Here is a 243,793-nt window from a genome sequence, read left to right as displayed (position 1 = left end):
GGGAGGGAGAATTTCTTTCTGGAGGCTTCTGTCTTTCAGCTTTAGGCTAGGAGGCTGGATGGGATGATTTCTAGACCTCCTGTAGGGCCGTCCATCTGAGTCTTCGCTGCATGTCCTAGTAGGTGTAGCCAGTGCATCAGCGAACATAGTCACTGCCTTGTCCTCGTTCTGACTGCAAGGGCTTTTCAGTTCACTGACTCTGACTTGTTTCTGTGCTCTTCCTTGGCTGTGTGAGACTATATCCAGTGCTCCCTTTGCCATGCAGGGCATTTCCAGAGGCTGTTTAAGGTCTGCTGCCTAGATGCCCCTCCCCTTCTTCTGCTCCCTCTCCATGATGGGCATGGGGGAAATGCTGAGGTCTGGCAAGAAAGGGCAGCACAAGCTTCCGCTCTCGAGATCTCTGTCCCACTCCTCTGACTTAATCAAGAGAGATAGAGCCTAGGTCCCCTCCCTGGAGATCCACAGGGATCTCTTATTCCCATTCTTTTCCTCTATCTCCCAAGTTTGGGGAAATTTTCTTTAATGTCTAGGGCATGAGAAACCAACTCTCGGAGCATATAATATATTCTAAATTTTTTGCCCGTCTTGCCAGGTCCTTGGGTTTTGCCTGAAAGCTAAGAATGGACTCTTTTGTTCTCTGTGTTCTGCTGTGTCATCCTTTCCCTGAAGTGGGAAGATGGAATGCCCTGCTGCCTGAGCTGAGGGAAGGTCACAGGAAACAATGAGGAAAAACCCTGTGAATATCTTGACATTCTGTTAATCACAAATGCTTGGGTTCTGTGTGTCATCCCCAGCCAGAACTCCACTACAATTTTTGGGAGGCATTCTATTATTTTCTAGTATTTTATAATTAGTGGATGGATCTATTTAGTAGGTTAACCTGAAAGTAGCTAATTAAATCATTTGACATATCCCCTGTATGATATCAAAACATCCCTCTTTAATTTCTTAAATTCTAATCTATTTTTTTAACTCGATCCATTCATTCAGTATTTATCATGTACCTAGTAAGTGTCAGCTACTATGTTTTTTGCTGAAGGAAAGTATGAGACAAACAAATAATCCCTTCGGAGGAACCACTGACTCACATGTGCAGGAAAAGTAATCCCTTCTCTCAAGATGCTCTTGTGGTGCTGGAAATGCAGACAAATCACCCCAAAATTATAAAGAATGATAAGAGTTATAATAGTGAAATGCATAGAAAAGGGGGCAAAGAAGAGAAGCCCATTAACTCTGGCTGGCAAAGTAAGAAAGAACTTCACAGAAGAGATGACTCCTGAGTTGGGTCTTGAAGAATGGGTCTTCAAATAGAGAAGGATGAAGAAATGCAAGTTGAGAGCAGTGGGAAGAAAAGGCAACTAGGGAGAGGAAGAAGCTGGTAAAGCCCCATAAAGACATGAACATGTGCCATGTGGAAGTGAGAGTAGGGAAATGAGGAGCAAAAATAAAATAATTAGAAAGATTTGAGCTCTGGGATTTAGGAAATGTATATTCATTTATTTAGAGGCAGAATCTGGCTCTGTTTCCCAGGCTGGAGTAGAGTGGCATGATCTCAGCTCACTGCAACCTCCACCTCCCAGGTTTAAGAGATTCTCCTGCCTCGGCCTCCTGAGTAGCTGGAACTACAGGCACCTGCCACCATGCCTGGCTAATTATTTGTATTTTTAGTAGAGACGGGGTTTCACCACGTTGGTCAGGCTGGTCTCTAACTACTGACTTCAAGTGATCGCCTGCCTTGGCCTCCCAAAGTGCTGTGATTACAGACGTGGAGCCACCACGCCCAGCCCACTATTGTTTTCTAAATTTAAGTGATCAAATACATAATCGGGAACTTTTCACGTGCAGGTAATTTTGTAAAGCTCTGTAAGTGATAAGAAACTAATAGCTTCTTAGGTATAGTTTTTCCATATTTTAAGAAGGCGGTAAGAAACTAATAGCTTACCATCCAATTCGTTATGTGTACTGAGTCAAATAAATGTATGAATGATTACAAAACAATTTATATAAAACATTAAGTGCTAGGGTATAACAACTTTATTTTCAGGATAAGATAGATTATTAACACAGTAGAAAACAACCCACAATCTCAGTGGCTTAGTGGAACAAAAATTTGTTTCTTACTCCTGAGGAGTCCGCTGCAGGCTGGGAGATTCTCCAGGACAGCTGTCTGACATGTGTTGGCTCAGCCTATGGGGCTACTTTGGTCAAAAGGCACCTCTACACGGACATGTCTCCATTATGACCACCAGAAAGAAGAGTGGGCAGGAGCCTCGACTACTGGCAATTAAATACTTCTACCCAAGTCAGTTCTGTTCACACTGCACTGTCAAAACAAGTCATATGACTGTGGCTAACTTCAAGGAGGGCAAAAAAGGACTATCTGCCCAGGTATGAGGATGCAGAGAGGGTCAGACAGTAAAAATGCTCATCAGCATGCAGTAAGATAAACATAACAATAACAATAGAAAGAATGAGGGGCATTCCCAAGCAGAAAGCCATCATACTTAGCATGTCACGTAATAAAAGGCAATTCTGTTTTTCTGTCAATCGGTGAAAGGGCGTTCTTTGTTACTTCACTTTATTATGACAGTAGGAACTGGCTTGCTAGAGCTATTAATTCAATCCTAGCTCCCAAGCTGGTTGATTTTGTAGAATCTACAGGACTTCCATGCTTTCTTTATAACTTTATTCCTTTCTTTTATATGTCTCAGATGTGTAGTCTAAGGAAATGGTATCTGGGTAAGAAAGTTTTTGGTAAAGTTCTAGAAAGTATCAGTCTACCTTCCAAGAACTTTTCATTGCTTCTTTGAAGACATGGGTCTTTTTGAACAAGGGTTTTTTTAAGTGGTTGAACCAAATGACTTGACCTAATCAATTAGTAATGTCTCCATCTTGGAACTTAGATGCCTATTAATAAGACAGCCGTCAGTGTGCAACCAGAAATTCAGCATAGGAATAATGGCAGTTGGTCATATTGATCTTAAATAAATACAAGGGAAAAAATGGTCCGAGGGTTTTACAGAAAGTGAGAACTCATTAAACTAAACAACAAGAAATCTGAATTTTCATTCTTCTTGTAAGCACTTTGGAGAAAGTCAGGAACTTGTGTGTCTTTCCTATTTATTTTGTCTTTACCTCTTACCCAATTCTTAATTATCATTCAGTAAGAGTAAAAAGAGAAAATACTTGTCTACCTGTTTTAAAATTACAATGATCAAATTATTCCAAACCTTTGTCTAGTTCTTTGGAAATATGTATTACCATATATATATAAAAGAACAATAAATCTCTACATTAGCTCTCGACTGGGGATGTAAAATAAAATATGACTTTTCCATGTTTTAAGAAGTTGGCTGCTTTAAGAACTAGGAAGATTCAAGTTGTCAATACCATGTTTTAAAGTGAAATTTGGAACTGGAATTTATGATGTTGTGATTTAAAACACGGGCGTTTTTTGAAATTGTTAGGAAACAGAATTCAGAAATTACTGTGTAGGCTTTAGGAGGAACTGAAACCAAGCAAATACTGTTTAAAAAAAAAAAAAATCCCAGTTCTCCATTGCGAGTGGCCCCCTCTGTAGGGGGCAGCAGAGACGCCGGGAGAAGACGGAGATCGCGGCGACCCAGGAGAGGCCAAGCTGGTCCGGGCAGTGCCCGCGCCAGGCTGTGGGCTGCGGCCCCAGGGGCGGGGGTCGGAGGAAGAGGCGGAGAGGCGGCCTCCCAGATAAGCGTTTGCAGGCGACGCTCTCCGCCCGCCGGACGGGAGGCGGGGTAGCAGCCGGATTAGAGAAGCAGCCTGGAAGGAAGGAAGGAAAGAGCGAGGGAGGGACGGGAACGGCAGGAGGAGGAGCAGCGAGCTGGGCTGCAGCGGCGGCGGGAGGAGGAGCGGCCCCCGCGAGGCCACGTTTTGTTTTTGTTATTTTCCACTGGAGTAGTTGTCTGAGGCCTTTCCCGAGGACGGACCGCGCCGCAGTCCGGCAGTCCCGACCTTCCAGGTGACAGCCGGTCACCCTGGTAGGAGTCAGCTCCGCCCCAAGTCACCCCCTCCCGCCCACAGCCCCATTCCCCGCCCAGCCACCCAGTGCCTGCCTGAGGAGAGCGCGGCGGCCGCAGCGGGGCGGCAGCGCTGGGGCCGGCGGCCGCGGGGACCCTCGGCGAGGACCTCTGACCCTGCATACCCGCGACGGAGGAAGGGGAGGTCCTGCCCGAGACGTCAGCCCGAGGAGGATGATGTCCGTTTAACCCGCCCCCGCCTGCCGGTCCGGCTGCCGGGCGCTCACCTCGGTGCCCGCCACCGGAGCCTCCGAGCCGCGCCCCTGGAAGTGCCGCATGGGGCAGGGCCGCTGAAGCACGGAGTTCGGGGTCGCGCCGCTCCCAGGAGGGCGCGGGGGCCGGGTGCGGCAGTTGGCACAGTTTCGGCGGCGCCTTCTGCGCGGGAGTAGGGGGCGCGGTGCGTCCGGTCGGGCTCCGCCGTGCCCTGGCAAGCCTTGAGTTATGGAGCCGCCCAGCTGCATTCAGGATGAGCCATTCCCGCACCCCCTGGAGCCCGAGCCGAGCGTCCCAGCTCAGCCCGGCCCCGGGAAGCCTGGCGACAAGCGGTTCCGGCTGTGGTACGTGGGGGGGTCGTGCCTGGACCGCAGGACCACGCTGCCCATGCTGCCCTGGCTCATGGCCGAGATCCGCAGGCGCAGCCAGAAGCCCGAGGCGGGCGGCTGCGGGGGCCCCGCGGCCCGCGAGGTGATCCTGGTGCTCAGCGCGCCCTTCCTGCGTTGCGTCCCCGCGCCAGGCGCCGGGGCCTCGGGGGGCACCAGTCCGTCGGCCGCGCAGCCCAACCCGGCCGTGTTCATCTTCGAGCATAAGGCGCAGCACATCTCGCGCTTCATCCACAACAGCCACGACCTCACCTACTTTGCCTACCTGATCAAGGCGCAGCCCGACGACCCGGAGTCGCAGATGGCCTGTCACGTTTTCCGCGCTACAGACCCCAACCAGGCAAGACCCGGGCTCGGAGGCGCGGGGGGCGGGCTCGGCCCTAGGGGATCGGGGAGCAGGGCGGGAGGGGCGGGGACCCCACTTTACGGACCGACTGAGGTTTGGCTGCTGGAGCGCGCGCTCCACGTGGCGCGCTCGAGCGCCGGCTTGTCCCTTTTCCCTGACCTTGGGAGTGGGAGAGAAAGCGTTCAGGGGCTAGGCGAGCTGCGGGAGCGGCTGGCCGGCTGCAGGGACCGGAGGGAGAAGGATAGCGGTCCCGGGATGGAGGAGGAGCTGGCGCGTCCAAGGAGCACGCGTGGAGGAGCGCGCGTCCCGGGAGGACGGCGGCGTCTTGAGTGTGACCGGAGATGACTTGCTTGCAGTGTGTGTACGAGCGCGCGCGTGTGCGTGAACGCAGGAGAAGGTTGGGTTTTTAGAGGTCCTCACTAGTTCTCAATCGCGGTCAAATACTTAACCGGTTTGGCTGGTCGCGTCATCGTCACAGCAGCACCTGCAGGTCTACAGTCAGGGAGGCGATTTCGGAGCCGGACTTAGGAAAAGTTACTGGACATTGTCAAATTGTCTCCAAAGTAGGATTCTACATTTGGATATTGAATGGAAAGAATCCCTTTTTTTTTTTCTTTTTTTGCAGTTTTTAACACAGGTGTTGGAGTTAGTGTAGTAGAAGACGTTGCTAATATTTTTTAAAATGATGTTTCCCTTTTGTTTTTAATATTTTTTTCAGCGTCTTCTAAGTCGAATTATCAAATAGTAAACTCTTACTTCCTTAAAAACAGATATGGTCCTTATGGAACAGGGAGAGGAAAACTTGACTATGCAGTGATTGTGCCTTTGCAGGCTTTTCTCCCTTTAATTTGTAATGAGTCCCCCCCCATATCAAAAGCTTCCAAAATGCTCTTTTAAAAATGGCTAGTTAATGCTTACACAGTACTTTAGTTTCTTTGGAAAAACAGTGTTGTCTAAATATAAATAAAGTCTCAGGTTGCGCCATGTGGCTTTCTTTTGGTAGCTGGGAAATTAATAGTAGTCAGATGAGAAAAACATCCTATAAATAAGGCTTTGATTCTTTATTTCACAATCCTTCTGTCTGTAATTGAAAAATTTAGTTTAATAGTTTTCACAAAAGACTTGTAGTTGAATTGAAAAAAATAATAGTTCACTGCCTTAGATTTCATTAGTTACTTTGTTAAATAGTTAACTATCTTCTTTTTCTTGGGGGCGGGGGAGTCTCGCTTTGTCCCCAGGCTGGAGTGCAGTGGCACGATCTCGGCTCACTGCAAACTCCACCTCCCAGGTTCAAGTGATTCTCATGCCTCAGCCTCCTGAGTAGCTGGGATTACAGGCAACCAATAATCAGAACTCCTAATGTGAAGAGAACAATTTTAACTTCTGATCACTGTTATGTTTATGGCAAAATATCGTGCTACAAATTATTTCAAGATTCTAACCACGATTTAATGAATTTCATTTTGTGATCATTTGTTCAAAACTTATTTTTAGCTTTCACATGTTAAAATTGGAAAGTTTCTGAAAGCTATTACATCTTTATTGTATTAAATTTTTCTGGTGCTGGTGGTAAAGAGGAGCCAGTTGCATTTTTCCAGGACTTTAAGGAACTTTTCATGACTCTTAGGGGTTTATGTTCAAGTTATTGCTTCCCATGCCACATCTGATGCCTGACACATTGTTGCTAATCCATTGCTGGTCATGGCACCTTGAGTTCTCAACAGCTGTTGAGTTCCTCCTGGTCTCATTGGTAGGAAGTCAATTGTAAACATTCCTTAATTTTCTGCCATTATATATTTAAGCATTAGAGGCTGAACTATATAAATATCAATATGATTAGGCTCCTTTCCCCCTTTTTGTTCAGTGGGAGCAGTGGAAGCCATATGACTTTATGATAAAAGTTCAAGAAAACCTTTAACTTTCCTGTTTGTTGCCATTTCCCAGATGAGTGTTTGGTCTAAAGATATGAATTACTATTTGCTCTTAACCAAGAGATTCCCTGGCAGAGGATTATTAATTTGAAGGGCCAGATGTAGTGTCTCTAGGGAACATCTCCAGCCATTAATCAGTGGTTGCAAACTCAAATGACGAGGCAGAGGGTTGAGTGAGGACCATTGAGGACTGGATAGTGAGTGTCCTTTCTCAGGATGCTACTTATCTCCAGTTGGAAATTGCATGAATGGAATACAAGCCTAGCATTTCTAGAGCTGTTGATTTCCCAAGAGAAAGTAGAAATCGGATTTCTTTTTTTCTTTCTTTTCTTTTCTTCTTTTTTTTTTTCTTTTTGAGACGGAGTTTTGCTCTTGTTGCCCAGGCTGGAGTGCAATGGCGAGATCTCAGCTCACTGCAACCTCCTTCTCACAGGTTCAAACGATTCTCCTGACTCAGACTTCCCAGTGGCTGGGATTACAGGTGCGCACCACCGTGCCTGGCTAATTTTTTTGTATTTTTATTAGAGACGGGGTTTCTCCATGTTAGCCAGGCTAGTCTCCAACTCCTGACCTCAGGTGATCCTGCCGTCTTGGCCTCCCAAAGTGCTGGTATTACAGGTGTGTGCCACCGCACCTGGCCAGAATAACATCATCCCTCTAACTTCAATGAAAGTTTCAGTAACCTTCTAGTTTTGTAAGTCTGGGTGGTTTGCAATATTTTATGTTATAAATACACTTGTCCAATAATATTTGTATGCTCACATCTAAAGATATTTTATGTATGACCCCACATTTTAAAGTATTGGCAAATATCATAAACATTTAATAAAGAATCTTATCTGGGCCAAACAATGCACATCTGAGAGATTGCTTCAGAGACCCATGAGCTGCCACTTTTGATCTTTGGTGTAAATATTTGTTGAGTGGACAAGTGCGGTCATTGACACTGTGTGCTGTTTGCCATATTTCCTTTAGAGCATTCGGCTTCATTTGATACTGCTCTCATAGTAGGGAAAGTTGGGACCATCGTTTTTGTAGAATTTACCAGAAGAATTCCCAGAAGCGTTGATTCTGCAGCTGGACATGTTAAAGGGGCCAGTTTAACATAGTATCATCCAGCAGCATGCTTCATGCAGAGTTGGCTGTGGATAGTTCTGGGTACCCTTCAAATCAGAAGGAAGACCTGCTGTTTGCTTTGTTCTGAGTTCTACATTTGAAGTGGAGAATTATTTATTTGGACTTAAGATCATTGTTAAGAGAGTCTCCTAAGTGTTTCCCTCAGTCCTTGACAAGGTATACAAAGCCTACAAAGGCAGCCTGGAGCAGTAGACTGCAAACATCCCCTAACATATTCGCCTCTGGCTTGTTTCTCATCCCTATTCCTTTTCTGCAATGGCCCTATCTATTGGATGACGATATACTTTATTGTTTTATCTGGGACAATTTTGTCAAAAGGGGCACCACTAATAATTACACAAGTACTGTGAGTAATAAACCTGGACCGTTCAGGACAAACTGGAATATACGGTCACTATGGCAAAGTTTGTGTTCATGCGGAGCCCCTGAGTTGGAGGATTGTGGGTACTAACATAAAATGATAATATTTTTAGGAATATCTACTCACATATTCAAGTTGGATCTACATTTGACCTCAGAGCTGGGAGTGCTGTACTTGAGCCTATTGTGGGGAATTGCCACAGTGATATGCCCCCTCTTGGTTCCATACCTCCCTGGTGGGTCAGAGTTCAACTTAAGGATGTGTGTCAGGAGAAGCATTCAACCAGAATGGCTCGACACACCACTGTTCCTCCCAGGTGCAAAGAGAAATGCAGATGGGGGTCAAAAATATGCCAACGCAGATCTGTCTCTATCAAGTTATTCATGTATTCAAAATCAAGTATTAGGATAGGTCACTAATAAATACTTGATATTGCAGGACAGGTCACTAATACTTGGTATTTCATATCATGGTCCTCACTCAACCCTCTTCCGCTATCAGGTCTATGTAGTCTTATGCAGGAGGAATGTCAGGCTTAGCACTTTTCAGCTAAACTTGAATATTTGAACTAGGAAAGAGGCTTAATTCCACTGGCATGAAGTGAGTTACAGACTTAAACTGATTGGGGAACTAAGAACATCTGATTGTCTCCCAGAGGTCTAGGATAGGTCAATAATACTCTGTAAATATTTATCTACTTTCAAAAAGAGTCTATATGGCACTACCCCAATTTTTCTGTTAAATTATTTTGTTATACATATATTGCCACAATAAAAAATTAAGCAGTTTTCATTGTAAATATGAGACTAAAAGGTTAGTTAACATGTGCATGTGAGTTTTGAGGCATCATTATATTTCATAATTATAGGATGAACAATCATTTAAAAGATAAAAACATGATTGTTATAATGTTCATTGGTTGTGTTTGTGTATATATTTACTGAAGCATGCAATAATGATTTTAAAGAGTTTATAAATTATGTTTTTAAAATTAAAAAAAGGAATTTAATGCCATTTTTCTCTAACTCAGTTCTCTTAAAAATGTTTATTACTATATGAGCTTTATTTTGTTATTTAAAAATAACTGGTAACCAGTTTTTTGTTAATATATTTTTAGAAGGTCATTCTTGAGTTCTTTTTCTAAGTTGATGGTTAGTAGCTTTGGAAATATACTAGTGAGAATACCAGAGAAATTGAAACCTGGAAGATTGTACCTCTCTCTGCTTTCTGAGAAGTTTGTTCTATGGACAGATAGATCCATCTTTTTTTTTTTCCTAATCATTTTTTATTCTCTATTCTCCCTGTAGTCTGAGGTGGAGGTTAATTTGCCTTGGCTCTGTGGTAGAATCTTGACTGCAGTATCTGGGGGAAGGTACAAACAGCCCAGAGACTCCCAGCCTCAAGGGAGCGTGTTGTGATAGGAGCCCTAAGCTGAAGCTTGAAGCTGTTCAGTGTCAGAGCTTGATTGTCAGAAACCAGAGATTCTATCTTCAGTGTGTGTGTCAAAATCACCTAGAGGGTTGTTAAAAGAGACCGCTGGACCCTTCCCTTAATTTCTGATTCTAACAAGTTCCCTGGTGATGCTCAAACTACTGGCCTGGTGACCACAGTTTCAGAAACCCTGTGCTATTTGGTTCATGTGGTTGTTGTATGACCATTTCTGTTCCCCTGGTTATTTTTGCAGTCTTTCTTAGGCTTGAAAGTTCAAGTTGAATGTGAGGAGAAATAATATTTGACTCTGGAATTTTTTAAAGAAGCTCTTCATCGTCTAGCTTAGTGATTTGCATATCCTTTTCCTGAGATAGACATTCTGCTGGGCATCATAAGACCATGCAAATGTTGAATGAAAACTTTGCCTTTCAGCCAAAAGTTTTAAGTTCTGCAGGTGGAATAAACAGTTCATTTTGAGGGGAATATAGATAACCTAAATTCTGATGTCCAAAGTGCTCTAAAATCAGAAATGTTTTGAGCATCAGCATGACACTACAGGTGGAAAATTCTTCACCAGATTTCATGTGACGGATCACAGTCAGAACACACAAAATTATTAAAAGTATTGTATAAAATTACTTTGAGGCTATGTGTATAAAGTGTATAGAAACATAAATGAAGTTTTGTTGTGCAGTGGTGCCCACCATCTCAGCTCACTACGCCTCTGCCTCTTGGGTTCAAGTGATTCTTCTGCCTCAGCCTCCCAAGTAGCTGGGATTGCAGGAGTGCGCCACCAAGCCCAGCTCATGTTTGTATTTTTAGTAGAGATGGGGTTTCACCGTGTTGGCCAGGCTGGTCTCAAACTCCTGACCTCCAGTAATCCACCCGCCTGGGCCTCCCAAAGTGCTGGGATTACAAGTATGAGCCACCGCACCCGGCCAGAAACATGAATGAATTTCATACTTAGACTTGGGTCTCATCCTTAAGATACCTCATTATGTATATCCAAATATTCTGAAATCTGAAAAAAAAAATTCAAAATCTAAAACACTTCTGTTCCCAAGTATTTTGGATAAGTGATTCTCAACCTGTATATCCTAATTTAAAGTTATGATAGTTTTTGAAAAAAATCAAAGCTTTATTAGCAGCCTGAGAAATAACAGCATTCAATAAGGCAGACGCTGTTCACATGCCCTTTTCTCTGTTTGGAATAAGTAAATTAATTGCTCGGTGATGATTTCCATGAATTTTCTAGAGTATCTGGTGTATTATTTACCTCATAAGTAAAAGATACAAGTCAGAGAAATATCAGCATGCTTAGGATACCGGCTACTAAGAAAATCATGCAAAAAGAAGTAAGAGTTGGACAATTTAGTGAATAAGATTATGGCCAGCCTAAATAATTATTGCAAACAATTTTATTTACTTAAAAAAAAACTCACAGCTTCTGTGTGTTTAAAAACATCTGACTGGTAGTTTTAGAGTCCCATTTCCTTTAGACTTTGTTGGCGTATCTGAACCAAGCCAACATGCAGTTACTTGGATGTATCCTCCTGTAAAATGAAGAACAGATTAATTATGATTTAATGTAATAGTATATTCAGACTTCTCTGACCAGGTAAAGGATTTTGCTTGACATATGATCTGCATAAAATATTTATACAAATTGAATACCTGGCTGGGACGTGTCAACTCTAAGGATGTCATTGGCTTGTTACTTTAAGGTTGGAATATGGTGTATATAATATGGTATGTTTACATTGCACTGTCTAGTTTGTCTCAGTAGCTCCTTAATGAATTTCCTTAGAAGTGAAAGTTTATTGAGCTCTTCCTGGGTAACAGCACTACTCTCACTGCTTCTCCTAGGTGATCACATGTTAGCTTCACAGTAACTGGGTGAAGTACATACCAGTGTTTCCTCCATTTTATAGATGAGAAAACTGAGGTATAGAAAGGTTAAATTATGGGCTGGGTGTGGTGGTTCATGCCTGTAATTCCAGCACTTTCAGAGGCTAAGGTGGGCGGATCACCTGAGGTCAGGAGTTCGAGATCAGCCTGGCCAACATGGTGAAACTCTGTCTCTACTAAAAATACAAAAATTAGCCAGGTGTGGTGGGGTGCACCTGTAATCTACTTGGGAGACCAAGACCGGAGAATCACTTGACCTGGGAAATTGAGGTTGCAGTAAGCCTAGATCGTACCACTGCACTCTAGTTTGGGTGACAAAGTGAGACTGAAGAAAAAAAAAAAGGTTACATTATTTCCCAAGGTCACAGAGCAAGACTCCGTCTCAAAAAAGAAATTTTTTTTTTTTTTTACTGATGGCTTCCAGATTTATTACTGTAGTCCAGCCCTCTCCTCTGAGCCCAAACTTTGTTCAGTATTTAAATGCTCACTTGATGTCTGCACTTGAAAATGTAGTTCCTGTTATAACTGGGAATTGTATTTGAATCCTACTTTCTTACTCCCCAATTTCTATCATTGAGGCAAATCACATTGATTCTGCCTCCACAACTGTTTTTATGTGGGTGGTAGGAGATAGATTCTTGCTCTGTGACCTAGGCTAGAGTACGTGGTACAGTCATAGCTCACTGAAGCCTTTACTTCCTGAGCTCAAGTGATGCTCCTATCTCAGCCTCCCAAGTAGCTGAGACTACAGGTTCCAGCCACCATGCCTGGCTAATGTTTTAAAAATTTTTTTGTAGAGACAGGTTGTTGCTATGTTTCCCAGGCTGGTCTCAAACTCCTGGGCTCAAGCAGTCCTGCCACCTCAGCCCTCCAAAGTGCTAGGATTACAGGTGTGAGCCCCAGCACCTGGGCAAAATTCATTTTTCATACGACCACAGCTCTCCATTACCACTGACATCACCCAGATCTGCCTACCTTATCTTTTGCTGGGAGTATCATACTGCCTCTTACCTCTTCTCCTTGCTCTCATCTTGCTCTCCTATCAATCCCTTCTTTCAGATCACGTTTCACTCCCATATTCTGAATTTTCATTCAGAATAATCTGCAAATTCCTTATCATGTGATCGTGTATGACTCTGCCCCGTTTGTCTCTGTGTGTCTTCTTGAAGACTGTTCTCATGCATGCATTACAGTCAGACATATAAATCATCTCCCCCATCCTTTAACAAGCTCAACTCTTAAATCACTCCAGAGCCTTTGTATGTGTGACTGCCATTCTTTGTGGGTGTAGTTTTTTTTTTTCTTTTTTTTTTTTGACAGAGTCTCACTCTGTCGCCAGACTGGAGTGCAGTTGGGCGATCCTGGCTCACTGCATCTTCCGTTTTCCGGTTTCAAGCAATTCTCCTGCCTCAGCCTCCCGAGTAGCTGGGACAACAGGCACGCACCACCACGCCCGGCTAATTTTTTGTACTTTTAGTAGAGATGGGGTTTCACCATGTTGGCCAGGATGGTCTCGATCTCTTGACCTCGTGATCTGCCCGCCTCAGCCTCCCAAAGTGCTGGGATTACAGGCGCGAGCCACCGCGCCCGGCTGTGGGCGTAGTTTTTTTTTTTTAATTGCATTTTAGGTTTTGGGGTACATGAGAAGAAGATACAAGATTGTTGCATAGGTACACACGTGGTAGTGTGATTTGCTGCCTTCCTTCCCTTCACCTATATCTGGCATTTCTCCCCATGCTATCTCTCCCCAACTCCCCACCCCCTGCTGTCCCTCCCCTATTTCCCCACAACAGACCCCAGTGTGTAGTGCTCCCCTCCCTGTGTCCATGTGTTCTCATTGTTCAACACCCACCTATGAGTGAGAACATGCAGTGTTTGATTTTCTATTCTTGTGTCAGTTTGCTGAGAATGATGGTTTCCAGGTTCACTCATGTCCCTACAAAGGACACGAACTCATCGTTTTTGAGGGCTCCATAGTATTCCATGGTGTATATGTGCCACATTTTCCCTATCCAGTCTATCATCGATGGGCATTTGGGTTGGTTCCAGGTCTTTGCTATTGTAAACTGTGCTGCAATGAACATTCATGTGCATGTGTCCTTATAGTAGAATGATTTATAATCCTTTGGATATATACCCAGTAATGGGATTGCTGGGTCAAATGGAATTTCTATTTCTAGGTCCTTGAGGAATCGCCACACTGTCTTCCACAATGGTTGAACTAATTTACATTCCCACCAACAATGTAAAAGTGTTCCTATTTCTCCACATCCTCTCCAGCATCTGTTGTCTCCAGATTTTTTAATGATCGCCATTATAACTGGTGTGAGATGGTATCTCAATGTAGTTTTGATTTGCATTTCTCTAATGACCAGTGATGATGAGCATTTTTTCTTATGTTTGTTGGCCTCATGTATGTCTTCTTTTGTAAAGTGTCTGTTCATATCCTTCGCCTACTTTTGAATGGGTTTGTTTGTTTTTCTCTTGTAAATCTGTTTTAGTTCTTTGTAAATTCTGGATATCAGCCCTTTGTCAGATGGGTAAACTGCAAAAATTTTTTCCCATTCTGTTGGTTGCCAATTCACTCTAATGACTGTTTCTTTTGCTGTGCAGAAGCTGTGGAGTTTAATTAGGTCCCATTTGTCTGTTTTGGCTTTTGTTGCCAATGCTTTTGGTGTTTTGGTCATGAAGTCCTTGCCTACGCCTATGTCCTGAATGGTTTTGCCTAGATTTTCTTCTATGGTTTTTATGGTGTTAGGTCTTATGTTTAAGTCTTTAATCCATCTGGAGTTAATTTTAGTGTAAGGTGTAAGGAAGGGGTCCAGTTTCTGCTTTCTGCACATTGCTAGCCAGTTTTCCCAACACCATTTATTAAACAGGGAATCATTTCCCCATTGCTTGTTTTTGTCAGGTTTGTCAAAGATCAGATGGTTGTAGATATGTTGTGTTGCCTCCCAGGCCTCTGTTCTGTTCCATTGGTCTATATCTCTGTTTTGGTACCAGTACCATGCTGTTTTGATTACTGTAGCCTTGTAGTATAGTTTGAAGTCCAGTAGTGTGATGCCTCCCACTTTGTTCTTTTTGTTTAGAGTTGACTTGGCTATGCGGGCTCTCTTTTGGTTCCATATGAAGTTTAAGGTGTTTTTTTCCAGTTCTGTGAAGAAGGTCATTGGTAGCTTGATGGAGATAGCGTTGAATCTGTAAATTACTTTGGGCAGTATGGCCATTTTCATGATATTGATTCTTCCTAACCATGAACATGGAATGTTTCTCCATCTGTTTGTGTCCTCTCTTATTTCATTGAGCAGTGGTTTGTAGTTCTCCTTGAAGAGGTCCTTTACATTCCTTGTTAGTTGTTTTTTTTTTTTTGAGATGGAGTTTCGCTCTTATTACCCAGGCTGGAGTGCAATGGTGCGATCTTGGCTCACCGCAACCTCCACCTCCTGGGTTCAGGCAATTCTCCTGCCTCAGCCTCCTGAGTAGCTGGGATTACAGGCATGTGCCACCATGCCCAGCTAATTTTCTATATTTTTAGTAGAGATGGGGTTTCACCATGTTGACTAGGATGGTCTCGATCTCTTAACCTCGCGATCCACCCGCCTCAGCCTCCCAAAGTGCTGGGATTACAGGCGTGAGCCACCGTGACCGGCCGTTAGTTGTATTCCTAGGTATTTTATTCTCTTTGTAGCAATTGTGAATGGCAGTTCATTCTTGATTTGGCTCTCTTTAAGTCTGTTATTGGTGTATAGGAATGCTTGTGATTTTCGCACATTGATTTTGTCTCCTGAGACTTTGCTAAAGTTGCTTATCAGTTTCAGGAGATTTTGGGCTGAGACGATGGGGTCTTCTAGATATACAATCATGTTGTCTGCAAATAGAGACAATTTGGCTTCCTTCTTTCCTTTTCGAATACCCTTTATTTCTTTTTCTTGACTGATTGCTCTGGGTAGAACTTCCAGTACTATATTGAATAGGAGTGGTGAGAGAGGGCATCCTTGTCTAGTGCCCGATTTCAAAGGGAATGCTTCCATTTTTTGCCCATTCAGTATGATATTGGCTGTTGGTTTGTCGTAAATAGCTTTTATTATTTTGAGATACGTTCCATCAATACCTAGTTTATTGAGGGTTTTTAGCATAAAGGGCTGTTGCAGATTCCACAGAAATCCAAACCATCATCAGAGATTATTACAAACAACTCTATGCACATAAACTAGTAAACCTGGAGGAAATGGATAAATTCCTGGACACTGCATCCTCCCAAGCCTAAACCATGAAGAAGTCGAAACCCTGAATAGACCAATAACAAGGTCTGAAGTTGAGGCAGCAATTAACAGCCTACCACCCAAAAAAAGCCCAGATCCAGATGGGTTCACAGCCAAATTCTACCAGACATACAAAGAGGAACTTGTGCCATTCCTGCTGAAATTATTCCAAATAATCCAAAAAGAGGGAATCCTTCCCAAATCATTTTATGAGACCACCATCATCCTGATACCAAAACCCAGCAGAGACTCAACAAGAAAAGAAAACTTCAGGCCAATATCCATGATGAACATAGATGCAGAAATCCTCAATAAAATACTGGCAAGCCGATTGCAACAGCACATCAAAAAGCTTATCCACCGTGATCAAGTAGGATTCATCCCGGGGATGCAAGGCTGGTTCAACATATGCAAGTCTATAAACGTAACTCACCACATAAACAGAACCAAAGACAAAAACCACATGATTATCTCAATTGATGCAGAGAAGGCCTTTGACAAAATTCAACAGCCCGTTATGTTTTTTATTCTGGGCTTTAGTTCTCTGTTAAATTGTAAATGTCACTTCCTCAGATTGGCTTCCAGGGCTCAGTCTAAATTAGGTGGGTATCCTGCTTTTTCACTTCTATCTCAGCCGTTTGTTTTTCTTTTGACACTTACTCATTTGAAATTAATTTTCCTTTTTACACTTTTGGGGAGCACTGTCACCACCTCTGGAATGTAAGCTTCATACTGAGTGAGATCTTACCTGTTCATGGTTGTATGCCTAGAACCTAGTTCCGTAGTATGGGTTTCTTCCAGCGAATTGAAATTAGGTTGAGTAAGAATTGATCCCTGCCCTCAAGGAATTTAAGTCCACAGAAGCAGATTAATGTCTACTGGTAAAGATGTATGTTTCTTTTCATATGGTTGCCTTTAGTTATCACACTGTTTAACAAGTGGTGACTGTATTCTGTTTCCTCGATATTTTTTGTCATGGCTACTATAATTTTAGAGCCATCATACTGCTTAAAATAGTAAAAGGGATTATAAAGTAATTTATGTAATTTCTGAAAATATTTTGTTGTCTAATTTGAGAAGGGCTTTTTTTCCCTTCCTGATTAAAACATAGGAAGTTTACTAAAGTTACCAACAGGAGAATGTGCCTCTCCTTGGCCTATGTGAGTTGAGCATTTGGGGATTGGAGGGTGAGTTGAGCATTTGGGGATTGGAGGATGATCAGCCTTAATGATTTTGCAAATATATCCTTGCAGTAATTGGATTAATTTTTACTTTCAGTTCAGTTCAGCTCAGTTGTTGAGGCTTCCCAGTGGTAACACGATCTCATTTGGAAGGCTGTTTAGTCATACAGTGTTTGAGAATGGCTTCTGTAAGTTTTTACTCCCAAATCTAAAACTAACCATTTTCTTAGGCCCAAGAAGCTGGACTAGGCCCAAGAAATTGAAGCTCTGGACCCCACTCTTCCATAATTAGTTGTGTAACATGAAAAATCCAAATCATGATTTCTTGGTTGTTCCTTTGTTCATTACTCTGTTTATTTAAAGACCAATCAGGTTAATAGCTTTTTAAGGCCTGTCTTAACAAATCGGCAGGGCAGGCCTAAGAAGTGTTTCAAACACTTTTTGAAATCAAAAAGGGAAATGAATGAATGGAGAGGAAATCCGTCTGGGTAAGGTCAGAGAATAGTAAGAAAAAAATCTGTGGCCAGTGTCTACAGTGAACTCTTTGCCAATTATGAGATATAGGGTTTGTATTCTGGATTTATTTGCTAAAACAGCATACTCTTGTGACAGAATAATAATCACTGCTCTTGCTTGTATTTTATTTAATACTTGGAATAAGAGGTTTTGGTAGGTCAGTTATAGTTTTCATGGCCACTGAGGCATGCACCAAGCTACAAGTAAGATAGTAACATTGCAGTATTCTTGTGGGTTGGGGTTCTACTTTAAAGAAAAGCGCTATATAAGGAAAGATTATTTTTCTAGGAAAAGCTAAAAGGTGCCATGGTCATATGCTTTTGTAAAAATAGGCTCCCTGCTTCCACCTCCTCCCTCAAAAGGTCCTTTTCTCCTCCTTTATAGTCTGTCTACTATGAGGAATACTCATTTCTACATTTCTTAAATGTTTGGTTCCTTACATGGTGTAGGAGAGTCTCATATAGTAATAGGTTCTAAACCGCTTTTGCTTTCACACCATTGATGAAGCAGTATGTGGTTTATATATGTTTTGTCATTAGTTTTTATAATAATTAAAATGATTTTTGGAAACCTGCTTTCCATTATAAACTTGGCCCAAAAGCATAGATATTGCTGATGATGCATTGTTCAAAACAGCAAACACAGCTGCTTGTTAAGGCAAAAGGCAAATATGAAAATAGACAGTTTTATAACATGTTTGCCTGTTTACAAAGGCTGTTTTCTTTTGCTCTTGGAGTGGAGGATAAACACACATCATTTCTTTAAAGGGACAAGCTGTACATATTGAGTATGAGAGTTACTTGTTAGCATTGAGTCATAATACATTACCCTGTTTACTTAGGAACCAGTCAGGTTAATAGATTGTTTTGTGCATGTGATTGCACAAAACCAGTTAATAGTTTCTCTGGAAATCTTGTTCACTATGATTTTTCTTCTGAAAGCAGAATTGATTCTAGATATTGGAAGTGGGAACTGACATGTATATGTCCTGTAATTTGTTTTTTAGCTACTTACATTTTTCAGATGATTTATTTTTAAAAGCCATGCTACCACCTTGAAAGAAAATTACAACAAATGCTTTGCATATATTTAAATCTTCATAATTCAAGTGGAGATTTTGAACTGATTATTAGAAAATTATTGATTTTAAAAAATACTTGTTAAGTATCCTTAGTACCTGATAGTGCACAGGGTATTGTGTATGTTTTCTGCTTTAGACTTGCTGTCAATGAACAAAATGTTCATTTGTCTAATGCAGATAGGGTAAATGCAGGAATATCCCATCCTTAACTCACGTCATTCTCTGTTTTGAGTATGTTCATTATGATCTATCTGAAAAGAAGTGACTAGCTTTTGCTGTTTTCATTTGCCATTTGGTGGCTTTGCAAAGGAGAAATGACAACTTATTATTGACTACATAACTGTGACCCTGTGGAACAGGTGTTGATGAACATGTGCTCAAGATGATGAGGCCACAGCTTGGTTTCAGGGAGACATGAGACATCAATCGATACAGGTAAGAGATACATTGGTTTGGTCTGGAAAAACCTGACACGTAGAATCTGATTGGCAGTTTGTTGAAAGAGATAAGTTATGTTCTAAAGACTTAGAATCAATGGAAAGGAATGTGTGTGTTAAGATAAGGGGTTGTGGAGACCGAGGTTGTATCGTGCAGGTGAAATCTCTAAGTAGCAGGCTTCAGAGAGAATAGATTGTAAATGTTTCTTGTCAGACTTAAAGAGTCTGTTCTACCAGTAATTCCAGAAGGGAGGAAGGTATAATGAGGTGTGCCTGCCCCCACCTCCACCTCTATCATGACCTGAATTAGTTTTCAGGTTAACTCTGGAATGCCCTTTGCTGAGAGGAGGGGATCCACTCAGGTGGTTGGGGGGCTTAGAGTTCTATTTTTGCTTTATACAGGGACCTCCATCTTGAGAAGCCAGACTGGAACTAGGAAATTGAAGCTGTGGTCTCTACCTTTCTGTAATTAGTCATATAACGTGAAAAGTCATTTGATCTGAATTACGATTTTCTAGTTGTTTCTTTGTTCATTACCTCATTCATTCATTTACTCTGTCATTCCCTCACCCATTCCTTCATTTGTTCAGTTATGTTGTAAACTGAATGCTTCCTGTGTGTCTGGTACTGTGTTGGATATTTATATTGTGTGGTGTATAAAGCAAATGCATTCTCTGCTTCACGTATCTTAACATTTTGTGGAGGAGTGGGACAAAACTAAGTGGAAAACAGCATTAGGTGAGAGCAGAGCTCCTGGGCTTTGGAATTCGGCTGCTGGGACTCCAGGCTCCACCACTTATGGCCCTGCACAAATTCCGGCACCTCTCTGTACATGTATGTCCTCATCTATAATATGGGGATGTCAAAATGCACAGATTTCATAAGGTTGTTGTGAGAAGCAAGTGAATTCATTTGTACAAACCACTTAGGACCGTACCATATGGTAAGTGCCGTGTAGATGTTAGCAACATATCTACAAATATTCAATTTCAAATTGTGATGAAGGCTATGAAGGAAAAGAAGGTGATGGTATGAGAAAAAAAGAGGAAACTTACTCTAGATTGGGTTTTGGAGTAGGTAGTTTCTTCAGTTCTATTTTCCTAATAAAATCTTGTTTTTATTAAGTTATTTCTCCCTCTGCCTCTCAGCCAATAGGCTACCGGAAAGATTTGCCCAGGAATCCAGGCCCAAGCCAGTTTGTAAGTTTGTCCCTGGAGATACAGTGGTTCCAGGAAATGTGGCTCAGTTTGTGCCAGTGCAAGATCAAGGACATTTGCCAGGGACTCTGAGAAAGTTTTCTAATTGGTGACTGCATGTAGATTTAGAGACTGGAACTGTTATAGTTATTTCACTACCAGAGAGATGATGAAGTTAACATACTGAGGAGGGCATTGTTAGGACAACTGGGAAAAAAACTGGACCTGAATTCTGATAGAAATAAGCCTGATTACCACTACCTGTGGTACTTCTTTAGTTTACATGAGTTGAGTTGGTTTCTCTGTTACTTGTAGCCAAAAGTAAGAGATGGGTCACAGAAGGCCGCTTGTAGAGGTAAAGAATTCAGGATGACTTTCAGATCTGCTGATTGTTTGACTAATGGGTAGACTTGGGACCATTGACCAATATGAGGAAAGCTGTGGAGGGAACGTGGGAGAAACAGGTTTTAGAGGCAAATCAGGAGTTCTTATTTCTATCATAAGATGAGCTGGATGTTAACAGTGGTTTACAAACTTTTTTTTTCTGATGTAAGATGCCTCAGACATATGACATCTTAATATCAGCAACTGTGATTTCTAAAGAATTGGCAATCATTTTCACCAATATTGAGGTTGATGAAATCAAAATCTTATTGGGGGTTGGTAGGAAGGGTGATATTTCGGCGTTTCTCAACTTGATTGCACATAAGAACTTTGTGGAAAGTTAAAAAAATCTACACATGTCGACTAGATTCTTGGTCATTTGTAGAGATGTGGAATCAGAATCTCCAACGTGGGCCCTGGGAATGTCTATTTAAAAATAGGCCATTGGGATGGAGTCAGCTTCGCCGTTCTGTGCAGACTTAATTTGGAGAACCAGTGCATTAGGGGACCCAAGGCCTCTTCCTATACACATTTTTTTATTTCAACTCCAGGAATCAATTCCACTTAAGCTCAGGAAACAGCAAGAGCCGTAGGATTTGCCACAGTCTTGTTAAAACACCGTGAGTAACGTCATTACACTGCCGCTTCTTGATGCCACTTCTGGTGAAATTGTTATGACATGTTTTTATTTTTTTCCTATAGTGATAGTGAAAACTCGATCTCTGCAGGAATATTGGCATTACTCTGAGTGCGTTGACAGTTACCAAATGCTTGGGTGTTTGATTGATGGTTATTAGAACATCTGTCACTTCAACAGCAGTTAAAATCTTGCTTTATATATCAATAGTTGGGAGATTTCCTGGGAAGTCAGCTGGTAGATCAGCCTGTAATCACAAGGTTGTGTTCTACAGACATTGCAAGGACGTTATTACCCATGCTTTGCTGAAGCTAGATGATACCACTAGATGACATCTGTTGTCAGGTGGTAAAAAGAAATAAGTCTAGGACACATTGAAGCATAATTATGAGCATTCAGTGGGGAGGTGGAATGATCTGTGATGGTGATGAGCCACGGAGGGTCCTGGCTCCAAGGCTGAGACAGGGCACCCAAATAATGAGATGATCTACAGGAAGACATAACTCTAATTAATATAAGTCTTTATTTATAGTCATTTGGGCTACATTCGCAGTCAACCAGTTTGCCCAAGGTGGTAATGATTCTCTCAGCTTTGGAAAATGATGCTATAGGTGTTTGTGTAGGAATGGGGGGAAAGGGTGCAATTTAACTCTGCGACGTCAAATCTTTTTTTTCCTTTTTCCCTCTGCCCTCTACCCTCATAGGTTTATGAGTGCTGGAAGAACATTTAGTCCTGGAAAAAGGCAACATTTTTTATTTTTTATTCTATTTTTATGTTTTGAGACGTAGTCTCACTCTGTTGCCCAGGCTGGAGTACAGTGGCGCGATCTTGGCTCACTGCAACCTCTGCCTCCCAGGTTCAAGTGATTCTCCAGCCTCAGCCTCCCGAGCAGCTGGGAATACAGGCGTGTGCCACCATGCCTGGCTAATTTTTTGTATTAATTTTTTGTATTTTTAGTGGAGACAGGGTTTCACCGTGTTAGGAGGATGGTCTCCATCTCCTGACCTCGTGATCCGCCCACCTCGGCCTCCCAAAGTGCTCAGATTACAGGCGTGAGCTACTGTGCCTGGCCGAAAAAGGCAACATTTTAACTCTTCTTCCTAGTAAGAGATAAGGTTCTGACTCTACTTCCCCAGAAAGCAAGCAAGTTATAAATATAATGTTCTTCTCTTTGCTTATCTGTTTTTGGAGGTAATATACAATTGGGTAGTTACCCTAGGTATCATATTAAACTTTAGATCTGTAGGTCTGGGATGAGGCTTAGAACATTGGATAGATTGGACACATTTGCATCTGTTCCTCTGGTTCATTTGCTCTCTTCATAATTGAACTGCCCTTCCATAATTGAACTGCCCTTCATATATATAGTTGATCTGAGAATAATAAAAATAATAATGGTGTTGACATTGGAATTTTAGAGGGTAATTCTTGATTATAGATTAGGCAGTGAGAGCCATGAGAATTTTGTAGTTGTCAGAGTGTTTTAATCATCCTTGTCACCGTCATTGTCATCAGCTCCACTGTGGCCATTAGCAAATATTGGTTGAGGCTAATCAAGTGTAAGATTAGCAGGTTGGCAACTGGGAATAAGAGGTTTAAGTGATTTCAGCATAACAGATAAACACTGGTAGTAGCCTAAGCTCATGTTAATTCTGAGATGGAGCGATAGAGATAGTACACATTTGTTGGGGCACTCGATGTTCTCTGACATGAGATCTGCAGTTGGTTTTAAGGAATGTGGAAATGTCAGGGCATGGTTGAAGAGTTTTTCAAGGGAAAAATGGTAAATAATTAACATTCAGCCTTCTGCAGGTTTTCATTCTTTAACAAAATGTCTCTCTTAATCTGTCAGAGACTTAAAAGTCAGTATAGCTACCTGTATGTCGGAAATGAACTCATGATTAGGAAATTTTAATGATAGTGCTATTCTTTCATTCTTACATTTTTATAAAGAATATGGCATTTACAGGTTTAATCAAGTTAAACATTTCTTTCAGTGGCTTCATGTTCCTTAGAAATATAATCATAGTACTTTGAAAGAGCATTTTGGTACAGCTGGAAAGTTTATAGCACCTAGTAATTTTTTGAGGCTATTGTATTAAAGAAATTTATAGCTCCATAATATATGGAAATGGGATCTGGAGAGCATATGATAATTGAAATCCACAGATAGTCCTTCACTTGAAGTCCTTTCTGGAATGAGTTGAGGAACAAATAAACACAGATGGTCTTTACATCTTTTTTCTCTTAAGCTCTTACTTGCATTTCTTTCATGCCATTATATATTGTAGATACTAAGATGAAAAAAAAATAGCTTAAAAAAGTGGCTAAACTGAATATGAGCTCGAATTGCTTTGCAGACATTCAGTGGCTTCCAAATGTACAGGACAATAGTTAGATTCAGTCTTTTGTAAGCTAGTGGCTTCAGTGATAATGATGGTATAGGAAGATGATAATGAAAAATCACGTTGTCTATTTGTGAAAACACATTTTTATGTGTGAATGGGTGCAGCCTAATACTGTATACTGCTGGTGTCCACTCTGTAAGATTGTTGTCATTGAAGGAATAAATTTGGTTCAACCACTTACTTCATTCCTTATCGCTCTCCTTTTTTTTTTTTCTTTTTCTTTTGAAGCAGGATCTTGCTCTGTCACCCAGGCTGGCATGAAGTTGGCTCACTGCAGCCTTGACCTCCCAGGCTCAAGTGATCCTCCCATCTTAGTCACCGTAGTAGCTGGGAGTATAGGCACATGCCTTTTTTTTTTTTTAAGCGGAGATGTTGCCCAAGCCAGTTTTGAACTCCTGGGATCAAGCGATCCTTCTGCCTTGGCCTCCCAAAGTGCTGGGATTACAGGTGTGAGCCACTGCATCTGGCCCCTCTCTCTTCTTTCTTATAACCAGTCCAGTTACTCAAAGAATGCTCAAGGTCCATACCATAGCTTGGTAGTTCTGATCTTTCTCTTTGCTGAACTCCAGCTCTGCTTTCCAGCTCTCTGAACTTCTCACCATTCCTTATGCCCACCTGGACTTCCACATCTCTCTCTTCACACACTGGTCTTTTTCTTGGGAATGCCCTCTTATCCACCTGGTTTCCTGATCTTTACAAACCCCATTCACAATCACTTCCTCTTCTGTATCTTCTTGATGTCAACCCCCATCCTCCAGATGAAAGTTGCTCCTTCCTTTGGGCTTCACTGTTTATGGCTTTATTGCAGCAGTTGTATAGTATTTTTATTATTGATTTGCAAGCCTTTCTTCACTAGTTTGTAAACTAATTGAAAGTACAGATAGGGCCATATTTGTATCCTTAGCATTTAACACAATGACTAATATGTATTCTTTATATGCTTTGTTGAAATAACTTTTACGAAATACATGTTTTTTTTTTTGTTTTCAAGTCTTCCTTTCTGAGTAGGACTGTGCTATGTGTCCAGGGTTATAAGAAGTGTAAGGTTTGACCTGGGCACTCAGAGGTTCATATTGTGGTTAAAAGAAAAAGAACACACAGGGAAAATGTTAAATAATTAAAGACAGTGAATGGTCCTATCACTGTTTTGAGAAAAAGAACATGGAGAAAGCATATGGGTCCTTAATAGAGAACTAGGTAAAAGAGATTATATTTTATACAGAAGAGGAGAGTCATAGGGAAGTGGGACAGATAATATGCATGAATTTTGCAGGAGAAAAATCAAGACCATTGCAGCGCCAAAGTTCAGAAACTGACTAGATGGAATTGGGAGAATTAGCAAATTACTTAAGTCTCCCTTGCCTATAGAAATATTAGTACCTGTCTCACCAAATTATGAAAAAGAAATAATTCGTGTAAAACATTTGTACAATGCCTGCAGTAAAGAGTGCTCACAGGTTAGCACTTTCTTACTGTTATTAGAATGACAGTAAGAAGCTATGAAACTATAGTTGTTATCGATAAGTAGTGGTGACTAGGCATAAAAACACACATTTATGAGGGAGCCATAGAAACTGAAGCCACACCAATCAATCAGAAAACAGAGATGATAAAGGTAAGGTATTAGGCAAGGAATGAGTCAACAGGAAATTGAGAATGAACAGTATCAGGTCATTGTGGGGAGGAAAGGGAAAGGCAGGGAAGTTTGGGGAGCAGTTGAGAACCAAACACAAAGAACTAGTGAAAAGAACAACCTTGAAGCTAAGATAGTGCTTGCCCTAGGCCAGTAAAAAAACATGCTCTCCTTCCTGCCAGGACTGGAGCAGATCACAGAGTGTGACTAGCCCAGGACATCTGGCAAAAGCAGGTGTGCCAATGAGTGAACTGGTAATTAGGTTAAGGTGGAGAATGGGGAATTGCAGTAGAGCCGATTGTGACGAGAAAGTAGTGGAGGAGGTGAGGAAGGAGACTCTTGAGGGAAAAGAATGGCAGAAAGGATGTGTGAAACAAGATCCCAGTTTAAATTTACCTAGTGCTTTCTCTTTCTATGGCCCTAGGTCTGAAAGGGAAGGCCAAGAAGAGATGGTATCACTTTCGTAGGCCCCTAGGAGAGAACACAGCCACTGGCTTGACTTGCCTTTCTCATAATATTAGCTAACTCCTATGTCGAGTAGTTCAGTTTTAGTAGACTTTTGTTTTATTTTTTGAAAGCATGAACTTTAAAAAAAGAAAACCGTTAAAAAATTATTCTTGTGGAAATGTTTAGAATTTTTGTCATGAAATATATTTAAAAGATTTTCTACCTAAGAGGTATACATTAAATAGAGTGGTCTTAGAGTACTGTTATAACACTTGCTTGTTTATGATACAGACAGGGGACAGGGGAATACTGGGTAAAAGAGGGAATTTCCCATCAAAGGCCCCATCCTCAAGCCTGGAAACCCATGGCCTTAAGATGGAATAGGCATTCCTGTTTTTGTGCCCAGATGTTGCTTTTTCCAAGTCCACTCTGGCCTGCCACATCCCTACCCCGTGCCCAAATAAACCCCAAGCTCCATGAGTCACAAATAGAGAAACAGAGGAGCAGAGGAGTGGCAGAATGGCAGAGCTAAGCAACAGAGAAGGAGAGATGAGGAACATCTAAATGTTGAGAGTTCGAATGGAGATGGTTGGAGAAGAGATTGGCCAGGGGACAGCCATACTCCAGGGGAAGACCATCTTCCCACTCCATCCCCTTTCCAGCTCCCCATCCATTGCCCTGAGATCTACCTCCACCACTCAATAAAATCCTTGCATTCACCGTCCTTCAAGTCTGAGTGACCTGATTTCTTCCTGGATGCTGGACAAGGACCCGGGCACCAATAGGAAAGGGTGTGAAAGGCTGTCACCCCAACTCTCCACTGAGCTGGTTTAATACTTAGCCATCTGTGGACAGCAACTGCCAAAAGGGCATTAATTGTAACACACCCCTAGATGCTACTATGGGGCCAGAGACCAAAAGTGCTCACCCTGGCTCCTGCACCTGCCCATCTGCAAGCTCCCCCTCCTATAAGGGGTTTGTGTGAGCAGCAGAGCCGACCGAGCAAACGAGTCACACTCCTGTTATAAGATCCATGAAGGGGTCAGAAAACTCTCCCATTTCATTTATAAAAATCACCTGAGGTACTTGTTGGACAACAGAGATTTCTAAGCCTCACCACAAACTTATAGAAACTAAATCTCTAGAGAAAACATCAAGGAATTCATGTTTATAAGCATCCTAGGTACTTCTTGTGATTAGGCAGTTTGAGATAAATATTGCTTGTGTTGAGTAAAAGACTTGTAAGTCCTTCTTGCAGGTCAAGGATTATAGTGCTTAATTTTTTTTTTTTTTTTTGAGAAGGAGTCTCGCTCTCTTGCCAGGCTGGAGTGCAGTGACGCGATCTTGGCTCACCACAACCTCTGCCTTTTGGTTTCAAGCAATTCTCCTGCCTCAGCCTCTCGAGTAGCTGGGACTACAGGAGCCCGCCACCACACCTGGCTAATTTTTGTATTTTAGTGGAGATGGAGTTTCACTATGTTGGCCAGGATGATCCACCTTCCTTGGCCTCCCAAAGTGCTGGGATTACTGGTGTGAGCCACTACACCTTGCCCATAGGTGCTTACTTTCTTTTTTTTTTTTTTTTTTTTTGAGCGGAGTTTTACTCTTGTTGCCCAGGCTGGAGTGCAGTGGCGTGATCTTGGCTCACTGTAACCTCTGACCCCCTGGTTCAAGCGATTCTCCTGCCTCAGCCTCCCGAGTAGCTGGGATTACAGACATGCGCCACCATGCCCAGCTAATTTTTGTATTTTTAGTAGAAACAGGGTTTCACCATGTTGGCCAGGCTGGTCTTGAACTCCTGATTGCAGATAATCCGCCCGCCTTGGCCTCCCAAAGTGCTGGGATTACCGGCATGAGCCACTGTGCCCGGCCAGTGCTTAATTTCTAAGTCATGGTCTTGACTACTTTGGTTCCTACTTTGAGAGGTTATAAAGGAAGGTTTACTATATTCTCCCATTTATACCAGTAGTTTAACAGGGGTTCTCAACTGTGGGTGACTTTATTTCCCAATGGACTTTTAGCAATATCTGGAGACATGGAGACACTTCTGGTTGTCATGCTGGTCATGTGGGTACTATAGGATCTAATGAGTGGAGAGGCCAGGGATAATACTAAATATTCTACAGAGCACAGGACAGCCCCCGACAAACAAAGAATGATCTGGCCCAAATATATCAATAGCGGACCCTGGCCCTAAAATCTGCCTGTATTAATTAATACAGGAACCATTTAATTCGTTAATAAAGTCTTAAATTGATGTATACTGTGTATCCCATGTCACCAATGTCCATAGTAAAATATAGAACATTTCCAGGACTCAGTACTCTCTTGTACCCTCTTCCAGTTGATACCCACTGCCCCTTAGAAATCATTATCCTGAGTTCTGTCATCATAGATGACTGTTGCTTGTGCCTGAACTTTATATAAACAGAATCATACAGTATGCTTTCTTTTGTGTCTGACTTCTTTTACTCGACATTGTGTCTGGGAGGTATATTCGTGGTGTTGCATACAGCAGAAATTTGCCCTTTTTTATTCTTATAGTATGTATATCACAATTTAGTTACCCATTTACTGTTGATGACCTTTGAATGGTTACAAAGTTGTGATTAATGTGAATAAAGGTGTTTATGGACATTTTTGTGTATGTCTTGTGATGGGCGTGGGCAATCATTTCTATTGAATATATTCCTAGGAGAAGAATTGCCAAGTCTTTAGGTAGTGTTGGTTTGGGCTTAGTAGATACTGCCAAACAGGTTTCCAGTGTTGAACCAGGTTCCATTCCCACCAGCAATGTGGACAGTTCTACTAGGTCTACTTTCTTCTTAGTGTGTAATATTGCTTGTTCTTACATTTTAGCCATTCTTGTGGGGAATGTATTCGTATCTCATAGAGGTTTGAATTTGTGTTTCCCAGATGACTAATGATGTGCTGAGCACCTTTTCATATGCGTTGGCCATTTGGATGTTACCTTTTGTGAAGTGCTTGTTTGGGTCTTTTGCCCATTAAAAAAATTGTCTTATGATTTGTAGAAGTTCTTTAAATATTCTGGATATGTGTTCTTTGTCATATATATATGGCAAATCCATTCTTCTAGTCTGTTGTGTGTCTTTTCATTCTCTTTTGACAAACAGAAGGTCTTAATTTTAATGAAATTCAATTGATCAGTCTTCTAAGATAGATAGTGCTTTTGTATCCTTTTTAGAAAATCATTGCTCATCCCAAACACCTGAGGTCTTTGGATGCTCAGGTCTCTGTTAGCTCAGCCCTTTGTAGCGAACCAAATTTACTTAAAGATATTATGACTTTTTTGTTTGTTTTTGTGTAATGCACATGGTTTATATTGGATGCAAAAAAGAAAAAGCCGATATGAGAGCTTGGAGTGGTGCATGCCTGTAGTCCCAGATACTGGGCCAAGGTGGGAGGATCCTTTGAGCTCAAGAGTGTGAGGCAAGTCTGGGCAACATAGTGGGACCTTGTCCCCCCAAAAAAAAAAAAAGCCTATATGAGTAGCAGATTAATATTTATATATGTATTTTATATATATGCATTAGAAGAATAGTCCTTTTACTTGTTAAGTTCAGACAGGCAGTTGGTTGGTTAATATTTTCATTAAAGCAGAGTATCAGAAAAGATATATTTCCTAAACATTTTAAGCTAACCTTTTGCTAGGATTCTGGGATAGGTCCACATCAAGGCCCTTTCTTTACATATGGGTACATTAGTGAGAGTGGAGACTCTTCAGTGTTTGGATGATGTCATACCTTAAAAGTACCTTTAGAGTTAGAAAAAAGACACTTGTGAATTGGTTTGAGTTCAAAGTCAGCCTAAAGTTTTATAATTTTTCCTCATTTTATTTTATGTTTGTTTTGTCTGTATTTGATTTGACAATTTCTCATTTTAGTGAATTGAAAAAAATTATATATTAAAAACATTTTATTTATGTGCCCAGGATGAACTTGAACTCCTAGGCTAACGTGATCCTCCTGCCTCAGTCTCTCAGGCAGCTGGGACTACAGGCCTGTGCCACGGCACTTGGCTTGATGAATATTTGTTTTGTGTACTGTAAGCCTTTTTTTTAATACTCCAATTTTATTAGCTTATATTTAATTACATAAATGTAATTATAATTATTGTGTAGTAAACACACATAGGACTGGGACAAACACAATAGACTTACAAGAATAGGGTTCAACTCAGGACAGAGATGCCTAGGTATACGGATGGGGGCCCCTAGTTCCCCATGGCCAGTGGGCATGTTTTGCAGAGGCAGTGGAGAGTAAGGGTTAATTCATCGACTTATTTAGAGGAGAGTGAGGGTTAATTTACCGAGGATGGTGGATGAAGGTTCTTCAGTTCTCATTGGGCCTTGTAGTTGGAAAAGATAGGATGGGAGGGAGGGAAAACCAGATATTTTGATCTTTTTGATCAATTACATAGAATCTCTACCTTCTCTAACTGAAGAAAACATCAGAAGCAGATGAAAGAGTAGTCATATATTTAACTAGGGAAAGCATTTATATATTCATGTTTCCATTTTTCCCAGAGAGTACTTAGTTTTTACATTTGAAACTGTAGCTTCAAATTAGATAGAAGAATCTGACACCTATAAAAAGTTATATTGGAGTACATTTCCAGTGTAGTTATATAAAGGACTTTACAGATCGTATTTCAAAATAAAAACATATACCTTTAGATCAGATCATTATAAACCCTGGGAAAAAGGACTGGGGATTTGTGTGTTCTTGTTAGGTCTTGCTTGTTAGTATCTCCAGTCATCCTGTACAAACATGCCAAAATCCACACCATAAATTTTGTTGGAAAGCGATCTGCTGCCAGTTTGAAACACTTATTGCTTAATAAAGTCTAGCAGTTTCTATATGTTTTCTGCAGAAACGGAATAAATATAGCAAGGTAGAATCTGTATTTAATTTTGGATATGATAACATCTTTTATTTAAGCAATTTTTGCCTGCAGCTGTAATTTCATGTGAATTGTATTTTTAAATGTAATATAGGATAAATCTTGTAAGAATTAAAAATGGAACATCTATGCTAATGTTTGTATTAATCTTTTTATTAAAGCCAGGAAGGAACCCTATTAAATAGTAGGAGTAGGTATTTTAAATGACATTTCAGAATGTTAGACGGTCTACTTTCTTTTAATAAATCGCAATAGAGGCTGGGACCTGTGGATCGTGACTGTAATCCCAGAATTTTGGGAGTATAAGTCAGAAGGATCCCTCATTTTCTTTTTTAAATTTTTTTTTTTCTAGAGATGGGGGTCTTGCTGTGTTTCCCAGGCTGATCTTGAACTCTTGGGCATGGTGGTGCACCTGTAGTCCCAAGCTCCCAGGGGGCTGAGGTAGGAGGATTGTTGAGCCTGGAGGGTGGAGGCTACAGTGAGCTATGATCATGCCACTGCACTTCATTCTAAGCAAGAGAGCAAGACTTCGTCTCAAAAAAAGTAAATAAAAATAGAGATTTATTATAGGATGAATTATTAGAAATAATTGTATTTTTACAGAATATTTCTTTTATTTTCACGTTTGCTTGATTTATTATTGGCAATGCCAGGTAACAGGATCTACATATGATTTTTCTTGTTAAATATTATTAAATAAGATTTTTTTTTTTTGAGATGGAATCTCACTCTGTCCCCTAGGCTGGATGGCAATGGCGTGATCTTGGCTCACTGCAACCTCTGCCTCCTGGGTTCAAGAGATTCTCCCACCTCAGCCTCCTGAGTAGCTTTGATTACAGGCACGTGCCACCACGCCTGGCTAATATTTGTATTTTTAGTAGAGATGGGGTTTTGCCATGTTGGCCACGCTAGTCTTGAACTCCTGACCTCAAGTGATTCACCCACCTTGGCCTCCCAAAGGGCTGGGATTACAGGTGTGAGCCACCGTGTCCCTGCCAAGAATCTTTTTAAAATAGAAAATGCTTTCTTTACCTAGTGGAAGTATATATATGTTACTATACTTATAATTAATATTCTTTTATTATACTTTAAATTCTGGTATACATGTGCAGAATGTGCAGGTTTGTTACGTAGGTATACATGTGCCATGGTGGTTTGCTGCACCCATCAACCTGTCGTCTACCTTAGGTATTTCTCCTAATGCCATCCCTCCCCTAGCTCCTGACCCTTCACTGTGTCCATGTGTTCTCAACTCCCACTTATGAGCGAGGACATGCAGTGTTTGGTTTTCTGTTCCGGTGTTAGTTTGCTGAGAGTGATGGTTTCCAGCTTCATGCATGTCCCTGCAAAGGACATGAACTCATCCTTTTTTTAATGGTTGCATAGTGTTCCATGGTGTATATGTGCCACGTTTTCTTTATCCAGTCTATCATTGATAGACTGAATATCATTCTATCCAGGGCATTTGGGTTGGTTCCAAGTCTTTGCTATTGTGAATAGTGCTGCAATAAATATAAGTGTGCATGTGTCTTTATAGGAGAATAATTTATAATCTTTTGTGTATATACCCATGCTGGGTCAAATGGTATTTCTGGTTCTAGATCCTTGAGGAATCGCCACACTGTCTTCGACAATGGTTGAAATAATTTACACTCCCTTCAACAGTGTAAAAGCATTCCTATTTCTTCACATCCTCTCTAGCATCTGTTGCTTTCTGACTTTTTAATGATCACCCATTCTAACTGGTGTGAGATGGTATCTCATTGTGGTTTTGATTTGCATTTCTCTAATGACTAGTGATGATGAACTTTTTTTCACATGTTTTTTGGCCACATAAATGTCTTCTTTTGAGAAATGTCTGCTCATATCCTTTGCCCACTTTTCGATAGGGTTGTTTGCGTTTTTTTTTTTTTTTTTGCAAATTTGTTTAAGTTCTTTGTACATTCTGGATATTAGCCCTTTGTCATATGGATAGATTGCGGAAATTTTCTCCCATTCTGTAGGTTGCCTGTTCTCTCTGATGATAGTTTGTTTTGCTGTACAGAAGCTCGTTAGTTTACTTAGCTCCACTGGTCAATTTTGGCTTTTGTTGCCATTTCTTTTGGTGTTTTAGTCATGAAGTCTTTACCTGTGCCTATGTCCTGAATGGTATTGCCTAGGTTTTCTTCTAGGGTTTTTACAGTTTACGTTTAATTCTTTAATCCATCTTGAGTTAATTTTCATATAAGGTATAAGGAATGGGTCCAGTTTCAGTATTATGCATATGGCTAGCCAATCTTCCCAACACCATTTGTTAAGTAGGGAATCCTTTCCCCATTGGTTGTTTTTGTCAGATTTGTCAAAGATCAGATGGTTGTAGATGTGTGGTGTTATTTCTGAGGCCTCTGTTCTGTTCCATTGGGCTATATGTCTGTTTTGTTACCAGTACCATGCTGTTTTGATTACTGTAGCCTTGTACTAAAGCTTGAAGTTAGGTAGCATAATACCTCCAGCTTTGTTTTTCTCGCTTAGGATTGTCTTGGCTATGCTGGCTCTTTTTTGGTTTCATATGAAATTTGAAGTTTTTGCTAGTTCTGTGAAGAAGGTCAATGGTAGCTTGATGGGGATAACATAGAATCTATAAATTACTCTGGGGAGTATGGCCATTTTCATGATACTGATTCTTTCTATCCATAAGCGTCTCCTCCATAATAAATAAAGATACTATCTTGGAGTTTATGACCAAAAATAACCCCAAACTAGTATATGAAAGCTCCATGTATTCAGATACTATGGATATACTATATGAACATATCTTGATAAAACTATGAGCAGGTATATAAAACTGTGAGCTTATCTTTGTAAAACTTGTCATAATGGTTGATAAAGCTAAATTAAGACACTAATTAAAAATACAGAAATATAACTTGAAAGAAACCTTTATTAACTGTAGCAGTAAAAGCAGTAACAATGAGAAAATGTTTTATAGAAACTTTATTTTTATTTCATAGTTTTCTAAGAACCTGCTAACTAATTTTGATGACTAAACATTAACCCACATTCCATTGCATAACCATTCCACAGTTTTTACAAATTGCCGTAAGTAATTTTCAACCAAGAAGCTGGTGGAAGTTGAACTATACAGTATTATATCATAAAAGACTTCAATCCCTGATAATGTGCATGACATGGAGGAGTCAAGTAATTATCTGGATCACAGGAGAGAAGATAACAATTTTAGGTGTGGTGATCTTGACATGTCATATGAAAGTCTTTTTTTTCTCTTTTTAAAGTGTCTGTTTCCGGCTTTTGGTGTGGCCTGAGGCGGCCGTCAGGGGATAGCATCTTCAGGGCCTTGGCCTCTTGCTCAATGTCTTCAACCAGAGCAGCTGGTTTTATTTGATTTATATGCTGGTATTCTCTGAAAGACATCTTTTGAAAAAAAGAATTCTCTGAGTCCCAGAACTAGGCTGGTTTGGAAACCACTGGCCTAACAGAATGTTTAAGTATTTTTTTTTAATTTTATACATAAAATTTTATTTTATTTTATTATTATTTTTTAAATTAAATTAAATTAAATTTATTTTTTTATTGCATTTTAGGTTTTGGGGTACATGTGAAGAACATGCAAGATTGTTGCATAGGTACACACATAGCAGAATGTTTAAGTATTTTTGACATAAGCTGAGCAGTGGAAAATGATACTGGAACATAAGTATTAGCAGGGGAGAAAGACTGTTCACATGGCAGAGGAGAGATTAATTTTCTCTCCACACACCACAGTGAAAATGAGAAAAATGTAATATGATTGTTTCATTGCTACACATATGCTATTTGTTGGAATTATGCTGTACTTTAAAAAATTTAGGTAAAATGCTTATAAAGTGAACTATTTTAAATAAAGGAGACGATTCCGTAGCTTTTAGAACATTCGTAATGTTGCATCACCTCTCTCTAGTTCCAGAACATTTTCATCACTGTGTTGTACTTTTATTTATGAAGTTTATTTGTGCTGTGGTTCTTTCTAAAAAAAGCGTGGGAGTGGCTTCTCATTAAGGCTATTAATAAAATAGAAATGGAAGATCAGAACCAAGGAAAGGAGAAGGAAGCTCACATGTAATCAGCATGTGTTAATGTAGTTTTTATTCAACATCAGGTTTGACATTTAAGCTTTCCAGCAACAGACCATAAAGGTACATCTGATAAGTTATCCAAAAGCAGAGCATAATTCCAGCTCCTCAGTGAAAACAATTTTTCTTGCCACTGAATTCAAAATGAAATTTCTCAATTGGTACTTGATGTGGCTTTGAATGACTGTAGTTTCACAGTGTATACTAAAGCATTTGTAATATGGCTTTTTCTGTAATAACCTTAAATAAAAGCAGATTTTAGAGCTAGCAAAACTGTAAATATTTGACCTCTACTAGCTTGATCTCAAACTAGTCCCGATAGTGGTGGGTTTTTTTTTTGTTTCATTTTGTTTTTGTTTTTGTTTTTGTTTGTAACAAACAGATAAAGTGTGAGATTGCAAGGAAGCCCTTAAGAATGTTTCATCAGGCCGGGCGTGGCTCATGCCTGTAATTCCAGCACTTTGGGAGGGCAAGGTGGGTGGATCACCTGAGATCGGGAGTTTTGAGATCAGCCTGACCAACATGGAGAAACTCCGTCTCTACTAAAAATACGAAATTAGTCAGGTGTGGTGGCGCGTGTCTGTAATCCCACCTACTCGGGAGGCTGAGGCAGGAGAATCGCTTGAACCTGGGAGGTGGAGGTTGCGGTGAGCTGAGATTGTACCATTGCATTCCAGCCTGGGCAACAAGAGTGAAACTCCCTCTCAAAAAAACAAAAACAAATACAGAATGTCCCATCAGCAGGAATTGTGGTGGCCAAGGCAGCACCCTCAGCAGAACCTGAGAGGGGTGGGAACAATTGTGCCAGGGATATGTTTTGCAGTTAGGAGTGAAATATTATAGATTGAAGGCCAAAATCTTTTTTATATTTTTAGGCAATGATGTGTAGGTTACAAAATAAAAGCCTCATTGTGCACAAAGATATACAACTGTTGCACGTGGTTATAGGAGTTACATTTAGTCAACGGACTTGGTGGGTGACAAATGTAGAAAATAATTGGAGGATATTTATAGGGAGAAAGTATTTAGTAGATTTGGTAAATTTATATCAACAGTAGAAGTATGGAAGGATTAAGGTAGATTTTTATTGGTTCTATACTCCTACTTTCAAGTTGCTGTTCCTAACGGTTTTGATAATTTGCAGTTCCAGTTTCATTACATACCCTAGGTGTAATTATTAACACTTTTTTAAAAAAATATAAATGCTAGAAAGGAATCTTGTTACTTATATTTTCATAGATGAGGATACCGAAGGCTGTGATGCTGTAGGGACATCAGATTGTAAGCTGATGGTCATGTACTGTGTGTGTGTGTGTGTGTGTGTGTGTGTGTGTGTGTGTAAACAGCACTAGTCAGTGGCCCATTAGGACCCAGGTGGCACAGCAGGAGGTGAGTGGCAGGTGAGGTAGCAAACCTTTATCGGTATGTACAGCCACTCCCTATTTCTCACATTACTGCCTGAGCTCCACCTACTGTGAGATCAGCAGCAGCATTAGATTCTCATAGAAGCAAGAACCCTATTATGAACTGTGCATGCGAGGGATCTAGGTTGCATGCATCTTATGAAAATCTAACGCCTGATGATCTGTCACTATCTCCCATCACCTCTAGATAGGACTGTCTAGTTGCAAGAAAACCAGCTCAGGGTTCCCACTGATTCTACATTATGGTGAGTTGTATAATTATTTCATTATATATTACAATGTAATTATAATAATAATAAAGTGCACAATAGATGTAATGCTCTTGAATCAACCCTAAACCATCCCCCCAACCAGTCCATGAAAAAATTATCTTCCATGAAACCTCTTCCTGGTGCCAAAAGGCTGGGGACTACTTTAATCCCTCTTGTATTCATGCTGTCTCCTACAGGGCCTGGTATAGAGTAAATGCTTAATAAAAGTTTACTGAATGAATGAACCAATGAATGAGCTGGGACAGAGGTCTCTTTCTTTCAAGTTGGATGCAGTGTTATGTCGCATTTATGTGAAAATTTGTTTCCCATGTTTTAAAAAACACTGTGCTGTATAGTGAACATATTAATTAAAATAAGAATTTTATATGGTGTTTGGTTAAATAGATGACTGGCTAAAAAATCTAAGCTCTAAAGCATGTGAAATGAGTAGACTTGTTGAAAAAGAAACAAATTATTTTGGTAATGAGAAAGAAAATTAATATATACAAATAGGCAGTTTTCTTTAAGTGACCTAAAATACTTCCCCAGGTCATGTTTAATGAATAATAAACTTTGGCAACCCACTTCTTTAAAAATGAATGAAACCAGTCTTTGAAATTATAGCAGATGATTATGTGAAATTTTGTACAAGTTGCTCCAGTTATTGACTCCTAAAATGTGACAGTGACACTCATAGCCCGCTTTCGAAATTCACATACACAAAGGGGAGAATCATGTATATGCATTCACATATTTGAACTGTATATATATAATTATATACATATCTGATTGTAATTACATATCAATTATACTTACATTACCTAATATTAACACATATAACACTAACGTGTTGTATACTGTAGTCCCTGCTGTGTCCTCAAGGATACTCTCCAAGACTCCCAGTGGATGCCTAAAACTGCAATAGTATTGAACCCTGTATGTATATCACACACACATACACACACACACAGTTTTTTTCCTATACATACATACCTATGATAAAGTTTAATTTATTAATTAGGCACAGTAAGAGATTAACATTGAACAATTGTAACGATATACTATAATGAACATTATATGACTGTGGTCTCTCTCGCAACATATCATATTGTATGCAGTATTTTTGGACCATGCTTGACTGCAGGTAACTGAAACCTGAAAGTGAAACTGCAGATAAGTGTAGACTACTGTAACACAGTCTTTTACTTTAAAGTGACACACATGCACACACACACACACACACACACACACAGACACACACTTTTAACGTACATAGCTTTTTTTTTGAGATCGAGTCTTGCTCTGTTGCCCAGGCTGGAGTACAGTGGTGTGGATCTCAGCTCATTCCAGCATCCACTTTTTGGGTTCAAGCTATTTTCCTGCCTCAGCCTCCCGAACTATTGGGATTACAGATGTGCACCACCACACCTGGCTACTTTTTTGTATTTTTAGTAGAGATGGTGTTTCACCATGTTAGCCAGGCTGGTCTTGAACTCCTGACTTCAAATGATCCACCTGCCTTGGCCTCTCAAAGTGCTGGGATTACAGGCGTGAGCCACTGCATCCAGCCAAATGTACATAGTTTTAAATAAGATTCCATAGTCCTTTAGGAGTAGATTGCCAGTGGTACTGTGGTGTCCTACCATTTGATGATTCCAAATAAATGAACTCTGATACATTTTATATTGTTTTCTTTGGATACATAAACATTATAAATTGAATGTTGGGTTAGTTGGGGTTATTGCAGGCAACTGATATCACTCTGGTTTTTGAAGCAAAAGAGGTTTATTCCAAGCAATTACAATTTTTTTGGAAGAGCTTGAAGAGTAGTAAAATCAGGGGGCCGGCATTCGACGTTAACATTTGCAGTTTCACCACTGAAGTTGTGATAAAGCCTTCTGGAAGATTCTGTGGAAAGGGCAAGGGCATGAACTTCCATGTCTCAAGTAGAGAGGATTCCGGTTGTCAGAGCAGGGACCTTTTCAAATACATTTGAAAAGGAAAGGCCAGTGATAGCCAGGCAGACACCAGACCCAGGATTGTACCAGACACTTGTGTATGTGTGTATATATGTATGATTGTGCACACATGTGTCTGTGTGCATGTATATCCTGGAGAAAGTTACTTAAGTTCTTTGTTCTTAAGGAACTTTATTTGGAGGTGCCAAGATTATATGTAAGAAGCAATTTAAGAACATTGACAACAGAAGTAGAAATTGAAATCCAGAAGGAATTTTAGAAATAGTGGACTTGCATTCCCTCTCTTCGCAGATGAAAAAACTATCACAGGAATGTGATGATTTTCTCAAGATCACAAAAGAGACCTGGGCAGAGAACAGTGTATGTTTAGAAAGTCTTTCCAAACCTGACCAACTGGCCCTGACATTATAAAGGATCATTTATTTAGTCAACAATTAAGATCAATAGTATGGTGAGTTTCTGCAAAAATAGTCATAGTAACTTGATCTGATTATAAAAATATGAATACAACAAAGTTTGTTTCTGGTTTATTTTAAGACTATCAAGTGTCCAGAGGTGTATAGATTGTTTACAGACCAAGTGTTACTAAATTGGGTGCCCTCTTTATCCTGCAATAAAGGTGTGAGTCTACAATTTACCTCTATTTCATTAGTTCTTAAATGCACATTTTCTTCCTACCTTTTAATATAACCACAATCTGAATGTGTCTTAGAATGTTTGGCTTCCTGGATTTAGTTAAAAACAATAATTGTTGGTTCACGCCTGTAATCCCAGCACTTTGGGAAGCCAAGGTGGGCAGATCACTTGAGGTCAGGAGTTTGAGACCAGCCTGGCCAACATGGTGAGACCCTGGCCCTACTAAAAATACAAAAATTAGCCAGGCCTGGGGGCGGGCGCCTGTTATCCCAGCTACTTGGGAGGCTGAGGCAGGAGAATTGCTTGAACCCAGGAGGCAGAGGTTGCAGTCAGCCGAGATCGTGCCACTGCACTCCAGCCTGGGCGACAGAATGAGATTCTATCTAAAAAAAAAAAAAAAAAAGTAATTGTAGGAGAATCTACTGAAGTGGTTCTCATAGGAACTGCAACTTAAAATAATCTGAAATATCTTTTTAAAAACAAAAATGTCTAGGCTGTGACTCAGGCTTGTTGAATCAGCAATCATCAAATCAGATTATGAATGTGATAGTAAAGTGTTTTCCAGCAATATTTCACAACTTTTGATCTGCTTACATTTTCTTTAGAGAGTAGTGTGAATGGTAAATTCCATTTAGACTTGAAACATTTTCTGTCTTTAATCAGTGTATGTCACATGTTGGCAAATTGTAAGCTTTGCCAGTATGATTTTTTTTTCCTTTTATACCAGTAACAGAAAACAAATTAGATGAAACTAATATTACCACCGCTAAATTTTACTGCAGCTGAGATTGATGGTTTTAGCACTCTAGGACCTTATTTTATAGAAGACTTTTACAGTTTAGAAAATATTTTGCATATATTATCTCAGTGGATTCTTACAGTGGTTTCTGAGGAAAATACAACAATAGATATTATTATACTTTTCGTGCAAATGAGAAAATAATGTGCCCAAAATCTATAGTTAATTCCTATTTGAATGTCTACTACAAGCCCAGTGTCTCAGTGTAGACAAGAAAGTGTGCTGTTGTAGTTATTTTAAGACATTAATTATTCGATAACCACTTGCATATTTTTTAGTATATGTGCTGCTGAAGCGAACACTCATTTGCATATTTTTGAGAACAGTTCCATGTACTGTTCTATGCATTGTACGGATTAGAGTGACGTACAGTATATACACATAGACTATTTAAATTTCTGTTAACATGTAAAACTAAGAAATAGCAGTTATCTGTGTGATTATCTTCTCTGCTGTCTGCATGATATTATTAGAAAGCTCCAGTTTCTGTGTAGTATGAGGAAAAAGCATGGGCTTTAGGGTTCGCATAGCCCTGGGCCTAACGCTTAGCTCTTCCAGTGGGGATTAAGTGTCTACCATGGGTGAGTGACTTTTTTGGGGGCTGTTATGTGGAAAATAGAGATGATGGTATCCATTCGTAGAGATTTTATGAGGCCTAAATGAGGTAATGTGCATAAAATGCCTAATAAACTGGCTGGCCCATAGTAAGCAATTGATAAATGATAGCCATTAATATCATTTTTTCCAATATTGAAATAAAAAGTAGAGAAATATAGACCCATCAGTCATAATTAATTTATGTTATAAAATATTAACACACCACCAACACAGAAGTTGAAATAAAGGTTTATGAACAAACATCCAGACTGTAGTGATAAATGATCAACCCCAGAGCCAGGGGTATTTTATTTTATTTATTATTTCTCCTTAGAGTTGTTTTGTAAGTCTAAAGGTGGCTTACAGAAAAGCTGGAGAATGTACCATAGTTGTTTTAAATCCAGGATTCCAGATTTCATCACGGTGTATAATAACACCAAAAGACATGAAAAATGAACAATGTCTTATTTATAATGTGAAATTATTAAACTTCCAATCAACTTTGTTCCATTCCCTTGGACTTTATTAGTGTCTTATCTAAATCATGTTCACAGCATTTAATTTTTTACTAAAGAATTAGAGGCCAGGCAAAGTGGCTCAACCTTGTAATCCCAGCACTTTGTGGGGTCAAAGAGGGGGAATTGCTTGAAGCTAGGGGTTTGAGACCAGGCTGGGCAATAAAATAAGACTCTACAAAAATACCTAAATGAGCCGAGCATGGTGGCGAGTGGTTGTAGTCCCAAGTATTCAGGAGGCTGAAGTGGGAGGATCTCTTGAGTCCAGGAGTTCAAAGTTGCAGTGAGCTATGATCACACCGTGGCACTCCCGCTTGAGCAACAGAACAAGACTTTATCTCAAAAAAGAAAAAAGAAGAATTGTATCATTTCATTTCTACCATTATATTTTTCTGCCTTTTCCTCAACAACTAAATATTTGTTCTTTAGCTTTTAGGTATGTCCAGTATCAGCAGTTACTTTGCCTTTGTTTTCTGCTACCCTAGCATCTACAGCCTTTTTTTCATGAGATGCTGAGACCTCTTCTCTCTGCCTACTCTATGCTAAAAACAGTATCACCACTTAACTGGAAGAAAGGCACCAGAGGTGATAAATGGCTACATGTATCATTGCTCTGTTTATTTTATGAAGTTTATCATAGCTCTCTGGGCTTAGGCAAGTAATTAGTTACTTCAGTTTAGAGACCTCCAGCCAGATGCAGCCAGATGCAAAAGAACGCAGAGTGGCTAGCACATGTCACTGACAAATAACTGGATAACTACTTTTTTCTCTGTAGAAGTTAGTTATCAAGAATGAAAAGGCAGTATTCGTCACAGTGTTTCTGAAGGAACATAAAAATAAGAATCAGAGACACAAAAGCACCTAGACTGACCAGATATTTCAGTCAGTTTGAGTATTTTTGTTATAATCCTCTGAAAGTGCTAAATATAGCATTAAATAATGCAAAAATGTTGTAATTATATCTAAATCAAAGCATACTGCCAAATGTGGGTAATATCAGGGAAATTGTTGGACGAGTTCTCATCATAACATGTCTAGAATATACAGGGGAGCTGGGTTCCCTAGCAGAGAATAAAACACCTGTCAAACACTGCCTTCCAGGCACCCTTCTGAAGCAGAAGTTACAGCTGAAGCAGCAGTCAAAGGAAGTGTTCCACCTTCCCTGTCTTCAAGAGGGAAACAGGAAGAATCTCAATCCAAACGAACAGAGGCTTTTTCCACTCAACATTGCTTTCCTTCACCTTAAAGGGACAATAACACCTGTAATCCCAGCTATTCGGGAGGCTGAGGCAGAAGAATCACTTGAACCCAGGAGGTGGAGGTTGTAGTGAGTTGAGATTGTGCCATTGCACTCCAGGCGGGTGTGCAAATCTGTGGTGGCGCATTCCTGTAAGCCCAGCTACTCAGGAAGCTGAGGCAGGAGAATCCCTCGAACTGGGGAGGTGGAGGTTGCAGTAAGCCCAGACTGTGCCACTGCACTCCAGCCTGGGTGACAGAGTGAGACGCTGTCTCAAAACAACAATGACAACAACAAAAACCTTGCTAGTTTTTCTAAACAGTGGATACAGCAAAACTAGTAATTGAAATAAAGAAGCATAGATTGAGGGATATGTTCTACATAAGCACAAATTAGTTATTTAGCTATTTCCATGAAGATTTGAATATAGTCAGTGGTTTACAATTTCTGTTAAATACTCTGGATAGCAAACAATCTTACTGTTTTGTGTAATATAGTATCTCTAAGTGAACATATGATTTGCATTGGAGAAAGAACACAGTTTAAAAGCAAATATATTAGGCTTACTGGATAGTAAGTAGCATATTCAGGCTTATAATAAAGTATTACATTTGAACTGTGAAAAGTAAAAATTATAAATTTTATCACAACACTTGGCCTTAAATGAATCAACATCAACATAAATATAATAAAAAAGTTTATATACGAAGTATAGCGTAAAGACATTTAGATGTGGCAAATTTCACTTAAAGTCGCTATCAATAAACTGGAATTACCTCTAGGATGAGGAACTAGGCAGTTTTTGGGAGATTTTGTCTATGGCAACCACATTTATAGAACTTTTAAAGGGAAGCATTAATAGTAACGTTGCTTGAGCTTATCTTCAGCTGCAGAAGCTAAGCTCTTTACTCTCAAAATATATAGTCCACATAATACTGTCCAAAATATTTGGCAGTAAAATAATGTGGCTTTCCACTTAAATTACCTTAAACAGGAAATACTTTCATCTCATATCATATGCCCTTTTGACTACATAGATATGTATCTGTAGGAAACTGTTCCTAGATTTTCTAAAATATGAATCTGAGAGACTTGGAGCCTGTTTATCTGTAGACGATGAGGTCAACATTAATCTGCTTCAAAAAATAAGTGAAGAGACACACCATGTTTCTGCATGAAACGTCTTAATACTGTAAGAGTTTTCCATAATATTTTACTGTTTATAACTTGAATTCTCAGTGTGTTATGGCTTTGAATGGTCTCTTCCTTTTAGAGCTACCATTTTTGTAGAAAGTAGCGACACATTTGCTGGCCAGCCTTTCTAAAACTGATTTCCAAGTGCTTTAGAGGACATTGATTGGATTTGCCCCTTTTTATACATCTAGGATAGAGCTCTTCTCTTTTTTTCTATCCTTAGGCATTTACAAGTGACTGGGCTTTTGTTAAGGAGGTATTTCGGGGGCAGCTAATATTGAAAGGCATAGTTAATGAAATGTTTCTAGAGAAAACTGAACATAAGCATTGTCCAAGTGCAACATTTGGAATTGTTTTTTAGCATGGGGACGTTAACAGAGATGCTTATTTGCTTCATTTTTTAAATCAGTTATGAATTTCTAGAAGTTTCTAGGAAAATGCAATTAATGGTGTATGTACAAGAGTGATATGCTTCAAGAAGGAAGCTTGACTATGAGAATTCAGCAGGTGGAAGTTGTCTCTTGAAAGAGCAGTTCACCATCGTATCAATGATTGGATATAGCAGAATGAGGAAAAAAAGTTTATGACACTGGAAAATTGTGGTGTGATGGGAGAATCTGCAGATTTTCTTTTTTCCATATTTGTGTTGCTTTTTGGGTATATTCTTGGTTAAGGACATTTTCCTTAATTGTGAGAATTGCAGATCTAAAAGATTTTAGAAACCAGGTTTTTAGTAATATCAAGCACAACTCTGTGCCCTTTTGGCAGACCTCTGCCAGCCACCAGAAAGAGTTAATGCATCTTCAAATGTAACTCACAGTGAATAGCAGCGACTTCTCACTGGGAAAGTCAGGGCACTTAACAACTTGCTCTGTTTTATAGAGGAATTAGCTGCTACTGGTGAGTTAGCTATTCTCTGAGAGTCAGTTTTCCACTGGCAAATTGCCAGACTTTTAAAGACGTCAGCTACTTCTTAGTATCCCAAATCTAAAAAACCGTGTATCAGTGTATTGTAGAGGAGCCAGAAATAGCCCCATTCTCTAAAAAAAAATGCTTATAATGAGAATATCACTTCAAGAAATTTAAGGGAATAATTTTCTTTTTTTTTTTAATTTTTTTTTTTTTTTTTTTTTGAGACAGAGTCTCACTCTGTCGCCAGGTGCCAGACTGGAGTGCAGTGGCGCGATCTTGGCTCACTGCAACCTCCGCCTCCCAGATTCAAGCAATTCTCCTGCCTCAGCCTCCCAAGTAGCTGGGACTACAGGCGTGTTGCCACCATGCTCACCTAATAGAAATTTAAGGGAATAATTTTCTTACTGGACTGCTCATACTCTGGACAACTAAAGTCGATTTAAAAAACCTTTTTGTTTTCAAATAAGTTCAGACTTCCAGGAACATTGAAAGAATAAAGCAAAAACTCTCACTTCCTTGACTCACATTTCACATTCATTAACATTCTTGCAAAATTTGCCTTATGATTCTCTCACAATATAGTTCTCCTTGTTGCTATATTTTTTTGAACAATTTAAAAATGATGCTCCACTGCCCCCTTAACACTTCGTTGGTTGGATGTTTTCCTGAAAGCAAGGGCACCGTTAGATGACCACCGTGCTAGCATAAAAGTCGGGAAATAAGTATCAATCTGTTGTTACCATTTAATCCACAGACCCCATTTAGATTTCACCAGTGGTCTCAATAATACCCCTTTAGGCCTAGGATCCATATCCAATCCATGTGTTTATGTTGATGTCTCCCTTAATCTGGAATTTTCCTAGTCTTTTCTACTCTCTCATTACCTTGACATTTGCAAAGAGCACCAGTTATTTTTGAACAGGCAGTTTTAGGATATTTCTCAATTTGGGTTTGGCTAATGTTTTCTCATTGTTAGATACAAATTATGCATTTTTGGGAGGAATACCACAGAAGTGTGTTCCTGGTAAAATCAGGGCATTTTACCAGCAGGCATGAGATGTCAATTTGTCCCATTACTGGTGATATTAACTTTATCACTTGAGTAAGATGGTATCCTCCAAGTTTCTCTAATGTAAGGTTTTTTTTTTTTTTTTTTTTTTTTACTGCATTTGAAACATTTATTTCAGGAAATACATTTTCAACACTTTGTAGTTTATACGAAAAGAAACAAATTTCTTGGGAGGGAAGCATCTCAAGACTGGGATGCTGCTGCCCACCCCCCACCCCACCCTGCCACCAAGTGACACTGAGGCTGGGAGGGCCACATGGCCTGGTGCCACTCATTTCCTTCAAAATCTTGGTTTTGGCAAAAACATGGCAAGTTGGTAATGTAAGATTAATAAGAATTTTTTACTTGTCAGTTAATAATAAGGATTCTGTGGGGAGGTGCTTTTCATCAAACATTTTACCCATTAGAGTTCATTGATGATTCTTGCCCAAATCCATTATTGCTACGATGGTTGTGAAATGGTATATATATTTTTTTCAGACAGGGTCTCACTCTGTCACCCAGGCTGGAGTGCAGTGGTGCAATCATGACTCATTGCAGCGCCAATGTCCCCAGGCTCAGGTGATCCTCCCACCTCAGCCTCCTGAGTAGTTGGGACTACAGGTGTGCACAACCACACCCGGCTAATTTTTGTATTTTTTGTAGAGATGGAGTTTCACCATGTTGTCCAAGTTAGTCTTGAACTCCTGAGCATAAGTGATCTGCCTGCCTTGGCCTCCCAAAGTGCTGGGATTACATGTGTGAGCCACTGCATCCAGCCTGAAATGGTAGTTTCTGATTCCAATATTCCTTCTTCATGAACTAGTTGGCATTTGTATTAGTCTGTTTTCATACTGCTATGAAGAAATACCCAAGACTGGGTGATTTATAAAAGAAAAAGAGGTTTAATGGACTCACAGTTCCACGTAGCTGAGGAGACCTCATAATCATGGCAGAAGGGGAGGTAGGAGCAAAGGCGCATCTTACATGGTGGCAGGCAAGAGAACATGTGCAGGGCAAATGCCCTTTATAGAACCATCAGATCTTGTGAGACTTACTCCCTATCACGAGAACAGCATGGGAAAACCCGTCCCCATGATTCAGTTACCTCCCATGATACATGGGGATTATGGGAGCTACAATTCGAGTTGTGTGGGGACACAGCCAAATGATAACACTATTGTATATAAGATAGAACTTTCTTTTCTTGTCTGTTTATTTGTTTGATTATCTCAGTGTGGATTCATGGATTCCTTTTTGGTCAGTGGACTATAACCAGTTACTGTCATTATTATTTCCCAGAGTCAACCAGTGGCAACTCCTTTACACTGACTTCTGTATCTTTTTCCCATACTCTAGTTATTCTTTGAGTACTTTTGGCGCAAAATGGATGTCAGGCCCATTTTATACTTACCTAGCTTGTCAGTCAGCCATTTCTTCAAGAAACTCCAGATTCTTTTAGTGGAGAATGGTGTTAAGAAACCCAAACTGGGACACTTGGTGTATTTGTTGCCACTGGTGTCATAGCTTCTAGGATCTGTCAGTGGACAGATGTATGAAATATATGTATATTTATACATACAGATTTATTACATCTAGAAACAACATGATGATCTTGTGTTAAAGATTGTTGCTTGCCTTCACATTTCAATATCTAATTATTTAAAGTTTATATAGATTAAATTAAAAACCTTGTTACAGAGTTATTTATTATTGAAGTTTTCCTTTCAAGTTATCATGACTGAATTATATTGTATCTCTTATAAAGATGTTTTAATTATATCACTAATATCAGAGGCTTTTTTTTTTTTTAGTTGTATTTGTATATGGTTTTTTTTTGAGACAGAATCTCCTTCTGTCACCCAGACTAAAGTGCAGGGGTGAGATCTCGGCTCACTGAAACCTCTGCCTCCCAGGTTTAAGTGATTCTCCTGCCTCAACCTCCTGAGTAGCTGGGGTTACAGGTACCTGCCATCACATACAGCTAATTTTTGTATTTTTAGCAGAGACAGGGTTTTGCCACATTGGCCAGACTGATCTCGAATGCCTGGCCTCAGATGATCTGCCTGCCTTGGCCTCCCAAAGTGCTGGGATTACAGGCATGAGCCACTGTGCCAGGCCTGTAATGGTGTATGTTTTAGTTGAACTATTTTACCTCCCTCCTCTTAATATGAAAGAAACTGTTTTTAGATCTCTGAAACTCTCAGAACTTTTTTGTTTTAGAGATTTTGAAGTATACAATTTATATTCTTTTTATAGGTTGTGTCTGTGTTATTAATATTTCATCTTATATATAAAATATTTTTAGTTTCTGAAGCTTTTTATTGATTTTCTTAACTTTTATTTTAGGTTTGGGGGTACATGTGACGGTTTGTTATATAGGTAAACTCATGTTACGGGGGTTTGTAGTTCGTATTACTTCAGCACCCAGGTATTAAGCTCAGTAGTCAATTGTTACCTTTTCTACTGCTCTCCCTTCTCCCACCCTCCACCCTCAAGTAGACTCCAGTGTGTGTTGTTCCCTTCTTTGTGTTCCTAAGTTCTTATCATTTAGCTCCTACTTATAAGTGAAAACATGTGATACTTGGTTTTCTGTTCCTGTGTTAGTTTGCTAAGGATAATACCTTCCAGCACCACTCATGTTCTTACAGAAGACATGATCTCGTTCTTTTTTATGGCTGCATAGTATTCTATGGTGTATATGTACCACACTTTTAAAGTCGAATCTGTCATCGATGGGCATTTGCTTCCATGTCTTTGCTATTGTGAATAGTATGCCATGAACATTCGCATGCATATGTCTTCATGGCAGAATAATTTATATTCCTCTAGGTATATACCCGGTAATGGGATTGCTGAGTTGAATGATAGTTCTGCTTTTAGCTCTTTGAGGAATTCCTATATTGCTTTCCACAATGGTTGATCCAGTTTACACTCCCACCAATAGTGTATAAGTATTTCCTTTTCTCTGCAACCTCACTAGCATCTATTATTTTTTTGATTTTTTAATAATCAGCATTCTGACTGATGTGAGATGATATCTCATTATGGTTTTGATTTGCATTTCTCTAATGATCAATGATATTGAGCTTTTTTTTTTCCCTATGTTTGTTGGCTGCATGTATGTCTTCTTTTGAGAAGTTGTATGTTCATGTCCTTTGCCCACTTTTTAATGGGGTTGTTTGTTTTTCTCTTGTAAATTTGTTTGAGTTCCTGATATATGCTGGATATTAGACCTTTGTCAGATGCATAGTTTGCAAATATTTTTTCCCATTCTGTAGGTTGTTTGCTGTTGATAGTTTCTTTTGTGAAGCTTTTTAATTTGCCATTCTCTTTTATTTGTAGTATAAATCAATATAATATGGTATAATATGATAATTGCGTGTATTAGAATAGATGAATCAAGTATGTTAGGAAAGGTCTGTCTCTCTTGGAGGTAATTTATATAGTGGGTTAAACAGCATTCATTGCTTTTGTCTTTTACTCATATACTTCCCTATCTGTGTATAATAGGGAAAAACATCTTGTGTTTTCATTTCTTAACAAGGGACAGTAGATTGTTTTTATTTTATGACTTATGCTCTCTTGTCTTGATACTGTGAGTAGATATATTAGGGCAGGAATGGGAACAGATTGTACAAAGGATCTATGAACGCTTTTAAAAAAATCTTTACTTTTATACATACTTAGTGAGTGCTGCATAGTAGGGCCGTATGGTTTGGAGAATGTTTTGGATAAATGGACAGGACAGCTTCCTGTGTTTTCCACCGTGTGTGAGAGAATAAGGCTGAGGAATGCCAGTAGCACCTGAGGTGGATCTGATGAATGGGTGGCAGTATGTTGGTCACCATGGCGTGACAGAAAATGACTCAGGCTTAGAAAATACTCAGTATTTATTGAATGGCATGGAATGGTGAGTGAGAGTTGAGGCAGTAAGTGTACGTGGAGTAGAGTAGGCTCTTTTGTATTGTGTGTGTGTGTTTGTTTTCTTTCAGTTATTTACTCTAATCCTTATGAGAGGCACCATGCAAAGAGCATATGCACTGTGACAGACAGGCATGATTTTTAGTGCTGCTGCTACTTCTTGCTAGCTGTATGTCTTTTGCAGCCTGTTTAAATCTTTAATCTCAGCTTACTCATTTATAAGATGAAGATGATAATACCTACCTTATGGTACGGTTGTGAGGCTATAGAATGTGTATCAAGCATTTGAAAATATTAGTTCCTTTCTTCTGCTTCTTTACTTGTAAATAGTTATTCTGTTTAAGTATCAACTATACATTTTAAATTGCTTTCTCTGTGTCATTTGATTTTTAACTAACAGTAGTTATAAATTCCTATACTTACAGGTCAAACGTTACCTTTTTTTTTCTTTTTGAGACAGAGTCTCACTCTGTAGCCCAGGTTGGAGTGTAGTGGCGCAATCTCGGCTCATTGCAACCTCCGCCTCCCGGGTCCCAGTTCAAGCAATTCTCCTGCCTTAGCCTCCTGAGTAGCTGGGATTACAGGCACATGCCATCATGCCCAGCTAATTTTTATGTTTTTAATAGAAATGAGGTTTCACCATGTTTGGCAAGCTGGTCTTGAACTCCTGACCTCGTGATCCGCCCGCCTCGGCTTCCTAAAGTACTGGGATTACAGGTGTGAGCCACCATGCTCAGCCCATGTTACCTCTTTATATTGCTAGCAGTATGCTGGTTCTGCCCTCTTCATAGTCCTCAATGCTTCTCTCCACCCATGATGTTTCATTTATTTGTGTGGTTGTTGACATTCCTGCAGGGTCATGGACATTATTGTTTTGTCTGCTCAGGACCACAGTCTGCTAGAGAAAACTGCTACCTCAGAACATGTAGTTTCAGTGAACCTTTTAGTCATAGTCCCACCAGGTCCCTGGGACCATAGAACATCTAGATAGTTAACACATTTATCTCTTGGTTGAGGTGCTTGCCTCAACGATGGGCCAGATCAAGTGGAGCTTTTCCCTGGATATTTCACACTAGAGCCCATTCTCTCCAGTCACAGAGCTAGAAGGGTTCTAGTTTGATTGTAAAGCTAACTCCACACTGCCTACTTCTGGTTACACTGAGAAAATGAGTGCTCTTTATTTACTTAAGCTAGTTTGAATTTTGTGTTTGTTACTTTTCACCAGAGAATGGACTTGACCTGGAATCTTTCTCTGCTTTCTCACTCCAGTTGACTAAACTTTACTGATTCCTGTAGGCCCAGTTCAAGTGAATCTAATTCTTCTAAAATGTTCATTCTTAATCTTTAGACTGGAGTGAGGTTACTCCTTCCTTTCCTGGTTTCTCTCAATATTTCTTAATGGGTAACAAACTGTCTTAAAATTTTAATTTGCACAAGTCCATGTTTTCTTTCATATCCTATTTCTAGAGTATAAATTATCTGGATCTTTAGTACCAGTACAGATTCTGATACATTATGATACTCAGTAAATGTTAATTCATTGAAAAGGTGATGATTTGCTTTTCAAATTCCATGCAAATAGTTCCTTAGTAAAGATCTTTGGTAAGAAGAATGCAATATGAAATTCATTTTATTTACTTTTATCATTACAGTTGTTACCTAACTCTGATGCTTAGACCAACAGACCAAAGCTTGAGATCCTTAGTCCTAGCAGACCAAACCAAAATGGAGTTACTCATGCTGAAGTCCCCAGGAACCAAGTAGAAATTAAGTTGTTTATCCAAGGTAGATGTTTTTGTCTCAATTTTATCGATGTGAAAACAAGCTTTTTTGTGACAGTTAGATATCTTACTGAAGGTCACCCAACAGCTTTATCGAAAGAAATGGCATAAGAACACAGGATTAAGATAATTTAGAAAGTTAAAAAAAAGTACAAAGGAGTTTCCTATAATCCTGGCACCTATATACTTGATAGACTTATGGAACCTGTTTTCTCAAAGTTCTCAGGAATGAAAATTGCATAGAAACAAAGCCAAAACCCAGATTGCTCATGATGATAATTTGCATGTATAATTACTAGCTTCTATATATCAACTAGCTGATTACACCAGTTATAATTGCTATATAATCTTCTATAATTGATTGTTTAAAGGAATTTAGTACAGCTGTTGTAAAGCCCACTGATGCTTCATTTCCTTTTTATTCTTCCTGGGACACCTCCAGAAATAGCTTAGCTTAAGCTTGCCAGGAGTGTTCATTTGCTGGGCACCCCTCAGGAGTTAAGTTTGAGTCGTTTATTTTAACCACAAAGCTTTGGTCTACCTTGTGTTTGACTGAATGGTGATCAGCAAGGACATTTTCAGTTACAGTGGCAAGATTGTGGGTGGCATGGGACATGGGAAGGCAAATGTGAGCAAACACACTTAGGGATGGAGCTGCATGGGCCATATGAAAAGGAAGGGGTGGGTGGGGAGAGAGTGAAGTGCTGTGCCTGAGGAGCCCTAATTATATATGAAAAAGCCTTAAGGGAGCAACTGTTCATATCTACACAAATCAATGGAGAAATAAAAGAATGGAAGATTCAAAACAGAAACAGCCATCTGCACATATAATAAACATTTGGTAAGTTGTGATTTCTCCATCTGTCCCCCGAAGAACCTGGAGTACTAAGCTCTTGAAAGCAATGCCACTTAACAAGAAAAGCCCTTGCAATGTCCTCTTCCCTATTTCTGTTTCTCATTCTGCTTTATAAGTTCAAGTAGTGGGAGCCTTTGGTCATGTTTGGAAAGAAGACACAGATATTAAGAAAGAAAAGAGATTTTCAAGTGTTTGCTTGGATGGGGCACGAGGTGACAGTGTGGATTGTTTTGAAAATGGTCTATTTAATTTAGAATTCAGAAAAATACCATTTGTTTAATTTTTAAGAAATGAAACAATGCTAAATGACTCATTTTTCAGAGTAAAAGCTGTCAGCCTTTAAAGCGTTGTACGTTTCATGGTGAGAAAGGAAAGTCTTCCAACTTAAAAGGCTGTAATTTTTTTCATCTATCAAGAATCCAAAGTAAATTTTGTAGTTTCCGGTTACAGAGTGTATCTATGGTGAGATGTAGCTACGGATATTATGAGACCATTTCGTGTAAACTCGTATTCTCAGCTGTCTTGTATATTTGCCGTAATTTTCTTTTTCAATGCTCATTGTCTGTGTGCAATGGTAAATGGGTAGATTGTCCTGCTTAACCCTTCTCTGGAGATTTAGAGTGAGATACTTTCATCTAGTCTTGCTCATTCTTTGACTGACTCTAGCTTTTCTCCTTTTGTAGATGGGTGCTTTTTGGAATACGTTATTATATAGAGTGCAAAATTCAGCTGAAAGTCTAGTTATTCTGTTCAAGTTCTGCAGACTTTTCTATGCTATGAAAGTCCTATAGGGTCTCAGACTAACATTTTTATAAGGTCTTTGCATTTCAATGCCTTAAAATTGTTTTTCTTTTTTTTTTTTTTTTTTGGTCTAGTTTTTCTCTCTCCTCCCCTCCCCAGTTTTCTCATCTTTCTTCTTCCTAGATTTTTTCCTGTTTCTCTCAGGTGTTTTGTTTTTTCTTCCCCCCTCGCAATGTCTCTTTCAAAGAGTAGTGGTCTGACATAAATAAATTTTAAAAGCATTTTGGGATCATTTTAATTAATACCTTTTATTTTATCTTGCCAAATTGCTTTGGAAGAAAAATTTTATCAACTTTTTTTTTCTTTCTTTCTCTCTCTGTCTTTTTTTTTTAAATGTGGCAAGAATATAAATGCCTGGGCATGAAAATCTCAGCAAATGGTGCCACATTTGTCAAGCCCTGAAGGCTTAGATGTTGCAAATCAAACCAGAAGATCCAGAAAGCTCTAGGTCAACCTTGAATCACTCTGTTAGACACACTCATTCCTGAAGTTCTGTTCCAGATTAAGACTTTGGGCTTATTTATTGAACTGTGGAACTGGATGGACCTTTCTTTGTGATTAGATGAAAATAAGATTTACTTTCAGTGATGGAGATTATGGAGAGGGGGAATTTTGCTTTGTCTTCTCTAGGTTGTTGATTTCCACATTGATTTATTTTTTACATTAGGGTAAGACAGTTACCTTTCTTTCCTATGTTACCGGAAAGATATGCTTCATTCTTTTCTCTAACATGTGACTTTATGATATGAAAACATACATTTGGTGGTTTTAATACTTAAAAAGAAAACACCAAAAAGCTACTCACAGAAAACTAGGATTGCCACCACTTGTGACTCTTTGTAATGATAACCTGGTTATGTGGTATGAGATCTTTGGTGGTGGTCTGTGATTCGGCAATGGCAGTTTCCACAGTTAGTTCACTCTTCCTCTGTAAGATGCAGGAGTGTGTAGGCAGGGGGCCTCCAGTCATCATTACTGCTCTGAAAGTTAGCCATGCTCCATCAAAGACCAAAGCTGTCAGGGCTGGAAATATGGGAGCCTATGAAATGTGTGATGAAAGAGGTGGCAGCGAGGGTGGCATTCTCCTATTTACTTCACCCTCAATCTGCCCTGTTTATGTTTGCAGCAAACCTCTGTCCAAGAAGGCAAAGACTTTTGCAATATTGCTTCAGATGAAGAGTGATTCCATTTCAAAATGATCAAGATGAACTAATCCAGGGAACTGGGTTGCCAAAAACCATTTTGGAAGGAAATTGCTCCTCGTCTGTCTGTTATACTTTTATTTCTGTTGTGTTCAGTCCCCTGGTTCTGTATGTAGAGTGATTTAGATTAAAGGAGTCTTGATTTTATGCATAAGAGTTAAAGGAAATTATTATACATTAATTCCTGACTTGTTTGTTTTTCTAGAAAAATCTAGCATAGATTCATACCAGTAAACATTATGCTGATTTTCTATGACTGTATTTAATCCACATACAACTAATGAAAGTGTAGGGGCAGAGGGTGAAGCATGCTGGAAGGACGTATAAAAAACATGAACATCGCCCAGATAAATTTTCAGGTTTTTTTCCTTTAAAATCTTCTTTGCTAGTTCACCTCAGATTTTAGCACAGAATGTTACAGAAGCCGAAATGTGCTTGAGATCTGTTTCATGAGATAAAGCATCTTACTGTAATGATTGAGCTTTGCTTGTTTCATCCCTTCCCTCTACTCCCTCCAAATCCTCCCCAAAATAATAAACACATGAACCCAACAGTATTGAAGCACCCAAGTAATGAAGGCTGCATTTTATGTCCCTTGTAGATTTTAATACCTTAGAGAATGCCAGATATTACGTTTGCTTCCTGACATTAAGTACATATGCTTGCTTGCTTCCTGATGTTATTTTAATTTTTCTTCCCATTATAGTCTGTTCCTTTCTTCCGCCCTTCCTCCTGTTGATAAGTTGTGAGAGGAGTATTTCCCATGTATATCAGAAATCCATGTATAGTTCACAAAATGAATTCATAAAAGAGTAATTTGGCATTTTCTTTTTGTTCTTCTAAGCAGCAAAAAACAAGAATACATAAATGTGGGCTTTCAAGACTTTTCACTTAAACAGTGAATAAAGGACAGTTGTAGATGTGTGAAGGATGCAAAGGTCAGTGACCCAGGGATCCTAGCTCTTACAGGATCTTATAAGTCTAGTGAAAGACAGCAAAGATTATGAATAATTTGAGAGTGAGTCCCGGGGGAGGTCTGAATACAGAAGGAGCCAGCTTCAAGCTTCAAACTGGAGCAGCAGTGGTATGAGGTTCACTAGCTGCTCTGAAAGTTCCATCTTCATTTTTCTTTTTCTATTTTAATATTTAATTTAAAAATAGAGACAGGTTCTTGCTATGTTGTCCAGGCTGGTCTTGAACACCTAGACTCAAGTGATCCTCCCACTCTGACCACCCAAAGTGCTGAGATTACAGGCATGAGTCACTGCACCAGACTGGAAAGTTCCATCTGAATGATATTGTTGATATAGATAGCAGATACTTAAAAGTTTATATTTTGCAGATACTCACTCTTTTTTCACCCCCAAGACTGTCTCTTGTTGTCCAGGCTGGAGTGTGATGGAACGTTCATAGCTAACTGCAGCCTTGACTTCTCAGGCTCAAGCAGTCCTCTCACCTCAGCCTCCCAAGTAGCTGGGACCACAGGCATGCACCATCATGCCCAGCTAATTTTAGTTATTTTTGTGTGTGTTTTTTCCAGACTGGCTCTCCCCATGTTGCCCGGCTGATCACAAACTTCTGGGCTTGAGCAATCCACCTGCCTCTGCCTCCCAAAGTCCTGGGATTACAGGCGTGAGCCACTGTGCCTGGCCAATATTCATTCTTTCTATTTTTGTTTAAAGCTTTCTGTTTTGGGAATGCTTTTTCTTTCATTTACTTTTGGACATGAATAGTCTCTCGTGGTTATTAAGAGACATGGGATTGCACAAGATTGCTTCCAAACCTGTGTAGGTATTTGCTCCAGCAGGTAAGAAGTTTGAGCCAGTGACTGAATAGTTCCTGGGTCTCATGCCAGTGTTGCTAGGGAATAAATTCAGTGCAAGGTGAATAAGAACAGGCATTATTTGACTTACATGTGTTTATCCTACTGTGTCTAGAATCACAGTTGTTGATATAGCCAGTAACAAAAAGGGTCAACCTCTTTCCATTTATTACTCAGATACATGTTTTCTGTGAAATCACTTAGGAAATTAACTTATTTTGATAAGTGGACCATCTGTGACTTAAGCATTATCAAAACGGACTTTTTTTTTCCCTTTTCTACACATCCTCCCCAACATTTGTGATTTCTTCTTCTCTTTTGGATCATAGCCTTCCTAAGAGGAGTGAGGCAATATCTCATTGTACCTTGGCTTTGCATTTCCCTAATGATTAGTGAAGTCAAGCATCTTTTCATGTACCTGTCGGCCATTTTTGTTTCTTCTTTGGAGAAATGTCTATTCAAGTTTTTTCCCATTAAAAATTTTATTTCAATCGATAAGTAAAAGTTTTATACATTTATGGTATAAAACATGTTTTGATACCTATATACATTGTAGGATGGTTAAATCAAGCTATTTAAGATATGCATTACCTCACATACTTAACTTTATTGTGTGATGAGAACCTTTAACATCTACTCTCTCAACTATTTCAGTAACAATTTCCATTGTTAATAACTGTGGTCACCATGATGTACGGTAGGAGTCCTGAACATGTTCCTCCTGTATAACTGAAATTTTGTGTCCTTTCACTAACATCTCCCCAATGTCCCTACACCTTAGCCTCCACCATTTTACTCTGTTTCTATGAGTGGAATTTTTTAGATTTCACAGAGCAGTGAAATCATGTGGTGTTTGTCTTTCTGTACCTGGCTTATTTCATTTAACATCACATTCTCCAAGTGCATCCATGCTGTTGAAAAAAATAGGATTTGCTTCCCAGGCTGACTAGCGTTTTCATTTTGTATGTATACCACATTTTTTATATCCATTCATCTGTTGGTAGACACTTCCATACATTTCCTATCTAGGTTATTGAGAAAAATGCTGCAGTGAACGTGAGAGATAACTTCTTCAACATACTGATACCATATCCTTTAAATATGTACCCAGTCGTGGGATTGCTTGATCATATGGTAGTTCTATTTTGAGATTTTGAGGAACCGCCGTACTGTTTTCCATTATGACCATACTAATTTACATCCTGGCCAATAGTGTGGTTCCCTTTTCAACACATCCTCACCAACACTTACTTGTCATCTTTTTGATAACAGCTATTCTAACAAATGTGAGGCATTGTGGTTTTAATTTGAATTTTCGTGATGATTAGTGATGTTGAACATTTTTTCATACAACTGTTGACCATTTGTATGTCTTGTTTTGAGAAATGTTTCTTCAGATCCATTGCCTATTTTAAAATTTTTTTTTAACTATTGAGTTGTCTCATCCATAATTTTTAAAAATTACTTTTTATCAAGAGAGATTAAAGCCTTTAATGTAAAGGTAGAACAAAGATCCTAATAGGAACTATATTAGGAAGAGCTTAAAATGGAGACTAAACAGAAAGGTAGCTGCAGAATTACTCTACAATGGAAGTTTTTGTTTTAGACTCATAGAGAAGTCATTCTTCTCTTGCCTTTAATACCTAGAATCAGTAGAGGAATTAAAATGTCTGGAATTGATTGATGTCTTCACCTGCTTTGGCTTTTTATTTAATCTCTTCTAACTTTGTTATTTAATCTCCCTCTTTCTTTTTACTCCCCCTCCCCCAGTTTTAAGGGAAAACCCTCTCTCTCTTTTTCTTAAAATAAATTTTAATTTCTTTAGCAAGGTGTTGGCCCTAACAAACCATGCATTGTTAGAAACAGTGCTTCCTTTTATTTTTAATGCTGGAATAACTGGGTGAAAAACATACTATTATGCTGCTTTCTTTTGGAAATAAGTTATATAGCAACTTGTTGAGATATTTCCTGAAAACTTACCCATTGGCTGTAAACAGAGAAAAGAAGCCACTTAAATACATAGAGATCTCGAACTATATAAATTAAAAATTAAAGTAGATAAATTAAAATAAAGCTGTCATAACTTTTTACAGAAGGCACTATTTAGACCTGGTTTGTGATAACTTTGGGCTAATGTTTATAGTTTCCAGTTGAGAATGTTGTTGTTTTTTGAAACTTTTCCCCTAAGATTAACTCTGGTATTGCATCATTAAAATATGTTTTCTCTGTCAGCTGTGTCATTTAGCCTAATAGCGAATGCAGTTCTAAAATTGGCCTGATTTATGGAAGTTTAATTTGAATAAAAACTGTAAGGTAAATTAAAATAATTGGTTAACAGATAGTGGCTTGACATACAAACAAACGGAAATCTAGGGCAAAAATCCATTTTAAAAATCCAAGAGTAGCTGAATAGTTGATTGAATTCTCTGTTTTGCTTGCATAGACAAATTATCAAATTAAAGATAATCCCAAATATTCTGTGACATTTAGAAATGCATTGAGGAATTTTGTTTCCCCCTCACTCCCCAGTTTTACTAGGAAAAATGTTTCATTGATATTATCTTTAATATAAATGCCCAGAGAAGACACTTTCCATAGTCTTCCTAGCACTATCATAAAAGTGAATTCAATAAGCAAGTTACAAAAATACAGCAGTTTTTAAGAAGATGGATTTAAATATTGTAAAGAATTAAGTTTGGAAGGATTTTCTTTGACAACAAAAGATTTCCAGTAGAAATTCTCAGTATTTTAAAATGAATTTCCAATTATTTCTGAGTCAAAATTAATTTTCCATTTGAATAATAACTTTTTGCCTGATAACAAAAGTAATGTGGTTTTCAAAGGATATTATGATGGAGATAAACGAACCTGTATCTGAGCTGTATCTGTATTATAGCTTCTCATTTCCATTATAGGAAAGAAATGACTCTGATTTCATCCTGCAGTAGCTTCCTAAATTCAGGCCTGAATTATTTTGATTTTTTTTTCACAGCCAGTTTTTTAACACTGTATTTTTCTGGTCAAAATGACAAGGAACTCCATGAGATTGAGGGGCAGATGAACTCATCTTTGCTCAGTATTTCATAATTTGAGTCGGCATTATTAGCCTCTTGGAATAAGGTTTGTGTATAGCACAATAGGTGACATTTAAAACAGTATTTAAGATCAGGCGTTGGTGGCTCACACCTGTAACCCCGGCATTTTTGGAGGCCAAGGTGGGAGGATCACTTGAGCCCAGGAGTTAGAGACCAGCCTTGGCAATCTGGCCTCTAGTTGAAAAAACAAACAAACTCCAGTATTTAACACACGAAATGTGCATTTGAGTGTACAATCTTTGTACACCATGTATGGGGAGGAAATGGATTTGTAGAACATTTGATGAATGGAAAACAGAGAACATAACATAAGGGCTTGTTTCATCTCAGTATCAGTGATTAAGCCATAATAATTAACTTTAAAGTCAGTATTTTTTATAGATTTGGAATATGGTTGTTTTTCGCTAAGAACATTGTAACTTTTAAAGTACATCTTTGTTTTTAATATTAAAGGAAATGAGGTGCATTTATAATCCAAAAATTATTTTCTTGTAAACATAATTTATTAGAGAAGTTCTGTTTTCCCAGTCTGTGATATGCTGCTTCATATCAGGTTTTTCTTCCAAGACTCTACACACAACCAATAGAGTATCATTAGTGCTCCTTTGAAGTGTAACTGTTCTTAACAAAAATAATTATTCTGGAGTTTTTGTTATAGAACATTTTGTAACAGGAAAGCATGTATAAATATACTCCAAAGAACTACTTAGTAACAGTTTCCCATCCAATAAAAAACTACTAAGGAGTCTCTACCATTGGGGGTTACAAAGATGACTGTGACCTAATGCCTATCTTCAAAGATTTTGTGAACTCAGTTGAGGAGTTCACAAAATCTCCATGCAGTTAGGGAGACTGGAAATCAAATAGGAGAGGCTGAAGCCACGTACAGTGGTGCCTGCAAGGATGGAGAGATTGTATGTGGCCAGAGAGTCAGAAAAGGCTTTGTCAGAAAGATGGTTTGTTTTATCATCACTGTTCTGAGGCATCATCTGCACACAGTTGCGAGAGAAGCACCTCAAATACCTGTGCTGTGCGGGTGCCAACCTGCTGTTCCCCTGTTTATCATTTCTCCAAAAGAAACTTGGAAAGCAAATGTAGATTTTATTAGCGCTTCATTGTAGGTAAGTGAATAGAATTCCCTTTGATAGGCAATCTTCTAAATTGCAAACAAAGCATGATGTTTTGATTTGTTTCTGTGTCTGACTGTCCCATGTTGGGCTCTTGAGAACCAGGGGGTAAATCTGCCTAAATCATTCCCCCTTTAATAACTGCTTTGCCTTTTCTGTTCACTCAAGGTCCATCTTCTGAAGGTCTCGTTCAGCTCTTCTGGGGGGGTACATTTCTTCTCTAGATTTTGTTCACTCTTTCCCCCCATGATTTCCTGCTTTAATACTTTCTTGGACTGTTTGTTCTCTTCCTGTCCCCGTTGCATCTGTGTACCCCACTACATTTGGCGTAACTTGTTAAATTATTGTTCTGTAGAATTTACAGGGATCTCAGGAAGCATAACTGTGTGGAGTTATTTGAAAATCGATGTTATTTCTGATTATGTTCCAGAAAGCTTTACTAGAGATCTAATTAGGACTCCTGATTATCTTCTTCAAAATAGAAGTGTCTGTATTCCACGTTGCTTGAAGCACTTCTAAATTCCTTGCTTATTCCCCTCACCAAATTACCACTCGAGGCCCATGTAGTTTCACACCATAGAAAGAAGTTTATACACGTAGATTTGTTGATTACTCACTGATGTAACACTCTAAAAAGAAATTCAAACCTTTAAAAATCTAAAAATTATGCTGACTCATTATTTACACACTATAAACTCCTTTTTTTTTTTTTTTGGTAGTATTTTTGTGGCTTTCTGAATTGCAGACATGTAGGTAGAAGGCTAGTGAGCATTCATTGCAACTTTTCTGGGACCAAGTGTCTCTCAGATAAGAGACGTCTTTTGTCCATTCCTGATTCCACTACTCTGCCCAGCACGAGTTCTCCACCCCTTCTAGTCTATGGCAGCATCTAGCTTCTTACTATAGCCACTGAGGAGTTTTCTGGATCTTGGCTCTCCAGTCTTCTTTGGCCTATTCTGTCTCTGCCAAAATGTGGTACTTGCCCTTCTTCTGATACTTTCCTCCCTCTCCTTTTCCTTTGTGTTTGTTCATGCAGTGTTCTTCTGCCCAGTAACATCCTGCTCTTCCTTTAAAATCTAGCTCCAGGCCAGGCGTGGTGGCTCACGCCTGTAATCCCAGCACTTTGAGAGGCCAAGACGGGTGGATCATGAACTCAGGAGATCCAGACCATTCTGGCCAACATGGTGAAACCCTGTCTCTACTAAAAATACAAAAATTAGCTGGGCATGGCAGTGCATGCCTGTAGTCCCAACTACTTGGGAGGCTGAGGCAGAAAAATTGCTTGAACCTGGGAGGAGGAGGTTGCAGTGAGCTGAGATTGCCCCACTGCACTCCAACCTGGGCAACAGAGCGAGACTCTGAACCGAACTGAACCGAACCGAACCAAGACTCTAACTCCAGTGCTGCTTCCTGCAAGAGGCCTTCTGATCCTTTCAGAAACTGTGATCTCTGCTAGTGGCATACTGTTTTTCCAGTGCTTGTCATATTTAGCATTCTACTGTGGTTATTTGTATGAGTCTTATCACCCCTGATGAGAGATACCATATCATATAATCTGTTTTTATATCCTCATAGTGTGTAGTATGGAATCAGGCACATGGTAAGCACTCAGTGAAGATTTTTCGATTTAATACAATTTGTGAGTTCCACACATGTACCAGGTGGAGGTGACTGGGAGACCACAGTTAATGTATGATGCCCCTTATAAACCTTTACACTACTGTGTGGTTCTCATTCATTTCCTATTGTAATTTCAGAAATACGTCTATTAGAATAGTTAGAAGAGTATTTATCCTCCTTTAACATGATTTTTGATAATATATTCCATACAACTTTGTGATATGCCTTATCAGAACTCACGTATTTGCCTTCTCTATTTTCTAAAAACTGGTAATAGACTACAAAAACTAAAAAGTTGGTAAAAGCCTGTGATCCGTACTAGAGATATACATTGTTAGGCAGAAATCCAAGGAATAGGGTGAAAATGTGGCATAAAACTTCAACAGCTCCTTTTTCCTCCTCCAGCACTGGAATGAGAAGAGGCAGAGCTACAGAGAGGCCAAATGACCGCTTAAAACACCGCTTAGATTGCCACAGAGCTTGACCAGCAAAAACACCTCCAGCAAAACTTTCCTTAGCAATTATCTGAAGGAATTGTAAAAACTGGTTGGTTACAGTGAAGTAGCTAAATAAAGCCAATTTGAATTACTGTAAAAACACCCTGAGTTATATAATCTCCATTTGTGTTTGTATGTATGTGTGTGGTGAAAGAGGAGAGGGGGAGAGAGAGAGAGAGAGAGAGCGAGAGCGAGAGAAGGAGAGAGAGAGAGAGAAAGCGAAATAATTAATAGTTACAGAAAACAAACATCTAGATCAGTGGTCCAGACCATTTGGAGTTATGACACCCAAGTGTCCCTACATGTGGTTTTTGTCTCTTGGATAGTGGCTGCTCCTATTTTGCCTCAATCTTCAATCCACCTTTAGCACAGCCAGAACTGCTGCTGTGATAGTAACAGGGTGTATGCGAGTTTATTTTGTGGAGGTTGAGTAGGAAGTGAATAAAGAATGTAATTCAGACATGGCACTTGGAGTCGTTAGAATATCTGCGATTCCAAAAATTGAGAAAAGGAAAACTGTTGAAACACAGTGTTTAGCGGAGCTGGCCCATCTGAGAAATTATTAGCAATTGCTTATGTAAGGCTGCGTCTTCATGCTGCCTGTATTTTTCACCTTAACACTGCTTGAAATATTGTCAGTTAAATATTTACATAGATAACAAGTATTCTATTTTAAGAACACAGACCTTTTTAGAAAAAGGGACCTCTCTTGGAGTAATTAACAAAAAGTTTTGGCCTAATAGCTAAATATATGTCTTTCATTGTTTAGGATCTTTTGTTTGCTAGAAATTCTCTTTTCCTTCTTTTTCACCTGGAAAATTCCTACTTATCTTTTCAGGCCCAGCTCAAATGCCACATGTCCCAGGTAACTGTCCCAGATCCATCTCCTGTCTGGCAGGAAAAGCAGTTATCCCTCCATCTGGATTCTCATTTAAATAGGTCTTTTCACACATTTGATTACAATTTTTCTTTACATTCTTATTTCCCAATAGAAAGAATAAATACCATGGCATATTCAATGCCATATTGGTGGGGCTTAGTACTGACAAAAATGCTGGTTGAGTTAAAAAATTTTGGCAATTACCTTAATTTTAAATGAATCACACTAGGTGATTTTCAGGTCAATCCTTGCCAGATCTAACATTTTATGATCTCAGGAGAAATGCTTAAATTTTAGTCATTGACAATTATGATAAAATAATAATAATAACAAGTATAGTTAACATATCCAGCGAGTTTATTGTATTTCCCATCCTGTGATTTATACTCACTTCCATTTAATTTTAACAACAATGCAATGGTGGTGGTAGTATTATTACCATGTTGACAAATGTGGAAGATTATGTGACTTACTCGAGATTGCATAACTAGTAATTGGCATGATTTGAACGTAGGACTATCTGATTTCCAAGCTTATCTGTTAATCAGCAGAGTTGAAACCGAAAGGTAAAAAGCCAGGCAGCCACCTGGACATTTATTTCTAAGGATTGCTAACATACGAATCACTGGAATAACAATACTACTACTAGTTAAAATAGGTTTCCCTATCTTAATTCTTACCTATCTGAAAACAAAACAAAACACACTTGGATTCCTTGAAGGAGACCACATCCTTTCATGCTTGCCCCTCTTCCTCTGCCTGGTCTCCATCTGCCCCTGATCTCCATAATGAAGGCCCTTCATTAAACCTATCCTGATTCCCTATACCAAAAGCTAGAAGGAGCCTTCTATTCTGAACCCAGGCAATTTCTTTCATTTTTATGACTCTGATTTTCTATCTGGTATTATAATTTCAGCGGGATGATAAGATGAAATCCAGTTTGAGCTGAGGTCCTATGTGCCTACCACTCTCAGACTCCAAAGGGCAGGTTTACCCCTCCCAGGCAGCACTTACCCAGGGCAGGTGGTGCAGAACACAGGTGTGGGGAAGCCAGCTCAACACACACCTTCAGCCTGTAAATGAGGCTGGAAGGTTTGGGAAGTAGAAGGAGGTGATGTGTCTAGGGCAAGTGGCAGTTATGCTGTGAGCCCCATCCCAGCGAGGGGGCAGCAAGGAAAGCCTGGCAGGTGGGCCCTGGAGCTTAGGGGACAGGGTATGGTGTGTGAGTCATGCCAGTGGCAGAAAACAGAAGGTGGTGGGTGAGAAGTAACCGCTTTCCTGCTAACAGTGGACCAGAGATACTGGGTGGAATTGTAAGCGACCATCCAGAGCATGTGCTTTCAGGCATGTCGAGGAGGGTCCACCTATGAGCAGAGCAAGCAGCTTTGAGCATCTGCACCGTAAGCCAATGAAGATATTTGCAGGGCAGTTTGACTTTCCCTGCCCTCTTTGCTCCTCCAGGGGTCAGAAGAAACTGCTAGTCAGCCAGTAGGATCTAGGGTTGGGCATGTGGAGAGAGGAAGCCCACCCTGTCCTGGTGCCCCACGGCTGCCTCAGCCAGTGGAGGGTGATGCTTTCCCTTTGATGAAGTCTAGTTTGGTTATTCCATGGACTGGGTATTTAATTACTGACTGGAGACTATTTTAGGGGCTTTTTATTATCCACAACCTGGCACCTAATCATGGTGCCTGTCTCAGATTTAACCCAGGGCCAGAGGAAGATCTAGCTTGGTCAAGTAGGTTTCCAGGGTTGCTTGCGTAGGAGGAAAAGTTGCTTTGTGACTTTTGAGTATTGCTTGTGTGCTGCTCTGTCCGTATTCATTGGTCTTATTTCTCCTTTCCTGCACTTTTGGCTCCTTGAGTGCTGCAGCTTGGAAATGAGAAGGAGCTGATGTCTCAGCTGTCAGCACTTAGTTATCTTCGTACAATGTACAGAGCTGGGCATTCAGTTGTTCAATACATATTTGTTGAATAAATGGTTTGCAAAATGAAGCCAAATATAATATCCATTAGAAATTTGTGAAAAGAACAGGGATTACTTTTTAAAGGAAACTTTAATTTCAGAGTAGTAATTTTAGACGTAGAGAGATAAAGATACTGCAGAGTTCCCACACACTGCATGCCTAGTTTCCCATCTTGTTGACATCTGACTTGAGTATATTTGTCACTACCAGTGAACCAGTGATTGCTTTTTATTTACACAAATTATGCTTCTTAGAGCATAAGATAATAAAGGAAAGAATGCCACAGTATTTTTCTCAGAGTAGCTATTTTGATTTCCAGATCGAGGTTTTGTACTATTTGCTAAACTTTTTTTTATGAGATTGCTATGTACAAGTAATGTGCATAAAATTTCAGTTACAAATCAAAGTGTATTGCACAATTCCTAGTGAGTCAGATTGCTAAGTTCTGTGACCCTTGAATTTCATAAAGTAGTTATGCTTTTCTTTAAAATGGCCAAGGAGGAACTTGATATTTATGTGGACTGTGGTCTTCAGTCTGTGTACTGAGTACTTCATGTTGTTGCCAGAAATAACAGAAATTAACAGTTAAGATCATTTTGGGTACAGGTGGTTTTGTACAAAATCATAAAATATAACAAGATGAGCAAGCAAAACTTTTTTATCTTAAGAAGTTTTCTCTTAAATGCAGCTCATCCTTTATCTTTGTCCATCCTTTGTCTGTGATCACATCCTTTGTCTGTGATTTCAAGAAATGTTGTGGCCTTCCTCATAAAATAATTATAAAGAAGTTAGTTAATTTGGGAAAAATGCTTAAAAAGCCAGAAGACTCTAAATAATTTCAAGCAACAAAATCAGTTCGGATTAGTGTGATCCATACTTTGTCACTATTTGGAACCACATTTGGTGGTCTGTTATTTAATATTTATGTGTTCCCAAGTAGAGTTTAAATTATTAAAGTGACTAATGCTGAGACTGAAGTACTCTCAGGTGGTTTAATGCCTACATGAAAATGGCTTGATAAACTTGTTTTTGCAGATGACTTAATCATCTGTAATGGAAATGTCATCAATCCAGTATTGTTCTCATGTCACCATTCTCTGCAGTATTGCAGTCACTGGGACTTTACAGCTTAACAGCCACCAGCACTGGTGAATGTCTACAATTGAATGTCTTTTGTCAGTCCTAACTCAGTAGGTCTAAAACCAATTCTTCTTTTAAAGTCTTAGTATTTCTCTTGAAATCCCAATTTCAATTTATAATAATAAATCAGTGACCTATCCTACACCTCATACTTTACGTTCTGTGTGTGTTTTTTTTTTTTTTTTTGAGATGGAGTCTTGCTCTCTCACCCAGGCTAGCGTGCAGTGGCATGACCTCAGCTCACTGCAGCCTCCGCCTCCCTGGTTCAAGCGATTCTCCTGCCTCAGCCTCCTGAGTAGCTGGGATTACAGGTGCGCGCCACCAGGCCTAGCTAATTTTTGTCTTTTTAATAGAGATGGGGTTTCACCATGTTGGCCATGCTTGTCTTGAACTCCTGACCTCAAGTGATCCGCCTGCCTCAGCCTCCCAAAGTGCTGGGATTACAGGCATGAGCCAGTGCCCCTGGCCCATACTTTACTTTTGATTTGCTTTCTTTCCATCCCTAGATTTAGTCTTCACATTGCTGATTTTGAATGGCCTTTCTATGCATTTTTTCCTATTCCCTTCTAAATCCCTCTTTTAAGGATCACCTCATATCTGGATTATTGACATAGTATTCTGCCTGATCTAGCCTCTTCTATTTTCTCTTCCCCCAACACACACACATGCACATACACACAGACCATACCCACACAGACAACACCTACATAGCATCCTGCATACCCTTTCTTCTCACAGCATAAAGACACACAAACATCAGCATCCCTCCCGTATTCTTCCTCCATGTAATACACATATACACACACGCACTTCATTAATTGATCTAGTTCATGGTCACATTAATCATCCGAACATACTTCTCATTTCAGCTTACTAAAAACTTTTCATGGGCAGCTCCTCATGCTTATGGGATGTGGTCTGGACTTCTCAGTCTGACTTTGTAGGCATGGATTACAAAAAATAACCATGTGTGTGTGGAAGCATGTGCCTGCGATCCCAGCTACTCAGGAACCTGAGGTGGGAGGATCACTTGAACCCAAGAGGTCAAGGCTACAGTAGGCCGTGATTGCACCACTGCACTCCAGCATGGATGATAGAGTGAGACTCTGTCTCAAAGGAAAGAAAAAAAAAGTCTTTTAGCCATCTGTACATTTAGAAGCCATAAAGGGGTTACTTACCTAACTTAAACTTTATTTTAAAAACAAGCTGTTGTGTAAGGTAGAAAACCGGATTATCATTCAGATACGTGTTTTTTATGAGGGGAAGCACTATTAGGGTGAATTGGGAGGAGATAGCCCAAACTTCTACAGCCCTTACAAAATTTCAGGGTCTCTTATTCATTGTAATGTATAGGCTTCTCTTCTTCTCCCAGACATGATAACACTGCTGTCCCCAGGCCTGCCCCTGAACCTGTTTGGATTGCCTGGTTATTATCTGGAGTAGTTAGCCTAGTGCCATTTCAGTAAGTGAATCTTGGTAAACTGACGGGTTCATCCTTAGCCTTATGAAAATTTATGGGATCAAGTAAAGTTAATATTGCAAATGGAAGCAGTACTTTTTGAACCCCAAGTGTCTTCAGAAGCTCTGTAAGCATCCATGGGCTGGGTGCGGTGACTCACCCCTGTAATCCCAGCACTTTGGGAGGTTGAGGAGGGTGGATCACCTGAGGTCAGGAGTTTGAGTCCAGCCTGGCCAACATGGTGAAACCCTGTCTCTATCAAAAAGAAAAAAAATTCAAAAATTAGCCAGGTATGGTGATGTGCTTGTAGTCCCAGCTACTTGGGAGGCTGAGGCAGGAGAATTGCTTGAAGCTAGGAGGCAAAGGTTGCAGTGTACCGAGATTGCGCCACTGCACTCCAACCTGGGAGACAGAGCGGGACTCTGTCTCAAAATAAAAAGAGGCTCTGTATGCATTCTATGGTTGCTTAACTGTATAAATTGGGGCTATCGCTATGGCTTCACACAACCATCTCAGTATTGTTTTTGAAACACTTTCACCAAATGGCCCTTGTCATTGCAGCATTTTGGGAAATGTCCTTTACTCCAGATGTTTGTGGATTTGGGAGGAATCCTAAAAACCTATGAGGCAGACATAACAATAGTATTAATTAGATTTTACATTAAGATCTCCTGTTTCATACTAAGTGGTAACTAGTTCTATTTCATCACATTATATCATAAGGCGGGGAATAAATTTATTGTGTATTTCATTTAACTCTTAATTATCAGCATTAGAATTTGAATTATTGTCATATTTTCCCTGTGCTTGCCTTCTAGGCTTAGTAAAACAAAGGAGCAGTTGTGGAGAAGAGCATTTAAACCATTTGTTGGAAAATATATGGTACAATGTTTGGGTTCTTTTGGCTTTTTTATCTCTGTGGCCTGATAAGCTTTTGCCGTGTGGATTCATGGTCTATGTGAAATGTCTTACATTTTATATTAATTAAAAGATTTTATGGCTGCACTTACAATATAGGCTAAATTTTCCCCTTCAGTATTTCTAAAGTAGTTGTTTTCACTTTGAATGTCCATGCGGTATTCCTGGAAAAGAGACAGGTGTTTAATTTCTTGATAACCAAATATAGACCTGCACATCATGTAGTGTGGTGTGCCCTGACCCAGCTTCTTCAGCAAATACAGCATGTGTGGAGTTTATTTATAGTTTGACCTCTAGTCTTCATTGGCTTCTCGTTTATTTGGGGCATAATTCATTAGTGTGATGGGCTGTGTATTTAAGGATTAGCTCTGAAGAGAAGGAGACAGAAGAAGAACCACTGTTCTAACGTTTGTATACCACTGTGCTGTGTCCACACGTGGACTACTGTGTGCGTGGAGATAGGAGAGGGGAGACTGACAGCATAGGAACCTTTGGAATGAAAAGGGGAGATGGCTATAATATAGGAGAGCTTTTAAGGGGGACATGATGAGAATATATTAAACATAGTAATTACAGCTACTGTGTATTGAGTGATTATCATGAGCATACACTGTTATTTACATACATTAGGTTATTTAAACCTCAGAGCAATACTCTGAGAGTGCTGTTACTTCCTTTATACAAAGCAGGCAACTGGGTTTTAAGGTAAGTAGCAAATTAGGATAAGATAAACAAATTTGATGAACAAATTTAAAAATCAAAAAGCTGGGGAAATCCTTTACAACTTCTGTCAAGTGGGTGAGAATATTTAAAAGAAGTTTTTCACGAAAATTTATTTCCTCCAGAGATGACATAGCAGGGCAAGTATAAATTAACACTAGTATCTTCACATCCTAAGATTAAGAGGCACCTTTACAGCTATCTGGAAAAGGGTTTGGTAAACTTATTAATTGAAATTACATAAATGTCTAAAGAGAAGCTGAGATTGCAGAGAACATTTATTGCCTCCTTGAAAGCCTTTGTTGACAGCAGAATATAAATTTATTAAAGAGATTTGTGTTTTTGTTCCTTAAAATTGTATTCTGGCCGGGCGCGGTGGCTCATGCCTGTAATCTCAGCACTTTGGGAGGCCGAGGCGGGTGGATCACGAGGTCAAGAGATCGAGACCATCCTGGTGAACATGGTGAAACCCCATCTCTACTAAAAATACAAAAAATTAGCTGGGCATGGTGGCGCGTGCCTGTAATCCCAGCTACTCAGGAGGCTGAGGCAGGAGAATTGCCTGAACCCAGGAGGCAGAGGTTGCGGTGAGCCAAGATCGCGCCATTGCACTCCAGCCTGGGTAACAAGAGTGAAACTCCGTCTCAAAAAAAAAAAAAAATTGTATTCTATATATTTTACTGTGAAGTTTCACCTAGGGTCAGTCTGCATCAAACTGCGGAATGAACTAAATTAATTTGCAAAACTTCAAGAGAAACCCAATACTTTAAATTTATCTATTAGCCAGGGTATTTTGAAGAGGGGAAAAAACCCCTTAATAAGTCTTTGGGAATCAATACACATAAGGAAGGAATGGAATGTTTTGATTTGAAATGGGCTACTGAAATGAAAGAACAAATTAACTGTGAACCCAGCCACTATTTTCCTATTTCTAAATTGAGTCATTTGAAATTTCTGAGAGGAAATGAGCATACATTTAAAATGAATATGAATTTAAAATTAAAAAAGATTTTGTTGTAGGAAATATTTTAAAACAGATTGAGCAAAAAGGAAAAATTTGCCAATTATCAGGCATTCCTGTGATATAAACATTGTTGAGATTCTGGTGTTTATATTTCTAGCCTTTAAAACAACCCACAAATATGTATATCATTGTGTGAAGACACACATATATGTTCATATTATAACGTTAAACAAAAGTTTCCTTGGAGGCAAGACTGGTAACTGACCAATAGCTCTTTATGAAAAACTATATATATATATGTGTGTGTGTGTGTGTGTGTGTGTGTGTGTATTTGCATATATATATATGTGCATACAATCATATATCGGAGGGAACTTGTAAACAGCACATGTACAAGATTTTTACAACTTAATAATAAAGATAATCCAATTAAAGAATGGGCGAAGTATTTGAATGGTCATTTTTCCAGAGAAGATATTCACATGGCCAATAAGCACATTAAAAATGCTCAACATCATTTGTCATTAGAGAAATGAAAATCAAAATCACAATGAGATAGTACACCCACCAGAGCAGCTATAATAAAAATGACTGATAATAACAAGTGTTGATGAGAAAGTGCATAAATCGGAATCCTCATACACTGTTGGTGGGAATGTAAAATGGTGCAGCCACTGTGGTAAATGTCTGCCAGTTCTTTGAAAGGTTAAACATAGAGTTACTAAGTAACTCAGCAGTTCCACTCCCAGGTACCTACCCACAAGAAATGAAAACATAACTGCACAAAAACTCATACATGACACTGTTTTGACTGATGGTTACACTAAAGGCGTGGACTCCACCATTAGACAATATGTACATGTATCAAAACAGCATTTATACCCCCCAAATTTATACCAAGAAATCCCCTCATAGATGAATTTTCATTGCAGCATTATTCATAATAGCCAAAAAGTAGAAACAGCCCAAATGTCCATCCAGTGATGAATGGATAAACAAAGTGTTTTATATCCATATGATGGAATTTTACTTAGCAATAGAAAGGAATGAAGCACTGATATATGCCACAACATCATGAACCCTAAAAAGTGCTTAAATGAAAGAGGCCAGTCCCAGAAGACCACATATTATGACACTGTTTATATAAAATGTCCAGAATAGTTAAATCTATACATAAAGAAATTATATCAGTGTTTGGGGGAAGGGAGTAAGGTCCAGGTATGGAGGTGTGATAGGTACAGGGTTCTTTCTGGGATACTGAAAATGTTTAAAACTGGATAATGGTGATGGTTGCATAACTTTGTAAATATGCTAAAAAGCAGTGATTGTATGCATTGAATCTATGGTATGTAAATTATACATTAATAAAGCCGTTAAAAATATGGTAGCTTATTTTCTGAGACTTCCCAGCTTGTTCCTCTCTTTCTCTTTTATCTATACCATCTCTTTTCTTTTTTTTCTATTTTCTCTTTCCTGATCAAGCAGTTTCTTGTTGGGGTGAGTTCTTTTCTTAGATGTGAGTGCTGGAGTGTCAGTTTCCGGTTTGTACCCTTAGGCTTTGCTGTGGGCCCTTCTCACTCACTCACTAATTGGAGTAGAGAAAAACTTCTGGTTTCAGCTGCTGTGCTCCCATGGGCAGGCCATGACTGACAGTGAGTACCTGTTGGCTGCCTTGGAGATCTGTTCTCTGGCCCATGAGTCACCTGGCCGCTTCCCTTTGCGTCTTTCCGCAGAGATGCCGAGATTCTACAAGTCTTGTATGTGGTTTGTACCAAAGCCACTGCATTTTTGGATTCAAGAGGATACTTCCTCACCTAATTTTGTTGTCAATGTTGTCCATGGGTTTTGGTTTTGATGTCAGTTGTTCTGTTTTTGTGTGGAGATTTGGGAAAATCAAAAAATTATGCTTCTGTTGCTGCAGCCGTCATCCTAGAATTCAGAAGTGTAATCTTTCCGGCTGTTTGAGGAAGAGATTTGGAGGGAATTGGTCTGATGAAAACAGAAGATATTGTCCTGGAGATTTTAATGTCCTTGAGGAAAGAACTCGTGGCCTATTAATCTATTTTAATACAGCACCTGTTTAAACTCATGCCCTGTGAGTAAACACTCAGTTAAATATTCTTTGAATGTTGTTGAATTTGTTGAATGTAGATGTGCAGAGAGATGAATGACCGTCTGAACGATGTGGGCTAGAATTTATAGCTGTTACCCACTTACCAGTGTTGTCATCGACGGGGGCTGGGTGAATAGTTTCTCCTCCTTACGGATGCAGATCAGAAACACTTCTGAAGCTTTGGTCAGCTTGTCTCACCTGCCTCAGTTTATTATGAACTTCAGAGATGATATATAACTTCTGAAAAGATACATAACTATTGTTTTGGTCTCATTAGGGTATCAATACTAGGGTATTTTGTTACGTAAATGATGCAGATCCTACATGCATCTGAATGAGTGTGCTGGACCCTTAATTAACCCTTAGGTGCTGGGGCTGTTTTCCACATCCAAGACTTTGGATTCCGTTTCTGTCCACTAAAGTACCATAAACCCTGCTTGTGGGTAACCAAAGCACATGTCGTGGTTTAGTCATGCAGGACCTTTCCAACTTGATATGGAGGGAACTGCCTGATTTTTCCTGAGCTCTCTTTTCTCTAATAATCACTTTTGTTTATTCGACTCTTATGTGAATCGTAAAATGTTAGTAACTAGAACTATGTATGTTACAGAGATGAATTCCCTAAAGGCCTCGTGGATGACAACACCGTGATGTGCTCTGTCCTTCCTGGTCCTCTTATCCTCACCAACACTTACCATCAGAGGTTTCATTTCCTTGGTGCTCTGTTTTGTGACATGCCCTTGGAGAAAATTGTGCTGAGGTTGAAATGAAGGACAAAGCCATAAAATTGTGCTGTCTGTCAAAGACAGCATATTTACTTGTGTTTTGACAAAGGCCTGCAATGGTTTAAGTCAAAGTTGAGTTGGGTGGCAATTTAAGTACTTTGGACATTTTTCAAATCTGGGTGCTGCCCAGTGATCTTGGCTGTACATAAAGTACATAAATAATAAAATTATAAGGAATATAGTGTTATTTTCTGAGTGGCAGTGAAGTTGTTTACTGTTTTCCTTCTGGGTTGGCTTCTTGGATGTGTTTCTTAATAAATTCTCTAGAGATATGTATGTCAAGTCAGCTTGTTAAAAAGCAAAGAAACATGAAGGCATGTAGCCCTCACAGTTGGATGCTTTTAAACACTGCAGCTGTTTGAAAGGCCGAAGTGAACTAATTCAATTATGACTGAGAAACCCTGTTAGTGCTTGTCATGAACATCCTTCTTAAAATAATGGTAGCCAAGGGAAGAGAGATGTGCAAGGAATATAGACAGCTTCATTTAATTTCAATTTAAAAAGGAACAAAAGACATAAAATGACACAATTCTTGAAAGATAAATGAAATGTTATAGTCTTGGTTCACCATGCTAGAAGTTTACCAAAACTTCCATTTTTTTTATTCTACTCTTTGAAATCGTGTCTTATTTTGTACACAGTGGTTAATTTAACTCTTTAGACAAATGAGTTTTTGGCTTAAAGCTTTTCTGCCTTGTTATTTACAACCTTCTTTTGGTAATAATAAAAGATGATTATGGTTAAGTTTATTCAATAAAAAAAATAAAAAGTTAAAAAAAAAGAAAACTAACTTCCCTTTCAATGTTTCGTCCTGTCAGAAAATTATAGATTGATGCATACCCTAGACTTAAAAAAAAAAATGCATGTATACATGTATACACATACATAGAATTTGTTGTGATGTATAAATTATGAAAATATTTTTGCAAAAATTATATATTTACTATTTTGCAACATGGTTTTTTGTTTTGTTTTGTTTTTTACCCATGACCTTCTCCCCATATAGCTGAGATCTGATGAGCTGTATTCTCCCGTTTTGTGTCAGTAAAGGTATTAGATACATAATGGCCCATATGTAAGAAAGATGTCAGAGGAAACTGCAACTCTACCCAAATAGTTTGTCCTTCTCAACCCCTAGCCTAAATGGATGTGCAGTACCTAGAAGTCACTTAACAGCTGTCAAATCAATTGCATGACTGCTGGTGACATAGAGGACAAGCAGCAGCTGCCGGGCAAGTGCAACCATCCCCATTTCTCTGCATGGGTGGTGGGGGGACAGCAGCAGATGGATATAGTTCTACTGTTGTTCAATTTCTAACTGTAATCTAAGGGCCTTCCTTTAGGTGTTTAATTTCAAAGTCATAAAAAGTGGTTTTAGTGAAATATTGAAAAAAAGATTTAGATAAATTAGAAGAAAAGAATTATCTGTAGTCCCTCGCTACCCAAATTTAATTATTGTTAACATTTTGTGGTATTTCTTTTTGTTCATGCCTTCTCCTGAATCTGTTGTTAGAAATGACAGTTTACCTCTGTGGTCTTCCTCCCTAAAACCCATCACTCAGTCTGATCATGAGGAAAACATCAGATAAATGTTGATTAAGAAACATTTTTTTAAAAAAATGCCTCTTGAGAACCTCTCAAAACTGTTACAGCCAGGAGGAGCTTAGGGAGACATGATGACTAAATGAAATGTGTTGTCCTGGATGGGATTCTGAAACAGAAGAAGGACATTTGGGTGTCCATACTGAAGAGGGATGTTAACAGTAGAAGCAACTGGGTATGGATTATAAAGAAAGTTTTTCAACTATCTTCACCTTTTCTCTAAATCTAAAACTATTCTGAAATAAGATCAAATACATATTTTAAAAAGTATTACTATAATACTATGCATGCAGTATTGAACCTGCTTTTTCTGTGCCATCTTTTAAAAAAATCTAGTGATTGTTCACTATTTCTCAAAATGAATATGCTTTGATTCAAGTAACTGTTGCCTTTGCTGGGGCGATGTGTATGCAGGTGTGTGTATATATGTGTCCTCTACAAAAGCCTATTCTAATTTACAGTTATGCCACTTATATATATATATATAAAATATATATATATAAATATATAAATACCTGATTTCCTTGAACTTTCTCTAGCATTGTGTATAATCTTTTATATCATAATCTTTCCCAAAACTAGTACCTTGATTTAATCTGTATTTCTTTAGTGAAGTTCAAATGTAAGCATTTCCCTATTAGGTTTATTTTACTACTTCTCTTAAGAAGTCTGTGTTCACATTCATTTTTCCACTTGAGCCTATGTTTTTCCTCTGTGTTTTCTTGAGCTCTTTCAATAGTAAACCCAAAATTTTTAATAGTAAGCACAGACAGAGTTGGGAAATTGGAGTCGATAAGTACTCTTTTGTAATGATGCTATAGAATGCAACTAGGAAGAGGAAAATTATAATTTATTAAGATAAAAACTAATGTAATTGAAATTTATATCAAAAGAAAATGCAGCATGAGAGTAAGTAGTAACTCATTTTCTTTGTATTTGCTTTATTTTGGAGCAGCATGTGTATTTTGGAAATGTTGGAGTTGTGTAACAAAATTATTTATACTTCCTGCCTTTATTTTTCTAAGATAGTTGCTAGATCAAAAATAATATATTTTGTAACTACAGGGTAACATACAGGAAAAAAAAAATTTAGAATGTAATTTATTTAAGCAATATGAATAGAACCTATAATTAAAATATTTTGTTTAGTGATAATGAAAAACTAGTTGTTAGTAAGTGATTTTGTTGCTAGCCATGAAACTAGAACTAATAATTATCTTAATCCTTTCTCCCCTGCCCAAAACCCCCACAAATGTTTCCCTTAAAAATGAGTCATGTTGTAAAGTGGAGGATCCACTGGAATTAAAAATGCATTGACCCAGGATCTCCTGGTCCCTGGCCATGTAGAAGAGTAGGTCTTCATCCATGAGCGAAAGGCAGTTCAGTCTCCTGGTCTGGTTTATTTTGGCCCTGCATGCCTGGAGTAGACTCAAGTGAGGGACCTGGGAGCACGGGGGCTGCATGTTCTTTCCCCATGACTGCAAATGCCAGACATACTGTGAAACTGGACTGTGGAGCTCATTAACCTGTGGCCTGGTAGCTGGCAGGCTTCATGGCTTCCTCTAATTTTGATAGGGAATGGAAGATGTTTGGACACCTTGTGTGTATAATTTATTCTTTTTGTGAGCTCCATTTTTGCTTTTAGTATGTATTTTTAGATATAAAAAGTCTCTTGTATCTTGCTTATTTTTACCTTCTTTATAAATTCTACCTTTTTTTCTGTACTAAGCCAAATTAAAATACATATACAAAATGATTTATTAGAAATCTTTTCATCACAGATCATGGATGATACAGTTTGTGTGTGTGTGTGTGTGTGTGTGTGTGTGTGTGCATGTATGTTTACTACGGTGGAAGACCACATGGAAAATGAAGTTGTTTTTAAAGTAAAAGTGTATGTACCAAGTAAAATATATAGATTGGGGTAGACAAATGATCTTTTAAATGGAGACTGTTTCAGATTGTTCAATTTAAAAATTTTTATCCTTTTTTTGAAGCTATTACCTGAGAATGGAAATATTTATTATACCAGAATCATTATTATAAACCTGGGTTAGTTGTTATATTGAAAGAATGGAGAAATGTTCTGTTCAATCCTTTGACATGTTTCAACTAAAGCTTAAGGGCAGAGAAGAATGAAGTTGTATCCCTAGGGAGATGGGGGACAAAACCCTTTTAAGTCTGCCACAAACTCTAAATTACTTTGATAACTTGTTGTATATTAAGAAGTAATTCAGATTTTAATTTATTTGATAATATATCTTAAGTATTTTAATATAAACATGTTTTTAAAAGCTTGGCAGTAAAATTATTTCACCTTCCACTCTGCAATCTATAAGTCAGAATGATTCTACTAGAATCTGTGCCATGTTCATCCTTGACTTTAGGGCCTTGGCAGGTGGCTACACATCCTACAGGGTACGTATAGCTCAGTTAATACAGCTTTGCATTAGGTGGAGGAGGAAGGGCTCAAGATCTAAATGTTTCAGTAGATTCCAAGCAGAGTTTGTGTTTCAAGTGTTCACTTCGACAAAAGCCAACAGGTTTTCATGATTTGAATAATTCCTCACTGTTTAATGTTCATTGTCCATTAATTGAAACATTCCTTCATGCATTTGGCAAGTGTTCCAGTCTCCAGGACTGAGAAAGGGTCTGTCTTCATGGAGTTTACAGTGCAGCTTTTTTCTATGAGTTCTAGTTTGATAGATACATTCTAAAACTAGTTAAAACTTGTTCTTTTATTCTCCGGTAGCTTTCAACAACAACAACAACAAAAATCAACCCCAAAGCACGTTCATTATCTGGAGAATAAACCTACGGCGTTCTGTGAGTGAGAAAATGTAGATTAATCTGTATATTCTGTTAATCATTACTATAAAAGAGAATTTCTTATTGCCAGAGTGTTATATTTTTTATTTTGTACATAACTCTTGTTAGGAAAGAATAGATTGTGCTATTCTTGTGTGAAGGTGAAGTCCTGTGTGCTTTCTGATTTTAATTTACTTTCAGCTGTTGAAAAAGCTGCTTAATACCAATATCACATAGTATCAGGCACTGACTAAAGATAGTTATGCGGGTGGACCTTGACTGAAGCACCTGATGCAAAAAGAGTTCTTATTGATGAATTGAATCAGGAATTCACCACCGCTGTGCAATCCCCCACGAATGTGGAAACTATTGTCACAAGGAAGCCTGGGGTTTGGAAGATACTGGGACTTTAGAGGAAGAAAAGGGGAAATTAAGAACAAGTAAGAGAATTAATCCTGGAAATAAGCTCTCACACAAGCTTGAGGGTAGAGCTGGGTCAGGGAAAAGAGGAGTATGTGGAATTTCCTTTTTGAAAATATTTACCTTGTTTCGGACTCATTTTTGAAAGCATTTTGATACCACAGCATATTAGAGATGGATGAGTGATCAAGAGATCATCTCATTGTGGTCTAACACTAATATTATGTAAAGGAAACTGAAGCTTGTTTAAAGTGACTTGCTCAGGGTCACATGGTTAACTAGTGACAGCATGTAGGCATCTATATTCTAGAAACTTTTTCTGGGTTTTTCCTATGAGACTTACTCTTTCTCTGGAGTGCTCTTTACCAATGGGCGATAGTTGCACATGAAGCTGGAGAAGTGATCTGATGCCATATGGGGAAATCCTTTGTGTGTCCTTGTGAAGAATTTCACTGTATGTGTGTGTGCTGGGGAGCTAGTGCCGATGTTAAACATGGATGTGATGTTAGGTTTGTATTTAGAAAGAACACCTTGACCGTGATTTGGAGAATGGGGTGTATTGGAAGTAGCTGGATTGGTAAAAGGGTGGAGGGGTGTATTAGGAAGCTACTGAGAGTTGTTCATGCAAAAATCATGGAAACAGTGGAAGTGGAAAAAAAGTGGGACTGGTTAGAGCAATATTAAAGAGGAAGAGAGGTAAGATTTAGTGATTGTATACTGGGGGTAGGATGGGATGAAGGAGGGAGAGAAATGAAGTGTTTTGGTTTTCTAAGGTACATAACAATTCACCTTTCTAATTAGTCTCTTAAACCAACAGCAGTTGTTTATTTGTCTACTCTTTTGCAATTTGGGCAGGGCTTGATGGATGGCTCATCTGTACTCCACATGATATCTACCAGAGCTGGAATTTTCAGGATGACTTTTTTACAGGGTGGTGCCTCAGCTGAGTTTGTGGTGTCGTCTAGGTGCTATCTGGGAATGTCTTTCCTTTTGGTCTCTCCCCAAGGCTGGCATTATCTGCCTTATAGCATGTCAGTCTCATGGTAGTCTGACTTCCTCCATGGTGGCTGGCTTTTTCCTAGAGCTCAAAAGTAGAAACTGATGGCCTTCTTCACACTGGGGTGCAGAAGTCCCATAACATTAGTTCTACTGCATTCTATTGGTCAGAGCAGCTGCAGGGCCAGATTGCATTCAAGAAGAAGGGAAATAGCTCCCATCAAAGAATTTATGGACTCATATTTAATCCATTACAACCTGCCCTCTGGCCACAAATTATTTACATTTCTTCAAAGGCAAAACACACTTGCTCACTCCCAAGATGCCTGGCAGTCTCAGCCCATTATAGCATCAGACTCCAACTCAGATACCAGAATTGCATTCATTAAATCATGTGGAGGTGTAGGTGGCTTGGGTGTGGTTTCTCAGTTGCTGAGGTGTGTGAACTAAATAAAAGGACAAGTTTTTTGTCCACCAGCCCCGCATATATAAAGTGGGAATGTAGGAATTATATAAGCCCAGTAGACACCCCTGTTCAAAATGGATGTGTGTAGTGGGTTACAGCACCATAGAACACATACTAGTCCATAGAAGTTCTGAAATTCAACCAATTTCTCAGCCTCAGCTCTCACTGGGAATGATTTTTTGTGGTTCTTGGCTCCATCCTCTGTGTTGTCCTTCCATTCCAATAAGAAACAGCTGATGTTTGCAGCAGACTCTTTTTCAACATGTTGCCTGCTTCTAGAAGTTTGGGGGTTCAGAGGCCTCCTTTATTTTGGAAGATATTATTTCATTTATTCCAATCTGGTGTAGTACCCCCAAATTTTGAGAACTTTCTGTGTATCAAATTACAGTCTACTCTGTTTGGGAAAAGTCATACCCAGAATATCTTTGAAGATAAGATTGTTTCTTCTCTACTTTAGGCTGGGTGTCAGGTTGCTGTGGGACAACCCCCTTATAAGTCTTAGAAACCCCCTTGTTTAGATAAGTGGGTCTGGAAGGTAGGTTCTCAGATCTTTTTTAGAAAAAGGAGTCTTACTTTCTTGATACTAACCGAGGGTCATTTTTACTCTCAGAGTCCTGTTTTGGTCCTTGACCTGAGGCTACTTTTTTACTTTGAAAGTCTTTTGCTGAGAGGGACTGCAGATGGAAGCAGCTTTACTTTTGGACCCATAACATTTTGGGTCCTTTGTATTTCCTCTGATATCTGCTTTTCTTAGCTTAGCTTGCTTCTCCCATAGCTGATCGCAGGCCATTAAAGGAAGCCAGTTATACTTCCAGCTTTCTGTCTGGAAATCCCCTTAAGTTGACCCCCAGGTTCATTAGATCCTCTTTCTGTTGTGTGTACTACAGAAGGCTTACTCACTGTTTACCAGTTCACAGCTTGTGTCCTCTTCTGTCCGCCTTCAGTAGCCGTTTCCTCACTAGCAGCTCCCACTTTCAGACCCACCAGCAGTTTCCTCGAGGCCCTTCAGGCTCCACACAAAACCCATTCCCAGAGCCAATGCCACACATTTTAGATTTTCTTATGCCAGCAGCCACTTCTAGATTCTGATTTTTGTCTGGTCCATTGCATAACAAACCACCTTCAAACTTAGTGGCTTAAAATGAGAACATTTATTTACTCAGTACCCTGCAATTTGGATTCTCCTTGGTACGAACAGCTTATGTCTACTTCACATGGTGTCTGCCAGGACTAGAATGTCCAAGGCAGCATCTTCCCCCTTGTGTCTGAAGCCTCAGCTGGGTGGCTGAAACATGTGGGGCTGGCCAGGCATCTCTTTCTCTCCATTTGGCCTCCATGCTGCAAGCTTGGCCTCCCTCACAGCATGGTGGTGTCATGGTAGTCATGACTTTTGTTATAGCTGCTGGATATTTTCAGAGTATGAAAGTGGAAGTGGCCAAGCCATCTTCATACCTAGGCTTGAAGAGCCCAACATGCTCATTTAATTGTTTCTGTTAATCAAAGCAGACACCAAACCAGGGACGCAAACAGTATCATCTTTCATTGGGAAAACTATGAAGAATTTGTAGCCATCTCTAATCTACTATGATAGGATAATTCCTCGGTTTTCCTGGTTTAGCATTGGTAGATTATGCTATTCCCTTGAACCTGGTTTTCTGGAAAAGGTCATGGTTCATTTACATTTCAAAAAACCAACTCCAAAACCAGCCAACCCACCAAACAAACAAACTAAAGCAAATAAAAAAAAAAACAAAAAACAAAAAACCACAAACAGAAAAAAGCCAAATAGGAAAAGAAAGTCCCGTTAGAACTGTAGACTGACTTATCTTTTCTCTCCTTGCCATCTCCACACAATATAATTATCTTACTGTTTTCATCTTCTGCCATTTATCTTAGTTTCCTCTTTTCCAGCTATAGACAGTATCTCTTACATGTCTGTATTGGTTCTACCACCTTTCCTTCTCTTTTCATCTACTTCCACTTTACAGTTTCTGGTATCTACCCTTCATTTTTTTATGTTGTTTAAATTGATACCATCACATCGTGATGTGTTCATAATTAATTTCATGCTTTGTAAGTTGATTTTAGGAGTTGATTATTACTGGACTAAAGGTTTTATGCTAATATGACTGTGTCAGTATTCACTAAAGAGTTACTGTGCCATGACTACACTTTTTTTGTTGGGCAGGTTTTTGTTTTTCCTGGAGTTTCTGCTTGCCATTTTTTTCCTTGCCTTCTCTGCTTTAATCAGACCCTTAAATTCTTCTAACATCTCAAGCATGCTAATTAACCTGTGAAATCCATTCATTTCCTAGATCCTCCTTAGCTAGAGCCCTCGGTTATCCTGTTTCAATTGGGACTGATGGCAACGTATCTACAAGGTTAGATTCTCCATTTCTTAGATTATATGGCTTCCTGTTTCTTATTTTACTCTCTTGTTTTTCTTCAGCATATCTTTAAGTAACCTCTCTAAAATGCTTTTATGTGTAAGATCTCTGAATGCTTTCTCCTCTAAAAATGTGTCTATTCTTTAATCAGAATTTTTATCAGTGTTGTAGGCAAAGAAATGCTCAGGTGCTTAGAATGTTGTTCCCTAAGGATGCTGTAAATACATTTAAAGAGGTACTATTACTTGTTTCTGTTGTTTTCCCCAAATTTGTTTTATGATCTTATATTTCTGCTTCATTGTTTAATTTTTTTCTTTTTCTTATTGATATTTTTGAATTTTAGGAATTATATTCGGACATTAATTATTCAGTTTTAAAAATCGATAATTAATTACACTAGGTGACAAACTTGTGAAATTCTCCCTAAATGACTTCACTAGGAAATCATTATTGTGATAAAAATAGATATATACCTATGTTAGAAAAAAACTGTAAAATGTCTGGAATATCTACTCCTTTCAGTCCTTATTTAAAATCTGCTTGCTTTTTTTCTGGTGAGATAAAGTTGGATTGCTTAAAACTTTTCAGGACAGTTTGTTTCTGTAGGGAACTTGAGCTTTGTCTTTTGAAAACATAGTCCTCAAGCTCTGGAACATTTTAGGCCTTTGGCCAGTGGTGCTTTTTAAGTCAGTTCTGTTGCCCCTTCTTTGAAACAGCTGCTGAGACAATAAAGGTTGAGATATAAACTCCATTAACAGCATTCATGACTGAAATAAAAATATGCTTTATTGTTTTAGTATAATGAATGGAACTGTCTGGGAGGCTGACTGATTTTTTTCTACTTCTTTAGAGATGTGAAATTTGCAGCTTGTGGTTTTTAATGAAGGAAACTGGATTAAACATTTACCCTTTACATAAATTATAAGCAGGTGAAATAAGCCTGTGGAACACCTTGTGTGAAAGCAGGAGCTACATTAATAGCAGGTCATGAGATGAACGAAGGGCTTTGTATGGGAGTCCAGAGCTAGTGGGTTGCAAGACTAACCTGATTCTGTTTATAAATAAAGAAGCTTAAGCCAACCAATTAAATTGGAGGGGCACAAAAACTTACTGGTTATGGATCCATGATACTAACCAATGTATCATTTCTTTTCTTTCTTTTGAGATGAGGTTTCACTCTATTGCCCAGGCTGGAGTGCAGTGGCACAATCTTGGCTCACTGCAACCTCTGCCTCCCAGGTTCAAGTGATTCTCCTGCCTCAGCCTTCCGAGTAGCTGAGATTACAGGTACACACCATGTCACCTGGATAATTTTTGTATTTTTAATAGAGACAGGGTTTCACCATGTTGGCCAGGCTGGTCTCAAACTCCTGACCTCAGGTGATCGACTTGCCTTAGCGTCCCAAAGTGTTGGGATTACAGGCGTGAGCCACTGCGCCTGGCCGTATCATTTATTTTCACTGGTGAATCTTCATAAACTCTTTAAGATTTTGCCATTTCCAGCAACTCATAGACAAATACCTTTGTAAATAGCCTTTGATAGTATACAGATTATTGTCTTATAATGTTGGAGGAATGGGCTTCATATTGTGACTTTTGTGGTTCACCACTCACTTTAAAAAGCATTTGAGAAAAGGGTCTTGAACTCAGTCTTGTACATGTTTGTTCCTGTTTAGATATACCACAAAGAGGCACAGTCTCTGTGGTGAGGAGTTGCTAAGGAGGAAGTAGCAGCAGATAGATCTGTTTTATGCCTACCCTTATCCACTGCTGAGTGGTTACCAACCAGTACATTTCAGGAAACTTGTGCCTTTGTCCTACAATGCCTGTCACAGGCCTCCTCTAACACATAAATGAATTGTCAACATTCTTTTTAGATAATATATTGAAGTTGGATAAATATTTTTTGATTTCACATACTTCTGCCTGCAAACACACTTCTGTACTTAGTGCCTATACTCTGAGTGCAAATGGTTGTTTTTATACTTGGTATCTTCTATACTCAATGCCTTCTCTAAGCAGTGGTCCCTGTGCCCCGCCCCACCTGTATACTCTGCCAAATTGTAGCAAGGTTTTGCACATTGGCTGCTCAATAAATGTTTGTTGAATGAAATTAATTGGCTACGGTCTGTTCCTGTTGTTTCCCTTTAACTTAAGTCTGCACAATGTTACTGTATTGAAAGCACAATAGCATTATTTTCAGTGCTCAGAGTCATTGCCAAGGATATATTTGATTTGCAGCTTATACTGAGAAGTAACAATGAACAAATGAATGAACAAAACATCTAGCCATATACTTTTAAATTTTTAAAGATTGGCAAATCTAGCTTCTATTGTCTTTGAAATATAAAATATGTTTATGTGTGCTATTTAATAATAATATATTTTGGCAAGTATTTGGTGGTTCTCTCTGAGCATTCTTTTTTTTCTGTGTTTTCCTTAAAATTAAAAAAATATATATACAGCTGAAAAATCTGGCAAATCTGATTTTATACACAGCCCAAATTACCATTGTTCTTTCCATGATTGTCAATTCTTTTGATGACTTCTTGTATTTAATAATGTCGTTTATTTTTTAGACTTCACAAGGGTTATGGCTAGATTGAAAATCTGTGGAATCTAAACTATGGTTCCGCTAAACACTTTGTTAATAAATGAGGAAGTAAAATTAATATGAATTTGAGCTCAAAATTAATGGATCTGAGATGACAGTAAACTAGTGTTTTAAGTATCTGAGTTTGTGTATCAGCTCTGTTTACTAGCCTCATGACTTCTCTTTCTCTAAGTTAATTATATTTGTCTTGTCCTTTAAGGTAATTGTAAGAGTCAACAGTAGTTGAAAAGCACTTTGTAGCTATTAGCTGTATATATAAGATTATAATTACCAAATCATATTATATAACCCTCATTTCAAAGCAATTCACATAGGCATTTTCTGAAACCAAATTATTCTGATAGACCGACTCATATTCTTCCTCTAAGAAAATAAATATCAGTATTACTCAAGAAAGATTGTATTTATATTATTTTAAAAAATTTTCCCCAGGAATGTGTAACCTACAGATTTCTCAGGTTTGAATAACTCTAAACTGCTGTGTTGTTGCACTGAAAAATTTGCTGTTTGTAGATTTGGCCTGTGCACAGCAAGCCAAGTGGCTACGAGGGGGGAGCATATTATCTAGTGGATCTCTTGCAGGAAAGGATATTCACCATCCATTCAGACTTGTAAAATGTTTGGAGCAGAGCCTGGCAGACAATATGCCCCATACAGCTTTTATTGTATAAATATTAAGAACTGAGACAATATTAATTGTTCTACTGAAAAGTTGATTAAATGTAACATTCCAGAGGCCAGCCTGGGAGAATAGGGGTGAAATGTGTGAATGCAAAGCTTTTTGCAGTGCCTAGGAGATAGGACTATCTACCACTTGTTTCAAGAGTTTGGCAGCAAAAGGAAGGAAAAAACAAATGCAGTAGTAAGAGCAAACAAAGCAGAGAGAGAGAGAGAGTTAGTTTGTGTGTATTTTAATTTAAATTTGATTTTTTTGACATTACAAAAGAAATGACACCCACAGGGAAGAAATGACTGCAGGTCTAAATCAAGTGTATATTGTAGGATTTGGAGTTCTAGTAAAATAGAGATGGATTAAAGGCCCAGCAAAAATGAAAGGAATAAAAGGCTCGGTACAGTGACTCACTCCTGTAATTCCAGCAGGAGGTTCACTTAAGCTAGGAATTCAAGACAAGCCTGGTAATATATTGAGACCCTATCTCTACAAAAACAAAAATTAAAAAATTAGCTGGTATGGTGGCACATGATTGTAGCCCCAGCTCCCCAGGAGGCTGAGGTGGGAGGATCACTTGAGCCCAGGAATTCCAGTTGCAGGGAGCTGTGAGTCTGTCACTGCACTCCAGCTGGGGGAACAGAGAGATCCTGTCTCTTAAAAAAGAAGAAGAAGGAGGACGAGGAGGAGGAGGAGAAGGGAGAAGAAGGGGAGAGGGAGGAAGAAGAAGAGGAAGAGGAGGAAGAGGAAGAAGAAGAAAGAAAAAAAGAAAGGAAGAAAGAAGAAGAATAGGAGGAGGATGAGGAGGAAGAAGAAAAGGAAAATGTCTTTAGTGATTAAAGTGTGAGAGGACAGGAGGGACAGTGAGATATCGAAGTGGAATTAGAAGTACGTGAGAACATTTATGTGAGATTGTCTCGCAAGTGCCAGTGAATTAAGAGTATTGTCTGCTGTGAGGATCTTCTCTTCTGTCTTTCAGATGACTAGAGAATAAATGAAGTATAGAAAATAATCAGCTGAGGGGTGTGATGGAGAATGAATGCTGGTAAGGAAGTAGAAATAAAATGAGACGAAGGATACGGCAGTATTTGGAATACACTGTTTGAATTTTAAAATAGGGTCATTTTTGTGTTATTTTGTGTGCATTTTAATATATAATCTTTTTGGTTATTTAGCCAGCAAATACTTATATGTTTGTTTATTCGGCAAATATTTGTTGAAAATCTTTGGTTTTATAGGGCTTCTGTTTTACTGTGGGATGACAGACATTGAAAAGATAAAGAAGTACAATATATAGCATGCTAAGTGATGAGAAGTGCTTAGGATAAAAATTTTACAGGAAAGGGGTTGGGGAGAAAGGAAGAGAAGGATAGAGAAAAAGAAATAATGGAAGCCTAGAGAAAGAATGAGAGAAAGCGAGAGAGTTTTAGTGAGTGTGGCCAATGGGGTTGTCACTGAAAAGACAACAGGTGAGTAAAGATATAAAGTTGTGAGAGAGAGGGACAGGACGTCCCTGGCCCTGGAGGAAGGGCCCTGCTCTGTGGAGGACCAGTCAGAAGGCTGTGAGGCTGGAGTGGACTGAACGAGGGGGAGTGGCAGGCGAGGAGCTCATGGAGGGAGTAGCATCCGATGGTGCAGTGTCTTATAAGCCAGGAGACTGCATGAAATGACTAAGTGGAGCAAGTGTAAACAGAAAAGAGAAAAAGGGAGGCCGGGCAGCACTTAGGGAGGCTGAGGTAGGTGGATCATGAGTTCAGGAGTTTGAGAGCAGCCTGGCCAATATGTTGAAACCCCATCTCTATTAAAAACACAAAAATTAGCTGGGCATGGTGGCACACGCCTGTAATCCCAGCTGCTCGGGAGACTGAGGCAGAATAATTGCTTGAATCTGGGAGGCGCAGGTTGCAGTGAGCTGAGATCGCCCCATTGCACTCCAGGCTGGGTGACGGAGCAAGACTCCATCTCAAAAAAAAAAGAAAAGAAAAGAGGAAAGGGCTAATCATGGAGCCCTGGGTAGATCCAAGGATTAGAGTTCTGAGAGATGAGAAGGAATAAGCAAAGGAGACTGGAGGAGAGCTAGGGAAGTGGAGAAAACCTAGCACAGTGCAGTGTCCTGGAAGCCAAGTGAAGTATGTCGAGGTGAGGAAATGCTCTTTTTCTGTCTAATGTACCCCATGGGTCAAATGTGATAGGGTCTGGGAATTAACCATTGGATTTAGCAATCTGGCAGCCATACTAGTTGCTTTGCAGGGGTGGCAGGAGTAATTGCCTGATGTTATATGGGTTCAAGAAGGAAAGGGAGGAGAGAAATCGCAGACAGCAAATGCAGGCAACTCTTTCGGAGTTTAACTGCATCTAGCAGGAGAGAATTGACCTAGTAGTTAGAGAGGGAAGGGGGGTCAAAAGAATTCTTTTAGGATGGGAGATAAAAACAGCATGTGTGTAAACCGATGGGGAAGGTGCAGTAGAGAAGGAAAAATTGATGTTGTAGAAGAGTGGGGGAGAACTGCTACAGCAGTGTCCTGAAGTGTGCAGGAGGCCATGGCATCTGATACACAAGTTGTGTGTGTGTGTGTGTGTGTGGTGGGGGAAAAAGTGGCCTTGGCGTGTTCGTGCATAGTATCAGGAAAGAAGGCATAGTCTAAGCAGAGTTAGATGTGAAGGTCAGAACTTGTGGAAGCTTTCTCTGGATATATATCCAAAGATGATATAGATTCTGTCTATCTATCTATCTATCTATCTATCTATCTATCTATCTATCTATCTACCTACCTACCTACCTACCTACCTGTCTGTCTTCCATCCATCCATCCATCCATCTGTGCTTCCTTCCTTCTATCATCTATCTGTCCATCTTCACACACACACCTGTACATACATAATGATTTTCACACAATAGAAGAGAAAGATGAGTTTTTTCACTTTTGACAATTACTGTCTTATATACCTTGAAGTCTGCTGTTATTTTCTGGTCTTTTTGTAAATCTCTTTGAAGGTTACATGCCACATCCTTAAGCTTCCATCATTCCAAGTCTTGAGGAATTACTGTTAGCAAGACAGAATGTTAGATTCCAGTTTCCTTTCATTACTGTATTTTAACTCTGGGGCTGCCATTACTAAATGAGAATGGGAATCCATAAGTGAGTGAATTGCTGAAGGAGGCAGTGGAAGAGTCTGTTAGTGTCAGAAATTAGTAGTGGCACCTTTGAGAATACTCTTCAGCAGCCATGGTGCTGAGTTCGTGGTGGAAGCCCTGTTTCAGGTGATTCCACATCCTAATCACCCTGGATGTAGACTTGTACCTAATCTCTGGACCCAGACCTTTTGACCATTGAGACCTAACTATCAATTTAATCTCTGTTCTGACCTTTTCTTTTTCTTTTTTTCTTTCTTCCTTTTTTTTTTTTTTTTTTTTTTTTTAAGACAGAGTCTCTTTCTCTCGCCCAGGCTGGAGTGCAGTGGTGCGATCTCGGCTCACTACAACTTCTGCCTCCTGGGCTCAAGCGGTTCTCTTGCTTCAGCCTCCCTAGTAGCTGGGCTTACAGGCACCCACCACCACGCCTGGGTAATTTCTTTTTTTTTTTTTTTTTGTATTTTTAGTAGAGACAGAAACGGTTTCACCATGTTGGCTACGCTTGTCTGGAACTCCTGACCCCAAGTGATCTGTCCGCCTCAGCCTCCCAAAGTGCTGGGATTATAGGTGTGAGCCACCATGCCCAGCCCGTTCTGACCTTTTCATTTTAAGTTTTTAGTTTTGTTACCTGTCTTCAGGGCCCAGATTTCTGGTTTGATGAGAATTTCCTACAATCTTTAGAGTTTTAACTTGTAAATTTTCTGGCCTTTTCTGCCCACATTGTCTGCTGGTCCTTGTCCACATCTGACTAGCATGATCGTGTTGATGCCTGCTATTGTGTGCAGTAGCCAACCATGGGACCATAATCGTTCGGGATTTTTGTGGTTATTTTTTATAAAGTATCATAATTGCTATGACTAAATTTATCAAAATGATTTCCTAACATTATGGCACTATTTAATTGGTCAAAATATTATTTTTCTTCTATATTATTTATTTAACCAGTTTAACTGTTTCTCATAATTATTATAATTTTGTTATTAAAAAATAAAAACTAAAACCAATTCTGGAGATACAATAGTTAGATAAAATCGAACTTTTCTACAAACTCGTCTGTTTTTATTTACACTGCTTTTCTGAAAAAGCAAAATACATTAAAAAAGCTAATGTAGCCTCAGAATTAAATAAAAGTACACAGAAGAGAGATGGGGTATAACCTAACTTTAATATGAAACAGTGAGACTATGATGAATAGTTTTGTCTTTTTTCCCAAAGTCTCCTATTAAGACTGTTTATAATTCGTTTTGGCTGCAGCGTAGCTCACTAACATCAGCATGATCAGTCTGTAGAATGAGTACTCCTGGAAATATATTGGAATCAAGTAAGCTTAGCACTTTCCTGTTTTAAGTGTGACAAGTTAAGAAAAGTCTGGAATATTGCAGTACGTCTGTTATTTTTAAAAAACAATCACATGCAAAAAATTTGAACCCCGAATAGATGGTGGGCAACAATAACTACTATTTTAGTGAGCACATATGCGCCAAGCATGTGTCTGCTGTCATTTAATTTCACAAATCCTTACAATAATCACTCGAAGCAGATATCAGTAAACCATTTTATGCATAAAAAACTAAAGTTAGAGCTGCTAGTTGTAAATCCGTGCAAGGCCACGCAAGCCAGTAAACTGGAGAGCTGTGTTGGAGCCTATTTGAACAATGTTGGAGGGCATAAAATTCTAATTATAACCTATATGCCCATATGGCAAGCAGATAATTGAGTTGGGTCAATGTTGTCATATTTTATTACTGTGGACATGTGGAAGAGTTTAGAACCATGGTGCTCAAGTGTGGTTTGCAGAACTCTGGGATTCCCTGAGATACTTTCACAGGGTCAGCAAATCAAAACTGTTTTTATCATAATGTTAAGATGTTATTTGTCTTTTTCACCATGTTGACATTTGTGCTGATGGTGCAAAAGCAATGGTAGATGAAACTGCTGGCATCTTAGCATGAGTCAATGCAGTGGCACCAAACTCTACTCGCAGTCACTGTATTCTTCACAATCAATAACTTATAGCTAAAAAAACCCCCAGCCAGACCCATTTCAGGATGATCTTCATCCGCTTACTGAATGAGTAGAATTTATTCAATTTTATAAAATTTAACCCTTGAGAACACATTTTAAAAAATACATGAGAAAATGGGAATGGCATGACAAATACAGTGCTGGTGTAGAGGAAAAGCATTTGTACAGTTTTAGGAGTTGTGTGGTAGACAGAATTATGGCCCCTTAAATATGTCCTTGCCCTCGATCCCAGAAACCTGTGAATATATTACCTTGTATGTCAGAAGTAACTTTGCAGGTATGATTAAAGTTAAGAACCTCGAGATGCAGAGATTATCATGGATTATCCAAGTGGGCCCAATTTTATCACAAGAGTTCTTAGCAGGGAAGAGGAAGGTAGAATATGGGTCAAAGAAAAGTGATATGAGGGGGACTCAACCCACCATTGCTGGCTTATCAGATGGAAGAAGGGGGCCACAGGGCTGGTAATTTGGATGTCTTTTAGAAGCTGGGGACAGCCCTCAGGTGACAGCCTGGAAGAAGATTATAAAGAAATGAATTCTCCCTTAGAGATTCCAATAAGGATCACAGTCTACCAGCACCACGATTTTAATCTGATTAGACTTGTTCTAGGCTTCTGTCCTGCAGAACCGTAAGGTAATAAATGAAGTTTGTGGTTCTTTATTAAGGCAGTAACAGAAAGCTAATACTAGCTGTAAGCCGAACTAGCCTTTTTTATGTGGAAGACCATTTTTACTTGAAAGAATGACTCGTAGCAAATGTGCTTCTTCAGTCTTGGGTGTTTGGCAGACATATTCTTGAAAATGAACAAAGTGATCTTGCCGCTTAAAGAAAGACAACTGACAGGGTGTGTTTAGACTTTTGGAAAAACTTCTGTTTGTCACTGTGAGCTTGATAGTTTGCTGAAGACTCTGATGAGATTGGTGGTGATATTAATGAATGTGATGTCTTGATAACATTTAATACAGTATGTCAGAATTTGCATAATCCAATGAACCAGTATTTCCCAAAAGACCAGTGTATGAGTTACAAAATCATGGATTGTTAAAAAGATCCTTTGAAAGTGCAAGATAAAGAAATGGATTTCAATGGGACAGAATGTAGAAAGTTCACTGATATAGTTTCAAATTTCGCATTGCCACAAACATTTAAGGAACAATCATACATTGGTGGATACTATAAAAAAAATAATATTAACCATTATCTGAAAAAGCTCTGAAAATATACCCTTTTCTATTTATATATACTTGTGGGAGGTTAGATGTTCTTCATGTCATGGCAGATTGAGTGCAGAAACAGATAAGGGAATCCAGCTACCTTTTACTAAGTCAAATATTACATTTACAAAAATGTAAAACGGTATCAGTCTCCACACATACGTTTTTGTTTTAAAAGTGAAGTTATTGTCATAAAAATATTTATTATATAGTGATTTGTGATTATATTAAGTGAATTAATATTTAAAATTTTCTCAGCTATAATTTCTAAAATGATGAATATTGATTGATAGAACCGTATATACAAAAGCTCTTAGTGGTCTCTCAGCAGTCAGTTTTCAAGAGTGAGAATTGCTGTTTTAGAAAGCACTTTAAAAATAATGATAAAGATCTAAATTATCAACAAGGAAAAATACCTAAACCATGTTTTCAAGCACAAAAAGGAGGTCACAAAACTTTGTTTAGAAGGAGTCTATTTATTGAAAATTTTGTACCTATGTTAAGTATTTTAATATTGAGAGATGTGTGGAGGGATATTCACTAAAATTTCAGTACTGATATTGTCTGGATCAGTGTTTTCTTATTTGTACTCATCTTTATGCTTTTATTATTTTACAATGAGCGTGTATCAGGAAAGAAAATAGCAAATCTGTATTAAAAAGCACATTTTATTATTTTACAGCATGCGTGTTTATAAGAAATGTGAAGCCATGTAAAAAGTATATAATGTGTTCATGAAAACTTTTCTTTCACTGCATTTGTTTTTAGAGCTACTAAATGATAGTCATGGTTTTTGGTCCAAATTTATTGCTCAAGACTTTAATGCAGTAGTTTGAATTTGTATGTTTCACATGGTCTCATTGGTAGCTTGACCCAGTTGATATAGATATTTGTTAATGCAGCAGTGTGTTAACAGCTTCATTCATCCTTTTGTTTCCTGTTTAGTATTTACTGATAAGCCTTGTAGGGTAGAATTAAACTTAGGATGTTTATAAATATATTATTAATTGTTCAGGATCATAGCAGGACACAAGGGCTTTACGGTGCATGCCGTTAATCATAAACAGACACTGTCACAGAGACCGAGTGTTTGATGTCTAGTTCCTGTTATAATCTCATAGTCTTTGATGTTACCGTCTCAAGACTGGAAAATGTCAAATTCACTTTCTTGATCCAGTTAACGTGATTTTGTGAGTGGATTCAATAAATTAGCAGAATGTAGGACAGTTTCTTAGCAGTGAAATGAAGATAATAGAATTACCTCAAAGGATCAAAAGATAGTTGTGATGATTAAAGGAGATAAAATATATTAAGCATTTAGAACAATGCCCAGCTTATAAGTGCTCTATTAGTGATAGCTATTATTATCTAGAAAGTACACACAGTAAGTTCATAGCAAATATTATTTACAAAGAGCTAACTTTCCCAGATGTTCACGTTCAAATTGTTCATGTATTTGCATTAGCAATGGGTCACGCAGAGGCTGCTATCAGCGTTTCTTTTTAGAACAGGCACCTGCTTTTCAGGTGACACTCTTAATTTGATTAATATTCTCTTCTCATATGCAAACACTCTAGGTTCAGGGAAGAACCTGTTTAGTATGGTGATCTAGGAGAGTGAGCAGAACCCCCGTTTTCTCTTTGATTGTTTGCTTGCTCATTCATTGGTTAGTTTATTTCACAAACATCTATTGAGTGGGAGTCATGTGCTAGGCCTTGTACTTGGGACAGATAAGAGGCATGACACACGTCCGTGGGAGAGGAAGATGCTATTGGGTGGCTAAATATAGTGCCAGAAGGGCTCTGAAGGGGAAGCACCGGGTTGCTGTGGGTGATTTGGAGGTGTGCACTGCTGTCGCAGGCTCTGGGGTAGGGCGCCATTGGAAAGGGCTATGGAGGGAAGTTTCTCTGAGGGGAATTGTGGGCAAATAGGCCTTCCAGGCTGCTGAGCAGTGAGCAGCCTATGCTCTGTTCCTCCTTCTCTGAGGACATCTTACTATCTGCTGATGTACCTTATGGGCAATTTGCATAGAAGATTTATTAGTGATGTTTTTATATTCTTCACATTCTATTCACTAGGCTAAAAGAAGCGTAAGTACTTATCCAATATTTATAGGGCAAACAAAATTTTTAGGAATATTTAATAAAGGCACAGAGGTTTCAGAAAGATTTTTCTTGAATTATTTTAACTATAAATGGAGTTTTTAAAAATTTAAGGATGATTTTTGTTTGTTTATTTCAGAGTTGTGGAAGGAATAATCTTTCCCAAATTCTTTTTCTCTGAATCAGCCCACAAATTCATAGATTAATCGTAAGAAAACCATTTAGCTGGTATTTATGTAAAGAAATCTTTTATCATCACTGAATTTTCAAATATTTAGGCTCATTTTGCAGTGGCAACCTTTTTTTTTTTAAAGAAGCTTTTTTTTTTTTTTCCTTTGTCTTTTCTGGTTCCCAAATTGAAGTAGAATATTTGAGAAACGGGCAAGTTACTGCCAGGTTGACTGGATGCGGTGCTGCAGGTGTCCAGATCACTGAGGATGAGTTTTTTTTTTTTTTTTTTTTTTTTGAGTCGTCATCTCACTCTGTCATTCAGGCTGGAGTGCATTGGTGCGATCTCAGCTCACTGCAACCTCCACCTCCCGGATTCAACTGATTCTCCTGCCTCAGCCTCCCAAGTAGCTGGCACTATAGGCACCTGCCACCATACCTGGCTAATTTCTGTATTTTTAGTAGAGATGGGGTTTCACCATGTTGGCCAGGCTGGTCTTGAACTCCTGACCTCAAGTGATCCACCTGCCTCAGCCTCCCAAAGTGCTGGAGTTCTATAATAGCACAAGTGTGAGCCACTGGGCCTGGCCTGGAGAGAAGTTTTGAAATGGTTTAAGAGCTGTAGAGCAGCAGATGAGAAAGAATAGTTCAGGAAAACTGGTAGACCATGTACCCAGGAAATAGGTGATGAGGTAAGAAAGAGTGCTAAGCAAGGAATCGAGACTCTTGTAGGAGACATAAGGCAAGAAGACCAGTTATGGATGCCTGAAACTGTGGATGGTACCAAACCCTATTTATACTCTGTTTTTTCCTGTATATACATACATACCTATGGTAAAATTTAATAGGCTCACCAAGAGATTAGCAACAATAATAATGATAGAACAAATATAACAATATACTGTAATAAAAGTTATGTGAATGGGGACCCTCCCCAGAATGCCTTATTGTACTATACTGCAGGTAACTAAAACCACAGAAAGTGAAACTACAGATAAGGAGGGACTACTGTACAAGTCCAAATGTATTAAGGACAATGAAGATAAAAGCAAAATGCTTTAGCCACTTATTCAATAAATAAATAAATTTGTTGTGTGCCTACTATAGTCATGGTTGAGGTGAGGGTAAGGTCATTCTTTTTTAGAATTTACTTTAAAACCTAAAATGCAATTAAAAAAAAAAAAGAATCAGAATTCAGGATAGGCTTTTTTTTTTTTTTTTTTTTTTTTTTGAGACAGGGTCTCACTTTGTCACCCAGACTGGAGTGTAGTGGTGCGATCTCAGCTCACTGCTCATTGCAGCCTCCACCTTCCAGGTTCAAGTGCTTCTCATGCCTCAGCCCTCTGAGTAGCTGGGACTACAGGCGCTCACCACCATGTCCAGCTAATTTTTGTATTTTTTTGGTAGAGATGGGTTTCACCATGTTGGCCAGGCTGGTCTTGAACTCCTGGCCTCAAGGGATCCACCTGCCTCAGCCTCCCAATGTGTTGGGATTAAGGGCATGAGCCACTGTGCTCGACCCAAGATAGGCTTTTAATAGAGTTTATGATATTTAACTTCCCCTTAAAGGGTATATAGAGATAGAATTCTAATGCAGTTGCTGTCCAATTAAAATATAATGTGAGGCACATGTGTAATTTAAAACTTTCTAGTAAACACATTAAAAGAAGTAAAAAGAGACAGGTGAAATTTATTTGAATTGTATATATTATTTAACCCAGTATGCCCAGATTATTGTAATCTCAGCATTATAATCAGTATACAGTTATTGAGGTATTTAACATTTTTTATTCTAAGTCCTTGAAATTGAGTGCATTTTATATATCCAGCACATAGCACATCTCAATTCAGAAGCTTACTTTTCATTGGAAATATGTGATCTGAATATAGAGTGTACAGAATTTAACAGTTGAAAAACAAAATTCACATACAGTTTCTTCCATTCGTCATACTTTAAAGTTTTCCAATAACTGAAAAGGGCATCTGTTTTAAAATTTTAATATATATTAATTAAAGTTAATTCTAATTAAAAAATCTTTTTCCTAGTCATATTAAATTCATCTCCACCTGTTATTAGAAGCTACCATCTTGAATAACACAGTTTTAAAGATATGTAAAAGAAGGTTTTGTAGGCAGAAAGACCAGTATATGCAAAAGTGTCAAGGAAACAAGTTGGAGCAGTGTCGAGGAAGCAGCAAGCAGCCCAGTGTAATTTATTTGAAATGAGATAGTGAGAGAAAAACATGGAATGATACTTGGGAGCCCTGAATGCATAGTCTCCAAATTGGAACTTCATGTAAATAGACATTGGGCACTCACTGAGTAAACTTTTTGGGAAAAACTTTGCAAGAGGAATGAGAGGCTGCATGCTTGATTTAGGCTGAATAACCTGGCTGTATTGTTCAGGGTGGATTTGAGAGGCAAGAGGAAGGAGGGGAGCTGGAGGTTAGGATATTAACAAAGAGCTAATCACAGGTAGAAAGAACGCCTGAAGTAGAAAAATAGTGGAGATTCTCTGTTTTAAAAAGATTCCCTTTCACTCAATCAGCCTCTGTCAATGGGTTTCTAGTATTCAACTATCTTTCTGTGCTGTTACAAATATCATATTGTGTCTGTAGTGTATTGTCTGCTAGTATTTCCTTCATTAATTTTACATCCATCTCCGTAGATTGGTACGGTAAACGTGTAGCCATACAGCACTTATTTCATTGTGTGTCATTGTATATGATTTTGTGTGTTTGGATCTATTCATTTAGAGAGACCATTTCCTTTTCATGTTTGTATGCATAGCGCCTAGCACACCATGCCTTCCATGTTCTTGTTGCACTGAGAAGGAATTCAATAAATGCTTTTTGATTTGAGTGAACCTGCAATGATAGTTGTTTGTAGATGGCACAGACTTGGGGATGCCAGTAACTTTCACTCATATTTGGGGCAATCAGGAAGCAACTGGAGGTGGGGAGTTCATTTCAAGGTGAATTGCCAGAGGTTTCAAGTCAAATTTTTATTAGGGAAAAGTTGAAGCAACAATATGAAGCAGTTTCTGGTATTCTTGTGTTTCTTTTTAAGAATACAGAAGAAATTTAAATCATTTGATAAATCTTGTAACTTGATATAGGCAAATATATTACCCCTTGCCATTTGTTTAAAATGAGAAATCCTAAGGCTGAAGTTGAAAAGCCAGGTTATAGTTATTTTGACAGTGAAATAAATGATGGAGTGGCAGTTATAGCCCATTCGCTCATTGGACAAATAGGGATCGTGAGGAAGGACTGGTGTTTGTGGGACATGATGATTTCCTCGTAATACATTGAAGACTTTTTGTACATCATGGAGTTGGTTGATAATGAACAGGTGGAGAAAAATAGTTAATATTTATTAGTTTTATTAACAAGTTAATAATTCATCAACTTAATTAACATTATTAAGAAACTATGTTAGATACAATATTAGGTGCTTTATATAAACTTTATTCTCACAGTTTTTTATAGGCTACAGGTATTAACCCTATTTTATAAAGGATGATACTCAAGTTAAGAGAGTTTTAAAAGTGTGCCCAAAAATCACATAGCTAATAAAATGATCAAGCTGGGAATGGAACCCAGATCTGTCTTACTGTAAACTTTGTGACCCATTTGTAACTGGGGATACTAGATGTTACAGAGAGGGCATTTTAGAGTTAAAAAAAAATGCTGGAGGTAGGGGACTAGGGGTCAAGGATCTTTTTGTAGAACAGAAATTCTCTTCTGTTCATTTGGATGGCAATGATGAAAACTCTTCCAGTGGCATAATACCAGAAATTATGGGGACTCTATTAGGCTAGCTTCATCAGGACTCCCATGGGAAGTGGTCTTGTGGAAACCATGGTAAAGAATAAGAAGGTGTGAGTTTTCTTTCTTTTCTCACTTCTTCACATACAGTAGAGTTAATGTGTGGGAACATAAAATGCTGAGAAGGTGGAATGAAGAAAATAAGGGCTGATTGTTTATAAAGTCAGTGTTACATCCCTTGAAGATTGAAAAAATAATTATCTTACTAGTTCATTACCATTCTAGAGACAGACAGATTAAAAAGTGTCTGCCTCTTAATAGAAGAGTTGGGATGAGACAGGGGTAGTGGCTAACACCTGTAATCGCAGCACTTTGGAAGGCCGAGGCTGGCAGATCACTTGAGGCCAGGACTTTTGAACCTGCCAGGCCAACACGGTGAAACCCTGTCTCTACTAAAAATACAAAGATTAGCTGGGCATGGTGGTGCATGCCTGTTATCCCAGCTGCTTGGGAGGCTGAGGCATGAGAATCACATGAACCTGGGTGGCAGAGATGGCAGTGCACCCAGACCACACCGCTGCACTCCAGCCTGGGTGACAGCGCAAGACTCCTTCTCAAAAAAAAAAAAAAAAAAAAGAGTCAGATGAACAAAAACTGATATACTTCAACACTAGCTTTCTTTTAGATATCTCAGTTTTATCAATAACAGTAAATGTGGTGTTCGGTTGATTTTTATCAACTGAAACTGGGAGTTTTAGCTGACCCAGGAGAGTGAAAAGGTCTCTTTTAGAGACTGATGAATTATTTTCTGACATGAGGCTATTTAAGACCTCAAGGACTTCTAATGTCAGTTAACCATCAAATATTTTAACAGTGCTTAGTCTTTGCTCAATATCTTGGTCCGTTGTATGTTTGTAATAGATGTAAGTCAAATTGACATTTTTGTTTATGAGATTTCACATTTCAGAAGAGGCTGTTGGATTCTTAGAGTGTTCATTCAGTCATCAAATATTTATTGAGTATTGAACTCCTGTTAGACATTGTGACAGATGTGGGTGTTTAGTGGTGAACAAAATATATATTTTCCTGCTGTGATATTCCTTGAAATCTAGTGAGTTTGGCAGACTTCAAAAAGACAGTAATGCAAAGGAATATACTGTCATATATTTTGATAATATTTGGCATTGAACATATTGATTTCATTGACTACTGGAGATTTACCTTCTTTAAATAGATGTATCTTGAAAAGCTGTGTGCCTGTGTGAATGCATGTGGGTGTGTGTGTGTATGTATAAAAATTCACATGTGTAAATCAAGTAATAATTTAGCTTTGTGATTTTGAGCTAGTCCTTTAGCTTCTCTGGATTTTTATTTTCTTGTTTATTATATAGCAATTTTTAGAGGATATTTGTAAAAGTTTCTAATGTTCAATTCAGTCATGATGTTATGTGATTGAGATGTTTATATACGTTTTTTATATATACAGGGTTTTTAAAAAAATGTTGCTCAAAACCTAAATTAGTTCATTTTTTATACCTGGAAATAGAAACTAAGACTTGTTAAATAATAAATTTACCTAACTGACATCAGTAGTTTATAAAGCTGCCACACTGGAAATGTCGAATGTTTTGCAGAAGCTTAGATGTGAAGCTCTGAAAGGTACTGTAGAAGTTCTAAATTCTAAGTTCTATTCAAAACCTGTTTATTTTCTTCAGCTGCATATGTATTTGATGTGAATCTTCTGAACTTGAAACAAACACTTAATGGCCTCTCTGATCATCAGTTTTCCAGTGTATTATTTTTTAACAGATTTTTTTGGAGCATATTTAGAAGTATAGAAAAATTGAGAAGATAGACCAATTTATTTTCACAAATGGGATTAATAGGCCCTATCTTGGATAGTTGTGAGAATAAGAATTATTGAGTGTAGACATTTTAGCATAGATCCTCATTCTTATTATTGTGATCAACTTTTTCCCTTCATCATTATGCTAACTCCTGTACTGAAGGGAGAGCTAGGTATCTGTTTATCTCTTTAGTTAATACAAGAAAAAATTCTATTGTCATGCCCAAATTTCTTTCTATATAACTGATGGCCACTGATCACAAATCTGTTGCACCAGGTGATGTTTTCTATCATTGTTTAGGTAATTAGTTCAGCGATCTTTGTATCCTTTTTCTAACCATGGAGTTTCATGAAAATGTAGACATCAAGAGAAAGCAACATAAGATTGAGTAGGTGATTTTTGTATTTTTTTCAAAAGCTGATCCTTTTAAAACAAAACATTTCAAAAGTTTCTAGTAATTAATATAGATTTAATATGCATTTGAAGAATTTTCAATAATTTAAACTAACTTTTAGTAAAATTGAACTTTAAATTATGTATGTTTATTACATAAGTTGATATGTATGAAAAACATGTGAAGGTTGGACAAAAGATAAGGAGTAAAATCATGCTGATGGGTTTTACATTAACTAAATGCCACATGTAGCCATGGTACTAATGCACTACTTGTTAACATATTACAGTAATTTTAATTTATAGCTTTGAAACTTTCAAGGTATGAACCCCCCAAATCATGTTTATATTTGAAATAGAAACTTAAGGCAACAAGCAATTCCTAGCAATTAGAAGTATATTTTGCATGCCATTAATATATAATTACATACTACTTTTATATATTCATTGTAGCAAAGATTCCCCAGTGAACTCTATCAGACTTGGCTTTAGATAGATAGACAGATAGATAGATAGGCAGATAGATAGATCCTGGTTTAAGATAGATAGATAGATTAGATAGATAGATAGATAGATCCTGGTTTAAGATAGATAGATAGATAGATAGATAGATAGATAGATAGATAGATAGGTAGGTAGATAGATAGAGATAGATAGATACACACATACTGATAAGGACCAATCAGAATATATATATATTACATATATAAATATAATATGTATTTTTGAATTGGTGTTTATCAGTGAACTCATGCTTGAATAGTTAGTAGAGTAACTGAATATGTTGCTTTTGCTCATTTGTGTTTGAGGTATAGTTGCAGTGCCCCTGGGATAGTGCAATGTTATTTGCATCACATCATTGTTGCATCTGGGCCCTTTTATTCCCATTGACTTTCAGGGCCATTTTGAAACCTACATTAAAGAAAATTTCTGAGACTTTTTTTCTAGAAACAAGCATGGTGTTAGTAAAGAATCAGAAAATAATTTGTATATCAGACCTCTTCGTTTTATGGTTTTGGAGAACAAAGTCTTACAAGTAGCAGATGGCCATAGCTATCATTCACATAGAGCTCCAGCTTTCATAAAAAGGTATCTTTCCTGGATACAATCTGGGGCCTATTTGCCATTTAACAGCCTCACTCTGTTTGAAGTTTAAAGTTCTCCACTCTACTGTGCCAACAGTTTTCGATATTTATTTAGCAGCTGGCTAGGAACTAGAGAATCTTGTGTTGCACGGAAGGCATGATGTTCACATTCTGAATCAGGCAGAAAAATTTATATTATGCCTGATATATACTGTGCATGAAGACAGGGATGTATATACATACTCCAAATGATTAAAATGAAAAGTTACAGACAACAATTAGCCCTCAATTAAGTAAATTCTTGTGATAGGGTAAATCCTGGTTACACACATGATACTTTTCTCTGTGTTTGGCCTATTGGAATGAATTGATCTATATTTCCTAAGCTGAAATGAAATTAAGGAATTTAATTTATATTATAGTTATTGATTAATTACATTGTTTTGTGACTGTGCCAGAATAATACATGTGGAAACGTATTACTGGTTGAAGTAAGTTTCAGATTGTTATTTGTGGGTTATTGCCCTATTACAGTCTCTATAGAAATATAAAGGTTTACTTAAAAGTCAGCAGAAGGTAAAGTTTGGTGGCTTATGCCTGTAATCCCAGAATTTTGGGAGACTGAGGCTGGCAGATCACCTGAGTTCAGGAGTTTGAGACCAGCCTGGCCAACAAGGTGAAACCCCATCTTGTCTTTACTAAAAATACAGAAATTAGTCGGATGTGGTGGTATATGCCTGTATAATACCAGCTACTTTAGAAGGCTGAGGCAGGAGAATTACTTGAACCTGGGAGGCAGAGGTTGCAGTGAGCCAAGTTCATGCTACTGCACTCCAGTCTGGGCGACAGAGAGAGACTCCATCTCAAAAAAAAAAAAAAGTCACCAGAAGTACATGGTTCTATTTGGAAAAGATACACATTTCACTATATCTGTAGATGCGGTTTAATCATATTACCAGCAGATGTGCTTTGTTATCTTTGGGTGAAAAGGAATAGTCCTATGACAGTCTTTGAAAGTTGATCATAAAATTTCTGTTTTTTTCAATTTCAGAAGGTTTTGAAACACCTAGTTCAGTCGTAACTTTATTAAGGACATATCTATACAGCTTTGACTTGAGTTCTTTCTTTTTAGAAGCATTACATAATTCAAATATTTTGACTTGCGTCTATCCCCAGCTTTTCTTTGTTGAAGAGCTTTAACTGTATTGACTTGTCTCTAATGCATCATTGATCATTATGAAAAGAATACAGTTGTTCCTGATGTCTGTTCTTCCTTCTTCTCTAGTAATGGAATTTTGAACTAGATGAATGGCTATCTAGAGTCAAGACTGCATTTCTTAGCTTCTCTTGTTGCTAGGAGTGCCCCTGGTTCTGACCACTTGGGTCTAAGTAGATTTGCTGTGTGGCAGCTTGCTTAAGAAACCTTCCTTAAATAAGAGAGTATCCATTATGGTGTGTGTGGCAGGGGTTGGGGGATTGGGAGGTGCCTTCTTTCTCTTTTTCTTATTATTAATTCCTTCTTTGTATCCTGCTGCCTGGAATACAATTGCAACTATTTTGAGCTACTGGGTTGAGGCCCCCAAGACAGAGACACAAGATAGAAGGCACCTGGACCTTTGATATTTAATGACAAGTGATGCAGTACCAAAACAACCCCAAATCACTAACTACACTTTCATATTTCTTGTGACAGGGAAATACACTTCTGTTTTGTGTGATCAGTTGCTATTTTGGGTTTCAGTCATTGCAGATTAACCCAATCCCAACGATTGAGTTCTACAGGTTATATATAACATTCACTCATTCTTTAGCTACTCTGTTAATATATATTCTCCTAGACTTGTGTACTGCTTAGACCTCTTAAAGGCAAGGGTGAAAACCATCACCTGTGTGAAAGGACCCTGGAGTGGCCCCCAGAATTGAAGGAGATCAAGAGCTCATTCACCACACCTTCAGGGATGTTCACAGCCAGAGACTGGACCCCACCAGGACTTTTTCTCCCCACATGGATCTAATTTCGTTTTCCTCTTGGTTTTATTTTGTGACTGCAGACTGGCTCTCCACAGTGAAGGAGTATGATACCAGACTAATTTCCTTAACACTTGAGACTTCAGATGAGAAACAGCGTGTCTCGTCTTCTGTTGGACAAGTATTAGGGAGCAACTCACATTGACCTGGCTTGGGTCGCATGCCAGTTGCAGCCCTTTACCTGTCACTGGACCAGCTTTGATTACCTGAGGTTTATATTGGCTTCTTTGGAGGGAGGTGGGTGGGAAGATTGGATCTGGGGGAGGGTGCAAGGATTGGCAGCATCCACTGAAACCATTTGTTCTAAATGAAGTGGGTGCTATTTTTGACAAAACGGTGTCTATTATAGCTGGTACGTCATTTATAAATGATTTACAGTTGGGATCGTCTTACCCTTTCTTGAAAGCAGTTCATATGTGAAAAGAAATGAGGGCTGCGAGTTTGCTTTGAATCTGGTTTCTGACTTTGAAGTTGTGAAATTTGGCAAGACTGTAGCTCAGATAAATCCTTTGTTTGGGAATTTTGATGAAAATGATTTCAGGCCCCATTATCACATTATACAGGCTAATTATTGGGAACCACAGAACAGATTTCCTTATCTTCTTTGATCTTCAGTCTCATTGGGAAGCATTGCTATAATCATTAATCTTTTTAATATAGACCTAAGGGGGTGTTTTGGATATTAAAGAATTAAGGCTATTACGTCCTGAAAAATAGTGTCAGAAATTCTACTAAAAATTCTAAAGTGAGAGCTTCTTTAAGGAGTTAAAATTTGACATTTAAGGAGTTAAAATTTTATGTATGTTTGACATATATAAAATTTGAGAAGTGAAAATTCTTTTAAAGAGGCTTTGGGATACTGAGTTTCCGTAATGTACTTGAAATACTAACAAATGATGGAAGAGAAATCAAGTGAAAGGTCACGGTGTCATGGGATTGAGTTCTGTTGAGGGAAAGAGCGCATCTCTGTCCACAGGGCATGCATTCAGAGAGTGGGCAGGGCCTGGCATGGGCTGGGCAAAAGCTGGTCACGAGACAGCGCCTGCTTCCAGGTGGCTTTCAGGCAATATGGTGACATTTCAGAGACTTCAAAAATAGAGGTGTATTGTTTGTGGAAGTATTATATTTATTAATCTGATTTCAAGTCAGATATGTGTGAGGTGCATAGAAGAAGCATATTCTTTCTCCAGGATACTGAAAGTCTCAAGCTTTTTATTTTTTTTTTATCTTTTGTTATTATTTTTTTTTATTTTGAGAGAGTCTTGCTCTGTCACCCAGGCTGGAGTGCCATTGGTACAATCTTGGCTCACTGCAGCCTCTGCCTGCTGGGTTCCAGTGATTCTCCTGCCTCAGCCTCCTGGATAGCTGGTAACAGGCACACACCACCGTGCCTACCTGAGTTTTGTATTTTAGTAGAGACAGGGTTTTGCCATGTTGGCCAGGCTGGTCTCAAACTCCTAACCTCAGATAATCCACCCACCTTGGCCTCCCAAAGTGCAAGGATTATAGGCATGAGCCACCGTGCCCGGCTGCTTTTTTTTCTTTCCTGCAATCAAAGATGACAAGAAAATTGTGTTGTTTAGGTCACCTAAAGCGCTATATACTATATCTTGGTATCATTTTGCCAGCCCACAAAAGAGCAGAGGAGGGGAGGGGCATTTGATATTGAATAAACAAAGAAGCATACCTTTCAACAGCCAGTGTCAGCTCCGAAAATGCCTTTTCTGATCAGAACCTTCCTAGATGATGTTCACTAGAGTCGCAGGCAGGAAGAAGGAACGAGGGACAGAAAGGCAATCTTGCTGCAGGAGGTCATAGGATGAATTTTTCATTCTCCAGGAACAGCCACATCAGGCACACTCCATGATGACTCGCCTTGTTTGGGGGAGTTGACCTCTACTGTGAGGGTTGGAGGTCATGTATGTAGAGCTGCAATATGAATGGTTACTATGTGGAGAGACTAGTACTTTTCCTTCACCCACAAAAAGCTCAAGTCGGGGTCAGAGATTAGGCATCCGGTTGCTTGCTGTCGCCTTTCCTTCCAGACTAATTTTGGAGAGAGGTGAACGTGTGTTTTCATTTTGATCCCCCAGTGGCCTGCAGTTAGGATTTTTCTTCTTTGAAGAAGGGAGGTATATGCCCCTTTAGCAGTTAATGTTTATAAGGACCTGAAGTCTTTGAATAGAAGCTCAAGAATGTCACGTTATTTTCATCGGCAAGGTGAATAATCTGTTAGGATGGTATAAATATCTGAAGTAATATGGAAGGCCAGGACAAAAATAGGATTCTGAGAAATGCGTGGCATTTTTTGTTTCCTGATAATATTCCAGCTTTCTCTACTGATCTCAGCTAGAGTTTGCCATGTCCAGGTCCCTCTGGGCTGAGTGAGCCATTGCTCCTTTGCCTCCTTTTCCAAAGCCCAGTTTGTTGCACAACCAAGCCTTACTCAAAACCTCTTCTCATGAATTCAGACATATCATTTCACATTTTGTTTAGATGACTTTATACTTCCTATATGACGATGAAGGACAAAGACGTATGTTTCTTACTGTTTAGTGTCCTGCGTTAAAGTATCTAGCAAATTAAATGTCATCAAGTCCTGATTTTGCTGCATTCAGATTTTTTCAGCTTAACTTCATTTTATTATTTTATTGCCAAACTTGTCTAGCCAGCTAAGACTTTAGTTAACTTACTCTTATGAGACTAAGATGAGAGCATTAGTAATAATATTTTGTAAGCAGTGGGATCATTTTTTTTCTCAGTATTATGAGAACCTTTAAAAAAAAATTTTTTTTTCCAGTTTAAACTAGTTCATGTGGGAAAGCTCCCTCTAGTGTTTCTTGGAGCAAGTACAAGTGGTATTGAACTGCTTTTCAAAAAGTGAGACTTAGGGCTGGCCAGACACAGAGGTTCATGCCTATAATCTCAGCACTTTGGGAGGCCTAGCTGGACAGATCACCTGAGGTCAGGAGTTTGAAACCAGCCTGGAGAACATGATGAAACCCCGTCTCTACTAAAAATACAAAAATTAGCCGGGCATTGTGGCAGGTGCCTGTAATTCCAGAACCTTCTCTTCTCATGAATTCAGACATATCATGAGTTAAAACTGTTTAAATGACTACTACTCAGGAGGCTGAGGCAGGAGAATCACTTGAACCCAGGAGGTGGAGACCTGCAGTAAACAGAGATCATGCCACTGCACTCAAGCCTGGGCAACAGAGCAAGACCCAGTCTCAAAAAGAAAAAGTGAGCTTTAAATAATAGGACTAATTTGATAAATAGAGAGCATCATGTTGAATCAATAGAGAGTAGGCTGATCTCACGCTGAAAATGCTTTGCAGTTGGGTAGAGGGATATGCTGTATTCGAAAACATGGATCTCAAAAGTAAAGAACAACGTTTTAGGTGTGTCTCTTGGATGCCCCTAGAAAATGGAGTATTAACTTTCTTGATTACATGTTTATGAGATGCTTTACTTTCTTGTTTTGATGACTTTGTTTCTATTTCACCATTTTAGATATCATGTCCATAGAAATATCCATATCTAATAAAAGAAATGTAGGGTTATTTTTCATAAGTGACACAATGTTTGTTTTTTTTAATTTGAGACAAGAGTCTCGCTCTGTCGCTCAGGCTGGAGGGCAGTGGCGTGAGCTCGGCTCACGGCAATCTCTGCCACCTGGGTTCAAGCGATTCCCCTGTCTCAGCCTCTCAAGTAGCTGGGACTACAAGTGCGTGTCACCATGCCCAGCTAATTTTTTGTATTTTTAGTAGAGATGGGGTTTCACTGTGTTGGCCAGGGTGATCTCAATCTCCTGACCTTGTGATCCACCTGCCTTGGCCTCCCAAAGTGCTGAGATTACAGGCGTGAGCCACCACACCCAGCCATGACACAAATATTTTAAAATCAAATTATGTTATTCTAATTTTGGGAAGGCACAGACTAGAGTATTTTTGCATAACTATATGCAAACTTTTTTCAAAATTCATTCCTTATATAAATATTACTTTCATAGGATAGCTTCCAATCTCATCCTAATGGCAGAGAGAACAGTTTTGCCTACATGGGTTCATTTCACAGGGGCAAACCTCTCTTATAATTAGTGGCTGATTCCTGAGTTTTACCTAAAATACTTGATGCCATGTAGGGGTCACATTTAGCTATCCAGAGAACACAGGAAGAGAAGCTTGAGGGTCCTAAAGATGCCTTCACCTCACAACTTACTCTATAAACAGCCTTGAATTAAATTTTATGTTGATGCTTGATATTCTGTTAGATTTTCTTCCCATTCATCGTCTTAGCTAATAGCAAGCTTTCTATTTTACAGAGAAAATTAAAGCAGAGGAGAAATTCCATAAACTCCCATCACGCCGTCTGTCTGCGCCTTGCCTTTCAGTTCTGCCTTGCCCTTTCAGACTGCCAGTTCAGTTCAACCTCTTCCTCGGGCCTAGATTCTGTCCCCTCTTGTCTACTTAAGGACATTGCTCCAACAATTCTGCCCTCTTTCTTGAGATAATTGATTTCCCCTTTACTGTTAGGTATTCTCTATTGGAAGCTGTCATTTCTTCCATTTCTTCCAAGAGAGAACCCTCTCTTGACTCACTCTTTCTCCTACTGCTGCCCTCATAGGTTGTCTTTTCCTATGCTTTGAATTTCATTCCTGAAATTTCATTTGAACCGACTCCATTAAGGCTTTTGTCCTTAGCTCCCACCATTTTTCTTATCAAAGTCACCTATGATCTCGTGTTGATTACTCTCTTATTTTGGAAACCTTTCTTACTTAGCTTCAGGATGCCATTCTCCCTACTTTTACACCTGGCTCTTGCTGTATTTTCTTTTATTCATATTTCTCCATCTTTCAAACTATAAGCATTGTGGCCTCAGGGCTAGGTCCCAGAGATATCCCCCTCTCTCTGTTTGCCTAGCTGTCTATATCTCTGTCTCTCTCTGTCTTCTATACTCACTCTTGTGATGAACTCATATAATCTCATGGCTTTAAATACCATCTAGGTGCTAATAACTTCCAATTCTCTATCTGAACCCTGATCTGTCCCCTGAGCTCCAGACACATATAATCAACTACCTACCGACATCTCCCCTTGATTGACTATAAGCTTCTCAAAATTAATGTGTCCAAAACTAAGCTCCTGATCTCTAAAGCCATCACCCACCTTCAGTCTGTCCTACTGTCACTCCATTTTTTTCTAATTCCTGTGGCCTTAAACCGTGATGCCATCCTTGCCTCCTCTCCTTCTCCTAGACCTCACATTGGACTCATCAACAAATCATCATGTCTGTACCTTTAAAATTATATCCAGAAGCTGGCCGCTGCCTAACCACCTCCCTTGCTGTTGCTTCTGTGTGAGCCACCAATGGCTCACCCTGGATGAGTGCAGTAGACACCTGCCCATTACCCTTGTCCATTTGCCAAACAGTAGCCAAAGGGTTCCTTTGGAAGTATCACTTAGATGATGTCATTTCCGCCTGAGCACTGCACTGTACCAAGGGCTTTCTGTCTCACCAAGAATAGAAGCCAAAGCCCTTTCAAGGCCCTGCATGATTCAGATCTCCCACGTCTCCCACAACGGCCTCTCCCATAGTCGGTGCTCACTCACTCCCATCCAGCCATTCTGCTTCCTCACAGTTCCCTGAACGCACCAGGAAAATGTGTGCTTCGGGGCCTTTGTACTTGATGTTCTGTCTGCCCAGAACATTCCTCCCTCTCATATTTGTATTGCTCATGACTTTGCTGACTTCAGGTTTCTACTCATGTATCATCTTACAGAGAGTCCTTCCACTAAAATTGCAACTCTTTTCTTCAATTTTTTTATTTCTTTCCAAATATCTTCCTTCCCTGAATTATTTTTCTCCTTGGAAATTTTCACTAAAATTCCTTATATTTTACTTCTCTTGTTTTTTATTGTTTCTTGCCTATCTCCCTGCCCCAATTTTAATTTCATGAAGGCAGGGAGTTTGATTTAGCAATAGTTTCTCACTTATTTCACCTTTTTACATACCACATGTCAGAATTATATTTTGATTTAAATGTTATTAAATGCTTTCATTGTTGCAGTACTGTGTCAGGGATATTTCCACATTTAATTCATTTTTCTTAGGTTCCCTTCAGATGAGCATTGTAATTTCCATTGTAATACCACTTTCCACTGGGACTGAGGGGGTAACCTATCTTTTCTGTAGATAAACATAGATACTGGAGCTGGACTTGAGCAAAAGCCTCTACCTGCATATTGTGAACTTTTCTAATATGTGAAGCTATGGACTACTTCCCTTTAAAAATGATAATTTTGATTTTTTTGTGTGTGTGAGACAGTGTCTAACTCTGTCACCCAGGCCATAATGCAGTTGTGTGATGTCATCACTGTTGACTGCAGCTTCGACCTCCCAGTCTCAAGTGATCCACCCACCTCAGCTTCCTAAGTAGCTAGCGTTACAGGCATGTGCTACAGTGCCTTCCTGATTTAAATTTTTTGTAGAGATGGGGTCTCCCTATGTTTCCCAGGATGGTCTTGAACTTCTTGTTTCAAGCAGTTCTCCTGCCTTGGCCTCCACAAAGTGCTGGGATTATAGACGTGAGCCACCACACCCCACCTGACTTTGCTTTTGAAAGCAAATTGGAAAGTGACAGTTCTTGCCTGCTCCTTTGCCATCTGACTTCTTCCTAAGCATGCCATCTTCTGTCTTGTAACACCAGCACTAAACTCAGCCACTGTTGAGATTTCATTCTCTTTTTGTTTGAGACAGTCTCACTCTGTTACTCAGGCTGGAGTGCAGTGGTGTGATCTCTGCTCACTGCAACCTCCGCTTCCCAGGCTCAAGCGATTCTCCTGCCTCAGCCTCACCAGTAGCTGGGATTACAGGTGGACACCACCATGCCTGGCTAATTTTTGTATTTTTAGTAGAGATGGGGTTTCGCTATGTTGGCCAGGCTGGTCTTGAACTCCTGACCTCAAGTGATCCATCCACCTAGCCTCAGCCTCCCAAAGTGTTGGGATTACAGGCGTGAGCCACTGCACCCAGCCTCATAGCCTCATTCTCTTTATCAAATCATGATTCCCCAGAATTTTTCTTGTGAGTTACACTTGTATATTTTCTATCTGATGACTTTTACACATTTGTAACAGTCACAGGATAAGAAAGCACAGTCATATCTTTTACAGAAAGAATTCAACCAGATGAGCAGTGAGATGGCATGAGAGGAGAGAATTTAGTAGAAAGGTTTAAGAAATGTCTCTCTGATAATTTGGCCTAACTTAGAAGCCATCAAGAAGGCAGCATTTAGAAAAGAGCTGAACCACAAATGGGTTTGGAGCACAGTGGCCAAGAATATCTAAGAACTAAAGCCTAGTCTGAGAGGAAACTGTCTTGGCTCTAGCCCAAGGATCGAAAACAAAGCTACTTGTATGACTCTGGTTTAAGTTACAGAGATACTCTTGCTTTCTTTGGCCCCAAATAGTCTAGTTTCTTGTAATCTCATCATTGTCCTCTTCAGTGGTTTAACTTTTGATGTTAACAGTTTATTACCACCTCTGTAAAATAAGACAATTGAGACGGACCCGGGATTACTTTAAGGTTACTCTCAGTTTTACAGTTCTATGATTTTAAAATCAGTGTATTACTCTATTCTACTTTGAATCTAGACTCAGTTTTAGACTTCTGTTTTACTGTGGAAAATTTACTTTAAAGTAATAATTTAGATTTTTAACTAAATACAAAGAATCTCTGAAGTATTTTAGAATAAAAGTTAAAATGAGATTGTCAGACAGCTTCACCCTAAAAACTATGGCATAAACTGGTGGATGTGTTTCTAAGGCCACTGGGGCTAGAAAAATGGCTGGGAATGATTAGTGTTTCTTTTAATACAAATAAACTGATACCTGGCATCTGTATATCACCCCAGCATTTTCCATTATATGAAGATGAAATTTTTAAACACTCAATCAAAAATCATAGCATTAAATGACCAAGTCAATCCTTTCTCAAAATGCTGAAGTTTACTTCATACCATTATACTTTCAACATCTTCCTATGTTGCCTGGATAGTCTATAAACTAATCTTAATGGTTTCTTAAGCAGAATTATAAAGGAAATCTACACTTCCCCTAATGCCACGCATTACTCCAAAGCAAATGCATTTCTTTTCCACACGGTCTCTTAGTGAAACTAGTTTAAATTGCTATTCCTTCTCATTAGGCAGTTTTTCAGTTTACTTGAAATGTTCCCTAATATTTTTCCTCAACTTTTTTTTTTAACACTTCTCTAAATCTTGCTCTGCCTACTATAGTTATTATAAAAGATGAATAATAGCAAGCAGTTAAGCTTATATCAATTATAAAAGAATTGATCCAGTTCTTTTTGTTTAAATATATTTTAGGAAGCTTATTCTTACATTGATATCCATCATATCTATTTTGAAACATTTATTGAAGTTCATCTGTTATCAGTGAACTGTGTGAAGAAAAAAGACATTGTACTATATATTAATCTTCTTTTCATAATTAGTAAGCATGGGACACTTGCCATTATTTAAACAGTATAAGAAAGACTACAGTCATCAAAATTAATTTTTTTTTTTTTTTAAGGAAAGCCAAAGCTTTGCTCTTTAGTCCCAAACAATCTGGGTATTTCCTGATTGCAGAGTCAGGAAATACTTAACTTTTGAAGCAATAACGGTTACTCCTGGGAAGTTTTATAATTGGCGGCAGAGTGATAACGTGGATGTTAATAAATACAATGAAAATACCACTGGCTTATTTAGAAAGAGAGAACTTCTTAAGTTCAACAGAGAGAGCTAATACTGAGGACTAGACCAGTTTGGCAAAATCATTGCTCTTCGTGAACAACTCCAATTTCCAGCTGGCTTCCTGATCAAAGGTATCTTTCCTTAGTGCTTTTTCACTCTCCAGATTTTCTCCCGCGTTTGTTCAGGCCTTTGAACATCCATGTGTGGTAGTTGTAGAATTTGTTTTATTTTGAAGTCAGGTGAAATGTAGTTTATAAAATGTTAATGAGTTTCTTGAAGTCTGTTAATTAACTATAATAACTAATTAATGAGAAAGAATAGCATGACATCAAGGAATCTAGAGATAATTTTTTTTTGTCTAGAGTGAGGAATTGCTTTACTGTCTGAGTCTTGGTATTTGAGTCTAAATTGTTTCAGTGAGGTCACTGAAGGTGTAACAACAAAATACTAGCTAAAGGTGGCACTGTGCTTTTTCTAAATATCATGAGGCCCTTATTTTTGTTGAATTGATTGCTGTGTGTTAATGGAAATGAATCATTTTAACAACTTGCACACTACTTCGGGTTTAATCATAAAGATGATTTTCCCTCTCTTGATTGTACATTATCTTGCTTTTATATTGGCCTAAATCCAAAAATAAACTCACAGAATGTGGATCTCGATGAGACCTTACTGACCACCTGTCAAGTTCCCCCATTCACTTTGCTCTTGAGGATACTAGCTGGCAAAGGTGCAACAACTATTTCCAGAGGTCCTGAGCAAAATATCGAGGATAGAAATAAACCTCTCAGTCCCTAGTTTGGTTGAGTCTTTTTCAGTATCATTGTTTGTGTTAAAGATTAAATGCTGCCACTGAGTAAAAATCTTGCCTTGAATTGGTGTGCATAAATCGTCATCAGGCTCTGTGGGTTGTAGGCAGATTGGAGCAGTGGGATTATTTGTAGCTAGGATGTGTAGCTTGAGGTGCTCTATAACATTTGGAGTTGTTCTGGAAACATGCAGTCACTTCCTGGTTTGGGTGAAGGGCGAGCAGAGTGAGAAGCCACGGTTTTCTATTTTTGGGTGTGGTGGATATCTTGAGTCATCAACAGGAATTTACTAAAACTGTCTCAGTCCTGAAGAAGTTATATCAGAGTTCTAGGTAGTTTTTCACTCCTATATATATATGCTTCTGTTTGCTGACAGCATTCACTCAAGTTCTGAGCGCAGACCATTATCCTAGTGGCCACAGGGAAGAACTCTAGTAAGCAACAAAATCACCCCAACTCAGTCTTCCACTTAAGAGCTTATGGTATGATGGTATAGGAGAAAGAGATATTGAAGAGATACAACACGTAAAAGAAAGATTCAAATTCATTCAACAATATTTGTACATGTATGGATAAATATATATCAGTTAACACTATGCTATAGGAGAATCCTATTATGCTAAAATATTGTATGCATGTATAAGTACTGGAGAGCAATTTTATTTCTCTTGTATTGTTTCTGATGAATCCCTTAAGTAACTGCTTCAATACAAGATTTTCATGGTTCTCTGATTGCTCATTTCCCCACTGTGGATATTTTACTATGCTTACATGAGCAGTGTGTCCCTTCTGGTATGGCCTGAGCGTGTAGTCAGGGGCTATATAATGCTAGATTTTATGCTGTGTGTTTCACATGAGGATAAGCAAAAACAGAGCTGTTGTTAGATCATTTTGTAGAGTCTCTGCAACCCATGTCATTGAAAGTTGTGGTTCGTTGTAACCTGAGAGAAGGTAGTAAAAGTAACTAGAACTAGTTTTGTGTTGATCTATTAGCATCTTAAATTATTAAAGGTGGAATTACTTACTAATTTCAGAATTCAAGATGATAAGCTTTGCTTATATATAACTTGACCTTTTACCTATAGTCACAGGGAAGGGTCCTGGGAAACTATAAAAATTCAGCCACAAATCCATTTTTCATGCAAGAACTCTTTATATAGTGGTAGAGAAATTCAGAAGACTTGACACGATTAAGGTGGAATTGACTTTATGTGCAATCTCAGTTGTAGAATGAAACTCTAAGGCTGTACATAAACATTTAAATATTTGTAATAAGATAAAAAATCTGCAGTAAAATCAGTGCTACAGGTTATATTTCGGACTCTGTACTCTGTAGGGACACTATTGGAGATTTAGGCATACTTGGGTTAAAAAATCAGATGAAAAGCATTTAGTGGAAATCAGACAAAAAGATTTAGTTATACTTGGGTTAAAAATCAGACGAAAAGTATTTAGTAATCAGATGAAAAATAGAGAGAAAGAAGACACCATTCTCCTAGGGCTTTGCCTACTAGAATCTTTTTGCTTTTTGCAGATTTGCAGAGTTGAGTGTCAAGTAGTTCACTCTCCATAGCTTTGGCCCTTGTCAGATAAGGTATATCACATACTAAGGCAGGAAGAAAATGACAGTGGGTTAAGGTTGCTAGTCACATGTTAGCACAGATACTTGACTTTGTCCCTGAGACTTGGAAAGTGTTCAGGATGAGTCACTGAAACTATAGCATATGGACTTTATCTTTCAGAAGAAATACTTGGACTAGCAAGCTGAAATTCTTGTGATTTTTAAACTGTGAATACTCTAGCAGTATATCCCAAATAATTACATCAGCCCTTCCTTATCCACAGTTTCTCTTTCTGCAGTTTCAGTCACCTGTGGTCATCTGTGGTCCAAAAAATTTAAATGGAAAATTCCAGAAATAAGCAATTTATAAGCTTTGAATTTATGCCCATTCTGAGTAGTGTGATAAAACCTCATGCTATCCCCCTCTGTCCCTTCTTCTTCATAAGAAGAAAGTGAGTACAGTACAATAAGATAGAGTGCACATTCACATAACTTTTATTATAATGTTATAATTATTTTTATTATTAGATATTATTATTAATCTTTTATGGTGCCTAATTTATAAATTAAACTTCATCACAGGTAGGTATGTGTGTATAGAAAAAAACCCATAGATTTTTTTATATGTGTGGGTGTATATATATATATATATTTTTTTTTTCTTTTACGGTTTGATACTATCCTTGGTTTTAGGCATCCACTGGGGGCCTTGGAATATACCCCTAACAGATAAAGGAGATTACTAGATGTGAAAGAGAACAAATTCTGCTTTTAGAATTGACACTAGAAGATTTAAAGGTGTACCATATATGTTTGAAAATAAAACAATCCCGAGTATAAGATGATCTTCCCTTTTCTGGAAAGATGAAAATTACAAAAAAAAATTTTTTTGAACCAGTGGATACATTGAAAACTTCCTGTGTACCAGGAATTATTCTAGGCTCTGGGAATACAACAAGAAAAACAATGAAAAAAACAAAAATCACCACCCTTCTAGAACTTACATTCTCACTTACTGTATTAGTCCATTCTCACACTGCTATAAAGGAATACCAAAACTGGGTAATTCATAAAGAAAAAAGGTTTGATTGGCTCATGGTTCCACAGGCTGTACAGGAAGCATGGCTGAGGAGGCCTCAGGAAACTTACAGTCATGGCAGAAGAGGAAGCAGTCACATCTTATGTGGCCAGCACAGGATGAAGAGAGAGAAGGGGGAGGGCTACATACCTGTAAACAACCAGATCTCATGAGAACTCACCATCATGAGAACAGCAAGGGGAAGATCTGCCCCCATGATCTAATCACCTCCCATCGGGCCCCTCCTCCAACATGAGGATTATAATTCAACATAAGATTTGGGTGGGGACACAAATGCAAACCACATTACTTACATGATCAATAAATTATACTGAATAGTAAAGGTGGTAAGTGTTAGGTAGAGCAATAGAGCAGGGAAAAGCCCAGAGGAATGTTGGTTGTGTATGAGTGTGTGTGTGTGTGTGTGTGTGTGCTTGTGCACATACATGTGCATTGAGGTGGGAAGACACCCTGGGATGCTGCCTCAGAAGGTGACATTTAGAACATGGAGTTAAATAAAGCAAGGGAAGGAGCCATACAGGTATCTGGGGCAGGAGTGTGGAGTTCAGAGACCTTGAAGGAGGAATGTGCCTGGCATGTTGAAGGAGCTTTTAGGTCACAGATATGTGCTATACACAGTTACATTCTTTTGAGTTTCTGATTGGCCTTTTCAAAGGAGGCAATCAGATATGCGTTTATCTCAGTGAGCAGAGGGGTGACTTTGAATAGATGGGAGGTAGGTTTACCCTAAGCAGTTTCCAGCTTGAGTTTTCCTCAGTGATTTTGGGGTCCTAAGATATTTTCCTTTCACAGCGTATTGGGACAAAAGGGCTTTGAATATTCTTCTGTAGGCTCTTGTGTGGACATGTTTTCCAATCTTTTAGATTAATCTCTGGGAGTAGAATGGCTAGGTTATAAAGTGGGTCTATATTTAACTCCTAAGAAACTGCCAAACCGTCTTCTAGAGTGGTGTGTCATTTTATATGTCTGTGTACAATGTGTGAGAGTTCCAGTTGCTCCCACATCCTTGCTGGCAGGTAGTTTTCTTTTGATCTTAGCCGTTCTAAGAGGTATACAGTGGTATCTTATTGTAATTTTAATTTGCATTTTCTTTTTTTTTTTTTTTTAAGGGGGGGTGGGGGTTGTTGCTTTGAGGGAAGTTACGCTTATTTTTTTTTTTTGTCTTTTTGTTTTTTTCCTTTTTGTGGAGAACGGGGTCTCACTATATTGCCCAGGCAGGTCTCGAACTCCTGGGCTCAAGCTATCCTCCCGCCTCTGCCTCCCTAAGAGCTGGGATTACAGGCGTGAGCCACAGCGCCCGGCCGGATTTTCCCTGATAGTTAATGCTGACGAAGGATGTCTAGATTTTAATCTCCTCATCAAGAAAGCTTATTTTATCCTCATGGTTGGAACTTTGGTTCCTTTCAGCTGAGGCACAACATAACTTTTAAAAACAATCACAAGATATTTTATAATAGGTGGGCAGTGGGTTATATAGTTTCATGGTTTTGTTTGTGGGAAGCTCATTTAAAGTGGGAAAATATAATCCTGTTATTCAATTTCAATTAATTTTCATTACATTTTAATTTTACCTTGAAGTCATTTATATCAAATACTGTAAGTGTGTGCTCTGTCTTGTGTAGTGTGTATTACTTTGTATATTATTTAGGATGAAAATACATTCCATGTGGCTAGGTAAATGTAAATTGTCTCAAAACATTCAACTAGAATCAGGATTTTAATTTTTTCCCCCAGGTTCCTGATGTTATTAGCAGCATAAGGCAATTATCTAAAGCGGCCATGAAAGAGGATGCCAAACCCAGCAAAGATAATGAAGATGCCTTTTACAATTCTCAGAAGTTTGAAGTCTTGTATTGTGGAAAGGTGACCGTGACCCACAAGAAGACCCCGTCAAGCCTCATTGATGACTGCATGGAAAAGTTCAGCCTGCACGAACAGCAGCGCCTGAAGATCCAAGGCGAGCAGCGCGGTGCGGACCCGGGAGAGGACCTGGCTGACTTGGAAGTGGTGGTGCCTGGGTCCCCTGGAGACTGCCTGCCTGAGGAAGCGGATGGCACCAACACCCACCCTGGCTTACCTGCCGGGGCCAGCCAGCCTGCCCTGACCAGCTCTCGGGTCTGCTTCCCTGAACGGATTTTGGAGGATTCTGGCTTTGATGAGCAGCAGGAGTTTCGATCTCGGTGCAGCAGTGTCACAGGCGTGCAAAGGAGAGTTCACGAGAGCAGCCAGAAGTCCCAGCCGCGAAGGAGGCATGCGAGCGCGCCCAGTCACGTCCAGCCCTCGGACTCGGAGAAGAACAGGACCATGCTCTTTCAGGTACGGCTGGCCGGGCGCCGTTCACTCCTCCCAGCTCTACCTCTATATAACGAATAATCTAACTTTTACTTGTTTTCCCCTTCAAAGCAGCTAAGGCAGGTGGAGAAAGAGTGCACAGGAAAGTAGAGAAGGAGCGAGAGGCAGACTTGGAGTGTGGAGTGTAAGAAGCAAGGGAGTAGTAGGGAAGGAAGAGGAGGCGGAAGCAATTCGTGGAGCATCCTGGACACCTGGTGGAGAGAATAACCTATGCAACAATCTTGCATGTTTTTCACATGTACCCCAAAACCTAAAATGCAAAAAAAAAAAAAGAATCTATCACCAGCATTTGCCTTGGGCTAATTCTCAAATAAATGCATCAAAAAAAAAAAAAAAAAATTGTAGGCCAGGTGCGGTCGCTCACGCCTGTAATCCTAGCACTTTGGGAGACTGAGATGGGCAGGCCACTTGAGGTAAGGAGTTCAAGACCAGACTGCCAACATGGCAAAACCCCATCTCTATTAAAAATCAGCTGGGCGTGGTGGGGTGTGCCTATAATCCTAGCTATTTGGGTGCTGAGGCAGGAGAATTGGTTGAAAAGTGGAGGCAGAGGTTGTAATGAGCTGAGCTCTCGTCTCTGCACTCCAGCCTGTTGACAGAGCAAGAGTTCCTCTCAACAACAACAAAAATTGTACAAAGTCAATCTTTAAAGATATGAATCTGAGAGAGTGCGACTTGGTGTGGAGAAACAAGGGCATTTTTTTCTGGAGAAGAAATAACTCCAGAGACCCGTATGTGTATTTTGAGTTGAGAATACACCAATTTATGCTGTCACACAGAAGAGGTTAAAGAAACACCGTTGGCCTAAAAATGTACTGAACTGGATGCTAAAATAATTTGATGCAAGCTGTAATATTGATATAAAAGATCATTCTTAATTCTGAACATTTTTGAATGTTGTACCGGGTATAGAAGGTGTCAGGTTCTACTTAAAATAACTTAATTCATAACAACATCCTGTAGAAAGTCTTTAATCCTCAGCTTGTAAGATTTGAGTTTCCTTGGAAATAAAAAAAAGAGTGACTATCTTTTTTGTCCTATTTTAAAGATTTCCTGAGAAGGAAATTCCAGAGTATTTTGGTAAACAGTACCAGTGTGTAATATCAGAAGTTTGCTTTATCAGAAGTTCATGAGTTGTTTTTTTTCACAAATGATAATATTTTATTATAGAAAAAGCATCCCAAATGCAGGATTTTATAAACACTGGTAGATAAACAAGTACAGCTTCAAAAGTAAATTCAAAGTAAAGCGGTAACACTCACAAGCATTTTCCCTTAAGAAGAAAATGTGATGTTCTCCTGCAGAAGTGATCCCATGCAAAACACAAATGTGGCTCCATCTCCATGAAGGCATCAGATTTGCTTTCTGAGCTCGGTATGCCCATTTCAACAATTGAAAATGATGGCAAGAGGTGGCATTGAGTATGTCACCATTTGATTAAAAAAAATCTTGGTGATTTAAAAAAAAAAAATTAAGAGACAGGGCCTCACTCTGTCACCCAGGCTGAGTGCAGCAGTGTGATTATAGCTCACTACAGCCTTGACCTCTCCAAGTTCATATTTTGTTCTTTTTTTTTGTGGTGGTTGGTTTTGTTTTTAATGAACTCAAGTTATGTCATTAAAGCCTCACTAGTCTTTGGTGATGTAGTAACTGAAATTCCCCTCTTCTCTGGGCTATCAGATTTATTCTTTATGCTATATTTTATTCCTTTTTTTTTTTTTTAGCTAGTCACAGTTCTTGTTAATTTTTCCGAATGGTTTATTTTCAAAAATGTTAATTCGTTAGTCCAATTACAGATATATCCTTTTGCTGACCATTTGGGAGAAAGTATGATTATAACTGATTTTTTAAAATTACTATTTCTGAAAAAAAATTTGTTTGTATCTTATAATGATTGAAGGCCAACTTAATTTTCATACTTTTTTGACAGAGGGAAGAAACATTTTGAGGCAGCTGGTATTTGGGGTTAAAATTATTGGTCGGATTGGATGTTTAAGGACATGTGAATTAGATATATCTGGGATATTGCATTTGAATTGGTATTATTAGTTTAATATTTCATTATAAAGTAAGATGTTAGATCCTTGTGAGTTGAAATTAATTGGAATGCTTTTATTTTTAAGGTTGGGCGATTTGAAATTAACCTTATCAGTCCAGACACTAAATCAGTTGTCCTAGAAAAGAATTTTAAAGACATCTACTCTTGTTCTCAGGTATGTATCAAAGTATATCATAATATTTGAAGAGACCAATTCAATCTTGTTTCAAAATTAACAATAAAATAACTGGGCTGGACACCCTTCAAAAAAATTTTTTTTTTAATTTAAATTTTTGTTCTTAAAGGGAATTTGTCTTAAACCAAGGGCTTCTGTGTTTATGCCAGCACCAAAATCCTGTCCAGGTCCCTCGGTATCTGTCCTAACAGTTTGTCCTCATTTTAGTCAACTCTCTCATTGTAATGCCACTTCATCAAATCCCTTCCAGGGATGGAATTTTTGTGGTGGTGAGTTCTTTGAAAATACCTTCACAGTTAGTGTTGCTTGGAATCTTGGACCATGAGAGTTGTGGGTATAGCCGAGTCATACTTGCTGTTTATACCATAGTAGGTAGTAAAGGAGAAGTTGGGTTTCTGCTTATTTTAATGTAAATAGTAAATTTTGAAAATATTTTTGTATTTTTGTTCTTTTATTTATTTTTAATTCACAAACTGCTTGTTTAAGTGATTTTAAACTAATCAATACAGTCAAATATGTACAAGAATATATTAGGCATAGACACATATCTTAAGGACCATAGTAACAATCTAGAATATGTATCCCAAAGTTAGAGCTACCTAAACATATTGTAAACACAAAAAGAACTTTTGAAGATGTCAGATGGAGGGAGTATCTAAATCTAAATGTAGGAAGGTTGAAAAATGCACCTCTAAGGAAGTTCCTGGAATTGAGAATTCCCTTCTTTTCTGCCTAGTGACTTAACTTACCTTCAAGTAGCTGGATCTGGCCAAATTGCTTACTTATATTTTAATGTTGAAAAATCATGACAGCCTATTGTGTTTTCTTTATTTACTATCTTTTTAAAAATAATTTGAAGTTAGCATTGCTGTATGTATGATATTCAGACATTCTTCCCTTTGAAGATAACAAGACAGTTTTTGTACTTTTTTTCTTTTTTTTTTTTGAGACAGGGTCTTCCTCTGTCATCCAAGCTGGATTGCCATGGCGTGATCATGGCTCATTACAGCCTTGACTTTTTAGGCTTAAGCAATCCTCTCATCTTAGCCTCTGGAGTAGCTGGAGCCACAGACATGTGCTACTGTGCCTGGCTACTTTTTATTTTCTTACATTTTTTGGTAGAGACAAGGTCTCATTATGTTGCCCAGGCTGGTCTTGAACTCCTGGCCTCAGGAGATCTTCTTGCCTCGGCCTCCCAAAGTACTGCAATTACAGGCATGAGCCACCATGCCTGGCCAGTTTTTGTATATGTTGTTAATTATTTGCCTCAGTCTCAGTTAATACAATTCACTTCTGATATTTTGTTTTAATATACTTTCTATTACATGGAGATATAAAATTACATTGTGTAGATAAAAGTTTTCTACTCTAATAACTTTGTCAACAGTTGAAATAAGGAGGAATATATTGTATATTTCTAAATTCCTAAAGGACACAGAAATTTTAACTGAGAAGTATTTATTAAGCATTCTTGTAATTATCAGTTTACTGGTGATCTCTTCAAGATTATAAGTGCTGTGAGGGCAGGTGTCTAAGGCTGTGGTGTTGTTCTATAGGACATTGGAATCAGATGTACTAAGACAGAGCTTAACCCTGAGGTGTTAATACATGTTGAATGAATGAGCGCTTTCCATATGGTGGGCCTTATGCCAAATACTAAAGAAAAAGTGATGTCTCAACCGAAGCAGTTCCTATCCCGCAGAGCACCAAGGGGCATCCTCAAAAGCTGTGCCTCCTACCCCACACTCCCTGACCCTCCTGGTGAGAAAACTCACAATGCTCATTGGGCAGTTAAAAGAAAAAAAGAAAATAGAAACAGAAAAAAGAACTTCCAAAAATTGGAAGTTCAGATATGATTTCTTGTTTCTCCTTTGTATTTTTTTAAAGTCAAGATTTGCATTTTGATATTCTGGTTCAAAAAAAAGAAACAGAAGCATGAGGGAAATGTGTGGAAAGGCCTGCCTTTCATCGAGGTGATTGTCAGGTTAGCTATCTGCTCCTCACTGAGTGGCTGGCCCTGCTTTTATTACATCCTTCCATGGAATTGATCTCATATGATATGGCTGTTTTCAGGAACAAGCTGATTTTTAACAGTGCACCCCTACAAATGCTTCTTTCTTCAAAATCTGCTGGACTGTTTGCCTGGCAAGCGTGGGGACTAGCGGAGTGGTTTTCTTTCCTGGAAGCATTGCCATTGCCTCAGGACTCTCCGAGCTAATGAGGTCCTGTGAATTTTTCCCATTTAGTACTAAGCTAGTAAAGGATATTCCTTCCCCCCTCCCTTTTTTTTATTGCATTTTAGGTTTTGGGGTACATGTGAAGAACATGCAAGATTGTTGTATAGGTGCATACGTGGCAGTGTGATTTGCTGCCTTCCTCCCCTTCACCTATATGTGGCATTTCTCCCCATGCTATCTCTCCCCAACTCCCCACCCCCCATTGTCCCTCCCCTATTTCCCCTCAACAGACCCCAGTGTATACTGTTCCCCTCCCTGTGTCCATGTGTTCTCATTGTTCAACACTCTTAAATCGATAACAAGTGCCAGATTGAGGCCAGTGTGGCTGGACTTGGGGAAGTGAGACGGGAATGTGGAAGGAGATAAAGTCAGAAGAAAGGAGATGAGAAGGGAAAGACGAAACTTGAGGTTGTCTATCTAAAGGTCATATGGTGGGCTTGTAGTCACTGTGCAGATTTCATCTGTATGGACATCATATGTGGATGGCTTACTTTCATGTCATGAATTGCAACCTCTCTTCTCCGTACTTTTTCTTTTTACCAGGATTGATTTCCTTTTTCTATTTCTATTGGATAGATTGAGCTTATTATAACAAAATAGTGGTTACCATTTATCAGACATCCTAGGAATTATATTTCTTAGTTCTAAGTCTCAAACATTCCTGACAGAAGGTGCTGTTACTACCGTTTTATAATGAGAAATGGATGCTCAGAGATAATTATGAGCAACCCAGTGCAATATCGCGTATCTCACAATTAGTTGAATCAAGATTTAAGCCCAAATATAACTTCAAAGCACGTTTTTTTCCTTTTCACTTGGATTTAGGGTATTTTAGGACAACTTTGAATTTTTTGCCTACCTGGCTTATCTAAGTACTGTGCTTGCTACTAAGGTGTTGTCTACTTATCGGTGTGTATACCTTCAAACTGAATGAAAATCACAGATGATTCTGATTTTTTAAAATAAGATATAGAGGAGGTTATTTAGCCTGGGTCCAAGAAGTACAATGATTTGTCAGTGTAGGTAACTGGCACCTGCAATAATTTCTTTAACGTTTCAGTCTTTTAAGTGTGGCTCCTTGAGTATCTATAAAGAGGAACATTCCAATATTTGAATGCATACTTTAGGGAACTGCATGCCAGTTAATTTGAGTATTGCCAGTATTCGTTTTTCTCATATTCTTTGCCTCAGATAGATAAGAACAGGGTTTATGTGAATATCAGACAGCTAGCTGTGCTAAGAAGACAGTAAATTGAAAACTCCTTTATTTGCAGACATGGAATACGTTTTATTACAAGACACAGTGGATCCTACCATCAATATGTTTCCTCCTGTGGCCTTGAGTCACAGAGTGTTTATCAGAAGCAAAACAATCTGAGTTGGTCTCACCTTTTATTTTATGTGTCAACAGGCCACTGTATGAGTTTGCTGTGCCATTATGTCCCACCTTTATTGCTGTGAAAGAAAAATTCGTAGAACTGTGAAAGCAGAGAACTGAGGTTGCTTTCCACATTGTTGATTAAAAGATATGTTCCCGTAAATTCTGTACTGCACTTCTTCCCCACCATACAGGGTATAAAGCATATGGATCACTTTGGCTTTATCTGCCGGGAGTCTCCAGAGCCTGGACTTAGCCAGTATATTTGTTACGTATTCCAGTGTGCCAGCGAATCTCTGGTAAGTAGTGTTATTGCTGTTTGCTTGCTCCTGCCGACACATCTCTCGAACAGAAGACTTGTCCGTTAGGAGCCCAAGCCTTGCAAAGTGGCTACCTGTGGGAAAAGAAGAAGGCATCTAGAAATATGTTTTTCCCCTTCAAAGCAGCACAGTGGTCGAAAAGCAAAAACAAATTGTCATGGTAAAATTTATCCCTAGATACTTTCTTGGATTTAATAAATCCAGTCATGGAACCTTGAGCATTTTTAAAAGGTAGGAAAAGACTAGTAATAGGAGAAAAGCTGTTACTTTTTTCATTGCTCATATGAGAAGATAAGGAAGGCCGCCGATCTTTTTTTATTTTCTTAATTGCTGTAACATCGCAGAGCAGATCATGCTTATATCCTCAGAGCAGATCATGCTTATATCCGCAGAGCAGATCATGCTTATATCAGCAGAGCAGAGAACTATTTTGGTTTTCTTTCTTTATTAGCCCCTTCTTCATTTTTAAAATACCATATTCTTTGTGGTCTTTTCTTCGGCATTTGAAAGTCAATTCTTCTAACGCTACCCCTCTCCTGCTCTCGACTGAAGGTAACTGGAGTTCAAGAGGAAACATGTAAAGCAGGCCTGGACATGTATCAGAGTGGTTAAGAAATATGGTGACTCTTTTTCCCTCAAAGTTTTTACATATTCTTGCACCTATGCCATCTCCCCATATTATTTTGACACAAACCTTTAGACATATACATCACCATTCTTAGAAAAGTTTTCAGAAAATTATTTTCTTAGACTTTTTTTTTTTTGCAAGAATTGCCCCCTTTAGTTGCTCTGTTGTTAGTTCTCTTGCTATACTTTATTCCTAGTCTCTAACTGTTCCTGCCAATCTCCATACTCACTTATCTGTTGCATAACCACCTACTCTACTTGATTGTGAGTTTCACAGATTTTGAACTGTCTCCTTTACATGTTGTGTCATGGGGGCTCAAGGATAGCAGGTGCTTGCCACTTTTGTATTTTGGGTGATGGAATGACTGCATTACTCCTCACTTCAGGTCATTGTTTTCTAGGTGCTGGTTAATCTCTGGTCACTGGAGAACTTGCACTAAAAGGAAAATGATGTAAAACTTTGTTACTTCTAATCTTTTTTACAGGTTTTGTTTTTAGTTTTCGGTATTTTCATTTTGCCCTCAGGCATGTAGAATGAGTTTTGGAAACAGAATCACAGTAGAAAGTCTGGGAACGTGCCGCATTTTTCCACCTAGCATGCTCTGTGACTAAGGCAACAGACTTGACTGGCTGTGAATGCCTTCCTATTACTTGAAGCTGTGTCAGAATCTGAGTTTTGGCATAATTATTCTTAAGAACAGGCCTAGGCTAGGATCTTTCAAACCCTGTTTAATTTTATCAGTGAGCATCTTAACTGAATAGTGAGGCATCAGAACTACAAGCATCAAGAAAAACTGAATGTAAATTTCCTTCATAATAGAGGATGACTTAAGCAGCTGATACAATAGACCAAAACAAAACAGTCAGTTAAATATTATCAGTGTAAGCAGTGTTAGGAGTGAGGTGGCTTGTGTAAGACAGTGTCTACCGTGCATGCTGATTTAGCTTCTCTGAGTACCAGGAATACACAATTAGCATTTTCTTCTGCTTCTTTGTAATAATTGCTATGAATTTGTAAACAGCGTAGTGTTCTGATGGCCCCTGGAGGGCTGTGCTGGAAGGTTAGATGCTCAGTTCTTCCTTTTTTCCTCCCTTTGTCTCTCCTTATGCTTATAGTGTAAAATAACATTTTATGATAAATTACGTTTATTAATGGAATAAGAAATTCATAAGTATTAAGGTTGGTGATATAATAAAACATAACTGAATAATGACTGGCTGCTTGGTGTTTGATCTCTTCTTTGAGAAATAGTAGAAAAATAGTCTCTCTTTATTTTAGTTTCCTCCTATACTGAAATGTAGAAGTAGATTACATTCTTTAAATAATAATTTATTCTTAAATCAGGCCATGGGGGAGGGGAAAAAGGAAATAAAAGTGTGCTTACCAAGCATGGTGAATGGTTTTGAATATCAGAGCTAGCTTGGATGAGGCCCTTAGTGCTCAATGGCTCCGTCATGAGGGTTTCATAATTTGATGTAAGTTCTACAGTATGTAGGAAAATTACACCTTACATTTGTGATTGTTTACAGAAAAGGAGATACAATCTAAAATTGGTTTAACAATGCATGGGGATGAGCTGTTAGTTGGTTTCAAAGAAGCAACCAGGAAACAAGAAGGCTAGGTTCAAACTTTTTGACTGGGTCATGGAAGAACAGAAAAGAAATTAGCTGGTGATTTGAAGCTGCCAGCCTAATGGTGAGACTCAGCTGTTAGACGCCTCTGTGTAAGACCTCAGTATCACAAATCTAAAGTGGAATGGTAATATTAGTAAATCAGAAGTTACAGGGATAAGCCAGCAATGCTCGCAGACTTTCCCCACCATTGTTTAAATGGAACTCATTTTTCTCCAGGACTTTACTTAACACTTTTTGTTTGCGTTTACACTAAAAGTAATCCAGAAGAGTAAAGTAAATAGGATACCCTATTAACAAAGTGAATATTGGACCTATTTTGTTGTTTCATATAAGTGGCAGATAAAACTTCCAAAAGGATCTTTATCTGATAAATTACATAATTATATAGAAGTGATTAATTAAACTGTCTCTGACAGCATAGCCCTCAATGCAATCTGAAAATAGCATTAAATTTAGAATTAACAGAGTGGTATTATATTACACACATTGAAATGATCTTACTTCATCCGGCTTTCAATTATATGTATGATACGTCTCACCTCAAGACTTACTTTTTCTCTCAGCTAGCTCTGTAGTCATCAAAATTCTGTTTAGTGTTTAGTCAGCATTAACAAAGGCTCACATTGCTATTGAGTTTTGAATGTTGCCATGTAAGCCAACCTTTGTAGACCTGAGTTTTGTTTCTTCCTGTAGGTTGATGAGGTAATGCTGACTCTGAAACAGGCCTTCAGTACAGCAGCTGCCCTGCAGAGTGCCAAGACTCAGATTAAACTGTGTGAGGCCTGCCCGATGCACTCTTTGCATAAGCTCTGTGAAAGGATTGAAGGTACAGTTTAACGTGGCCTTGGCAAAAGAGAAGTTTGCTTTGGCACTCGGGAAATGAGAAAGTCCCTGCTGTCATTGAATAGTTCTTTGTTTTGATGTGAAATAAGAACCCAAAGAATCATTTCTCATGTCCACTCAAATGGGAATGTGCTGTCTGTCTCTGCTAGGTGCTTGACTTTTTCCTTCTCTCTCTCTCTCTCTCTCTCTCTCTTTTCTCAAGGCAAGCTCAAGGGAGGGATTTGTATTTCCCACACTTTTTAAGACTCTGCTAAGTACATGATGGGAACTGACCAAATATTTGTTGAATGAATGAAGACAAAACCATCACCGAATGTCAAGTGTTTATTTAATGTTTCCCCTTTTCTCCCTTACTTGAGGATGAGTTCCTTTTCTAAAAATTTAGAACTTTAATGAAGACTGCTTGGCTTTCGAAGGACATTTGTCAATGACAGAGATGATAGAGGTGATCATATAAAGCAGGTTTCTTTTAATGTGTTCTGAGGAGGGAAGGGCATGAGAGAGAGATGATCCACTCAACTTCCTTTTCTTCTCATTATCTCTTATGAACAACAACAACAACAACAACAACAACAAAACTTGAAAACTACTATCCAAGACAAAAAAACACAATTTAATAAACAAGTGAAATGTCTGCTCTGGACCAGGCAATGTGTTAGGCACTGGGGGCTACAGAAATGATTGAGACATGGACTAATCCCAAGAAGCTCACAGTCTAGAATGAGAGACAGGTATATTAGCAAATATAGTGCACAATGTACTTACAGACTAATACATTGTTTATTTTTAAATTCTGTGATGCGACTTAGCAGAACAAATTATAAGCATTTTTGACCAATTACTTTGTCTTATTCTTTGCAAATAAACATAATGAATACATGGAAACATTCAAATTATGTCATAACATTACATAATGTATTTAATTATAACTTTAGAAAGATAGCAAAGGCAGCCTTGTAATGACAAATAATTTTAAAGTGCCAGTCAACCTGTAAGGTTTATTAAATATTATATATAAACATATCTTCTTTATAATCTAAATATAGTAGCAATACTCTTAAGTGGAACCTAACTATAATGAAAATCTGCTCTTTTTATTCTCTGTTTTTTTTTTTTTTTTTTTTTTTTTTTTTTTTTTTTTTGAGATGGACTCTTGCTCTGTTGCCCAGGCTGGAGCACAGTGGCCCGATCTCAGCTCACTACTCCCTCTGCCTCCTGGGTTCAAGCAATTCTCCTGCCTTAGCTTCCTGAGTAGCTGGGATTATAGGCATGTACCACCATGCCCAGCTAATTTTTGTGTTTTTAGTAGAGATAGGGTTTCACCATGTTGATCGGGCTGGTCTCAAACTCCTGACTTCGTGACCCACCTGCCTTGGACTCCCACAGTGCTGGGATTACAGGTGTGAGCCACTGCACCTGGCCTCTTTCAATCTTCTTTTGAAGAAAGAGAAATCTATTCTTTAAAAATGGAGGATCTGTTGAATTTCTGCAAATATAAATTAAACGTTCTTTTTTTAAAAAAGTATAAAAACAACCTCTTCATGAAAAAAGATTTTCCCAAGGACTTAATATAAATTACCTGTAACAATAGGATAGATTTATGAATATCATGATATAAAGAAGTAAATAATTACCTGACAAAATAAAAAGACTGAAAGCTTACTAAATACTAATGCTATTCTTAAAAATATTCTCATAGAACAAGAGCTGTATCGGGGAAGAGATCACTGTCTAAGCTGTAGTATTGCCTTTAATATTATTACTTGTTCTTTCTTCTGTAAATGTCAAGTTGTAAGCTTAAAATTTTTGGCCAAGGCTAGTCTTTAGCTTTTGTTTCCATGTGAGGTCTTAGGTTAAATCATCTATCAGTTTCTATGGTGGGTGGTTGTTAGTGTAAAGTGGTACCTGGCTGTGCTCAGTATTGTTTAGAAGTTTGTTGTTAGTAATTTTTTTTTTTTTGAGATTGTGTCTCGCTTTGTTGCCCAGGCTGGAGTGCAGTGGCTCCATCTTGGCTCACTGCAACCTCCGCCTCCCGGTTCAAGCAGTTCTCCTGCCTGAGCCTCCTGAGTAGCTGGGATTACAGGCTAATTTTTGTATTTTTATAGAAATGGGGTTTAAAAGAACTAGAATTTGCTTCATGCTTGTCAGAATGTACACAGTGCTGCCATACTGTGGCCACACTGTCACCAGGCCTGTTTTAAACTCCTGTGCAGTACTGAATGAGAACTAGAAGAAAAGTTTCCGAAAACTCTGCTTCACCTCCCAAAGTGTTGGGATTACAGGCGTGAGCCACTGTGCCCGGCTTGTTGTTAGTAATTTTAGTGCCAAGATCACTGCAGGGAGCTGTTGATTTTGGTGGAGAGGTTTTTCATCTCATTTTAATCATTTCAATGTAGTGTTCCAAGGTTTCTTGTAGGTAGGAACACGTCTCCTTGAGAAGATTTAAGTTCAGAGCCTGCCTGGGAAAAGGTGAAGTGTAATGCATTCTCTGCCCCTGGATCTCTGCTGCTAGACTCTGTTTAATACCTTCCCTCATCATTTTCCTTAGGTCTCTACCCGCCAAGAGCCAAGCTGGTAATACAGAGGCATCTCTCATCACTGACAGATAATGAGCAAGCTGACATCTTTGAAAGAGTTCAGGTAACATTATTTGTGGGTCTCATAAATAAGACATAAGGAATGAGAATTGGATCCTGTTTTTATGCGTTCCTGTTTTCATTTTGCCGCCTATAGAGTACCATTGGGTAGAGCTAGAATGCCACTGTACGTTTGCTTCTGAGCGAAGTTAAAACTCTGAGTTTGATTTACGTTTGCCTACCAGACAGAGTAAAAGGAGAGGTGTGTGGCCATACACCTTCTGTTTGGTTTGTCTGTTGAACAGAAAATGAAGCCAGTCAGCGACCAGGAAGAAAATGAACTCGTGATTTTACACCTGAGGCAGCTGTGTGAAGCCAAGCAGAAGATGCACGTGCACATCGGGGAAGGCCCGTCGGTGAGATATTTCCTCCTTGACCTACTTTTGTTGTTGTTGTTGTTATGGGTTTTGTTAAAATAGGACAATGGACGTGGGAGGAGATTCTTCCCTCTGTACTCTCGCGTTCTTTAGGGCTAAAGTCCTATCAGAGTTTCCCGTCCTCCTCCCTCCAAGCAGTTAGTAGTTTTATAGGAAATTTTAGCAGGCACTGACACATTGAGCTAAACTAATGATAGTTTTAAAATGTAAAAAAATGTGTGGGTTTTGGTAAAAAAAAAAAAAAAAGCATTAATAGTACATGTTCATGATTTAGAATGAACATACATTATTTTTAGTTATAGTAATCTATTATTTTATTTCCAGTTCATATGAATGTATAGCTGTGTAACCAACCTGCATGTTCTGCACATGTACCCTAGAACTTAAGGTACAATTAAAAAAAATAGTGGAGATAGCCCAAATGGTGAAACAGCAGTAATATCATGTAAATGGTACCCTAGCTGCAAACTGAGGGATGGTACATTTGTGCATGTAGTCTAGAATTTGTCCTCTGCTGCATATAGAAAAAGCAGGACCACCAGCAGTAACATCAAAGGGCATTATGAAATATTAACTCTTGATAACACTAATTCAGGTTATGTCTTTATTTCACTATATTCAGAACAAATCACATATTGTTAGTACACAGTCGTTCATTTAGTCATGGAACAAGCACTTTTTGAGAACCTTCTATGAGTTAAACTATGTGATGGATAAGGGTGACAAAAAAACTGATGAATGAATCATGTCCCCTCCAGAGAACAGCTCAAATATTTGAAAGAGAAATGCAAACAGGTCAATAGATACATAGAATAAAGTCAATAAGTGGCTTTAAAAATGAATCTGCAGTGAGTGCAAAAGTAGCTGTGTCTTTGCTTTGGAGCTGGAGTGGAGCGTAAAAGGAGAGGAGATTCGAGAGGAAGGACGTTCTAGGGGAGCTGGAATTTTAGGGGAGGTAAAGCTTGCTGTCGGAACCGAGGAACTGTACCTTAAGAAAGGAACATAGAGCACAAAGTTATGCAGTGGCGAACCCGAACTTCCTCCATGCAGGCACTGGAAGGAGGTGCTGGTTTTGAAGTTGTGCTTGGGGATTGGTGGGGGAAACAAGGCTGGGATGATAGGCAGAATGAGGTGAGGAAGGGCCTTAAGTGATAAGCCTGACTTTGTCGTGGAAGGATTTCAAGTAAGGGAGTGAGAAGATCAGATTTGCACCACAAAGAGAAAATTCTGCTCTTCTTCTGATTTGTTGGGGAGGTTGCTGGGTGAGGGGGTTGAGGGTGTTAGGACTAAGTCATATTCTCCAGTTGGGAGAATGTTTTAATAGAGTATGTGATAAGTGATTTAATAATTGCAGAAATCTTTATGAGTACAGACTGTATACCAGGCAACGGTGAAGAATAATGGCAGCCCTTTCCTGCCATCTTCCTGTTTAGGATGAGAAACCAACATGAAACCAAATAAAATATGATGGGATTCGTACAGTGGTGTATGCACAAGTTAGAGGTAGCATTGGTACATAAATAGCTTGAATAATTTTGTCTTGAAGCATTTATTTGACTCAGGAGAGGGGCTGAGCTACAGCCCCAGAGAAGTGAGGAAGGAACTGAGTGAAGAGCTATTTAGACAGCATTAGGACTTAGTGATTGGAAGAATCTGTAAAGGAAGGGAGAGGGAGTTTCTGTGAACAACGTCAGGGTTTCCGATGTGGGGAAACTTGATGAAACAGAGCCAGGAAATACAGAAAGCAGACAAGAGCGGGGCAGGGGATGAGAATAAAAAGTAAGAGTTCAATTTGAAATGTATTTCAAATTCAATTAGAAAAATGGATTTGGTGCCCACAGAGGAACTTGAGATGATAAATATGGAGATTGATAACATTTGGTGCCTGTAGAGGAAGTTGAGTATAAATATGGAGACATGAGCTTCGGTGTGGACTTGAAGTTAAAGGAGGATGTACATGTGATGTGCATTTCTTTGTGATGGAGAAATCATCACAAAGAAATTGATTACTTAAGGGACACAGAGTCAGTGTGTTTCTCCTCCCCTCCCCTTCTTTCCTCTCCTTCATTTCCTTCCATTTATTCAAGTGGTATTTACTGAGCCGCTACTATGTGTCTTGTATTTGCTCTGTGTCCATACAATTTTCTATTTTTGCCACATTTGTTTATCTGGAAGCCTTAGAATAATGAGTGATCCCAGTGTTTTATACACACCCTAAGCCCCATCCAGCCCACATCCATACCCATTGTTTTCTCTCCTCTCCTTTCCTTTCTTGGCGGGCCTTTCTTGCATCTGTAACTTCTTAACTGATTTGATGGAGCAGGTGCTAATGTGGGCCCTTATTGCCTCCTAGTAGACTGTGCTGAAGCCTCCAGTTCAGTTTGATCTTTCAGCCTCTGATTTCCCTGTTTTTTAGGTGTGTTTTTGAACACTCCTTTTAGATAACTCTCCCTAAAACGTTACAATCACAGGGATTTCCCTCGGGTTATAAATTCGGATTACGAATTCTTCCTATTTACCTGGCACTTAAGAACATTCAAGGTTTTTTTTTTTCAGCCTGACTTTCTCATGTTACCTTCTACTTCTCCCTTCTATTAGGCAGGTGCAAAAGTAATTGCAGTTTTTGCCATTAAAAGTAACGGCAAATAATATTTTAACCAAATATGTGCACTGACTCTGTGTGCCTTAAGCAGTCCACCCTTTAGCATTTTGCCAACAACTATCCCCAGTTTCTGGGGAAGTCTTCATCCCTTTCTTCCTGCCTGTCTGAATCCTGTGTATTCTTTTCTTCCTGACTGCTTAGACCCACAGCCAATCTTCCTGCTTTCGTATTTGACACTTACATGTGCTTTGTGTTGCTATTTCCTCCCCAAGCAAATCATAAGGTTTCTTGATTGAAAGTTTTCTGCTACTAAGGACCATGTGATATACACAGTAGCTGCCTACTTCAATGGGATAAAATACACGGAGAACCTAATATAGTGGACACATGGTAGATTCTCTCACAGGTTGGTTCTATACTTGTGATCTAAGCGATAAGTGACCCACTCACCAATGAAAATGGAATTATAACAGAGGCATTAGCAGAATCCAGTTTTGTTTGGAAAATGCTTTGTTCTTTGGAACGTGTGTTCTGTGATTTCCTTGGTAATTTGGAATAAAATATCCATCTTAGAAAGGGATGGTTATAGATGTTAATCAGAATAGCAGCAGAAAAATTGACATCTCAAGTATAATTTTTGCTAAATGCATCAGGAATGTATTCATGGAAAGGAAAGGCATGAAGGAAATATTTTGCATTTGTCTTTTTATTACTTAAAATATTAAAGATTAAACCCCTTTCCTTATAATCATTGTGTTCACAGTGTGGGACCTAAATTATTACTTATTTGAGCTACTGAACAATTCTTGTGTTTTTTTAATAGCTTAGTCTTAAGCCTATAATTAAAGTCTCATTTAATCTTGAGTATTTCCAAACTAAAATGCATCTGTATTTCTTTTTTTAGACTATTTCAAATAGTACAATCCCAGAAAATGCAACAAGCAGTGGAAGGTTCAAACTTGACATTCTGAAAAATAAAGCTAAGAGATCCTTAACTAGCTCCCTGGAAAATATCTTCTCGAGGGTAAGATTGCACTGGTGGTCTTTTAAGTATGTACGTCTGTGTTTTCTAAGTTTAGCTTCAGTCTCAACTGGCTCACAGATTTCCTTAAAAAAAAAAAAGCAAAAACCTAAGATAACTTTTGAAAATTAGTTGTTATCAAAAAGATTTTTCTTTCTTTCTTTTTTCTTTTTTCGAGACAGCATTTCACTCTTATCATCCAGGCTGGAGTGCAATGGCGCAATCTTGGCTCACTGCAACCTCCATTTCCCAGGTTCAAGTGATTCTCCTGCCTCAGCCTTCTGAATAGCTGAGATTACAGGTGCACACCACATCACTTAGCTAATTTTTGTATTTTTAATAGAGACAGGGTTTCACCATGTTGGTCAGGCTGGTCTCAAACTCCTGACCTCAGGTGATCCACCTGCCTTGGCCTCCCAAAGTGCTGGGATTACAGGTGTGAACCACCATGCCCAGCCCAAAATGATCTTTCATAATAAGTTTCCTTCTCAGATCGAGATTTATTCTGGGGCCTTTATTATTTGAATTTGAGCAACAGAGATTTAGTAATAGCAATATATATGTATAGAAAAGGTGAAATAGAATACTGATGCTCAATACTGTAAGAACTTTAAAAATCATTTCTCATAGAATGTTATAAAGAAATTCTTATTTTTCCCATTATATTAGTTTATTCTCACATTCTATAAAGAAATACCTGAAACTGGGTAATTTATAAAGAAAAGAGGTTTCATTGGCTTGCGGTTCTGGAGGTTATACAGGAAGCATAGTGGCTTCTGCTTCCGGAGAGGCCTCGGGAAGCTTCCAGTCATGATGGAAGGCAAAGAGGGAATGAGACATCTCACACGGTGGGAGCAAGAACAGGAGAGAGAGAATGAGGAGGTGCTGCACACTTTTAGACAACCAGATCTCGTGATAACTCACTATCATGGGACAGCACCAAGGGGATTTTCTGAACCATTCCTAAGAAATTCATTCCCCGGGATCCAGGCACCTCCCACCAAGCCCCAACTCCAACATTGGAAATTACAATTTGTTCTGAGATTTGGGTGGAGACACAGATCCAAACCATATTACCCATTCTTAGGAACTTAGAGGAAGTGCTAACAAAGTACAAATTAATAGAAATTTATGTATTACTAAATGTATATATTCCATTTTGAAATAAGCAAAATGGTTCCCTTTCAATTTGATTTTCCTCTTGATCAGTCCCTGTGTGTATATACCCATCTCCACAATGGCCACTGCACAGACACTTCAGGCTATAATTATATATAAAATTTTATATAAAATTAATAGAAATTTATATATTAGTATGTGTATATATTCCATTTTAAAATAAGCAAAATGGTTCCCCTTCAATATCATTTTTCTCTTCCTGAACAATGCTATTTTAGAACTGTTAGGTGAGGTCAAGTTAGGTGGGTGTCTGGGCTGTGGCAAGGGTGACCCACGGTGGCTCAGAGCAGGGAGACTGTCCTAATAGGGTGTGGAACATAGGGGTGGCCCAATGCAGAGTGTGGGAGCCTCTTGCAGTGAGGAGGGAATCAGCAGAGAAGGGGAACCTGGTTGGGGAGGTCGCAAGAGGTAGCACGCTGGCAGAGGGAAGGCCCAGTGCGGGGTGTCAGAGCCACAGTGGAGGGGAGTGGGTATTCACAGGGACGGGTGCCTGAGCAGACTGAGGATGTGCATGTGTTGTGGTGGCAGCCCCAGCATGGAGTGGCACAGCCTGAAGTGTCTGTGCAGTGGCCGCTGTGGAGATGGGTATATACACACAGGGACTGATCAAGTAAGTAAATAAGGATAGTGGGATCCAGGGAGAAAGGAATTAACATAAATGATAGCAATAGAGACTCTAACCTGTTGCATAAAATAGGAAACTACTTTCTGATATGAAAAATAAATGAATATATTGAAAGTTTGATCATAAAGAAGTTATTTGCTGTATGTAATTAATATTTGTTAATTACTAATGGGAAAATAACTTTACAATGGAGAAGGCTGGCAGACACCACCCTAATGAAGTGATCTAATTGAACATCATCATCAGTGGGACAAATTTCAGTCCTGTGTCACCTGATAATAAACAACTGCTTCTGTGGTATTCTTGCCAAATAAGCAGTGCCTGAATCTAATCATGGGGACATTTCAACAAACCCAAATTGAGGTAGACTCTACAGAATAACAAGCCTGTTATATTCAAGAAAGTCAAGAACAGGTTGAGGAGTAATTCCAGATTGAAGGACCCTAAAGAAACAGAAAAACTAAGTGGAATGGGAGATTGTGAATTGAATCCTTTTGCCCTAAAAGCCATTATTGGGACAACTGATGGAATTGGAGTGAAGTCTGAAGATTCATTAGTATTACTGTATCAGTGTCAGTGTCCTGGTTTTGAAAGTTGTATTTTAGTTATATTGGAGAATGTCTTCGTTTACACAAAATACACAGTAAAGTAGTTCAGGGTAATGGAGCTTTATATTGGTAACTTATGTGTAAATCGTTGTGGGAAAGGAACATTTTTGTACTATACTTACAACTTTCCTCTGCATTTGAGATTGTTTCAAAATGAAAAAAGAGAAACAAAGTGATTGCTTTAAGTCAGCTTATCACACATAACTCACAAAGCCCTCCCAGGGCATTTTTTAAAATTTATTTTTTTCTGCTTGCTGTTTTCATGTGTTAATAAATAGCTCAGGTTATTAATGGATCAGAATGATCATCAATAAGGGCTCTTCTCTGAACCCACCATACTGCCTGTGAAAACCAAGTAGTAAGACTGGTTCATAACTCCTATGAACTAAGTTTCAAATTGTACCCTTGATGACTTTTTTTTTTTTTTTGAGACGGAGTCTCACTCCATCACCCAGGCTGGAGTGCAGTGGCACGATCTCGGCTCACTGCAACCTCCGCCTCCCAGGTTCAAGCAATTCTCTTGCCTCAGCCTCCTGAGTAGCTGGGATTACAGGCACGTACTACCGCACCCAGCTAATTTTTGTATTTTTAGTAGAGACGGAGTTTCAATATCTTGGTCGGGCTGGTCTTGAACTCCTGACCTCGTGATCCACCCGCCTCGGCCTCCCAAAGTGCTGGGATTACAGGCGTGAGCCACCGCACCCGGCCTCCTTGATGACTTTTTAAAGTCTTTTGTCCTTTATGTTAATACACAAAGAAAATTTCATCTTCAGTCTATAAATGCCTTCCTTAGTGATCTCTAAGTGTCTTTAAAGAGGCAGATGAGTGATATAAATTCTTAGACTTTGAGAGGAACTTTGAATTAACCACTTATTTGCAAATGCATATTGTTTTTAAAACCATTATTTCAATCTGTGTGACCTTAATAGCATTTTAAGAATATGTTTAGTTAAATACTTGGATACATTTTGAGTTTTTCCATGTTTGTGCAACAGAGTATTAGGACCCAGTAACTTCTGATATCCGGTGTTCCTAGTTTCGTTTCTTTGTTATGGCTCAAAATACTTTCCTGGTTATTCTCTTAATGATAGAGATCCTTCTGACTTTAACAGAAGCCCTGCAGCAAGCATGGTCAATTGTGAATGCCATTATTTTATCAGTGGAAAACTGAATCTCAGAATGGAACATCTAGGAGATTTGTCAGAAGTATGCCGACGCAAATTTCATAAAATATTTATGCCTTTTTCCTTTAAAATTTATAAATTAGTAAAATCCTGGTCCTCACCCCAGACCTTCTTAATCAGAAACTCTGGGGGTGGGGTCTAGTAATTTGGGTTTTAACAAGCCCTCCAGATGATGCTGATGCAATTACACTTACTTAAGATAAGTGTAATTCTTAAAGCAGCAGCATTAGAAACAGCATCAGCTACCTGAGTGAATACAGTGTTTAGTGAAAATTTTAGCAGAAAAGACCATTTAAGTAGGTGTCAGGTACCTGAATGTAATACCTGGCCCTAGCAGATTTTACATTTAAGATCCTGGATAAATTATTTGCGTTTTCTAAGCCTTAGTTTTCTCATTTGTGAAATGGACATGTGAATACCCAGTTGCCTCATATAATTGTGAGGTTAAAGTGTTAGTATGTTAGGGAAATATCACATTATAGATATGAGGTGGTATATTCAGTGGTAAGCTCAAAACCTCTGTCATTTACAATGGCAAAGGGCATTTAAGATGTCACTTATTTTGTCTCCATTTAGTACCTTGGCATCCTGCATAATACCTGCAGTGCCAACTTTGAAGTCTTTTTTCACATGCCTTCAATTGCTGTAATGACACCTTCAGCAAGGGCACAGCCAATCCGTTTTGATAAAGGTGGATACTGTAGCTTTTGTTTCCCAGAGCGATGCCAAGGGACATAAATTTTGTGACCTAACAAGGTCTTGCTTGTACCATGTGCAGCAGAATGCACTTGTCTGGCAGGTTGGCAGCTTCCCATGTTGTATTAAAGGTTACATAGCAAAAGAGGTTTTGTGTACTTCTAAAACTTGTCTTTTTTTTCCTACTGAGTTGTATAGTAGAAAATTCACACTCCAGTCACAGAGTTTAGTTCATAATTGCTTCTCTTTTTAAATGTCAAAATATTTTATATAGCTAACTGTAGTTGTTTATGAAATAGGATCCATTTTTTTTAAATGCTTGGAAGCTCAGCTCATTAACCACTAAAAAGCAGGTCCAAGGGAAAGGGCCTGATACATGAATTAGCAAATCATAATGTAGTAAAACAGGAAAAGCTGTCTGTTCAAAGGTGAAAATCAGAATCATGTATTGTAGTGGCTGTCTGGTTTTTTTTTTCAGTTGCTTTCCAAAACAGAGTATTTACAAATAAAAATTTTATTTTATTTTATTGAGATAGGGTCTTGCTTTGTCACCTAGGCTGGAGTGCAGTGGTGTGATCATAGCTCACTGCGGCCTCAAACTCCTGGGCTCAAGCAGTCTTCCCACCTCAGCCTCCCAAGTAGCTAGGACCACAGGCATATACCACCAAGCCTGGCTAATTTTATTTTCATTTTTTGTAGAGACAGGGTCTTGCCATGTTGTCCAGGCTGGTTTTGAACTCCTGGGATCAGGCATTCCTCCTGCCTCAGCTTCCTAATGCGCTAAAATTACAGGCATGAGCTACCATGCCAAGCCAATATTTACTAATATAAAGTGTAAGTTATTTTGAAAATAGTCCTCATTTTCTACTTTCTTCAGAATAACATCCATGTCTTTACTTGTTGAAATGTGTGAAGTGGTAGAGTATAATTTTAAAGTAACTTTGTTTTTCTTTGTGCACAAAGAAAGCACATGTGGGTAAAACACCACTGAGTAAAATAGGTGATTTCAGTTGTTTTTCTAATAATTGGAATGGTTTGATACCCATCTGACTACTTTGTCTGTTATGACCAAATAACCTGTCTGAGATAACCAGGCAAATTGGCATGTAGATAGCTGTGTAAACTTGGGCATGTAATCTTTCAGAACCTCAGTCTCTATCTGTGAAGATGGGCTAAATAACTATACTTACTCACAATTGTTATGAGGATTAAGTGAGCTAATGCAGTGCAAAATGCTTCACATAGTATATGGCACATGATAAGCCTTCAACAATATTTGGTGCAGCTATTTTATTATTGTTGTAGTTACGATATAGTAAGCCATTGGAGATAAAGCTATAATACATACAGATAAGAATAAATATTGCTTTATGAAACAAGACAGGATACTGTAAATAAAACATAGTCATTTGAAAACAAGAAAGAACTGTTAAAACTTTCTAATAGTAGATGTAAAAAGAAAAGGTCAATAGAAGGCTAGGAAACTGAGTTGAAAAAAAATCCTTTCAGAAAATGGAGCAAAAGGACAAAGAAATGGAAAATAGGAGAACAAGGTACAGAGTTAAAGGATCAGTCTGGAGCCAAACAGTAAGACTTTCCGGTAATAAAAAATGCATACAAGGAAATTTTGAACGAAATAATTTTAAAAATTTCTCAGAGCTAAATTGCCTAAGTTTCCAGACTTACTGAACTCAGAAAGTGCACAACAGAGTGACTGAGTAAAAGTCATGTTAAGGCCCGTTGTGAAATTTCACAATGCCCAAGGGCAAACTTAGATTCTGTTCCAAAGAGAAACAGCATGTAAAACATACACGCTCTAGAATCACAATGGCTTTAGACTTCTGAACCAAAGGACATTTGAGCAATGCTAAGATACTTGGAAGCAAAATTTCTAACCACTGTGATATACAATATCCAGGCAAACTATTAATGAAATACAAGCATAGATTAATGACATTTATGGACTTGTACATTTTTTAAAAAAATTTAGTTCCCACTCTCCCTTTCTCAGAAAGCACCTGGAAAATGTGCCTCACCAAAATGAGGAAGTATATGAAAAAAGGAGAAGACATGGAACCAAAGAAACAGAAATTCCAACAGAGGAGAGGGTCAAAGGAAATTTCGGGGTTGATAGTGAAGAGAAATCCTAGGAAGATTTGTAGAGCAAACCTACATTGTAGCATGTCCAGATTTGGGCAGAAACACAGAGGTCCCCATAATGGTAGCTTTAAAAAAAATAAATAAAAGAAGAGATAGAGAGAGAGAGAGGGAGGGAGGGACAGAGGGAGGGACGGGGGTGGGGGAAGGAGTTGTAATTGATGGTTTATGTGGTGATGTTTGACATATTGTGAACCGTAGGAGACTGTTGTAGTAAGTTTGTGATTGCTGAAGTAGTCACTAACTCCATGAAAAACAAAATATACAAGATATGAGGTGGAATCAGACATAATCATGGTAAAATATGTAGCTCAGCTGCAGGCAATATTTACAGAGTCATAAGAATATAAGCACAAAGTACTAATTTAACCAAAGTTCGTGATGTAACTATATTGAAGGAAGAGGGCAAGAGAGGGGTGTGTGTGTGGTGTGGTGGAACTGGGTGTATAATGAAGTAAGAATATTAAAGTTTCATCTTCCAGAGTTAGGAAGTCAATAGATAGTTTCTAAAATGGAAAACTTAAGGAACGGTAGAATAAGCTGAATACCATAAATAGCAATATAAATAATTCCAAGGTTTGCTTTTGGGGAGTGGGATTCAAAGTGCTAGAGAGGGGGGTGGTGACCACCACTTCTCATTAGAAGCTTGATAGCACAATTTCACTTTTGACATTTTGTGCTGATATTGCTTTGATTCAAAATTAAAATGCAATTCAGCCCCCTCTTATCACCACCCCCCAAATAAACCCAAGAATGTTTGGAGATAGACTTTAAGCCTGGAAAGTATGATGCAAATGTTACGCATTTTTAAAAAATTTCAGAGGGCCACTGTCATACAGAGCTGACTGGTGTTTCCACTCATTCTGTTTTAGAACTTTGCCACATGTTCTAGAGTTGTGTGGAACTCCTCAGTCTGTGTTTCGTCTTTTAAGATCTTGTGGATGATGAGGCTTCCAACCTGACTTGTATCCGCTTTCCTTCTATAGTTGACCTCAGTGTCTTCCTAAAGTGAGGGGAACAGACAAAATGATCTCGTGGGTTCTTGGGTTTCTTAGATCTTAGGTGATCTCTTAGATCTCTTTCTGAGGTCGTTTATAAAATTCACACAAAAGGACTGTGTGAAAAAAGATCGATAACCAATTCACCAGTATTGAAGCAGACTGATGTCGAGTCTTCCAGAATTAAATGATTTATTGAAACCATTTTACATTATGCAATAATGAATGAAACAAAACCTATAAATTTTAGAATGTGCTTTCTTCTATGTTGTTTTTAACAGATGATAATTATAATCCTATAATGTGAATTATGGTGTGTTGATCTAGGTTATATGCATTAAATCATTTTCTGCATAGCGTTTTTGTTTGTTCTGCTGTATCTTCCATATTTGAATCTGAAGCAGAGTTAATAGGGCCCTCACTGGACTTATAGATGAATAATACGTAATCCTGTAACCAAACTAACTTCAAAAAAGCTTGGTCTGAGTATCTAGTTACCTAACAGCTGATTTAGAAATAATGGAAATAGATCAGGAATAGTTCTTTTTACCATGCTGTAATGACTATTAATATAGCCAACAGATTTGAGTGAGCCACAAAAGGATTAATTTAATGCTAACATTAAGAAACCACCTGGAACTACCTTTTATAGTTTTGAAGTAAAATTTTAGATCACATAAAGCATTTCATTTTATTCTTTTCACTCAGGGAGCTAACAGAATGAGAGGTCGGCTGGGAAGTGTGGACAGTTTTGAACGGTCCAACAGTCTTGCCTCAGAGAAGGTATCTAACTACAGCTCGTTTACACTAATTGCAGCTTAACAAAGTCAGCACTGATACGGTAATATGCATGCTCCATTATTTTATTATGAATGCTTTCTGGCTTTTTAAAAAATAAATATATGAGACTTCATTATTTTAAAAAAGAAGATTCTAGGCATTAGCATGTAGCTCTTTATTCCCTTACAGGCTAACTGTGCTCTGTTAGGCTTTTTATTGTTTAGAGATAGTATGCTTTGGACAACAGTGTTTGATCAACTATTGATCCAAAGCCTTATAAAAATGAGCCATATCTTACTAATTAGTATACTTGTACAGTGATTTTTTTGTTCCCTTCCCGTGTTACTTTTCCCCCTCATTTTTGTTTTTTATCATTTTAGCTGCAACACTGGGATCTTCTTTATCTCATTGACAACTCTCAGTAGGTTTAGTTTCCTGTTTCCTGCAGTGCAGCATATCACCTGAGGCACATGCAACCTATTTTTTTTAAGTGGAAATATGTTAAAATATTTCTATTCCACTTTCTGTTGAAGGAAGTGGGGACTTGTTCCAGCTATGAGCCTATTATCACTAACCCATGTTTATCAAGCTAAACATTTCTACAGTGGTGCCCATTCTGGAAAGTTTTAACAGCATACCTGTCTAAATGGAAAGATTTATGATGTCTACCCATGCAATATGAGACGCATTCCAGCATAGCTCGGTTTTCATTCATTTCCTGTTTTTCATGTGCTTTAAAAGAAATTTACCTCAGGGAACATGTAATTGGATAGAAACATCCACAGTGAGGGAAGATACTTAACAGACTTTATTTTCCGGAAGACTTTGCCATGAGACTTGGACACTTAGGCATTGTAATACTGTTTTGGCAGTTCAGGAAGCATGCAATTGATATGTCACAGAAGCCAGGAGATCCGGAAACACAGACTCCACCCTCTTTTGGTCATGATCTTTTTTCATCTTTCTGGCAACAGTGAGAGAAGTACAGTAGCTATAGCATTTCACCACCAAGTGTCAGGGAAGAGAATACCTTTTGCTTTTTTGTCATCCCTTTCACTTTCTGGCCTGTCTTTACGGCTCTTACAGCTGTCTATCTGAAGATAAGTGAGTTGTGGTGCTACTGATTATAGCTGCTTATCAGAAGATAATGGGTTGTAGTGATACTGATTAGCCTACAGCATAAACTGAGTAAAAGGGGGAGAAAAACAGTTTTGTCATGACTCAGGAGGAAGATGAGGCACACTGTCACTTTTGAGTGCTCTGTGTTTTAGCAGGTCTGCCATGATCCACATGGGAAATAAGGGTCTCCCTTCTGCTTGTGTTTCAGGACTACTCACCAGGGGACTCTCCACCAGGGACACCGCCAGCATCCCCACTGTCCTCAGCTTGGCAAACGTTTCCGGAAGAGGATTCTGACTCCCCGCAGTTTCGAAGACGGGCACACACGTTCAGCCACCCACCTTCAAGTACAAAGAGAAAGCTGAATTTGCAGGATGGGAGGTCTCAGGGTGTACGTTCCCCTCTGCTGAGGCAGAGCTCCAGCGAACAGTGCAGGTGAGTCTGACCCTCTCTCCAGAATGTGACCTAGATTCTCATGGCACACAGTTTTGATTACTCCGGAGGCAGATTGTGACTTTATGCTGTAGCCAACTTTTAGTTTTGAGAAACATCATAAAAACAAATTAAGTTACCTCATTTACTAGGGGAAACAGGCAAGGTTAAGGCATACCCAAAAAGAAGAGTTAATTCATTTGGGTGGAAACCCTTTTTTTTTCCTTTTAGAAAAGTGGAAAAAACAAGATAACCATGCAATTGTTTTGTCTGAAATCTGCCGATGACACGTTACTCAGTGTCTTGACGATGATTCTAGAGAAACAAAGTCAGCAGATTTGAAAATAACATAGCAGTAGAACTTCCTGTTAGCTTACAATAAAATACCAGCGTTTTAAAAGTCACATAAGTTGCTTTCATACATGAGATAATATTTGATTATATTTTGTTACATAATAAATTAAAGCTAAATATGAAAATAGTTATCGATTGTATCTAGAATAAGGTGATATCTATCAAGAAGACTATATATACCATAATTGATGGGCAGTGTCCACTAGAAATGATCTTATATGATATTTAAAACATAATTTAACAAAACATTGTTTGACATTTGGTGAGAAACAGTGAAGAAGATAAACTTGGAATGATTTCCTTCTTCCTGTGTAACACAGATCAAATTTATATCTTAGAACTCATTTTGTTTTTCTTCTTTACCTATGAACCTGATACAGAAAATAGGGTTAAGTAAATATGCTGGTTGGAGAGAAAAAAAAAATACAACTAGATGTGAAAGGAGAAGGCTAATTTTTATATCAGGTGTTATCAACTTTGCCAGCATTTCTTTTAAGGTTTTATTTTCATTGTTGTTTTCTGAATGTTTCAAAATTTTAAAATGAGATATTTTACGATACAAAAATAAAGTTAACAGAATTCATTATTCTCAGATTTTTTTTTTGGGGTGTGTGTGTGTAAAGGATATTAAATGTTCATATGTATATCAAGATATTTAAATGATCACTTCCTTTATATTTACTCAAGACAATATAACTCTTTTTTCCCTAGGAAAAAATATTTTCAAGAATGAAAGACATCAATCATTTTAGACGATAAATACCTTAATTCTTCCCTCTGTTTTCCACATTTTATAATGTATCAGTTCAAACAATTTCTATCATTATAAAAAGATGCTGTCTGTGTCATTGTGAAAACTTGCTATGGAAAGAATTTTCTAGATTTTGGGCTTTCAGTTCAACCATAGTGGCACAATTCCACTGTCTTCAGGAAAGAACACGGACAACAATGTTTGTTAAGCCAAAGGCATTATGATAACTTCCAACAACCAAACATGTTGTTCTTAAGTATTTAGAAGGGTTTATATCTTTAAAATAGTCAAAGTCTTTGAACTAGTGATAATCAGTCTTTCCTTCTGGAACTTGTTTCCTGTAATTATTTGTGCTTTCCTACTTTTTTCCCTTGAAGTATCTTTTGCATGTGAAAACAAATACTTTTTGTCCTCACGTTGTTAAGAATTTTTTAGAGACAAACACAGATGCTTAGAAATACTGCACAGATAAGGAATTCAAATTATGAGAGAATGAAATTTGGTCATAGTTATCTAAATAGAGAACTGCATGCTTTTTTTTTTTAAATGTAAGATCCAGCCCTGAGCCTTAGGAAAGATTAAATCAATAGCAAGAACCTGTTTATATGCTTTTTCATAGTGAATGAAGATTTTGCCAAAATATAAATTAAGACAAATTTGCTGTATTTTCTGTACTCAGCACTCTTTCGTCAGTTCGACGCATGCACAAGGAGAGTAATTCTTCCTCCAGTCTTCCAAGTCTTCACACTTCCTTCTCTGCCCCTTCCTTCACTGCCCCCTCTTTCCTGAAAAGCTTTTACCAGAATTCAGGTAGACTGTCCCCACAGTATGAAAATGAAATCAGGTGAGATCAGTGTCCTCTGTTTGCAAAGCGAAATTTTCTGCAGTGATATGCTGATATGTTACTAAAAAGTGGTTAATTTTGGAGTGACATTTATGCATCCCCATGTTGTGCTTGTTCTAATCTGTTTCTAATATATTGGTTTCAATTCCAATTAATTTTATTAAGAAAACTTTTCCACCAGTAGTTTTAAAGCTTTTTGATGACATGATTATCTTTTGAATTATGTTTTTTTGTATTGTTTGTGTGTTTCTTTTTCTCAAACTCCAAAGTCTAAGCTTTGTATTGTTAGCACATTGATGCTGACATATACTAAGCAAAGCTTCCCTAATCATGCCTTTTATTTTCTTGACCTTTCTAGACATATTTAATGGAATTCAAAGGCCACTGATTGAAAACAACTGTACTAAATAAATAGATACAATAATATCTTTATTTTTAAGTATATAGAATATTTCCTAGGCATTTCTTTGAGTTTTCAATGACAGACTTTTCTAAATCTCAATATAAATCACACAATGGTTTCAAGATCATATTGATAGCAACTCTGAGATAGGATATGGAATCTATGAGGGATCTCTTGAATCTTGTGAACATTCTATTTTGTTGTGTTTTTATCCCCAGTATGGAAAATGTATAGCCTGTTAAATCTTACTGCTTGTTCTTTTAGTAACACAAAATTAGATGAAGTGGTTTTTGGAGAATCACTTTTTAAAACAATTGAAATTATACATGCAATAATATTGATCACTCAAATTCTTAGCGGAGTGCTGCAGCCTCTAGAAAGTAGTGGGCTTAGTTGGGAACCTTTCTAAATTTGTTGGTGGAGTAGATGTTTGTGAGTTTCATTCCTGCTTCTGTATATAACTTGACATTCATTTTTATTGCTGTATAGTGTTCCATTTCATACATTGCAGTTTATTCACTCTCTTGCCGATGGATATTTGGGTTGTTTTTCATTGTTTAATAATTGGCAATTTTTGTTGTCATTAGAGGAATATATGTTATCCACTAGCCTGTGTGCCGTTAACATCTTCTTGAATATTCTTTTGGCCTATTTATCTTAGACACAGGAAATGCTAAAAGTTAACAGATAACTAGGTAGCTCTCACTCACTAGTTAAATTAGACTAATTCTTGAATTATCTCTGAGTGTCTTTTGTTCATGTATGCCTTTTTTTCACTTTAAGAAAGATAACCACTGTAATCCCAGCACTTTGGGAGGCCAAGGCGGGTGGATCAAGAGGTCAAGAGATGGAGACCATCCTGGTCAACATGGTGAAACCCCATCTCTACTAAAAATACAAAAAATTAGCTGGGCATGGTGGCGCATGCCTGTAATCCCAGCTACTCAGGAGGCTGAGGCAGGAGAATTGCCTGAACCCAGGAGGCGGTGAGCCGAGATCGCGCCATTGCACTCCAGCCTGGGTAACAAGAGTGAAACTCGCACTCCAGCCTGGGTAACAAGAGTGAAACTCCGTCTCAAAAAAAAAAAAAAAAAGAAAGAAAGAAAGATAACCAATACTGGATTAATATAATTTTGATCCCGAACTTTCCTCTGAATTAGTACAAAGTCATGTTCAAACATTGAATTTGATTTATTGTGAAGAAAGTATATGAACAATTTACTGTAGAGTGCTTTCAAGAACAACCTTATGGAGGAAATTTTAAAGGAAATAACCACAAAACTAGTGTAAGATATATAGAATATGAAATGAATTTAGAAAACCAGGAATATACATAAAGATATCAATTGCCTTATCTCTGTAATCCTGCCTGCTAATAAGAACACAACACTTTCAACCAAACCTATTTGCATTTTCTTATTGTTATTTTTGGTTAAAGTGAGCATGTGGGGAATGCCAGTTTCCTTCCTGAGTGAACCAGGCCATTAAGAAGATCAAAGGTTAGCTGTGACTAGGATGTAAAGCACAGAAGTGGTGGCTTCTGATTGTTCATACTGTTTAACATAAGGTTATTCATTTGCTTTCAGGAGTTCCTGCTTAGTTGTTTGTATTAGTTTTGCCAGTAGCTTCCCAAAGCCCTCCAGACCTCATTCTAATATAAGGATATTGAAGTCACAGGGCAAATACACATTAGTTTCGGGTTGAAAAATTTCACCTTGTTGAAGCTGTGTTGTTTGAAGTGCTAAATTGAAATATATGGCAAACTTTTAAATTTCTAAGATCATTAAAAATCATTGTTTTCTGTACGTTTTAATGTTTTCTTGGTTGTATGCAATTCTAAAAATCTGAGAGTACTTTTTTGTACCCTTCTCTATACTTTTTAAGTTTGACAGCATAAAATCAATAGGCCAAAATTATACTTGAAAAAAATTGTTTTCCCGGAAAAGAACACCAATTAAAAGCACACAGTTCAGTGGATTATCACAGAGTGAACAGCACTGTTTTTCCTTCACCCCAGTCAGTAAATGGAATGCTAGCAGCATGCCTGTGGCTCCTCCCATTTCCCCATCTAATCACCATCCCCATGCTGACCTCAGATATCCTAGATTAGCTGTGCTTGGTTTTGAACTTTATGTAAATGGAATGATACGGCCTATATTCTTTTATTTTGCATCTTTTACTGACATTCGTTTGTGAGATTTATTCCTGTTTTAATGAGCATTTATTTCATTCATTTTATTGGTATATAGTATTCCATTTAATATATCTCAATTTTTCCATTCTTTTGTAAATAGACATATGGGTTGTTTCTAGGTTTTTGGCTTTGAAGAGTCCTGTCTTCACTATTATTGAACATGTCTTTAAGTGTACCTACATATACATTATTGATGAATATCTACACAGTAGTAAAATTGCTCTCTTAATAGGTTTATCTCAACTAGTAAGTCACTTTGACATAAATTTACTAGTTAGAAGCTTGGAGAATTTTTAAATTTGTATTTTGAAATAATTTCTAATTTATACTAAAGTTGCAGAAATATTGCAGAGGATTCCTGTTAACCCTTTATTCAGGTTAATCAATTTTTTATATTTTGCTACATTTGCGTTATAATTTTTGGTCCATTTACATATATATACATACATATATATGCATATCTATATTTCCTCATTCTAAACCATTTGTGAATAACTTGCATGCATCGTGTCCCTTTACTCTTAAAACTTTAGGGTATATTTCCAAAGAGAAAGGATATTCAAAAGCATGGTTTCTGAACCCCACTGGCTTCTGAACTCTACATTCTCATTATCACTTGTTTTAAAGAGAATATCATGTATACATAATTACCATGCTATCTGGAACTATTCAGAACAGTGAGGGGAGAAGGTTCATAGTACTGTCAGTTATAATTTTATTGTTACTGGAGAACCTAATATCTTATCAGTTGCATAAAATGGATTTCTAAATATGCATAGTCAAGCAGGGAAATAGGATAGGGTAGGAGATAGGTTAACAATACTATTTTTTTTTTAAAAGCACATTAATTTGAAATTTGAAATTCAGATTAAGCATCCTTTTCCAGGACCGCTATCCTGAATTACTGAAAACATGTTAGATTACTGTTTTTAAGCAGGCTGAGAAAAAGGAGCCAAGATCTTTTTAATAGTTGGTTAGTAGGTTTATTTGCATATAACTGAAATGATAGAGGAGAGGGAATGGGTGTATTTTTTTTAACCTTACTGTGAATTAATTTTTTAAAGTTTAATGTTATTTCATTGTTTAGTAGTTAAACTATAATTCTATATGGTGATATGGTATATTTTTATAACATCTGTTTATTAAGTATTATTATCACAGGCGTATTTGTTACTTGTTACAATTGCTTCTCAGGTTTTAAGCCTGTACTTAAAATTTTATTTATATTGAAATTCATTGCTCAGAAGTAAATGACAGTCAAAAAAATAAATGATAGCTATGATTTCTATTTACTTATAAAACTTTTCAATGAGAAAATAAAATCTTTGATGATGAAGTACTTTGTGGTAAAGTTTTTGTTTTATATTTCTCTTTATTCTGTGAAAAAAAAAGTGTAATTATTTATTGTGGTTCATTATTGAAGTAACCGTACCATGACTTATTGATGATTTACGGGGAATGCCTTTTATTCTGAATCCTGATTTGGACATATCTCTCTGTATGTGCTAATTCCATTCCTTGTTTTCCTGTTGTACTAGACAGGACACTGCTTCAGAATCAAGGTGATTAGAGGTCTGAATATTTTTATTTAAAAAAATTCACAAATTCTTCCAACTGAACATCATCATTAGTTTAAAAAGCAGTTTTGTTTGTCTTCTGAATGCATGCCATCTTTCTGAGTGCTCTGAGGTCTATATAGTAGGGAAAATGTGACCTTTGGTGTAATAAGAGACCATGAATTACTATGTAAAATGTTGATTGCAAACAGAAATCCTGTTTCTACTCTATTCCATGCTGTAATTTCCTTAAAGCTGTGCTGTGGCCTTCCACCAAAGCCTAATTTTAATTTTAAATTAATAGAAGTGAAGTTGCTAGTTAAGGGGTACATATGTACCTAAGTGGAGTTTATTCCAAATGCCAAGAAGATGCAGAAATGAGCATCCTAAAAGAAACATACTCCCAAAATTGAATCTGCTTTTCAATTGAAGAGGATTAATCTATTCTGTTCACCTAAATTCCTGTCATGTTGGTCACTTTGGGACACTGCTAAAGCCATTCAGATCTCCCATTTGTCTGGACACAGAAAACACCTAGTTCCTTATTATGGAAGTGTGACTACATCTGTGATGACATCTCTTGACTCACATGCTTTTTTTGTGACAAACATGCAGAATCACTGCTGAACAACCACTGCAAATAACTGTCCTCTGCTTTATTCCAGTTTCTACGTGTTGCTCTTTTCATGAGCCCAGTGAAAAAGATGCATGCTCATCTTCCTATTTGGGGCCACTATTTAGATGTTTATGTAGCTGCTATAAAAATATTAAGTATTGCATTAGAATGAGATGTTCAAGGAGATAAAATCCTCAGGAAATTATTTTGGCAACAATAAGATTAGAAAGTGACTTTTTGAGATTTGTAATTAGCAAGTGTCAGTCATAGTTAGGTATAAGACCATTTAAATAATATTCTTATCTATTCCTAAAAGTCTAATGCAAATGTTAGTTCTGCCTTGTGCCCTTTTAGGTTTTGCTACAGGTATGGATTTAGGTCTGTTTATTACTTTAGAGATAATCTAGCCTACGATATCCTTATTTTACACATGGTTAGATTGAACCCCAAAGAGGTTTTATATTTCACTTGATTTTTTTTTCAGCTTAGGTAATCAGGATATAAATAAACATATGAGATACCCAGAGATGTTTTAAATTCCAATATACTAAACTTAAAATCTGCAGTGTGTAGAGTTTAGGAAATAAAAACTCTTTGTTCTTCTCCTTCTTTTATCTACGTGTTGTTCCACTGATTAATATATCTCTTTTGACTCATAGGTCAAATACTATATATTGATTTCCACTAGAATAGGTTAATCTCAATTTTATTTAATTAATAAAGATTTTCCATACGATAACAGACATGTACGCAGTCGAAAGCCAGAACCTATATAAACTAGTGTACCTGATGCAATTATGAGTTAAATTGTACTGTGGATCCTTTAGAAAAAATATGGTTTCATTCCTATATTGTTCCACTTAGCCTTTCTTAAGGCTTACAAAGAGAAGGCTTTTTCTGCTTTCTGTTCAATAGTTGCTATCACACTAATCAAGTTTTGATATCTATCTTATGTTGTAATTCATTGTGATTTAGATGTAGATTTAGCCAGTTTGTAGTCATTTATTTGGACTTTAGAGATAGAGTCTTGCTGTGTCACTCAGGCTGAAGTGCAGTTGCTGGGAGTTTCAGCTGGCTGCCAGAGGGCTGGGGGATAGGAGGCAGGTTGCTGATGAGCAGAACACCACCTTTGTAAGACTCGTCCTGACAGAAGAGTTTACCTTTGTGCAAAGTGTATCTATGTTGCCCTGGCAGGAAGTAAAATCTGACTCCATTCTTCTTAAAGTTGAGTCTCTATGAGTGGTCATTAGAGCACCTTCATTCTGTACAATAGTCAATGAATTAATTCTTTTTAAAGCAGGCAAGTAGGCTTTACAATTCTGTGTTAAAATAAGGAATATGATACTAATTTAAGAGTTGATCTGGTAAAGGCTATAACTGCTTGTTCAAGGATATGTTAAAGGTTAAATTGAAGCCTTGACAAGTTCATATTATAACCAAAGCATTTGATGGATGCTGTATACAAAGGACTTGGAAATAGCTTTCCTATCCTATACTGGGGGATACACGTAATATGGGATATTTTCTCCCCATATAAAGTCTTAATTTTTGTTAATGAATTGTGGTTCTTAATTAATTGGTGAGTAATAAGAGAGAGCATATATGCAATATACCAATCAAAAATGGGTGGAAGTTTTCCAAGATATATTTCCTTCTTAGATATTCATTTTTAACTTTGTGAATTTCTGAGAGGTGATGCTGGCACAGAATACTTTTCCTGAATATGTCACTTGGGAAGCAGTTTTATAATACACATGTTTAGATTCCCAAATACAAAAGAAGAAGGAAAAAGATTTTATGGAAACATAAGGGAATGGTTATAATTTGTTTCATCATTTTAAAAATGTAAAGATGATTAAAATACCAGTGTATGTATAGTTAAGGTGTTTTTCATTTGGTCCTCCTATTTACAATAAAAAGTATATACATTTTTGGAATGTAATTATTTCAAAGCAAAGAAAAAGAGATGAGACATTTACATAAATGATCACCTAATAGTACTCTGAAGTTATTTCTCTGCTGTTATAAAATTAATGCATTAAAAAATGGAAAGACAGATACCCAACCAAGAGGCTTAGTGCTAACTGGAGACTTAATTTTTCACCAGAAATGCAAAGGATCCTGAGGTTCCCGATAGGTTTGTTTCTGGGGTCCTATAGAGCTTTGTTCAAAATGAATGTAAAGAGTATTTACACTGGCAGGATAAGCTGCAGTGCCTAATGTCTGGATTCTGGACCGCCTAGGATTGAATCCTGGCTCCTTCACTTTATTATCTGTGTAACTGTGGGCAAGTTACTTAACCTCTTTCTATTTTAGTATTAAAAATGGAAGTAGTAATGACACCTACCTTGTAAGGCTGCTGTGGGGATGAAATTAATTCATACTTGTAAAATGTTTAGAACAGTCGATACCCGGCATGAAGCAAGTGCTTTCTGAGAGGCTTAGCTTTATTATTATTATGGTAAACACATGTTGTCTTGTTTTTATTTTTACTCAAAAAGTAGACACATTATGCTTGCTTACCTAAGTTTAATTAAAGGAGACGTTAGTGTGAATAACTAATGTTGTAATAAAAAACAAACCGAAAGAATTAAACTCCCTGCCCCCATCCCAGTGTAGTTTCTAAGCTGGGTTATAGGAATTTTGATGAAGTGTTTCATGTGGTTTTGATTCTTGCAATTGCCACCTTAAGAATGTCAGATTGCTGACTAAATGTAAATCAAACAGGAAACTACTATAAGTTGCATAATTGCACTGACTGCTTAAACCTTTATTGGGAACTTGACTTCTGAATACAGATCTTCTCTTATTAAAAGCAGAGCTGCTTTTGCCATATCTCAGCAACCAATTGCTTTTTCAAGATGTCGATTTTTAGTACAAGATAAAGGGTCAGTGGTATGTTATGTAAGTTCTTCTTTTCAGTATATTATTATCTTCTATTTTGACTGCTAATTTTTTGGCTTATTACTAGTCATTAAATTCTAGACATGGGAGAAAAATTTGTCACTGGGCAGTTTATTTATATGATAAGATTTAAAATTTTAGATTTATGAAATTTCCAAATACATATCCATGGGCTAATGTAAGTACCGTATGTACCTCTTTTATAACATATTCCCCCCCCAAACCTTGTATTTTACAGGCAATCATGAAAGTGATATGGGTACAACCCAGTTTTATTTTTAGTACCTTCTAAATACTTGATATGTCATTAGCAGTGAATTGGAAGGTGATTCTTAAAAGCTATATTAATTCCAGCATTAAAATATAAACATTTCAGAATCCTTTGATTTGGTCAACTCTGGTTTGTTAGAGCACTTTAAAAGTCAAGAGAAATTAATATTTGTTAACTTTTGCCCTGTGGGGCATTGAAAATAAGTGCATTTAAATAAGGATTTCATTTAGCTTTCAAAGCTTAAATTATAAATTAGATGCCTTCATGTAGGAAATAAATAACATTTACTAGAAAAAATATGCTTTTTGTTTTTCATTAATAGCATTGTCGTGGTCTATACCTACCAGTGCCATCAACAGTTCAGAACATACATTCAAGAGACAAAGCTATTAGAGCTTTCTGCCAGAAAGACTTAAAGTCAGGACTCCCAATAAAGGGTTTTAAGAAGGTAGATCTTTTATTTATTCCTGACATGTTAGCCGAGCCAATATTTTTGTCTATTTCACTTAACCTTCTGAGTTAATGTTTCATTTAGTTTTATAAAATATTATTTTATTCAGTGGATAATTATTGAGTGCTTATTATTTGCTCATTACTACACTAGAAGCTAGAAATATTCCTATGAACAGGGCATTTAGCAAGTAACTGCCAGCAAGATCATGTTATAAAAATGAAGGTACTGAGTACTTCAGCAGTATTTATTGGGATGTAATTATATACAGAACATTTGAATCATATTTTTAAAAGGGAAATACTTGCATTAATATTTTCCAAAGTGCAAATAAAGGCAAAGGTAAATATATATATATATATATATATATATATATGCATATATATATATTTTTTTTTTTCAATATTTCAGGAAGTTTTGTTATTTTTTTGAGACAGAATCTCACCCTGTTGCTTAGGCAGGAGTGCAGTGGTGTGATCTTGGCCCACTGCAACCTCTGCCTCCCAGCTTCAAGTGATTCTCCCACCTCAGCCTCCTGAGTAGCTGGGATTACAGTTGTGTAATTAGCCACACCTGGCTAATTTTTGAGTTTTTTAGTAGAGACAGGGTTTTGCCATATTGGCCAGGTTGTTCTCAAACTCCTGACCTGAAGTGATCTGCCTACCTTGGCCTCCCAAAGTGCTGGGATTACAGGCATGAGCCACCATGCCCAGCCTCAGGGAGTTTTTTTTTTTTTTTAATTTTTTATTAGAATTTTATTTTATTTTGAGATGGAGTCTCACTCTGTCACCCAAGCTGAAGTGCAGTGGTACATTCTCGGCTCACTGCAACCTCCACCTCCCAGGTTCAAGAGATTCTTGTGCCTCAACCTCCTGAGTAGCTGGGATAACAGGTACCTGCCACCATGCCTGGCTAAATTTTTTTTTGTGTGTATTTTTAGTAGAGACAGGCTTTCACCATGTTGGTCATGCTGGTCTTGGACTCCTGACCTCAGGTGATCCACCTGCCTTGGCCTGCCAAAGTGCTGGGTTTACAGGTGGTGAGCCATGGCACTGGCCACTGCCTCAGGGAGTCTTGAACAGTGGACACATATTAGGGTTATAATGTTATCCTGGATACATAATAACCAGTTTGACTATATTGAGATATATGTATCAAGTACTGTACTTTCTAAAGTATCACATTATAATACTTGCTGTCTGCATAGCAGCTCAGAACTCTTTTTTTTCTACTTTAATTTAGCTATTCCAGAAGTAATGTTTGCATAAAATAGATCCAGACTAGAACTACCTGAATTACCTGAGTAAATAAAGAGATGATAGGCAGGTGCTGAATTGTTCTTCTCACTATTAATTGCCTCAACACTATTGAGTTCCTTTGAGTATCTGAGAGTGGCTTGTCTAGATGAGCTTTATTTCTGACCTCGGAACTGTCCTTTTTGATTCCATCAAAAGTCTTATTTATACCTTCATTTGCTGGTATCACCACTTGTAAATATTGGTATCCTCATCATTCTCTCAGGCAAACTCAGACTGTGAAACTTAAAAATGTAAGATACTCCTGCCACTAACAGTAACAATTATTGTGAGGTCTTCCAGCAGCATAGTTGGTCTCAAAAATAATTTTAAGTCATACTGACCTTTTCTGTTGATAGGTCTGGCATAACTCAGAGTGGTCTTTTCTAGGAAATGAAATTTTTAGAGTAGAATGACTAATACAGAATTTTCACATGCACTAATATAGAATGATGTGACACCACTCCCTGCCCTCCAAAAATTGAGGGAGGTGATTCTAGAGTCAGTTAATTTCAATAAGTTGGGGAATTTCTATACACTATTTCCCTGTTGGAGAGGTACAATGCATGCCAGTATATTAACAGTCTCTAACCAGTTCTGCTATAAAGAAATCTGTTTACATTTTTTTAACAGTCTGAGTGTGGTACCTCATGCCTTTAATCCCAGCACTTTGGGAGCTGAGACATGAGAATTGCTTGAGCCCAGGAGTTTGAGACCAGACTGGGGAACACAGTGGGACCTTGTTTCTACAAAGATTTTATTTTTAATAGCCAGGTGTGGTGGCGTGTACCTGTAGTCTCAGCTGCTCTGGAGGCTGAGGCAGGAGGATCTCTTGAGCCTGGGAGGTCGAGACTGCAATGAGCTGTGATCACACCACTGCATTCTAGCCTGGGTGAAAAAATGAGACCTTATCTCACAAAATAAATGAATCAATAAAAATATAACAAGATCTATATTTTAACTTAGCTATCCAATCTTATTTGACCCTAGTTTTTTCTTAGTATGTCACCTAACAATAATCCCAAGGTTGACTCTTCTGCCTGTATTCAGTTTATCTTTTGCCATGATCCAGCTATTGGTAGCTGACAATTAGGAGACAGATCTTGAGTCATAGGCCATTAGAAACAGTCTTTATTGACCTATTCTATAAGAGCTCTAACGGAAGCTCTTTGTGAGCCTTTTATGGAATATTTACCTTGTTTCGAATAAGCTATTCATGTGATTTCCTTAGCAAAGCATGAGTTCATGACTTAAGCAACGTATACTCCTCCTTACAAGTGCTTCTGTTCCTCAGATCAGAACTGGGACTGGTTGGCTGCTAAGGAATGAGTAGAAACAGGGGAGCTTCTCATGACTGGGCTGTGGCCTAGATTGCAGTTTCCCCAAAATGTGGTGGCCTGGGTGACAGTGTGCCTGGTGACGCATTGCTCCATGTTGCCTGTGGCTTGTGCTTGTCTGTGGCAGAACTTGTGAATGGCTTGTGCTACCAGTTGGTTGTGAAGTGCCATGATGGGCAGCTCACCTTACAAGTGATATATTTATTTGCTTTCTACAGTGATGGAGAAGGGAGGAAAAGGACCTCGTCTTCCTGCAGCAATGAGTCGCTAAGCGTGGGAGGAACCTCTGTCACTCCTCGCAGGATCTCCTGGCGGCAGCGCATTTTCCTCAGGGTTGCTTCTCCCATGAACAAATCTCCCTCAGCAATGCAGCAGCAAGGTCTGTGTGGTACTCCCTAAGGAATTGCTCCTCGTGAGTGTCAGAAATTAGCTAATGGAATGCAAATGCGGTGTATAAAGAGATTTAAGTGATTACAGTGTAGAAACAACTTTCTGTGTGTGATACAGTGGTTTCCCTTTCAGGTATCATTAGAAAACATTAGACATTCAACTTGTTCAATGAGTGAATGAGTGAGAGAGTTTCCAAAAACCTGTACTTGTTGAGGGAGCTATGATCATGCTAGGAAAGACGTTGTATGTCCTTTTTCTTTTTCTGTTTTGTTTTTTTTTCCTTGAGATGGGACCTTGCTCTGTTGCCCAGGCTGGGGTTGCAGTGGTACAATCATAGCTCACTGTAGCCTTGAACCCCTGGGCTCAAGCAGTCATCCCATCTTAGCTTCCAAAGATCTTTTATTATTAGAAAAGCAACGTAGTCTTTTATAAGAGCCGCACACAAAACAAAGTGACATATAAATATTGAACAATAAAGGAATGTGTGCAATACACTGTGCAAATACCGAGCAAAAGAGAGCACAGGTAGCTCTCTTTGAGTAATTGACTTATTAAAGCAAAAGCATCCAAAGAGGCAGACAAAAAGATTGAACAATCATGAGAACATACATAATGATGTAAGAGCTAGAAAATAACAACTAAAAGAATGCTGGAGTGAAATCACTAAATTAATAGCTCCCATAGGAGATTTTAACATATTTCTCTCTAGAAATTAAATATAGATAATATTTGAGTAACACAAGTGAATAAGCTTGACCAATATTTATACAGAACTTCACCTCCTATAGAGAAAACTCATTCATTTTTGGTATACTTGGAACATTCATAAAATGTAACTATGTACCTGTCCACAAAGATGTTTAAGTAAATCTTTTTGAAATCATGATCATTTATATGAATATTCTCTGACCACAATGCCAAAAAAAGAAAGAAACCAAGGATTAGAAGACAACTAAAATGTTTGGGAATAGAAAACTACTCTTAGAAACTAGAAGGAAGACAATTTTATAATTAGAGCCTTACCTATTGAAGTGGATCTAGGGAGCAGTTAAAAGCCATAAGTGTATTAACATAAAATCAAGAAGGACAAAAATTAGTTATACTGAGTGTTTAACTCAAAAAGCTAGTAAAGGAGCCAGCTATTAAAATTTAAAAACAACAGCAATAAAACATATGGAAGTAAATGGTAAGAGTAAAGGCAGAGGTCAGTGAATAAAAAAAAGAAAAAAAAACAAGAAGAAAACAAGAAAATAACTGGTATTACTAAAGATGAAGTTAACTCTGTCTGAGGTGGTCAGAAAAAGCTTCACAGAACAATTAGGTATTTATTTAAACTTGTTACTGGAAGAACCATGCTTCAGAAAGTAGGAATGACGAGGCTCTGGAGTCATTGGAGTGAACTTTGCAGATGAGAGAATCGTGAGAAATTCAGCATGATAGATGCAAAGAATGGGAGATTGAGATATCAGGCAGGAAATCTTAGTGGAGACCAGAATCTGAAGGGACTTGAATGCTAGTCCCAGTTTGTTCTTGGGAAATAAACAACCATTGAAATGTCTTAAGAGATGTGCTCCTAGTTGTTAACAGGAAACTCACTGGTAGTAGTATGGAGGATGGCCTGGAAGGAAGGGAAGGATGAGCAGCCTGTAAGAGAGTGTTGCACATGGAATACTACACAGCCATTAAAAAGAATGAAATCATGTTCTTTAGAGCAGCATGGATGCAGCTGGAGGCCATTATCCTAAGAGTTAAGGCAGGAGCAGAAAACCCGATACTGCATGCTCTCACTTATAAGTAGGAGCTAAACATTAAGTACACATGGAAACAAAGAAGGGAACATTAGACACTGGGAGCCCTGTGAGGGTGGAGTGTGGGAGGAGGAGGAGGATTGAAAAACGACTTATCAGGTACTCTGCTCACTACCTGGGTGATGAAGTCATTTGTACACTGTACCCCAGAGTCACAACATAATTCACCCATGTAGCAAACCTGCACATGGACCCCTGAACCTAAAATAAAAGTTGAAAAAGAAAAAGATGTTGCAGGAGGAGTGAGTAGAGGGAGTGCTGTGCTTGGCCAGGACAGGCCCAGCATTGCTCAGTGGCTGTGCTTCTAACAGATTCTGATGATTGAGGTAGACCTTCGGAGATCACTGATACCTACCCACTTCTTCTTGTTCCTCACAGCCAGAGAATATACGTAAGTAAATTACAGAAGTGTTGGACTCAGGAAAGGCAAGTTGGTTTTGGGGCACCTATCTTACAGAGCTCTTTGGGTAGAAAGAAGAAGTGGTGAAATGACCTGTACTTTTGTTTCATCATGACAGGGAAATCCAGAAGGGGAATTCAGTCTAGTGAATTTATTTAAATATTAGTTCCAGAAACTAAGTTATAGGGAAAGCAGCTTTTGACATTTTTAAGTGTAGAAGATCAGATGGGAAACTTGTGTTGTCTCGGTTACTGCTAAGGAATGCCTCTCACTGTGTTCTTCTCTGCAGATGGATTGGACAGGAGCGAGCTGCTGCCACTGTCCCCCCTCTCTCCAACCATGGAGGAGGAACCGCTGGTTATATTCCTTTCTGGGGAGGATGACCCAGAAAAGATTGAAGAAAGAAAGAAATCAAAAGAACTGAGGAGTTTGTGGAGAAAAGCTATACACCAACAAATCTTGTTGCTTCGAATGGAAAAAGAAAACCAGAAACTTGAAGGTTAGCCATTCTAACAGACTAAATGCTATGATGCTGTGATTTAAGGGTGTAGGTTAAACCTATCTTTCTCTTCCCCTACGTACCAGCCACACTCATTTTTGTTCTGTAAGCTCACTGTAAGATGAATATATAGTGATTATAATTGTTGATTTCCATTTTTTGAGGTAGTTATAACATGGGACAGGTCAGCTTCAGATATTTGGGGTTTTGCTTTAAATGGGTTTGCATTTTAAATAAATTTAAGACATTAGAAACCCTTGGAGTATACTTAGGTAAAATAGAATGTAGATAATAGGGAATCAATATATTTGATGTGACTAAAAGTTTATTATTTTAGTGTCACTTCTAAAAAATCCTTAAATATGAGAAAGCAATTTTTTTCTTTGAATGTGTGATTTTGAAGTTTCAGGTTAATTACATTCATAACAGGAGAAATATGTCCATTTCAAATAAATTCTACTTACATTGTATTCAATTTAACTATTTAATTATAATTACCTGCTATTAAGCCAAATCTGTTCCTATTTTTTGTTAATGCTTTATAAATGTTCTGTTTAACAAAATTACATTCAAATCATTACATTTAGAATCAAATAATTCATAATAGCTTTTATGCTATTTGAGGTACTTTATTACTAAGTTTTTGATTACCAAATGCTTTGGAATGTGTTTTGCAGCCTTTGAAAGAATAATATAATTTACTCCAGTACTGATAGAACCACATGCAAGGAGTTGCTCAAAAATCCAAAAAAATGTATAAATGTCATTATTTTGGGAAAATCAGCTAACCTGAAAGGGCCTCATTTTTATATTTGTAAAATGTAAGATTTAACATAAGTGGTTATTTGACTTTTAAGATTATTGGCACAAGTAAAATATAGGTATTTCTCTCACTTGCTTTTATTATGCTGTCTTTCATAAAGCTTTTTTAGTACAAGTAGTCCACATTTCTATACCTGTGATTCAATTCAAGATTTTATTTGAACAATATATTGTTTGCAAGAGCACATTTTTAAAAATCGCTGTTAGCATAATGAAAAAGTACATAGAATTTTAAATATCCTTTGGAAATACATCTTCTTTTCTTTTAAATAAAAATGCTATTAATTGTCATTGACATAATTTTAAAAGTTTGGTATGATAAATGGTATGCCCACTTGAGGTTTCAAAGGCTTCAAAAGAAATTGAATTCATATTTGTAAGCAAGTGGTTATATCTTGAACTAACTCAAATAAAGAGGTTGAAAGAAGAAGATGGTCATCATTCCCTCAAAAAATTTAATGCATTATACTATATTTCACCTGGGAGTATGTACAAATAAAATCTGATATTAAATATCAAAAGATAATTTCAGAATCATAGGCTATTTGAAGTAGAAGTAGCTTTAGAGATTACTTAGCTAGATTCTTCATTCTACAGCAGAAGTAGTGACTGGCTTGGGGAAGGTAGGGAATTAACCTAAGGTCGGATAGTGACATACTGGCAGAGCAAGTACCAAAACTCAGGTTTATTCATCCTGGTTCTCGGGCTTTCCCCAGTACCCCACAGTATTTCTCAGCTATGTGTGTTAATATAAAGAAACGAATGTTATAATATAAATGGCTACATGTGTATTCTGAGGTCAGCTATACTATAAGATTTTAGAGGATAAGAAAGGAGGTGACATTTAGACTATATTCTCAGAAATGTTTATCGGTTCTCGGTTTCTCTGCTTATACGACAAAGATGAAAAATAGTTTAACCTATGAAAATTCTAACCAATGGATAATTATTTCTTGATAGTTCTTCAGTCTTTTCTAGTTAAACAGTTAAGGGCAGAGATTAACTCTCCCTACTCACCATTTTATCCTCGGGGTGTGTGGTTGGCACTTAAGAAGATGTGTATGATTATTTTAAATGCACAATAATCTAGAAAAGATTAGAGAAGAACTCTAAGGAAGTATTATGTTTTGTCCATTGTGAAGAAAATAATTAGTAAAGTTATGTATAGGAGTATATTTGTTTTTAGCCTTAATAAACCCATGCCTTTTAAAAAATTATTTGGTTATCAGAGAAATATAAAGCAAATAGCCAAACAGCCAAGCTAAACAGTGTTAGAAAGCCATCTGTGGTATCCAGAAGGAATAGTTTTGTACTGTAATTTATCTTTAGATTATGTCTGGACTTTTAAGTAGGAATTTTTACTGCCTTGCTTGAATAATAGTTTGTTAATAAGATATTTTAAGTCTTTTGAAATGGTTTCAAACATACTAAGTAAAGAGTAACTTTCATTCTGCTATTATTTTTGTGCTGTCGGGGACTTGGGATGCATGACAAAGATTTGTGTTGCAGGAGGTAAGGTGACCGAGCACTGTGAGCATGCGTGAATACTGATTGCTCTGAGACGTTCCTGTCCACTGGGATCCTAATGAAGAGAAGAAATAATACGCTTGTCTCTGTTCTTCCTTCTCTTTTGAAATCAATTTTTCATGATAAAGACCAAATCAAGATACTGGTTGCTTTTATAGACATTGCTTTTAATGAGCTCTGGGCATGTATGTTAGATCATCAAATTAGAGATAATTCTATATTATTTAAAAAGTAGAATTAGTGTTAACTTCAGTGAAAGGAAATTTTCTTTTTAAGTTTATTACAAATGAACACAGGAAGGCTGGGTGCAGTGGCTCACACCTGATATCCCAGCTCTTTGGGAGGCTGAGGTAGAAGGATTGCTTGAGGCCAGGAGTTTAAGACCAGCGTGGGCAACATCGCGAGATCCCATCATTACAAAAAATTTGTCAAGTTAGCCAAGGATAGTGGTACATGCCTGTAGTCCCAGCTACCCAGGAGGCTGAGACAGGGGCTTAGGAGGTTGAGGCTGCACTGAGCTATGATTGCACCGCTGCATTCCAGCTTGGGGTACAGAGTGAGAACCTGTCTCAAGCAAAAATAAAAGAAAGAGAAAATAATGAACAGAGGAACGCATAAGCTAGTTTTATTAGTTATTAAGGGCAGTGTGGATAACTCCAGAAGCAGTTATAAAAATATATCGTATTATCATAGTTACAGATTTTTCAAATCAAGTCCTTGTCTTCTCACGTATGGAACATATAAAATATTAACACTTTCATGGTGTTTAAGATGATATGAGGTATCATTTCCAAGTCTATCTGTCACATTTGTCAAAAAATGGAAAATTACAGAATGATTAACTTTTTATGCTCAGCAGAGTTACTGTATGTAAGATACAGAGTAAAACCTCCTTAGGGAATTATTCCTCATTTTTTTTCACATGAAATGACTCAAAGCTTGAGATCCCTTTCATGTATTCTCAATTTGTTTTAAATTTTCTTTTTAAGAGTAGATTACCAGTTAATTCCTGAAAGTCATTTGGTATGGTTTTACAAATGCAATCAAATGTTTAAAATTTTGCATTTTAAAAACACATTGGTCTTATGTAAATTCTCTCTTTTTTCCTTAGCAAGCAGAGATGAACTCCAGTCCAGAAAAGTTAAATTAGATTATGAAGAAGTTGGTGTGTGTCAGAAAGAGGTCTTAATAACCTGGGATAAGAAGTTGTTAAACTGCAGAGCTAAAATCAGATGTGATATGGAAGATATTCATACTCTTCTTAAAGAAGGTATTTGGGATAATCTCAATAATCTTTTTTTTTTAAAAGAAAAGCCTGGGGGATTTTTGTTGTTGTTGTTGTTTGATTTGTGAAGCTCAGATGTTATTTTGTCCTTTTGTTTTGCTTATTAAAAAAAGAGAAGTAATTTGTTTCTTCCTGTAGTTTAGTGACTGTCTCTGAGGAGGTAACACAAACCTTTTCTATTGTTTTTTTTTTTGCTTACTTCAACCAGCTATTTTCAGCTTGGTGGTGTTATATACCAAGGAGGAAGTGCATGCATTGATACAAATCTTTGATCACTGCCATAAAAATATTAATAATTCAGTCCTTTAAACTTGACTCATTTTCATCATTTGGTCAGAAGTAATTATTTACATATATGTGTATATTTACATGAATGTGTATATATACTTTTATGTATTTTTACATGTAGATTTATATCCTGGTTAAGTAATCAATCAGTTTTCTTTCATCCATTCATTTCTTCAATAATTTTGGAGAAGTTCCTTTTATTTAGCCATTATATTGCATTTATTCTTTTATTGCTGCTATGCCGTATAAGATGCCTGATATTTAAGAATTTTAAATTTAAAAATAAAACTAAGAAGTCAATTTTTAGTTGCAATTTCTGTGACTCAGATTAAATACGTTAAAATTAGAATCTCCATGGCCTGCATAAACCGTGGGTGTAAAATAAAATTCCGAAATACCCAGAGAAATCCTATAATAAATGTGTTTTAAAGGCCTATGCTAATGTATGAGACTGTTACACAGTTAAATTTAAATTAAGGTAAGATTTATTTTGAAGCTGCCACATTGACAAGCTTAATATAGTGTTCTTTATCCTTGAAGATAAGGAAATCCTAAAGATTTTCATTGAATGCTTTATTTGGGAGACGCTATAGTGGTTAACAGAATGTCTGTGAGATATAGATTACACCATTCTTTGGCATGACTTTCAAAGATGTTTTAGGAGTGCTTATCTTTCCATTTCTTTTCTTTTTTTTTTGGAGACAGAGTCTCTTGCTCTGTCACCGAGACTCAACCTCTGCAATTTTCCTGCCTCAGCCTCCTGAGTAGCTTGGAACTACAGGCACCCACCACCATGCCCAGCTAATTTTTGTATTTTTAATAGAGGCAGGGTTTCACCATATTGGCCAGGCTGATCTCGAACTCCTGACTTTGTGATCCACCTGCCTCGGCCTCCCAAAGTGCTGGGATTACAGGCATGAGCCAACGCTCCCGGCCCTTCCCATTTCTTAATGGATACAGTTTAAGCTTCTTGGCCCTGTGCCCAAGGCCTTTATGTTAGTCTATTTTTATGCTGCTGATATAGACATACCCAAGACTGAGTAATTTCTAACGAAAAAGAGGTTTACACCTTGCCATGTATGTGACTTTGCAACAGTCCTGCATGATCTACACATGTACCCCAGAACCTAAAGTACAATTAAAAAAAAAAAAAAGAGATTTAATGGATTCGCAGTTCCACATGGCTGGGGAGGCCTCGCATTCATGGTGGAAGGCAAAAGGCATGTCTCACATAGAGGCAGACGAGAGAAAATGAGAACCCAGTGAAAGGGGTTTCTCCTTAAAAACCCATCAGATTTCATGAGACTCACTCACTACCATGAGAACAGTATGGGGGAAACTGCCCCTTTGATTCAATTATGTCCCACCAGGTCCCTCCTACAAAACGTGGGAATTATGGGAGCTAAAATTCAAGATGAGATTTGGGTGGGGACCCCGCCAAATGATATCAGTCTTCTATAATCTCTCCTTCCACCTCTCTGATCTAATTTTTTGTCTCTCCTTACCTTGTATTGTGTGCTCTGGAGACACTGAACTGTTACACTTTGAGTGCTGATCTGCCCTATGCTATTTCTTGCATGGAATGTTCCAGCCCTCTCTACTCGTCTTTCTTACCTTTCTACATCCTCATTTCCCATCTCCCTTTCTTTCCATCCCATCCTCTTCTCACTCCTCTTTCCTCCACCCTTTCCTCTGTCCATCTCAGGGCATTCTTGTGGTCTTCTCCTGGAGTGACTGCCACCTGTGTTCCAAGCCTGGAGCATTCTGTTGTCCCTCAGGTCCCTCAAATACCATTTCCTCAGAGCACCACCCCTGCCACCCCACCAAAATCAATTCATTGTCCTTTATCATTCTCTTTCATAATTATACTTAATCATAATTTATAATTTAATGTTTATGTATGTATTTGTTTAATGTTTTTCTTACCCCACCACTGCACACCTGGCACCTAGGGCAGTATCTTGCACTCATTATTTACTGAATGAATGGAAGAATGAATGAATGAGATGATTTTCCTGAGAATGGATTTCTTTATCACTCAACAATGAGGTATCCTGACTGCCTTGCTTTATTCTTCGCTACATACTGCATGCTCAAGAAATGTTTCTTTAACTGGAATGAAGTTACTTTTCGTACATATATTATTGGATGGATAATAAAACTGCCCACTCATGTTATCAGTGATTCATTTAATGGGCTGATAGTTACCTTCTAAAAATGTCATTTTCTGTATTGTCATTCATTCATTCATTCAACAAACGTATAAGCAGCAAGGTGTGTTCTTGGATTTTATCATACAGAGATGAAAATATGCTTGCTAATCTCAAGGACCATTTAAGTAGGGAAAAGAGACATAGAGCTAACTGTAATCCAATATGGTAATGCTATAGTATGAGTCAAATAGTATGTGAAAAGGGACTGATTACATCTCGAGATGTTAGGGAGAGCTTCAGCAGAAAAGGTGACACTCAAGCTCATTCTCATGAAAGATGAATAGACATATAATGGATAGTCAAGAAAGGGAACTTGAAACTCCATAAAGGCAACAGTAGGAGCAAAAACTAGAGGAATGAAAATGACCACAAGCATCTAGTATACAGCAGGGACTGGGAAGTAATGGGTCTTAAAAAGGTAGTTTGGAACGGTATCATGGAGGCCTTATAAATCATGCCAGCGAGGCTTGCTTTCACCTGTCCGACAGTAATACTTTCAGCTTGTACAAACTGTGGCATTCAGTCAGAAGAGATTCCAGCCATTAAGCCTTTCCTTAACCAGCTGGAGCAAAGGAACCCATTGTAGATTCAATCTGTCCAAACTGAAAACTTGTAGTGAGTAAAATAAAGTTACCTGCACTGTGCAGGATTGAATTCTGTCCCTCCCAGTGCTTACTTCATGTCCCTTGTCATAAAAAAACAGTCATAGCATCCTTGAACTGCTGGTGATACATTTTGGTGTTCAAGCATAATAATGTTTCATTATCTGTGCTAAGCATTTTTTTCTCAAAGCCCAAATGATGTTCTGGAGCATGTCAGTTATGCCTTGTTGTTTACTACTTTTATTATTATTATTATTTGAGACAGAGTCTTACTCTGTCTCCCAGACTGGAGTGCAATGGCGCAATCTTGGCTCACTGCAACCTCCATACCCCAGGTTCAAGTGATTCTCCTGCCTCTGCCTCCCAAGTAGCTGGGATTACATGGCACATGCCACCATGCCCGCTAAGTTTTATATTTTTCATAGAGACAGGGTTCCACCATGTTGGCCAGACTGGTAAGGAACTCCCATCTCAAGTGATCCGCCCGCCTTGGACTCCCAACATGCTGAGATTACAGGTGTGAGCCACCACTCCTGGCCTATTATTTCATTTTGAACACCCGCATAAGAATGCTGTTTGATTCCGTGTTATAAAGTTACTTGTTGTTGGCAAATATTTAGTGTTGTAAATGAGGATTAGCATTTGTTGCTATCCTCAAGCCAAATAAAGTGTGAAAATAGGCAGTAACACACTTTGGGATTTCAGGATTTGGCCTCTGAAACCAGACTTCTGGAGTTCTAATTCTAAACTGCCACTTCCTAGTCATGTGAATTTGGGGCAATTACTTAATCTCTTTCTGCCTCAGCTTTCTGTCTATAAAGTAGGCCTAATAGTAATTGCCTACCTTATAGTCGAGTCATTTTCTGAGTGCATGTGCTTAATAGCTAGGTACCCTCAATAAATGTTATATTAATGCTCAGTCAGCGATAGGTGATGTTATTGTTAAGTCTGTCATGGTAAGTGTTGTGTGAGGGTTTTCTTTTGCTAGACATCAGGAGCTATAGGATTAAGCTTGCCAAAATATGCTTCTGTCAATTGTATTGTGTGGTCTTAGGGTGGCGTGCAATGTACAGCTGCCTGTTTACATAGTGAATCGACTGGGATCTAGCAGCTTCATTCTAGAGACCAAGGCCTTGCTTATTTATCTCCTTGATTGTAGGAGTTCCCAAAAGTCGACGAGGAGAAATTTGGCAGTTCCTGGCTTTACAGTACCGCCTCAGACACAGATTGCCTAATAAGCAGCAGCCTCCCGACATATCCTATAAGGAGCTTTTGAAGCAGCTCACTGCGCAGCAGCATGCGATTCTCGTGGATTTAGGTACGTTTGTCACGTGGATTATAATTTACAAAAGTTAAACAGCTGTTCCTTCTGTTGAGTTGTTTTTTTTTTATTTCGTTTGCTCTTGGTGTCGATGAAGAGTACCTGTTGGCATGTACAGAGCCACTAACTTTGTCCTTTACTGAGGGCAAGTTGGCTTTATACCTGATTGACGATCCATAAATGCCTGCGTATTAAATGAAGTTTTCACCCCAAAACTTTGCCTCTGCAAAGGGAACCATCTTATATTTAAATTATTATAAAGGTTATATTATAGGGTGCTCTCAGTTACTGCATTTTGAATAACTGACTTTTTAGGGCAGATAGGTGTATCTTAATCAATGTGGTTTTGAAATAGCTTAGACTAGGTTAAAAGGGGTACCAAAAAATTTAGTGAAGGTGTACTAGGTAGTCCACATTGCTGAAAACAATCCTTTGTATACCACTTTAAAAAGCACCACAATAAGTTGTGTTGGTGGAAATTATGACCAATTTTTCACACACCTATAGGGTGAGTGAAAAATTAGTTGCCGTAGTAGTGTAGGAATGGCTACTCATGACCTGGGGGAGAATTTCCAGTGACAGATCATAAAGCAGTCTTTTTAAATGCTGAGTTTCAAATAACTTATGGAAATAAAAATGGTTTGATTTTTAACAATTTCATTGTCTCTAATTTTTCTCTAGACTAACATACTTTATTATTTAAAAATATCTACATTATTATGTTAAATATTATACATTGACATTTGACCATTTTATTTGTACTTCTAAAAGTTGATATATCTCAGGTGGCCAGATAACGTTATTTGAGCCCATTTGGAAAAATACAAGATTACCTCATGTGTGGGGTCATCTTTTAGCAGGGCATATGAAAAATCACTAGCCAAGCTCTAGTTTTACCATTCCTTTTGGATGACAGATGGCTCTTGTTGGGAAAGGACCCAGCTCAGTTAATTATTTTTTTGAGCCCAGCAGAATTAAAAAGGGATTTTACAGAGAAACTGAAAACTTGAGTTTTTGTGCGGATTGTGCCACTAATTGTGGTCTTAGACGTGTTACCTTGCTTCTGAGTGTCAATCCTCTCTACTAAGTGGGGACATGAACAAAGCAATCCCTGTGTTCCCAAGCAAATCTGTGGTTCTCTAACTATAAATTGCTGATACAATCAGGGTTAGTCATGATATCCTATCAAAGAGAGAGAATGAGATCACATTACAGTCAGACAGAAATGGAGCTAGAATCAAGTTAATGGATAGAAAGAGTATTTATAGTTTTCTTTAGTAAAAAAGTTTTTAAAATTGCATTTTAGGTTTTGGAGTACATGTGAAAAACATGTAAGATTGTTGCATAGGTACACACATGGCAGTGTGGTTTGCTGCCTTCCTCCCCATCACCTATATCTGGCATTTCTCCCCATGTTATCCCTCCCCAACTCCCCACCCCCAACTGTCCCTCCCCTATACCCTCCCCCACAGACCCCAGTGTGTGATGCTCCCCTTCCTGTGTCCATGTGTTCTCATTGTTCAACACCCATCTATGAATGAGATCATGCGGTGTTTGATTTTCTGTTCTTGTGTCAGTTTGCTAAGAATGATGGTTTCCAGGTTCATCCCTGTCCCTACAAAGGACACGAACTCATCGTTTTTTGTGGCTGCATAGTATTCCATGGTGTATATGTGCCACATTTTCCTTGTCCAGTCTATCATTGTTGGGTATTTGGGTTGGTTCCAGGTCTTTGCTATTGTAAACTGTGCTGCAATGAACATTTGTGTGCATGTGTCCTTATAGTAGAATGATTTATAATCCTTTGGATGTATACCCAGTAATGGGATTGCTGGGTCAAATGGAATTTCTATTTCTAGGTCCTTGAGGAATCGCCACACTGTCTCCCACAATGGTTGAACTAATTTACACTCCCAACAACAGTGTAAAAGTGTTCCTATTTCTCCACATCCTCTCCAGCATCTGTTGTCTCCAGATTTTTTAATGATCGTCATTCTAACTGGCATGAGATGGTATCTCAATGTGGTTTTGATTTGCATTTCTCTACTGACCAGTGATGAAGAGCATTTTTTCATATGTTTGTTGGCCTCATATATGTCTTCTTTTGTAAAGTGTCTGTTCATATCCTTCGCCTACTTTTGAATGGGCTTGTTTGTTTTTTTCTTGTAATTCTGTTTTAGTTCTTTGTGGATTCTGGATTTAAGTGAGAAAGTAAAACCATAATTTTAAAAATTGCTTATTTGGCTCTACCTGTAGTCATCTGTGTTTCTTGGGCATGCAATTGTTGTTTCCTCGTATCTTCCTCTTACTGGCTCTGCAGAATTAATCTTAGTGGTTCCTGGAGAGGGGGAAATCACTTTAAGCATATGTGGGAGAAAACATTTTAAATTCTGGCACTCTTGCAAGTTCTAACTGACATGAGTAATCATTTCACAAGGAAGCTAACATCTCCCTTGATTTTTGTGGCACTAGGAATGTCCCATACCAGTATACACAGCTTGAGTGTGAAGATGGGTTTGTTTCAGTATATAGAACTCTCCTTTTAGTGATGCAGGACTCATATTGCCAGCTCGAGTGTCTCTGTGGGAATTTTATACCCAGAAGTAAATTTTAGAGGGGAATTTATTTGAAAATGACCCGTTAGTTTCCTTGATATTTTTAGATATTGAAAAGAGAAAAGTGGTTTACATGGCGCATGGAGATATCTTAAGAGCAGAGAGCAAAAGATATTTGAAAAAGAAGTTTTATTCTGAACGATGATCTGAATGTAAAGCCAAACAAACCAAAAAGTCTCTCCAGTGTCATATTACAAGAACAGCAGAAACAAATCTTTATAGACTACATAGATTTTCTTTTAAATAATATCTCCTCTAGACTTCTGGTTTCATTTAGAAGGTAGTCTTTATATGAATTTAGAATTTACCTTGCTTTATAGTCAGAATAAATTTTATATTTCATTTTTTTGGTAGCTCTCCTGAATATGTCATCAGTTTGTAGATTTTTATTTAATTATGTGTGTGTGTGTGCGCGTGCGCGCACGCACTAGAAAGAAGTACTGCTTAGCATAAAATATTTCCTCCCATATAATATATGTGAAGATGTTATGGTAGCCTGACAGGACTGGGGACAAGAGAGACCTTACATGGCAACTCGAAGCAACTCTCACTGGTTTGGGAAAGAGTGTTCATTTATTCTTGGATGTCACTGAATTGCGATTTCACTGTGGTCTCCAAGGAATGAGGACATTTCAAAAACTCTTTTTCTTCTTTTCCTCTGCAGGAAGGACATTTCCTACTCACCCTTACTTTTCAGTACAGCTTGGGGCAGGGCAGCTGTCGCTGTTTAACCTCCTGAAAGCCTATTCTTTGCTGGACAAAGAAGTGGGTTACTGTCAGGGGATCAGCTTCGTGGCTGGAGTCCTGCTTCTGCACATGAGTGAAGAGCAAGCCTTTGAAATGCTGAAATTCCTCATGTATGACCTTGGCTTCCGCAAGCAGTACAGACCTGACATGATGTCACTGCAGGTGAGGCACTTGTCCTCCCCAAGGAAGATGTGAGACTATTACCAGAAATCTTGGCCCTCTTCTCAATTGTGGCAGTTCAGATTTAAAGAAATTTAGACCCAGTGTCTTAGAACTTGGGTAAATATTAGGGCAAGTTTTAATTCACTTAGTGTGGGATTCGCTATGTAGGTAAACTTCTAAGTGTATGAGGCCCGTAGGCAGGAAACCTTTTCCATAAAATTCCTGAAGTGAGTAAATAAGTAATTTAAGGAAGGAAGGAAGGTGATGAGGACCCAATTTATGCCCTAAGTCTATGGGTTACATGGAGAAGGTATCAAGCATTCTTTATGCACTTTTCCTCCACTTATCAATTGAAAAGGCTCATAGATCTTTTGTTTACAATGTGAAAATGTCTTTATCCTTTCACTTCTGAGTGCACAAATAGCAGATACCGTGTTACTGTTCTTTTTGAACTTGTCATATCTCCCCTCCTTTATCTTCATGTAAGATAGGCCTTTATAAAGGAAAACGTGTGAAAGCCAGTGGTGCTTTTTCAGTCTGCTTGTGTGTGTGTGTATGTGTGTGTGTTTGTGTGTATGTGTGTCAGTGTGTGTGTGTGTGAGTGTGTGATGGAGTCTTGCTTTGACACTCAGGCTAGAGTGCAGTGGTGTGATCTCAACTCACTGCAATCTCCACCTCCCGGGTTAAAGCGATTCTCCTGCCTCAGCCTCCTGAGTAGCTGGGATTACTAGCAGGTGCCACCATGCCTGGCTAATTTTTTTTTGTATTTCTCGTAGAGACGGGGTTTCACCATGTTGGGCAGGCTGGTCTTAAACTGCTGACCTCAGGTGATCTGCACACCTCAGCCTCCCAGAGTGTTGGGATTATAGCCATGAGCCATTGAGTCTGTTCTTAGCAGGCTCTGAAGTAGCACCATTAAGATTTTTCAGTTATTTTGAGTGGGGTATTAACTGCTTGCTGTCTTTAGCTTACTTCAGACTCCCTGTTACACATTGCTCTCCTAGTTTATCACTTCTCTAAGTGGGTTGGTTGCTAATAAGCAGTTAAAATTTGGTCTATAGATATTTATCTCAAACAATCACTGCCTGGCAATTTAAAACTTCCAGTGGTTACAAATATAAAACTATAAAAGAAGACTTTAAAGAGGATTTTCAGGTTTTTCCTCCCTTGAAATGAAGTATGCATGACTCCCAGTTCATCATAATATTATGCTTTAGATAAAAAGTAATACTTTAAAGATGCTTTTAAAATAGAGTGTTTTTCCTGGTTCCCAGAGATGAGTTTTGACTTTAATATCTCAATTGCCAATACATAACAAAAAAGAATTGTGTTTTTACTCTGAGCATCATAGTAACTGATATTTTTTGAGAGTGTGAATGGAGATAAAGGATTCCATTTTTCTTTACTTTCTCACGGTAACATTTTGGCTGGGTAGATAGGGCTTTGCTATCAGCATTAGGTTTTCTGGTGTGAGTTCGTATGATTTGATTCCTCGTTGATGACTATTCATAGGTTTAACAAGTCAAATAATAAATGTGGGAGGTTTTTTTAAAATTTCGAAACAGTTTATTTGTATCTTTTGTTTTGTTTTGTTTTTTGAGACAGTATCTTGCTCTGTTGCCCAGGCTAGAGTGGTGGCATGGTCTTGGCTCACTGCAACCTCCACTTCCTGGGTTCAAGTGATTCTCCTGCCTCAGCCTCCTGAGTAGCTGGGATTACAGGCATGAACCACCATGCCCTGCTAATTTTTTGTATTTTTAGTGGAGATGGGGTTTTATTATGTTGGCCAGGCTTGTCTCAAACTCCTGATCCACTCACCTCAGTCTCCCAAAGTGCTGGGATTATAGGTGTGAGCCACCACACCCAGTCACCTGTATCTTAATATCAGATAGGAATCAGATGCCCTTGTAAGGAATTAAGTAATTCAGATTTTCAGAAACAACAATTTGGTAGCTATTATTAGAATTTCCAAGATACAGGGAAGTACCTGTGAGTAGTGTTTAATTTGGGTCCATAGGTAAAAAGATATAGCTATCATTTTAAAAATACAAAGAGTTTTCATCTTAAAAATTCTTAATCAATTTGACATTACAAAAATTAATGTAAATGGGATTTATACATTTATTTAATATGGCCTGTAAGTACCAAGAAATATTTTATGTCTATAATTTTGAAGATGCAGGTGTTTAAAAATCTTTGGTGACAGCATTGCTGTAGGCCACAGTATTGGGGACCTTATTCTGGGAAAATGGGTCCTTTTGCTTTTTAAAGTGAAATATAAACTTTTCCACCTTCTGGAGCAGGAGATAGTGTCTGGGTCTAGGCAGTAGGATGTTTGGAAGTGCTGAAATGCCTCTTGCAGTGGCCTTGGACTCACTCCATAAGATTTCTGATTTCTTGCTTCTCTGTTGGTGGCTCAGGTACTCCAGGCTCTCTGCTTCAGTTACCTTATCTGTAAAATGTGGGGGTTGAGGTCTTTTTCCACTTTAAATATCTATGTCTCATCATTGTTTCTGCTGCTTTCCGTGTTAAAGGCGTTTTATCTTTTCCTCTGAAGCCTTTGATCTCCCCTTTTCTTCATCTTCTCTCTGCTACCCTTGTCTCTTTCTCTGCATCTTTCCCCTCCAGTTACGGCTCTTTAATCTGAAGGTTTGCCGTGGTATCTATAAGGTAGAATGAAGAATTATTTGTTCTTAGCAAATAGAATTTTATCATTAAAGCTTTCTTTGAAGGAAACCTGAATTGTGTTCTTATTTGCCCAAATATCTCTTGATGGAAGAAACCCTCTTAACCCCCAGTTGTGAATGTGGGGCAGGGGGGAAGGGGAATGGGATTCTCTTTAAAAAAATTAAATATTGAAGTATTGCTTCTTTGTATAATCACAAGTGAACAGGAACAGTGTGCTTTTGATGATGTGCTTTCTTTTTATGCTGCTAGACATTTTTGATTTTTGTGCTTACCAAAATACTGATTATTCTTCTGACAGATGCTCAGAATTTCTGGTTTCTACAATGTAAATGGTCTAAAGGAAATGCATGATTTTTTTTTTCCAACATGACTTGTTGAGATAGTCTCATTAAAAAAAAAAAAAAAAAAAACCTTTCTGTATGCCTCCAGCTAAGCTTCTTATTTTATAGCTATGATTTCCTGTGGCTCTTTAATTCCCTTTTATTTACAGTTTGTGTGGAAACTGAGTTTCCAAAGATATTATTGTGGATAAGGATTGAACAAACAGTTTTTTGTATTTATGTATAGTTCTTGATTTTTTTCTAAAGGATTCTGTTGATTTTTAGGTCTATATTCTAGAAATAATTGTTGAATTCACAACGTAATTTGTTATTTTTATGTATTGTCATAGAGCTATTTAAGAGTGATGCTTTAATAATTTCTTCTAGTGAAAGAAGTTCTGCTAGATTTAATAAAAATTTAATAAAAAATTTTATATATTTTTACACCAAAATATCCAGCTTATATAACTGATCAGGGTTATATAACCACTTATCTGTTAACTGTGTGGATAAAAATTTAATTAAATCACAATTCAGGAATTTGTTTGTTACTACTCCTTTATCTTTAGTATTATAGGTGTAAGAGTTTGAAAGTTTCTGGATGCTGTCTTTAAATGCCAGTAATCAACTCAATAGCCAAATGAAAAAAGTTTTTCTTTTAGTTCTAGAAACATTCAGAAACAACTGCACTTTTTGTTTTAATCCTATTTGTCATGAAAAATATGCAGCTAGAATAACTTGAATATTAGAAATAAAATCTCAAGCTTCTGGCCCTGTAACATTCTAAGCTTTAATTCTGTCCTTATAGTGCAGATTGTCTGGAGAGCCAGAACTCTTTCATAAATCACATGCTGGTCCCAGCAAATCGAAATAAGCTTCTGCACTGAACATAGTAGATTCTTTAGAATGGAGGCTCTTCTGGAATTAGTCTGAAATTAGAAGGGATCTTCTACGAGGTTCCTGAGCCATGACAGTTCTCATTAAATTCCAAAAGCAATGCCACAGAAGAAAAATATCAATTTATCTGTATATATGTGATACTCAAACATACATGATAAAGAAACTTGCTCAGTCTTCTCAGATGGAGTTTCAGTGACTTGCTTTATGACTTCAGTTAAGTGAACTTGGATTTTAGTATCAACTTTAAAATCATAAAAATACAGTAATACTACTTATATTTCTATATGTGAATTTGTTATTAAAATATTAGAATAATAAATTAAAATCCATGTATTTGATGCACATGCAAATAAATGCATAATATTTTATTTTTTCTTCTCCAAATTAACTTTAGATTCAAATGTACCAGCTGTCCAGGCTCCTTCATGACTATCACAGAGATCTCTACAATCACCTTGAAGAAAATGAAATCAGCCCCAGTCTTTATGCTGCCCCCTGGTTCCTCACATTGTTTGCCTCTCAGTTTTCATTAGGATTTGTAGCCAGAGTTTTTGGTAAGAGCTATGTGTAATTAAATGAACAGTGTTATTTATTCCAAGGACTATATTTCTACTTCTAGCCATATAGTGCCCCTATTGTTTTCTCTTGTGTTACACAGAATAGCTAATTGCTGGTGGAATTTAATAAACGTGCCTGGCTCTATTCTGATAGTAATTTAAAACCATATTTGTCTTACATAAAATTGAAATTAAAAGGGAAAGAGGAATTAGGCTCCTGTATTTGAGTAAGTTGTAATGGAGCTCTTATGTTCATTTATGCCTAAAAATCAGAGAGTATACTTCTAAAATCTGGGCTAGGGACAGACTCTGTATAATTTTCCAGATTTTTATATACATCTTTCTACCCCGATTATCGTCTTCATCTTGCATTCAAAACACAAAGAAACATGTTCTTTAACTGGGTCAATGGAAGTACCTGTATCCATATTGTTTCTAATGGCATTTCTTAGTCTGATTTTTTTGTTGTTAACAGGATAACTTTACTTCCTGTTTCATTGCTTATGTAACTCTTCTTTCTTGCTGATGCAGTGCTTGGGAACAGTCTCTAAGACTGGTGGCTCAGGGAAAGACACTAAGTACAGTCAATAGAGCCCAGTTACCAACTGCCTGCTCTAATCACAGTGTTTGGCATTGGGAATAAAAAGAGAGTGTAACATGGTTTATGTTCCCTTTGGAGGCCCTTAAGTCTATTCACAAGTCTTTGTATTTGTCTTATTATTTAAAAAGCAAAAAGTAAAACAATAACCACCACCAACTATTCATCAGAGGTTGGTTCTAATGATGTTGTTTAGGACCTCAGCAGCCTTAGAAAGGGCTCTTTTAATTTTTGTGTTCTGTTCATCTATTTAGTAGCCATGGTCAAAGCAGTCAGTATCCACTCACAACTGCACTTCTGCTCAATTGGAGCTTTTTGTCAAATTTGAGTATTGGTTCAATTGTAGGTCATTGCCAGTGTTTGAAAAAATGGAACAGAAGAGCATGCAGTGAAGATATTAGGGAATATTACAAATAGTAAGGAAATATGTTGTTGGGAGAAACTTGTTTTGAGGATATATGTGTAATATGTGTATGTACCAGATTACAACGTACAATATCTTTCTTATTGAGGGCTGTGGTTTGAAAGTTGAGCACTGCATTAGCGGTACTACAATTTATAAAGTGTAGCAGAAAAGTAAAGTTAAAATGCACTGAATGAAATGTTCACCACATATTTTTTTTGTTTATTGAAGATACACTATTGCTTTTCTACACTGACATTTTCTCTGGAGCTTGGGTTCCTGTTAATGGGTCTTCTATAAATCCTTTTGTTTATGTGTTTTTCTTCTAGAGAATAGTCTATCAAATCAAAATGTTTCAGGGCATCTGTCTTTGACTTACCCTTGGAAGCTTGATATCAAGAGTTCAATAGACAAATGTCCTCAGTATCAGTTTTTTGTTAATGAGAGTACAAATGAGGCTGCTGGCTGTACAATAGCTGCTCACCTCTCTTGTTTGAATTTATAAAAGAACAGAGACTGGCAGAAAATGGAAAGATGCATGGACAAGAATTACTATGTTTGAAATAAAGATTTATGGTTCCCTCTTCATTAAGGTCTCCCTGTTGTATATTATTGATTAAAGAATGACATAGATTGAGAGAAACTTTCATACAAAAGTACTTGATACTTTTCTTTCTTTCTTTTTTTATTTATCTGAGACTGAGTCTTGCTCTGTTGCTCAGGCTGGAGTGCAGCAGAATGATATCAGTTTACTGCAACCCCTGCCTCCTGGGTTCAAGTGATTCTCCTGCCTGAGCCTGTAGCTAAGACTACAGGCACGTGCCACGGCACCTGGCTAATTTTTGAATTTTTTGTAGAGACAGGGTTTCACCATGTTGACCAGACTGATCTCGAACTCCTGGCCTTAAGCGATCCACTCGCCTCAGCCTCCCAAAGTATTGGGATTACAGGCATGAGCCACCACACCCAGCCTAGTACTTGATACTTTTGAAAAGTATTGCATGTTTGTATTTGTAAGAAAGCAGGGCTTAGAGTTAGGGTAGCTCTTATTTTTCTCTTCTGATTGAGGTTATATGTTTGTTGTTATTTGTTTTAATTTTTCTTTTAAGGCTTTTTTTTTTTTAATTTCCTGGTATGGTATAGATTTAATTACATACTGGTTCATTTACTTTTTATTATGGTGATGAGAGTTGGAATAGTACTAATTTGTTATGTAAATTTGTTTTTGTGTTCTTGTTGTGAAGAAAAATCTAAATATCAGTTGAATAACTGTCCTTGAGGTTTACTTTGTCGCCGTTAAATTTGGCATTAAAAATCACAGATAGTACATGGACAGAGGTCTATACTTTGTCCTTTTTTACTCTGGCTTTATCTGAGATTCTTAACTAAGAGGAACATTAAAACATCTGCTTATATGTTTAGTTATATTACCTTTTTATTTTTAAAAAAGCTAGATGCTTTTTGACTAGTTTTCTTTTGCAAAATACATAAAACAAGTGAACAAAAACATTTAGCACAAATAGCATGCTTTTCACAGGAGTGGATGCATAATTTTGATCATGAAAATTATATCTCTTCTTTTAGATATTATTTTTCTTCAGGGAACTGAAGTTATATTTAAGGTTGCACTCAGCCTACTGAGCAGCCAAGAGACGCTTATAATGGAATGTGAAAGCTTTGAAAATATTGTTGAGTTTCTTAAAAGCACGCTACCTGATATGAATACCTCTGAAATGGAAAAAATTATTACCCAGGTATGATTTAAATGCTAATATTATTATACAGCATTTTTTTTTTACTGAATATATATTAAATGCTTTAGCATAAAAATGTAGCTTTGCTTAACAGGTACAGTTTTTTAAACCTTTTTTAAAAAACTTTGATCAGATACTTTTTATTGTAAAATTTCTACATCGTGACATTGTCTGTCTGACTATGCACAGGAAATATGGTTTAGTGCTACGTAATGAGTTTTTCAGGAATCCTTTCAGTATAAACCAATGCTAAAACTGAAGATAGAACTGACAGAGTGAGAAAGGCCTGAAAATAAAATGAAATCCACTTGCGTTTGTTATATTGATAATTATGTTGTAATTAACATACACAAAGAGGACATGTAGCAAGAGTACAGGCTTTGGAATTAGAAGGTATTGGGTTTGGATCTACTTCTAGCTCTTTAATTGGTTGCTTGGCTTGCACACATCAGGCTAATCATCTAAACCCTAGTTGTCTGAATGGAACAGTACTGGACAAGTTCCAGAATGGGACAATACTGATCTGAGAGGTTTGGGCAAATTACAGCTTCTCTGAGTCTCAGCCTCTTCCTCTACAAAACGGAAATAACAAAAATAGAATCTATTATAGTTTTATATTATTTTAGGAGCAAATATAACCAATACATTAAAGTATTTTGTATCCTGTAATTCTTACTATAATATGAACTCTTATTATATTAATTCATATAAAATTTTCTTTCTGTTACATGGAGTCTAAATCATAAATATCTATTAATAGTTTGTGTTTGTTAAAAATGCTTTATAAGCTGAAAAGTATAGCTTTTACATATATATTTACTTGTTTATTAATTTTTCAGAAATAGCTTTCTTGACTGGAAAGGAATCAGATATTATGCTTTTAGAGATTTGAAGTCAGATATCACCTCCCTTTAAAATTAATGAGGAAATCACCTGGCTTTACAGATTACTGTTAGGATTAATGAGTAGAATTTATAGGCAGGTCAATTTGAACTTGATATTAGAGATAATTTCCTAACAATTAGAGTTGATTACTGTGGATTGAAATGCTGATATTAAGGGAGACTTTGATGAACTTTATGGATACTGGAAAAAAATGCAAATAATGCAGAAAACCACAAAGAAGAAAATAAAAGTAACTACAAATCTCAACATCTAGAGATAACCTTTGAAACTTTCTATTACACGTATCTTTGCTTATATATACACATAAAAAGGTATATAGTTATACATAGATGAAATCATACTCTATATGCTATTGTGGAACCTCATTTATAATTTAAAAAAAATAGCGTATTAGATTTTTTCCAATACATATAAATCCATATTATCATTTTTAATGGTTGTGTAATAATCCATTGTATCCATACCCACTAGGTAAGGAAAAGATGATGGTTGAGGATGACCAGTTAGTCTAGAAATTCTCTTACTAAAATTCAAATGTTTGAGTATCTCTAGTAGTAATTAGTAGAGTAAGTCAGGTTTTTGTGGTTTCTTTTCTCTTTTCAGTGTTGGTGTAGACACCATTGCTTGTTCAATGTAGTCATCAGGCTGCTGTCTCTCCTTCCCCTAGGAAGTTTGTAGCAACTGTCCTCTAGCTTCGGAGCAAACTATCTTCCTATTTAGTGGTGATATGGGAGAGCAGTAACAGCCCTAATTAAACCTTACCACCCTGGACAGTGCTCACGATGTGCAATTTTGAGGATTCTCTATGTGGTACAATATGTAAATGACACTTAAGAGGCTTATAGGGAATAGCAAATGGATGAAAAGTTTTATTAAGATCTTTCAGCTCCATTGGCAGATAAATTAGAAATGCTTTCGGTTTCTTTATTACAGTAATACCCTATGCAATTTTGCTTACTGATCAGCAGAGATTATCTCTGACATAATAGTTACTCAATAACTAATGTTGTTTATCTAGTATACTACATTTTGGGAGACAGTTACTAGATTATGAATATCTTGGCTGCAAAATATTCTTGGATGTTAACTTATTCTAGTGACTTGGCTTCATGAGAATGTTTCAATTGTATAGAAATAATCTGTTCTGTTTTTAAAGAAAACATTTATTATTTCACAGAAAGAGCTATCTGCTTTTATGTTGACAGTGTAAGCTATATCTAATTTATTCTTGTATTGACAGTCACACCTGGTTTTTTTCCCCTTTTTTATGCTTTAATGTTCTTCATTAATAAGTGTTTGGAAATATACATGAAATATATCAAGATCATACACAAGCTGTATCTTGTTAATATATACCAAAGCCTAGCATAACCCATGATGCTTTCATGGCAGGTTTTTGAGATGGATATTTCTAAGCAGTTGCATGCCTATGAGGTGGAGTATCATGTGCTACAGGATGAGCTTCAGGAATCTTCATATGCCTGTGAGGATAGTGAACCTTTGGAGAAGCTGGAGAAGGCCAATAGCCAACTGAAAAGACAAAACATGGACCTCCTAGAAAAATTACAGGTAAAGAAACAAAGATTTGAGCAAAGAAGTTCTTTAATGCCTCCTGCAAACACAGAACTACCTCAGGAATGATAGGATGTGTGTGTGGAATGAACCATTGCTGACCAAGAGCCCATGTAGCAGACTGTCCAAGTGCTTTGGGGATGCAGTTGACATGTTAAATTAAACATTACTTGGAAAAAAAATGCACCCTCACAAAATAACTAAATGGCAGTTCAAAGTGGAATCTTTTTATATACTTGTTGCATGTTATACACATTTGGTTAAGTTCAAGAGAGGAAGAATTGAATGTATTAAACTTTTTGAGCTGGAATCTGGAGGTTTGGTGGAAGAAATGAGTGAGGACGGTCTTCAGTCAGGCTGGTTAGTAGGGTGGCATGAATAAGGAGGACATGGCAGAGCAGCAGAGTTAGCCTGGCGTCAGTTTAAGATAGATGTTGGGGAAAGGTAGGGTAAACATGATGGAGGCAGAATTGTAAGTGACTTTCGGTGTCAAGCCAAAGAACATGGCTTTAATCCTGTCAAGAGGGAAATCTCAAAGTTTTTGAGCCATGCTGCACAAAGATCAATCTAGGAACCTTGACGAGGACAGGGAGAGAAGGTAAGGAGGCCTGCTAGAAGTCATTTGTGAAAATCTATTGGGGATGACGACAGTTGTCTAGACTAAAATGGAAATTGAAAGAGAGGGAGACGTGTCTAGGTAAATTGAATGATTATTAATTTCTCATGTAATATTAATACATGTGATATTAATACATCATTCCTATGTAGTATTAATACATCATTCCTGCCATCAGGGAGTTCACAATTATTTGAGAATACAAAATACTACATATCTGTCTCTAAGCACACACTTATACATGCACTAAGCAATTTCTTACAAAGTAATATTCTGTATTTGCCACCTGTATGATATGTGCTGTGTATGATGTGTGATATTAATACATCATTCCTATGTAGTATTAATACATCATTCCTATGTAGTATTAATACATCATTCCTGCCATCAGGGAGTTCACAATTATTTGAGAATACAAAATACTACATATCTGTCTCTAAGCACACACTTACACATGCAATAAGCAATTTCTTACAAAGTAATATTCTGTATTTGCCACCTGTATGATGTGTGCTGTGTAGCCATGCCCTGATGCTCTGAGGGGCGGGGCTTAAGAGTGATCATGGGAGGGAGGCTAGCAGGTGATCCTTCTGAAGTCATCAGGGGAGATGACTCCTGAGTTTAAGTGCCTAATGGCTCCTTGGTTTCTACTTAACCCCTCCTCTCCATTTCCCCAACACTGCACCTAGCTACAAACTAGAAAACACTAAAACTCTGCTTCTATATGGTGAGTCGCCTGTCAAAACCACTCAGGAGAAACAGGTTAGAAATGAGGGTTCTCTAAAGTAGTTGCTCCCTAAGAATTGGAACACTAAACTGCCTTCACTTTGTCTTATATTGGCTCTGGGTCATAGAAAATTTTGATCTTTTTTTCCTATTCACAAAAGGGCAACATCATCTATTTTCAAAAAGAAAAATAAATGGTTGGTGTATTGTCCATTTTTAGTTGGATATTTCAATGGTGATTGAGTATTTGCCCTGATTAGGGAAGGTGGGATTGCACTTGTTTTATAATGATTCTTCTGAACTGTTGTAGACTTTTTAATTGGCAGTTCAGGGCAGTCATCATCAATTACTTGGCCACCCCTTACATCTACAAAAACTGATGAAAGCCCAAGTGTATGTTTGGAAAATGCCGTATTTCAGTCAGAGAAGGAAAATCTCTTTTAGCACTGCAGGATAGTGTCAGGAATCTCCTGTTTCTCCTTCAGCCAGGCCAGAGCCCACTCACTCAGGGGAACACCAGTGGGTGTAGAATAAGGACTCCTACTGTGGGTGACGGGGTTGATTTATATTGAATTATTAGCTTATTCAGTGAGAGGAGATTAATCATGATAGTTCCATAGTTATGTCTTCATGAAACCTAATAAATCATCATTCCATGTAGGTTTTCAGAGTATTTGCTTCACGTAATATTTTATTAGGTAATGTGAAATTAATATGTGTAAGGACTGGCTACTATTATAATGAACCAGACTTCAAATTTTTGATTTGGAGGATTTTTTTTTTTTTTTCTCCAAACAGGTAGCTCATGCTAAAATCCAGACATTGGAATCAAACCTGGAAAATCTTTTGACAAGAGAGACCAAAATGAAGTCTTTAATCCGGACCCTGGAACAAGAAAAAATGGCTTATCAAAAGACAGTGGAGCAACTCCGGAAGCTGCTGCCCGCAGATGCTCTAGCCAATTGTGAACTGTCACTGAGAGACCTTAACTGGAACCCTAACAACAAAGCCAAGATAGGAAATAAGCCATAATGGCAGAGGCGCAGCCTCAGCAGAAAGTGCTCCTTAGAATACTGCAGAGAGGAAGAGCCTGCATGCTGCTGGCTGGAGGCTGGACCCTGAAGGTGATGGAACCACCTAACACTGGTGCTGAGCTTCTTGTGGCAGCAGGTGGGCCTCGCACTCTCAGAGCATGCCAATCCTAAGCCATTGGACATACGTAGACTGGTTTTTGTTGTTGTTACTATGTACATATATATATAAAATGAACATAGTTCATGCTTTCAGATAAAATGAGTAGATGTATATTCAGAGTAATTTTTTTAGTCAGAACTTCATGAAATCCACACCAAAGGGAAGGTAAACTGAAATTTCCCTTGGACACATATGAAATCTTTTTGTCTTTATAGTGAAACAAAGCCAGAGCATCTTTGTATATTGAAATATACTTGAAAAAAATGAATGTATTTTTTTCTCCAAAGAACAGCATGTTTCACTCAGTGGTGGAAAGGTGGAAACATTTATGTCACTTTATGTGTATCTGTCTTAATATTTACTGACATTGTCTATATGAGGAAAATGACTGATTAGGAGTCATGCTCCTGTGTGTTTTTCGCGAAGGTAGGGGCATTTCTCCTTGCCTGCTTTGTGCCAACGAGCATGCTGCATCTACATGCGTTGTCAGTCTGGTTAGGCATTACTTTAAACATACCTAAAGAAAGTAGGCCATTGTGGCTGAGTCTACCCAGCTCAAGGTAAAGGAGAATGTTGCTAATTTTGTAGCAAACCAGACCAGCATTATTACTCAAACTAAAAATATCACACCTGAACAATTTAATTTAGGACTTAAAATGTCTAGATTAGCTTTCCGCCTTTTTAAATAACTCATTCAGTTGCGAATGAATTCCTCTGTACTTGGTGCCACAGTCAGCAAATGACAAGGATTTGCCATTTTCCCACCAAATTGTGAGTGTTCTTACTTTAGGTCTCTCTACCTTAAATTCGGTATAAGGAAATGTAATTATGATTGATTTTTTCCAAAGATGACAAGCTGTGTTGAAATACTTTTTTTTTTGGCCAATTGACAGAATCTAATAAGCTCTAATCATCTTCCCCTTTCATGTGAAAATTTTTGCAAACTTTGAAATGCTTAGGGACAAGCCATTGAAATCCGTTGGAAGGGAAAAGGAAAGTGGTCCCAGCTCAACAAAAACCTGCAATTCTGCATTTTGACTCTTCACTTACTCAGCCTACAAGTAGCTTATTAGAGGACATTCATGCATGCTGGGTATAGGCAAGGAAAGTAATTTTCAAAGTACATATGCGGTTCTCTTTTTCAGAGATGATTTCAGAGATGATTCTATGATAGTGCCTCTGAAAGTTGATGCAGCATTTTTGCCTTTTCAAAAAGTATTTATCGTCACTGCTTTTTGCAGTACTTGTATTTTCACAGATGGATTATCTGGGGATAATTTTCTTCAAAGGGAGTTTGTTATACACAGTGAAAATTTATTATAGAGTAGAAGAGTAAAGCTCTAGAGGTTTCAGAAAGCTTTAATGAACCAATGATGAACGTCTGAAACCCCTCTACACTGTTGCCCAGTGTGAATATAATGACGTGTTACAGCTCAGTGTGCCCTTGAATCCATGCAGTTTCTTAAAAAGACAATAAAATCTTACTAGTAAAGTTAATGTAACTTCTAAGTTCTAGAAAATGCTGATTCTGTCTACCCCATTCAATTGGGGGCTGCTAGTTGATTTGTTCCTTGGATTTCCTGTTTCTCTATTTGTAGGAGGGGTTTTTTCTTTTTGCTGTCTGTTGATGAAAATTACTTCATGGGCGTGATACACAGATGGTAGCCAAGGAATCTATTGGGAAAGTTGGGAAAGAAACCTTTCCTTTCTGTTATTCAATTTAAAGTTAACTTTATCCTGGATGTTTAGAAACAACTTTAAGAGTTGCATTATGGTGTTCAGAGATTAAGCTGATTTGGATATGATATTTTCTTTTGAAAATGAATTTTCTTTTTCATTTGTGATTTTTAAAAAAGTGTTGCTCCAGTTATGCTTCATGCATTGTTACATCTTCATCAGGTTAATGTAATGTCTAATTCCTTTGCAATAAATATATTGCTGCAGCTTTCTTGGCATATATTGTTACTTTTTGGGAGAGAAGAAGCTCTTGGTTAGAGTCTTTTACTACAGGGGTCCCTGGGTACCTGTGCATGTCCTGTTATGAACCAGGCTGCATAGCAGGAGGTAAGTGGTGGGCATGTGAGCAAGTATGACTGCCAGAGCTCCGACTCCTGTCAGATCAGCCACAGCATTAGATTCTCATAGGAGTGCGAATCTTATTGTGAAATGAGCATACAGGAGATATACGTTGCCTGTTCCTTAAGATAACTGAATACCTGATGATCTGTCACTGCCTCCCGTCTCCCCCAGATGGGATCGTCTAGCTGCAGGAAAACAAGTTCAGGGTTCCCACTGATTCTACATTATGGTGAGTATAACAGAAATAAAGGGCACAATAAATGTGCTCAAATTATCCTGAAACTATCCCCTGCCACCAGTCTGTGGAAAAATTGTCTTCTATGAAACCAGTCCCTGGTGTCAAAAAGGTTGGGGACCACTGCTTTATAAGATCTGCATGGTGAAACCCTATCTCTAGTAAAAAGAGAAAAATTAGCCAGCCATGGTGGCATGTGTCTGTAATCCCAGCTACTCGGGAGGCTGAAGCAGGAGAATCGTTTAAATCTGGAAGGCGGAGATTGCAGTGAGCCAATGTGCCACTGCACTCTAGTCTGGGCCACAGAGCACGACTCCACCTCCAAAAAAAAAAAAAGAAAAAGATAACAAGATCTGCATGGTTTGGATTATACCTACTTAAAATTGCTACACAAATAAGAGAATCTAAGGCAACAAAGATAATTTAAGAGACATTTATGTAAGTACATTGTTACCAGTTTTCAACTTACTCAGTGGAGACTTTTGCTGATGACTTTAGAAAGAAAAATAGAAGCAACCACATTGACAGATTCACATTCGACCCTTTCATTTCCCAGGCTCCCTCATAGATAGTAAAGGAGAGAAAGAGCACAAGAAAATGCAAATGTTTTTAATTGGATGCAGATAATTAAGAATTAAGGATGCTTACTGATAGATATGATATGAATGTGTTTACATAAAATATGTATCTCTTGGAATGATCTCATATATATTTGTAATCTAATAAAACACTATATCTTCTTGCTAACTTTAGTACTAACACTTTTTAACATTTTTGCACTTAATATAGTAGTTAAGCATTTTGAGAAGGAGTCACTGTAGTCTTAGTAGTACAGTCTCTTAATCTCCATGTTGACTTCTACCCATTTTGTCACTATTTCACTAATTCTTTTTTCACAGAGCAGATTAGGAATAAGAAATCTACCATCTGATGGTATGGAGTATTTGGTCCTTCTACCATAATGCGACCTCTCATTATATCACTCATTGGCTGTGATATAATGAGAAAAGCACTGGATTTAGGGTGAGAAGTTTTAGATCTGAGTCTTGGTTCCACCACTTTTATTTACTCATTCGACAAATAGTTTTTGTGAGCCTATTCCAGGCTAGATGCCAAGTATTCAGGGGTGGAGAAGATATAGTCCTTGTCCTAAAAGAGTTTGCATAGCCAAAGCAAGATTAAGCAAAAATAACAAATTTGGAGGCATCACATTACCTGACTTCAAACTATACTACAAGGCTATAGTCACCAAAACAGCATGGTACTGGTATAAAAATAGGTACACAGACCAATGGAACAGAATATAAAGCCAAAATACTTACACTAATAAAGCCAAATACTTACACTAACAGATCTTCTACAAAGCAAACAAAAGCATAAAGTGGGAAAAGGACACCCATTCAACAAATGGTGCTGGGATAATTGGCAAGCCACAGAGAAGAATGAAACAAGATCCTCATCTCTAACCTTATATAAAAATCAAGACTTAAATCCAAGACCTGAAACCATAAAAATTCTAGAAGATAACATTAGAAAAACTCTTCTAGACATTGGCTTAGGCAAAGACTTCATGACCAGAAACCCAAAAGCAAATGCAGCAAAAACAAAGAGAAATAGATGGGAATTAACTAAACTAAAAAGTTTCTGCACAGCAAAAGAAATACTCAGCAAACAGACAACCCACAAAGTGGGAGAAAATGTTCACAATCCATACATCTGACAAAGGACTAATATCCAGAATCTACAAGGAGCTCAAATTAGCAAGAAAAAAAAAAAAATCCCATCAAAAAATAGGCTAAGGACGTGAATAGACAATTCTCAAAAGAAGATACAAATGGCCAGCATCACTAATCATCAGGGAAATGCAAATCAAAGCCGCAATGTGATACCACTTTATTCCTGCAAGAATGGCCATAATCAAAAACTCAAAAAATAATAGATGATGGCATGGATGTAGTGAAAAGGGAATAGTTTTACACTGCTGGTGGGAATGTAAAGTAGGACAACCTCTATGGAAATAGTGTGAGGATTCCTTAAAGAACTAAAAGTAGATTCATTGTTTGATCCAGCAAACCCATTACTGGTTATCTACCCAGAGGAAAAGAAGTCATATGTTGACTTACATGTATATAAGTACATATATACACACACATATACATACGTATATACACACATATACATACACATGCATAACGGTATGTACGTGTGTGTGTATGTGTGTGTGTGTGACATTTTCTTTATCCACTCATTGGTGGGCATTTGGGCTGGTTCCATACTTTTGCAATTGCAAATTTTGCTGCTATAAACATGCATGTGCAAGTATCTTTTTTGTATTACGACTTCTTTTCCTCTAGGTAGATACCCAGTAGAGGGATTGCTAGATCAAATGGTAGATCTATGTGTGTGTGTATGTGTGTGTGTGTGTGTGTGTGTGTGTGTATGTATATATAATAGTATTCCATGTTTATACACACACATATACACATGCATATATATGTGTATATTCCATGTATATATATATGTGTATATATATATAAATAGTAGTATTTCATTCCTTTTTATGGATCAGTAGTATTCCATGTATATATATACACATGTATATATATGTGTATGTTCCATGTATGTGTATATATATATATATATATATATATATATATATATATATACATGGAATACTACTGAGCCATAAAAAGGAATGAAATAATGGCATTTGCAGCAACCTACATAGAGTTGGAGATCATCATTCTAAGTGAAGTAACTCAGGAATGGAAAACACCAAACATTGTATGTTCTCATTCATAAGTGGGAGCTAAGCTGTGAGGATGCAAAGGCATAAGAATGATACAGTGGACTTTTGGGACTCGTGGGGAAGGGCGGCGGGGGTGAGGGATAAAAGACTATACATTGGGTGCAGTGTACACTGCTTGGGCGACAGGTGCACCAAAAGCTCAGAAGTCACCACCAAAGAACTTATCCATATAACCAAAGGCCGCCTGATCTCCAAAAACGTATTGAAATAAAACATAATAACAAAAAGAAAATGAGAGTTTATACAGTATAGTGGAAAAATAGATATGCAAAGTAGTACAAACAAGACTCATTTCACTCGGCCTGAATGAGGGACTGGGTAGTATTGTAGTGGGTGTCAAATGTGGTCTGAGGATGGGGCGCTTGATCTGAGTCTGGAAGCTGCAGTAGAAATCGATAGGTTGTGTAAAGCAAGATGTGAAAGATAGGGGATGGCACAGCAGATCCTCAAAGTGTTGTTTCATTACAGTGTTCATGGGAAAAAAGTAAATTCCCTGCCAGAGCCACTGCCTGTGTGGAGTTTACCCATTCTCCCTGAGTCTGTGTTTGAGTTTCCTCCCACATCTCAAGGATGTGCATTAGGTGAGCTGGCATGTCTAATAGTCCTAGTGTGAGTGATTGTGGGTAGGAGTGGCCCTGCGATGGGATGGCAAGCTGGCTGGGGTTGGTTCCTGCTTGGGAACCCTGAGATGCTGGGATGGGCTCCAGCCAACCAAGGCCTAGAGCTGGAATAAACTGGTTGGAAAATAAATGAATGAATGAATACAACTGATTGTAAAATAAAAAATGATAGAGCTTGCAATACATGTATGACACTAACCAATGCAGTATGAAAGCGCTCAGCAAGCCCTCCATGTTCGAGATGGTTTTTCAACTCCATGGTTGGAGGAGGTGCTCCTGACAATTTTTGCTTTTGCAAACGTTTATTCCCTGATTTTCCCCATCACAACAACAAAGGCTGTCATTCACAGGTTCACCAAAGGGGGCAACTGATTATCTTACTTGCTTTTATGAATCTTTCTTAATGGTTGCATATAATTCACATATATTTCAGCGATTGATATTAAAAGTGTTTGGGAACTTTATTTAGAGGTTAGGTGATGTTTTTGCGACCAGAAACATACTGTAGGAACATATCTTTTGTGTACATCAATTAGCTTCTGGTAAAATTGGTTTCCTTGTACATTGTGTCACTTAAAGTCAGTTTCCAAGAACCTTACTATGACGTTAAGTGATGACTTACTGTTTATAAATCATAACTTTTTCCTTAATTTTGAAGTATAGTTAGCATAGCTGCATGGAGGTGTAGCGGGAGGTGAGTCCCTGACAAACAAGGACTGTATCATGAAAGTCTTTGTAGACCATTGGCGGCCCTGTGAGGTGGCTCTGAGTTCTGCCCAGCAGACAATACACCATTAGTGACTGGTAACCTGGAGAGGGACATCTGGTTTGCTCCAATTCATTTTATACATTTGGAGAGAAACTGGAGAGTAGGAGTGTATAATTAGGTGATTGCAATAAAAAAAAAAGGGTCAAACAAAAAACAGAAAAGTACAAGCCTGATCTAGAGCAGTGTGCTTTGGGAAAGAAAATGGCCTTTTACTTCTCTTTCTGATGTACTGGTCACTGAAACTTGCTAGTTTTGTCTGCAGAATATTTGTCCCCTCTTTTCCCCCATCCCTGCAGCAGCTACCTTAGTTTATTCTTGTTCTTGCTCCGGTGGATTAAACTGAGACCGTCACCCACTTCTAAGGGCGAACTCCTAAGCCACAGATACTGAACTAATTGGTTTTTGTTTTGTGGAGTGAGAAACGCAAGCAGAGGATGGGGCTGAGTGGCTCAATGGAGGAGCCAGGAAGGATCTAGGATTGAAAGGGAATTCACTGGAAGCATGGGAAGAAAGCAATAAAAAAGGTAAGTGAAGAGTTTTGGAGCAGTATGCTATTATCCCTTCAGCCTCCTCGTGACATTCAGTACAATGTCAATATCTTGGTGCTCCATGTTGTGGAACCAGATCTCCTTTGATACGTTATGTTTCAAGGTAGTGTAGCAGTGGGGGTTGTGCCAAAGGGAGCATGCCCAAATGTGGGCTATTATTTCTAACCCGCATTGCTCCTTGCCATTAGCACTCTGCCCCTTGGCAAAGGGAACTTTCTAAAACATAAATCTTATCAAGTTTATCCTCAGCTTAAAACCCTTCAAAACCTTTTTCTTCCTCCCAGGATAAAATTCACCTCCTAAAATGACACATTCAGTTTTTCCTGAGCATGTCCTTAATAACCTGTTCCATATAATCTCCTGCCTCTGGCCCCATCTTGTTCTGTGCTGAAATCGAATGGCTAAAATCCATGCAGTTCCATGAACCAGCCATTCTTTTGCTTTGCACAAGCTGATCCTTTCTTCCACACTCCTTAGGGTTCACTCATGTAGGATACCCTTGGGTCTCTGTAATGGGAGGAACCAATCACACCCCTACCTCCAGCCTAAGGAGTAGCAGCACATCTCTGGCTACATGGGAGAAGGTACAGGGGAGGCGGGGCAAGGCGCTGCTGAACTTCACACATATCTCAGCATCCCCGATAACACTGTGCCTACTAAAAAACAGAAAGCTAACTTCATCTTTACCCTGCCAGAAAAACACGTAATGACCTTTGGAGAGATAGGTGTAGTTACGCCTGGCACTTTCTGTTTCTTGACGGCCTAGTGTGGATGGGTCAGACACTTTGCTAGATTGTAGGACCACAAAACTATCTCTCTCTGAAATTCTCTGTGTCAGTTCTCATCTGATAAAAGCGCAATTTTTATGAAAAAACAAAAAGGAGCATGCAGAATAACACTTTGTAAGTTGTAAAAGTGCTCTAGTGCTTTGCCCTTCATTGAAAGTATGTTACATGAATGTACTATGTACAAGTTATATCCTATGCAGTATATTATGGCATATCTTATACTTCACATTAAATATATTATGATACAAGCTATGAATATAATAGGGCAGTTGTGCTGAATAATCCAGGAACATCATTTACATAGGCTATAATGTGGATGGTGCTCTCTAAAGTTGTATAATGTAGCAGCTGATAAAATATATCACATATTCTATAGTATATGTATTATACTGAGAACCAATACCATATATCTCACACTGTTTATGGTCTATATTAACATGATCTTATTATTCCATTGTCTACATTAACATAATTTTATGATTCCAAAACACTCTTATCCAGGCAAAGTATGTCATTGCTCATTACAGTAACATCCCATAAGACCCATGAACTTTTCAATAGACAGTTTACATCCCAAGATTCTTTGAACCCCCTCATCTCAAAATTCACACTTGCTCTTTCCACCAATCATACTATTATTATATCATGATTTTCACCGTCTTAATCAAGCACTACATTGAAATACCCTCCCTAAACAAAACTTCCCCTCTGAGACACAACCAAAGCTCTGTAGAGTTGGCATTCTCCCTTACTGTGATAGGCAATAAACTTAGCCGTCTTCATAACCTCAGCATATGATTTTTGTTTTTCTTCCTTAAGTTTAAAACATTCACTGTTTGACTTATAGGTAGCCCTTGACAACTTCTCTTTGGAATGTTTGAATTGCCAGCATGACTATTCTCCAGCTTAGGGGCCATTATTAAGTAAAATAAGGGTTGCCTGAGCAGAAGCACAGAGATGGCTTGACAGGTGATCTTGTAACCAAGAGAGCTACTATGTGACTCACAGGCAAATGAGGCAGGAGGCAAGGAACATAAGGCCTATTCACGCTGACTTCCTACAACTAAATCAAATGGAAACACATCAGCTATGATAGGAAATATCCTCTCTATTTACACAGGGCATACACCAAGTAAATGACTTTGTAACTTTACTGCATCTTCTTCATTTACATAGGGGGTATACCAAGTAACCAGTGGAAACCTCTAGAAGATATTTGAAACCCAGAAAATTCTGTAATGGGGCCCCCGAGCCCCTATGCTGTGGCCTGCTCCCACCCTGTGGAATATACTTTCATTTTCAATAAATTCCCGCTTTTGTTGCTTCATTCTTTCCTTGCTTTGTTTGTGCATTTTGTCCAAGTCTTTGTTCAAGATACCAAGAACAGGGTCACTATCATCCAGTAACGCAAGGGGCGTAGACAGCGTGGATAGGCTGGACAAAGGGTCAATTCATGTCCTGGGTGGGACAGAATGGGACAGTGTGAGATTTCATCACACAACTCAGAACAGTATGTGATTTCAAACATATGAATTAGTTATATGTGGGATTGTTTTTTAATATTTAAAGACCTCAGTTGACCTCAGATAACTTGTGGAATTCTTCATTTAATATTTTCAGAACTCAGTTGACCTCAGATAACTGAAGTGCTGGAAAGAAAAACTGCTGATAAGGGGAAACTATGGTACATGCTATTGCTTTCTCTTTTGTTTTCTTATCTTCTTACTTTGCTTACCTTATTACTTAATTTCTATTTTCTTTCTCCAGTCCTCTTTTCCCAAAGCTATATCTCTCTCAGATCTCCCAGCAATTCCCATTATTTCCTATCATAATTGGTGGATCCTAGGGATAGAGGAAGTGTTGACCCTCCTAGACGCCAATAGTACAATGTAGAAAACATTGACTGGGCTTGAACTAAATATTTTACTTACTATCATGTGCGTGAGGTCTATAAATATCAATACCTGTACACTACAATGAGGTATTCTCTAAAACCTCACAAGTAAAAGAAATGTGATATTCTTTGAAGTGATGTCAATAATTTTTGCTCTCATCTACAAAGGTTGCTTTAGACCACATACCTCCTGGATCTGAAGGCTTTGACTGTGATCTAATTGAATATATTTGCACAGCTAAAGAAAGATTAGATTAATTAGAAAAGGGTTGATTAGCCTTAGGAATATAGAAGAAAGTAGACCAGGCAGCTTGGGCAGATCCAGGTGGAGGGAACCTTAGCCCAGATCCCTGACACAGCTGCTGTTTATTGTGAAATTGAATACTGGGAGTCCTGGCCTTCAGGATCCAAGCGTTCTGGCTCCTCTGACAAGTCTGTCTCCGATGTGAGATGGATGCGATCTGTGATAGACACATGTCCTAAGCCTCCCACTCATTGTACTCTCCTTGTTGGAAGTCTATGCCCTCAGAGCAAACTTCCATTGATGACTTAGCTTTTCTTGATGCCATAGAGAAAGACTAGTCTAATTATAAAGCTGCATATATTCAAGTCCCTGAAACAGTTCTGTTATTTAATATAAACTTAAAACAGGGATTTCCAGTTTTGGGAATTATGATAAAAATATACAACATAAAGTTTACCATCTTAATCATTTTTAAGTGTAGCATTCAATGGTGTTAATTACATTCACATTGTTGTGTAACCATCACTATCATCCATCCCCAGAATTCTTTTTAGCTTGCAAAACTGAAACTCTGTACCCACTGCACATGAAGCCTCCAGTCACCCCTCCCCCAGCCCCTGGTAACCACCATTCTACTTTGTCTATGAATGTGACTGCTGTGGGCTCCTCACTGAAGTGGAATCATACAGTATGTGTCCTTTTGTGACTGATTCGTCTTACCTAGCATAATGTCCTCAAGGGTCGTCTAGGTTGTAGCATGTATGAGCACTTCTTTCCTTTTTAAGGCAGAATGTAATTCCATTGTGTGCATATACACTGCTTTTTGTCTTTTCATTTCTCTTAAGGGGACACCTGAGTTGCTTCCACCTTTTGGTTATTATGAAAAATGCTGCTGTGAACATGGGTGTACAAATGTGTTAGTCTCAGGAGCTTGGTTTTTGTGAGTCCACCCATGAAGAATGAATCTGTGGTTTGTGTGCTGATAAAATCAAACTGCTGAGTCTTCAAGGGCCCATACTGGAGCAAAACTTACCAGGGTAAATGACATTTTTGGGTGATTTCTTGTTACTACTATTACACAGAAAAAAATCCTAGAAAGGACAGGTCTGATGTTGGGCAAATTGGTTTTCTTAATAATGGTGCTGCTTTTGCAAACATGGGAGGTTATTTTTCTAAGACCTATTTAAATATTGCTAATATTCAAGTTCTCTTTTGCAAAGTAAAAGCTTATGTGGTCTGGGATTCTTTCCTTTCTCAAATTGATTTAATTCACAAATCCACAGATGTGGTTATCGATAGACTATGATATTATTTAGAAAGGATTATTTCAGTTAAAATATATCTTATACTCTATATCCAGGGATGTCTCAGAAGTGTGACATCTCAAAATGAAATGAGGGCATTTCCTATGTTGACTTTTACCAACGTGGGCCTATTTATTTTTCTTTATACATTTATATTCTGTCTAGTGAACAGTTACTCTATACCAGTCCCCTCTCCTTCTCTCCCTAATTAAACCTTTGTATAGTAAATTGGGTACTTATAGGGAGAAATCACCATTCACTCTTTAATAAGTCTATTAAAGCTTACATAATTAGAGCATTCATTAGTCCTTTAGTAGTACTTATATTTAAAATCACAGGGCAAGGCGGGAAGGGAGGTACCAATGACTTGAGTGAGTTAATACGCTTGGTTTTCTTTTCATTTCCCTTGAAGCTGAATTTATCAGTTAAGTATGCCCTGGGATAAACTGTCACACTCACTCCAATAATGAAAACACACTTCGCATACTATTTCTATGAAAGGATTACCAGATAAAATGTTAATATGAGTGCAGGTACAAGAAATTATCACAGAAATCTGGAAAATATACTTTCTTACAATTGTATTTCTTCATCTCTTTGTTCTACTTGAGCCCTGAGGAAGTGGGCAAAAGAGTTGTTAAGAGTACAGTCCCTGCTGGGCGCGGTGGCTCACGCTTGTAATCCCAGCACTTTGGGAGGTTGAGGTGTGCAGATCACCTGAGGTCAGGAAGTCCAGACCAGCCTGGCCAACATGGTAAAACCCTGTCCCTATTAAAAATACAACTATTAGCCAGGCACGGTGGCACGTGCCTGTGATCCCAGCTGCTTGGGAAGCTGAGGCAGAAGAATGGCTTGAGCCTGGGAGGTGGAGGTTTCAGTGAGCTGAGATCGCGCCACTGCACTCCAGTCTGGGCAAGAGAGTGAGACCCTGTCTCGAAAAAAAAAAAAAAAGAAAAGATAAAACAAAGAAAGCAGAGTTCCCTGCCTTGGAGACACTATTTTAAGTAAGACACCATTTTCTGGCTGGGTGCGGTGGCTCACGCCTGTAATCCCAATTCTGTGGAAGGCCAAGGTGGGTGGATCACCTGCGGTCAGGAGTTCAAGAAGTCAGGAGTTTGAGGCCAGCCTAACCAACATAGTGAAACCCCATTTCTACTTAAAAAAAAAAAAAGCTGGGTGTGTTGGCACATGCTTTGAACTAAGCCTTTGTATAGTAAATTGGGTACTTATATAAAGAAAGTACCCAGCGACTTGGGAGGTGGAGGCAAGAAAATCACTTGAACCCAGGAGGTGGAGGTTGCATTGAGCTGAGGTTGTGCCATGGCATTCCAGCCTGGGCAACAAGAGCGAAACTCTGTCTCAAAATAAATAAATAAATAGAAATTAAACGCCGCTCTCTGTGAGGCTGTGCTAATTTTGTTTTTCACAAGGGATGAGAGCCAGCCATGCACTGTTGTGTGAAGGGATGACAGCCACGCACCATTTCACTGCACAGGTTAACTTTTCCCATGGCAAGTAAAGTCAGGTGGCATGAGCAAGCTCTCATTCTTTTATGGGCATTTTGTTGAGCTGGTTTGTCACCAGCCCAAGCTTATTTGTGTACATGGAAAGTTACAAGAAAGAACTGGTCTACCCATTGCACGTTTGGATTGATTACCACGTGAATTGTTGGCAGACCTAGTTCACATGAATCTGTAGTGAGGATAATTGTATTACCTGGGACTTTCTCAAAATGTTTTCGTGGAGAACACTTAGAGGCGCTAATAGGTGAACAGGTTCAATGACCAAGTAAGTTTGGGAGACAATGGATTAAGCCACATTATATAGAATTTTTTTTCTGGAGGGCTTTCGGGAAGCTTTAGCCTGCTGCAGCTCTTCGGGAGGAAAGTGGACAGGGCCAGGAGACCACGTGGCCCTCAGTGTTAGGAGCACAGACTGTGTCGCCATGTAGTGCCAGGGTGAGTTCCTGCTCCTGCGCTTACTGCTTGTTGACCTGGGCAAGTTATCAAACTTTTTAGCATCTGAGGTTTTTTTTCTTTTTGAGACGGAGTCTCGCTCTGCCACCCAGGCTGGAGTGCAGTGATATGATCTTGGCTCACTGCAACCTCCACGTCCACCTTCCAGGTTCAAATGATTCTTCTGCCTCAGCCGCCGCAGTAGCTGGGATTACAGGTGTGTGCCACCACACCCAACTAATTTTTGTATTTTTAGTAGAGATGGGGTTTTACCATATTGGCCAGGCTGGTCTTGAACTCCTTACTTCAAATGATGAACTTGCCTCAGCTTCCCAAAGTGCTGGGACTATAGGCATGAGCCACTGTGCCCTGCTGCTTCTGAGTTTTCTTATCTATAAAATTGTAGACTTAAATCAGACCACTAAGGCTTCATTCAGCTGTATGATTTCTGCAACAGTTAATTTTCCAAAAAAGACACACGGAAAGAAAACTCTGGTTTGGCTTTCAGTCTAACTATGATAATTCATAATTCATCTTCATCTCATAATTCACTTTTGTTTTTTAAAAACATAATTCACTTTAAAAAAAAATGCCAGTACAAGGAATCGGCCAAATAAATATATTTTCCCAGGTTTTTGTTTCCCTCTGAGTAATACAAGTCAACATGAAACTGTATGGTTAGCCTTGTTTTAGAAAAATAGGTGAACAGGCCAGGCACAGTGGCTCACACCTGTAATCCCAACATTCTGGGAGGCTGTGGTTGGAGGATTGCTTGAGGCCAGGAGTTTGAGACCAGTCTGGGCAACATGGTGAGACCCCTTCACTACCAAAAATATAAAATTAGCTGGCTGTGGTGGTATGTGCCCGTGGTCCCAGCTACTTGGGAGGATGAGGCAGGAGGACTGCTTGAGCCCAGGAGGTGGAGGCGGCAATGATCATGATGGCACCACTTCACTCCAGCCTGGGTGACACAGCAAGACCCTGTGTTGAAAAAAATAATAAAATGAAATTAAAAACAAAAAGATAGGTGAATGATTCATTTTCCTCTCTTCCTTCTGAGTGTTGGCATATAGTTGCTACATTTTAATTTTAGTCTTGCTTTTCATTGTTGGAGTGGTGAAATAGAAGAATGATATGTTCTTTTGAAGAAATCTAACTACAGAATAACTTTTGTCTTAAAATTCTATTTTTTGGTAAAAAACATATAATCTGAAAAGATAAAGAAAGGTATTGAATCATCAAATGCATTTCTATGAATGCTTACCTCTAAAATGTTGCCTTCATGAATCTATAATACTAAATTTCTGTCACAGGGATGATACTGATTGTCATTCTATGAAGGAATAAAAGTTGGTAAACGGAGAAAAGCCCATGTTTAATAAAATGTCTTCTTCTGTTGACATTGTGCTATACAGCATCTGTGTTCCCCTCGAGTGGGAAATGCATGATTTATTTATATAGAAAATCATGAATAGCATACACATTCAATGGTGAGGTAAACTGCAGAAAAAAAAATTTATTCATTCTATAAACAGTTATTAAAAACTTACTGTAACTGAAGTGAAATGTGAAAAATAAGAAAATGTTCCCAGGTGAGATTAATCAAGAACATCTCCCTATAAAGCTTTCTGTTATGCCTATCTGACTTCTTAAAAATGGTATAAATTCATCAGTTCTAATTTATATGAAAGTTGAAAGAGCAAAGTAATAATAAAATAATAACTAACAAAAGGATCTATTGCATATAACTTAGTAGATTAATGCATTTTAAACATACATTATCTCATTTAATTTTTGCAATGATTCTATGAAACAAAGTACAATTTTATTAACATTTTACAAACGAGAAAGGTTAAAGGACACAGCTAGGAAGTGAGGAAGCTGGGGCTCAAATGCTGCATGGTCTGACTGCAAAACTGGTTATTTCAATGGCTTTGCCAGGCTGCTGTGGCCTTCCTTGAGGCAGTAAGCTAGTCCCAGGTTTATCTACATTTCATTATCTCCAGATCTTGCAGAGTCTTGCAGTGTGTGTGTTTGTTTGCATTTGCTCAAGTTAAGAGTTATTTTCATATTGGTTCTCCCAAGATAAGCAATTTAAGGAAGAGTCAAAAAGGGAAGAATGTGGAAAGATTAAGGGAATCAGAAGTTTGGGGGATGAATGAGGAGAGAGGAGGAGAATAGAGAGAAAAGCTAGAATTCTTCTGGTCTCTGTTAACTTATACTGTTCAAAAGTTATGATGAAGATAACTTTAAATACAATCACAGAGTGATGGCAGATTCCTCTGATGTCTTACTGGATTCTCATATCTAAACCAATTTATAGCATTTAGCAATTTATTTTCTCCTTGGTGCCTGGGCACAATGAATTAGGAAAATGTTAATTCCTTTTCTAAGAGATTTCCATTAAAGGCTAAGGAAATCCCTGGATAGGAACTCCCAATCTATATCCCCAAGTGCCATCCCCACCCCAAAGCCCTAGAAACCTATCCCTAAATAGATTAGGATTTAATCAAGTTACACAGATTTCTTTCAGTGACACACAAACATCTGAGATCGTGACAGATAAATATGAATTATGGTCCGTCATGAATGGATGTACTCAGAATGCTTCCATGATTCCATTTCTCTTCCATCAGCCCATTAGACCAAAATGTTATCCATCTGCTTCCTTTCCTGCAATAGTTATTGTTTCTAGTCAGAGCTAAAGTATAGGGCTAGAGAAAGAGAAGAGGAGTGGAGAACACGGAGACATTTCACTGGACCAGTCTGGGGGCCCTGGGAAACTAAAGGAAAGGAAACGTCTTAGTGTTCTTAGTAGAGATGGGCTGTCATCATGTTGGCCAGGCTGGTCTCGAACACCTGACCTTAGGTGATCTGCCCACCTCAGCCTCCCAAAGTGCTGGGATTACAGATGTGAGCCACTGCGCCCAGCCAGGGCTTCCTTTTATTGGGAAAATAAAACATGGAAAGTGACTCATTGTGGGTGCAACTTTTATGTTAATATCATTTAAGTGAAAGCCATTTTTAAACATTTCATAGATGTGTTTGGTTGTTTGATATCTATTTTCTTTTTCACTAAGAGTTGTATTATCCCTTTTTATTTGGGGGAATCTATCTGATTAGGTTAAAACATGCATTGTGCAATCTAGGATTAGTGTCTATGGAACTCAACTTGGGAGAAATTACCTTATTTTGTATTAAGAATTTCATTGTCAGAGCTTTGAATAGATGGGTTAATCAATCACCCACAAAGTGTGATTTGAATGGCACTGACGAATTTCAAGCATGTCTGAAATTTGCATCATTTAATTTAATTAAATTCATACAGCATTAACTGAATATTTGATGTGTGCACTGCACTAGGAGGGAGACACACAGATAAATATCTACATTTCAATTTGGTGAATCCATAATAAAATACTGTATGTTTGAAGCTTTATTTGCACATACATAAGGAAGCAATTAGTTGTACCCAGGCAGGCAGACAGCAAAGTCATGGAAAAGCAAAGTACCTTTTAAAGGAGTCTTAAAGTGTCAGAAGAGACTCAACAGGGAGCCAAAGGATGTGTGTGTGGGTGGGATGGGATATAGGGAGGGCATGTGAAAGGCACAAGAACAGCGACTATTATCCAGGGTTTGATATTCCCTGGTAAGTGATTCCTCTAAACACTCTATCTCTCTGATGATGAATTCTGTTTCCCAAAACCATGATATCAAGGAGGAAGGTAAACTGATATGAGACGCATGTCTTTCACATCTTCTTCTTCTACTCAAAACAGGAGCTGTCATCAGTGGTGGATTTACCGTAAAGCCAAGGTTTCAGGCTCTGTCATTTGTATGAGGTTCTTCCAAGATTCTGTATGTTATCCTGTATTAATAATTTCATATATTCATTTTGAAGGGAATTCCCCCAAATTCTGTAAAACTCAGATCCCATAAAACTTGGATCGGTCCCTAGCTACCATTTATTGTATGGTGTATCAATCAGGGTCCAATCAGGAGTCATAAACCACACAGTAACTTGAACAGGGAATATTTAATACAGAAAATGTATAACTGTAGTAGGGAATTGGAGGCCTGGGGATTGGCCAGTAAGGAGTGAAAATAACTTTATAGACTGCAGGAAGGACAGATACAGGGCAGCCACTAAGAGCTGAAAGAGAGAACCCAAGGAAGGAACACATCCGAAAAATCCGATCTCCCAGCCCTCAAGCCTCAATGCAGACTTTATGGGTGAGGGCATGGCTGTGGCTCCCTGAATGGTGGAGAGGTTTGCTGAGGCTGAGAAGCCCTCAAAAAGCATGCCAGGGAAGGCATATTTGGGAAAGTGCCAGGTCTGAGGCATGTAACTGAGAAGCTCTCTAAAAGAGTGTGGAGCAAAGCCATGCATGGGAGCTGCCTTGGACTTCTGGCCAGCTAGCGATGAAGAAGTCCCGCGCTGGAGAAGCTGCCTTTGCTGTAGGAGCTGGGTGCTGCAGAAGCTGCTCAGGTTGAAACAGGCTACCCAGAGGGCTATCACATAACCAGGAAGCAGAACTCCTTTTTTTTTTTTTTTTTTTTTGCAGGGTCCCTCCAACGCCCTCACCTGACAAAGTTCAAATTTTATCATTATGCCCACTACAAAGGAAAAAGACATTTTCTCCACTCTGTGAAAGTAACTGACACTTACAGTTTCCACACATAAGTCATATATGTTATCTCATCGAATTCCCATAAGAATCCTGTGTGTCCCATGTAAGTTTTATTGGCATGAAGTACTGCTTATGAATATGTGAATTTCCGACTATACTGACAAAGCTGGACATTTGGATCCAACTAAACAATAGGATGTCTTCACCTGTGACGATGGGATGTCTCCAGTAAGACTATGTCTGAGAGGGGTCACCTAGAAGGACAAGCAATCGGGCAGCCAAAAAGGCCTGTCAGTCATTTTAGCTTTCCATGGCTTCTAACCAGCAATCACTTTTCATTTCCGCATTTAGACTTGGCTTCAAATCTGGAAAGCCCAAGACATACATCGGGAGTGTGGCCATTAAGAATTTAATTAAAACATTCGGATTCTTTTGGGTTTACCCTTTAAACTATATCAAAGTACTTACAATCTCTTAGTTCCCTCTGGAGGATTCAGATGTTAATCAGCTTGACGATTTGGGGGTTGCTTTAGTGTATGTGGTTGAGGCATAAGTGGGAAAATAAAATCTTGAAACAAATTTACATCTAGGTTTTAAAAAATTAATTAGTTTTCATATTTAAAGTATATAGGGATTCATTGAGACTGGTGTATTGAGTGTTATGACTGAACCTTCCACTAGATGGCACTGTTGTTCCAATTTATTTGCTTTGATCGTTGCCTTCTTTGGAATGGACCTCAGAGGTTAGCAAACTACTGGAAGAAATGCAGCGGCTCTCCATTCTGCTTCCAGGTAAAATATCTCCAGAACAGGCGGATCTGCCTTATTTATGGAAATGCCTTAGGAAAACTACTTAAGTCTACCCTTGTAACATCTCCAAAACTTAATTCTCTTTATTGTCAAGAAATTACTTTATATTAAATCTATATTTTTACTACTGTTGTTTAAAGTCATTTCTTTTTCCTCTGTTCTCCATGGAGATGAAGGAAAACAGATCATCTTCTTTATAGAAAAAGCTTTCAAATACAGAGGACCAATATAAAATTGCTTTTCATCTTTCTTTGCTTAAGGCAAAAATAATTTCTTCTAACTTGTTGCATTTCTTCACCAGTCATTTGGACTCCGTTTTGATGATTTTGGATGAGATCTGAATTCCAAATGGACTCCAAAATACTCCAAGGACTTTAGATTTTGCTCATGACCAATTCACTTAGTTTCTCAAAGTTTCAGCAACGTGACCTAACACTTTCTTGGGTTCTTGAACAGACACAGAGAATCAAGCTAATATTGGTTTAAGTATCCACCCTTCATTCTGATGTTGGTGATAGAGGCTGAGTGGACAGGTGTTTATCATCTCTGACTTGTCCCAGATAAACCACCTGTGAAGCACCATTCTCTTTCCCACCTGTGGACCTCTGCACTTCATTCTCTCTACCTGGGATGCTCATAATCTCCCTGCTCTATGCTCTTCCTCTTGTGTAGTTTCTACACATCTTCAACCTTAGGTTAAACATCATTTTCTCGGGAGCCTTCCCTCCGCTCACATCATCTGCTGCCTGACACACCAGGTCGTGCACTCCATTATAGTCTTCTTAGCACCTTGTGCTTGTCTTTTGTGAAACTTTGCACACATGTAGCCATTTAATTTGTGAGTATTTGTTTAATGTCTGCTTTTCCCTCATTAGACTCTATTCAGCTGGGGATGAGATTCTGTTTCACTCATCTACAAAGCCCCAGTACTTGTCTGGAAATATAGTAGGCACACGGGAGGAACTCGGTAGGTTATTTTACCTAACTACTGGATGAATTCCTAATTTTTGCATCCTTTTCTTTTCTGCGAGATAACAGTTCTTAGTAGGGCAATTCTCATGAATCAGGAGGTAGACAGGAGCATGACTCATTCAAAGACCTGGAAAAAAGCCGGGGATGTATACAGGAAGGGAGGGAGCTATACACACCTGTCTGGTGAAGAAGTTAAGGCCAGACTTTAGACTTCGAACTGTAAGCAATTAAAACTATGGATGGGTTTTTGAAGAGGGAAATGATATAGTCAGATGGTTGCAGTTTACCAGGAATGTTGAATGGTTCATGAGGACAAAGACCATTTGTGTTGATAATTTTAGCAGTAATCTTGACATGGAGCCTGTTCTTCTTTTGTAATTTTATTTCCAGTTGTGATTTTTGAGTTGATGTTTTTTACCATGCATTGCAAGCTATTTATACAGATGAAGATGACGAAAATGATGTGGATAATCACAACCTATATCTAACATTTTTTGAGCGCTTTCTGTATACCAGGCACTGGTCTAAACACTTTGCATGCATTATATCACTGATTACATTTTAGTATGCAGAACAATCACCTTGAATGGCACCGTGCTAAGTACTGCTAGACCTTACCCTCAGAGTTTCAGATGCAGTAGATGTGGCTGGAGCCTGATAATTTTTGTGTTTCCGACAATATCCTAGGTAATGCTGATGCTGCTGGTCCATGGACCACACTTTGAGAACCACTGCACTGTTTCATTTCATTGTTAAGACAACTGTGAAAAAGAAGGACTACTATTATGTCCTCTTTATAGATGAGGAAACTGAAGCTTAGAGAGGTGCAATAACGTGTTTAGGGTCACACAGCTGGTAAAGGCAGAACTGTCAGATCCAGATTCATCTAACTCTAAAGTTGATCTTAATACCTAAAGCAAAGGTTCTCAAACTTTGTGCATCAGAATCAACGGGAGACCTTTTTAAAAGTTCAGGCACCTGAATTCTACCCTATCTAATGAATCAAATTTTCTGGGGTAGGAGGGGCTATTTGTCATCGGATAAGCTTCTCAGGGAACTCTAATGCCCATCAATTTAGAAAAATGGTGTATTTGGCCACATGTTGTAATATCTTGAGAGTTAAAAAAAATACTGACACCAGTTAATCTGATGATTTGGGCTGTGTATTAATATTATGTGAGGTGTGGCTTGAGAATCTGAATTTTTAATGTTCCCCAGGTGATTCTAATGTGTAGCTTGCGAAACATGATAATCACTGCAGTAAAATTTGGTCTCTTGAACTTGACTGCTTATTTTTTGGACACACTTGAAAATGATTCATTATGCAATCGAGAGGTTAAAGCCACAAAAGACTCCACAGCAGGTTGTAGCAGGGGGAGGAGCTCTGAAGGTAGAAGATCTGGGTTTAGGTTGTTCTATCATTTACTAAAACTCCACTGTAACCTTGAGTGAGTCACCAAAAATTTTCTGAGCCACAGCTTTCTCATATGTAAAATGAGAATAATGATGAGATTACATACTCATGATAATAATGTTAATACATAGCCATAATAGTTATGAAAATTAAATGAGATTATATTATTTGAAGGCTTTATGGAATATTGAATACTAAATCAAGATGAGGGATTATTTTCACTGATATTCAAGAGAGACTTCTTAACAAGGATCTATCCTAGATGGCAATAAGTGAGGCATATTAATTTTTGTCTACCTACAGAATCCATAATACCCAGCTCATATTTAGGTAATTATGTCAAATATATTTCCTCGGATTTTTTTTTTTCTGACAGACATAAACAGAGACACAATCTTTTTATATCATTGGTATGCTTTCCTGAAAGCACCAAATTATAGGCAGGACTAATGCGTTGTGAATGCTTACCGCCAGTTTATTGCGGCTTGCTTCTGACATATCACCATCTGAAAAGCCATCACAGAGGCAAAAAATCATTCACAGTCTAATTTAAATAATGGCCACATCTTTGCAATGATGACAGACTGTGACAGTTTATAGGTTTTAGATGGCGACTCCTGCACTCTGTATAAACAGATCATCAGCCAGTGGACCTACAATTATTGCCCCACACACATTTGTGAATTTTTAAAGGGAAATTGAGTGTGCAGCTGCCATTACAACAGGTAAATTTAGATGAGTGAATGTATCTATCAAGTGACTTTAAAAAAAAGATTATCTGCCTGTGCTCCAATTCCTGAAGCCCCATTTCCCATTTTCAAATTTATCGTTGGAGAAGAGATAGAAAATCATGGAGAGAAGCTGAAGGAATATCACTCAGTAAGGATGGAACTGGGAGAATTTGAAATCATCTTTTCTCTTCCTCATCCTCAGTATGCAAGCACCATATTGATTCTGGGAAGCCAGAAGGCACAGTGCAGAGGGACTGGCTGACAGAGAGGAACCCTACAGAATGAATTAGAAAGAACCCCAGCTGGTCGTGGTGGTGTGTGCCTGTAATTCTAGCTACTTGGGAGGCTGAGGTGGGAGGATTGCTTGAGCCCACAAGTTTGAATCCAGCCTGGGCAACATAGTAAGGTCCCGTCTCAAAAACAGAAAAAACAAAAAAGTATTCCTTTTGCCTTTTTCAAGGATGAGATTTTCTAACCCCCTGCCTGCATGAACAGAGCCCTTTTTTCCTATCAAAAATCTTTAAACTAAGGAGGAGAAAAACCTAGGTTGGACACATTGTCTAACCATCTCCCCACATGGGGAATAATGACCTTTCAAAGGGGCAAGGACAATTTTTCCTTTATTCTGGGGAGAAAAGGTGTTTTCAAAAACAAAGAGTAGATTATTATCTGTGCTCTGAATTTAGAGTAAAGGAAACAGAGACCCAGAGCTGGAATAACAATTACTGGTTGTAGAACACTCTAAAAGATTAGCAAAATTTCCTTATTAAATTCTACCAAAAGGCACCTTCACTTTGAATCCTAGCTCAATGAGATTGCAGTATTTTTTTTTTTAAAGTGTTGTTTGAATGATTTTCCAATGAGTTTCTAAGTACCAAATTCAGAGATGTTACAGGTGTTCATATGACTTGACCATTTGACATTGACGAGCATGCTACTTGGCCTTCTCTCCTTCTGTTTTTTTTCCCTGCTTATGGTCAAAGCAGAAAAGAAATATGAACGAAGTTGAAGAGTAGTCAGAGAAATAGGCACTAAAGCCTCTGCTACGTAGTATTAATCTGGCTTCCGTAATGCTTTGTTCATTTCTCAATGGTAGCACTTACCTAGTTGGGTTGTAATTTATTGTCCTCTCCTATTTAACTTTGGAACCCTTGAGGGCTAAGTAGTGCATTGCTCCATTTAGTACCCATTGTGCTGGTAAATATTAGGTGTTCGGTAAGTGTGTTTACTAAATGAATGAACATGTATTTGAGCCAACATATAATAAACCTAAGTGAAAATCAGCAATGCATAAGAACTTATGTTTCATATGATGTTGTTCTAAAATGCATATATATTCAAACATATTACTTTACTAACTTGGCTTACAAATACATTCACGTCTCTCTGATTTCTCAAATCTTTTGGGGTCCCAGAGTTCTGTTTTAGAAGAGGGTCCCGTACCTTTCTTGAGTACTGAATTGCTCAAGAATCCCAGGGACTTATTCATTGTGGAAGGGTCAGTACCCATTCTGATCCGTTCAAGGGTGGGTCCTGTTTTTAGCCGTTCTTGCTTTGATTGATTGAATCCTTATCTTCTCTTGCCTGCTGTTTTCCCTTGGATCCTCATTGGGTTCCTTCTCTGGGCCACACACTGTTCTAGTTGTACCATCTCACGCGTCCCTGTCCCGTGCTGCAGAGAGACAGCACACTGTTGGCTCCTTCAGATCTCAACAGACCACAGAGTGGCTCCAAGCTCCATGCTCAGAATCCCCAGGTTACCTCTTTTGTGTGTGTCTAACTGGATTCATATAACAGGTTGTCTTGAGGATCTTCTAGACTCAGCCACATTCTGTGCTGGGCCAACCCCTTTCCTCAGATTTCAGGCCTTTACTCTGAAAGAATAAAGTACCCCAGACTTCTACCCTTCTGGAGAGCTCTACTTTGGGTACTTGGTGTCCTTTCCCGCCATCTGTCAAGACCATCCCAAATATTCTAATAATGGTGAACTTCAAAAAGGAAAATGATCAGGCTCACTTTTTTTTTTTTTTCCTTGAGACGGAGTTTCGCTCTTGTTACCCAGGCTGGAGTGCAATGGCGTGATCTTGGCTCACCGCAACCTCCACCTCCTGGGTTCAAGTAATTCTCCTGCCTCAGCCTCCCGAGTAGCTGGGACTACAGGTGCGTGCCACCATGCCCAGCTAATTTTTGTGTTTTTAGTAGAGATGGGGTTTCACCATGTTGACCAGGATGGTCTTGATTTCTTGACCTCCTGATCCACCCACCTTGGCCTCCCAAAGTGTTGGGACTATAGGCGTGAGCCACTGCTCCCGGCTCATTTTTTTTTTCCCCAGGAGGCTTCTAGATTCTTCTGCAAATTTGTCCACCTTCTCCACAAATGCTATCTCTGCTTATCAAGAAATATAGGGAGACTTTGTCAGGGTCCATGAGGTTCTGGCTTCCCCCCAGGTAATAGTACCTGCTAGTCTTACTTTTGTGTAACAAAGAGGAGTCAGTTACCTGACTCTTTCTGGAAAAAAATAAAGTCTGCTCCGAGATGCCTTGTTATGTCTATCTACAGATTCAAGAATTCCTGGATTAAATGTTCATTTTAAAATTTCTTCTTCACACACATTTTCTCTTTATCGAGTCCACAGAAAGTGTTAATAGTGATCATTTCTGGACAAAAATATTGTAAAGTATAACTTTATTCTTCTCATTAGACACATGCTATTTGAAAAATAAAATACTAAGAGTTAGTAAAATAAAGCAATGCAAAGTCAATAAGTTCATAGCTTTAGAGTAAAAAATATCAACCTCACATGAGAAAGCTGGAATTTATATTTGAAAATAAAACATGACATTGTCTATAGGTTTTATCCTGTGTCACTTCAAGCCAATTATAGATGAGTTTATAAGAATTTCTAGTTACCTGCCCTAGTTGTTTACTTTCTAAAATGAGAGTGCTAGTGACAAATGACGCATGCAGTCTAAAGACATTTGCTGTGAGGTTTTTTTTACTTAGTTTTGTTTATGGTACTCTGCATACATATAAGTTTAAATTCTATTTTACCTTCCATTGTGTAATTTATTTTTTATAAAGCAAATAAAAATAGAGAAGTAAGTCTAAAACTTTTATTGTAGAAAGAAAACGAAAGCGTTGCCTTCATTTGTGTTTACATACCGTGTTACTGTTAACCTAAAATTTTCTAAGATGGATCGCTCCTCCATTGGCATTTTTCAGGAAGCCTGGCCAAATCTCTCCGCAATCTCCTTCATATGTTAACATTTGTAAATACAATTTTGATGGTGCTTTAATCTCAAAATATATCATCAAAACAGAATAATCCCAGAGCAGCACTGTACTCTTTATATGCAAAGTAGACTAAAGGAACACTTTAAATTATTTATTGGTTGAATTGTCCTTCGTCAGTTACTCTGTCATATATGCTAGATGATGTCCAGCAGGACACGGTGGTTCACGCCTGTAATCCTTATCTCCTCTAAGACGTGTGTTTGAAAATTGTTCTCAGTTAAACCCTGTTCCATTTAGTTGTAGAAAAATCAACAATATAACTTTTTTTTGGCACAGAGCTTGTTTTTAGCTTTCAGGGCTGGATATTCATATGTTTTGAATCCAGGAGTTTGAGACCAGTCTGGGCAACATAGAGAGATCTTGTCTGTACAATAAATAAATAAATAAAAACAGAATTAGCTGGGCATGGTTATATGTGTAGTTCCAGCTATTCAGGAGGCTGAGGTGGGAGGATTACTTGAGTCCAGGAGGTGGAGGCTGCACTGACTGAGATCGTACCACTACACTCTAGCCTGTGTGACAGTGCCTCAAGAAAAAAAAAAAAATTGCTATCCAAACATTTGAGAAAGACAACATAAGTGGAATGTGCTCTTGATTGACTGAAATATGAAATCGCCTTTATCAGTTCGGTGAGGGAGCAGCTCATTTACTCCTCTTACTTTGTGGAACTGCACAGTTTAAACAGTGGGAACTGCAGTAACTCGCACTCCCTGCACAGCTGGGAGGATGAGAAAAACGATTTCATTAGGAAGAAGATTCCAGATTGGAAGTGAATTGCTTTTACAAATTTCATAGTAAAAACAGCTTTTTGTACTTTCCATATTCTTATTCTGCAAATGTGTGGCCCATTTCTGTCTGCGAGGTTAGTGTTCTAATTTGCTTCTGGTTCATGTTGAAAACTGCTTTGAGTAAGTTAAAGGGAGGGTGCAAAGGTTTTTTTGCGGGGAGGTGGGAGTGCTCAATCACAGAAACTTCATTATCCTCTCTAGGCTATTTGTGGTCAAATGTCAAGGAATTCAGGGGCAAGACATCCCTTGTATTACGTCCTATCTGTTAGATTATTTCATGATTCAATGAGTCATAGAGTCAGAGATTGTTTTAGTTGGAAAGAACCCTGGTGATTTATCTAGTCCAGCGGTTCTAAGCTGGCTGGGAACTGTGGCGGAGGATGGGGTGGATGAGGGGTACAGGGTCAAAAGCCACATGACAAACCAACCTCCTCTTCTGGATCAACCCTGTCTTCTCCCAGTCATGGTAGGTAAGAATCTCCCAGAGGTGGGAATGTATATATATATGGAAACATCTCAGGGGATTCTGATAGGATTCTCTGGCTGAGAGCCATAAATTTCATAGTCACATGTTTAAGAAAATGAGAAAATAAATTCCAGAAAGTGAAGTAATCCCCATCACTGATAGACTCAAGCCCAGGGACCTAATTCTCAGGCCATTTCTCTTGTGACTCTATTGAGGAAATTAAGTATTTAAATATATCTTCCGAGTAATCTCTTTCCTGTGTTATTCTTCAGAAAAGGTACATAGAGTGCAAATGTTGATATAATCCTGTTTAGTTCTTTTCTGATTTGTGAAGGTGTGTGGACAAGTTGTAACACATCCAGACAGAAACAGGCATCAGACAGAATTATTGAAGAGACACCATTCATTTGCTTTTTGTTCCTATTGAGGCACTAGCATCTATTCTTAATAGTGAGACTCAACTCAGTCCCTGTATCTTTCTAAAAATGTCCCTAGATAGGTTGTTTAAATTAGATTCTTATAAGAAACGTTAAAATTTTAAGTCATGAATCTATTAACTCATATTATTAAATGAGACCTCTCTACTTTTTTTCCTTTACAGATAATAAAAAAATAAAATATGCAATGAGTTTTAATATTAACTTCCAATTCTTTCTTACTCAATGAGTGCTGGCAATACTTAGCCAGTATACCTAGCAGAATCGCCAGGCTTCCGGCCTGGCCCAGTCCCCTTTTCTTTCTGACTTTGCAGGTCCTGTTTTATAGATTCGTCACAGTCTGTACTGGACTGGCTGCTTCAGGGTTTGTGTTACAACATGGGAAAGTTGGACTTCCCTCATGTACTTGTTCAAAATATACAAATATCTAGATACTAAGTCATATTTAAGTGCATTAACTTCTTTATAGAATGCTTTTTAAAAGGCAGGCCACCTACTTTACTACAAAATATTGGGGATATGCTTTTTGTCTCTCTTAATCTGAATGCCTAGTATCTGTGTTCTTTTTCACTCGCAAACTCTCCGCCAAATTTGTCAAGTCTGATGCCAGCAGACGAGTTTGACCTTTCTGGGTGGGAAGAACTACTTCCTGCTTAAGGTCTCAATCAAAAGTGAATGTCTATTGGATTAAAAAAGTACACTTCAGATACATACTCAACTTGGAGGTGTTCTTTTTTAAACATTTTACATCTGGTTGGATACACAGGAACCTTCTGGCTGCCCCCAGCCTCCAATGCATGAATTCATTCACTGCCACCCATATTTCAGGCCAACGAATATGTTTTTAAATGTTCTAGTATCTATATTAACAAGAGTGAAAAGGAACACATAAAGTCAATTTTAATAATATATTTTCATTTTAATAATATATTTTTGGCCAGGTGCAGTGGCTTATGCTTATAATCCCAGCACTTTAAGAAGCTGAGGTGGGTGGATCACCTGAGGCCAGGAATTCGAGACTAGCCTGGCCAACATGGTGAAACCCTGTTTCCGCTAAAAATACAAAAAATTAGCCAGGTGTGATGGTGCATGCCTGCAATCCTAGGTACTAGGGAGGCTAAGGCAGGAGAATCGCTTGAACCCAGAGGCAGAGGTTGTAGTGAGCTGATATGGTGCCACTACACTCCAGCCTGGGCAACAGAGCAAGACTACATTTCAAATATAACCCAATATAGCCAAAATATTATAATTTCAATATGTAATCAATATAAAAGTATTGTTGAGATATTTTACATTCTTTATTTCTTACTAAGTCTGAAATCTGGCATATATTTATGTGCATCTCAACGTGAATTCTAAATACAGAATATTTATTGTCAATACTTGATCTGTATCCAGATTTCATAACATTTCTGGTTGAAAAGTGTACCCACACATCCAAGATTTTCCAAATATACTTAAAATATTTCAATAACTAAATTGAGTATCAAAAAATAATTTTCCTCTCATATTCACATTCACATTGATAAAACCAGTTCATGTTTTGAGAAGAATTAATTTGACTTTGAAGCCAAGTGTGAACTGCAAACTAGACCTGTCTAAATTAAGTAAATTCACTAACTCTTGGGTCAAGGTAGTGTTAACACTGAATTCGAAGGGAGTATATGTAAATTGAAAAGCAACTTTAAATTAATCAATGTCACCAAAATTTTTTCTTGTGGTCTTACAGCAGTTTATATAACATTATCAATTGCAGTTAAAATCTTGTGTATATTGTTTCATGCTAGAAAAAATGAGTAAAATCATTATTTACATGTATTATGAAAAATTTGGATTTTAATATAAATGTTTGTACTTGTCTACCTAAGTCACAAATAAACTTTTCCTTTTATCAGTAGTTCAAATTTAGCTCATTTACATGCAGTGAGAGATCTGTGAGAAATCATAAATCATATTGCCTCTTTTGTCTTTGATTTTTGAATATTTGGCAAATATCCCCTTTATTTCAAGAAAATCTTGAATAGGAGTATTAACAGGTGAACCGAGGCACATTAAAATATTAAAGAGTTTAGCTGGACAACAGCAGTTCGTGCATCAGGCAGCTTTGAACCGGAAGGGATCCAGGGGCTCTGTTGGAGGTAGTTGAGGGACAGCTGTTATAAGGCAATCATGGACACAAAGAAAAGAAATTATTTGATTGGTTAAAGTAGCGCAGTAGCCTATTTTGTCATTCCAGTCCTAGTTGGAAATTAGTTGGCAGTTTCTGATTGGTTACACTTAAATTTCTTTTTTTTTTTTTTTTTTTAAAGAATATGACTGTTTACACTGGAGCTACCTCATCTAATGGCCTCCCAAGTAATTATTTTAATGGGATTTAACAATACAATACACTTTTCTAAAATGCCTCCAGAACCCGAACAAACAGCATTCACAAGTTACACATGATCTTTTAATCTATTGCCTTCTATTTGTTTTAACAATTCTATTAACCGGCAATGATTTATAGTTTGCACATATTTAATGAATTATTTTAACAACTGTATCTGTGACACTTGTCATAGAGCCTGCTTCAGAAAACTAAGCACAAATATTTTAAATATCTATCATACAGTGGTAGAAAGAAATAAGAGGGAAATGTCAGTCTCTAACTTTAAAATTTCAAGAAATCTGGATTTTTAACCTCATCTAGCTGAAGCACTATTTGTCATGATAGAAACCATTTTTTCCTTATTCTGTTGAAAAATTTTTGACACATAAATCAGATTAAAAATATCTATTCTATGAGTTTGATTTTTCAGGCCGTCAATTGACATTTCTGCATAAATTTGGAAGTCCTTCAGACAGACGTACTCTTGAGACACTCAGAAAGAACATGGCTTTACATACTATGGATGATGACTTCCATATATATCGTATGTTCAGCCCTAATCTCTTTCCTGAATCCTACACTCAAATATCCAATATCTACTTAACATTTCCAAATTTTTGATTCTCCTGCCAAACTGTCTTTTTACTTAGTCTGCAATAAATAATAACTCCAGTCCAAAACTTTGTGAGTTATTTTCAACTCTTCTCTTCCCTTCACACCCTATATTTAGTCCATCAGCACATCCTGTTGACATTACCTTTCGAATGTATTCTAAATATGACAGCTTCTTACTGATCCATTGTTAGGACATTAGTCCAACAGGACCTCTTGGGCAATCATTGCAAAACCTCTTAAGTCTTCCTGTCGCCATTTGTAACTTTTGTCGTCTATTTTTAACACAGCAGTAAGTCAGATCATTCTAAGCCTCTCCTCCACCTCTCTTGGCAAGATTCCCACCTCATCAGAATCTGGTCCAAAAGTGTTGCCATGGCCTATAAGGCCCTGTGTAATCTCACTCCAGCTACCTACCTGTCCTTACCTCCTACCATCCTCTGCTTTTGCTCACTGATTCCTTCTCCTGTGGCTTCCTTGCTGTTCTTCAAACACTTGAATCCTTGGGGTTATTTTTTTGAACCTACAACTCTTTCTCTCTGGGACACACTTTCCCTGATAACCAATGACTCATTCACTTCATTCATGACTCTGCTCAAAGGTCACTTTATCAGGGACGCCTCCTCTGAATACCCGACCTAACATATGTTACTCTCTGTGTCTCTTTACTTGCTCTGTATTTCATTACCAGTTACATTATATATTTGTTTGTTTTGGAGGATTATCTGTATCCCCCTAGAACGTAAGCATCAGCAGAATAATTTAATGTACCTGTTACTGCTGTAGCCCAAGTGATCAGACCAGCATCCAGCATGCCACGTCTTCTCACTTATAAGTGGGAGCTGTACAATGAGAACATGTGGACACAGGAAGGGGAACACACACACTGGGGCCTGTCAGGGGAGTCAGGGGGAAGGAGAGGATCAGGATTATAGCTAATGCATGTAGGGCTTAATACCTAGGCGATGGGTTGATAGGTGCAGCAAACCATCATGGCACATATTTACCTATGTAACAAACCTGCGTGTCCTGCACATGTATCCCAGAACTTCAAATTAAATTAAACTTAAAAAAATGATGCTTAATATACAGTTGTTTGGTTAATAAATGATTTATACTTCTACTGATGGAAACTCCATCAGTAGACTGATATCTTGGAATATCTGTTTTCTGGGTATTTCTATCTTCTGAATATCAATCATTTGTTTGTGGTGGCTAAAATGCATGAAAAAGAAATTAGGCTTTGAAAATAACCAGCTGTTATTTAGATTTTATGCTGCAGGCATTTTGTGGTTGTTTACAACCATGTAATGAGCATTGGCCAATGTCTCTTATGGTTCTGGGGGATGGTTCAATTTACAGAGTCCAGATTTTTCCATTGGTTATTTATTTTTCGTTCTCTTCAGTTCAGTCCTTTATTTTTTCCACAGCAAACTCCATGTCTATCTGTAAGCAAATCTCAGGTTTCGAGTTCGTGCGGGACTACCTTTCCTATCCTTGTACCGGTACAAATTTTATAGTCAAAAATTGGAGTGTGCAAAAATAGAACCTTATGGTCTATAACATTTTATTTCGGGGCTCTGAACTCCCATTCTGAATGTGACATACAACTCAATTCGATAACCTCTGGGAATTTCAGTCACATTTGGTGATTTTTTTCAGTCACTTCAGACTTAGCCCGGTCACAGTCAGGACATTTTACTCTCACCTTTCCCCGCGGACTTGCAGATTCGCTGTGTGATGGGAAAAGGACAGATGTGGTGGTGGCATCGGGGTCATAGCTGTCTTCTCCTCTGTGCTGACTCTGTCCTGTGCCGGGAAGGAACTGCTCCTTTGGGCCCTCGACACTGGTAATATGGGTGCTTCCTCGAATGCGCACTGAGACCTGTGGGTCCTGGCTGGGCTTCTCTCAGCTGTCTGGGGCCTGCAGTCTTCTGATGTGCAGCTTGTCCACGCTGGTCCCCAGTAGACGGTCCACACTGCAGCCTTCCGGGGAACACTGCCCTTGTGTCAGCTTCAGTCTTGACCTTCTGGCTCAGTCTCTTTTTATCAAAAACCACATCCTACTTAGGTTTTGAACTCTTAGGTCTTATAAAATGCAAGGGGTTGTTTCCACCTTTCCTATGCCCAGACAAGTCCTCCACTCTTTCTAATCTCTGCCACTCAGATGGGCGACTTCTTTCTGAGGTTTGCTGTATCTCTGAACTGTACTTGAAAATCATGGCTCAGGTTCTTTCTTCTCTTGGATCCCTTTATTTAAAGACGGTCTCATTATTATAACTCACATAGTACTTAACTCATGTGGGTAGAGGTTCAGAATACCTCTGGGTTTCTGTAAAAAACGGTATCTACCAACTCGGAGGATTTTTTTTCCTAGACTCAAGGGGAAGCAAAAAGATGTGGGGAAAGTGGTTCTGACTTGTTTGTAAATTGTCTGGGAATTGGAAGTGGGCAGCAGACAGTCCTGGTGGCCTTTCGGTGGAGTGCTGGGCACTGTCAAACACAGTGCTTTCAAATGGTAGTAATTTGGCAATTCCTGGAGACATTGTTGATTGTCACAATGGCCTCTAGTAAGTAGAGGCCAGGGATGCTGCTAACCATTCTGCAATGGACAGGACAGTCCCTAAAACAAAGAATTTTCTGACTTCATATGTCAATGGTGCCAAGGTTGAAAAACCATGGTCCAGTGAACCTTCTGAGGATCGTATGATTCTTTAGCAGTGTGTAGTTTTCGATTGCCTTTCTATGGACTAGTCTGCTTCATACCTCTTTAGGGGAAGATGTTAATTTGTTACTATTAGTAAAGCAAATGATTCTTGTTTATAGCAATGCAAATGAATTTTGACCACTAGAGATACTGTTGATTTCCACCTATAGAAAACATGACCCAAATATTTTATTTTATTGTCCTTTAAAATATTATTCAGTTTCTTATTTATTAGCATATTTATTTTGGCATTTTTATTTGGTATGTATGTAATGGGTTTTAACATCTTACTGATTTCCTCACTAACGAATGGGCTGGATACAATCTTTGACACATGTTAATTTTATATTGGCCCAAGAGTCATGTTTTTAAACTTTTGAAAATTATCTTTTAGCAACCTGTCCATATCTGCTTCCAAATATTTGCTATCTTACAGTGGGATGGGCCCTTGTGATCTTACAGTTCACAAATTTTATTGCTTTTTTTTTCTTGGGATCCACATTGATAACCCTAAGCTATGGGATCTCACTGTTGGGGCTGGAGTGAGTTCAGGGGTGTAGGGAGTATTATGAGGCCCCAAGAACTCTTTTTCAGACATCACCATAACACCAATACTGATACCTTAAAATGAATAATAATTATTTAATATTAACAGATCAGATTCCTGGTGTTTCATGTATTTTTAAACAGTTAATTTAAATCAGGATCTAAATAAGACCTATACATTGCAACTGACTGTGATGTCTTTTGCACTTATTTTAAGCTAGAGCTTCCTCCGTATCTTCTTCCATGTCTGCCACATATCTTTTTATTTTCCTTGCAATTGCATTGTGGCAAAATGTGATCATTCATATTGTCAAGTTTCTCACACCCTGAATTTTGTTGATAACATCTTTGTGCCATGGTTGCCTGTGTTTGCTATGAACAGGCATTCAGCTGAGAAACTCGATTAGACTCAGGTTTGATTTTTGTTCTTTGGCCCAACACTTCATAGATGGTGCTTTGTATTTCCACGAAAGTCTCAAATGACTAGCTGTCTCTGATTTTGTGATATTGGTAGCTGTGGAGTATCACTGCATAGATGGATATTTTTAAATTAAGGATGTACAGGGCATATTTATTTATTTAGCTTTTTAAATTATTATACTTTAAGTTCTGGGGTACACATGCAGAACATGCAGGTTTGTTACATAGGTATACATGTGCCATGGTGATTTACTGCACCCATCAACCTGTCATCTACATTAGGAATTTCTCCTAATGCTATCCCTTCCCTAGCCACCCCCCAACCCTCTGCTATCCCTCCCCTAGCCCCCACCCCCTGACAGGCCCCAGTATGTGATGTTCCCCTCCCTGTGTCCATGTGTTTGCATTGTTCAACACCCACTTATGAGTGAGAACATGCAGTGTTTGGTTTTCTGTTCTTGTGTCAGTTTGCTGGGAATGATGGTTTCCAGCTTTATCCACGTCCCTGTAAAGGACATGAACTCATCCTTTTTTATGGCTGCATAGTATTCCATGGTGTATATGTGCCACATTGTCTTTATATCCCCTTCCTTACACCTTATACAAAAATTAACTCCAGATAGATTAAAGATTTAAACATAAGACCTGACAGCATCTTTAATAGTTATCAACCTCATTTTCACCTTTCTGTTGGCACATCCCATGGCTGTGGGTAGTCACCTTGCAGTGGAGTAGTAAAGGGTTCCCTGAAGAGGTGAATGCCTCTTAAGGAAGTGTCAGAGTCGGGCAGAGGGAAGGGAATTCCAGGTAGAGGGAATAGAAAGTGCACAGACAGAGGAATATAAATGAGAATGAATCCATTAGTAAATGGTGAGTCCACCCAGGTGCTTGGGAAAATAGTGTTCAGGGAAGAATAGATGAGAGAGAAATTTGGGGGAAAATGTAGATTGTGGCCCTAGTGTAAGAGATTCTGTCATAGGCATTTCCCAAAGTTGCAAATTCCTGACTAGGTCAGACTTAGGTACGGTGCTCTACAAGGTTCTATGCACACATCTCTGAAAGGGCAAGAAGTCTACACAGGGGAAAACAGAAACACCACCTGTATGACTTCATTCTGGCTCCTATACCAAAGCAGTACAAACTGGGTAGCTCATAAATAACAGAAATTCATTTCTCGCAGTTCTGGAGGCTGGGAAGTCCAAGATCAAGGTGGCAGCAGATTTAGTGTCTGAAGGCCTATTTCCTGGTTCACAGATGATGCCTTCTCTCTCTGTCCTCACATGTGAAAGAATAAACAAGCTCCCTCAGGTCTCTTTTATAAGGGCACTAATCCCATGCATGAGGACTCCACCCTCCTGACCTAATCACTTCCCTCCTGATACCATTACATTGTTGAACAGGTTTTAACATATGCATTTTGGGAGACACGAAAATGCAGACCATGCACCCCCAGCCCCTCCTCCTGCCCTGTGCCAGTGTCCTCAGCGTGTGCTTCCTTCCTTCCTGGGGAATGAATTGATGAGCTTCAGGGCATGAAATGAAACATCCACGTAGAGATCCAATCCAACATCGCTCTTTTCAAAGTTTTTGCTACTTCTGCTGAAAGAATAATCAAAAGCCTTCAGACCCCTCACCTTTATTGTAGGATGGAGAGAAGGAGAAATCAGGCATGCATCCATTATATTATTTTTCTTGTCATTTTAAATTACTAGGTGGCAGTTTTGAAATACTGTACATGGCTGAATATGGCCTGAGGTAAATACCATGTCTGATGCTGGCAGACAATAGATTTCCACAAGGCTGAAGCATGCAAATTTTACAGCTCAGTTTTCCTCCTCCTCTTTCTTGAGGTGAAGGGTATGATTTTCACGTAAAAATGTTAAGTTTTAAGAACATAAAAATGTACTTAAAATCCCGTCTACATTAAGGACTTTTGATTTAATCTTCCTTTTTTTTTTTTTCCTTTGACTTCATCGCAATCACTCTCTTTGGCTTTTCTATCCCATCTCGTGCCCTAGTGATTACTATTTTTAGGTCCTTTGATGGTTCTATTTCCACATTTGTCTTTCCTAAATGCCGCTTATTTAGTGTTGGAAAGGGATAGCTCCATTCTTCAACATTTCTTTTCCTGCGTTTCAGGACCCCTAATTCCTGTTCCACATGTAGATTTAGAAAGAGATGATGTACAGAAGAAAAATGACTCAATTCTGCAGCCTTATTCACAGACTCAGTATTATCCCGGGGCACCGAAGTACCTAAGTGTTTTTTTTTTTTTTTTTCTTACATAGTTTGCCGAAATTTCTGATTGGAGTACTTTTCAGTTATGCAATCACATTAATTGCGAACTTACCATAGGTCAAGCATTGGAAAGACAGTAGAACAAGAGAAATAAGTTCCCTGATATGATGAAAATAAAATTCTCATATCTGAAATCAGATTTGCCACCTCTTTTTCTGATAGCTCTCTCAGCCACGAAATTACTCTTTTAATCAGAAAGCAGGTGCTAAACCTTATCTCCTTTCTCTCCCTGGGCATCTTCCTAAATTGTCAGTAAACAGTTTCTGCCAACTCCAGCAACAATTTCTTTTCTTTTCCCTCTTCGTTTCCATTCTCACTGCAGCCCTGTGGTCTGGATCTGTACAGCTTTATCTCAACTCTGGCCGAAACCTCTTTATTGATTTTTCTTTCCCTTCTCTTCAATGCTTTCTGAACTTCACATTAATTTTCCAATTGTATTGGTTTAGGTAGGTCAATTTCCTTTTTCAAACCTCTTCAGTTACTACGGCCTAACTTAAAGCAGCATTTCCCAAAGTAGGTTCCAAAAAATGCGCTAATTCCCTTTGACTAAAAGAAAGGTTTTTAAAATTTGAAAACATTAGGGTAAACAAAGTAAAACAAATTAGCTCTGGGGATGGTAGTTTTCACTAAAGGAATCCTGAAAGTCTTGGATGTTGTCCAGGTGATGTCCAGTGTGGTGGTGCCCGTTCTCATTTGGCCATGAACACCCCCCTCTCCAACCCCACAGTTTTTTTTCTTCCACAGTAAGTCCCATGGGATTAGTTCTAACAGGCACCAGTATGGAAACTACTGGTCTGTGGTGCAAATTCTAAATTCCTTGATGCCTGCGATCCCAGCATTTTGGGAGGCCAAGGCAAGCAGATCACCTGAGGTCAAGAGTTTGAGACCAGCCTGACCAACATGGCGAAACCCTGTTTCTATTAAAAATACAAAAATTAGCTGGGCATGTTGGTGTGTGCCTGTAGTCCCAGCTACTCGGGAGACTGAAACAGGAGAATCATTTGAACCCGGCTGATGGAGGTTGCAGTGAGCCAAGATCATACCACTGTACTCCAGCCTGGGCTACAGATTGAGACTCTGTCTCTAAAATAAATAAATAAATAAAATAAAATTAAAAAAATAAAAAACTCCTCGGACTGGCCCTTAAGTTTCTGTACAATCTGAACACCATGGACTTGCCTGGCTTTTCCTTTCAACACTCCCTCACACAAGTCTCCTTCCAGTCTACTGGGCAAATTGTGCATGTTTTTTCTTCACACCTTTGTTTGTGATGTTTCTTTTTCCTAGAACATGCATCCTGCCGCTTGAGAGATTAGTCATCATTAAAGAAAACTACGCTGGCCCAAAAGAAAAAGGAGTAAGAGTCGAACTTGTCAATGTGGCTGATGGAAAGAGGAGTGGGGACAGGAATATCTAGAAGGGAGAGAGGCTTGTACGGTGACATCGTGGACTCTCCCACCCCCACGGCTGCCCTATCCCCATGCATGCATGCCTTGGCTTATATCCAAGACCCAGGCAGTTTTATTTAGGTTAGTTACAGTTTTATGTAGGTTTTTTTTTTTACTTCTTCTTGAGTGAGTTTTGGTAGTTTTCATCATTTTCACCTAGGTTATCTAATTAGCTGGTATACAGATTTTCATGGTTATTCATCTACAAGACTCATTCCAGACTTCTGACCTGCAGAAATAGAAGCTAATACATTTGTGTTGTCTCAGACTCTCTCAGAAAGCCCTTTGGCAAGGACCCAGGGAAAAAAAGAGAGCTTCAAAGCAATGCAAGGGCTATGGGGGGAGGGTGTGGTAGCTGTACCATAGGTGTGTCATGAGCCTTTTCTTGCAGAAACAGTGGAACGATCCTGCAGAGGCTGGACAGAGATTATAAAGGTGCTGGTGAATACAAGGACAGCAGGGGCAGCAGCAGCCCTAGAAACTGTAGTGGAGAAGGAGGTGCTCCCACCAGCTCAAACTGCTCTGGGAGCTTTTATCGGCTGGTATGCGCATCTGGGAGTTCTGTCGGCCCTGCTTAGTGGTTACAGGAAAGTGCTGGCACGAGGAGTGGTGAAGAAAAGGGGAGTTTGGTCCACTGAGCTATTGGGAATACCCTGCAGCCTTTTTGATGTACTCCCTCAGTGCATCCTAAGGCTGGTGTTATCATGCAAAACATTTGTATTACTTAGTACTTCACAGTTTGTAAAATAAAATTTTGCAAATATATGGCCCCTGCATCTTGGACTTCCCAGCCTCCAGAAACATGAACTTAATAATTTCTGTTCATTCAAAATTACACAATCTGTGGTATTCTGTTATAGTAGCATAAAGTAGACCCAGACACTTGTATTCTATAGTAAATTTCAGGTCATGGTTACGCTGTATAATACTTTTAATATGTTTCTGGATTTAATTTGTGAGTAGTTGAGGATTTTTGTGTGACTATTTATAAGGGATATTGGACTATAGATTTTTTTTCTTGTGACATCTTTGTCTGGTTTGGATGTTAGTGTAACGCTAATCTCATGGAATGAGTTGGGAGAGTTTACCCCCTCTTCTGTTTTTTTTTGTGGTGGGGAGGTTCGTTAAGGGCTGGCATTCTTCTTTAAATTATTTGGTAGAATTTGCCAGAGAAGCCATGTGTTTCTAGGCTTTTCTTTTTGGAAATTTAAAAATTACTAACACAATATTTACTTGTTACAGTTTTATTCTTTTTACTTCTTCTTGAATGAGTTTTGGTAGTTTTCATCATTTTCACCTAGGCTATCTAATTAGCTGGTATACAGATTTTCATAGTATTCATCTACAAGGCTCATTCTAGACTTCTGACCTGCAGAAATATAAGCTAATACATTTGTCTTGTCTCAGACTCCTAATTTTATTGTAATTTTTTACAGTAACAATAGGAAACTAGTTCCAGGCAAGCTGTCAATGCTCAGCAGTTTACAATTCTGCAATAGCTTTCATTTCTGGTTTAGACAGAGCTTCGGCCTCAGCCAGACATGAGAGATTAAGGCTTTTTCAATTCTTTCAGGTTTGCACACCAACTTCCACGTGCGTGTGGCTTCCTGGATGCCCAGGAATATGCCTGAGTGTTGTGAAGCCTACAATGGAGATCTTTCTTGCCATATTGAAAAAAAAATGTTTGGCCAGTTTCTGATTTGCAGCAACTGGTATCACTGCCTTGGGAAGCTGCAGTTTTAAACAAGTGCCTCTGATTTATTTTGAAAAACACTCAGGTTATAGAGCTTCTCCTACTGAGTGAGCTCTGAGTCAGGTCAGATAAAGACAAGTTCTGTGAATGGCACTTTCCAAGGACCTTGCAGACAGCTCAGATAATGACAGTTCGTTGGAAAATGGGGCATCTAGGGAGCTCTAAACCCATTTTGCCCCCTCTAGTGGCTGCTAGGCTGCTGGTCTTCACAACTACAATGGTTGTGTGGTTGATGGTTTTCAAAGCCACCACAGACCTGGGGTAGTGTGATAGAAACAGGGCAAGTTACAATGCCACAAAGCTTGTTGTTCTTAATAAGAACCAGGCTTTTTTTTTTCTTTTAAATAAATTCTTATTGCTGTAAGACTTTGGTTAATTTTCAAAGCTCTAAAAATGTTGATTTTGACCAATTTTACCAGTGTTCTTATTGCTTTTATGAAGGGGTAAACTTTCACTGGTTCTTACTTTGGCATTTTGGAAGTGCTCTTTTTGTTTCTTTTTTGAACTATTTGTTTTCTAAACAACTCCTCTTCTGTGGCTTCAGTCCATATTCCCCTTTCTCAGCCTTGTTTTCTGGATTCTCTTGGTAGAAAGGAAGTTGGCTTGACTCTGTATTCACCTATCTCAAGTAGAGTAGACCTTATACGGAGAACAGGTGAGGGGAACCCCAGTTCTCTATGCATTGGAAAGAACAAGCAGCCTTCAGAGAAAGCAGCTATGTTTAGGGCATCAAGAATCAAGGCACACAAGTCTGATGCAGGACAACACTCACTGAGAAGGCCTTGTGGCCTATTGCTATAGCTCAGTAATCCAGGTGGAGAAAGCTAATCTCCCATTTCCAAGTAGTTGCAGAGTGGCAGCACAGCCACAGCCAGTGCCAGAGTGGCTAGTTCAAAAGCAGCCAGGTGGGTGGGGAAGGCTCTGGAAGACACAGGATGTATTCAAGGTGCCCTGGCTTCTTCAGGGCAGACATCTCCCTAGCATTTCACCACAAGGAGTTCTAGAAAAGGGAGAAATCTGGATTTAAGTTATCCCTGAGTGATATGGTTTGGCTGTGTCCCCACTCAAATCTCATCTTGAATTGTAGCTCCCACAATTCCCACGGGTGTAGGAGAGACCTGGTGGGAGGTAATTGATTCATGGGGGCAGTTTCCCCCATACTGTTCTCGTGGTAGTGAATAAGTCTCGTGAGATCTTATGGTTTTATAAGGGGAAACCCCTTTCGCTTGGTTATCGTTCTGTCTCTTCCCTGCCACCATGTAAAACGTGACTTGCTCCTCTTTGCCTTCTGCCATGATTGTGAGGCCTCCCCAGCCACATGGAACTGTGAGTCCATTAAACCTCTTTTTCTTTATAAATTATCCAGTCTCAGGTATGTCTTTATTAGCTGCATGAGAACAGACTAATACATCGAGGAACTAAAAATAGTTATACTATAACTAGAAGTAGTTATATATCTATAACTAGATATATAATAGTATAACTATAACTATATATAGTTATTCAGGGGGCAGATAGGACCTTTGGAGAAGGTTGAAGTTCCTTTAACAGAGGATGGGGGCAGAATTTAGAAAATGTAATTTATACTGTTATTTGATCATGTTGAATTCCCCCAGGCTGGCATGGTGTAGAGAAGAGTGGAGTGCTCCTGACTCTCTCATTTGTCTTCAGCTCTAACAGGGAACAGGAGATGGTGGCCTCTTCAGCCCTTTTTGCAGCCAGCTACTGCTTGTACCAGTGGTATCTGATGCCTGGTGCAGGAAAGAGCCCCAAACTCCCACTTCTACAAAGTAGCTTAAAGACTTTTTTGCCTTGTATTCGACTCAAACAGCTTTTGTATTTGCCTGCTCTGGCTGCCACAACAAAATATTATATGTTAGGTAGATTAAATAACAGAAATTTATTTTCTCACAGTTCCCGGGTGCTGGAAGTTTGAGATCAGGGTTCTAGCACAGTCCAATTATGGTGAGGGATCTCTTTCTGAACCTGTTGACAGCCACCTTCTTGTTGTATCCTCACCTGACCTTTCCTTGTTGTGTGCACCTTGAGAGAGAGAGAGAGAGAGAGAGAGAGAGAGAGAGAGAGAGAGAGAGAGAGAGAGATCTCTTCCTCTTCTTATGAGGCGATTACTTTTAACACGAGGGCCCTACCCTTATGACTTCACCTAACCCTTGTTACCTCCCAAAGGCCTCAATTCCTAAAACTCTCCCATTATGGTTAGGGCTTCACCATATGAATTTAGGTTGGGGGGACACAATTCAGTCTACAGTAGTTTTGAATGTTAGCCTTAACCAGTTTCATAAAAGTTGAAGGAAGATTTAGAAATAGGACTCATTGAAATGCTACTAATTTGAAGAAATTCTTATTTTCCCTAGAATCTCAAGTGGAGTAGAATTTCTTGCCAACAGACTCTTCTATCAGCTCGTGAGTCTCCTCTTGGGCCGTGTGTGTGTTTCTACCTTAAATCCGCCTCACCTGTGCTTTTCAGAGCTCATCCTTCATTATCAGAATTGAAAACTGAAACCTCTTCTTGTTCCTTTTACTTCATTTAAATTGCACAAAGGGGTGTTAGAATGTAAAGTTTGGGGTTAAACATTAAAAGGGAAGGAATCCACTCACAGAAGAAAATCACAACCCTGGAAGAACTCCACTCAGAGGGCCAAATGGCTTTCTCTCACTGCTGGCTAATTTCTTGTGAATTAGGGAATGTGCCAAGAAACACGAGGACTCAGAGTCTTCTGCCAGGATCTGGGTATTTCTTGCCTCTTAACATCTGTCTTATTTAGGCCTCACTATAAATTTGATGGGATTTCTTCCTGAACTAATCATGGAAGCTCATAGGGCAGCAGACACCATTTCTTGACTCTGTGGCTTTATATGGGAACATGACTTTAATGAGTGCTTGCCTGTTCATTACAGTGCATCATTTACAGTTCCCTGGTCCCTATTCTGGTCTGAATACTGGGCTGTGATGCTGCACAGAAGAGTGGCTTACTTTCATTTACCTTCATTCTTTTCAACAGATAACAATTAAGAATTGGATGTCAGGCAATGGTAGGCACTGGGAATAAGGCTGTGAGCAAAATGTAGAAAAACTCCTGCCCTCCTGGAACACATATTCTTGTGTTTTGTATATTTGGTATCTTTTTCACATTATGGTTGTGAGGGACTATGTTAACTTCTCTTCCTGGGTCCACAAGGGGCGTGGTTTCAAAGGCAAGAACTTCCCAGCACCATGCCTCCATCCACCTCCCCATCTGGAAACCTAGAGTTCTTTGTCTAACTTTCCCGTTCGTGGGAAAGGTAGACAGCCCAGGTGAGCTTCCTTTGTTTAGAAAGCCCGCCATAAGCTACAAGGGAGGGGGCTTTGATTGCAGGCCAGGCAACCAATCCTATACTAGAGTTTAAGATCAATCACTCCAGAGGAAGTTTGGAAAAGCTCCTCTCACTGGACGAGAACTTGAATGGTGTGGGAGTAACTCCAGTTAAATCCCCCCACTCCCTTACCAATAGGGATTTCCCTCTCTGGGATCCCCTCCCACGGCAGCGTGGGAGCCTTCTCTCTCTCTTTTTACCTGTGCAGACTCCATCTCTGGATCCCCTCCCTCGACAGCATGGGAGCTCTCTCTCTCTCTCTCTCTCTCTCTCTCTCTCTCTCTCTCTCTCTCTCTCTTTCTGCCTAATAAATTGCTTTTCTGCAAAGCTCTTTGGGTCGGATATTTACTTGAATGAGCTCACTGTGCTGCCAGGGTCCTCCTCCCCATTCTTGGGTGATCAAGGCCCAAGGACCTGGGAAAACACATCTGATCCAGGAACAGTGAGCATCTTTGGAACACCCCCACAGCCCTGCTCCTGTCACTCGATTACAGTTGTACCCACATGCTGAATACTTCCTTGTTTAATTGGGGCATCAGCTCTATGTGGAGATGGCAAGCACGTTAAAGAAAGGGATTCTAGCTGTCTTGTTTACTATAGCATTGTGCCTGCAACATCATAGGTACTCAATATGCATTTGTTCAGTGAATTAATTTATGGACCACCTTCCACAGGGTATTTTTTTTTTTATTGGCACCTCTTCCTCTTATAGAGTAAGGAAAAATGTTCATACATGAAAGAGTCCTCATCTGCCTAGAATGATTTAAACTAGTAATAAAGTTTGTTATCCATAGGCCTTTAATAAAATATTGCTGACCTGCTATGAATCAGCAAAGCTGGAGACTCCCATGCTATTAAAACTGTCAACCTCACCACTGTTAACTTTCCCTATACCCTGGGATCACAGCCCTATATCCAGTGGAGGTACTAGAGCCAGCTCATACCAGCTTGCAATACTGATGGAGAAATTTTCAAAACTTTTGCAAGCCAGTTGGCATCACATCAGTAGGTTGAAATTAACTATGACGGGGGAGTATTTACACTGTGGGAATTGGTAACTGTTACAGATCAATAGTCTCCCTCCATACCTCTAGTCAGCTACTAAAATTTATGAATACACCACTGGACTGGATGGAAAGATAGGGTACAGGATCACATCACTGAGCCATTACCTGAGTCCTGAACTTCCTTCTTCGAGAGTCCTTGCCAAATAAATTTCAAATGTCTTGTGGTTTAAGTCCCTGCTACTCAAAAATGTGGTTGGTGAATCAGCAGTGTTGGCATCACCAGAGAGCCTGTTAAAAATGCAGTCTCAGGCCTTGCTCCAGACTTGCAGGGTCAGAATCTGTATTTTAACAAGATCCCCAGTTAATGTAAAAATTAACATTTGAGAGCACAGGTTCACGTCAATAGTTCTCAAACGTAAGTGGGTATCAGTCAGCTGAAATGCTTGTTTAAACTCAAATTGCTGGGTGAGTTTTCAATTCAGTACATCTAGGGGAAAGATCTTGAGAATTCATATTTTTAACAAATTTCAAGCTGCTGCTATTGCTGCTGGTATTGTGGGACTTTTCCTTGGTTCAGCTAAAGACGGGGTCCTTGCCACATGGCCACAGAAATTTAGGCTCACGGACAATTTGAAGAGTGAAAAAAATGGTATTTATTGGGCAAAAAAGAACAAGAAGGAAAACAGAGACTCTTAGCAAAGTGAGAGAGTACACTTCCTGCCCACAGGCTTTCTGCCTCGCGTTTGAATCCCAGGTTCTACCCAGGAAGAGGAGGGGCCAGCTCCTCCCTGCTACAAATGCGTGAACTTCTGAGGCTCCTCCCACTGTGTGCATTCCTCGAAGTGCGCAGGCTGGATGGAGTTTTGCCAGGGAGCCCTTCCCACGTGGCTGTGACACTGGTCTGGGGGTATATTTTGAGAATCGCTGGCATATCTGTCATTGGTTGCAGTTTTTGTTTGTTTCTTGGAGCTGAATGTATGCTGATAGAGGCAATAGTGCGCTGGTAAATGTTCAACAATGGACTCTCTAATTATAAAAAAGAGCCTTGATCTGTGTTTGCAGATTCCATAGTGTAAATACTCCCACCTTGGCCAGTTGCAAGCCTCCAAGATGGTGCCACTGAAAGTGGAGTTGAGATGAGTGTGGGTGACTCTCCTGAGCCTGTGTGAGCTGACGCTGGCTGGGACGGCACTGAGGCTGCCCAAAGACAGCCAAGAAGCCTAAGCAAGGATTTGTTAAAAAGCTTTCAGCAGAATGACTTTATTAGATTTGGGTTTTAGGTAGATCTGTGTTTTGCAGCTCACTCTAACAGGGTCTAATACGAGTTGGAGAGCCCTGTAGAAGACTATAGCAATATTTCCAGCTGTGAAACATTGTGAAATATTTCTGAGTGTTGCCAGAGGAGAGGAACAAATGTGAAAACTAATATATTCATCTGCTTGGGCTGCCCTAACAAAATACCACAAACTGGGGAAGCTTGAGCAGCAGAAACCTGTTTTCTCACAGTTCTGGAGGCTGAAAGTCTAAGACTAAGGGGTCGGCAGGTATGGTTTCTCCTGAGGCCTCTCTGCTTGGCTTGCAGACGGCTACCCCTTCACTGTGTTCTCACCTGACGTTGTCTCCGAGTGTACATCTTTGATGTCTCTTCCTCTTCGTATAAGGGCATCTGGCGTACTGATTAAGGCCCTGTGCTTATGATTGTTTAACCTCAATGACCACCTTAAAGGCTCTATCTCCAAATAGTCACTTTGAGGGTTAGCGCTCCAACATATGAATGTTAGGAGGACACAGTTTGGTCCATAACAGCTAGTTGGGAGGTAGTTTTGTGGCCCAGTAAGCATAGGGGCTGAGGGCAAGGTTGCAATCTAGGCCGGTTCTCAGAATTGCATGTTGGGTGGCTTTTGGTGATAAGATTAGGAAAAGGGCGGGGTGTAGTAGCTCACTCCTGTAATCCCAGCACTTTGGGAAGCTGAGGCTGGCAGATCACCTAAAGTCAGGAGTTCGAGACCAGCCTGGCCAACATGGCGAAACCCCTTCTCTACTAAAAATACAAAAATCAACCAGGCATGGTGGTGTGATCCTGTAATTTCAGCTACTTGGGAGGCTAAGGCACAAGGGTTTGAGAATTGCTTGAACCTGGGAGGCAGAGGTTACAGAAAGCTGAGATCATGCCACTGCACTCCAGACTGGGTAATGAAGTGAGACGGTGTCTCAAGAAATAAAAAAAGGCAGGGGGAAGATGAGAAGATTCTAACAGGGTTTGAATAAAGGTTAATTTTATGAACTTTATAAAATTATACTTAGCAGCAGCTTATTTTTTTGCTTTTCCTGTGGGAACTTGAATATTGCAGAGGATTTTTTTTAAAGTTTTGCTACCAAAATACAAACTATTTGGAGCCACACATACAGTTGCTAGGTACAATACAGGATGCACAGTTAAATTTTAATACTAGATTAATAAAAACATTTTTAGTACATGTTTGTCCATATATCACATGGGACACATTTCTACTAAAAAAAATCACTATTTATTTGAAATTCAAGTTTAACTGGGAGCCCTGTATTTTTATTTGCCAGCAACCCTAGCTTCATATGTACTCATTAGGGAGACCCTTTTGATTGGCGGCACTTAAATTATACTAAATGCTGTGAAGGTTCCTGCTGACAACATAGTCAGGGGTTGTAGGTGCTTTGTGGACGTGTAGGTGTGGATTTCACCTGGGCCTTCTGTGAGGCTGGAATCAGGAAAGCAAGAGGAAGGATGATCGCAGAAAATTCAGTGTGAGTCACTGGAAAACTGGCTACTTGTGAATGTACGTTACCATCCAAGTAAGTGCATCTGTAGTTTCTTGTCACTGGCCTGAAATGTCTTTTTTAGAAAGAAATGGGCTGAATTGTTCCTCCCATGTTTCTGTACTTTCACTTACAGCCAACTGAAGTCTTAGCAAAGAATCCCATGCGTGTTTCCAATATTAGAGCGTGTGATTCCTTTACTCCAGGAATGTCCTGCTTTAAATCAAATGTTTGGTCTCAATCCTGAATCCCTCTGAGCAGGACCCAGCTGGCCCTACTCCTGGGTGAGACCACGTCTGTACATGCTTTCTACACCTGGGGCCTGCCTGGCGGGCATTCCCTTGACACACCTTGGTCTCCTGAAAGCCTCCTGGGGAGATGAACGGGAATCTGGAGCACAGATGGGCCTTTACCTCCCAGACAATTCTGGCTAGAAGCATGGCCCCAGCTCTTAGAAGGATAATCACGTCCATGTGTAAGTTTGAAAATGTAAAATCATAGAAGTGTGTGCAATTTTGTGCATTCAATGATATATTTGGGTGATCCTGTGAGTAGAATATCATCAAATTTTAGGTAAATAAAAATTTCTATGGGCCTAAAATAGTTTCAAAACTTTTAGCAATTTTTAAAAGATGCTATCATTTACATTGTATATAAGCCTTGGGTAGAGCATGTCTTAATCATCTTTGTGTTTCTCAGCCCATACAAAAGTAAGCCGTCCCTGCTCTTAGATCAGATTCCTAACCTTTGCTAAAGGTCCCATCATTTACCCAATTAAACAGCACTAATCATAGAAGAGTCACTCTAGATTCTACTGTCTCTCTTAAATCCAGCCGAAGGATTGCTGTGGCCTCGTCCGATCTCTGAAATAACTTGTGTTTTGTTGGGGCACAGAATCAGTGAACAGATTAGGTGGCATTAGTTTTGTAGTTTCATATCTGTTACAGGTTTGAGCTTGTGCCAAATTATCCCTGTCTTCTTTCCTGATAGGGTGACTAGAAGAGGCTCACGGGTGTTCACAGCCTGGAGAATGAGTTAGTGTGGGCTGGAGAATAAGAACAAGGGCTCTGGAGCCTGCCTGCCAAAGGTCAATGTCCAGCCCTGCCACTGTGGGCCTTTGGATAGGTTGAAGCCCACTGTGTCTCAGTTTTCTTGTGGGCCAAAGGAGATAATAACCATAGTGTTATTATAAGGATTAAATCAGTGCCTTGCACAAAGCAAGTACTCTGTACGTGTTAGTCAAATAAAATGGTGGGTTTAGAGTGGATGTAGGGTCTGAACTTGTCTCTCATCATATCAGCCACAACTTGGGAATGCATCGGGTTATACCTGTCTTCTCATGATTGGATGGTACTTCTGAAAGAGCCAAAACTTGGTTCAATACCTGCTCACTGGAATGGGGCAGGCTCTGGGGAAGAAGTCTGGGATATTAACTTATCTGTAGATTTGTATCTACAAGGGAAGGCAGGGGACAGGGGCTACTGAGACGAGTTATGCAATGTACCTATCAGGGACAAATTGGTCCTGGAGAGCTGCAGACCCTGCCCAAGAAGTGATGTCAATAGGCAGTATGAGTGTTATCCATTTATTGATTTGTTTATTTGTTTTCCACCTACATTTACTGTACATGTACCTCTTCCCTAGGCCAGGTATTCAGGCATACAAAGACGTGCAAAGCATCAATAACAGTCAAAATCTGCAAATCGTGTACACTCGCGGAGTTCAAGGTGAGATAAGGTGGTGAGGAACCTGAGTCAGAGGGACAGGGACATTCATGGTCTAGCAGGCCAGGCAAGCGGATCCTGGCTCTCATTTGAGAGGAGAGCTCAGCAATCCAGAAGGAGCACAAGATGAAACTGTGCTCAGGACTGATGAAGATACGGGCTAGAATTACCAGCCAGCAGGAATTACCACAGATCCTAGCCCTCATTTGACAGGAGAGCTCAGCAATCCAGAAGGAGCACAAGATGAAACTGTGCTCAGGAGTGATGAAGATACAGGCTGGAATTACCAGCCAGCATCTAGACACAGGCCCATTACAGGAGCTCGTCTATGGGAAAGCCAACTTGGGGGTAGAGACAGGGGTAGACAGGAAAGACGTCTGTCATCACTGGGGATCCCGGTCCCATATGGCAACCAAGAGAATGCTTCTGTCCCAGTCTTTCTCTTAAGATACCTGCTTTGGAGTCTGATTTGATCATGAAAGTACCTCATGGGGCAGGCTGAGTAGTCTTCATGCTTCCCCTTAAAGTACAGATGTGCTCAGAATTGGGGCAGGCTGAGCTGGCAGGAACGAGGTATTGCTCAGTACGCGCTCTTTGTGAAGCTGATATGGTTTGGATCTGTGTTGCTGTCCAAATCTCACGTTCAGTTATAATCCCCGATGTTGGAGGTGGGGCCCGGTGGGAGGTGACTGGATTGTGGAGGTGGAGTTCTCATGACTGGTTTAGCACCATCTCCCCTTGGCACTGCAAAGTGAGTGACTTCTCATGAGATCTGGTTGTTTAAAAGTGTGTGGCACCTCCCTCCTCTCTCTCTTCCTCCTGCTCTGGCTACGTTAATTGCTGGCTTCTCCTTTGCCTTCCGCTGTGATTGTAAGTTTCCTGAGGCCTCCCCGGAAGCTGAGCAGATGTCAGCATCATGCTTCCTGTGTAGCCTGAAGAGCTGTCAGCCGATGAAACCTCTTTTCTTTGTAAATTACCCAGTCTCAGGTGTTTCTTTATAACAGCATGAGAATGAACTAACACAAAAGCACTGTGTTAGGTACCTGAACCATGGTGTGGAAAGAAAAACGAAATCTTTCTCTCCAGGAGGAGTTGATGCTTTAACGAGAGAGTCATGGCCAACACAGAACTGCAACAAAACATACAGAACCAAATACATCTGGACACATCTGCTTTCCCACGGGTCCCCACCTCCCCATTTTATCAACAACACTCCATACACGCCAATATACAGATGCTGCTTCATGTAGTGAGTCTATTAGAGATTGTTAAGATTTAGTTTCCTAAAAAAAAAAAAGAGGGTCCTAAGTATTGCAGAGGTTTTGAAAGAAGAAGAGGGCATTGTGTCATATAAAGAATAGATGTTTTTCGGGTGCTTAATGCCATAGATATACTAGAAATTTATGTCATAACCACTATTATATATCCCTGTTTTATTCTTTTACAGAGATTGTCTAGGGGTTATAAGTAACTGAAAACCCAAACTCATACAATTATAGACCCTTCCTGCTAAGTTTTGTAGGGTTGTAAAATACATTAGCAGTGTGCTTCTTTGGTTTACGTCTTGGTATTATTTTAATTTTAAGAGCATTTAGCCAAATGGAGATAACCTGGGACTAATCTAATGCAGCATCCCATGCCTTATTTTCAGAAAAAGTCATCATCTTCTTTGAAAACATGTGTTTTCTGTTCTCTCTAAAAAGATTCTTATCTCTTTCAGATGTCTTCCTCAAGTCTGTGGAGTCAAAGAATTGCCAGCCGCTGAGATTTATTGCTGGGATTTTGCTGAAGACTAGGCAGGTGATGGGGCTGAGTTCAGACCTCCTGAGGAAGGAGTTTTGGGAAGGAGCAGACAGAAGATGTGGTGTAAACTACCTTGCTGGTGCCACGCTCACTAACCTGATGTCACTGTGCTTTCTGTAAGTAAATGGCTTCTCATTTCAACAAAGCCACTTATCAGAAGCCTTACAGAAGTGATTTGTTGTACTCTTCATCCAACATGATAGGAAACAATGGGCCCTGGAGTGAATTTTGGCTTTGCATATACCAACCCTTTTAAATACGGAATCCTGTGGTTCTTTGAACTCTTAGGAGTGGAGACGTCATGATGCCGGTTCTAGTAGTGAGCTACTGCCCAAAGGGGTATCTGCCTGTGGCAGGGCGCTCACTCTCTTGCAGAAATCAGTGAAGATGGTTTGATGATCAAACTACTCCCTGGTCTAGAGAAGGCTGAGGAGCTGTTGTTAGAAAGTAGGCCCTCCAAAGACAGGTACTCCTGTGGGGGATGGTCAGCCCCCCAGTAGTCCTGGGAGACACAGAGGCTGCCCCAGAAGGAAGCCATCTTTTAGGCCAGTGGACAGCTGGACACAGCGGAAGGTGAGGTTTTTCCTCCTTTTGGGGTGACAGCACCTCCTCTGGCCAGGGTTTGACAGGGCCTCACCATGCACCTCGGGCCAGACCTGCCTGCCGCCCTGTCCCACTGCCCCTTTGTTCCAGGTCGCCCCCTGAGCCCTCGGTTATCTAGCAGCCTCATTGGCTAGTGAGCTCAGCGGGTGGAGGTGAAGGCACGCAGCAAGGGTGCCAGCCTTTTCTAAATCCTGGTGTGCAGAGACAGAGACAAACCCGAGTCTCTCCCCTGCCCAGACAAAATCCAGCCCCCCACTCCCTGCGTTTCTAAGGGAGTGTTTCCATGTCTTTCCCACTGCATTTTCTTCCCAAGGATAATTGGAGGAGGAGAGCTAGGGAAGGGAAGTGGTGGGAAAGTGTATGCAGATTGCCATTTCTCCCTGGACTGCAGACGCTCTCTTGACTAAATGATGCACCATTTGCTCACAAGCTCTGCTCCAGGAAACCTGCCGGGCGCCCGTCGCACAGAAAACCAGTAGATGGCGCTCCGCCCCCGCTCAGCCGTCCAGGAAGCCACGGCACCCGGGGCTGGTCTCTGCGGTCCAGACTGGTGTCACCCGCGCAGGCAAGAGGCAAATATGAAATCTAGCGTTTTACGCATTTTAAGAAAGAAAGGCTTTCTATTTAGGTTCACTCCAGATTCTCTGGAGATGTGTTTGGAAAACCCCCTGCCACTGAACTCATCACTGTGGCCTTTTACTCACTTACAAAATGCTTCCCCGAATCCCAGCTCAATTACCTTTTGTCTCCCCTCTGTCCTAATACTCTGGTCTGGATGCATGAAAAACAAAACAAAGCGGCAAGGTTAGACGTCCCTTTTCTCTTCCAAAATGGTTTGTCGTTCTCGTTTTCCAGAGCCAAATTGAACGAGCGGCCTTGCTCCAGATATATACGCAATGCGTGTGTGTGTTTGTGTATGTATAGTATATGTGTGTATTTCACAAACATGTACTTTTGCCTAAAGAAAGACATAAAAACAAATAAATAAATACATACATAATTCTTTCCCTTTGGGCAAAAGTACAGGCTTTTAAATAATATTTTCACCAGTCTACTCAAAGCATATGTTTACTTGTCATTTCAGAGGACCAATATCTGAAAAACTATCATGAATGTCTGATAGTTAATCAATTCAACAACTAGTTACTGATTGCTGCTGATGTGCAACGCCTTATACTCTGTTGTGGGGAATACCAATGTTACATTAAATCCTTACCCTTAAGGAATTTATCACCTTGTTTTAGAAAAATAGCCCTTGGACAATTAGAGCTACAGCAGTGTATATAAGCGTTTGAATATATGCACGAAGGCTGCAATATGTGTTAGTGTGTGCTGTAGTTGATCAAGACTGAAATCTGGAGGACTGTATATCTAATAGTGAATGTAGGATAGTTTGGTTGCCTCAGAGTACCACGCGTAGTTTGAGCCGGTAGTATGTTCTATCAATAAAGATGTGAATTAGGCTCCAAAAATAACTACATTTACCTTAGGTTGATAGAATGATTTACCTTTTCTTTCTTCCTTTCTTTCTTTTTTGGAGACAAAATCTTGCTGTGTCACCCAGGCTGGAGGGCAGTGGTGCAATCTTCTGCTCACTGCAACCTCGGCCTCCTGGGTTCATGAGATTCTTGTGCCTCAGCCTCCCAAATAGCTGGGATTACAGACATGCACCAACATGCCCAGCTAATTTTGTATTTTTAGTAGAGATGGGGTTTCACCATGTTGGCCAGACTGGTCTTGAACTCCTGACCTCAAGTGATCCACCTGATTTACCTTTTCTAAAGCACTTCCACGTGTATTATCTCGGAAATGATACTTTGTGAATATTTTACACTGTGACTTACATTCAGCAATAGAGAAGCAAGAGATGAACATATAGATATGAAGGAATAATGTATGACCAAAACCCAGAATGCCAGTTATACCTTCACCTATTTTGCTTCCTATGGTCTCTCTCTCTTTTTTCCTCCAGAAAATATTTGGTAGATTTGGATGGAAAGGAAAAATTCCTCTGGTGGGAAAGCAAGTGGACTGTGTGCATGTGTGTGTGTGTGTACGCCCGCATGCTATTTAATGTCTTCCCAGAGGTCTTGGTCTGTTGCAATAGCCTTGCCAATCCTTCAATTACTGTTTTTCTTTCATGAGAAATTGTTACTAGAATGCACTCACCCTTTTAGGGAGCTGTGAATGTGGTTATAATTGCTTGTTTCTAAGATAATTGGCCTGACTGCATAGCCCTGGAAAAGTTACTTGAACAAATGGAATGTGGAGGGGAGCCTGAGCTGCATTCAGACACAATCTCAGCTGCAAAGCTCTGTTGCCACCATCCTGGGGACCACAGTGCATTGCAAGAGAGATGAAACTGGAAAGGTCTATAAATAAGGCCACCTCAAAGTGCAAAGACCTCTTGAGTTTTGACATTTCTTTGAGGGAGGGATGCTCTTTTGATGGTAAAATGACCTGCTCTGGCTTTTGATGGGTTCTAATCCAGGAGGTGTAGATTACTAGACTCTCTGATGGGTCCCATTACCCCTTTATAGGAGGCTCTGGAGATTCAGGAACTGAAGGTTATCTGAGTTTGAAGGAGCAATGGAAAGGAAAGAGAAGAGTGAAAGGTTGATTGATTTCAGGCATTACATCAATGCAAAATTTTCCAATATCTATATTATTGGTACTATCAATATAACCTTTGATGACACTGATCAGAATTGTGGTAATGCATAACAAGCCGACATGAAATGACCATGTTCTTTGCTCCTGGGGAAAAACTAAAAATACTTAAAAGTATAGGCTCCTGAGGATAACAGGCTGCTGTTAGTTTTGTTTCCCTCACAACCCCCTCCATACTTGAGGCTCTCTTTACTTTCTTATAAAGAAAAAGAAGGTTCTAGAAAACATTTCATGATGTGTATCGTTCAATAACTGAAACTTGGTTACCAAAGAGAACCTTTAATTTGTGAAGAGCAAGAGATTGATCTTTCACTGGGAAAACAGAGACCAGTGTGGTAAAAAGGTGAGAGTAACCCAATCAAGAGCACCTAATTTAATGAAGGTGTGCCCAGCCATTCCAGGATTTATGGGAAGGTGTAAACACTGTCGGCAAAATCAACCTAACAACTCTGTGGCTGTTCTTTTATTTCTTGTTTTCAGCTTTTTCAATAATCTTCTCTTTTTGTTAAAGACTTGCAGGGTTACAGGGTAATACAGGTTATTTGTAAAGCATTGTCAAGATTGGAAACTATCTGAACTTGGCCAGTTTCAAGGAACTATTGCAGAGAGTCGTTACCCAAAGAACTTCCTCCAAAACTTGCTGGATTACCAAGCAGGGTCCGTCCAGGCTGCTATCGGGATCAGTGAGCAGTGTGGCTCATTTTGTTAAGCATTTTTTTTCAGTGACTAGCACTTTAAGCATGCTTTTGCAAGCTACCACTTTTATTTTTCAAGAAGTTACTGCAGAACCAGGCAAATAGTACACTTCCTTTTCAAAGTTTGTTTTTTTTTTTTTTTTTAGCCATGCATGAGAACACAGGGATAATTTTCTACTATATTAAAACACAGCACTTCTGCAGCCATTAAAGAGAATGAGAGACCTGTATATAGTGACATGGAGACTCGTCAAAGATGTACTGTTAAGGGAGAAAAGCAACAGGCAGGAACTATGTTTAGGAAGAATTTATTATTTAAGTATATAGAAAAATGATGAGAAGCATATACGGTAAGCTGTAAATTTGGTTACCCTTGGGGAGAAAAATGGCAGTGCGTGAGGGGTAAAAAGTCAACTTTTGTATTTTACTCTTTGTACTTCTATGTTGTTTGAATCTTTTATGCTGAAATATATTAATGTGTTATTTATGTAATAAGAGTTTTTAAAGTGTGACTGTAAATATCACAGTGCTTCAAACACACTGAGAAAAATAGCTATTTCATCTTCTGTTTTGTGTCTTGAGTATACATATATAGGTATTTTTATATCATTTACTGTAGCGCAGATAAGAAGGGGTTAAGCCATCTAGGGTCATTTTTAAATGTCTGGATTCTTGCAATCAAAGCAATCAAAATCCATTTCCACCTTAGCCCTCTGCCACCATTCATCAAATAGGTCCCGCTCTGCTGGGAAGACAATGTTGTTTCACAAGTAGGAAAAAACCCAGCTGCAAATGGTTTGCACAGTGCTGGTAGGGAGAAGTCTGCTGAGGATTCCAGGAGAAAACGGTCGGCGTTTCTGGTCCTGTGAGGGTCGTGGTGTGTGCTTTGTTCTCCTACAGTGAAAGCTTCCCTGAACGTCCTGGAGAGGTATGAAAAATGTCCTGACCCACAGAGGGCATCAGAAATGAGTGTTAAACTAATTCATGGAAGAAATAGGCATCAGGAGCTCCCTCTGAAGGCATGGGAACTGCAGTTTCAGAGGAGCTGCCTGAGCTGTCTCTCTGATTTCATTTGTGTTGTCAGAAGCTCCACAGTCACTTCTTTTGATGTCTCAGTTTCCTGCATTGTCTGTTTCCAAACCACATTTTTGGGTTGGAGAATTCTATGCTGGACTGGGTGTATATGGGGATTCTTGCTGAGGGCATGAGAGTTTTTCTTTTCTTTCTTTTCTTTCTTTCTTTCCCTACCTACCTTTCACCTTCCACAGGGCAAGACTATGTCCTAGCTCCACAAGTTAGAGAGAGAGATGTCATAAAACAGGGACATAGAGAGCCACAGCACTGTCATTTTCCTGGCAAAGAGTAAATAAAGCTTATTGCTTTGTCAGTCTCTAACAGAATCTTTGTTTTCCCCTCTTTAAATATTATTCTGAGGCTCATGATTGTGGCCAGGTCATTGTTTGGCTTCAAGCAGGAATAAGAATTGCTAGAGGAATTTGGGAAGGAGTTGGAGGGAACTGCTCCTTCAAAGAGCTACCCTCCTGGTGGAAGGATTTGCTTATTTTTCCCTTTATAGATTCCTACTGGATGGCCACGCGAGTATCAGTGTGAAAATGCTTTAGAAGATGCACCTGCTGTTAGGTACTGAAAGCAGGCATAAGCCGTGAAGCGTCACCAGGTTATTCTCCTTTGCACAGTTCAAGATTCAGACCTTTCCCAAAGTGCCTATAAAGCTCTCAGTTTCACACCTAAAAGGAGACTTTAAACTTGAAAAAAGTGCACATATGAAAGCTAGAGTTCAAGAAATTGAGATATAAAATACAATGTGGAAAGTTAAAGAAGCCGGACCACTTAATATATATAAAAATTATCATCATCCTCAAGCCTAGAGAAAAATAGTAGTAGATGTCTTGTGTGCTTGTTCAGGCATGTTCGCTTTCTCTGAGAACAGACACCACCCTCCCACTGCCCGCAGCCAGCCCTGCCCTTCTGCTCCTGTTATGTGGAGCTGACTGAGACGGTGGACACTTGGCCCAGCAATGTTCCCTCTAGAGACTGGATTAGGCCAACAGGTTCTGTAACAGGGGTTTTATTTTTGAAATACACCTGATATGTCTCTACTTTTCAGCAGTTCTATTTCCTTTTAAGTCCTTCTGCTGTTTTTGCCCTGGGGAAGGGGAGGAGAGGGGAGAAGCATTTCTAGGCAAACAGGTTCAGGTTTACGTGTCTGTGTCTTGTCCTGTAGAGAAGCTCTTTATTCACGTTACCAGAACCACAAAGTGCCTTTTAGGCAACAAAGTAGAGATAACTGAGTAAAGGGTCAAGGCAGATGGGCCAAGCAAAGTGAAACAAGCCAATCCTTTGCCTTTGTGGGAATTAAGAGAAAAATTCTCTCTCTGAGTAGAAGAATTAGGAAAAAGCACCCCTCTGCATGGAGGAAGGCCGGCAGGTGCGTGCTTGGCCAGCTGACCAGTGTCTTTTTGCAAAAGTCAAAGGCTCTCTTTTTCCAGACCAAAGCAGCCCAATGCCAGAGAACATCACTTGACAACCATAATGCAGATTGCTTTAAGCCCTTCTTGCTCCTTTGACCTTTGTGCAGTGCACGCATGGCTCAACCGTACACAGAAACCTTGAGCCTGAGAATCACTTCCCAGAGACTCCATGTTCCAGCTTGATGTTCAGAAAGTGACTGAGACTTCCTAGGCCATTGAAGAGGGATGAGAAATGAGGAGGGACATGGCCGATGGGTGGTAGAAGCAGCCACTCTTGTGCAAGGTACCCAGGGACCAAGCAGGAGGAGTTCATGGAGATCTCAGGCAGGGCCAGGGCTTCATGAGTGCCGGTTTGATGAACATGTACCTGTAGCTATCACTGGGTTCTTGAAGTCTCATCATATTCTGGGTTTTGGAATCTTTTAATTGGAGCTCTGGTTTTTCACACAAATTGCGTTTCACTAAATAGAAGTTACTTGGAAAACATAAATTTTATTTCCACAATTTCGTTTTCCATGTAGACATAAGCTTCTCCCATAGTTTTCTGTAACTCAACTCCTTGTGGTTTTATACAGTGTTTTGGTAATCAATGATCTTCTCATTTACTCAAACCAATGTAGTCAAAGTTGTATATATGCAATTTTTTTCTCTAGGCTCATGTACTCTGCTCTTCATTAGGCTCTTGAATTATTAAATCACCTATACTGATTAATTCATGGTGTTTCTAGATAAAGATGAACCATGTTAGGCCCATGAGAGGCTTCAAGACAAAAATAATTCTGTAGTCAAGTAAGTTTAGGAAAGACTGCATAATATATTCCTCTCTCATATTATCTTCTCTTTCATATTATTATTAGAGTTTATGAAAATTTCTCTGATAACCTTTTAACCTTGTTTGACTCAATCTGCTCTGGACTTACTTGACTGTGAAACATTTTGTTGACCTAGAATAGTTATATGAAAATATTTTGGCAAACACTGTTCTAGATTTAAGATTCCCAGAGGTGAAGATAATTAAGGAACATTTTTCTCTGGATGTTTAAAAAAGTGCCATACTTTCTAATTGGTTTATTTTACTATTTGTGAAATTATTTCTCCCTGTGTTAAAACAACCGACTGTGGGCTTCCATTTTCTCGAGTGACCTATGCTGGTCTGCTTTATGTTTTTAATACTTCCTTTATTTGAATAAGTTATGATTGTTTACCATCTATTCTTTCAAATGACTTTCATCTGAAAAATGATTTGAAAAAATGTTCAACTCTTCACGTATGCGAGGGTAGCTGTTTGCCACGTACGAAGTATTTTCACATTCATTATCTTATTGATTGTTGCTATGACAGAGTCATTTTAAACAACCTTGCTGATAGTATTTAAAAATCATTAGCACCATTAATATTCTATTTAGTCTGCAAAAAAAATGAAATAGCTGACTCCTCCATATCACAGAACTAAGAGAATATAAAATTTTGCCTGTAGCAAAAATGCTCAAAGCTTTTACTTAAACACAGATTGCTAGACTTGAATAACAAAGAGCAAGGAAGGTAGAGAGTGGAAGAGTTGTTTGCTGTTGTTATTGCTAGAAATACTGCCTCAAACATTATGCTCCTTTTGATTGATTGATTTTAAATTCTGGTCACACCACTTTCCAAGGCCATTATAGAAACTATATCCTCAAAGACTCTGGGACTCAAGTCATTATATTCTTTAGCAACCTCAGGAAATAAATATATTTTATTTGTTATCTTTCATTTACCTGTAAGTGTATGAGAGGGAATATTACTTTTAAAGGTTACTTTTAGTTAAAAGCTGTTTTATTTGCTTGATTTCTTTATTTTAAGTTTTGGGGTGCGTGTGCACGATATGCAGGTTTGTTATATAGGTAAACATGTGGCATGGCAGTTTGCTGCATCTGTCAATGCATCACCCAGGTATTATGCCCAGCATGCATTAGCTGTTTTTCCTGATGTTCTTCTTCCTCCCTGCCCCTCAACAGCTGGCCCCAGTGTGTATTGTTCCCCTCCCTCCGTCCTTGTGTTCTCACTGTTCAGCTCTCATTTATGAGTGAGAACATTTAGTGCTTGGTTTTCTATCCCTGCATTAGTTTATTGAGGACACTGGCTTCCAGCTCCATCCATGTGTCTGCAAAGGACATGATCTCATTTCTCTTTATGGCTGCATAGTATTCCATGGTGTATATGTACCACATATTCTCTCTCCAGTCTGTCATTCGTGAGCCTTTAGGTGGATTCCATGTCTTTGCTATTGTGAATAGTGCTGCAATGAACATACATGTGCTTGTATCTTTATAATAGAATGGTTTATATTCCTTTGGGTAGATAACCAGTAATGGGATTGCTGGGTCAAATGGTATTTCTGATTCTAGATCCTTAAGGAATCACCATACTCTTTTCCACAATGGTTGAATTAATTTGCATTCCCACCAACAGTATAAAAGTGTTCCTATCTCTCTGCAGCCTCTCCAGCATCTGTTATTTCTTGACTTTTTAATAATCGCCATTCTGGCTGGTGTAAGATGGTATCTCATGGTTTTGATTTGCATTTTTCTAATAATCAATAATGTTGAGCTTTTTTTCATATGTTTGTTGGCCACATAAGTGTCTTATTTCGGGACGTGTCTGTTTATTTACTGATTTCTATTTAAAATAAGATGTATTTGTTGAATGACTAAATAATGATGTAATAGCAAAATCCTGGAATTTGTATCCTTTTTATATATTTTCTCTGACATTTTAAATATATATTATGCTTACATTCAGATCTTAATAATTCCTACTGAATTATAAACTTCCAATTTTATTAAGGTATAATTGACAATAAATTGCCTACATTTAAAGGATAAGATCGATGTTTTTTGACATGTGTACACACATATAAAATGGTCACCACAATCAAGATAATAAACATTTCCATCACCCCCACAATTTTGTTTTGTTCCTTGTAATTTCTCACAGATCTTCATTGTCCCCTGACAATCACTGGCCTGCTTTCTGACATTATAATTTAGTTTGGATTTTCTAGACCTTCACACAAATGAAATCATACAGCAGATACTTTTTCTGAGTCTGGCTTCTTTCACTCAGCTAAAGATTTTGAGGTTTACTGTGTTGCTGCATGTGTCAATAGTTTATTCCTTTTAAAATTATCTTTTGAATATGAAATATATTTTGGAGCATAATTATTGCTAAGTATTGATTTATTATATGGATGCTTCACATTTTATCTATTCACCTGTTGCAGTGCAATGGGCTGTTTTCAGTGGTTTCTGGCTATTGTAAATAAAATTGCTATGCAAAGTACCTAGCAGTGGCTGGACGCAATGGCTCATGCCTGTAATTCCAGCACTTTGGGAGGCTGAGGTGGGTGGATCACCTGAGGTCAGGAGTTCAAGACCAGCTTGGCCAAAGTGGTGAAACCCCATCTCTACTAAAAATACAAAAATTAGCTGGGTGTAGTGGTGGGTGCTTGTAATTGCAGCTATTTGGGAAGCTGTTGGGAGGCTGAGACAGGAGAATTGCTTGAACCTGGGAGGTAGAGGTTGCAGTGAGCTGAGACTGCACCATTGCACTCCAGCCTGGGCAACAGGAGTGAAACTCCACCTCCAAAAAAAAAAAAAAGTACCTAGCAGTAGAATAGCTGGACAAAATGGTAGGTGTATGTTTCCTTTTTTTTTTTAATGTCATTTTGTGAAAACATCTCAATGAATGGCAGATAAGTAGTCACAAATTCAAAAAATACCTTGGGCATATATTATGTGCTGGATACAGTGCCAGAACTGAGGGTATAATGGAAATAAAAATAGACATCTTCCCTGTTTTCATGTAGCTTATAGTATGGCATAGGAAACAGAAGTTAATTAAGTAACTATCCTAATAATGGTGTAACTACACATTATTTGCTCTGAAGGAAAGGAATGTGATTCTATGAAAGGATATTATACAAGAATATCTCATTTTATTAGCTTTATGTGCTTTGTAGAAATTACATTTTTTTAAAAATTGAAGGCTTGTGACAACCTTGGCTTGAGCAAGTCAACTGGCACCAATTTTCCAACAACACATATTCACTCGCTGTTTGTGTGTTACATTTTGGCAGTCTGAAGTTATTTCGTGCTTTTATTATTATTATATCTATTATGATGATCTGTGATCAGTGATCACTGATGTTCCTGTTTTAATTGCTTCTGGGACATCATGAACCATGCCCATGTAAAACTGCAGACTTAACTGGTAAATGTTGTGTGTGATCTGAACACTCTACCAACTGGCTATTCCCCTATCTCTCTGCTTTTCCTTTGGCCTCCTTATTTCCTGAGACACATCAAAATTGAAATTAGGTCAATTAAGAACTAAAGCTTTTTTGTAGAGATGAGGTCCCACTATGTTGTCCAGGTTGACCTCAAACTCCTGGGCTCAAGCAACCCTCCTGTCTCGGCCTCCCATGTTTATGAGTCTTGAGCTCAAAGGAAAGGTTTAGGCTAGGGCTATACATAAATATAAGGAGATAACAGTCAAAATGATAATATCAAGTAAGGACCTGGCA

The 243,793-nt window shown here is 38.6% G+C and overlaps 1 protein-coding gene across 5 annotated transcripts; it reads left to right on the top strand.

Annotated features, from left to right (window-relative positions):
• The first annotated feature begins 4,080 nt into the window (after nt 1–4,080).
• On the top strand, nt 4,081–185,077 carry TBC1D4 (TBC1 domain family member 4). Of its 5 annotated transcripts, none has more exons than XM_012472048.3 (20): nt 4,081–4,991; nt 116,935–117,516; nt 119,676–119,765; nt 123,596–123,700; nt 126,677–126,809; nt 129,375–129,466; nt 129,708–129,818; nt 133,346–133,465; nt 141,618–141,692; nt 143,017–143,243; nt 145,025–145,189; nt 156,435–156,595; nt 159,104–159,313; nt 162,774–162,932; nt 167,210–167,368; nt 170,651–170,895; nt 175,198–175,357; nt 177,946–178,115; nt 180,414–180,590; nt 182,734–185,077. In XM_012472048.3, the coding sequence occupies exons 1-20, from the start codon at nt 4,494–4,496 to the stop codon at nt 182,965–182,967; spliced, it is 3,873 nt and encodes a 1,290-aa protein (XP_012327471.2). In that variant the 5' UTR covers nt 4,081–4,493; the 3' UTR covers nt 182,968–185,077. The 5 variants fall into 5 exon arrangements, with proteins under 5 accessions (XP_012327471.2, XP_012327472.2, XP_064225201.1 ...); XM_064369130.1 differs by lacking the exon at nt 4,081–4,991 and adding an exon at nt 84,304–86,247 and having other exon boundaries at nt 182,734–184,209; XM_064369132.1 differs by lacking the exon at nt 4,081–4,991 and adding an exon at nt 111,690–111,862 and having other exon boundaries at nt 182,734–184,209.
• The last annotated feature ends 58,716 nt before the right edge of the window (nt 185,078–243,793 follow it).

The sequence above is a fragment of the Aotus nancymaae genome, unplaced genomic scaffold, assembly GCF_030222135.1.
Source record: "Aotus nancymaae isolate 86718 unplaced genomic scaffold, 86718_ANA_hifiasm-v0.15.2.pri h1tg000088l, whole genome shotgun sequence".
NCBI classification, from domain to species: Eukaryota; Metazoa; Chordata; class Mammalia; order Primates; family Aotidae; genus Aotus; species Aotus nancymaae.
The sequence above is the reverse complement of the archived record's forward strand: the minus strand, read 5'-3'. Positions and strand labels throughout refer to the sequence as shown.

Excerpts from the sequence above, each read along its gene's own strand:
- TBC1D4 (XM_012472048.3), top strand. The coding sequence starts at position 4,494 with ATGGAGCCGCCCAGCTGCATTCAGGATGAGCCATTCCCGCACCCCCTG. Across the intron at positions 133,466-141,617 it reads TGGAAAATATCTTCTCGAGG|GGAGCTAACAGAATGAGAGG; the intron begins GTAAGATTGCAC and ends CTTTTCACTCAG. Across the intron at positions 175,358-177,945 it reads ATTTGTAGCCAGAGTTTTTG|ATATTATTTTTCTTCAGGGA; the intron begins GTAAGAGCTATG and ends CTCTTCTTTTAG.